The sequence below is a fragment of the Oncorhynchus masou genome, unplaced genomic scaffold, assembly GCF_036934945.1.
Source record: "Oncorhynchus masou masou isolate Uvic2021 unplaced genomic scaffold, UVic_Omas_1.1 unplaced_scaffold_560, whole genome shotgun sequence".
NCBI classification, from domain to species: domain Eukaryota; kingdom Metazoa; phylum Chordata; class Actinopteri; order Salmoniformes; family Salmonidae; genus Oncorhynchus; species Oncorhynchus masou.
Genome location: NW_027012018.1, coordinates 222,501 through 463,191, shown reverse-complemented (window position 1 = coordinate 463,191; position 240,691 = coordinate 222,501). Strand labels below are relative to the sequence as shown.

The following is a 240,691-nucleotide window of genomic DNA, read 5'->3' as shown; positions in this document are numbered from 1 at the left end:
TTGGGCTTAGTTGCTGTGAGTGCTGCTGTCTGTCCCGGGATCCTGCAGCACGGTTGGGCTTAGCTTCTGTTAGTGCTGCTGTCTGTCCCGGGTATTGCAATGTTTTTAAAATTGTATAAACTGCCTTAATTTTGCTGGACCCCAGGAAGTAGAGATGCTGCCTTGGCAGCTAATGGGGATCCACAATAAATATAAACACAAAATAAAAATAAAAATACAACATGGCGTTTCCCTTTAATCATGGTTCAGTATGACATCATGGTTCAGTATGACATCATGGTTCAGTACGACATCATGGTTTAGTATGACATCATGGTTCAGTACGACATCATGGTTCAGTATGACATCATGGTTCAGTATGACATCATGGTTCAGTATGACATCATGGTTCAGTATGACATCATGGTACAGTATGACATCATGGTTCAGTACGACATCATGGTTCAGTATGACATCATGGTTCAGTATGACATCATGGTTCAGTACGACATCATGGTTCAGTACGACATCATGGTTCAGTACGACATCATGGTTCAGTACGACATCATGGTTCAGTAAGACATCATGGTTCAGTACGACATCATGGTTCAGTATGACATCAGACATTGTCAACTAGAGTCTAATATAATTAATCACCACACTGTGTTGTAAAACTGTTTTCATTTAGAAATCATTGATCTTGTTGTTATTGGGCTTCTTGATGTTTGTACATATTGTTGTCTGTAGAATGTTTATTTGTCAAATTCTTGATGCAACAATCTTGTTTGTGTTTAAACTCAATTCCACTGAATGAAATGTACATGTGACAGATGTGACTAATAAAGTTAATCAACCAGATGAAAGAAGAGAGGTGTAAATGTTTTAATACTGATCACAATATGACAGTACAGTAATAGATGGAAGAAGAGAGGTGTAAATGTTTTAATATTGATCAGAATATGACAGTACAGTAATAGATGGAAGAAGAGAGGTGTAAATGTTTTAACATTGATCAGAATATGACAGTACAGTAATAGATGGAAGAAGAGAGGTGTAAATGACAGTACACTAAATGGAGTACAGTAATAGATGGAAGAAGAGAGGTGGAAATGTTTTAATATTGATCAGAATATGACAGTACAGTAATAGATTAAAGAAGAGAGGTGTAAATGTTTTAATATTGATCAGAATATGACAGTACAGTAATAGATGGAAGAAGAGAGGTGTAAATGTTTTAATATTGATCAGAATATGACAGTACAGTAAATGGAGTACAGTAATAGGGGTTGTATTCAGTACATAGAAATGGGACTCATTCAGTTGAAGAGGAAGCTGTTATGACAACACAAACACAGACCTTAACAGTGTAAAATGTCAACTTCAATGGGGTTGTAGCTGTATTGAAGTGGTGTGTTTTTAGGGAATCTCCTTTATCATCTCTGGTACAACACGGGAATCTCCTTTATCATCTCTGGTACAACACGGGAATCTCCTTTATCATCTCTGGCACAACACGGGAATCTCCTTTATCATCTCTGGTACAACACGGGAATCTCCTTTATCATCTCTGGTACAACACGGGAATCTCCTTTATCATCTCTGGTACAACACGGGAATCTCCTTTATCATCTCTGGTAGAACACCCTCTGTGAGGTCAGAAACATTCAGGGGAAATGGAAAGAGATCCTGTGATGTCATTTCCTCTGTTTTACAGGCACTTCTTTAAGCCTGCTACGTTACTGGTTGTCTACAATGACGTCTCCTGTGTAAATACACACCCTTGTGACGTTACAGCAAGCAGCTTCAGGAAGTGATACTGTGTATTCAGTATTTACATTATATTATCCACTATACTGTCATTATAATATCCACTATACTGTTAATATAATATCCACTATTCTGTATATTATAATTTCCACTATTCTGTCATTATTATATCCAATATTCTGTCATTCTTATATCCATTATTCTGTCATTATATTATCCACTATCCTGTCATTATATTATCTATTATTCTGTCCAGGTAACAGGAGATAACCATGGGACTGGAGGAATCCAACTAGAAACTTGGCATCAATCTATATTTTGTGAAAATAGTAGTGTTCCTATTCACAGCTTGTCAGTGCATATTTAAAGTCTGTGGTCAATGCAGACAAACACAAACGAGCTGGGACCAGGCTGAACTCATGGATGAACTCAAAACATCTGGGTCACATGATTAAAGATTTTTAGATTACACGTTGAACACGAACCATATAAAGCCACAGAGAGATCAATCCATTAAGCAGGAGAATTTATAGTATGGAGTCTATGGAGACAATGGCCATCTGTCAGTCAGGTCAAAGCCCAACCTGTTTTCAGCCCCACCTGTTTAGTCAAATAAAAACACAAATGCTGTGGTTGTTGCCTTTCTTTCATGTAATTTTGACATTATTGATGTCACATATCAGTTTGCAAAAAGTGTTAAAAATATATAATTGAGTTAATAAAGCTAAATACAACATGGTCTTTTTTGTTTTCTTGAGTCAGTGCTTTCTGTGGTGTCAACCAGCAGAAAATACAGAGTGTTGGTAATGTTCTCTAGTTGCGGTGTGATTGGCTCAAAAATTCAAGGGATTCGGCACAACAGGAGCCCTTGCATAAACTGCATCGTTAACAGGTCTGAGATCTTGAACAAAACTCCAATCACCTGAGGCTTTTCGGACAGGATGAATAAGGGTATGACAGGGAGAGTCGAGACAAGGCACAATAGCTCTTCTTTCTACCAATGAACAGGGGTAATCCTCTTGACAGCTTCCTGAATTGGGGGACACTGAGTTCTGCTTGGTCTCTGTGTGCCCTCAGGTGTGACAGTAAGAGGCTCAACCCCTCTCATTCCCCCAATGTCATACTTATCTTTAACCACACTTTTTGGCTCAAGGGCCACATCAGGATTTTGAAATTGAGGGGGCCTCCCGAGTGGTGCAGCCGTCTAAGGCACTGCATCGTGGTGGTTGAGGCGTCACTACAGACCTGGGTTTGATCCCAGGCCATGTTACAGCTGGCATTGACTGGGAGACCAATGAGGCGGCGCACAATTGGCCCAGCGTCGTCCGGGTTAGGCGACGGTTTGGCAGGCACAGATTTTCTTGTCCCATTACGCTCTATCAACTACTGTGACGTGCCGGACGCATGCATGCTAACACGGTCGCCAGGTGCACGTTGTTTCCTCTGACACATTGGTGTGGCTGACTTCCGTGTTAAGTGGGCAGGAAGCAGTGTGGCTTGTGTCAAGAAGCAGTGTGGCTTGGCTGGGTTGTGTTTTGGAGGACGCATGGCTCTCGACCTTCGCCTCTTCCAAGTCCGTACGGAAGTTGCAGCGATGAGACAAGACTGTAACTACCAATTGGATACCAAGGAATTGGGGAGAAAAAAGGTGTCTCCTGGGCCAGATTGATGTGCCCGGTGCGCCAGAAACGGCCCGTGGGCCACACTTTGCCCCCCCTCGACATAGGCCTATATGTTCTCTCCCAGACTAATGGATATGATGTCTGGAGTGTAGCATAAGGTAACCAGTCCAACCAAACAGCATCACCTATATGTTCTCTCCCAGACTAATGGATATGATGTCTGGAGTGTAGCATAAGGTAACCAGTCCATCCAACATCATCACCTATATGTTCTCTCCCAGACTCATGGAGACAGTCTGGAGTGTAGCATAAGGTAACCAGTCCATCCAACATCATCACCTATATGTTCTCTCCCAGACTAATGGATAGACAGTCTGGAGTGTAGCATAAGGTAACCAGTCCAACCAAACAGCATGGCCTATATGTTCTCTCCCAGACTCATGGAGACAGTCTGGAGTGTAGCATAAGGTAACCAGTCCAACCAAACAGCATGGCCTATATGTTCTCTCCCAGACTCATGGAGACAGTCTGGAGTGTAGCATAAGGTAACCAGTCCAACCAAACAGCATGGCCTATATGTTCTCTCCCAGACTCATGGAGACAGTCTGGAGCGTAGCATAAGGTAACCAGTCCATCCAACAGCATCATAATACAATCACTCAAAGGCCATTACCAGAATGTGTTTAATTTTGGAGTCTAGGCTCGACCAATTATGTACCGAAGACATCTGTTTTCTGTTTTTATAGTTTTTCTGCTGTGCCTAATATGCGGTAGGCTTTGTATTGTATAATGGCACAATCATTATTTAATTCCGAGTTTTTTTCGGGCTTGGGCTCAGTTATAGTCTATGTGTATTCATAAGTTCTAATATACAATATCCAGACTGACCATGTTTTTCATGCAGTTTCAACCTGTTGAACATCTTTTTTCAAATGTATCAGTCACAATGAGTTTTAAAAGCACGATACTGTTTTGATAATAAGTGTTTCATGTGATTTTTGTTTGTTGTGTGTGTATGTGTATTTGTGTGTGTGTGTGAGAGAGAGAGAGAGACTTTGTGTACTGTGGGATTTTTGAATCAGTTTGGCTGTTTGGAGAGGTCAGAGTGTATGTTTGAAGTTGTTGAGTGGTTTTTGGCAAAACACTGTAGATGTATATGTTCCAGAGTAGAGTGTTCCAAAGTAGAGAGTGTTCCAGAGTAGAGAGTGTTTTAGAGGAGAGAGTGTTTTAGAGTAGAGAGTGTTCCAGAGTAGAGGATGTTCCAGAGTAGAGAGCGTTCCAGAGTAGAGAGTGTTCCAGAGTAGAGAGTGTTTTAGAGTAGAGAGTGTTCCAGAGTAGAGGATGTTCCAGAGTAGAGAGCGTTCCAGAGTAGAGGATGTTCCAGAGTACAGAGTGTTCCAGAGTAGAGAGTGTTCCAGAGTAGAGAGTGTTCCAGAGTAGAGAGTGTTCCAGAGTAGAGAGTGTTCCAGAGTAGAGAGTGTTCCAGAGTAGATATTGTTCCAGAGTAGAGAGTGTTCCAGAGTAGAGAGTGTTCCAGAGTAGGTAGTGTTCCAGAGTAATGTGTTCCAGAGTAGAGTGTGTTCCAGAGTAGAGAGTGTTCCAGAGTAGTGTGTTCCAGAGTAGAGAGTGTTCCAGAGTAGAGAGTGTTCCAGAGTAGAGAGTGTTCCAGGGTAGAGAGTGTTCCAGAGTAGAGAGTGTTCCAGAGTAGATAGTGTTCCAGAGTAGAGAGTGTTCCAGAGTAGTGTGTTCCAGAGTAGAGAGACACACAGTACCAGCTGTAATAGAGTACTGACAGTGTCTGCAATGGCAGACGGGAAGATGCAAATTACCTGAAAAATATCTAATCTCTCAATCTCAAAGTGCACCAAATTCATGCATTAAGCTGTTGAAACGCCCCTGACCCCCATAATGACTGTGGACTAAGCCCCCAATGTCTTCAAATCCTAGAAAAGTTCATGGACAGCCCACTCCAGTCGCAGCTACAACCACCTCCACCGACTACCACTATTGTTACCTCTGGAGAGAGAGGAGTTTCTACCCCTGGGTAGAGAGGAGTTTCTACCCCTGGGGAGAGAGGAGTTTCTACTCCTGGGGAGAGAGGAGTTTCTACCCCTGGGGAGAGAGGAGTTTCTTCCCCTGGGGAGAGAGGAGTTGCTACCACTGGAGAGAGAAGAGTTTCTACCCTGGGGAGAGAGGAGTTTCTACCCCTGGGGAGAGAGGAGTTTCTACCCCTGGGGAGAGAGGAGTTTCTACCCTGGGGAGAGAGGAGTTTCTACCCCTGGCGAGAGAGGAGTTTCTACCCCTGGGGAGAGAGGAGTTTCTATCCCTGGGGAGAGAGGAGTTTCAACCCCTGGGGAGAGAGGAGTTTCTACCCCTGGGGAGAGAGGAGAGAGGAGTTTCTACCCCTGGGGAGAGAGGAGTTTCTACCCCTGGGGAGAGAGGAGCTTCAACCCTGGGGAGAGAGGAGCTGCTACCCCTGGGGAGAGAGGATAGAGGAGTTTCTACCCCTGGGAAGAGAGAAGCTTCAACCCTGGGGAGAGAGGAGATGCTATTAGGAGAAACTGCGATCCTGCTCGGGAAGTGCTTGCCAGGAGCTTCCGTGACAAATGTTTGGCAAGAGCTTCAGTGGCGAAGACTGCTCAACTTGCTGATGTTTCACAATATGCCATGGTTGTCTCAGTAACCAGGTCCCAACCCAATTGAACACTACTGGGAGATCCTGGAGTGGCGCCTGAGACAGTATATTCCACCACCATCAACAAAACACCAAATGACGGAGTTTCTTTGTGGAGGAATGATGTTGCATCCCTCCAATAGAGTTCCAGACACTTGTAGAATGTATTTCAAGGCGTATCTACACCAAGGAGCATTGTTCTGGCGGCTCATGGTGGCAAAACGCCCTGTTAAGACACTGTGTTGGTGTTTACTCTATTTTGTCAGATACCTGTAGGGGTATGTCGCTCATCACTGCAATCCATCTGTTCTTGTACTTTACGCTGGTCTACATTGACATAGATCTGTTGTTGTACTTTATGCAGTCTACATTGACATAGATCTGTTGTACTTTATGCTGGTCTACATTGACGTTTTTATCTTATCTTTTGTTCCATTGGTTGGCCTTATCTGTGTGTGTGTGTGTGTGAGAGAGAGAGAGAGAGAGAGAGAGAGAGAACAGGCAGAACCTGATATGTAAATTAGATGAGAAAACAAAAGTATATTTCGATGACCGAGTGATCATTCCAGACTCTGCTTCTGAGAGAGAAATTAAAGGTAAGACGATAGTTATGTGTATTCATATAGTTGATGGTATTATTAAGTGTATTCATATAGGTGATGATATTGTTGTGGGTATTCATATAGGTGATTATATTGTTATGTGTATTCATATAGTTGATGATATTGTTATGTGTATTCATATAGTTGATGATATTGTTATGTGTTAATAAAGTTGATGATATTGTTATATATATTCATATAGTTGATGATAATGTTATGTATATTGATATAGTTTATATTTTTGGTAGACAGAGTGTTATAATAGTCCTACTCTCATTAAAATGTATTTGATGTAAATTAGATGTGGGGAGGGATTGGTTCCGTGCCCATCTGTGTTCCCCAGGGTGATCTCTTACAGTATCATAGGCCTATCTTCTTGTCTTCTCAAAACAGGCTTAAAACACAACAAACAACAAACAATAATTTTCTCTTTTTAATCTACTGTTAACTCTTTTCACTCAGGAAGGTATTTTGTGTGAAAGAGAGACAGTTAGATATTGTGGAAAGACTAACAGCAACTTACACTTCCTCAAAACCGGTTGTGTGTATTCATTGGAGCTCACTGTAGCAAAACGTTTGGCAACTTAAACCGTTTACGTCACATTCTACGGTGTTTGGAGGAAACCATTTATGCAATGTTGCAAAACTTGTGGCTGCGGTGTAAACTAATGAATACGACCCAGGTAGTGGCCTATGACTCGGTTGTTGATGCTGAAACCTGAACGTAACCTGAGAGGTGTACTATGATGCAAGCTGGATATACTGGTTTTCTAAAGTTAGCTATCTTCAGTTAGCTTCACATTCCAGCTCAAAGCCTCCTCCATAGGAGTGTACAGAGCGCTAGTCATCAGGAAGGTGCTCTCAGCAGAAGGGAAAATATATAATGACTTGACAGTTTAATCATACAAAATGGCGCTAACTGGACGTGAGCAAATTCAATCAGTGGAGGCTGCTGGGGGGAGGACGTTCCACCTGTTCCACTCCAGCCATTACCACAAGCCCGTCCTCCCCAATTAAGGTGCCACCAACCTCCTGTCAATTCAATATATACAACATTCATTCATCATAATTCTACATTTGATAAATGTAATTGTATCATAGTTCTACTACAGTGTAGTGATCTATACAACTTCCAACGTGCGTTAACTGTGAACACTGAGGCTGTACCCGCCTCAGTTACAGTTTTAACAGTGACCAAGAAGGCTATTTGATCACAACATAGGCCTACCAGAGTGGCCTACCATCCAAAACAATGTAAAAAAGGCATCCAATAACATTTAACATGGAAATAGATGTTCTATCATCCAGTCTGCAGGAGCAGCCAATGTGTGGTGTTCAATGTAAGTCTTCATTCCATGAGAAAAAAACACGCAGAGCTTCACATGAACCTGTTTATCTACTTGTCCTTCACACAAGGAGGTGACTGAAAATGTTGTTGTGTTTGATGCAAGGCACTTTCCTAATTAAAACACATCATTATTCCCACACCATTACTACAGAGAATCAGACACATGACGCTACCCTCTGCCCATTGGCTGCTTAGTTTATTCAAGCATGTTTCAAAATACGACACTGCCAAGCGTGTGCAAAGCTGTCATCAAGGCAAAGGGTGGCTACTTTGAAGAATATACTCTGTTCCATTTGACTGCGCAATCCACTATCTCATCAGCCCAGCCAGGCGATTTATACATTTGATGTCCACTGTATAAAGCATCTAGACATTATCTCACGTGTCTTGTCTTTTTGTATAAACCTTGCTGTCTGTCTCTCCGACAACATTGTTTCAATATTCAAATTCCATCTCCAGCTGTCGCAAAGTAATGAACGTGTCATGAATCGGGATGAGACAGATTGGCAGGAAGCTTTTCTCAGCCAGTTGAAATCATGAATACAAAGAAAGTCATTCCAGCTTCAGTTTGAAGTGATTGTGTTAGCTGTGTTGTTGGTTAGCTCCTCTGAACAACAGTGTCCTGACAAGAGAGAACATTTTCTTTGCCAGGTGAATTGCAAATGCAGCTACTTTGATGTTATTCTGGCTGCACTCTTTGACGTGACTGTAAGTTATCTGTAGTTGGCTAGCTAGAAAGGGCAAGAGATGAGAACGTTACCACCCAATATGGCAATGGAACATTGAGAAGGAATGACTGGGTCGCGTCCATAGATACAGAACGAAAGACTTAATTACTTAGATACAGAACAAAAGACTTAATGACTGGGTCGCGTCTATAGATACAGAACGAAAGACTTAACTACTGGGTCGCGTCCATAGATACAGAACGAAAGACTTAACGACTGGGTCTCATCCATAGATACAGAACTAAATACTTAACTCCTGGGTCGCGTCCATAGATACAGAACGAAAGACTTAACTACTGGGTCGCTTGTCTGGCAACCAAACCGATAAAACAAACGGCCAGCCTGCTTGGGGATGAACACTAGATTTGTGTCAGAACTATATCTTGTGGAAGGATGAAATAGTATGAACAAATTCATCAATAAAGTTTTGAATGAAAAGGTGTCAATCATTATTTAAGTATGTTGGCCAATATGTGTCAATATATCTTCCAAACAACGGCTTTTCGGGCACTATAACTTAAATACAGTACAGTGGGTAAACAGTTGATTTACATAAATATATCTAAGAGAGATAAAAAGAGTGCAAATGCAGTGTAGTGCAATTCTTTAGTGTCCAGTTCAGAGATGACTTGATGATCTGTGCAGCATAGACTGCATAGTCCTTTAGTCTCTATGGGCCAGATGGCTGGTTGGAGAGGGCCACAGCACAGTCCTTTAGTCTCTATGGGCCAGATGGCTGGTTGGAGAGGGCCACAGCACAGTCCTTTAGTCTCTATGGGCCAGATGGCTGGTTGGAGAGGGCCACAGCACAGTCCTTTAGTCTCTATGGGCCAGATGGCTGGTTGGAGAGGGCCACAGCACAGTCCTTTAGTCTCTATGGGCCAGATGGCTGGTTGGAGAGGGACACAGCATAGTCCTTTAGTCTCTATGGGCCAGAGGGCTGGTTGGAGAGGGCCACAGCACAGTCCTTTAGTCTCTATGGGCCAGATGGCTGGTTAGAGAGGGCCACAGCACAGTCCTTTAGTCTCTATGGGCCAGATGGCTGGTTGGAGAGGGCCACAGCATAGTCCTTTAGTCTCTATGGGCCAGATGGCTGGTTAGAGAGGGCCACAGCACAGTCCTTTAGTCTCTATGGGCCAGATGGCTGGTTGGAGAGGGCCACAGCATAGTCCTTTAGTCTCTATGGGCCAGATGGCTGGTTGGAGAGGGCCACAGCACAGTCCTTTAGTCTCTATGGGCCAGATGGCTGGTTGGAGAGGGCCACAGCACAGTCCTTTAGTCTCTATGGGCCAGATGGCTGGTTGGAGAGGGCCACAGCATAGTCCTTTAGTCTCTATGGGCCAGATGGCTGGTTGGAGAGGGCCACAGCACAGTCCTTTAGTCTCTATGGGCCAGATGGCTGGTTAGAGAGGGCCACAGCACAGTCCTTTAGTCTCTATGGGCCAGATGGCTGGTTGGAGAGGGCCACAGCATAGTCCTTTAGTCTCTATGGGCCAGATGGCTGGTTGGAGAGGGCCACAGCACAGTCCTTTAGTCTCTATGGGCCAGATGGCTGGTTAGAGAGGGCCACAGCATAGTCCTTTAGTCTCTATGGGCCAGATGGCTGGTTGGAGAGGGCCACAGCACAGTCCTTTAGTCTCTATGGGCCAGATGGCTGGTTGGAGAGTGCCACAGCACAGTCCTTTAGTCTCTATGGGCCAGATGGCTGTTTGGAGAGTGCCACAGCACAGTCCTTTAGTCTCTATGGGCCAGATGGCTGGTTGGAGAGGGCCACAGCACAGTCCTTTAGTCTCTATGGGCCAGATGGCTGGTTGGAGAGGGCCACAGCACAGTCCTTTAGTCTCCATGGGCCAGATGGCTGGTTGGAGAGGGCCACAGCATAGTCCTTTAGTCTCTATGGGCCAGATGGCTGGTTGGAGAGGGCCACAGCACAGTCCTTTAGTCTCTATGGGCCAGATGGCTGGTTGGAGAGGTCCACAGCACAGTCCTTTAGTCTCTATGGGCCAGATACTGGTTAGAGAGGTCCACAGCATAGTCCTTTAGTCTCTATGGACCAGATGGGTGGTTGGAGAGGGCCATATCACAGTCCTTTAGTCTCTATGGGCCAGATGGCTGGTTGGAGAGGGCCATATCACAGTCCTTTAGTCTCTATGGGCCAGATGGCTGGTTGGAGAGGGCCACAGCACAGTCCTTTAGTCTCTATGGGCCAGATGGCTGGTTGGAGAGGGCCATATCACAGTCCTTTAGTCTCTATGGGCCAGATGTCTGGTTGGAGAGGGCCACAGCACAGTCCTTTAGTCTCTATAGGCCAGATGGCTGGTTGGAGAGGGCCATATCACAGTCCTTTAGTCTCTATAGGCCAGATGGCTGGTTGGAGAGGGCCATATCACAGTCCTTTAGTCTCTATGGGCCAGATGGCTGGTTGGAGAGGGCCACAGCACAGTCCTTTAGTCTCTATGGGCCAGATGGCTGGTTGGAGAGGGCCACAGCACAGTCCTTTAGTCTCTATGGGCCAGATGGCTGGTTGGAGAGGGCCACAGCATAGTCCTTTAGTCTCTATGGGCCAGATGGCTGGTTGGAGAGGTCCACAGCACAGTCCTTTAGTCTCTATGGGCCAGATACTGGTTGGAGAGGGCCACAGCATAGTCCTTTAGTCTCTATAGGCCAGATGGCTGGTTAGAGAGGTCCACAGCATAGTCATTTAGTCTCTATGGGCCAGATGGCTGGTTTGGAGAGGGCCACAGCACAGTCCTTTAGTCTCTATGGGCCAGATGGCTGGTTGGAGAGGGCCACAGCACAGTCCTTTAGTCTCTATGGGCCAGATGGCTGGTTGGAGAGGGCCACAGCACAGTCCTTTAGTCTCTATGGGCCAGATGGCTGGTTGGAGAGGGCCACAGCACAGTCCTTTAGTCTCTATGGGCCAGATGGATGGTTGGAGAGGGCCACAGCATAGTCCTTTAGTCTGAGAGCTTCAAGTTCCTTGGTGTCCACATCACCAACAAACTAACATGGTCCAAGAACACCAAGACAGTCATGAAGAGAAAAACCTATTCCCCCTCAGGACACTGAAAAGATTTGACATGGGTCCTCAGATCCTCAAAAGGTTTTACATCAGGACCTCTGTACCATGCAGTGTCAGAAGGAGGCCCTAAAAATGGTTAAAGACTCCAGCCACCCTAGTCATAGACTGTTCTCTCTGCTTCCGCATGGCATTGACTCTGTACCAGTACCCCCTGTATATAGCCTCCACATTGACTCTGTACCGGTACCCCCGTAAATATATCCTCCACATTGACTCTGTACCGGTACCCCCTGTATATAGCCTCCACATTGACTCTGTACCGGTACCCCCTGTATATAGCCTCCACATTGACTCTGAACCAGTACCCCCTGTATATAGCCTCCACATTGACTCTGAACAAGTACCCCCTGTATATAGCCTCCACATTGACTCTGAACCGGTACCCCCTGTATATAGCCTCCACATTGACTCTGTACCAGTACCCCTGTATATAGCCTCCACATTGACTCTGAACCGGTACCCCCTGTATATAGCCTCCACACTGACTCTGTACTGGTACCCCCTGTATATAGCCTCCACATTGACTCTGTACTGGTACCCCCTGTATATAGCCTCCACATTGACTCTGTACCAGTACCCCCTGTATATAGCCTCCATACTGACTCTGTACAAATACCCCCTGTATATAGCCTCCACATTGACTCTGTACCAGTACCCCCTGTATATAGCCTCCACATTGACTCTGTACCAGTACCCCCTGTATATAGCCTCCACATTGACTCTGTACCAGTACCCCCTGTATATAGCCTCCACATTGACTCTGTACCGGTACCCCCTGTATATAGCCTCCACATTGACTCTGTACCGGTACCCCCTGTATATAGCCTCCACATTGACTCTGAACCGGTACCCCCTGTATATAGCCTCCACATTGACTCTGTACCGGTACCCCCTGTATATAGCCTCCACATTGACTCTGTACCGGTACCCCCTGTATATAGCCTCCACATTGACTCTGAACCGGTACCCCCTGTATATAGCCTCCACATTGACTCTGTACTGGTACCCCCTGTATATAGCCTCCACATTGATTCTGAACCGGTACCCCCTGTATATAGCCTCCACATTGATTCTGAACCGTTACCCCCTGTATATAGCCTCCACATTGACTCTGTACCGGTACCCCCTGTATATAGCCTCCACATTGACTCTGTTCCGGTACCCCCTGTATATAGCCTCCACATAGACTCTGTACCAGTACCCCCTGTATATAGCGTCCACATTGACTCTGTTCCGGTACCCCCTGTATATAGCCTCCACATTGACTCTGTACCGGTACCCCCTGTATATAGCCTCCACATTAACTCTGTTCCGGTACCCCCTGTATATAGCCTCCACATTGACTCTGCCTCTCTTTAATGCTTTGTTTTTCTTATCTCTTACTTTTTTAGTATTTTCTTAAAACTGCATTGTTGGTTAAGGGCTTGTAAGTAAGCATTTCACTGTAAGGTCTACTACACCTGTTGTATTCAGCATTTCACTGTAAGGTCTACCTACACCTGTTGTATTCAGCATTTCACTGTAAGGTCTACTACACCTGTTGTATTCAGCATTTCACTGTAAGGTCTACCTACACCTGTTGTATTCAGCATTTCACTGTAAGGTCTACCTACACCTGTTGTATTCAGCATTTCACTGTAAGGTCTACCTACACCTGTTGTATTCAGCATTTCACTGTAAGGTCTACCTACACCTGTTGTATTCAGCATTTCACTGTAAGGTCTACCTAAACCTGTTGTATTCAGCATTTCACTGTAAGGTCTACCTACACCTGTTGTATTCAGCATTTCACTGTAAGGTCTACCTACACCTGTTGTATTCAGCATTTCACTGTAAGGTCTACCTAAACCTGTTGTATTCAGCATTTCACTGTAAGGTCTACCTACACCTGTTGTATTCAGCATTTCACTGTAAGGTCTACCTACACCTGTTGTATTCAGCATTTCACTGTAAGGTCTACCTACACCTGTTGTATTCAGCATTTCACTGTAAGGTCTACCTACACCTGTTGTATTCAGCATTTCACTGTAAGGTCTACCTACACCTGTTGTATTCAGCATTTCACTGTAAGGTCTACCTACACCTGTTGTATTCAGCATTTCACTGTAAGGTCTACCTACACCTGTTGTATTCAGCATTTCACTGTAAGGTCTACCTACACCTGTTGTATTCAGCATTTCACTGTAAGGTCTACCTACACCTGTTGTATTCAGCATTTCACTGTAAGGTCTACCTACACCTGTTGTATTCAGCATTTCACTGTAAGGTCTACCTACACCTGTTGTATTCAGCATTTCACTGTAAGGTCTACCTACACCTGTTGTATTCAGCATTTCACTGTAAGGTCTACCTACACCTGTTGTATTCAGCATTTCACTGTAAGGTCTACTACACCTGTTGTATTCAGCATTTCACTGTAAGGTCTACCTACACCTGTTGTATTCAGCATTTCACTGTAAGGTCTACCTACACCTGTTGTATTCAGCATTTCACTGTAAGGTGTATGTATTCACTGTATAAATGCTTTCCCCCTCAGATCAATCATTCCCATTACAGCCCTTCAGTCTACATTTTCAGGTTTGTTTAGAAAATAACAGAATGATAGATAACAGCCTACTTTTAGTGAATACAAATAAGTGTGAGACATGGCCTTGTGTTGCTGCACATAATGAATAAAAGAGAACAATTAACATTCAAGAATTTGTTGTCACTGTGTTAACCACAACCAACATGCTGGATCTCTGTTTAGTTGTTAGAGGTCTAAAATGAGTCTCTCTGGGGAGAGAGAGGAGGGGGGCCCTGCCTCTAAAATGAGACTCTCTGGGGAACATGACACCACAGCTAAAAGGTGAGATGACAAGTTTGTTCATATGAAGAGTTTATTTCCAAAATGCTGTATCCCAATCACATCAGAAATGATTGCTCATGGTTACTTTCTATTGGTTCGGTTGCCAGAGACGCGACCCAGTAGTTAAGTCTGTTTGTTCTGTATCTATGGATGAGACCCAGTCGTTAAGTCTTTTTCTTCTGTATCTATGGATGAGACCCAGTCGTTAAGTCTTTTTCTTCTGTATCTATGGATGAGACCCAGTAGTTAAGTCTTTTTCTTCTGTATCTATGGATGAGACCCAGTAGTTAAGTGTTTTTCTTCTGTATCTATGAATGAGACCCAGTAGTTAAGTCTTTTTCTTCTGTATCTATGGATGAGACCCAGTAGTTAAGTCTTTTTCTTCTGTATCTATGGATGAGACCCAGTAGTTAAGTCTTTTTGTTCTGTATCTATGGATGAGACCCAGTAGTTAAGTCTTTTTGTTCTGTATCTATGGATGAGACCCAGTAGTTAAGTCTTTTTGTTCTGTATCTATGGATGAGACCCAGTAGTTAAGTCTTTTTGTTCTGTATCTATGGATGAGACCCAGTAGTTAAGTCTTTTTGTTCTGTATCTATGGATGAGACCCAGTAGTTAAGTCTTTTTGTTCTGTATCTATGGATGAGACCCAGTAGTTAAGTCTTTTTGTTCTGTATCTATGGATGAGACCCAGTAGTTAAGTCTTTTTGTTCTGTATCTATGGATGAGACCCAGCAGTTAAGTCTTTTTGTTCTGTATCTATGGATGAGACCCAGTAGTTAAGTCTATTTGTTCTGTATCTATGGATGAGATCCAGTCGTTAAGTCTTTTTGTTCTGTATCTATGGATGAGACCCAGTAGTTAAGTCTTAGGTACACTTCAACTGTGAGAGACGGAATCTAAAACAAAAAATCCAGAAAATCAATAAATAAAAGGCAAATTAATTACTTAAAAATCATACAACGTGATTTTATGGATTTTTGTTTTAGATTCCGTCTATGATAAAAATGACAGACCTCTACATGCTTTGTAAGTAGGAAAACCTGCAAAATCGGCAGTGTATCAAATACTTGTTCTCCCCAGTGTATGTTTTATTGTTTAGAAAAGTATATAGTGTTTTGGAATGAAACTCTTCTTATGTTTCCCCAACTGAGCTCAAAGTAGATGAGAGATAATGTTTGTCTCTGTTGTGTTGAAGTCCAATCAAGCAGGAGAGACCAGCCTCCCCTGTGCCCAGCGGTCTGGCCATGAATAGTGACTGGTCTATGGGTATACCTATATGGTTTAGAGAGGGAGACTTTTCTACTGGACAAAGGTAAGTAGTCATGGTCTGTGAGTTAAACAACACTGTCTCTAGTTATTTCTTCTCTCCCATTTTTCAATTTATTTTTGTTGTGTTAATAATCTATAGGCTCATTCTTTTTTCCATTTTCAAAGTCCTGAAACAATATTAAACAAACACAACTTTCCCTGTGTGTGTGTGTGCACTCCTTGGATGTTTTGTCCACAGAAACCAACAGGAAAGATCAGAGTCAGACATTCTCAGTGGTCAGTCTTCCCAGAGTCATCAAACAGACCTGGCCCCCATATTCAGTGTATGTGGTCCTGTTATGTGCATTTGTTTTTGTTTACCTCAAGTAAGGTTGATCTGTCAATCATTCATTAATGTGTTCATGAGAAAGTGTTTCTTCTCCTGCTTAACTTATTTACTTTATTTATTTCAGTTGCTTGAAGAGAATATTATGACATTTGTGAAGAACGAGCTGAAGATGTTCAAGAGGATTCTTAGTCCAGAACTCCCACAAGGCTTTGAGAGTCAGAAGCAGGATAAGGAAGTGGATGCTGAAGATGAGAAGCATGAGAGCAGTGCCAGAGAGGGGGCTCTGAAGATCACACTGCACATCCTGAGGAAAATGAACCAGAAGGAGCTTGCTGACACACTGGAGAAAAGTAAGAGCTGTCTGCCTCATGTTGAATGCTGTTTTATAACGTTTAAAAGCTGTGGCTAAAGTAGCCGTGTAACTCAATGACATTGTACCAGACTTAACACAACACAGAGTGACCTCATCAAGTACAGTACCAGCAGGGATGTGTTGTGGTGATTCATTTAGACAAGAGAGAATTAATAATACCATCAATAATACCAATAATGATATAAATCAGTCACACCAGTGTGTAATGTATAATGAAAACCTTACACATTTATACAGACAGTTACAGTAAGAGAATAAATTATTACAATTTAAACATTATAGCACATTATAACAATACTGTAGGCATTAAATCAGATGTAATATTAATATCCTCTGTGTTATTTCTTCATTCAGATGAACTTGCTATGATTTGCCAACGTGAACTCAAATCTAATCTAAAGAAGAAGTTTCAAAGTGTATTTGAGGGGATCGCTATACAAGGAAACCCAACACTTCTCAATAAGGTCTACACAGAGCTCTACATCACAGAGGGTGGAACAGGAGAGGTCAATAATGAACATGAGCTGAGACAGATTGAGACAACAACCAGGAAACAAGAAAGACCAGAGACTGCAATCAAATGTAACGACATATTCCAACCCTTAACTGGACAAGACAAACTAATCAGAACTGTGTTGACAAAGGGAGTCGCTGGCATTGGAAAAACAGTCTCTGTGCAGAAGTTCATTCTGGACTGGGCTGAAGGAAAAGCAAATCAGGATGTCCAATTTGTATTTTCATTCCCTTTTCGGGAGCTGAATTTGATGAAAGAGAAAAAACACACTTTGATTGAACTTCTCAACCACTTCTCAATGGAAACCAAAGAATCAAGAATCTCCAACTATGACAAGTACAAAATTCTGTTCATCTTTGATGGTCTGGATGAGTGCCGACTGCCCCTAGACTTCAAAAAGAACAAGATCTGTTGTGACGTCACAGAGTCAACCTCAGTGGATGTTCTGCTGACAAATCTCATCAAGGGACATCTGCTTCCCTCTGCTCTTCTCTGGATAACTACCCGACCTGCAGCAGCCAATAAGATTCCTTCAGAGTGTGTTGACCAGGTGACAGAGGTACGAGGGTTCAATGACCCACAGAAGGAGGAGTACTTCAGGAAGAGATTCAGTGATGAGGACCTGGCCAGCAGAATCATCTCACACATAAAGACATCAAGGAGCCTCCACATCATGTGCCACATTCCAGTCTTCTGTTGGATATCTGCAATAGTGCTTGAACACATGCTGAAACATAAGAGAGAAGAGATGCCCAAGACTCTGACTGAGATGTACACACACCTTGTGGTGTTTCATACTATAAAGAAGAACGAAAAGTATCTTGGGAAAGAAGAGACAGGTCCAGACTGGAATAAAGAGAGCATTCTGTCACTGGGAAAACTGGCTTTTCAACAGCTTGTGAAGGGCAATCTGATTTTCTATGAAGAAGACCTGAAAGAGGCTGGAATTGATGTCAATGAAGCCTTAGTGTACTCAGGATTGTGCACACAGATCTTTAAAGAGGAATGTGGGCTGTACCAGGACAAGGTGTACTGCTTTGTTCATCTGAGCATTCAGGAGTTTCTGGCTGCTGTATATGTGTTCCTTTCATTCAGCAACAACAATGAGAATCTAATGGCCGAACCTCAAACAACATCCAGGAACTTTTATGTGAGGATCAAACAGAAAATTAAAGTCACCGTCTACAAGAGTGCTGTGGATGAAGCCTTACAAAGTGAGACAGGAAACCTGGACCTTTTCCTCCGCTTCCTTCTGGGCCTCTCACTGGAGTCCAATCAGAAGCACTTACGAGGTCTACTGACAAAGACAAAAAGCAGCTCACAGAGCCATGAAAAAACAGTCAAGTACATCAAGGAGAAGATCAGGGAGAATCCCTCTCCAGAGAGGTGCATCAATCTGTTCCACTGTCTGAATGAACTGAATGACCATTCTCTAGTGGAGGAGATCCAAAGATACCTGAGATCAGGAAGTGTCTCCAGTGATGAACTGTCACCTGCACAGTGGTCAGCTCTGGTCTTTGTGTTGCTGACTTCAGAAAAGGAGCTGGATGTGTTTGACCTGAAGAAATACTCCAGATCAGAGGAAGGTCTTCTGAGGCTGCTGCCTGTGGTCAAAGTCTCCAAAGCTGCTCTGTGAGTAAATACAATGACATTTAAGTACTAATCAGCAGGATGAAATATTCAGTTTAGAGAAAAATACGTATTATTTAATAACATATTGAATCAGTACATAGCTGTTCACATTAGTATAATAAAATAACCATACAATTCTAGGAGACGGAAGATGAATCTACTGTATATGTTGTTTGAGATAATGAACCAAATGCATCTGCAATTGTCCTTCTACACTCCTGGTGTTAAATGAACAGTGTGTTTGTGAAATGATGATGATCTCTTTATCAGACTGTCAGGCTGTGGAGTCACGGACAAAGGCTGTGCTTCTCTGGTCTCAGCTCTCATCTCAAACCCCTCACACCTGAGAGAGCTGGATCTGAGTAACAATGACCTGAAGGATTCAGGAGTGAAGCTGCTCTCTGATGGACTGGGGAATCCCCACTGTAAACTGGAGACTCTGAGGTCAGTATTCCTGTTGTCATGACGTTGGCCTGGGGGTAGGTTTATGACAGTCATAAATACCTCTTCCCCCCCTTTTCCTCTCTCTACCCTACTGATGTGACATTTAAAAGCCCCTTGGTTAACATAGAGTTTCTGGGAACATCAGAAGGTGGGAGGAAATGAACTATATTCTGGTAATCCGACCAGTTGAACATATACGTGGGCACTTAATGAATATGATGTCAGTTCGGTTGTCATCTGAGATATTCTTATCAATGATTGTCACACCCTGGCCATAGTTTACTTTGTATGTTTCTATGTTTTGGTTGGTCAGGGTGTGATCTGAGTGGGCCATTCTATGTTGGATGTCTTGTTTGTCTATTTCTGTGTTTGGCCTGATATGGTTCTCAATCAGGGGCAGGTGTTAGTCATTGTCTCTGATTGGGAACCATATTTAGGTAGCCTGGGTTTCACTGTGTGTTTGTGGGTGATTGTTCCTGTCTCTGTGTTTTGCACCAGAAAGGGCTGTTTTCGGTTTTCGTAGGTTTGTTATTTTGTTAGTTTATCGTGTATAGTTTCCGTATTTAATAAAATTAATCGAAACTACGCTGCATTTTGGTCCGCTCCTCCTTCCCACAATGAAAGCCGTGACAATGATAGGATGACATAAACTCTAGTCTGAACATTGTAGTTATCGGATTCACATGGAATTGTTGGTCAATTTAAATGTTTGAATATAAAATTATTGGTGAAAAGATTAAATGTAATTTTAGCTTCCAAATGAGAGATTTGGGTTTTCATAAGGTTAGAGCTCTGCTCAATCAATGACCCGCCCCTGTGAAGAGACATGGGCTGTAAACTATGAAAACACACCATTCTCCATCCACTATATAAAGTCTTGATGAAAATGTAACCTCCTGTTCCGGGTACATTAGGATGACGATCCGATGTCAGAATGGTTCAGATAATAACTACAGAACGAAGCCAACCTGAGCGTGAGATTTGGTTGCGAATGGTATGAACTCTTATTCACTACAGAAGTGATACCTCCTAGCCGTTGAGTTAGGAACAGCAGCTGCAAAAGTGGGCTAGGAAAGAGCAGACAGAGTATCCCGTCTACCGCACAACGACATTACTACAACGTATCCAATTTACCAGCAGAGACATTCTTCAATAGAACTCGGTTGGGCAACACGGCCTTCCATCTACCACCAACCTACCGAAGCGCAGCTCAGAGTAAATATTTTTTGCATTTTCCTTTTCCAAATGTGCGGTAATTTAGAATGCATAAGATACCATATTTACAATGATAGAGACATCGCTTCTCCCTTTGTTCCTCAGTCTTCCCACTCTTTCACTCAAACCCAGCCCCTTTTCTTTTGTGTAACCAGCTGTCATATCTGTTTCGTCCGCAAGGGACGTTTTCCTTTATGACATAATTTGTAATCAAGGTATAATTCATTCTGTGTATGTGTAATTCTGTGTGATTACTTAGGTATTTAGTAAATAAATAAATAAACCCAATTTTGTATTGCTGATTCAACTTGTTAGCCAGGGTTTGTGAAGATAACTTTCAGATGACACTGAAATAAGGTGCAGATTAATATTGACTGCTATTGATGTAAAATATTACTAGGTCTTTAAGAGTTTATTCGGAAGATAAGTGCTTTATAAATATTATTTTGTGGTACCCCGACTGTCTAGTTAATTACATTTACATGATTAGCTCAATCAGGTAATATTCATTACAAAGAAAGGATTTTACAAAATAGCATGTCATATCACTTCATCCGGTATAGCCAAAGACACAACACTGTAGTTGGTCAACAAGTGATAACTGTTCACCAGATCCACGTGTTTACCAGGCACACATAGTCCACATCATATGTGTTTACCAGAAACATAGCCCACATCATATGTGTGTGGACAGTGAAGTTTACAGTTTTAAATTTTGCGCTATGCTCCAGCATTTTGGATTGAGATCAAATTTTTCATATTAGGTGACAGACAGTACAGAATGTAACTTTAATTAGAGGTTAATGGTGAGAGGTTAGAATGTTTTGTTGTAGCCTCTGTAATTCTCTCACTTGTTATTATTAATGATTAATTCATGATTTTTCTTAATCATGGAAGTCACAAGCTTGATGTATTCATTGCACTAAACTTTTGACAATTTTAATACACAATAAGTGAATTGGTCAGAATACTTTTACTTTTTCAAATAGGGGGACTAGATACGTAAATTGTGTTTATTTTTCTAAATGGTGAAACGAATGTGTATGAAAATACCCTCAAATAAAAGGTGACATTATATACTGTTACCTTATATGAAACATTTTATCTAAAATTGAAAATGATATAGTTTAGAACCACATTTAAATGTTAGCTTCACTGTCAAAAGATGGCCCCGAAGAGGATGGCTGACGTCTTACTTCCTAATCAATTGTGTTATTTTGTTAGTTTTTTTGCGTTGTTTGTCACATATATTATTTTACTTGTTTTGTACATAATGTTGCTGTTACTGTCTCTCATGACCGAAAAATAACTTCTGGACATAAGAACTGCGATTCCTCACTACGAACTGGAGGAAGCTTTTTCCTTTAACGAGTAGGATATACTGCTCTCCCGGGAACAGGCCCAAATCCTCGTAATTTGCATGAAGAAAAGACGGAGGAAAAGAGGACACAAATTTAGCTGCCTTCTGAGAATACGTAGGCGAGCGATTAAACTCCCACTGCCATCTATTCTACTTGCAAGCATGCAATCATTGGAAAATAAAATGGATTACCTATGATTACCCTACCGACAGGACATTAAGAACTGTAATATCTAATGTTTCACCGAGTCGTAGCTGAACGACGACACGGATAATATCGAGCTGGTGGGATTTTCAATGCACCGGCAGAACAGAGAAGCTACGTCTGGTAAGACTAGGGGTGGTGGTGTGTGTCTTTCCATCAATAACAACTGGTGCATGATGTCTAATATTAAAGAAGTCTCGAGGTATTGCTCACCCGAGGTAGAGTACCTTATGATAAGCTATAGACCACACTATCTACCAAGATAGTTCTCATCTATATTATTTATAGCCAACTACTTACCACCACAGACTGATGCTGGCACTAAGACCGCACTCAACCAACTCTATCAGGCCATAAGCAAACAAGAAAATTCTCATCCAGAAGCTGCGCTCCTAGTTGCCAGGGACTTTAATGCAGGCAAAATTAAATCAGCTTTACCAAATTGCCAAACTTTCCCCCTCAGGAGACTGAAAAGATTTGGCATGGGTCCCTCTATCCTCAAAAAGATCTACAGCTGCATCATCGAGAGCATCCTTACCGGTTGCATCACCCCCTGCTATAGCAACTGCTCGGCACCTGACCAGGTGAATTCACCAATTTGTAAGTCGCTCTGGATAAGAGCCAAATGACTTAAATGTAAATGTAAATGTGACCACAAGGCTCTACAGAGGGTCGTGCGTATGGCCCAGTACATCACTGGGGCCAAGCCTCCTGCCACCCAGGACCTATATAATAGGCGGTGTCAGAGGAAAGCCCATAAAAATGTCAGAGACTCCAGTCACCCAAGTTATAGACTGTTTTCTCTGCTACCGCACGGCAAGCGGTACCGGAGCACCAAGTCTAGGACCAAAAGGCTCCTTAATAGCTTCTACCCCCCAAGCAGTAAGACTGCTGAACAATTCATCAAATGGCCACCGGACCATTACATAGGCCCCCACTCTCCCCATCCATTTGGTTGTACAATGCTGAGACTCGCATAGTCACTTCACCCCTACCTACATGTAAATATTACTTCAACTAGCCTGTAACCCCGCACTCTGACTCAGTACTGCTACCCCCTGTATATAACCTCATTATTGTTATGTTATTGTGTTACTTTTTATAATTTTTTATTTTGTTTTTTACTTTAGTTTATTTGGTAAATATTTTCTTAACTCTTCTTGAACTGCACTGTTGGCTAAGGGCTTGTAAATAAGCATTTCACAGTAAGGTCGACACTTGTTGTATTCGGCGCATGTGACAAATAAAGTTGGATTTGATTTTGTTTGGTGTGGACTGAATACTCAATACAATCTAAATATGATACCTCACTGTCAAACTAGATATGATGTGGACTGTATACCTAATACAATCTAAATCTGATACCTCACTGTCAAACTAGATATGATGTGGACTGAATACTCAATACAATCTAAATCTGATACCTCACTGTCAAACTAGATATGATGTGGACTGTATACTCAATACAATCTAAATCTGATACCTCACTGTCAAACTAGATATGATGTGGACTGAATACTCAATACAATCTAAATCTGATACCTCACTGTCAAACTAGATATGATGTGGACTGTATACTCAATACAATCTAAATCTGATACCTCACTGTCAAACTAGATATGATGTGGACTGTATACTCAATACAATCTAAATATGATACCTCACTGTCAAACTAGATATGATGTGGACTGTATAATCAATACAATCTAAATCTGATACCTCACTGTCAAACTAGATATGATGTGGACTGAATACTCAATACAATCTAAATCTGATACCTCACTGTCAAACTAGATATGATGTGGACTGAATACTCAATACAATCTAAATCTGATACCTCACTGTCAAACTAGATATGATGTGGACTGTATACTCAATACAATCTAAATCTGATACCTCACTGTCAAACTAGATATGATGTGGACTGTATACTCAATACAATCTAAATCTGATACCTCACTGTCAAACTAGATATGATGTGGACTGTATACTCAATACAATCTAAATCTGATACCTCACTGTCTAAATAGATATGATGTGGACTGAATACTCAATACAATCTAAATCTGATACCTCACTGTCTGTCTTTTGACTGATGCTTCTTTTTTTTCTGGTCAGTTAACAGTGTGTTTGTGAAATGATGATGATCTCTTTGCAGGCTGTCAGGCTGTCTAGTCACAGAGGAAGGCTGTGCTTCTCTGGTCTCAGCTCTGAAATCAAACCCCTCACACCTGAGAGAGCTGGATCTGAGCTACAATCACCCAGGAGACTCAGGAGTCAGACTGCTCTCTGCTGGACTGGAGGATCCACACTGCAGACTGGAGAAACTCAAGTATGTAGAGGGTTTATGTCAATGTTCATATCAGACATGTTTGAGTTATCAGGCCTGTTAAGACAAACATTCTTACCAAATTATATGCTGACTGTGTGTGTTGTGTGTATCCCTCAATGACTGTCTGTTCTCCTGCTTACCGCTACAGTGTGGATCATGGTGGAGAGAACACAATGAAACCTGGGCTTAGAAAATGTGAGTGTTGACTGCTGTGAAGAATATGATTAAGAAAAAAGTCAAAGTCAAAGACCACCATCATTACTTACTTGGTCATATTAAATATAAGCTGTAGTTCTACAGAAGCAGAAATCAGGGACACCAACGTTTAGAAAGAGTTGCTTTGACAATGTGTGTGTCTGTGTAGGTGAGTGGCATGTTCGTGTTACATTAGAAATGTGTGTGTGTGTGTGTGTGTGTGTTCAGGGTGTGAGTGTATGTGTGTCATTTTTGTGAATAAGTGTTTTTTTACAATACCATACAGTATAACATATTCAACAAGTCTCAAGTTACCTTAACTTCTCCTGTTGATACCTAGACACATCTACATTAAATTAATTAGTGAAAAGTGAATTAACATTCTAATGTGAATGGTGATGATTTCTAATATTGTGTCTGGTTTTATCCATCAGATGCCTGTGATCTCACACTGGACCCAAACACAGTAAACAGACTCCTCTCTCTGTCTGAGGAGAACAGAAAGGTGACATGTAGGAGACAGGAGCGGCGGTATCCTGTTCACCCAGATAGATTTGAGGACTGTGAACAGGTGCTGTGTAGAGAGGGTCTGACTGGGCGCTGTTACTGGGAGGTAGAGAGGAGTGGGGGAGGGGCTGTTATGGGAGTGACATATAAAGGAATCAAAAGGAGAGGAGGGGGCATTGACTGTGGGATTGGATACAATGACAAGTCCTGGAGTCTGGTCTGCTCTGACTACAGTTACAAGGCCTGTCACAATAATAATCACACTACCATAGACGTCCACTCATCCAGCTCCCACAGAGTAGGAGTGTATCTGGACTGGCCAGCCGGCACTCTGTCCTTCTACAGAGTCTCCTCTGACTCACTGACCCACCTGTACACATTCTACACCACATTCACTGAGCCCCTCTATCCAGGGTTTAGGGTTTATGATGTTACCTCCTCAGTGTCCCTTTGTCAAGTGGTCACTGTGTCAAACACAACATGATGTTTCACTCTAATCATGTGTTTTATGTTAGATCACAATATGACATTTAAATGCATGGAGGAACACACACACACACCAGTTTGGATCAATTCTTTTCCTGGAAATAATAACCATGGTAACTCTCTGTCCGGACACTGTGTTCGTCTCTTTCTGTGATCCTGCGCCCTGTGAGAACACACACACGGTACACACACACACTATACACACACACTGGACTCACACACACAAACACACACACACACAGGACACACACACACGCAACGGACACACACACACGCACTGGACACACATACTGGACAAACACACGCACTGGACAAACACACGCATTGGGGACACACACACTCTGGACACACACACATTGGGGACACACACGCATTGGGGACACACACACACTGGACACACACAAACATAAATGGCCCCGGAGAAGAAGGCAGATGTTTTACGTGCCCTCAACCGATTGTGTTTTTTGTTAGTTTATTTGCATTGTTTGTAACTTATTTTTTAAACTTATTTTGTACATAATGTTGCTGCTACCGTCTCTTATGACCAAAAAATAACTTCTGGACATCAGGACTGCGATTACTCACCACGGACTGGCAGAATCCTTTTTTCCCTTTAACGAGTCTGACGAGCCCGACGCAAACATTATACTGCTTTCTCGGGAACAGGCCCAGAACCCTGTGATGTGGCAGGGCTTGCAAACCATTACAGACTACAAAGGGAAGCACAGCCGAGAGCTGCCCAGTGACACGAGCCTACCAGATGAGCTAAACTACTTATATGTTCGCTTCCAGGCAAAGAACACTGAAACATGCATGAGAGAACCAGCTGTTCCGGAAGACTGTGTGATCACAGGTCAACATTCACAAGGCTGCAGAGCCAGAAGGATTACCAGGACCTGTACTGTGAGCATGTGTTGATTAACTGGCAAGTGTCTTCACTGACATTTTCAACCTCTCCCTGTCTCAGTCTGTAATACAAACATGTTTTAAGCAGACCACCATAGTCCCTGTGCCCAAGAACGCTAAGGTAACCTGCCAAAATGACTACCAACCCGTAGCACTCACATCTGTAGCTATGAAGTGCTATGAAAGGCTGGTCATGTCTCACATCAACACCATTATCCCAGAAACCCTAGACCCACTCCAAGTTGCATACCTCACCAACAGATCCACTGATGATGCAATCTCTATTGCACTCCACACTGCCCTTTCCCAACTGGACAATAGGAACACCTATGTGAGAATGCTATTCATTGTTCAACACCATAGTGCCCTCAAAGCTCATCACTAAGCTAAAGACCCTGGGACTAAACACCTCCCTCTGTAACTGGATCCTGGACTTTGATGGGCTGCCACCAGGTGGTAAGGGTAGGTAACAACACATCTGCCACGCTGATCCTCAACACAGGGGCCCCTCAGGGGTGCGTGCTCAGTCCACTCCTGTACTCCCTGTTCACTCGTGACTGCACGGCCAGGCACGACTCCAACACCATCATTAAGTTTGTCGGTGACACAACAGTGGTGAAGAGGGCACGACAAAACCTATTCCCCCTCAGGAGACTGAAAAGATTTGGCATAGGTCCATAGAGAGCATCCTGACTGGTTGCATCACTTTCTGGTATGGCAACTGCTCGGCTTCTGACCGCAAGGCACTACAGAGGGTAGTGCGAACGGCCCAGTACATCACTTTGGCCAAGCTTCCTGCCATCCAGGACCTCTATACTAAGTGGTGTCAGAGGAAGGCCCTAAAAATTGTCAGAGACTCCAGCCACCCTAGTCATAGACTGTGCACGGTAGTGTGAATCCCCGAGCTGACAAGGCACAAATCTGTCGTTCTGCCCACTGTTCCTAGGCCATCATTGAAAATAAGGATTTGTTCTTACAACTGACTTGCCTAGTAAAATAAAGGTGAAAAAAATAATAATGACAAACCTATTGATTAAAACTGCTAAATGAACGCACTTAGGAGCAAACGTCAGTGAGTGAAGTGAATGAAGATCACGTGACTGAGGAAAATATTGCCCTGGTTGAGGACAATCAGGAACTTATTGAGAAATGAAAAATGGTTGTAATTGTTGGAACCATTAGACAGTTTGATGAAAGTATTTAGCAGAGGAGCTTATATACAGAACAGTTTAAATATTTTGTTCTTGTAAATGACATTGATGAGGACAACATTGTGCCTACATGTTTTAGTGTAATGGGGCCAAAGACATGTAATTTACTAGACAGCCTGCTACAGCCAGACAGATCAGGTAATAAGACGTATGGGGATATTGTGGATATACTTAAAGGACATTTTGTTGGAGGGTGGGTTGGGGTGGTCCAAGGAGGGGTTGAAGGGTGAGTTGGGGGATGGTCCCAGGAGGGGTTGGAGGGTGGGTTGATGCAGCTCACATGAGTGATTGCATATGTGGTTAATTATAATTGTATTTAGCTGCAATAAGTGCTTTCCATAATATACTGATATATATGTTAACAGTATTGTGTCTCTCGCTGTATAACCATTCCTGCTGCTATTTGTTCTGATATACACTTCCGTTCAAAAGTTTGGGGTCACTTAGAAATGTCCTTGTTTTTGAAAGAAAAGCAATTTTGTTGACCATTAAAATGAACATCAAATTGATCAGAAATACGATGTCGACATTGTTAATGTTGTAAATGATTATTGTAGCTGGAAAATGGAAAATCTACATGGGAGTACAGAGTCCCATTATCAGCAACCATCACTCCTGTGTTCCAATGGCATGCTGTGTTAACTAATCCAAGTTCATCATTTTAACAGGCTAATTGTTCCTTATAAAACCCTTTTGCAATTATATTAGCACATCTAAAAACTATTGTCCTGATGAAAGAAGCAATAAAATGACCTTCTATAGATTAGATGAGTATCTGGAGCATCAGCTTTTGTGGGTTCAATTAGAGGCTCCAAATGGCCAGAAACAAAGATTTTTCTTCTGAAACTCGCCAGCCTATTCTTGTTCTGTGTACTACTCCCTTCACAGAACAGCGCAAATTGGCTCTATCCAGAATAGAAAGAGGAGTGGGAGGCCCCGGTGCACAACTGAGCAAGAGTACAAGTACATTAGAGTGTCTTGTTTGAGAAACACCCTCACAAGTCCTCAACTGGCAGCTTCATTAAATAATACCCGCAAAACACCAGTCTCAACATCAACAGTGAAGAGGCGACTCCGCGATGCTGGCCTTCTAGACAGAGTTGCAAAGAAAAAGCCATATCTCAGACTGGCCAATAAAAAGAAAAGATAAAGATGGGAAAAAGAACACAGACACAGGACAGAGGAACTAGACACTCTAATGTACTTGTCCTCTTACTCATCTGCTAACCATGTGTATGTGACCAATAAAATCTGATTTGATGTATTTGTTCCTGGCACCAAACCTGTAAACATTCATGTTAAAATGTAACTTCAGATACTCACCTGGATACTCTTCTGAACTTGACAAGAAGATAAACACACAAACACTAAATGTTTCAACAGAAGTCAAGGGGTACATCTAAATGTGGTAAAGGAAAAACAAGGTCTGAAAACTGGTTTCAAGAAATAAAAAGTAAGGAACAAGTTGTTTTTAACACATTGAATATGAACTTTGTAGTAGATTAGAATGTATTTGCTTGTAAAAAATTATGCAGATAACTAGGTTGGGTTAGAGATGGGGTTAGGTTGGGTTAGAGATGGGGTTAGGTTGGGTTAGAGATGGGGTTAGGTTGGGTTAGAGATGGGGTTAGGTTGGGTTAGAGATGGGGTTAGGTTGGGTTAGAGATGGGGTTAGGTTGGGTTAGAGATGGGGTTAGGTTGGGTTAGAGATGGGGTTAGGTTGGGTTAAAGATGGGGTTAGGTTGGGTTAGAGATGGGGTTAGGTTGGGTTAGAGATGGGGTTAGGTTGGGTTATGGATGGGGTTAGGTTGGGTTAGAGATGGGGTTAGGTTGGGTTAGAGATGGGGTTAGGTTGGGTTAGAGATGGGGTTAGGTTGGGTTGGGTTAAAGATGGGGTTAGGTTGGGTTGGGTTAAAGATGGGGTTAGGTGGGGTTAGAGATGGGGTTAGGTGGGGTTAGAGATGGGGTTAGGTGGGGTTAGAGATGGGGTTAGGTTGGGTTAGAGATGGGGTTAGGTTGGGTTGGGTTAGGTTGGGTTAAAGATGGGGTTAGTTTGGGTTAAAGATGGAGTTAGGTTGGGTTAGAGATGGGGTTAGGTTGGGTTAAAGATGGGGTTAGGTTGGGTTAGAGATGGGGTTAGGTTGGGTTAGAGATGGGGTTGGGTTGGGTTAGAGATGGGGTTGGGTTAGAGATGGGGTCAGGTTGGGTTAGAGATGGGGTTAGGTTGGGTTAGAGATGGGGTTGGGTTAGAGATGGGGTTGGGTTAGAGATGGGGTTAGGTTGGGTTAGAGATGGGGTTAGGTTGGGTTAGAGATGGGGTTAGGTTGGGTTAGAGATGGGGTAAGGTTAAAGTTAGGTTAGAGATGGGGTTAGGTTGGGTTAGGTTAGGTTGGGTTATAGATGGGGTTAGGTTAGGTTAAAGATGGGGTTAGGTTGGGTTAGAGATGGGGTTAGGTTGGGTTAGAGATGGGGTTAGGTTGGGTTATAGATGGGGTCAGGTTGGGTTAGAGATGGGGTCGGGTTGGGTTAGAGATGGGGTCGGGTTGGGTTAGAGATGGGGTTGGGTTGGGTTAGAGATGGGGTTGGGTTAGAGATGGGGTTAGGTTGGGTTAGAGATGGGGTTAGAGATGGGGTTGGGTTAGAGATGGGGTTAGGTTAGAGATGGGGTTAGGTTGGGTTAGAGATGGGGTCAGGTTGGGTTATAGATGGGGTCAGGTTGGGTTAGAGATGGGGTCGGGTTGGGTTAGAGATGGGGTCGGGTTGGGTTAGAGATGGGGTCGGGTTGGGTTAGAGATGGGGTTAGGTTGGGTTAGAGATGGGGTTGGGTTAGAGATGGGGTTAGGTTGGGTTAGAGATGGGGTCAGGTTGGGTTAGAGATGGGGTCAGGTTGGGTTATAGATGGGGTCGGGTTGGGTTAGAGATGGGGTCAGGTTGGGTTAGAGATGGGGTTGGGTTGGGTTAGAGATGGGGTTGGGTTGGAGATGGGGTTAGGTTGGGTTAGAGATGGGGTTGGGTTAGAGATGGGGTTAGGTTAGAGATGGGGTTAGGTTGGGTTAGAGATGGGGTCAGGTTGGGTTAGAGATGGGGTCAGGTTGGGTTAGAGATGGGGTCAGGTTGGGTTAGAGATGGGGTCAGGTTGGGTTAGAGATGGGGTCAGGTTGGGTTAGAGATGGGGTCGGGTTGGGTTAGAGATGGGGTTGGGTTGGGTTAGAGATGGGGTCAGGTTGGGTTAGAGATGGGGTCGGGTTGGGTTAGAGATGGGGTCGGGTTGGGTTAGAGATGGGGTCGGGTTGGGTTAGAGATGGGGTCGGGTTGGGTTAGAGATGGGGTCGGGTTCGGTTAGAGTTGGGGTTAGGTTGGGTTAGAGTTGGGGTTAGGTTGGGTTAGAGATGGGGTTAGGTTGGGTTAGAGATGGGGTTAGGTTGGGTTAGGTTGGGTTAGAGATGGGGAGATGGGGTCGGGTTGGGTTAGAGATGGGGTCGGGTTGGGTTAGAGATGGGGTCAGGTTGGGTTAGAGATGGGGTCGGGTTGGGTTAGAGATGGGGTCGGGTTGGGTTAGAGATGGGGTCAGGTTGGGTTAGAGATGGGGTTAGGTTGGGTTAGAGATGGGGTTAGGTTGGGTTAGAGATGGGGTTAGGCTGGGTTAGAGATGGGGTTAGGTTGGGTTAGAGATGGGGTTAGGTTGGGTTAGGTTGGGTTAGAGATGGGGAGATGGGGTTAGGTTGGGTTAGAGATGGGGTTAGGTTGGGTTAGAGATGGGGTTAGGTTGGGTTAGGGATGGGGTTGGGTTAGAGATGGGGAGATGGGGTTAGGTTGGGTTAGAGATGGGGTTAGGTTGGGTTAGAGATGGTGTTAGGTTGGGTTTGAGATGGGGTTAGGTTGGGTTAGGGATGGGGTTGGGTTGGGTTAAAGATGGGGTTGGGTTGGGTTAGAGATGTGGTTAGGTTGGTTTAGAGATGTGGTTAGGTTGGGTTAGGGATGGGGTTGGGTTGGGTTAGAGATGGGGTTGGGTTGGGTTAGGGATGGGGTTAGGTTGGGTTAGGGATGGGGTTAGGTTGGGTTAGAGATGGGGTTAGGTTGGGTTAGAGATGGGGTTAGAGATGGGGTTAGGTCGGGTTAAAGATGGGGTTAGGTTGGGTTAGAGATGGGGTTAGGTCGGGTTAGAGATGGGGTTAGGTGGGGTTAGAGATGGGGTTAGGTGGGGTTAGAGATGGGGTTGGGTTGGGTTAGAGATGGGGTCGGGTTGGGTTAGAGATGGGGTCGGGTTGGGTTATAGATGGGGTCGGGTTGGGTTAGAGATGGGGTCGGGTTGGGTTAGAGATGGGGTTGGGTTAGAGATGGGGTTAGGTTGGGTTAGAGATGGGGTTGGGTTAGAGATGGGGTCAGGTTGGGTTAGAGATGGGGTCAGGTTGGGTTATAGATGGGGTCAGGTTGGGTTATAGATGGGGTCAGGTTGGGTTATAGATGGGGTCAGGTTGGGTTAGAGATGGGGTTGGGTTAGAGATGGGGTTGGGTTAGAGATGGGGTTGGGTTAGAGATGGGGTTGGGTTAGAGATGGGGTTAGGTTGGGTTAGAGATGGGGTTAGGTTGGGTTAGAGATGGGGTTAGGTTGGGTTAGAGATGGGGTTGGGTTGGGTTAGAGATGGGGTTGGGTTGGGTTAGAGATGGGGTTGGGTTGGGTTAGAGATGGGGTTGGGTTGGGTTAGAGATGGGGTTGGGTTGGGTTAGAGATGGGGTTGGGTTGGGTTAGAGATGGGGTTGGGTTGGGTTAGAGATGGGGTCAGGTTGGGTTAGAGATGGGGTCAGGTTGGGTTAGAGATGGGGTCAGGTTGGGTTAGAGATGGGGTTAGGTTGGGTTAGAGATGGGGTTAGGCTGGGTTAGAGATGGGGTTAGGCTGGGTTAGAGATGGGGTTAGGTTCGGTTAGAGTTGGGGTTAGGTTGGGTTAGAGATGGGGTTAGGTTGGGTTAGAGATTGGGTTAGGTTGGGTTAGAGATGGGGAGATGGGGTTAGGTTGGGTTAGAGATGGGGAGATGGGGTTAGGTTGGGTTAGAGATGGGGTTAGGTTGGGTTAGAGATGGGGTTAGGTTGGGTTAGGGATGGGGTTGGGTTAGAGATGGGGAGATGGGGTTAGGTTCGGTTAGAGTTGGGGTTAGGTTGGGTTAGAGATGGGGTTAGGTTGGGTTAGGGATGGGTTGGGTTAGAGATGGGGGGATGGGGTTGGGTTGGGTTAGAGATGGGGAGATGGGGTTAGGTTGGGTTAGAGATGGGGTTAGGTTGGGTTAGAGATGGTGTTAGGTTGGGTTAGAGATGGGGTTAGGTTGGGTTAGAGATGGGGTTAGGTCGGGTTAGAGATGGGGTTAGGTCGGGTTAAAGATGGGGTTAGGTCGGGTTAGTGATGGGGTTAGGTCGGGTTAGTGATGGGGTTAGGTCGGGTTAGAGATGGGGTTAGGTCGGGGTAGAGATGGGGTTAGGTCGGGTTAGAGATGGGGTTAGGTCGGGTTAGAGATGGGGTTAGGTCGGGTTAGAGATGGGGTTAGGTCGGGTTAGAGATGGGGTTAGGTTGGGTTAGAGATGGGGTTAGGTTGGGTTAAAGATGGGGTTAGGTTGGGTTAGAGATGGGGTTAGGTTTGGTTAGGGATGGGGTTAGGTTGGGTTAGGTTGGGTTAAAGATGGGGTTAGGTTGGGTTAGAGATGGGGTTAGGTTGGGTTAGAGATGGGGTTAGGTTGGGTTAGAGATGGGGTCAGGTTGGGTTAGAGATGGGGTCAGGTTGGGTTAGAGATGGGGTCAGGTTGGGTTAGAGATGGGGTCAGGTTGGGTTAGAGATGGGGTCAGGTCGGGTTAGAGATGGGGTTGGGTTGGGTTAGAGATGGGGTTGGGTTGGGTTAGAGATGGGGTTAGGTTGGGTTAGAGATGGGGTTAGGTTGGGTTAGAGATGGGGTTAGGTTGGGTTAGAGATGGGGTTGGGTTAGAGATGGGGTTAGGTTGGGTTAGAGATGGGGTTGGGTTAGAGATGGGGTTAGGTTGGGTTAGAGATGGGGTTGGGTTAGAGATGGGGTTAGGTTGGGTTAGAGATGGGGTTGGGTTAGAGATGGGGTCAGGTTGGGTTAGAGATGGGGTCAGGTTGGGTTAGAGATGGGGTCAGGTTGGGTTAGAGATGGGGTCGGGTTGGGTTAGAGATGGGGTTGGGTTGGGTTAGAGATGGGGTTGGGTTAGAGATGGGGTTGGGTTAGAGATGGGGTTGGGTTAGAGATGGGGTTGGGTTAGAGATGGGGTTGGGTTAGAGATGGGGTCAGGTTGGGTTAGAGATGGGGTCAGGTTGGGTTAGAGATGGGGTCAGGTTGGGTTAGAGATGGGGTCAGGTTGGGTTAGAGATGGGGTCAGGTTGGGTTAGAGATGGGGTCGGGTTGGGTTAGAGATGGGGTCGGGTTGGGTTAGAGATGGGGTCAGGTTGGGTTAGAGATGGGGTCGGGTTGGGTTAGAGTTGGGGTCAGGTTGGGTTAGAGTTGGGGTTAGGTTGGGTTAGAGATGGGGTTAGGTTGGGTTAGAGATGGGGTTAGGTTGGGTTAGAGATTGCGTTAGGTTGGGTTAGAGATGGGGAGATGGGGTTAGGTTGGGTTAGAGATGGGGAGATGGGGTTAGGTTGGGTTAGAGATGGGGTTAGGTTGGGTTAGAGATGGGGTTAGGTTGGGTTAGAGATGGGGTTAGGTTGGGTTAGGGATGGGGTTGGGTTAGAGATGGGGAGATGGGGTTAGGTTGGGTTAGAGATGGGGTTAGGTTGGGTTAGAGATGGGGTTAGGTTGGGTTTGAGATGGGGCTAGGTTGGGTTAGGGATGGGGTTGGGTTGGGTTAGAGATGGGGTTAGGTTGGGTTAGAGATGTGGTTAGGTTGGTTTAGAGATGTGGTTAGGTTGGGTTAGGGATGGGGTTGGGTTGGGTTAGGGATGGGGTTGGGTTGGGTTAGGGATGGGGTTAGGTTGGGTTAGAGATGGGGTTAGGTTGGGTTAGAGATGGGGTTAGGTTGGGTTAAAGATGGGATTAGGTTGGGGTAGAGATGGGGTTAGGTTGGGTTAGAGATGGGGTTAGGTTGGGTTAGAGATGGGGTTAGGTTGGGTTAAAGATGGGGTTAGGTTGGGTTAGAGATGGGGTTAGGTTGGGTTAGAGATGGGGTTAGGTTTGGTTAGGGATGGGGTTAGGTTGGGTTAGGTTGGGTTGGGTTAAAGATGGGGTTAGGTTGGGTTAGAGATGGGGTTAGAGATGGGGTTAGTTGGGTTAAAGATGGGGTTAGGTTGGGTTAAAGATGGGGTTAGGTTCGGTTAGAGATGGGGTTAGGTTGGGTTGGGTTAGGTTGGGTTAAAGATGGGGTTAGGTTGGGTTAGAGATGGGGTTAGGTTGGGTTAAAGATGGGGTTAGGTTGGGTTAGAGATGGGGTTAGGTTGGGTTAGAGATGGGGTTAGGTTGGGTTAAAGATGGGTTTAGGTTGGATTAGAGATGGGGTTAGGTTAAAGTTAGGTTAGAGATGGGGTTAGGTTGGATTAAAAATGGGGTTAGGTTGGGTTAGAGATGGGGTTGGGTTAGAGATGGGGTTGGGTTAGAGATGTGGTTAGGTTGGGTTAAAGATGTGGTTAGGTTGGGTTAAAGATGGGGTTAGGTTGGGTTAGAGATGGGGTTAGGTTGGGTTAGAGATGGGGTTAGGTTGGGTTAGAGATGGGGTTAGGTTGGGTTAGAGATGGGGTTAGGTTGGGTTAGAGATGGGGTTAGGTTGGGTTAGAGATGGGGTTAGGTTGGGTTAGAGATGGGGTTAGGTTGGGTTAGAGATGGGGTTAGGTTGGGTTAGAGATGGGGTTAGGTTGGGTTAGAGATGGGGTTAGGTTGGGTTAGAGATGGGGTTAGGTTGGGTTAGAGATGGGGTTAGGTTGGGTTAGAGATGGGGTTAGGTTGGGTTAGAGATGGGGTTAGGTTGGGTTAGGTTGGGTTAGAGATGGGGTTAGGTTGGGTTAGAGATGGGGTTAGGTTGGGTTAGAGATGGGGTTAGGTTGGGTTAGAGATGGGGTTAGGTTGGGTTAGAGATGGGGTTAGGTTGGGTTAGAGATGGGGTTAGGTTGGGTTAGAGATGGGGTTAGGTTGGGTTAGAGATGGGGTTAGGTTGGGTTAGGGATGGGGTTGGGTTGGGTTTGAGATGGGGTTAGGTTGGGTTTGAGATGGGGTTAGGTTGGGTTAGGGATGGGTTGGGTTAAATATGGGGTTGGGTTGGGTTAGAGATGTGGTTAGGTTGGTTTAGAGATGTGGTTAGGTTGGGTTAGGGATGGGGTTGGGTTGGGTTAGGGATGGGGTTGGGTTGGGTTAGAGATGTGGTTAGGTTGGGTTAGAGATGGGGTTAGGTTGGGTTAGAGATGGGGTTAGGTTGGGTTAGGGATGGGGTTAGGTTGGGTTAGAGATGGGGTTAGGTTGGGTTAGAGATGGGGTTAGGTTGGGTTAGAGATGGGGTTAGGTCGGGTTAAAGATGGGGTTAGGTCGGGTTAAAGATGGGGTTAGGTCGGGTTAGAGATGGGATTAGGTCGGGTTAAAGATGGGATTAGGTTGGGTTAGGGATGGGGTTAGGTTTGGTTAGGGATGGGGTTAGGTTGGGTTAGAGATGGGGTTAGGTTGGGTTAAAGATGGGGTTAGGTTGGGTTAGAGATGGGGTTAGGTTGGGTTAGAGATGGGGTTAGGTTGGGTTAGGGATGGGGTTAGGTTGGGTTAGGTTGGGTTAAAGATGGGGTTAGGTTGGGTTAGAGATGGGGTCAGGTTGGGTTAGAGATGGGGTCAGGTTGGGTTATAGATGGGGTCAGGTTGGGTTAGAGATGGGGTCAGGTTGGGTTAGAGATGGGGTTGGGTTGGGTTAGAGATGGGGTTGGGTTAGAGATGGGGTTAGGTTGGGTTAGAGATGGGGTTGGGTTAGAGATGGGGTTGGGTTAGAGATGGGGTTAGGTTGGGTTAGAGATGGGGTCAGGTTGGGTTATAGATGGGGTCAGGTTGGGTTAGAGATGGGGTCAGGTTGGGTTAGAGATGGGGTTAGGTTGGGTTAGAGATGGGGTTGGGTTAGAGATGGGGTTAGGTTGGGTTAGAGATGGGGTTAGGTTGGGTTAGAGATGGGGTTAGGTTGGGTTAGAGATGGGGTTAGGTTGGGTTAGGGATGGGGTTGGGTTAGAGATGGGGAGATGGGGTTAGGTTGGGTTAGAGATGGGGTTAGGTTGGGTTAGAGATGGTGTTAGGTTGGGTTTGAGATGGGGTTAGGTTGGGTTAGGGATGGGGTTGGGTTGGGTTAGAGATGGGGTTAGGTTGGGTTAGAGATGTGGTTAGGTTGGGTTAGAGATGTGGTTGGGCTGGGTTAGAGATGGGGTTAGGTTGGGTTAGAGATGGGGTTAGGTTGGGTTAGAGATGGGGTTAGGTTGGGTTAGGGATGGGGTTGGGTTAGAGATGGGGAGATGGGGTTAGGTTGGGTTAGAGATGGGGTTAGGTTGGGTTAGAGATGGGGTTAGGTTGGGTTAGAGATGGGGTTAGGTTGGGTTAAAGATGGGGTTAGGTCGGGTTAAAGATGGGGTTAGGTCGGGTTAGAGATGGGGTTAGGTCGGGGTAGAGATGGGGTTAGGTCGGGGTAGAGATGGGGTTAGGTCGGGGTAGAGATGGGGTTAGGTTGGGTTAGAGATGGGGTTAGGTTGGGTTAGAGATGGGGTTAGGTTGGGTTAAAGATGGGGTTAGGTTGGGTTAGAGATGGGGTTAGGTTTGGTTAGGGATGGGGTTAGGTTGGGTTAGGTTGGGTTGGGTTAAAGATGGGGTTAGGTTGGGTTAGAGATGGGGTTAGGTGGAGTCAGAGATGGGGTTAGTTGGGTTAAAGATGGGGTTAGGTTGGGTTAAAGATGGGGTTAGGTTCGGTTAGAGATGGGGTTAGGTTGGGTTGGGTTAGGTTGGGTTAAAGATGGGGTTAGTTTGGGTTAAAGATGGGGTTAGTTTGGGTTAGAGATGGGGTTAGGTTGGGTTAAAGATGGGGTTAGGTTGGGTTAAAGATGGGGTTAGGTTGGGTTAGAGATGGGGTTAGGTTGGGTTAAAGATGGGGTTAGGTTGGGTTAGAGATGGGTTTAGGTTGGATTAGAGATGGGGTTAGGTTAAAGTTAGGTTAGAGATGGGGTTAGGTTGGATTAAAAATGGGGTTAGGTTGGGTTAGAAATGGGGTTAGGTTAGGTTAAAGATGGGGTTAGGTTGGGTTAGAGATGGGGTTAGGTTGGGTTAGAGATGGGGTTGGGTTAGAGATGGGGTTGGGTTAGAGATGGGGTTAGGTTGGGTTAGAGATGGGGTTAGGTTGGGTTAGGGATGGGGTTAGGTTGGGTTAGAGATGGGGTTAGGTTGGGTTAGGGATGGGGTTAGGTTGGGTTAGAGATGGGGTCAGGTTGGGTTAGAGATGGGGTCAGGTTGGGTTAGAGATGGGGTCAGGTTGGGTTAGAGATGGGGTTGGGTTGGGTTAGAGATGGGGTTGGGTTAGAGATGGGGTTAGGTTGGGTTAGAGATGGGGTTAGGTTGGGTTAGAGATGGGGTTGGGTTAGAGATGGGGTTAGGTTGGGTTAGAGATGGGGTCAGGTTGGGTTATAGATGGGGTCAGGTTGGGTTAGAGATGGGGTCAGGTTGGGTTAGAGATGGGGTTAGGTTGGGTTAGAGATGGGGTTGGGTTAGAGATGGGGTTAGGTTGGGTTAGAGATGGGGTTAGGTTGGGTTAGAGTTACCTCCACCATCTCTGGCGTTTCTGATGTCCCTTGTGTCTCTGAGACTCCTTGGAGCGGGTGCTGCAGGTTGTGGTGGGCCCCCTTTACGTGCATTAAGATACTGCAGTGCAAGCTTGGCCGCCATAAGCCCGTCCTTGGGCTCGTGCTCTCGGACCCAGGTTCGAATGTCGTGTGGTAGAACCTGTAGAAGTTGCTCGAGGATGATGACCTCCCGATTTCGTCCTGTGTCTTCTCCCCGGTCGAACCCATCGTCGGTAGAGACCCTTGAGGCGGTGGTACGTCTCTGTCGGCGACTCACCCGATGGCGTTGATGCAGCTCTGAAGCGTTGACGGTAGGTTTCCGGTGAGATGTCAAACTTCACCAGCAGCGCTTCCTTCAAGCCCTTGTAGACATTGGACAGCCCCTCATCCATTGCTGTGTAAGCCTCTAAGGCCTTGCCCGTGAGCAATGGGACAAGCCTGCAGGCCCACTCTACCTCAGGCCACTGCCACGTCTTAGCCATGCGCTCAAACCTCAGCAGGTAGTTTTCAATGTCCTCCCCTGCTGGTATGAGGGCATCTTTGGCTCCTTCCTCAGGAATGCTGGAAGATGGACGTTAACACTGCTGGACTGGTCTCCTGGTGCTGGCCTCATTACTGCTTGGGGTGCCTGCTGTGGAGTTGAAGTCCCTGCTGCATCGAGCCTTTGTCGTCCTGGTGTTGGAAGACCCAATCTTGGGCTCTCACTGACGAGTTCCGCCTGGTGGGGAGCTGTGAGGATAGATTGGCGTAGGCCACGTAACTCCTGCTTGAGGTCTTCGTCCCTCCACACAAGGCAGGTGAAAAGTTGCTGAAAAAGGGTTACCATGGTTGGGTGTGGTTCTGGTCCCCCAACTGCTCCTTCAGTCAGCAGCTCACCCAGTTCTGGTTGTCTTTGGCCCCGCGGTCGGGCTCCTAGCTTCTCATACTTGACCTCTTCTTCACCAGACGATTCCATGGTATTCCACCCCGGTTCAACTTCAGGTACCTTTTCTGACAGTTGATGCTGTTGCTGAGAACGCAATCCTGTACGCATTCCTTTACCTCTCTTGTTGGAATTCACTGATTTGCGGTACGCCATCCCACCACTGCCACCATATGTCACGTAGAGTAGGCCAGAAGGCTAAACTGGATAACCTAACCTCTATCAAAATAAAAAGATGGCGGAACCGCAAAAGTTCTTCTGTGCAAAGGTGTTTATTTACAAGTGATTCCGGAACAAAAAAACAACAGTACTGCCATCAACGTCTACCTTATGGGACAGCTTAAAAACAATGCTGCCCCATCCACAGCTCAATCCAAACTGCCTTTTTAGAGACTGGAGGAGAGGCTCCTTTTGTAGGGCTAGCCCCTCCCCTCAGAACAATTAACCCTAATTAATTAATCAATTAACAATAGAAACCTACATTTTCCATGAACTAAACATACTAAAGGATATACATTGCAATACGGTTTTAAACAATATCACAACATAACATTTACAACATTACATCACTACTGACAATATCTTTCAATATGCCCATATGCATTAATGAGCCATTTGGGACAGGCACTATAAAGCCAACCCAATTCCCTTAGCTCGGGTCCTTTTCCAGCATACCCGGAAGCTACAGAGATGGAGAGAGAGGAACAGAACAAACAAACAATGCGCTCATCCACAACATTGATAAGTATAATAATTATTGTATCTCTCAAATATGAGCATTGACAAGTGTGAAATGTATGCACCAAGACAGAAGTTAATTTGTGTGTCGACCCACATTGTTAACTTATCTTATAATGGTGCAGGGAGGAGTGATGAATGTGTGTGCGTTAAAGAACCAAATGCTGCCCGCGGCCAGTGACGGACTTCTACGTCACAGATGGGGTTGGGTTGGGTTAGAGATGGGGTTAGGTTGGGTTAGAGATGGGGTCAGGTTGGGTTAGAGATGGGGTTAGGTTGGGTTAGAGATGGGGTTAGGGTGGGTTAGAGATGGGGTTAGGCTGGGTTAGAGATGGGGTTAGGCTGGGTTAGAGATGGGGTTAGGTTGGGTTAGAGATGGGGTCAGGTTGGGTTAGAGATGGGGTCAGGTTGGGTTAGAGATGGGGTCAGGTTGGGTTAGAGATGGGGTCAGGTTGGGTTAGAGATGGGGTCGGGTTGGGTTAGAGATGGGGTTGGGTTAGAGATGGGGTTAGGTTGGGTTAGAGATGGGGTTAGGTTGGGTTAGAGATGGGGTTGGGTTAGAGATGGGGTTAGGTTGGGTTAGAGATGGGGTCAGGTTGGGTTATAGATGGGGTTAGGTTGGGTTAGAGATGGGGTTAGGTTGGGTTAGAGATGGGGTTAGGTTGGGTTAAAGATGGGGTTAGGTTGGGTTAGAGATGGGGTTAGGTCGGGTTAGAGATGGGGTTAGGTTGGGTTAAAGATGGGATTAGGTTGGGGTAGAGATGGGGTTAGGTTGGGTTAGAGATGGGGTTAGGTTGGGTTAGAGATGGGGTTAAGTTGGGTTAAAGATGGGGTTAGGTTGGGTTAGAGATGGGGTTAGGTTTGGTTAGGGATGGGGTTAGGTTGGGTTAGGTTGGGTTGGGTTAAAGATGGGGTTAGGTTGGGTTAGAGATGGGGTTAGGTGGGGTTAGAGATGGGGTTAGTTTGGGTTAAAGATGGGGTTAGGTTGGGTTAGAGATGGGGTTAGGTTGGGTTAAAGATGGGGTTAGGTTGGGTTAGAGATGGGGTTAGGTTGGGTTAGAGATGGGGTTAGGTTGGGTTAAAGATGGGGTTAGGTTGGGTTAGAGATGGGTTTAGGTTGGATTAGAGATGGGGTTAGGTTAAAGTTAGGTTAGAGATGGGGTTAGGTTGGATTAAAAATGGGGTTAGGTTGGGTTAGAAATGGGGTTAGGTTAGGTTAAAGATGGGGTTAGGTTGGGTTAGAGATGGGGTTAGGTTGGGTTAGAGATGGGGTTGGGTTAGAGATGGGGTTGGGTTAGAGATGGGGTTAGGTTGGGTTAAAGATGGGGTTAGGTTGGGTTAGAGATGGGGTTAGGTTGGGTTAGAGATGTGGTTAGGTTGGGTTAGAGATGGGGTTAGGTTGGGTTAGAGATGGGGTCAGGTTGGGTTAGAGATGGGGTTAGGTTGGGTTAGAGATGGGGTTGGGTTAGAGATGGGGTTAGGTTGGGTTAGAGATGGGGTTAGGTTGGGTTAGAGATGGGGTTGGGTTGGGTTAGAGATGGGGTTAGGTTGGGTTAGAGATGAGGTCGGGTTGGGTTAGAGATGGGGTTGGGTTGGGTTAGAGATGGGGTTAGGTTGGGTTAGAGATGGGGTTAGGTTGGGTTAGAGATGGGGTTAGGGTGGGTTAGAGATGGGGTTAGGCTGGGTTAGAGATGGGGTTAGGTTCGGTTAGAGTTGGGGTTAGGTTGGGTTAGAGATGGGGTTAGGTTGGGTTAGAGATTGGGTTAGGTTGGGTTAGAGATGGGGAGATGGGGTTAGGTTGGGTTAGAGATGGGGAGATGGGGTTAGGTTGGGTTAGAGATGGGGTTAGGTTGGGTTAGAGATGGGGTTAGGTTGGGTTAGGGATGGGGTTGGGTTAGAGATGGGGAGATGGGGTTAGGTTGGGTTAGAGATGGGGTTAGGTTGGGTTAGAGATGGTGTTAGGTTGGGTTTGAGATGGGGTTAGGTTGGGTTAGGGATGGGGTTGGGTTGGGTTAGAGATGGGGTTAGGTTGGGTTAGAGATGTGGTTAGGTTGGTTTAGAGATGTGGTTAGGTTGGGTTAGGGATGGGGTTGGGTTGGGTTAGGGATGGGGTTGGGTTGGGTTAGAGATGTGGTTAGGTTGGGTTAGAGATGGGGTTAGGTTGGGTTAGGGATGGGGTTAGGTTGGGTTAGAGATGGGGTTAGGTTGGGTTAGGGATGGGGTTAGGTTGGGTTAGAGATGGGGTTAGGTTGGGTTAGAGATGGGGTTAGGTTGGGTTAAAGATGGGGTTAGGTTGGGTTAGAGATGGGGTTAGGTCGGGTTAGAGATGGGGTTAGGTTGGGTTAAAGATGGGATTAGGTTGGGGTAGAGATGGGGTTAGGTTGGGTTAGAGATGGGGTTAGGTTGGGTTAGAGATGGGGTTAGGTTGGGTTAAAGATGGGGTTAGGTTGGGTTAAAGATGGGGTTAGGTTTGGTTAGGGATGGGGTTAGGTTGGGTTAGGTTGGGTTGGGTTAAAGATGGGGTTAGGTTGGGTTAGAGATGGGGTTAGGTGGGGTTAGAGATGGGGTTAGTTGGGTTAAAGATGGGGTTAGGTTGGGTTAAAGATGGGGTTAGGTTCGGTTAGAGATGGGGTTAGGTTGGGTTGGGTTAGGTTGGGTTAAAGATGGGGTTAGTTTGGGTTAAAGATGGGGTTAGGTTGGGTTAGAGATGGGGTTAGGTTGGGTTAAAGATGGGGTTAGGTTGGGTTAGAGATGGGTTTAGGTTGGATTAGAGATGGGGTTAGGTTAAAGTTAGGTTAGAGATGGGGTTAGGTTGGATTAAAAATGGGGTTAGGTTGGGTTAGAGATGGGGTTAGGTTAGGTTAAAGATGGGGTTAGGTTGGGTTAGAGATGGGGTTAGGTTGGGTTAGAGATGGGGTTGGGTTAGAGATGGGGTTGGGTTAGAGATGGGGTTAGGTTGGGTTAAAGATGGGGTTAGGTTGGGTTAGAGATGGGGTTAGGTTGGGTTAGAGATGTGGTTAGGTTGGGTTAGAGATGGGGTTAGGTTGGGTTAGGGATGGGGTTAGGTTGGGTTAGAGATGGGGTTAGGTTGGGTTAGGGATGGGGTTAGGTTGGGTTAGAGATGGGGTTAGGTTGGGTTAGAGATGGGGTTAGGTTGGGTTAGAGATGGGGTTAGGTTGGGTTAGAGATGGGGTTAGGTTGGGTTAGAGATGGGGTTAGGTTGGGTTAAAGATGGGGTTAGGTTGGGTTAGAGATGGGGTTAGGTTGGGTTAGAGATGGGGTTAGGTTGGGTTAGAGATAGGGTTAGGTTGGGTTAGAGATGGGGTAAGGTTAAAGTTAGGTTAGAGATGGGGTTAGGTTGGGTTAGGTTGGGTTAAAATGGGGTTAGGTTGGGTTATAGATGGGGTTAGGTTAGGTTAAAGATGGGGTTAGGTTGGGTTAGAGATAGGGTTAGGTTGGGTTAGAGATAGGGTGAGGTTGGGTTAGAGATGGGGTTAGGTTGGGTTAGAGATGGGGTTGGGTTGGGTTAGAGATGGGGTTGGGTTAGAGATGGGGTTAGGTTGGGTTAGAGATGGGGTTAGGTTGGGTTAGAGATGGGGTTGGGTTAGAGATGGGGTTAGGTTGGGTTAGAGATGGGGTCAGGTTGGGTTAGAGATGGGGTCAGGTTGGGTTAGAGATGGGGTCGGGTTGGGTTAGAGATGGGGTTGGGTTGGGTTAGAGATGGGGTTGGGTTAGAGATGGGGTTAGGTTGGGTTAGAGATGGGGTTAGGTTGGGTTAGAGATGGGGTTAGGTTGGGTTAGAGATGGGGTTAGGTTGGGTTAGAGATGGGGTTGGGTTGGGTTAGAGATGGGGTTAGGTTGGGTTAGAGATGGGGTCAGGTTGGGTTAGAGATGGGGTTGGGTTGGGTTAGAGATGGGGTTAGGTTGGGTTAGAGATGGGGTTAGGTTGGGTTAGAGATGGGGTTAGGTTGGGTTTAAGATGGGGTTAGGTTGGGTTAGAGATGGGGTTAGGCTGGGTTAGAGATGGGGTTAGGTTGGGTTAGAGATGGGGTTAGGTTGGGTTAGAGATGGGGTTAGGTTGGGTTAGAGATGGGGTTAGGTTGGGTTAGGTTGGGTTAGAGATGGGGAGATGGGGATAGGTTGGGTTAGAGATGGGGAGATGGGGTTAGGTTGGGTTAGAGATGGGGTTAGGTTGGGTTAGAGATGGGGTTAGGTTGGGTTAGGGATGGGGTTGGGTTGGGTTAGAGATGGGGAGATGGGGTTAGGTTGGGTTAGAGATGGGGTTAGGTTGGGTTAGAGATGGTGTTAGGTTGGGTTTGAGATGGGGTTAGGTTGGGTTAGGGATGGGGTTGGGTTGGGTTAGAGATGGGGTTGGGTTGGGTTAGAGATGGGGAGATGGGGTTAGGTTGGGTTAGAGATGGGGTTGGGTTAGAGATGGGGTTAGGTTAGAGATGGGGTTGGGTTAGAGATGGGGTTAGGTTGGGTTAGAGATGGGGTTAGGTTGGGTTAGAGATGGGGTTAGGTTGGGTTAGAGATGGGGTTAGGTTGGGTTAGAGATGGGGTTAGGTTGGGTTAGAGATGGGGTTAGGTTGGGTTAGAGATGGGGTTGGGTTGGGTTAGAGATGGGGTTAGGTTGGGTTAGAGATGGGGTCAGGTTGGGTTAGAGATGGGGTTGGGTTGGGTTAGAGATGGGGTTAGGTTGGGTTAGAGATGGGGTTAGGTTGGGTTAGAGATGGGGTTAGGTTGGGTTTAAGATGGGGTTAGGTTGGGTTAGAGATGGGGTTAGGCTGGGTTAGAGATGGGGTTAGGTTGGGTTAGAGATGGGGTTAGGTTGGGTTAGAGATGGGGTTAGGTTGGGTTAGAGATGGGGTTAGGTTGGGTTAGGTTGGGTTAGAGATGGGGAGATGGGGATAGGTTGGGTTAGAGATGGGGAGATGGGGTTAGGTTGGGTTAGAGATGGGGTTAGGTTGGGTTAGAGATGGGGTTAGGTTGGGTTAGGGATGGGGTTGGGTTGGGTTAGAGATGGGGAGATGGGGTTAGGTTGGGTTAGAGATGGGGTTAGGTTGGGTTAGAGATGGTGTTAGGTTGGGTTTGAGATGGGGTTAGGTTGGGTTAGGGATGGGGTTGGGTTGGGTTAGAGATGGGGTTGGGTTGGGTTAGAGATGGGGAGATGGGGTTAGGTTGGGTTAGGGATGGGGTTAGGTTGGGTTAGAGATGGGGTTAGGTTGGGTTAGAGATTGGGTTAGAGATGGGGTTAGGTTGGGTTAGAGATGGGGTTAGGTTGGGTTAGAGATGGGGTTAGGTTGGGTTAAAGATGGGGTTAGGTTGGGTTAGAGATGGGGTTAGGTCGGGTTAGAGATGGGGTTAGGTTGGGTTAAAGATGGGGTTAGGTTGGGTTAGAGATGGGATTAGGTTGGGTTAGAGATGGGGTTAGGTTCGGTTAGAGATGGGGTTAGGTTGGGTTAAAGATGGGGTTAGGTTGGGTTAGAGATGGGGTTAGGTTTGGTTAGGGATGGGGTTAGGTTGGGTTAGGTTGGGTTGGGTTAAAGATGGGGTTAGGTTGGGTTAGAGATGGGGTTAGGTGGGGTTAGAGATGGGGTTAGGTTGGGTTAAAGATGGGGTTAGGTTCGGTTAGAGATGGGGTTAGGTTGGGTTGGGTTAGGTTGGGTTAAAGATGGGTTTAGTTTGGGTTAAAGATGGGGTTAGGTTGGGTTAGAGATGGGGTTAGGTTGGGTTAAAGATGGGGTTAGGTTGGGTTAGAGATGGGGTTAGGTTGGGTTAGAGATGGGGTTAGGTTGGGTTAGTGATGGGGTTAGGGTGGGTTAGAGATGGGGTTAGGTTGGGTTAGAGATGGGTTTAGGTTGGATTAGAGATGGGGTTAGGTTAAAGTTAGGTTAGAGATGGGGTTAGGTTGGATTAAAAAATGGGGTTAGGTTGGGTTAGAGATGGGGTTAGGTTAGGTTAAAGATGGGGTTAGGTTGGGTTAGAGATGGGGTTGGGTTAGAGATGGGGTTGGGTTAGAGATGGGGTTAGGTTGGGTTAAAGATGGGGTTAGGTTGGGTTAGAGATGGGGTTAGGTTGGGTTAGAGATGTGGTTAGGTTGGGTTAGAGATGGGGTTAGGTTGGGTTAGGGATGGGGTTAGGTTGGGTTAGAGATGGGATTAGGTTGGGTTAGGGATGGGGTTAGGTTGGGTTAGAGATGGGGTTAGGTTGGGTTAGAGATGGGGTTAGGTTGGGTTAGAGATGGGGTTAGGTTGGGTTAAAGATGGGATTAGGTTGGGTTAAAGATGGGATTAGGTTGGGTTAGAGATGGGGTTAGGTTGGGTTAGAGATGGGGTTAGGTTGGGTTAGAGATGGGGTTAGGTTGGGTTAAAGATGGGGTTAGGTTGGGTTAGAGATGGGGTTAGGTTTGGTTAGGGATGGGGTTAGGTTGGGTTAGGTTGGGTTGGGTTAAAGATGGGGTTAGGTTGGGTTAGAGATGGGGTTAGGTGGGGTTAGAGATGGGGTTAGGTTGGTTAAAGATGGGGTTAGGTTGGGTTAAAGATGGGGTTAGGTTGGGTTAGAGATGGGGTTAGGTTGGGTTGGGTTAGGTTGGGTTAAAGATGGGGTTAGTTTGGGTTAAAGATGGGGTTAGGTTGGGTTAGAGATGGGGTTAGGTTGGGTTAAAGATGGGGTTAGGTTGGGTTAGAGATGGGGTTAGGTTGGGTTAGAGATGGGGTTAGGTTGGGTTAGAGATGGGGTTAGGTTGGGTTAGAGATGGGGTTAGGTTGGGTTAGGTTGGGTTAAAATGGGGTTAGGTTGGGTTATAGATGGGGTTAGGTTAGGTTAAAGATGGGGTTAGGTTAGGTTAGAGATAGGGTGAGGTTGGGTTAGAGATGGGGTTAGGTTGGGTTAGAGATGGGGTCAGGTTGGGTTATAGATGGGGTCAGGTTGGGTTATAGATGGGGTCAGGTTGGGTTAGAGATGGGGTCGGGTTGGGTTAGAGATGGGGTTGGGTTGGGTTAGAGATGGGGTTGGGTTAGAGATGGGGTTGGGTTAGAGATGGGGTTAGGTTGGGTTAGAGATGGGGTTGGGTTAGAGATGGCGTTAGGTTGGGTTAGAGATGGGGTTAGGTTGGGTTAGAGATGGGGTTGGGTTGGGTTAGAGATGGGGTTAGGTTGGGTTAGAGATGGGGTCAGGTTGGGTTAGAAATGGGGTTGGGTTCGGTTAGAGATGGGGTTAGGTATGGTTAGAGATGGGGTTAGGTTGGGTTAGAGATGGGGTTAGGTTGGGTTAGAGATGGGGTTAGGTTGGGTTAGATATGGGGTTAGGTTGGTTTAGAGATGGGGTTAGGTTGGGTTAGAGATGGGGTTAGGTTGGGTTAGAGATGGGGTTAGGTTGGGTTAGAGATGGGGTTAGGTTGGGTTAGAGATGGGGTTAGGTTGGGTTAGGTTGGGTTAGAGATGGGGAGATGGGGTTAGGTTGGGTTAGAGATGGGGTTAGGTTGGGTTAGAGATGGGGTTAGGTTGGGTTAGAGATGGGGTTAGGTTGGGTTAGAGATGGGGTTAGGTTGGGTTTGAGATGGGGTTAGGTTGGGTTAGGGATGGGGTTGGGTTAGAGATGGGGTTGGGTTGGGTTAGAGATGGGGTTAGGTTGGGTTAGGGATGGGGTTGGGTTAGAGATGAGGTTGGGTTAGGGATGGGGTTGGGTTGGGTTAGAGATGGGGAGATGGGGTTAGTTTGGGTTAGAGATGTGGTTAGGTTAGTTTAGAGATGTGGTTAGGTTGGGTTAGGGATGGGGTTGGGTTGGGGTAGGGATGGGGTTAGGTTGGGTTAGAGATGGGGTTGGGTTGGGTTAGAGATGGGGTTAGGTTGGGTTAGAGATGGGGTTAGGTTGGGTTAGAGATGGGGTTAGGTTGGGTTAGAGATGGGGTTAGGTTGGGTTAGAGATGGGGTTAGGTTGGGTTAGGGATGGGGTTGGGTTGGGTTAGAGATGGGGTTAGGTTGGGTTAGAGATGGGGTTAGGTTGGGTTAGAGATGGGGTTAGGTTGGGTTAGGGATGGGGTTGGTTTGGGTTAGAGATGGGGAGATGGGGTTAGGTTGGGTTAGAGATGGGGTTAGGTTGGGTTAGAGATGGGGAGATGGGGTTAGGTTGGGTTAGAGATGGGGTTAGGTTGGGTTAGAGATGGGGTTGGGTTGGGTTAGAGATGGGGAGATGGGGTTAGAGATGGGGAGATGGGGTTAGGTTAGGTTGGGTCAGGTTGGGTTTTGGTTAGAGATGGGGAGATGGGGTTAGGTTTGAGCCAGCATGTGGATGGATCTGAGTCTAAGGATATATTTGAGTCTCAGTGTAACGGTTTTCTTCCTGGGAAGGAGAGGAGGACCAAAATGCAGCGTGGTTATTGTTAAGCATCTTAAATAAAGACAAAAACGTAAACACAATACAAATACAACATAAGAAAACGTGGCAAAACCGAAACAGGCATAGACTTACCTAGACAACTACACTGAACACAACCCCATAAATCTAATAAACCCCTAGACAAGACAAAACACAATAAATCACCAATGTCACACCCTGGCCTAACCAAAATAATAAAGAAAACACAGATAACTAAGGCCAGGGCACTAAGGATATATAGTTTGAGGATATATAATAGAAAACACAGATAACTAAGGCCAGGGCGTGACACTAAGGATATATAGTTTGAAGATATATAATGAATTCTCTGTCTGTATTGGCCAGATTGAACCCTATTTCTAGTCCTGCAAACAGAGAGAGAACAACATACATGGATGTGTGTTTAACACGGTTTAATGCTTTTTTCCTTCTTTTTTTGTACTAAAACATTTGAATCATATTCATTTGTAGCTCCCTCTGTATGGGAGATTCTCAGTAGGTTTCTATAGTCCATTAACCTAACAGCCTGGCAGGCCTACACACACACACACACACACACACACACACACACACACACACACACACACACACACACACACACACACACACACACACACACACACACACCAGAGGGAGAATGCAGAGACATTATCACCATCTACCACTAGAGGGTGACTAAAACACCGTTCTGTTAGTTTGTCATTCTTACATTCACGGTAACAAAATGAAACCCTGATGTCCTGTGTTCAGGTGTCTATTGAGTCTGTCATGAGAGGATGTGCTGTGGGGTTCAGGAGTCTATTGAGTCTGTCGTGAGAGGATGTGTTGTGGGGTTCAGGAGTCTATTGAGTCTGTCGTGAGAGGATGTGCTGTGGGGTTCAGGAGTCTATTGAGTCTGTCGTGAGAGGATGTGCTGTGGTGTTCAGGAGTCTATTGAGTCTGTCGTGAGAGGATGTGCTGTGGTGTTCAGGAGTCTATTGAGTCTGTCGTGAGAGGATGTGCTGTGGGGTTCAGGAGTCTATTGAGTCTGTCGTGAGAGGATGTGCTGTCGGGTTCAGGAGTCTATTGAGTCTGTCGTGAGAGGATGTGCTGTCGGGTTCAGGAGTCTATTGAGTCTGTCGTGAGAGGATGTGCTGTGGTGTTCAGGAGTCTATTGAGTCTGTCGTGAGAGGATGTGCTGTGGGGTTCAGGTGTCTATTGAGTCTGTCGTGAGAGGATGTGCTGTGTTCAGAAGTCTATTGAGTCTGTCGTGAGAGGATGTGCTGTGGTGTTCAGGAGTCTATTGAGTCTGTCGTGAGAGGATGTGCTGTCGGGTTCAGGAGTCTATTGAGTCTGTCGTGAGAGGATGTGCTGTGGGGTTCAGGAGTCTATTGAGTCTGTCGTGAGAGGATGTGCTGTGGGGTTCAGGAGTCTATTGAGTCTGTCGTGAGAGGATGTGCTGTCGGGTTCAGGAGTCTATTGAGTCTGTCGTGAGAGGATGTGCTGTCGGGTTCAGGAGTCTATTGAGTCTGTCGTGAGAGGATGTGCTGTGGTGTTCAGGAGTCTATTGAGTCTGTCGTGAGAGGATGTGCTGTGGGGTTCAGGAGTCTATTGAGTCTGTCGTGAGAGGATGTGCTGTGGTGTTCAGGAGTCTATTGAGTCTGTCGTGAGAGGATGTGCTGTGGGGTTCAGGTGTCTATTGAGTCTGTCGTGAGAGGATGTGCTGTGTTCAGAAGTCTATTGAGTCTGTCGTGAGAGGATGTGCTGTGGTGTTCAGGAGTCTATTGAGTCTGTCGTGAGAGGATGTGCTGTCGGGTTCAGGAGTCTATTGAGTCTGTCGTGAGAGGATGTGCTGTGGGGTTCAGGAGTCTATTGAGTCTGTCGTGAGAGGATGTGCTGTGGGGTTCAGGAGTCTATTGAGTCTGTCGTGAGAGGATGTGCTGTCGGGTTCAGGAGTCTATTGAGTCTGTCGTGAGAGGATGTGCTGTCGGGTTCAGGAGTCTATTGAGTCTGTCGTGAGAGGATGTGCTGTGGTGTTCAGGAGTCTATTGAGTCTGTCGTGAGAGGATGTGCTGTGGGGTTCAGGAGTCTATTGAGTCCGTCATGAGAGGATGTGCTGTGGGGTTCAGGTGTCTATTGAGTCAAAGGTAGTGCATCACACAGCCCTATGGGCCCTAGTCAAAGGTAGTGTACTACACAGCCCTATGGGCCCTAGTCAAAGGTAGAGTCTGAGTCTGTCGTGAGAGGATGTGCTGTGGTGTTCAGGTGTCTATTGAGTCTGTCGTGAGAGGATGTGCTGTGGTGTTCAGGTGTCTATTGAGTCTGTCGTGAGAGGATGTGCTGTCGGGTTCAGGAGTCTATTGAGTCTGTCATGAGAGGATGTGCTGTGGGGTTCAGGAGTCTATTGAGTCTGTCGTGAGAGGATGTGCTGTGGTGTTCAGGAGTCTATTGAGTCTGTCGTGAGAGGATGTGCTGTCGGGTTCAGGAGTCTATTGAGTCTGTCGTGAGAGGATGTGCTGTGGGGTTCAGGAGTCTATTGAGTCTGTCGTGAGAGGATGTGCTGTGGGGTTCAGGAGTCTATTGAGTCTGTCGTGAGAGGATGTGCTGTGGGGTTCAGGTGGATAACATTCAGTCTGCCTCCTCAGATGGCATCCTATTCCCCTTAATGCACCACACAGCCCTATGGGCCCTGCTCAAAGGTAGTGTACGACACAGCCCTATGGGCCCTAGTCAAAGGTAGTGCACCACACAGCCCTATGGGCCCTAGTCAAAGGTAGTGCACCACACAGCCCTATGGGCCCTAGTCAAAGGTAGTGCACCACACAGCCCTATGGGCCCTAGTCAAAGGTAGTGCACCACACAGCCCTATGGGCCCTAGTCAAAGGTAGTGCACCACACAGCCCTATGGGCCCTAGTCAAATGTAGTGTACCACACAGCCCTATGGGCCCTAGTCAAAGGTAGTGCACCACACAGCCCTATGGGCCCTAGTCAAAGGTAGTGCACCACACAGCCCTATGGGCGAACAGTTTTGACTGGGCTGAGCGGGAACTGTACTTCCTCAATGGTAGGGAGGCGAGCAGGCCAGAGGTGGATGAACGCAGTGCCCTTGCTTGGGTGTAGGGCCTGATCAGAGCCTGGAGGTACTGCGGTGCCGTTCCCCTCACAGCTCCGTAGGCAAGCACCATGGTCTTGTAGCGGATGCGAGCTTCAACTGGAAGCCAGTGGAGAGAGCGGAGGAGCGGGGTGACGTGAGAGAACTTGGGAAGGTTGAACACCAGACGGGCTGCGGCGTTCTGGATGAGTTGTAGGGGTTTAATGGCACAGGCAGGGAGCCCAGCCAACAGCGAGTTGCAGTAATCCAGACGGGAGATGACAAGTGCCTGGATTAGGACCTGCGCCGCTTCCTGTGTGAGGCAGGCCATGATGTTGGTTGAGAACGACAGGGTGTTGTCCAGGATCACGCCAAGGTTCTTAGCGCTCTGGGAGGAGGACACAATGGAGTTGTCAACCGTGATGGCGAGATCATGGAACGGGCAGTCCTTCCCCGGGAGGAAGAGCAGCTCCGTCTTGCCGAGGTTCAGCTTGAGGTGGTGATCCGTCATCCACACTGATATGTCTGCCAGACATGCAGAGATGCGATTCGCCACCTGGTCATCAGAAGGGGGAAAGGAGAAGATTAATTGTGTGTCGTCTGCATAGCAATGATAGGAGAGACCATGTGAGGTTATGACAGAGCCAAGTGACTTGGTGTATAGCGAGAATAGGAGAGGGCCTAGAACAGAGCCCTGGGGGACACCAGTGGTGAGAGCGCGTGGCGAGGAGACAGATTCTCGCCACGCCACCTGGTAGGAGCACTAACATTCAGTCTGGGCCCTATGGGCGACCTGTCAGGTAGGACGCAATCCAGCGTGGGCCGCGCCGGAGATGCCCAACTCGGAGAGGGTGGAGAGGAGGATCTGATGGTTCACAGTATCGAAGGCAGCCGATAGGTCTAGAAGGATGAGAGCAGAGGAGAGAGAGTTAGCTTTAGCAGTGCGGAGCGCCTCCGTGATACAGAGAAGAGCAGTCTCAGTTGAATGACTAGTCTTGAAACCTGACTGATTTGGATCAAGAAGGTCAGAAGAGGCTACGCTAATGCAAAGGAGATTGGAATGACAAGTGGACTACACGTCTCGAATGTTCAGAAAGTTAAGCTTACGTAGCAAGAATCTTATTGACTAAAATGATTGAAATGAAACAGTACTGCTGGAGTAGGCTAGCTGGTAGTGGCTGCGATGTTGACACTACACTAATCAAGTCGTTCCGTCGAGTGTAATAGTTTCTACAGTGCTGCTATTCGGGGGCTAGCTGGCTAGCTAGCAGGTGGGCCCTAGTCAAAGGTAGTGCACCACACAGCCCTATGGGCCCTAGTCAAAGGTAGTGCACCACACAGCCCTATGGGCCCTAGTCAAAGGTAGTGCACCACACAGCCCTATGGGCCCTAGTCAAAGGTAGTGCACCACACAGCCCTATGGGCCCTAGTCAAAGGTAGTGCACCACACAGCCCTATGGGCCCTAGTCAAAGGTAGTGCACCACACAGCCCTATGGGCCCTAGTCAAAGGTAGTGCACCACACAGCCCTATGGGCCCTAGTCAAAGGTAGTGCACCACACAGCCCTATGGGCCCTAGTCAAAGGTAGTGCACCACACAGCCCTATGGGCCCTAGTCAAAAGTAGTGCACTACACAGCCCTATGGGCCCTAGTCAAAAGTAGTGCACACTACAGCCCTATGGGCCCTAGTCAAATGTAGTGCACTATGAAGGGAATAAGGTGCCATTTGGAATGGATCCTCAGACTTGAGTCACTGGTCCTGGCGACTGCTTGTTGTTCATACCGTATTGTTTTAATGATTAACCTTGTACTGCAGTGGGCTAAATCAGGCCACACAGAGTGTTTCTGGGTCTTAAACAAATCTACTTTGAAACAAAAGTATACACATCACACACATGGTTATGGGTTTAAATGTTTACCTTGTCAGATATAGAGTTGAAATATATTCCAATTTGATTTACATCCCAAATCTAAAATGTATATACATCACAGAAGACTGAAATATAACAAAACCAAACATTGTATTTTCTGATTTAAAAAATGTAATTCTGTTTATTAATTATGAAAAATGTTAACACTCCACCCATGAGGCCACTAGGTCATCTGACTGCAGGAAAGCGGTAGCAACACCGCGATTTTATTGTAAACCCATGGATTTTCTCATCAATAGGTTAAACTGGTTTTCAGATGATGCTTACCTTGGGTCAATGACACCAGACTTTAACAGATGTGATGGTATCCTAAGTCAATCAGTAACAAAAATGACACAAAGTCACTTGACATTGGGAAGGTGAATAAACCTTTCCCAAGGTTTCTTTCTCAGCACATAGGAACATATCACTGATTTGACAAGTTCTGTTTTATTATTGTGTGTTTATCTGTATGTTACCTTCCTGTAGTTGGCCATCTGGGAGGATTCTGTATGGAGGAATGGTCTAAGATCACCCCAATGTGTTCTCCGACTCATAAAACATTTAAGAAAAAGTCTTAGTGCTGTTTCCATGCAAGGTGGAGGCAGGTAGTCTAGTGGTTAGAGTGTAGGGGCGGCAGGTAGCCTAGTGGTTAGAGTGTAGGGGCGGCAGGTAGACTAGTGGTTAGAGTGTAGGGGCGGCAGGTAGCCTAGTGGTTAGAGTGTAGGGGCGGCAGGTAGCCTAGTGGTTAGAGTGTAGGGGCGGCAGGTAGCCTAGTGGTTAGAGTGTAGGGGCGGCAGGTAGACTAGTGGTTAGAGTGTAGGGGCATCAGGTAGCCTAGTGGTTAGAGCGTTGGGCCAGTAACCGAAAGGTTGCAAGATCGAATCCCTGAGCTGACAAGGAAAGAAACTGCCATTCTGCCCCTGAACAAGGCAGTTAATGTCAGGATTTGGCCAGGGTTGTTCCGATTTTTGGTCACTAGATGCCCCCATTGTGCTTTTTGACCTTTTGTTTTCCCTTGATCCCCATTATTATTTGCACCTGTGCCTCGTTTCCCCTAATTGTATTTAAACCCTTGGTTTCCCTCAGTTCTTTGCTCTGTGTTTGTATGTTAGCACCCATCCCTAGTGTTCTGTGTGCTCTTGTTGATCCCGGTGGACGCTCTTGTGGAATTCTGTTTTTTGTTCTTGTTTATTTATTTTTGAGTATCTTTTGAGGCTTTTTGTGCTATACCTACCACCTTGTGGATTTGCCTTTTTGTCTTGGAGGATTACCTTGTGGATTGCCTTGTTCTTGTGGAATTCCTTTTGAGCTTGTGGAGTTACATGTTTTCCTGAAGGACTTCACTTTTTACTTTATTAAATACACCGTCTCAAGTACTGCTGTGTCTGCCTCATCTTCTGGGTTCTGCTGACTATTCGTGGCTCAGTTGGTTAAGTGACTGTTTCTCACTCTGGAGACCCGGGTTCGTAACCGGGTCCTGACAGTTAACCCACTGTTCCTAGGCCGTCATTAAAAATATGAATTTGTTCTTAACTGACTTGACGAGTTAAATAAATGGGGGGGTGAGGTGTTGAAGGGGAGTAATTTTTGACCCCTACCCTTTTGAGAAAATAATTATTCATTTCTTAAACAAAATCTATTTCTCTGAGCAATTGTATTAGCTTAAAATCATTTAATTTTCCCATTTTGTTTGAGCATGCAATATATTTCAGTCTTTGAATCATGTATTTTATACAGTCATTTTTGCTACTCTTTATCAAGGGTGTCAATAATTTGGGACCCAACTGTATACTTCAAAATTAGAGATATGTTGAACCTGGATCCATCATAATGATTCTACATGTTATTGTATGAACCTGGATCATCATAATGATTCTACATGTTATAGTATGAACCTGGATCATCATAATGATTCTACATGTTATAATATGCCATAGCCTTTCCAGGCCAAAGGTTAAACTACTGTTATGGTTATGATATACTATGGTGTCGTGTCACTAGACTTTGACCAGATATTATTGCAACCAAAGATCAACTGTACATAGAACATAGATACAGAGACACTTGACATCAGGAAGGTGCTCTCTCAGCACAACGGAAAATATCTCAATAACTTGACATGTTCTGGTTGTGAATTCAGCCTACAAGGTAAGAATCTTCCCAGGGATTATTATAAAGTGACATTAAGTGTATGTTGTTATTTTACTAGTGAATGAAATTAAAACAATCAGATCTAACAGTCAATTTCACCTGCGACAGCTACGTGACAGTTCAATCATACAAAATGGCGCTAACTGGGTGTTGACGATAAAATTGAAAAACATATTGTTCATATATCGTATTATAGGATTCGTATATCTGGTTATTTTACCATTTGTAAAAATGTTAATTATCATAGTTCTAAATCATCTTTCAGAATATCGGAACGTGTTGTTTTCAAAATGAGCATGATTTCCTGCTCTTTGTGTAATTTGGTATGAAAGCACTGAACATACTTCTCTTAACATTGTTATTATGAATTAAATGTATTAATAGCATAATAATAGCATACCTGTTGAACAAAGCAACACACTAGAATGAGTGAAATGATTAACGGAGAAAGTGAGATATTATTATCAATAGTTTCTCTACATGGAGAAGAGGTGAAACATTTCAGTCACCACTACATGTTCATGTGATGCATTAAATCACCTGACTGTTTGGATGTGTCTGTCAGTAAATGTTTTATTTCTAAGAGATAATGAATAAAAGAGAATAATTTAACTTCAATAATTATTTGTCACTGTGTTAACCACAACCAACATGTTGGATCTCTGTTTAGGGGTCAGTGCTCTGAAATGAGTCTCTCTGGGGAGAAAGAGGAGGGGGGCCCTGTCTCTAAAATGAATCTCTCTGGGGAGAAAGAGGAGGGGGTACCTGCCTCTAAAATGAGTCTCTCTGGGGAGAAAGAGGAGGGGGGCCCTGCCGCTAAAATGAGTCTCTCTGGGGAGAAAGAGGAGGGGGGCCCTGCCGCGAAAATGAGTCTCTCTGGAGAACATGACACCAAAGCTAAGAGGTGAGATGACAATATTACTTAAGAACCTATATAGAGTTTATTTCTAAAACCTTATATCAACAACAAAAAATCACGTTATTTTTCATCAGAAACGATTGCTTATGGGGAACATTCATGTATCTGTAAAATATTGTTGTTCTAAGATTTTAATTCATTGATTTGTGTATGAAATTTTGATTTGCAAAACACTATATTGCTGGAATGAAATGTTTGTATCCAGTATATTTGACTGTTATATGTGGATGTCTCACCAGCACACACACACACACACACACACACACACACACACACACACACACACACACACACACACACACACACACACACACACACACACCTATATAATTATTAGGCAATAGGGGAATAACGGAGTTCGTTACTGTGTTGAGACACCAAAGTTTATTGTTCAATTTGCTTTTTTCTTTACGGTCAGGGACAGTATGTGTGTAGCCAGATTCTTTTCACTCGCTATCCTCGTTTCATTTAGTGGTTCACCGGATATATCATAATCCTCGAGTCGAGTGACAGACGAACAACCTGCCAGCTAGTGGAGTTAGTCAGTACAGCTAGGTAAGCTACTGTTGACTAACCCTATTCTGTACAAATTTGTGTAACCGCAAATTCAAACGAGGCTGCAATGGAAACTGGTGTCACTGTAGCGACTGTGTTGGCATCAAAATCTGGGATGTGAACTACGTTTCTATTCAAGCATTGATTGTCATGGTAATGGTTTGATAGCATTGATTTTGCTGGAAAGAGGAGAAATTGTGCTTTACAAGGGTATCCATATTACAGTTGACCTGGAAGTATTAGGTTTTTTTGGAGGCTAAAAAAAGGTCAATTGTACGGAACAGCACGATGTACAAAGTGCATTACTCACCACGAACTGCAAGAAGCTTTTTCCTTTAATGAATCCGATGAGAAGGATATACTGCTTTCCCGGGAACAGGCCCAGATCTCCATCATTTGCGTGAAGAAAAGACGGAGGAAAAGAGGACCCAGATCGGGCTGCCTTTTGAGAATCCGTAGGCAAGCGAGTAAACTCCCACTGCCATCCATTTTACTTGCTAACATGCAATCATTGGAAAAGAAAATGGATGACCTATTACGATTATCCGACAAACGGGACATAAAGAACTGTAGTATCTTATGTTTCACCGAGTCGTGGCTGAATGACGACAGGGATAATATAGAGCTAGCGGGATTTTCAATGCACCGGCAGAACAGAGAAGCAATGTCTGGTAAGACGAGGGGTGGGGGTGTGTGTCTTTTTTTTAAATAACAGCTGGTGTGTGATGTCTAATATTAAAGAAGTCTCAAGGTATTGCTCGCCTTTGGTAGAGTACCTTAAGATAAGCTGTAGACCACACTATCTACCAAGAGAGTTCTCATCTATATTATATGTAGCCGTCTACTTACCAACACAGACCGATGCTGGCACTAAGACCGCACAAAACCAACTCTACAAGGCCATAAGCAATCAAGAAAATGCTAGAAGCGGCGCTCCTAGTGGCCGCGAACGTTAATGCAGGCAAACTTAAATTAGTTTTACCAAATTTTTACCAGCTTGTCACATGTGCAACTAGAGGAAAATAAACTCTAGACCACCTTTACTCCACACACAGAGATGCATACAAAGCTCTCCCCTGCCCTCCATTTGGCCAATTTGACTATAATTATGTCCTCCTGATTCCGGCTTACAAGCAAAAACTAAAGGAGGAAGTACCAGTGACTCGCTCAATACGGAAGTGGTGAGATGACGGGAAGCTACACTACAGGACTGTTTTTCTGGGGGTTTTTTGGGAATATGTTACGGGATTCGTCCAATGGCATTGAGGAGTATACTACATCAGTCATTGGCTTCATCAATAAGAGCATTGACAACGTCGTCCCCACAGTGACCATACATACACATCCCAACCAGAAGCAAAAGATTACAGGCAACATCCGCATCGAACTAAAGGCTAGAGCTGCCGCTTTCAAGGACCGGGACAATAATCCGGACGTCTCTATAAGAAATCTCCAAGGAAGCGAAGGTAACCTGCAATGTCCTCAGATTAATCATCAAACAAACAAGGTGTCAATACAGGATTAAGATTGAATCCTGCTACACCTGCTCTGGACGGAACACCAATCGGATGTGGCAAGGCTTGAAAACTAATACGGACTACAGGGAAATCCGGCAACTGGATCCTGGACTTCCTGAGCTGCCCGGTTACACAAGCCTACCAAATGCCTTTTATCCTCGGTACTCCCTGTTCGAGGCAAGCAACACAGACGGATGCACGAGAGCACCAGCTGTTCTGGATGACTGTGTGAAAAGACCATGTGAGCAAGACCTTGAAACAAGTCAAAAATTCACAAAGCTGCGGACTAGATTGATTACCAAAACATTTGACGTGTACTCCAGCTGGCAAGTGTCTTCACTGACATTTTCAACCTCTCCCTGACTCAGTCTGTAATACCTACATGTTTCAAGCAGACCACCATAATCCCTGTGTCCAAGGAAGCGAAGGTAACCTGCCTGAATGGCTACGTCGGTAGCCATGAAGTTCTTTGAAAGGCTGGTCATCGCTCACATCAACAGCATCTTCCTGGATACGCTAGAACCACTCCACTGCTCGCATACCGCCCCTAACAGATCCAAAGATTACGCAGTCTCAATCACACTCCACACTGCCCTTTCCCACCTGGACAAAAGGAACACCTATGTGAGAATGCTATTCATGGACTACAGCTCAGCGTTCAACACTATAGTACCCTCGAAGCTCATCACTAAGGTGTGGACCCTGGGACTAAACACCTCCTTCTGCAACCGGATCCTGGACTTCCTGATGGGCCGCCCCCAGATGGTAAGGTTAGGCAACAACACGTCTGCCACGCTGATCCTCAACACTGGGGCCCCTCGGGGGTGTGTACTTAGTCCCCTCCGGTACTCCCTGTTCACCCACAACTGCGTGGCCAAACACGACTCCAACATCATCAAGTTTGATGAAGACACAACAGTGGTAGGCCTGATCACCGACAACATTGAGACAGCCTATAGGGACATTTGGGTACAAAACATTTGTTGCTGCTCTTCTTTTAAATGTTTTACTTCAGTTTATTCGGTTAATACTTTCTTAACACTTCTTGAACTGCACTGTTGGTTAAGGGTTTATAAATAAGCATTTCACAGTAAGGTCTACACTTGTTGTATTTGGCGCATGTGACAAATACAGTTGGATTTGATTATGCATGCTGTACGTTACGTCAAGACACTTCGATATTTAACGTACAGCATCAGAGGGGACAGTTTTTTCTACTTTTCTCCAATACTATCGGGCCATTACCATGGGCGTAGAAACGTAATTCACACCACAAATGTTGATGCCAACACAGTCCCCACAGTCCTATTAGTTTTCATTGTGGCCTCGTTTGAATGCTGTGGTTGCGCAAATTTGAACGGAATGGGGTTAGTCAACAGTTATTTTTGGGGACGCCTCAAGTAGTCTGGACACATGACATTTTTAACAACACCTTTTTTCTGATACAAACTAGTTTGTTGCATCCGCCTGGGTATGGACCCACAGCCCGGGTTTTCATAATATTACCTTATGTCCTTAGTTATGAAGTAATCACCTGAAAAAGCTGTCCTTATTTCAGGGCATTTTTCATTGATTCTATTGAGCACCGTGGCACCAACACGCCTTCTGAATGTGCTATTCCCATCCCACTGTTCTGCGTTACAACGCCAGCTTTGCTATTGTTATCAATGACATCTGCATGTGTGAACCTTGTAACCTTGGTTAACATACTATAACAAGGGTTATACACCACGTTGTGGTGACCCAAGTCCTATGGCTATTTAGTGGGCACCTACACTCTATGCCTGGGTACACGTTGTGGTGACCCACAGTCCTAGCGATGGCTATTTAGTCGCTACACTCTATGCCTGGGTACACGTTGTGGTGACCCACAGTCCTAGCGATGGCTATTTAGTGGGCACCTACACTCTATGCCTGGGTACACGTTGTGGTGACCCACAGTCCTAGCGATGGCTATTTAGTGGGCACCTACACTCTATGCCTGGGTACACGTTGTGGTGACCCACAGTCCTAGCGATGGCTATTTAGTCGCTACACTCTATGCCTGGGTACACGTTGTGGTGACCCACAGTCCTAGCGATGGCTATTTAGTGGGCACCTACACTCTATGCCTGGGTACACGTTGTGGTGACCCACAGTCCTAGCGATGGCTATTTAGTCGCTACACTCTATGCCTGGGTACACGTTGTGGTGACCCACAGTCCTAGCGATGGTTATTTAGTCGCTACACTCTATGCCTGGGTACACGTTGTGGTGACCCACAGTCCTAGCGATGGCTATTTAGTCGCTACACTCTATGCCTGGGTACACGTTGTGGTGACCCACAGTCCTAGCGATGGTTATTTAGTCGCTACACTCTATGCCTGGGTACACGTTGTGGTGACCCACAGTCCTAGTGATGGTTATTTAGTCGCTACACTCTATGCCTGGGTACACGTTGTGGTGACCCACAGTCCTAGCGATGGTTATTTAGTCGCTACACTCTATGCCTGGGTACACGTTGTGGTGACCCACAGTCCTAGCGATGGTTATTTAGTCGCTACACTCTATGCCTGGGTACACGTTGTGGTGACCCACAGTCCTAGCGATGGCTTTTTAGTCGCTACACTCTATGCCTGGGTACACGTTGTGGTGACCCACAGTCCTAGCGATGGCTATTTAGTCGCTACACTCTATGCCTGGGTACACGTTGTGGTGACCCACAGTCCTAGCGATGGCTATTTAGTTGCTACACTCTATGCCTGGGTACACGTTGTGGTGACCCACAGTCCTAGCGATGGTTATTTAGTCGCTACACTCTATGCCTGGGTACACGTTGTGGTGACCCACAGTCCTAGCGATGGCTATTTAGTGGGCACCTACACTCTATGCCTGGGTACACGTTGTGGTGACCCACAGTCCTAGCGATGGCTATTTAGTGGGCACCTACACTCTATGCCTGGATACACATTGTGGTGACCCACAGTCCTAGCAATGGCTATTTAGTCGCTACACTCTATGCCTGGGTACACGTTGTGATGACCCACAGTCCTAGCGATGGCTATTTAGTTGCTACACTCTATGCCTGGGTACACGTTGTGGTGACCCACAGTCCTAGCGATGGTTATTTAGTCGCTACATTCTATGCCTGGGTACACGTTGTGGTGACCCACAGTCCTAGCGATGGCTATTTAGTGGGCACCTACACTCTATGCCTGGGTACACGTTGTGGTGACCCACAGTCCTAGCGATGGCTATTTAGTCGCTACACTCTATGCCTGGGTACACGTTGTGGTGACCCACAGTCCTAGCGATGGTTATTTAGTGGGCACCTACACTCTATGCCTGGGTACACGTTGTGGTGACCCACAGTCCTAGCGATGGCTATTTAGTGGGCACCTACACTCTATGCCTGGGTACACGTTGTGGTGACCCACAGTCCTAGCGATGGTTATTTAGTGGGCACCTACACTCTATGCCTGGGTACACGTTGTGGTGACCCACAGTCCTAGTGATGGCTATTTAGTGGGCACCTACACTCTATGCCTGGGTACACGTTGTGGTGACCCACAGTCCTAGCGATGGCTGCCACGTAGCCATCAAACGTTGAACATTTTCTGGTCATGGTTAACCATATTTGGTTATTTTCAGAAAAAGGTGTTATAATGGGCAAAACCCATGTCCCTGTCCTCGATTTTTCAAGATGCCTGGGTAAACAGGCCCAGAAGATGGTTATTTCTGTTTCTAAATGGCTGATGGGTGATTTGATATGCATCGAAATCTTTGTTCGTAGGCATCGAATTGAGCAAATGCCTGCGCAGGTTCACTGAGTTGCAAACCAAATGGATAAGTCTCGCTCATTGATTTGTAGATCTGTCCTACGCAGTTGGTACACTCTGATTTGTGAGCCTAGCAAGTGATGGCGAATGAGTTATGCCTGGGTACACTGCAGAAGGCCACAGGGAGCAAGGACGTGTCACTCTATGCCTGGGATACGCTATAAACCCATCCTACTGTTTTTTGACTTAAAAAACCTAAACCTAACAATCAATCACATTTATTTAAACTGCCCTTTTTAAATCAGCAGATGTCACAACCTGCTATACAGAAACTCTAACCCTTCTTATTACCTATTTTTGCCTCTGTGCTGGTTGATGAATTTGACAATGAATGCACAAGAAAAATAACACTATAATGTTCAGGCTTATTGATAATCGTTATAGTACTGAAGTATAATTTCAAAATATGAGCATTAAAACAGATAATAAAAACATGAATCATCACTATATTCATTCACAGTTATCTGTTAAAGGCTTTTTCAGTCTTTCCTCTTGCATTAGCAGTATGGAAAAGGACAGAACATAGCCCAGAACATAGCCCCCACAGAAGTTCTCTTGCATTAGCAGTATGGAAAGGGACAGAACATAGCCCCTCACCTGAAGTTCTCTTGACATTAGCAGTATGGAAAGGGACAGAACATAGCCCAGAACATAGCCCCCACAGAAGTTCTCTTGCATTAGCAGTATGGAAAGGGACAGAACATAGCCCAGAACATAGCCCCCACAGAAGTTCTCTTGCATTAGCAGTATGGAAAGGGACAGAACATAGCCCAGAACATAGCCCCCGCCTGAAGTTCTCTTGCATTAGCATGTATGGAAATGGGACAGAACATAGCCCCCACAGAAGTTCTCTTGCATTAGCAGTATGGAAAGGGACAGAACATTTAGCCCCCATGCCTGAAGTTCTCTTGCATTAGCAGTATGGAAAGGGACAGAACATAGCCCAGAACATTTAGCCCCCACAGAAGTTCTCTTGCATTAGCAGTATGGAAAGGGACAGAACATAGCCCCCACTCTATGAAGTTCTCTTGACATTAGCAGTATGGAAAGAATCACAGAACATAGCCCAGAACATAGCCCCCACAGAAGTTCTCTTGCATTAGCAGTATGGAAAGGGACAGAACATAGCCCCCACAGAAGTTCTCTTGCATTAGCAGTATGGAAAGGGACAGAACATAGCCCAGAACATAGCCCCCGCAGAAGTTCTCTTGCATTAGTAGTATTGAAAGAGACAGAACATAGCCCCCACAGAAGTTCTCTTGCATTAGCAGTATGGAAAGGGACAGAACATAGCCCCCACAGAAGTTCTCTTGCATTAGCAGTATGGAAAGGGACAGAACATAGCCCAGAACATAGCCCCCACAGAAGTTCTCTTGCATTAGCAGTATGGAAAGGGACAGAACATAGCCCCCACAGAAGTTCTCTTGCATTAGCAGTATGGAAAGGGACAGAACATTTTGCCCCAGCAGAAGTTCTCTTGCATTAGAGTATGGAAAGGGACAGAACATAGCCCCCACAGAAGTTCTCTTGCATTAGCAGTATGGAAAGGGACAGAACATAGCCCCCACAGAAGTTCTCTTGCATTAGCAGTATGGAAAGGGACAGAACATAGCCCAGAACATAGCCCCCACAGAAGTTCTCTTGCATTAGCAGTATGGAAAGGGACAGAACATAGCCCCCACAGAAGTTCTCTTGCATTAGCAGTATGGAAAGGGACAGAACATAGCCCAGAACATAGCCCCCACAGAAGTTCTCTTGCATTAGCAGTATGGAAAGGGACAGAACATAGCCCCCACAGAAGTTCTCTTGCATTAGCAGTATGGAAAGGGACAGAACATAGCCCAGAACATAGCCCCCACAGAAGTTCTCTTGCATTAGCAGTATGGAAAGGGACAGAACATAGCCCCCACAGAAGTTCTCTTGCATTAGCAGTATGGAAAGGGACAGAACATAGCCCCCACAGAAGTTCTCTTGCATTAGCAGTATGGAAAGGGACAGAACATAGCCCCCACAGAAGTTCTCTTGCATTAGCAGTATGGAAAGGGACAGAACATAGCCCCCACAGAAGTTCTCTTGCATTAACATTTTGCAATAAAACATGATTATGTGTCTCTCTGAAATGAAACCATCAAGTGATAGATTTCAAACAAACACATGGCTGTCAATAAACAATCGCATGCCAACAATCGATTAGCTAGTAAAAAAACATCTATCACTTTTATAATTTCTTTAAACAATAACATCTAATTTACCAACTTTTATGAAAATGGATATAGAGCGATTTGGAATGAAACTATTATTATGTTTCCCCCTCTGAGCTCAGAGTAGATGAGAGATGTAATATTTGTCTCTGTTGTGTTGAAGTCCAATCAAGCAGGAGAGACCAGCCTCCCCTGTACCCAGCTGTGTGTCCATGAAGAGTGACCGGTCAATGTATAAATTGATAGACTTCAGAGAGGGAGATTATTCTACTGAACAAAGGTAAGAAGAACTCAGGGGTCCTGGTCAGTGAGTTAAACAACACTGTCTCTAGTCATTTCTCCTCTCCCATATTCCCATTTATTCTTGTTGTTTTCAAAATATATAGGCTAATGCTTATGTGTGTGTGTGTGTGTGTGTGTGTGTGTGTGCCCTCCCTGGTTGAGGAAATGTAATCTCATGTTTTGTCCACAGAACCGAACAGGAGACAACAGAGTCAGAGATTCTCAGTCATCAAACAGACCTGGCCCCTATATTCAGTGTATGTGGTCCTGTTATGTACATTTGTTTTTGTTTACCTCCAGTAAAGTTGATGTGTCAATCATTCATTAATGTGTTCATGATAAAGCATTTCTTCCTTTGCTTAACTTATTTACTTTATTTATTTCAGTTGCTTGAAGAGAATATTATCACATTTATGAAGAACGAGCTGAAGATGTTCAAGAGGATTCTTAGTCCAGAACTCCCAGAAGGCTTTGAGAGTCAGAAGCAGGATAAGGAAGTGGATGCTGAAGATGAGAAGCATGAGAGCAGTGCCAGAGAGGGGGCTCTGAAGATCACACTGCACGTCCTGAGGAAAATGAACCAGAAGGAGCTTGCTGACACACTGGAGAAAAGTAAGAGCTGTCTGCCTCATGTTGAATGCTGTTTTATAACAAACATTTAAAAGTGGAAAGTACAGCTAAAGTAGTCGTGTAACACAATGACATTGTAGAAGCCTTAACACAACACCCAGTGAACTCATCAAGCAGCAGCAGCGATGTGTTGATTAATTTAGACAGGAGAGACAGAGGAGAAAGAGAGAGAGAGAGAGACAGAGGAGAACAGACAGAGAAAGACAGTGATAGATAGACAACAATAATGATACTGTCTGCAATATGAATAATAATAATATAATCAGTCACTCCCGTGTGTAATGCATTATGAAATCATTTACACATTTATACAGGCAGTTAAGAGAATAATGTATTATAATGTAAACCTTATAACACAGTCCTACAGTATTAAAACAGACGTAACATTAATATCCTCTGTGTTATTTCTTCATTCAGATGAACTTGCTATGATTTGCCAACGTGAACTCAAATCTAATCTAAAGAAGAAGTTTCAATGTGTATTTGAGGGGATCGCTAAACAAGGAAACCCAACACTTCTCAATAAGGTCTACACAGAGCTCTACATCACAGAGGGTGGAACAGGAGAGGTCAATAATGAACATGAGCTGAGACAGATTGAGACAACAACCAGGAAACAAGCAAGACCAGAGACTGCAATCAAATGTAACGACATCTTCAAACCCTTAACTGGACAAGACAAACCTATCAGAACTGTGCTGACAAAGGGAGTCGCTGGCATTGGAAAAACAGTCTCTGTGCAGAAGTTCATTCTGGACTGGGCTGAAGGAAAAGCAAATCAGGATGTCCAATTTGTATTTTCATTCCCTTTTCGGGAGCTGAATTTGATGAAAGGGGAAAAACACACTTTGATTGAACTTCTCAACCACTTCTCAATGGAAACCAAAGAATCAAGAATCTCCAACTCCGACAAGAAAAAAGTTCTGTTCATCTTTGATGGTCTGGATGAGTGCCGACTGCCCCTAGACTTCCAGAAGAACAAGATCTGTTGTGATGTCAACAAGTCAACCTCAGTGGATGTTCTGCTGACAAATCTCATCAAGGGAAACCTGCTTCCCTCTGCTCTCCTCTGGATAACTACCCGACCTGCAGCAGCCAATCAGATCCCCCCTGAATGTGTTGACCAGGTGACAGAGGTACGAGGGTTCAATGACCCACAGAAGGAGGAGTACTTCAGGAAGAGATTCAGTGATGAGGACCTGGCCAGCAGAATCATCTCACACATAAACACATCAAGGAGCCTCCACATCATGTGCCACATTCCAGTCTTTTGTTGGATTTCTGCAATAGTACTTGAACCAATGCTGAAACATAAGAGAGAAGAGATGCCCAAGACTCTGACTGAGATGTACACACACCTTGTGGTGTTTCATACCAAACAGAAGAATGAAAAGTATCTTGGGAAAGAAGAGACAGGTCCAGACTGGAATAAAGAGAGCATTCTGTCACTGGGAAAACTGGCTTTTCAACAGCTTGTGAAGGGCAATCTGATTTTCTATGAAGAAGACCTGAAAGAGGCTGGAATTGATGTCAATGAAGCCTCAGTGTACTCAGGATTGTGCACACAGCTCTTTAAAGAGGAATGTGTGCTGTACCAGGACAAGGTGTACTGCTTCGTGCATCTGAGTATTCAGGAGTTTCTGGCTGCTGTATATGTGTTCCTTTCATTCAGCAACAACAATGAGAATCTAATGGCCGAACCTCAAACATCCAGCAACGATTGTCTACTGAATCCAGAAGTTACTGTCTACAAGAGCGCTGTGAATAAAGCCTTACAAAGTGAGACGGGAAACCTGGACCTTTTCCTCCGCTTCCTTCTGGGCCTCTCAATGGAGTCCAATCAAAGCACTTACGAGGTCTACTGACAACGAAAGGAAGCAGCTCACAGAGCCATGAAGAAACAGTCATTTACATCAAGGAGAAGATCAGTGAGAATCCCTCTCCAGAGAGGTGCATCAATCTGTTCCACTGTCTGAATGAACTGAATGACCATTCTCTAGTGGAGGAGATCCAAAGCTACCTGAGATCAGGAAGTGTCTCCAGTGATGAACTCTCACCTGCACAGTGGTCAGCGCTGGTCTTTGTGTTGCTGACTTCAGAAAAGGAGCTGGATGTGTTTGACCTGAAGAAATACTCCAGATCAGAGGAAGGTCTTCTGAGGCTGCTGCCAGTGGTCAAAGTCTCCAGAGCTGCTCTGTGAGTAAATACAAATACATTTAAGTGCTAATCATCAGGAAGAAATATTCACTTTATTCAGAAAAATATATTGAATCAATGCATTGGTGTTCAAATTGTATAACAATACGACAATACAATTCAGGGAGACGGAAGGTAAATCTATATGTTGTTTGGGAGAATAAACCAAATGCATCTGTCATTGTCCTTCCACACTGCTGGTTTTAAATGAACAGTGTGTTTGTGAAATCGTGATGATCTCTTTGTCAGGCTGTCAGGCTGTGGAGTCACAGAGGAAGGCTGTGCTTCTCTGGTCTCAGCTCTGAAGTCAAACCCCTCAAACCTGAGAGAGCTGGATCTGAGTAACAATGACCTGAAGGATTCAGGAGTGAAGCTGCTCTCTGCTGGACTGGGGAATCCCCACTGTAAACTGGAGACTCTGAGGTCAGTATTCCTGCAGTTGGTCAACAAGTGATAACTGTTCACTAGTTCCACATGTGTTTACCAGACACACATAGTCCACATCACATGTGTTTACCAGACACATAGTCCACATCACACAGACACATAGTCCACATCACATGTGTTTACCAGACACATAGTCCACATCACATGTGTTTACAGACACATAGTCCACACCATATGCGTTTGGACAGTGAAGCTTACAGATTTAAATTTGTCTCAATGCTCCAGCATTTAGGATTTGAGATATTATGTTTCATATTAGGCGGCAGTACAGAATGTCACCTTTGTTTTTAAGGTACTCATAAAAATATTTTTTAGCTTTTAGAAATGAAAGCACTTAATGGACCTAGTTCTCCCATTTGAAGAAGTACTACCATTGTATTTTTTAAAGCATCAGAGGTGAAGGTCTGGTCAGTCTACTCAGACATTTGTACAATACAGTTCTCTCTCTTCAAGCAATATTATGATAATTTCTAATAATGATACATTCATTCATTTATGAATAGATATGGCAGGTTTCAGGACACTGATGTACCTGAATATGTTGAAAAATATACTGCCACTATTTTCACTACCAAAGAATATCAGTGTGGTTTAAATATGATTTTACTATTTGCAGGCTGTCAGGCTGTCTAGTCACAGAGGAAGGCTGTGCTTCTCTGGTCTCAGCTCTGAAGGCAAATCCCTCACACCCAAGAGAGCTGGATCTGAGTAACAATGACCTGAAGGATTCAGGAGTGAAGCTGCTCTCTGCTGGACTGGGGAATCCCCACTGTAAACTGGAGACTCTGAGGTCAGTATTCCTGTAGTTGGTCAACAAGTGATAACTGTTCACCAGATCCACATGTGTTTACCAGACACACATAGTCCACATCATATGTGTTTACCAGACACATAGTCCACATCATACAGACACACATAGTCCACATCACATGTGTTTACCAGGCACATAGTCCACATCATGACACACATAGTCCACATCACATGTGTTTACCAGGCACAAGTGATAACACACATTCACCACATCACATGTGTTTACCATAGTCCACATCACACATAGTCCACATCACATGTGTTTACCAGACACACATAGTCCACATCACATGTGTTTACCAGACACATAGTCCACATCACGTGTTTACCAGGAACACATAGTCCACATCATACAGACACACATAGTCCACATCATATATGTTTACCAGAAACATAGTCCACATCATTTACCAGACACATAGTCCACATCACATAGTCCACATCACGTGTTTACCAGGAACACATAGTCCACATCATACAGACACACATAGTCCACATCATATATGTTTACCAGAAACATAGTCCACATCATATGTGTGTGGACAGTGTAGTTAACAGTTTTAAATTTGGTGCTATGCTCCAGTATTTTGGATTTGAGATCAAATGTTTCTTATTTGACAACAGTACAGAATGTCACCTTTAATTAGAGGTTAATGGTGAGAGGTTAGTATGTTTTGTTGTAGCCTCTGTAACTCTCACTCATTATTATTTATGATTAATTAATGATCTTTCTCAAGTCACAGGCTTGATGTAGTCATTGCGTTCAAAGAATATGGGACCAATTACAATTATTTTGACTACTTGAATACACTATAAGTGAATTGGTCAGAATACTTATGACTTATTCAAATAGGGGGACTAGATACATAAGGTCTTTCATTTCTAAATGGTGAAACAGATATGTATGAAAATACCCTCAAATGAAAGGTGACATTATATACTGTCACCTTAGATTAAACATTAGACCTCAAATCCAAAATGTTGGAGTACAGATCCACATTTAAAATGTTATCTTCACTGTCAAAATAGATATGTACTGAGTATACAGTCCACACCAATCTAAATCTGATACCTCACTGTCTGTCTTTTAACCGATACTGCTTTTTAAACTGGTCTGGTCAGTCTACTCAAATATGTGAATGTTAGGAATTTTATGAATAATGACTAAACAATATTTACATTTAAATAGAACTATAACTAATTAAACTCTACCCTGTTTTACAATATCTGATTAATAATGTTAGTTCCTAAGAAATAGGTTATGTAGCATGGATAAGGGGTAATTGGAAATGATAACCATTGTGGAAGAAGCAATGTATGTGTGTGTGTCTAAAGTAAGCAAAGAGGGTCATTAACCTATGTTTGAACCAACTCAGCTATAACTCTGTGGCGATCAAATAAGACAGCGAGAGCCCCTCCAGGTTTTCCTTATCTGGAACTGTCTGCTAAGTGGTAATAAACTATGGTGAGACTTCAGGAGTTAATCCAGATATAGTGTGTCAGGTATTTGCGCTAGTAAGTTGGAATTAACTTTTGAACCTGCTTTGTCCTGGTCGAGAGGAGGAGAGACATTTTATAACCTATGACGTCATATGTGATAAGCTGTTGTACATGGTTCTATGAGCAGCGCTCTCGAGAATAAATACTATTGGCTAATTTTGATAGACTGGTCTCTGTCTATTTTATGCAAATGACGATCTTACAAATTCTTAGAGTGATTTAAATTGAATTGGTTAATGAATATATAAAGGAATTGTTAAATTCCTTTGACAGTGAACTACACATTTTTCTCTCTTCAAGCAATATTATGATCATTTCTAATAATGATACATTCATTTCTGAATAGATATGGCAGGTTTCAGGACACTGATATCTGAATGTGTTGAAAGAATATGCTGACACTATTTTCACCACCAAAGAATAGCAGTGTGTTTTTATAATGATTTTACTCTTTACAGGCTGTCAGGCTGTCTAGTCACAGAGGAAGGCTGTGCTTCTCTGGTCTCAGCTCTGAAGTCAAACTCCTCACACCTGAGAGAGCTGGATCTGAGTAACAATGACCTGAAGGATTCAGGAGTGGAGCTGCTCTCTGCTGGACTGGGGAATCCCCACTGTAAACTGGAGACTCTGAGGTCAGTGTTACTGTATTTGGTCAACAAGAGGGGCAGATCAAGCTGATCCTAACTGCTATAGGCCTATTTCTATTTTGCCCTGTTAATCAAAATTGTTGGAAAAACTAGTCAATAATCAACTTACTGGCTTTCTTGATGTCTATAGTATTCTCTCTGGAATGCAATCTAGTTTCTACTCAGGTTATGGATTTGTTACTACAACCTTCCTTAAAGGTCCTCAATGATGTCACCATTGCCCTTGATTAATAGCAATGTTGTGATGCTATTTTTATTGTCTTGGCCAAAGCTTTTGATAAGGTAGACCATTCCATTCTTGAGGGCCGGCTAAGGAGTATCTCTGAGGGGTCTTTGGCCTGGTTTGCTAACTACATCTCTCAGAGTGCAGTGTATAAAGTCAGAAAGTTGATCCTAGAAAGTCAGAAAGAGGCTTGATCCTAGACCCCACGCTCTTCTCAATTTACATCAACAACATAACTCAGGCAGTAGGAGGCTCTCTCATCCATGTATATGCTCTATATACAGTCTTATACTCAGCTGGCCCCTCACCAGATTGTGTGTTGAACGCTCTACAACAATGCTTTCTTAGTGTTTAACAAGCTTTCTCTGTCCATAACGTTGTTCTGAACACCTCCTGAACACCTCATGTGGTTTGGTAAGAAGATGCCCCTCCCCCCACAGGTGTGATTACTACCTCTGAGGATTTAGAGCTGGAGGTAGTCACATCATACTAGTACTTGGGAGTATGGCTAGACAGTAAACTGTCCTCTCAGCACATATCAAAGCTGCAGGCTAAAGTTAAATCTAGACCAATAATGTTTTTACCATGTTTTGTGCTGCTACCATGTTGTGCTGCTGCCCATGTTGTGCTGCTGCCATGTTGTGCTGCTGCCATGTTGTGCTGCTGCCATGTTGTGCTGCTGCCATGGTGTGTTGCTGCTACATGTTGTGCTGCTGCCATGTTGTGCTGCTGCCATGGTGTGTTGCTACTATGTTGTTGTCATGTTGTGTTGCTACCATGCTGCGTTGTCATGTGTTGCTGCCTTGCTATGTTGTTGTCTTAGGTCTCTCTTTATGTAGTGTTACGGTGTCTCTCTTGTCATGATGTGTGTTTTGTCCTATATTTAATCCCAGCCCCCGTCCCCACAGGAGGCCTTTTGCCTTTTAGTAGGCCGTCATTGTAAATCAGATTTTGTTCTTAATAACTGACTTGTCTTGTTAACCTTTTGCGTGTAGGGGGCAGTATTTTCGTTTTTGGCTAAAAAACATACCCATTTGAAACTGCCTATTTCTCAGCCCCAGTGTTGTGGTGTCTCCCTTTTCCTGATGTATGTTTGTCATATATATATATATATATATATATTGTTTTTAATTTCAAAAATAATAATTTAATCCCAGTCCTCGTCCCCGCAGGAGGCCTTTTGCCTTTTGGTAGGCCGTCGTTGTAAATAAGAGTTGGTTCTTAACTGATTTGCCGAGTTAAATAAAAGTGAGAACTGATCCACGTGTGTTTACCTGGCACACATAGTCCACATCATATATGTTTGCAAAATGCCCCAGCATTTTGGATTTGAGATAAAATTGTTCATTTTAGGCAACACTATAATGTCACCTTTTATTTTAGGATATTTCATACATTCAATCTGTGTTACTGTTTAGAAATGAAAGCACTTCGTGTCTAGTTTCACATTTGAAAAATGTAATAATTTGGACCCACAGTGATCACATCAATTTTGTGAATCTACACACGTTTTGAATGCATTTGCGGTTTGCTTTGGTTGTGTTATGGATTGTTTTTCAAATAGAAACTAAATGGTGAATAATGTCCTGTCATTTTGGAGTCACTTCACCTGTATTGTCAGTAAGAGTAGATGATACCATGATTATGAATGAGAAAGTTACTGAGGCACAAATATCATACCCCCTCTGTTATTGGTAATTTATTTCTTTAACTAGGCAAGTCAGTTAAGAACAAATTCTTAATGATGGCCTAGGAACAGTGGGTTAACTGCCTGTTCAGGGGCAGAACGACAGATTTGTACCTTGTCAGCTCGGGGATTTGAACTCAAAACCTTTTGGTTAGTAGTCCAACGCTCTAACCACTTGGCTAGCCTGCCACCCCAAATGGTAATGGTGAGAGGTTAGCATTTTTTGTTGTAGCCTCTGTAACTTTCTTATTCATCATTTCTCATGACTGATTCATGATTTTTCTTAATAATCATGATTCATTTAGTAGTGTTTAGAAACATGTTATCTACTCACTTAGACAGAAGATTAATCCAGTCACCATCCACCATTTAGTTACTATTGGGCAAAGCACAACCCCAAACACAACCCAAAACACAACCCCAAAACACAACCCCAAACACAACCAAAATGCAAAATTAACCAATGAGTTTAAATACTAAACGTTTTACAACATTAATACATGAAGTGAATTGGTCAGAAAACACAACTTCTTCAAATAGGGGAATTACATACATCAAGTGATTTTATATGTATGAAAACACACTCAAATTAAAGGTGACATTATATACTGTCACCTTAGATGAAACATTTGACCTCAATTCCAAAATGCTGGAGTATAGAGCCACATTATATTTTTTTGCTTCACTGTCAAACTAGATATGGTGTGAACTGTATACTCATCTAAATCTGACACCTCTCTGTTAAACTAGATATGATGTGGACTGTATACTCAGAGCGTCTGCTAAATGACTTAAATGTAAATGTAAATGACACCTCACTGTCAAACTAGATATGGTGTGAACTGTATACTCAGTACAATCTAAATCTGACACCTCAAACTGTTAAACTAGATATGGTGTGGACTGTATACTCAGTACAAATGACTTAAATGTAAATCTGACACCTCACTGTCAAACTAGATATGGTGTGGACGGTATACTCAGTACAATCTAAATCTGACACCTCACTGGCAAACTAGATATGGTGTGAACTGTATACTCAGTACAATCTAAATCTGACACCTCACTGTCTGTCTTTTGATTTATACTGCTTTTTAAACTGATCTGGTCAGTTTAGTCAAATATTTGGACTTTATATTTTTCTCTCTACAAGCAATACTTTGATAATTTGTAATTTCTAATAATGATACACTCATTAATTTATGAATAGATATGAACAGTTGCTGGACATTGATATATCTGAATATGTTGAAAAAAATATACTGCCACTATTTTCACCACTAAAGAATAGCAGTGTGGTTTTCATCTTTGCAGGCTGTCAGGCTGTCTAGTCACAGAGGAAGGCTGTTGTTCTCTGGTCTCAGCTCTGAGGTCAAACCCCTCACACCTGAGAGAGCTGGATCTGAGCTACAATCACCCAGGAGACTCAGGAGTCAGACTGCTCTCTGCTGGACTGGAGGATCCACACTGCAGACTGGAGAAACTCAAGTATGTAGAGGGTTTATGTCAATGTTCATATCAGACATGTTTGAGTTATCAGGTTAAGACAAACATTCTTACCAACCCTTGGACAAAGTGTGTGTGTGTGTGTGTGTGTGTGTGTGTGTGTGTGTGTGTGTGTGTGTGTGTGTGTGTGTGTGTGTGTGTGTGTGTGTGTGTGTGTGTGTGAGAGCGAGAGAGAGGGAGTTCACATGTATCCCTCAATGACTGTCTGTTCTTCTGCTTACCGCTACAGTGTGGAACATGGTGGAGAGTACACAATGAAACCTGGGCTTAGAAAATGTGAGTGTTGACTTCTGTGAAGAATATGACTAAGAATAAGTCTTAATTCAAGTTAAGTCAAAGACCACCATCATTAATTACTTGGACATATTAAATATCAGCTGTAGTTCTACAGAAGCAGAAATCAGGGACACCAACGTTTACAAAGAGTTGCTTGGACAATGTGTGTCTGTGTCTGTGTGTGTCTGTGGCGTGTTCGTGTTACATTAGAGATGTGTGAGTGTTCATGCATGCATCCTGGTGTGTGTGTGTGTGTGTAATTAATGGGAATAAGTGTGTTTTATATTACCATACAGTATAACAGTTGATCAATCAAAAGTCTCAAGTTACCTTAACTTCTCCTTTTGATACCTAGAAACATCTACATTAAATTAATTAGTGAAAGGTGAGTTAACATTCTAATGTGAATGATGATGATTTCTAATATTGTGTCTGGTTTCATCCATCAGATGCCTGTGATCTCACACTGGACCCAAACACAGCACACAGACTCCTCTCTCTGTCTGAGGAGAACAGAAAGGTGACATGTGGGAAGAAGAAGCAGCCGTATCCTGATCACCCAGAGAGATTTGAGGTCTGCAGACAGGTGCTGTGTAGAGAGGGTCTGACTGGGCGCTGTTACTGGGAGGTAGAGTGGAGTGGGGGATGGCCTGTTATAGGAGTGACATATAAAGGAATCAACAGGAGAGGAGAGGGTAAGGACTGTGGACTCGGATGGAATGACAAGTCTTGGAGTCTGTTCTGCTCTGACAACAGTTACACTGCCAGGCACAATTATAATACCACTCTCATAGACGTCCCTTCCTCCAGCTCCCACAGAGTAGGAGTGTATCTGGACTGGTCAGCCGGCACTCTGTCCTTCTACAAAGTCTCCTCTGACACACTGACCCACCTGAACACATTCTACACCACATTCACTGAGCCCCTCTATCCAGGGTTTTGGGTTTATGATGACTCTTCAGTGTCCCTAATCAAACACAACACGCTATTTTAATAAAATATGAAATAAGAATATAAATGTATTAATATATAACTCTGTCCTCACACACACTGGAAACACACACACACACACACACATAGACACACATACTGGACACACACACAAACTGGACACACACTGGATACACCTGGACACACTGGACACACACACACACACAAACTGAACACACACTCAAACACACTGGACACACACGCACATTGGACACACACACACAGGACACACACACGCACACAGGAAGCACACACACACACACAGGACACCCACACACAGGACACACACACACACACAAACTGGACACACACACATGCAAACACACTGGACACACACACACTGGACACAAACTGGACACACACCCGACACACACACTGGACGGACACACACTGGACACACACACACTGGACACACACAAACAGACACTGGACACCCACACATGACACACACACACCTTGTGCACACACACATACACTGAATACACACATACACCAGTTTGGGCCATTCTATTCCTGTAAATACACTGAACAAAAATATAAAGGCAACATGTAAAGTGTTGGTCCCATGTTTCATTCTGCTGAAATAAAAGATCCCTGAAATGTTCCATACACACTAAAAGCTGACATGTTCTACATCCCTGTTAGTGAGCATTTCTCATTCGCCAAGATAATCCATCCACCTGACCACTGTGGCATATCAAGAAGCTGGTGTCATGTGGGCGAGCGGTTTGCTGATGTAAACGTTGTGAACAGAGTGCCCCATGGTGGCAGTGAGGTTGTGGGTAATCATAAACTACGGACAATCAGCACAAGTGCATTTTATCAATAGCAATGTATATGCACAGAGATACCATGATGAGAACCCATTGTCGTATCATTCCTCTGCCTCCATCACCTCATGCAAGGATCTAGACACAATTCCTGGAAGCTGAAAAAAATCTATATATTTTCCATGGCCTGAGAACTCACCAGATATGTCAGCCGTTTGAGCATGTTTGGGATGCTCTGGACAGAAGTGTACGACAGCGTGTTCCAGGTCATGACAATATCCAGCGACTTTGCACAGCCATTGAAGAGGAGTGGGACAGCATTCCACAGGCCACAATCTACAGCCTGATCAACTCAATGTAAAGGAGATGTGTCACAATGCATGAGGCAAATGATGATCACACCAGATACTGACTGGTTTTCTGATCCACAATCCTACTTTTATACTAAGGTATCTGTGACCAATAGATGCATGTCTGTATTCCCAGTCATGTTAAATTCGTAGATTAAGGCCTAATGAATTTATTTTCAAATGAATGTAACTCAGTAAAATATTTCAAAGTTTTGCCTGTTGCGTTTAGATTTTAGATCAGTATAATACAAATGAGCAGTTTAAAATGTTTTATGTTTATGATGTTAGTAACATGAAGTCATTCCATCCTTTCACTAAATGGTAGTAACACTAAGTCATTCCATCCTTTCACTAAATGGTAGTAACACTAAGACTTTCCATCCTTTCACTAAATGGTAGTAACACTAAGTCATTCCATCCTTTCACTAAAGATCTAAAGTAACTTTTTATTGACAGATGCCTCATGTCAATGTTCTAGATTTTGATGAAAGGAAATTCCATATAACCTACTGGACAGGACTTTGCTATGGCAACTTCTGTTTGGGTGTCTCAGGACAGGACTTTGCTATGGCAACTAGGACAGGACTTTGCTATGGCAACTTCTGTTTGGGTGTCTCAGGACAGGACTTTGCTATGGCAACTTCTGTTTGGGTGTCTCAGGACAGGACTTTGCTATGGCAACTTCTGTTTGGGTGTCTCAGGACAGGACTTTGCTATGGTTTGGGTGTCTCAGGGCACTTTCTGTTTGGGTGTCTCAGGACAGGACTTTGCTATGGCAACTTCTGTTTGGGTGTCTCAGGACAGGACTTTGCTATGGCAACTTCTGTTTGGGTGTCTCAGGACAGGACTTTGCTATGGCAACTTCTGTTTGGGTGTCTCAGGACAGGACTTTGCTATGTCAACTTCTGTTTGGGTGTCTCAGGACAGGACTTTGCTATGGCAACTTCTGTTTGGGTGTCTCAGGACAGGACTTTGCTATGTCAACTTCTGTTTGGGTGTCTCAGGACAGGACTTTGCTATGGCAACTTCTGTTTGGGTGTCTCAGGACAGGACTTTGCTATGGCAACTTCTGTTTGGGTGTCTCAGGACAGGACTTTGCTATGGCAACTTCTGTTTGGGTGTCTCAGGACAGGACTTTGCTATGGCAACTTCTGTTTGGGTGTCTCAGGACAGGACTTTGCTATGGCAACTTCTGTTTGGGTGTCTCAGGACAGGACTTTGCTATGGCATCTTCTGTTTGGGTGTCTCAGGACAGGACTTTGCTGTGGGTGTCTCAGGACAGGACTTTGCTATGTCAACTTCTGTTTGGGTGTCTCAGGCTATGGCAACTTCTGTTTGGGTGTCTCACTAGTCAACTTCTGTTTGGGTGTCTCAGGACAGGACTGCTATGGCAACTTCTGTTTGGGTGTCTCAGGACAGGACTTTGCTATGGCAACTTCTGTTTGGGTGTCTCAGGACAGGACTTTGCTATGTCAACTTCTGTTTGGGTGTCTCAGGACAGGACTTTGCTTCAACTTCTGTTTGTGTCTCATAATGGAGGACAGGACTTTGCTATGGCAACTTCTGTTTGGGTGTCTCAGGACAGGACTTTGCTGTCAACCAGCTATGGCAACTTCTGTTTGGGTGTCTCAGGACAGGACTTTGCTACCTTTGTTTGGGTGTCTAGGACTTTGCTATGGCAACTTCTGTTTGGGTGTCTCAGGACAGGACTTTGCTATGGCAACTTCTGTTTGGGTGTCTCAGGACAGGATTTCTGTTTGGGTGTCTCAGGACTTTGCTATGGCAACTTCTGTTTGGGTGTCTCAGGACAGGACTTTGCTATGGCAACTGTCTCATGACTCTATGTTTGTTTGGGTAGGACAGGACTTCCTCAGGACAGGACTTTGCTATGGCAACTTCTGTTTGGGTGTCTCAGGACAGGACTTCATGGCAACTTCTGTTTGGGTGTCTCAGGACAGGACTTTGCTATGTCAACTTCTGTTTGAGGACTTTGCTATGGCAACTTCTGTTTGGGTGTCTCAGGACAGGACTTTGCTATGTCAACTTCTGTTTGGGTGTCTCAGGACAGACTTTGCTATGGCTTCTGTTTGGGTGTCTCATTTGCTATGGCAACTTCTGTTTGGGTGTCTCAGGACAGGACTTTGTAACTTCTGTTTGGGTGTCTCAGGACAGGACTTTGCTATGGCAAAGGACATTTGCTACAACTGACAGGACTTTGCTATGAACTTGGTCAGGTCTGATAGAATGTGTCCTGTCTCCAGCCCTTTTCTAGTCCTGAAGTGTTTGACCCCTGAACATTTCACTGTCCATGTCTGCTTTTAGCTTCTACTTCACTGTGTTATAATGGACCTTATGCTTGTTATGTCACCTCTGTAACCAGCTATTACCTTTCTGACTCTATCCCATGGCCATAACTTTCAGAACTGAACATTTAAATTCCTCTTGATGAGTTTTGTTTAGTGTCCATTTACTTATTTATGTATGTATTTGTTTATATGGGGGTTGTGCTGCAGAGCATCATGGGTGTTTGTATGTGTTGAGATGATCACGTTCCAGATAAATGGTTGAACTGATTCCTGTCTCCTGTCTCATCATTATTAAATTGTTATACAGACGTGGTAATGAAACCCACGAGACATAACAACAGATTGGTGATGAGTAAGTCTGAATCTACAGGAACTATTCTGTCTGGAAGATGTCTGTTTCTACTACTGTTTAAGCTGTTATTTTCTGTGGTTCAGTCCAGGATAATGTTAGCTCAGTGTACTACTAGCAGAGGCAAGGGCATAGTGGAGCTGGCTAAGAGAGAGAGTGAACATCGTCATGGACGGCAGAAAAGGACTCGAGATGGATGTCAGAAGGCGAAAACAACGTAATTTACAAAGGAAGGAATGTTATTGGACATTTTTAGGACCATTGGACAGTTTGATGAAAGTTTTGAGCAGTGGAGCTCATATACAGAACAGTTTAAATATTTTGTTCTTGTAAATGACATTGATGAAGGCAACAATGTGCCTACGTGTTTTATGGGGATATTGTGGAGATACTTAAAGGACATGTTTCACAGGACCCACTAGTTAATGCTAAAAGGTTCAGGTTCCACAGGAGACAACAGGAAGAGGGAGAATCAGTACCAATGTTTGCTGTTGCATTAAAGAAACTATCAGAACACTGAGTTGAATGCTGTTCTAAATGACATCATCAGAGACAGACTAGTATGTGGGCTACGGAGTGAAGACACACAAGAGACTGTTGACTGAAAGTCATCTGACCTTGGTGAAGGACGTTGAAATCAGTGTGTCCATGGAACTAGCTGCTAAAGAGACTCACCAGTTGACTTCATCAGGAACTTAGTGGGCTCATCTAACAATCCTAATCACCTGTTGCATGACACAACCAATAATATTACATTCAACATACACAATACCAACATACCAACCATCAGCCCACTGAGACCACCAATAATATTACATTCAACATACACAATACCAACATACCAACCATCAGCCCACTGAGACCACCAATAATATTACATTCAACATACACAATACCAACATACCAACCATCAGCCCACTGAGACCACCAATAATATTACATTCAACATACACAATACCAACATACCAACCATCAGCCCACTGAGACCACCAATAATATTACATTCAACATACACAATACCAACATACCGTCTCCAACCATCAGCCCACTGAGACCACCAATAATATTACATTCAACATACACAATACCAACATACCAATCCATCAGCCCACTGAGACAACCAATAATATTACATTCAACATACACAATACCAACATACCAATAATCAGCCCACTGAGACCAAAATAATATTACATTCAACATACACAATACCAACATACCAACCATCAGCCCACTGAGACCACCAATAATATTACATTCAACATACACAATACCAACATCCATCCATCAGCCCACTGAGACCACCAATAATATTACATTCAACATACACAATACCAACATACCAACCATCAGCCCACTGAGACCACCAATAATATTCCATTCAACATACACAATACCAACATACCAACCATCAGCCCATTGTCACCAATAATATTACATTCAACATACACAAGAAACTTTATCAGCCCACTGAGACCACCAATAATATTACATTCAACATACACAATACCAACATTGTAACATCATGACTGAGATCACCAATAAAGACATAACATACAAATACCAACATCTGTTATCAGCCCACTGAGTCAAACAGATGATTCTAGATTTCATTCCCATTCCCTTCTGACTTGTGCATAAGGTAACAATGTTGTTATCCTTAAAATGTAGTGAATATTACATTCAGGCATAATACAAGAGAAACAAACAAAACATACACACATATCACTTTACCTCTGTAAATGATATGGGCTTCAAAACGAAACATCCACATCAGCTTGGTTTGCAAAATGTTTTGCCCATGTCTTGGTGACTCATAACTTGATCCAGACGACTTCCTCCGTAAACCAAAAAGTCCATCCTCTGCTACCACCCCTGTTCCATTGTCCTGTAAAGAGATGTCTAATATACCCGGAGAAACTTTATAGTTACTCCAGGAAGAGTATTTGCTGGGGTGTAACAGATGATGGGGATCACAATAAAGAAATAACCTTCAACTACTAGTAGTCTGTTAGTCTGTACAACTGTTTGACAATAAAGAACAGATTATTAGCTTTGTTTAGTTGCTTCATTGCATTGACTGTTGTATGATTTGTCAACAACAAAAAAAAATGTATTGCATTTTTTTCTCCAAAGCCAGCATTATGTTGATGATGGTCAGTCTAGCTAAATGACCCTTTAATGTCGAATGGAGGTGCAAGCAGAGGGCTTCAACGTAGACCTGTGACTTCTTTCCATTCGGAAACTCCCAGTTGCCGCATCAAAAGTGCCCTTCATCGAGAAGTCCGTGAAATGCTGTCTGCACATCCTGCCAGCTCGGGCCGACACGTCCTTCCTCTTCAAGACATGGAGCCACTTCTACAAAAGTTCTAGGTTCTTGGGCAGCCGATGGTAGTTTACCGAGGGATTTTTTTGGAGCCAAATTCATACAGCCTGGCGCTATACAGTTCATGTTTGATTTACTACTTCTTGTTGCCGGTGACACACTGGCGTCAGTCATTACTATGGCAATTTCAAATGGAGTGACCATCGTTCAAATAAACCTGGTCGGAGATCAAAATACTAAACATAGAGATGTTTTTATGTTAAATGCACATGTTTAGTATTCGTGGATTGAATACATCTCTTTACTCTATTTCCTTCCTAAAGTGTTTCCATTCCCCTTTAAGTGCTGTCAATCAATAGCAGTAACATGGCAGCTCTGATTGACTGTGACTGGTAACAGGGTTACAGAGTCTGTCTGCCTATTGGCTCTGTCGCCGCAGATAAGACTGTTACACTGCCTGAGTGCTTTGGCTAAACTCAGCAGTGAGTTAAACAATGGACTCCATTATGGCTATCATAAACTTTATCCGATCAACATTTATCCTTCAACATGGCTTGTTTCGTGGCCTGCTGAGTATCATGATCTACTTTTACAAAATTATGTTAGGTAGCTAAGTAAGGGTAGGCCTAGTGCACTCAAGAGTGAGTTTAGGGAGGACTCGGTAAATGCTTTACTCTTCGATTGCCGCCACAACAAACCCAACACATACTAGTGTAAATTGTTGATGAGGACTTTGTAGCTGAGGTTTGTTTGAGTGACATTTTATAATCCCTTGAATGGACTTAATTTGGGCCTACAAGGGAGGGGTTAAACAGTTACTGGCTTTAAAATTTTTTTATTGCTTTTCAAAATACATTTATTTTCTCCTCTGATTTGAGCCCGAAATAAAATGATCAATTTCCCTACTGTGAGTAACTATATCCAGTCCTCATCAGTACAGATGACTCCCGTGATGTCAGAGTTTTTAGTTCAACTGAAAGATACATATGAAACAAGACTTGATGAGTTTCGTCTCCCCACAGAGGTGATGCAGTTTGTTAGGGACCCCGTTCTATGCTGATCAAGAGGGGAGACTTCTCTGCAAAAGCCAAACAGGTGCCAACGTCACATGATGAGGGTTCCCTCGACCTAAAGTTCCTAGACATGTCTGTGGGCTGTGCAAAGTTTTGGACTGAGCATATTATTGCAAATAACATTATGGCTAAAAACAGCTTGAGGGTTACTACAATACATCAGTCAAAACATGAAAACACAACTACATACAAAACACCATTAAATACAGTTGGAATGTAGTTAGAACTCAAACTGTTCAAATCAAACAGAAAAACAACTAAATGTTTTAATCAACACAGTTACATTTCTAGATACTCTACTTTGCTTTTGCATTACCCATACAGCTGTTTAAGGTCATACAAGGGCCGAGTGCAGTATCGGTATTTTAGGGGTCATAGGTCAGATCAGTGGTCATGGTTGATATGCATGGAACTGCTCTTTGCCTTGGTACGGCAGTACAAAGACCATGGTCACACCTTCCCTGAAAACAAGGACACCAGACGTTGCTGAAACCTGTTCTGCCAGTTAATGTCCTTAAAGACTAGAATGTTCCACTGTGGTTAGTCAGAAAGATGACAAGATAACCCTGACTGAAGAATGTGTGAACTATCAAACAGATATGTCACAATCTGTTTCATCGATAACTTGTTTCTTGCTTGTATCAGGGCACGTTTATAGGAATCATTTTCTCTAGCTAGAAGTCACGTCATTTCATGAAAATGTTTTTCTGCAGCGAGTGTAATGCAAGTCAAGGTCTCCTTGGATGAATGTCAACAATATTTATAACCAGCATTGTTAAAATATCTGCTGTAATTCATATCAGACCATACCAGTTCACACCCTAAAACAAGACAATGTTCAACTGTAGTCCATGAAGAGGTATAAGGATTGTGTGCACAGCTATTCTGCCATACAATTGCAAACTGCTGCTACACATTTGGTCAAAGATGAGTTCAAACTGAAATCAGGCTTCGTAGCTTCTGTTATATCTAGTGACAAAGTGTCCTGGTTCAATTAGCTTCTGTTATATCTTGTGACAAAGTGTCCTGGTTCTATTAGCTTCTGTTATATCTTGTGACAAAGTCTCCTGGTTCAATTAGCTTCTGTTATATCTTGTGACAAAGTGTCCTGGTTCTATTAGCTTCTGTTATATCTTGTGACAAAGTGTCCTGGTTCTATTAGCTTCTGTTATATCTTGTGACAAAGTGTCCTGGTTCTATTAGCTTCTGTTATATCTTGTGACAAAGTGTCCTGGTTCTATTAGCTTCTGTTATATCTTGTGACAAAGTGTCCTGGTTCAATTAGATTCTGTTATATCTTGTGACAAAGTGTCCTGGTTCAATTAGCTTCTGTTATATCTTGGGACAAAGTGTCCTGGTTCTATTAGCTTCTGTTATATCTTGGGACAAAGTGTCCTGGTTCTATTAGCTTCTGTTATATCTAGTGACAAAGTGTCCTGGTTCAATTAGCTTCTGTTATATCTTGGGACAAAGTGTCCTGGTTCAATTAGCTTCTGTTATATCTTGGGACAAAGTGTCCTGGTTCTATTAGCTTCTGTTATATCTTGTGACAAAGTGTCCTGGTTCAATTAGCTTCTGTTATATCTTGGGACAAAGTGTCCTGGTTCTATTAGCTTCTGTTATATCTTGTGACAAAGTGTCCTGGTTCAATTAGCTTCTGTTATATCTTGTGACAAAGTGTCCTGGTTCTATTAGCTTCTGTTATATCTAGTGACAAAGTGTCCTGGTTCAATTAGCTTCTGTTATATCTTGGGACAAAGTGTCCTGGTTCTATTAGCTTCTGTTATATCTTGGGACAAAGTGTCCTGGTTCTATTAGCTTCTGTTATATCTTGTGACAAAGTGTCCTGGTTCTATTAGCTTCTGTTATATCTTGTGACAAAGTGTCCTGGTTCTATTAGCTTCTGTTATATCTTGTGACAAAGTGTCCTGGTTCTATTAGCTTCTGTTATATCTAGTGACAAAGTGTCCTGGTTCTATTAGCTTCTGTTATATCTTGTGACAAAGTGTCCTGGTTCTATTAGCTTCTGTTATATCTTGTGACAAAGTGTCCTGGTTCAATTAGCTTCTGTTATATCTTGTGACAAAGTGTCCTGGTTCTATTAGCTTCTGTTATATCTAGTGACAAAGTGTCCTGGTTCAATTAGCTTCTGTTATATCTTGTGACAAAGTGTCCTGGTTCTATTAGCTTCTGTTATATCTTGTGACAAAGTGTCCTGGTTCTATTAGCTTCTGTTATATCTTGTGACAAAGTGTCCTGGTTCTATTAGCTTCTGTTATATCTTGTGACAAAGTGCCCTGGTTCTATTAGCTTCTGTTTCAGAGAACATGGAGTTTCAAATTTGCTGTAACTACAACATGTAAGTTAAAACCAAGGCAAACAGCAGTAAGTGAAGTTACTGCCAGCTGGCTTTGTTCCACCATGTTTTACTGCAGTAACGGTGGTTTCCCTTGGTATTCTATCAGACTCTGAGTTCAGGCCATACCACCATGTTTTACTGTAGTTACTGTCGTTTCCCTTGGTATTCTATCATACTCTGAGTTCAGGCCATACCACCATGTTTTACTGCAGTAACGGTGGTTTCCCTTGGTATTCTATCAGACTCTGAGTTCAGGCCATACCACCATGTTTTACTGTAGTTACTGTGGTTTCCCTTGGTATTCTATCAGACTCTGAGTTCAGGCCATACCACCATGTTTTACTGCAGTAACGGTGGTTTCCCTTGGTATTCTATCAGACTCTGAGTTCAGGCCATACCACCATGTTTTACTGTAGTTACTGTGGTTTCCCTTGGTATTCTATCAGACTCTGAGTTCAGGCCATACCACCATGACACCCACCCTCACACACACCATGAGACAGCCAGTGATAGTTATCCCCTCCACATGTCCCCTCCACATTCTGAAATTACATTTTTGTCCCCCCCCAGTTTTATCATTGGAATGTGATACAAAACGAGGCAACATTGCGCTTTAGGACCATGTGGATTCCTCCGAGTGGTCGGTCGGGTAGGCTGTTTTGAGTGGTTATCCATATATTTTTTTCAATAATAATAATAATGAAAAAATGATGCCCCCCCACTTCTAAAACTAAAGTTGAATAAACATGACATTCCCACAGGAAAATTATGGTTGAACTCACATTTAAATACAAATACGCAGATAATGGTAAGAAAGATTAAATAAATTCAAAATAAAATATTTAAAAGCTAGCTAACATAAAGAAAATGACAGCGGTGATATTAATACAATGCCAGATATTATATAAAAGTATAAACATTTTCTGTGATTAAAACGTGTTTAGTTGTGGGCTAAAAAAAGCTTGAGGGATACTACAATACAACATTCAAAACATGACAGCACAACTACAAAACACCATTAAATACAGTTGGGGGATACTACAATACAACATTCAAAACATGACAACACAACTACAAAACACCATTAAATACAGTTGAGGGATACTACAATACAACATTCAAAACATGACAGCACAACTAGAAAACACCATTAAATACAGTTGGGGGATACTACAATACAACATTCAAAACATGACAACACAACTACAAGACACCATTAAATACAGTTGGGGGATACTACAATACAACATTCAAAACATGACAACACAACCACAAAACACCATTAAATACAGTTGGAATGTAGTTAGAACTCTCAAACTGTTTCAATCAAACAGAAAAACAACAAAATGTTGGATCAACACATTTACATTTCTTTGCTTTTGTATTACCCATACAGCTGTTTAAATTCATACAAAGGCAGAGTGCAGTATCAGCATTTTAGGGGTCATAGGTCAGATCAGTGGTCATGGTTGAAATATATAAAATAGGACTTGATAATAAGGTAATACATCAGTGCATTATCACCTACAACATGTTTGGCTGGACAGCAGTACAACCTTAAAGCCATTTTATCTTCAGTTTGACTGTTACTTTTTACTGCTCTTTGCCTTTGTAGGACAGTATGCAAGCAGTCAACCCAAAACAATTCTTCATGTAATCACGGGGGAAACCCTTTTGAAAGCAGTGTTGGCCTTAGTTAAGAAAAAGAGGGGGATCCAAGCTTTCCATTGCGAACACGTTTCCTTCAATTGCGTTGTGGCATCGTTTTACAAATGCAGTTACAACCGAAGTTTCAAGCGTGATTTAGGCAGATTTTCAACAGAGCTCTTAAAGGAGCAATGACATCTTAAAAGGGCGATTATATACTTTGTAATAGAAACAAAAACAACAACAAAACGATACTGAATAATAATAACAATCAGGATGTTGTGTTCAATGGGGAAGATACAGATACAAACCCCATGCTTCAGCCTATGTATTTATAGTCACTATGCTCCGTCAGTTGGGCTACAGGTGATAATGCTTATTGCTAAGAGTACATCTGGTAATAGACCATCAATACAGGCTATATGCATGGTGCAACATGTTCAAATCATTTAAACATCATTATTACTCTGATGTTATTGGGCTCATTTCTGGAGGAGGAACCTGTGTTTTAGATGGCGTTTAGTAGCCTTGTATCTTCATTCATTTTGCAGTAGAATGTCCTTTTTGAAAAGTCACCAGAACTGAGCTTCTCTGTCCTTCTGCATGGTGGTGTAAAGTACTTAAGGATAAATACTTTAAAGTACTACTTTAAGAGAGAGAGAGAGAATGGGAGAGAGAGAGTGAGGATGGGAGAGAGAGAGGATGGGAGAGAGAGAGAGGATGGGAGAGAGAGAGAGAGGATGGGAGAGAGAGAGGATGGGAGAGAGAGAGGATGGGAGAGAGAGAGGATGGGAGAGAGAGAGTGAGGATGGGAGAGAGAGAGATGATGGGAGAGAGAGAGAGGATGGGAGAGAGAGAGAGGATGGGAGAGAGAGAGAGAGAGAATGGGAGAGAGAGAGTGAGGATGGGAGAGAGAGAGGATGGGAGAGAGAGAGAGGATGGGAGAGAGAGAGGATGGGAGAGAGAGAGGATGGGAGAGAGAGAGAGGATGGGAGAGAGAGGATGGGAGAGAGAGAGAGAATGGGAGAGAGAGTGTGAGGATGGGAGAGAGAGAGGATGGGAGCAAGAGAGATGATGGGAGAGAGAGAGAGAGGGATGATGGGAGAGAGAGAGAGAGAGGGATGATGGGAGAGAGAGAGAGAGAGGATGTGAGAGAGAGAGAAGATGGGAGAGAGAGAGTGAGGATGGGAGAGAGAGAGTGAGGATGGGAGAGAGAGACTGAGGATGGGAGAGAGAGAGAGGATGGGAGAGAGAGAGAGAGATGGGAGAGAGAGAGAGAGCGAGAGGATGGGAGAGAGAGAGGATGGGAGAGAGAGAGAGGATGGGATAGAGAGAGTGAGGATGGGAGAGGGAGAGTGAGGATGGGAGAGAGAGAGAGGATGGGATAGAGAGAGAGAGGATGGGAGAGAGAAAGAGGATGGGAGAGAGAGAGAGAGAGAGAGAATGGGAGAGAGAGAGAGAGAATGGGAGAGAGAGAGTGAGGATGGGAGAGAGAGAGAGGATGGGAGAGAGAGAGAGGATGGGAGAGAGAGAGAGAGAGAGAGAGAGAGAGAGAGGATGGGAGAGAGAGAAAGAGAGAGAGAGAGAGGTCACGATCAGATGAGCTCCTGCATTTTTCAGCATTTTCTTTAAAAAAGATAGATTTGGAGTTAGATAAACTTGGATTTTTTGTCAGGAACACATACTGGATTCTACCCTCTACAACATAACCCCCACTTCAAATCAAAACTTAAAACCTACAACCTGATTTTGGACGGAATTACGGAATCACCTGGAAGGTTCACAACTACCAAGATTTATTTCTCTATTCAGCAAATTCTCTGGAAAACAACAGAAACCTGAAAACCCCATCCAACCTGGAACTGAGTGAGTAATGCTTAGTCTGAAACTATATATTTAAAAGCCAAAAGCCAAGAAGAAAAATACACAACATTACTTTATAAGGACTGAATTCTAACATAATTCTGCCAAGCTTGATACAGCTTCAACTAGCACTGACGTGTCAAGTGAGAGGTGTCAAAGCCCATTAGCCCAACAATGGCAGGAGAGTCACACAGTCTACCCCAACCAAATGGAGAGGCCTTAGAAGCTCCCTCCCGCTGTTCAGAGGTAATTAAAATACAGTACCCTTTGCATGTAAAGAATGATAAGTCAAGAAAAGATTACAAAATGAAGCTCCTTATGGAAAATCAAGAGACACTTTTTGCTGACTATTACAAAAATGGGAACATCAGCAACCTTATCTTCCACACAAACCATCCCCTGGCATGGCACAGTGCTATATTAGCACACTACCCCTTTGTTAAGAGGGGGGTTAACGAGGGCTGGAAACTCAGAATACTTGATAACGAGGACTCTGAGTCAAGCAATATAAATATCTATAAGTCCGGAACAGTAATTGTACAGAATAACACCAAACAGTTTCAGCTGGACTTTCACCTAATCAAAGAATTAGCCCAGCAGGAGAAGCTCTCCCTTGATAAAGATACCCCCACACCGAGTGGGTCAGACCAGACCTCTTCACTATGTAACCCCACAGACGAGCAACCCCCAGCGGAGAGTCAACCTCCCAGCACAGATTACCACTCCCTCATTGAAATGAAAGACAAATTCACCCAGCTGGAGATAAGGCAGGTGGAGCTGGAACAGCAGGTGATCACACTTCAGTCAGCACAGACCCAGACAACAGCCCAGCAAAACAACAGCCCCTAACCAGACCAGGAGAGCTGGAGGTGGACAGAGACATATCTGCACTTTGGACAGTGGTGAGACAAATACAACAGGAGAAAGAGGAGCAGAACAGGCAACTAGAGGAGAGTTTCAGACTGCTGGTGGAGGAGAGGTTGAGGGGGATGGAGGAGAAGGTGAGGGGATGGAGGAGAGGTTGAGGGGGATGGAGGAGAGGTTGAGGGGGACGGCGTGTGACAGAGAACAACCCACTAGAGAGGTGGCCACCCCACAGAGAAGCCAGCAGAACAGCCCACCTCAGCACCCAACAAAAATCTCGACATCACAGCAGAACAGACAAATGAAGAACCCCAAGCCCAGCGGCTCTCACCCCCTGAGCACCCCCTGTCAGCCACCCTGATAGCCCTTCTGACAACCCCCCACACCCACTGAGGACAAACACAAGACACAGATTGTACTACTTATGGACTCAAATGGGAAATATATAGAAGAAAAAAACTTTTTCCCAAACACAGTGTGTCTAAACTCTGGTGTCCAAACACCCAGAGCGCCATAGACCTTCTGTCTGAGGCCAAACTAGGCTCACCCAGCCACATAATAATACACACAGGCACAAACGACCTGAGGGCCCAGCAGGAAAGAGTGGCCACAGCACTGAAGGGAGTGATTGAAAAGGCTTCTTCTACTTTCCCCAACGCACAAGTGGTTATCTCCACCCTGCTACCACGAAAAGACTTCCACCCTGCCACAATACAGCGGGTAAACGCAAGTATTTCCCGTGACTGTGCCTCAAAACCAAACGTTTTCCTGGCCCACCACTCCACCCTGGACTTGAACAGCCTCTATGACCAGGTCCACCTCTACAAGGCAGCAGTGCCCATCTTTGCCCGAACTCTAAAGGACATCGCTCTCAAACGTATCCCCAACACTTCACACAGGAGCAACAGATCAATAGACACCCCACCCAGACCAGCGAGACACCCTCCCAGACCTGCAGGACCCCCCTGACCTACACATAGAGGACCCACGCCAAGAGGAATTACATCCAGACCACCGCACACCCAGACACATCCACACCCCTACCCCAACCAATCAACACCCCCCCACGTCAATCATGCCCACACCCCATTTAGGCCCCCTCAGATCAGACCTATGCCACTCCTGCCCACCCCATGCACCCCACCTCCGCAAAGAGGGCCTCAACATGGAAGCCACACATACGCCCAGGTAGTGAGCAGGCAAACAGTCCCAACCCCCACTCTCACACTCGCCCAAGCCAATGGCATGTACCAGATGCTCAGCAGGCTCTGCTCACACTTACTGGCCTGAGGCCAAACCACGACCAACAACATTGGACACTTTATGGAACAAAAGCCTTTACTATTTCATCCTGGAATATCCAAGGCCTGAGGTCATCTGCCTTTGGCCTGAAGAGCAGAAACCCGGACTTCACCAAAGAAATCGGTAATACAGACATTGTCATCCTGCAAGAAACCTGGTATAGAGGAGACAGACCCACTGGATGCCCTCTAGGTTACAGAGAGCTGGTAGTCCCATCCACCAAACTACCAGGTGTGAAACAGGGAAGGGACTCAGGGGGTATGCTAATTTGGTATAGAGCAGACCTAACTCACTCCATTAAATTAATCAAAACAGGAACATTCTACATTTGGCTAGAAATTCAAAAGGAAATTATCCTAACAGAGAAAAATGTCCTCCTGTGTGCTACCTATATCCCCCCACTAGAATCCCCATATTTTAATGAAGACAGCTTCTCCATCCTGGAGGGGGAAATCAACCATTTCCAGGCCCAGGGACATGTACTAGTCTGTGGTGACCTAAATGCCAGAACCGGACAAGAACCTGACACCCTCAGCACACAGGGGGACAAACACCTGCCTGGAGGTGACAGCATCCCCTCCCCCGTATGCCCCCCTAGGCACAACTATGACAACATAACCAACAAAAACGGGTCACAACTCCTGCAGCTCTGTCGCACGCTGGGTATGTACATAGTCAATGGTAGGCTTCGAGGGGACTCCTATGGTAGGTACACCTATAGCTCATCTCTTGGCAGTAGTACTGTAGACTACTTTATCACTGACCTCAACCCAGAGTCTCTCAGAGCGTTCACAGTCAGCCCACTGACACCCCTATCAGACCACAGCAAAATCACAGTCTACCTAAACAGAGCAATACTCAATCATGAGGCATCAAAGCCAAAGGAACTGAGTAACATTAAGAAATGCTATAGATGGAAGGAATGCAGTTTGGAAACCTACCAAAAAACAATTAGGCAACAACAAATTCAATCCCTTTTAGACAATTTCCTGGGTAAAACGTTCCACTGTAATAGTGAAGGTGTAAACTTGGCAGTAGAAAATCTTAACAGTATATTTGACCTCTCAGCTTCCCTATCAAATCTAAAAATCTCAAATAGAAAACCGAAGAAAATTAACAACAATGACAAATGGTTTGATGAAGAATGCAAAATTCTAAGAAAGAAATTGAGAAACCTGTCCAACCAAAAACATAGAGACCCGGAAAACCTGAGTCTACGCCTTCACTATGGTGAATCACTAAAACAATACAGAAATACACTACGGAAAAAGAAGGAACAGCATGTCAGAAATCAGCTCAATGTAATTGAAGAATCCATAGACTCTAACCACTTCTGGGAAAATTGGAAAACACTAAACAAACAACAACACGAAGAATTATCTATCCAAAATGGAGATGTATGGGTAAACCACTTCTCCAATCTTTTTGGCTCTATAACAAAGAATAAAGAGCAAAAACATATACATGATCAAATACAGATCTTAGAATCAACTATTAAAGACTACCAGAACCCACTGGATTCTCCAATAACATTGAATGAGTTACAGGACAAAATAAAAACCCTCCAACCCAAAAAGGCCTGTGGTGTTGATGGTATCCTCAATGAAATGATCAAATATACAGACAACAAATTCCAATTGGCTATACTAAAACTCTTTAACATCATCCTTAGCTCTGGCATCTTCCCCAATATTTGGAACCAAGGACTGATCACCCCAATCCACAAAAATGGAGACAAATTTGACCCCAATAACTACCGTGGAATATGCGTCAACAGTAACCTTGGGAAAATCCTCTGCATTATCATTAACAGCAGACTCGTACACTTCCTCAATGAAAACAATGTACTGAGCAAATGTCAAATTGGCTTTTTACCAAATTACCGTACAACAGACCATGTATTCACCCTGCACACCCTAATTGACAACCAAACAAACCAAAACAAAGGCAAAGTCTTCTCATGCTTTGTTGATTTCAAAAAGCCTTTGACTCAATTTGGCATGAGGGTCTGCTATACAAACTGTTGGAAAGTGGTGTTGGGGGTAAAACATACGACATCATAAAATCCATGTACACAAACAACAAGTGTGCGGTTAAAATTGGCAAAAAACACACACATTTCTTCACACAGGGTCGTGGGGTTAGACAGGGATGCAGCTTAAGCCCCACCCTCTTCAACATATATATCAACGAACTGGCGCGGGCACTAGAAAAGTCTGCAGCACCCGGCCTCACCCTACTAGAATCTGAAGTCAAATGTCTGCTGTTTGCTGATGATCTGGTGCTTCTGTCACCAACCAAGGAGGGCCTACAGCAGCACCTAGATCTTATGCACAGATTCTGTCAGACCTGGGCCCTGACAGTAAATCTCAGTAAGACCAAAATAATGGTGTTCCAAAAAGGTCCAGTCACCAGGACCACAAATACAAATTCCATCTAGACACTGTTGCCCTAGAGCACACAAAAACTATACATACCTTGGCCTAAACATCAGCGCCACAGGTAACTTCCACAAAGCTGTGAACGATCTGAGAGACAAGGCAAGAAGGGCATTCTATGCCATCAAAAGGAACATAAATTTCAACATACCAATTAGGATTTGGCTAAAAATACTTGAATCAGTCATAGAGCCCATTGCCCTTTATGGTTGTGAGGTCTGGGGTCCGCTCACCAACCAAGACTTCACAAAATGGGACAAACACCAAATTGAGACTCTGCACGCAGAATTCTGCAAAAATATCCTCAGTGTACAACGTAGAACACCAAATAATGCATGCAGAGCAGAATTAGGCCGATACCCACTAATTATCAAAATCCAGAAAAGAGCAGTTAAATTCTATAACCACCTAAAAGGAAGCGATTCCCAAACCTTCCACAACAAAGCCATCACCTACAGAGAGATGAACCTGGAGAAGAGTCCCTAAGCAAGCTGGTCCTGGGGCTCTGTTCACAAACACACCCTACAGAGCCCCATGACAGCAGCACAATTAGACCCAACCAAATCATGAGAAAACAAAAAGATATTTACTTGACACACTGGAAAGAATTAACAAAAAAACAGAGCAAACTAGAATGCTATTTGGCCCTACACAGAGAGTACACAGCGGCAGAATACCTGACCACTGTGACTGACCCAAAATTAAGGAAAGCTTTGACTATGTACAGACTCAGCGAGCATAGCCTTGCTATTGAGAAAGGCCGACGTAGGCAGACATGGCTCTCAAGAGAAGACAGGCTATGTGCTCACTGCCCACAAAATGAGGTGGAAACTGAGCTGCACTTCCTAACCTCCTGCCCAATGTATGACCATATTAGAGAGACATATTTCCCCCAGATTACACAGATCCACAAAGAATTCGAAAACAAATCCAATTTTGAAAAACTCCCATATTTACTGGGTGAAATTCCACAGTGTGCCATCAGAGCAGCAAGATTTGTGACCTGTTGCCACGAGAAAAGGGCAACCAGTGAAGAACACGCACCATTGTAAATACAACACATATCTATGCTTATTTATTTTATCTTGTGTCCTTTACCATTTGCACATTGTAAAAACACTGTATATATATATATATATATATATAATATGACATTTGTAATGTCTTTATTGTTTTGAAACTTCTGTATGTGTGATGTCTACTGTTAATTTTTATTGTTTATTTCACTTTATATATTATATACCTTACTTGCTTTGGCAATGTTAACACATGTTTCCCATGCCAATAAAGCCCCTTGAATTGAATTGAATTGAATTGAGAGAGAGAGAGGATGGGAGAGATAGAGGGAGAGGATGGGAGAGAGAGAGGGGATGGGAGATACAGAGAGAAGATGGGAGAGAGAGAGTGAGGATGGGAGAGAGAGAGTGAGGATGGGAGAGAGAGACTGAGGATGGGAGAGAGAGAGAGGATGGAAGAGAGAGAGTGAGGATGGGAGAGAGAGAGAGGATGGGAGAGAGAGAGAGATGGGAGAGAGAGAGAGAGAGAGAGAGAGAGGATGGGAGAGAGAGAGAGAGGATGGGAGAGAGAGAGAGAGAGAGGATGTGAGAGAGAGAAGATGGGAGAGAGAGAGTGAGGATGGGAGAGAGAGTGAGGATGGGAGAGAGAGACTGAGGATGGGAGAGAGAGAGGATGGGAGAGAGAGAGAGAGATGGGAGAGAGAGAGAGAGATGGGAGAGAGAGAGAGAGCGAGAGGATGGGAGAGAGAGAGGATGGGAGAGAGAGAGAGGATGGGAGAGAGAGAGAGAGAGGATGGGAGAGATAGAGGGAGATGATGGGAGAGAGAAAGAGGATGGGAGAGAGAAAGAGGATGAGAGAGAGAGAGAGGATGGGAGAGAGAGAGAGAGAGAGAGAGAGAGAGAGGATGGGAGAGAGAGAGAGAGGATGGGAGAGATAGAGGGAGAGGATGGGAGAGAGAGAGGGGATGGGAGATACAGAGAGAAGATGGGAGAGAGAGAGTGAGGATGGGAGAGAGAGAGTGAGGATGGGAGAGAGAGACTGAGGATGGGAGAGAGAGAGAGGATGGAAGAGAGAGAGTGAGGATGGGAGAGAGAGAGGATGGGAGAGAGAGAGGATGGGAGAGAGAGAGTGAGGATGGGAGAGAGAGAGAGGATGGGAGAGAGAGAGAGGATGGGAGAGAGAGAGATGGGAGAGAGAGAGAGAGATGGGAGAGAGAGAGAGGATGGGAGAGAGAGAGGATGGGATAGCGAGAGTGAGGATGGGAGAGAGAGAGTGAGGATGGGAGAGAGAGAGAGAGGATGGGAGAGAGAGAGAGAGAGAGGATGGGAGAGAGAGAGTGAGGATGGGAGAGAGAGAGAGAGAGAGAGGATGGGAGAGAGAAAGAGGATGGGAGAGAGAGAGAGAGAGAGAGAGGATGGGAGAGAGAAAGAGGATGGGAGAGAGAGAGAGAGAGAGAGAGAGATGGGAGAGAGAGAGTGAGGATGGGAGAGAGAGAGTGAGGATGGGAGAGAGAGAGTGAGGATGGGAGAGAGACTGAGGATGGGAGAGAGAGAGAGATGGAAGAGAGAGAGTGAGGATGGGAGAGAGAGAGAGGATGGGAGAGAGAGAGGATGGGAGAGAGAGAGGATAGGAGAGAGAGAGTGAGGATGGGAGAGAGAGAGAGGATGGGAGAGAGAGAGGATGGGAGAGAGAGAGATGGGAGAGAGAGAGAGAGAGGATGGGAGAGAGAGAGAGAGGATGGGAGAGAGAGAGGATGGGATAGCGAGAGTGAGGATGGGAGAGAGAGAGTGAGGATGGGAGAGAGAGAGAGAGGATGGGATAGAGAGAGAGAGGATGGGAGAGAGAGAGGATGGGAGAGAGAGAGAGAGAGGATGGGAGAGATAGAGAGAGAGGATGGGAGAGAGGGGGGATGGGAGATAGAGAGAGAAGATGGGAGAGAGAGAGTGAGGATGGGAGAGAGAGAGTGAGGATGGGAGAGAGAGACTGAGGATGGGAGAGAAAGAGGATGGAAGAGAGAGTGAGGATGGGAGAGAGAGAGAGAGAGAGAGAGAAGATGGGAGAGAGAGGGGGGATGGGAGATAGAGAGAGAAGATGGGAGAGAGAGAGTGAGGATGGGAGAGAGAGAGTGAGGATGGGAGAGAGAGACTGAGGATGGGAGAGAGAGAAGATGGGAGAGAGTGAGTGAGGATGGGAGAGAGAGAGAGAGGATGGGAGAGAGAGAGTGAGGATGGGAGAGAGAGAAAGAGAGACAGGGACAGAGAGAGGAGAACAGGCAGAACCTGATATGTAAGTGGGTTGAGCAAACGAAAGCAATGATCATTTCAGACTGCTTCTGTTGAGACAGAGATAAAAGGTAAGGCGATGATTGTAATGTGTATTTATATAGGTGATGATAGTGTTGTGTGTATTCTTATAGTTGGTGATATTGTTATGTGTATTCATATAGTTGATGGTATTGTTATGTGTATTCATATAGTTGATGATATTGTTATGTGTATTCATATAGTTGATGATATTGTTATGTGTATTCATATAGTTGATGATATTGTTATGTGTATTAATATAGTTGATGATATTGTTATGTGTATTCATATAGTTGATGATATTGTTATGTGTATTCATATAGTTGATGATATTGTTGTGTGTATTCATATAGTTTGTTGACAGACTGTTATAATAGGCCTACTCTCCTTAAAATGTATTCGATGTCAATTAGATGCGTTGGGGTGAATTTGTTCCGTGCCCATCAGCCCAGGGTGATCTCTACTCTATCAAAGGCCTACAGGCTTGTTTTCTCAAAACAGGATTCAAACACAACAAACAAACATTTTCTCTTTCTAATCTACTATTAACTCTTTTTACGGTGTTTACGCAACGTTGCAAAACTTGTGGCTGCGGTGTAAACTAATGAATACGACCCAGGTAGTGGCCTACGACTCGGTTGTTGATGCTGAAACCTGAACGTAACCTGACAGGTGTACTATGATGCAAGCTGGATATACTGGTTTTCTAAAGTTAGCTATCTTCAGTTAGCTTCACATTCCAGCTCAAAGCCTCCTCCATAGGAATGTACAGAGTGACACAAGTCCCACAAAGTGGCTGCGATGCGTAGGGTGGTTGTCATTTTCACCAGCGACTGTATTCACTGCCCTGCACCTCTTTCTGCTCCAATATTAATACCATAATATCATAGGTTACCCCATGTCTGTTGAGCAAAGCAACACAATAATGAGGGAAAGCATTTTAGGATGATATCAGTTGATTTAGTGTTGTCTTTTGGGTTCAGCCTTCCAGCTGCCTTTAATAAATGAATAAAGTGCACCTGTTATCACCCATCTCTGCTCTCCTGCACCTGACTTACCTTCAACCAGTTACGCACATCGTGACAGCTTTGAAATGAGCAAACTATATGTATCAAACTAAATGTTGTATATTAACACTCACACCTATCCATTGCCCTATTACATTTTGATGGATGTAATGGGAAAACAAGTCTATATAAACATCAAACATGTTCATATTTATTCCTGACTCGCGGTCTTAAATGCTACAAGTAATGAACCATTTCCTGGAACAATTTGGTGAAAGCCCCAAAGGGTTGAAAAAGCATTGTTTTCCCATCTCTAGGAGACAACACCATGAGTGTGTTTCAGAACTCTTCCTGAATCTACCTGTTTCATTTTGGTTGTTGTTAGTGACTCTTTGTTAGTTTGTTAGATAATGAATAAAAGAGAACAATTGACGGTCAGTAATTCATTTTCACTGTGTTAACCACAACCTACATGTTGGATCTCTGTTTAGGGGTCAGTGCTCTAAAAGGAGTCTCTCTGGGGAGAGAGAGGAGGGGGGCCCTGTCTCTAAAATGAGTCTCTCTGGGGAACATGACACCAAAGCTAAGAGGTGAGATGACAATATTGTTTAAGAATTAATGAAAAGTTTATTTCCAAAACGCTATATCCACAATTTTTTTCACATTTGTTTTCCCATCATAAATGATTGCTTATGGTATCTTCAATAGTACTTTCCCCCAGATTTTAGATGTGTATAAACATATTTTTTTTGCTAAACTATATTTCCATTGATTAGCTGGAATTGAATGTTTGTATTGTGTATATTGACTGTGATATGTGGTTGTCTCACCTAGCTATCATAACATTAATGCATTTACAGATGCCATATCTTCATTTGACCCAGTTTTTCACACTAGAGAAATAATCCTGCAGCAACAGGAAATGTGAATTATTATGTGGATTATAATTAATTTCATTTTTTGTATGGTTGATATATTTTTCTTTAGGGCAAATGAAGTCTGACATTTTAAAGTGGAAATTACAAACTTTAGAAGCCTTTTTAAAACTCGAATACACTACAAGTTTGTATTTCCTGTAGTGCAGGAAAATTCCTGCAACAACAGGATTATCGAATTAAGACATGGTAACTGTACTGAAGGTTGCTATGGGGCCGGTTTCACGATAGCGATGGAATTTAGACTTAGGAGTGTTTTTAAAAAGAAGTAACAGGCGTTTTCCTAAACACCAAGCAAAGAGAACGGCTGCTATGTGCATCGTTGGAGCATGTGTCAATACTGATAGGATCAACAGAAATGGAACGCTGCATTTTCATCTGTCAGGGTCGTTTACCTTTAAACAATGTCTGTGAATGACTGATGGAACATGACGATCTGAGATGAGCTCTGAGTGATAGGACATTTGAGGTATAGGCTTAACCAGCATTTAAAGGTCACTTCCAGGTTTTCCGATCACAAGTAAATGTGATTACGAGAATCAAGTCAGATAAAATGGATATTATTAAGAATAAGAGTATGACGAGATCGGCACACCCCTACTTGTTCGTGTCAATCGCAAAGACATTCTCAACTTTGTGTTTGTACGACGCCAGGACAGCGGAGTCAATCACCACCTTCCGGAGACACCTGAAACCCCACCTCTTCAAGGAATACCTAGGATAGGATAAAGTAATCCTTCTCACCCCCCCTTAAATGATTTAGATGCACTATTGTAAAGTGGCTGTTCCACTGGATGTCAGAAGGTGAATTCACCAATTTGTAAGTCGCTCTGGATAAGAGCGTCTGCTAAATGACGTAAATGTAAATGTAAATGTTAACTTTGTTCTGAAGTCATCAGTGTCACAGAGAGATGGTTAAACCATGTGATTCTATGTTAGGTAGAGATCTTCTGTGCATAAACTGATGCGGGAGGGCAAAAAAATTATCTAATGATGCATTTAGCTGTTCAACAAGTGATATGAGGCAGGAGTTAGATTACAAGCGTTTTCAATTGCAACAAAAATAACAATGGTTGTGGGAAACAGCTCAAAGAATGTTCTAAAGATGAACTTAGCCTCAAGATGCTTTTGGGAATCTGGGCCCTGGATAAGAGCATCTGCTAAATGACTAAAATGCAGGGGTGAAAGTTCTCCATCATATGGACTCTGGAGAGGTTGTTTTTTAGATCAGCGTAGATCATCAATAGAAATCTCAGTGGGCTGTTTGTACTGAACTGACATGCAGGATTGTTTACTGACAGTTTGATTTTCAGATGAATGCGTTCTATAATGCGCACCACCTGCAGCGTTCTATACAGAGCACCACCTGCAGCGTTCTATAATGCGCACCACCTGCAGCTTTCTATACAGAGCACCACCTGCAGTGTTCTATAATGCGCACCACCTGCAGCGTTCTATAATGAGCACCACCTGCAGCGTTCTATAATGCGCACCACCTGCAGTGTTCTATACAGAGCACCACCTGCAGCGTTCTATAATGAGCACCACCTGCAGCATTCTATAATGCGCACCACCTGCAGCATTCTATACAGAGCACCACCTGCAGCATTCTATAATGCGCACCACCTGCAGCGTTCTATAATGCGCACCACCTGCAGTGTTCTATAATGAGCACCACCTGCAGTGTTCTATAATGAGCACCACCTGCAGCGTTCTATAATGCGCACCACCTGCAGTGTTCTATAATGAGCACCACCTGCAGCGTTCTATAATGAGCACCACCTGCAGTGTTCTATAATGAGCACCACCTGCAGCGTTCTATAATGAGCACCACCTGCTGCTCTCCACTCAGAATGCGCTGTCTAGTCTACTGTAGCTGCTGGCAAAGTCATTCAAAGTCTCTACTTAATCACTAAGGATGGAACTTTCCACTGCTACTATTCTTGAAATGTAATTTATTAAAACCAAATCGGACAACCCCATAGCAATGTGTTCTAGGCGAGAGGATTGTTCCTCTCCATGCACATTAAAGTTACAAGAGCCATAGAGAGGGAAATATAAATATACAGTGCGGCAAAAAAGTATTTAGTCAGCCACCAATTGTGCATGTTCTCCCACTTAAAAAGATGAGAGAGGCCTGTAATTTTCATCATAGGTACACTTCAAATATGACATGAGAAAAAAAATCCAGAAAATCACATTGTAGGATTTTTTATGAATTTATTTGCAAATTATGGTGGAAAATAAGTATTTGGTCACCTACAAACAAGCAAGATATCTGGCTCTCACAGACTTCTTCTTTAAGAAGCTCCTCTGTCCTCCACTCGTTACCTGTATTAAGCCCTGTGAAGCCCTGTGGCAGCTCCACGCACCAGGCATCCAGTACTTCTCCTCAGTCCGGTGAGACTTGTTCCGGCTCCACGTACGAAGCCTCTAGGGATGATCCATGGCCCGAAGACTCCAGTGATGATCCAGGGAAAGGAGCATCCAGTGAAGATTCCCAGTCCCTAGCCTCCAACGACGGTCCCCAGTCCAGAGCCTCCAGCGACCGTCCCCAGTCTGGAGCCGACAGCGACGGGGTGCATATTTAAAAAAATTCACAAAAGCCCTGACAAAGGCCGTGAGGCCGATACGTAAGCTTATTAAATATCAGTGATACTATCAAGAGCAGTGTAAGGTTTCCTTTTTCATTCAGACTTGTATTCTGAAAAATGAGGGAGTAAGACCAGTCTGAATGACTGGACCCGACAGTGTCACAAAGCTTTTTCATGCGCACGACCGAGAGCGTGCCTTTCTTGTTTACCTTTTATATTGACGAAGTTATTGTCCGGTTGAAATATTATCGATTATTTAGGCTAAAAACAACCTTATGATTGATTATAAAAATCGATTGATATGTTTCTACAAACTTTAGGGATACTGTTTTGATTTTTCATCTGCTTGTTGTGACTGTGTTTGAGCCTGTGGATTACTGAAGAAAATGTGCAAACAAAACTGAGTTTTTTGGATATAAACAGGGACTTTATCGAACAAAACAAACATTTATTGAGTAAATGGGAGTCTTGTGAGTGCACTGATATGAAGATCATCAAAGGTAAGTGATTCATTTTATCACTGTTTCTGAATTGTGTAACACTTCGACTTGGTTGGTTACTGTTTGTAATGATTTGTCTGCTGGGCGCCGTTCTCAGACAATCGCATGGTATGCTTTCGCCGTAAAGTCTTTTTAAAATCTGACACCATGGTTGGATAACAAAAAGTTAATCTTTAAATCGATGTATAACAGTTGTATGTGTTAAGAATTTTTATAATGAGTATTTCTGTTTTTGAATTTGGCGCTCTGCAATTTCACTGGATGTTGGCCAGTTGGGATGCTAACGTCCCACAGACCCTAGTGAGGTTATTAACTAACCTCCAGATGAGCTTCAATGCCATACAACTCTCCTTCCATGGCCTCCAACTGCTCTTAAATGCAAGTAACTCTCAATGTATGCTCTTCAACTGATCGCTACCTGCACCTGGCCCTCCGTCCAGCATCACTACTCTGGACGGTTCTGACTTAGAATATGTGGACAACTACAAATACCGAGGTGTCTGGTTAGACTGTAAACTCTCCTTCCAGATGCACATCAAGCATCACCAATCCAAAATTAAATCTAGAATCGGCTTCCTATATCACAACAAAGCATCCTTCACTCATGCTGCCAAACATACCCTTGTAAAACTGACTATCCTACCGATCCTTGACTTCAGCGATGTCATTTACAAAATAGCCACCAACACTCTACTCAGCAAAATGGATGCAGTCTATCACAGTGCCATCCTTTTTGTTACCAAAGCCCCATATACTACCCACCACTGCGGCCTGTATGCTCTCGTTTGCTGGCCCTCGCTTCATATTCGTGTAACTCTGTGTTGTTGTTTGTGTCGCACTGCTTTGCTTTATCTTGGCCAAGTCGAAGTTGTAAATGAGAACTTGTTCTCAAATAGCCTACCTGGTTAAATAAAGGTGAAATAAATAAATTTAAAAAAGGATAAAAAATAGTTTTCCAGGATATTGTTGACTTGATTCATGATGATGACTGCTAGTTAAGACTTTGAAAGTATGATGTTGACATGATCAGTCAGATCAAAGCTACTTTACATATAACCTGATTTGACGTCATTTTATCTGTGGCCAATGACCTTGAGCCTTCTTGGAAGGGCACTTGTAGTATAACTCTATGGCAGGACCCAAAGGGCTGACATTCGGGATGTCTACCCTTCCTAAGGACTTGACCTTGAGCGCCAGAGAGGGAGTATACGTGACAGTTATATTGTCCAAGATGTTAAAATCATTTATTATCTGATAATATACCATCTATACAGGTTATATTGTCCAATATATTAAAATCATTTATCATCTGATAATATACCATCTATACAGGTTAAATGGTACAATATGATAAAATCATTTAACATAATTTGCAAATAAATAAATTAAAAATCCTACAATGTGATTTTCTGGATTTTTATTTCTCATTTTGTCTGTCATAGTTGAAGTGTACCTATGATGAAAATTACAGGCCTCTCTCATCTTTTTAAGTGGGAGAACTTGCACAATTGGTGGCTGACTAAATAATTTTTTTGCCCCACTGTATATCGGACTAAATTCTGACAGACAAGATTTGTACTTTAGAATTCCATTAAATCAGTGTGGAAGAAAATAAATTATTGTCTATCAACAATGACAAGCCACCGGGGTCTGACAATCTGGATGGAAAATGACTGAGGATAATAGCAGACGATATTGCCTCTCCTATTTGCCACATCTTCAATTTAACCCTACTAGAGATTGTGTGTCCTCAGGCCTGGAGGGAAGCTTAAGTCATTCCGCTACCCAAGAATAGTAAAGCTCCCTTTACTGGCTCAAATAACCGACCAATCAGCCTGTTACCAAACCTAAGTAAACTTCTGGAAAAAATTGCAGTTTGACCAGATACAATGCTATTTCACAATAAACAAATTGACAACAGACTTTCAGCATGCTTATAGGGAAGTACACTCAACAAGCACAGCACTTACACAAATGACTGATGATTGGCTGAGAGAAAGTGATGAAATTATTGTGGGGGCTGTCTTGTTAGACTTCAGTGCAAATTTTGACATTATTGATCATAGTCTGCTGCTGGAAACACGTATGCATTATGGCTTTACCCCCCTGCTATAATGTGGATAAAGAGTTACTTGTCTAACAGAACACAGAGGGTGTTCTTTAACGGAAACCTCTCAAACATAATCCAGGTAGAATCAGAAATTCCCCAGCGTAGCTGTTAATTGTGACTAGGGGGCAGTATTTTCATTTTTGGAAAAATAACGTTCCCGTAGTAAACGGGATATTTTGTCAGGACAAGATGCTAGAATATGCATATACTTGACAGCTTAGGATAGAAAACACTCTAAAGTTTTCAAAACTGTAAAAATATTGTCTGTGAGTATAACAGAACTGATGTTGCAGGCGAAAGCCTGAGAAAAATCCAATCCGGAAGTGCCTCATGTTTTGAAAGCGCTGCGTTCCAATGCGTCCCTATTGAGCAGTGAATGCCCTATCAACCAGATTACTTTTTCTCCGTATTCCCCAAGGTGTCTACAGCATTGTGACATAGTTTTACGCACTTATGTTGAAGAATACCCGTAAGCGGCTACATTGCGCAAATGGTCACCTGATGCTCCCAGAGTGATACTCGCGTAAAATACAGAGGTAGCCATTATTCCAATCGGTCCTACTGAAAAACTAATTGTCGAATAGATATTTGAAAAACACCATGAGGATTGATTATAAACAACGTTTGCCATGTTTCTGTCGATATTATGGAGCTAATTTGGAATATTGTTTGGAGTTTTCATGACTGCAATTTCCGGGCGATTTCTCAGCCAAACGTGAAGAACAAACGGGAGCTATTTCACCTACAAAAATAATATTTTTGGAAAAAAGTAACATTGGCTATCTAACTGGGAGTCTCGTGAGTGAAAACATCCGAAGATCATCAAAGGTAAACAATTTAATTTGTTTGCTTTTCTGATTTTCGTGACCAAGTTACCTGCTGCTAGCTGGACAAAATGCTATGCTAGGCTATCGATAAACTTACACAAATGCTTGTCTAGCTTTGGCTGTAAAGCATATTTTGAAAATCTGAGATGACAGGGTGATTAACAAAAGGCTAAGCTGTGTCTCAATATATTTCACTTGTGATTTTCATGAATAGGAATATTTTCTAGGAATATTTATGTCCGTTGCATTATGCTAATTAGTGTCAGTCGATGATTACGCTCCCTCATGCGGGATGGGGAGTCACTAGACATTTTAAGGCCCCTTGCTTTTTTCAAATTTTACTAATGACAGGCCACTGACTAAGCAAAACCAGAATGTCTATGTACGAGGATGACACAAGACTATACACATCAGCTACTACAGCAACTGAAATCACTGCAACATTTAACAGAGCTGCAGTTAGTTTCAGAGTGGGTGCCAAGGAAAAAGTTAGCCCTAAATATTTCTAAAACTAAAAGCATTGTATTTGGGACAAAACATTCAACAAAATCTTATAATAAATCATGTGGAAATTGAGCAAATTGAGATTGCTAAACTGATTGGAGTAAACCTGGATTATAAACTGTCATGGTCAAAACATATTGATACAGTAATAGCGAAGAAGGGGAGAACTCTGTCCATAATGATGTTCTGCGTTCTCAAAAACCCTATCAACAAGGCAGGTCCTACAGGCCCTAGTTTTGTCACACCTGGACTACTGTTCAGTCGTGTGGTCAGGAGCCATAAAAAAGGAAAATTGCAATTGGCTCAGAACAGGGCAGCACGGCTGGCCCTTGGATGTACGCAGAGAGCTAATATTAATATTAGGCATGTCAATCTCTCCTGGCTCAAAGTGGAGGAGAGATTAAATACATCACTACTTGTATTGATGAGAGGTATTGACATGTTGAAAGCGCCTAGCTGTCTGTCTAAACTACTGGCACACAGCTTGGTAACCCATGCATACCCCACAAGGCATGCCACAGAGGTCTCTTCACAGTCCCCAAGTCCAGAACAGAATATGGGAGGCGCACAGTACTACATAGAGCCTTGGATACATGGAACTCTATTCCACATCAGGTAACTGAGGCAATCAGTACAATTAGATACAAAAAAACAGATAAAAAACACCTTATGGAATAGCAGGGACTGTGAAGCAACACAAACATAGGCACAGACACATGCATACACACACACATGATAGCATATGGACTATACACACACATAGTACTGTAGATATGTATAACGACACAGGACGAGACCCAGATGCAGACACAGGAGGCAGATGGTTACAGTCTATGATATTTATTGAAATACAAGGGACAGCCAATGGGCAGGTCGGGGACAGGCAGAAGTGAATTAATTATCAGGGACGAGTCCGACAGGTACAGTGGGGGCAGGCAGGCTCGAGGTCAAGGCAGGCAGAACGGGGAGGGCTAGAAAAACAGAGACTAGGAAAACAGGAGCACAGAAAAACACGCTGATAAGCTTGACAAGACAAGACGAACTGGCAACAGACAGAGGACACAGGTATGAGGAAGTAATGAGGAAGATGAGGTAATGAGGAAGATGGGCGATACCTGGAGTGGGGCGGAGACAAGCACAAAGACAGGTGAAACAGATCAGGGTGTGACAGACATGTGGTAGTGGTAGAGTAGGGTCCTGAGGGCACACAGTGTGTTGTGAAATCTGTGAATGTACTGTAGTGTTTTTAAAATTGTATAAACTGCATTCATTTTTCCTGGAGAAACCCAGGACGAGTAGCTGCTACATTGGCAGCAGCTAATGGGGAACCATAGTATGTACAAATACAAACACATATTCATAACATTTGACTGCGCGAGGTAGATATATAGCATATAAAAAACATGATTATTTGTCTTTCTGAAAGAAAACCATCAAGTGATACATGTCTGTCATTGAACAACCCCATCCCATGATTAGTTTTAAAAAAACACACCAATCTTTAAGCTATAAAAGCTCATTTACCAACATTTCTGAAAACTAATATATAGCGTTGTGGAAATAACCTCTTATGTTTCCTCATCTGCACTCAGCGTAGATGAGAGATGTAATGTTTGTCTCTGTTATGTTGAAGCCCAATCAAGCAGGAGAGACCAGCCTCCCTTGTACCCAGCTGTGTGTCCATGAAGAGTGACAAGTCTATGGATTATCCTATATATTTTTCTACTGAACAAAGGTAAGAAGAACTCATGGGTCATGGTCAGTGAGTTAAACAACACTGTCTCTAGTCATTTCTCCTCTCCCATTTTCCCATTTTTTTTTGGGGGGGGGTTCATAATCCATAGACTGATAATTTTTCGATTTTCATAGTCCTACAACAATATTAAACATACACAACATTCCCTCCCTGAGTGTGTCTGTGTGTGTGAGTGAATGACAAACAGTGACTCATTATATTATTATTATTATTGACAGTTACCATGGAGAAGAGACAACAAACACAAATACATGTTCAAATCAAAGTGTATTTGTCACGTGCGCCGAATACAACAGGTGTAGACCTTAGTGACATGCTGAATACAACAGGTGTAGACCTAACAGTGACATGCTGAATACAACAGGTGTAGACCTTAGTGACATGCTGAATACAACAGGTGTAGACCTAACAGTGACATGCTGAATACAACAGGTGTAGACCTAACAGTGACATGCTGAATACAACAGGTGTAGACCTTAGTGACATGCTGAATACAACAGGTGTAGACCTTAGTGACATGCTGAATACAACAGGTGTAGACCTAACAGTGACATGCCGAATACAACAGGTGTAGACCTAACAGTGACATGCTGAATACAACAGGTGTAGACCTTAGTGACATGCCGAATACAACAGGTGTAGACCTTACAGTGACATGCTGAATACAACAGGTGTAGACCTAACAGTGACATGCTGAATACAACAGGTGTAGACCTAACAGTGACATGCTGAATACAACAGGTGTAGACCTAACAGTGACATGCTGAATACAACAGGTGTAGACCTAACAGTGACATGCTGAATACAACAGGTGTAGACCTAACAGTGACATGCTGAATACAACAGGTGTAGACCTTAGTGACATGCTGAATACAACATATAATAACAGTAGCGATTCTAGATACAGTAGCGAGGCTATGTACAGTAGCGAGGCTATATACAGTATCGAGGAAATAACAGTAGCGAGGCTATGTACAGTAGCGAGGCTATATACAGTAGTGAGGCTATATACAGTAGCGAGGCTATAACAGTAGCAAGGCTATATACAGTAGTGAGGCTATATACAGTAGCGAGGCTATGTACAGTAGCGAGGCTATAACAGCAGCGAGGCTATGTACAGTAGTGAGTCTATAAACAGTAGTGATTCTATATACAGTAGTGAGTCTATATACAGTAGCGATTCTATATACAGTAGTGAGACTATATACAGTAGCGAGGCTATATACAGTAGTGAGGCTATATACAGTAGCGATTCTAGATACAGTAGCGAGGTTATAACAGTAGCGAGGCTATGTACAGTAGCGAGGCTATAACAGTAGCGAGGCTATGTACAGTAGTGAGTCTATATACAGTAGCGATTCTATATACAGTAGTGAGGCTATATACAGTAGTGAGGCTATATACAGTAGTGAGGTTATATACAGTAGTGAGTCTATATACAGTAGCGAGGCTATATACAGTAGCGAGGCTATATACAGTAGTGAGGCTATATACAGTAGCGAGGCTATATACAGTAGTGAGGCTATAACAGTAGCGAGGCTATATACAGTAGTGAGGCTATATACAGTAGCGAGGCTATATACAGTAGTGAGGCTATATACAGTAGCGAAGCTATATACAGTAGCGAGGCTATAACAGTAGTGAGGCTATATACAGTAGTGAGGTTATATACAGTAGTGAGTCTATATACAGTAGCGAGGCTATATACAGTAGTGAGGCTATATACAGTAGCGAGGGTATATACAGTAGTGAGGCTATAACAGTAGTGAGGCTATATACAGTAGCGAGGCTATATACAGTAGCGAGGCTATATACAGTAGTGAGGCTATATACAGTAGCGAGGCTATATACAGTAGTGAGGCTATATACAGTAGCGAGGCTATATACAGTAGTGAGGCTATAACAGTAGTGAGGCTATATACAGTAGCGAGGCTATATACAGTAGTGAGGCTATATACAGTAGCAAGGCTATATACAGTAGTGAGGCTATATACAGTAGCGAGGCTATATACAGTAGTGAGGCTATATACAGTAGTGAGGCTATAACAGTAGTGAGGCTATATACAGTAGTGAGGCTATAACAGTAGTGAGGCTATATACAGTAGCGAGGCTATATACAGTAGTGAGGCTATATACAGTAGTGAGGTTATATACAGTAGTGAGTCTATATACAGTAGCGAGGCTATATACAGTAGTGAGGCTATATACAGTAGCGAGACTATATACAGTAGTGAGGCTATAACAGTAGTGAGGCTATATACAGTAGCGAGGCTATATACAGTAGCGAGGCTATATACAGTAGCGATTCTAGATACAGTAGCGAGGTTATAACAGTAGCGAGGCTATGTACAGTAGCGAGGCTATAACAGTAGCGAGGCTATGTACAGTAGTGAGTCTATATACAGTAGCGATTCTATATACAGTAGTGAGGCTATATACAGTAGTGAGGCTATATACAGTAGTGAGGTTATATACAGTAGTGAGTCTATATACAGTAGCGAGGCTATATACAGTAGTGAGGCTATATACAGTAGCGAGGCTATATACAGTAGTGAGGCTATAACAGTAGCGAGGCTATATACAGTAGTGAGGCTATATACAGTAGCGAGGCTATATACAGTAGTGAGGCTATATACAGTAGCGAAGCTATATACAGTAGCGAGGCTATAACAGTAGTGAGGCTATATACAGTAGTGAGGTTATATACAGTAGTGAGTCTATATACAGTAGCGAGGCTATATACAGTAGTGAGGCTATATACAGTAGCGAGGCTATATACAGTAGTGAGGCTATAACAGTAGTGAGGCTATATACAGTAGCGAGGCTATATACAGTAGCGAGGCTATATACAGTAGCGAGGCTATATACAGTAGTGAGGCTATATACAGTAGCGAGGCTATATACAGTAGTGAGGCTATATACAGTAGTGAGGCTATATACAGTAGTGAGGCTATATACAGTAGTGAGGCTATAACAGTAGTGAGGCTATATACAGTAGCGAGGCTATATACAGTAGTGAGGCTATAACAGTAGTGAGGCTATATACAGTAGCGAGGCTATATACAGTAGTGAGGCTATATACAGTAGTGAGGTTATATACAGTAGTGAGTCTATATGCAGTAGCGAGGCTATATACAGTAGTGAGGCTATATACAGTAGCGAGACTATATACAGTAGTGAGGCTATAACAGTAGTGAGGCTATATACAGTAGCGAGGCTATATACAGTAGTGAGGCTATATACAGTAGCGAGGCTATATACAGTAGCGATTCTAGATACAGTAGCGAGGTTATAAGAGTAGCGGGGCTATGTACAGTAGCGAGGCTATAACAGTAGCGAGGCTATATACAGTAGCGATTCTAGATACAGTAGCGAGGTTATAACAGTAGCGAGGCTATGTACAGTAGCGAGGCTATAACAGTAGCGAGGCTATGTACAGTAGCGAGGCTATATACCGTAGTGAGGCTATATACAGTAGCGAGGCTATATACAGTAGCGATTCTAGATACAGTAGCGAGGCTATATACAGTAGTGAGGCTATATACAGTAGCGAGGCTATATACAGTAGCGATTCTAGATACAGTAGCGAGGTTATAACAGTAGCGAGGCTATGTACAGTAGCGAGGCTATAACAGTAGCGAGGCTATATACAGTAGCGATTCTAGATACAGTAGCGAGGTTATAACAGTAGCGAGGCTATGTACAGTAGCAAGGCTATAACAGTAGCGAGGCTATGTACAGTAGCGAGGCTATATACCGTAGTGAGGCTATATACAGTAGCGAGGCTATATACAGTAGCGATTCTAGATACAGTAGCGAGGTTATAACAGTAGCGAGGCTATAACAGTAGCGAGGCTATGTAGTAGTACAACGGTTTGATTTGTCTAATCTTAGCAATTTCTTCTTAGCTAGCTACATAGCCGTCTTTGCATCAAAGATAATTGCGTAATTATCGTATTTCGTCGTCCTAACGTAGTCTACACTGCTATCTGCCCAGCAGCTAGCTAGCAGCTAGCTAACGTCCACCGTCTACTAGCACTGTAGAAACTATTACACTCAACTGAACGACTCGATTAGTGTAGTGTTAGCTAGCTACATAGTTGTCTTCGCTGTCTTCGGATCCAAGATAATTGTGTAGTTTAGAGTGTGTAGACTTAGAGTGATTATCTTAATTTACCGAGGTTAGCTAGCCAGCTATTTGTCGTCCTTAACGTAGGAGATACTGCTAGCTAGCTAGCCAAAAGTTAGCCAACGTCTACCGAATTGAACTTCAACTACCCGGTCAACATTCCGCTTCGCTCCACAGGTAGTATCACATTTTCATTTCACTTCATTACAGTACTACGGTTGGATTTGTTTGATCGTAGCTATATAGTGAGGCTATATACAGTAGCGAGGCTATATACAGTAGTGAGGCTATATACAGTAGCGAGGCTATATACAGTAGTGAGGCTATATACAGTAGCGAGGCTATATACAGTAGTGAGGCTATATACAGTAGCGAGGCTATATACAGTAGTGAGGCTATATACAGTAGCGAGGCTATATACAGTAGCGATTCTAGATACAGTAGCGAGGTTATAACAGTAGCGAGGCTATGTACAGTAGCGAGGCTATAACAGTAGCGAGGCTATGTACAGTAGTGAGTCTATATACAGTAGCGATTCTATATACAGTAGTGAGGCTATATACAGTAGTGAGGCTATATACAGTAGTGAGTCTATATAAAGTAGCGAGGCTATATACAGTAGTGAGGCTATATACAGTAGCGAGGCTATATACAGTAGTGAGGCTATAACAGTAGCGAGGCTATATACAGTAGTGAGGCTATATACAGTAGCGAGGCTATATACAGTAGTGAGGCTATATACAGTAGCGAAGCTATATACAGTAGCGAGGCTATAACAGTAGTGAGGCTATATACAGTAGTGAGGTTATATACAGTAGTGAGTCTATATACAGTAGCGAGGCTATATACAGTAGTGAGGCTATATACAGTAGCGAGGCTATATACAGTAGTGAGGCTATAACAGTAGTGAGGCTATATACAGTAGCAAGGCTATATACAGTAGCGAGGCTATATACAGTAGCGAGGCTATATACAGTAGTGAGGCTATATACAGTAGCGAGGCTATATACAGTAGTGAGGCTATAACAGTAGTGAGGCTATATACAGTAGCGAGGCTATATACAGTAGTGAGGCTATATACAGTAGCAAGGCTATATACAGTAGTGAGGCTATATACAGTAGCGAGGCTATATACAGTAGTTAGGCTATATACAGTAGTGAGACTATAACAGTAGTGAGGCTATATACAGTAGCGAGGCTATATACAGTAGTGAGGCTATAACAGTAGTGAGGCTATATACAGTAGCGAGGCTATATACAGTAGTGAGGCTATATACAGTAGTGAGGTTATATACAGTAGTGAGTCTATATACAGTAGCGAGGCTATATACAGTAGTGAGGCTATATACAGTAGCGAGACTATATACAGTAGTGAGGCTATAACAGTAGTGAGGCTATATACAGTAGCGAGGCTATATACAGTAGCGAGGCTATATACAGTAGCGATTCTAGATACAGTAGCGAGGTTATAACAGTAGCGGGGCTATGTACAGTAGCGAGGCTATAACAGTAGCGAGGCTATATACAGTAGCGATTCTAGATACAGTAGCGAGGTTATAACAGTAGCGAGGCTATGTACAGTAGCGAGGCTATAACAGTAGCGAGGCTATGTACAGTAGCGAGGCTATATACCGTAGTGAGGCTATATACAGTAGCGAGGCTATATACAGTAGCGATTCTAGATACAGTAGCGAGGCTATATACAGTAGTGAGGCTATATACAGTAGCGAGGCTATATACAGTAGCGATTCTAGATACAGTAGCGAGGTTATAACAGTAGCGAGGCTATGTACAGTAGCGAGGCTATAACAGTAGCGAGGCTATATACAGTAGCGATTCTAGATACAGTAGCGAGGTTATAACAGTAGCGAGGCTATGTACAGTAGCGAGGCTATAACAGTAGCGAGGCTATGTACAGTAGCGAGGCTATATACCGTAGTGAGGATATATACAGTAGCGAGGCTATATACAGTAGCGATTCTAGATACAGTAGCGAGGTTATAACAGTAGCGAGGCTATGTACAGTAGCGAGGCTATAACAGTAGCGAGGCTATATACCGTAGTGAGGCTATATACAGTAGCGAGGCTATATACAGTAGCGATTCTAGATACAGTAGCGAGGCTATATACAGTAGTGAGGCTATATACAGTAGCGAGGCTATATACAGTAGCGAGGCTATATACAGTAGTGAGGCTATATACAGTAGCGAGGCTATATACAGTAGTGAGGCTATAACAGTAGTGAGGCTATATACAGTAGCGAGGCTATATACAGTAGTGAGGCTATATACAGTAGCAAGGCTATATACAGTAGTGAGGCTATATACAGTAGCGAGGCTATATACAGTAGTTAGGCTATATACAGTAGTGAGGCTATAACAGTAGTGAGGCTATATACAGTAGCGAGGCTATATACAGTAGCGATTCTAGATACAGTAGCGAGGCTATATACAGTAGTGAGGCTATATACAGTAGCGAGGCTATATACAGTAGCGATTCTAGATACAGTAGCGAGGTTATAACAGTAGCGAGGCTATGTACAGTAGCGAGGCTATAACAGTAGCGAGGCTATGTACAGTAGCGAGGCTATATACCGTAGTGAGGCTATATACAGTAGCGAGGCTATATACAGTAGCGATTCTAGATACAGTAGCGAGGTTATAACAGTAGCGAGGCTATAACAGTAGCGAGGCTATGTAGTAGTACAACGGTTTGATTTGTCTAATCTTAGCAATTTCTTCTTAGCTAGCTACATAGCCGTCTTTGCATCAAAGATAATTGCGTAATTATCGTATTTCGTCGTCCTAACGTAGTCTACACTGCTATCTGCCCAGCAGCTAGCTAGCAGCTAGCTAACGTCCACCGTCTACTAGCACTGTAGAAACTATTACACTCAACTGAACGACTCGATTAGTGTAGTGTTAGCTAGCTACATAGTTGTTTTCGCTGTCTTCGTATCCACGATAATTGTGTAGTTTAGAGTGTGTAGACTTAGAGTGATTATCTTAATTTACCGAGGTTAGCTAGCCAGCTATTTGTCGTCCTTAACGTAGGAGATACTGCTAGCTAGCTAGCCAAAAGCTAGCCAACGTCTACCGAATTGAACTTCAACTACCCGGTCAACATTCCGCTTCGCTCCACAGGTAGTATCACATTTTCATTTCACTTCATTACAGTACTACGGTTTGATTTGTTTGATCGTAGCTATATAGTGAGGCTATATACAGTAGCGAGGCTATATACAGTAGTGAGGCTATATACAGTAGCGAGGCTATATAAAGTAGTGAGGCTATATACAGTAGCGAAGCTATATACAGTAGTGAGGCTATAACAGTAGTGAGGCTATATACAGTAGCGAGGCTATATACAGTAGTGAGGCTATATACAGTAGTGAGGCTATATACAGTAGTGAGTCTATATACAGTAGCGAGGCTATATACAGTAGTGAGGCTATATACAGTAGCGAGGCTATATACAGTAGTGAGGCTATAACATTAGTGAGGCTATATACAGTAGCGAGGCTATATACAGTAGTGAGGCTATATACAGTAGCAAGGCTATATACAGTAGTGAGGCTATATACAGTAGCGAGGCTATATACAGTAGTGAGGCTATATACAGTAGTGAGGCTATAACAGTAGTGAGGCTATATACAGTAGCGAGGCTATATACAGTAGTGAGGCTATAACAGTAGTGAGGCTATATACAGTAGCGAGGCTATATACAGTAGTGAGGCTATATACAGTAGTGAGGTTATATACAGTAGTGAGTCTATATACAGTAGCGAGGCTATATACAGTAGTGAGGCTATATACAGTAGCGAGGCTATATACAGTAGTGAGACTATAACAGTAGTGAGGCTATATACAGTAGCGAGGCTATATACAGTAGTGAGGCTATATACAGTAGCGAGGCTATATACAGTAGCGATTCTAGATACAGTAGCGAGGTTATAACAGTAGCGAGGCTATGTACAGTAGCGAGGCTATAACAGTAGCGAGGCTATATACAGTAGCGATTCTAGATACAGTAGCGAGGTTATAACAGTAGCGAGGCTATGTACAGTAGCGAGGCTATAACAGTAGCGAGGCTATTTACAGTAGCGAGGCTATATACCGTAGTGAGGCTATATACAGTAGCGAGGCTAGATACAGTAGCGAGGCTATATACAGTAGTGAGGCTATATACAGTAGCGAGGCTATATACAGTAGCGATTCTAGATACAGTAGCGAGGTTATAACAGTAGCGAGGCTATGTACAGTAGCGAGGCTATAACAGTAGCGAGGCTATATACAGTAGCGATTCTAGATACAGTAGCGAGGTTATAACAGTAGCGAGGCTATGTACAGTAGCGAGGCTATAACAGTAGCGAGGCTATGTACAGTAGCGAGGCTATATACCGTAGTGAGGCTATATACAGTAGCGAGGCTATATACAGTAGCGATTCTAGATACAGTAGCGAGGTTATAACAGTAGCGAGGCTATAACAGTAGCGAGGCTATGTAGTAGTACAACGGTTTGATTTGTCTAATCTTAGCAATTTCTTCTTAGCTAGCGACATAGCCGTCTTTGCATCAAAGATAATTGCGTAATTATCGTATTTCGTCGTCCTAACGTAGTCTACACTGCTATCTGCCCAGCAGCTAGCTAGCAGCTAGCTAACGTCCACCGTCTACTAGCACTGTAGAAACTATTACACTCAACTGAACGACTCGATTAGTGTAGTGTTAGCTAGCTACATAGTTGTCTTCGCTGTCTTCGTATCCACGATAATTGTGTAGTTTAGAGTGTGTAGACTTAGAGTGATTATCTTAATTTACCGAGGTTAGCTAGCCAGCTATTTGTCGTCCTTAACGTAGGAGATACTGCTAGCTAGCTAGCCAAAAGCTAGCCAACGTCTACCGAATTGAACTTCAACTACCCGGTCAACATTCCGCTTCGCTCCACAGGTAGTATCACATTTTCATTTCACTTCATTACAGTACTACGGTTTGATTTGTTTGATCGTAGCTATATAGTGAGGCTATATACAGTAGCGAGGCTATATACAGTAGTGAGGCTATATACAGTAGCGAGGCTATATAAAGTAGTGAGGCTATATACAGTAGCGAAGCTATATACAGTAGTGAGGCTATAACAGTAGTGAGGCTATATACAGTAGCGAGGCTATATACAGTAGTGAGGCTATATACAGTAGTGAGGCTATATACAGTAGTGAGTCTATATACAGTAGCGAGGCTATATACAGTAGTGAGGCTATATACAGTAGCGAGGCTATATACAGTAGTGAGGCTATAACAGTAGTGAGGCTATATACAGTAGCGAGGCTATATACAGTAGTGAGGCTATATACAGTAGCAAGGCTATATACAGTAGTGAGGCTATATACAGTAGCGAGGCTATATACAGTAGTGAGGCTATATACAGTAGTGAGGCTATAACAGTAGTGAGGCTATATACAGTAGCGTGGCTATATACAGTAGTGAGGCTATAACAGTAGTGAGGCTATATACAGTAGCGAGGCTATATACAGTAGTGAGGCTATATACAGTAGTGAGGTTATATACAGTAGTGAGTCTATATACAGTAGCGAGGCTATATACAGTAGTGAGGCTATATACAGTAGCGAGGCTATATACAGTAGTGAGACTATAACAGTAGTGAGGCTATATACAGTAGCGAGGCTATATACAGTAGTGAGGCTATATACAGTAGCGAGGCTATATACAGTAGCGATTCTAGATACAGTAGCGAGGTTATAACAGTAGCGAGGCTATGTACAGTAGCGAGGCTATAACAGTAGCGAGGCTATATACAGTAGCGATTCTAGATACAGTAGCGAGGTTATAACAGTAGCGAGGCTATGTACAGTAGCGAGGCTATAACAGTAGCGAGGCTATTTACAGTAGCGAGGCTATATACCGTAGTGAGGCTATATACAGTAGCGAGGCTAGATACAGTAGCGAGGCTATATACAGTAGTGAGGCTATATACAGTAGCGAGGCTATATACAGTAGCGATTCTAGATACAGTAGCGAGGTTATAACAGTAGCGAGGCTATGTACAGTAGCGAGGCTATAACAGTAGCGAGGCTATATACAGTAGCGATTCTAGATACAGTAGCGAGGTTATAACAGTAGCGAGGCTATGTACAGTAGCGAGGCTATAACAGTAGCGAGGCTATGTACAGTAGCGAGGCTATATACCGTAGTGAGGCTATATACAGTAGCGAGGCTATATACAGTAGCGATTCTAGATACAGTAGCGAGGTTATAACAGTAGCGAGGCTATAACAGTAGCGAGGTTATGTAGTAGTACAACGGTTTGATTTGTCTAATCTTAGCAATTTCTTCTTAGCTAGCTACATAGCCGTCTTTGCATCAAAGATAATTGCGTAATTATCGTATTTCGTCGTCCTAACGTAGTCTACACTGCTATCTGCCCAGCAGCTAGCTAGCAGCTAGCTAACGTCCACCGTCTACTAGCACTGTAGAAACTATTACACTCAACTGAACGACTCGATTAGTGTAGTGTTAGCTAGCTACATAGTTGTCTTCGCTGTCTTCGTATCCAAGATAATTGTGTATTTTAGAGTGTGTAGACTTAGAGTGATTATCTTAATTTACCGAGGTTAGCTAGCCAGCTATTTGTCGTCCTTAACGTAGGAGATACTGCTAGCTAGCTAGCCAAAAGCTAGCCAACGTCTACCGAATTGAACTTCAACTACCCGGTCAACATTCCGCTTCGCTCCACAGGTAGTATCACATTTTCATTTCACTTCATTACAGTACTACGGTTTGATTTGTTTGATCGTAGCTAGCTAGCTACATAGCCGTCTTTGTATCTAAGACAATTGTGTAGTCTAGAGCGATTTTCTAGGTTTGCTAGCCAGCTATTGTCGTTCTTTTAACGTAACGTAACGTAATCAACACTGCTAGCTAGCCAGCTAGCCCCCGAATAGCAGCACTGTAGAAACTATTACACTCGACGGAACGACTTGATTAGTGTAGTGTCAACAACGCAGCCACTGCCAGCTAGCCTACAAAGTCAACAACGCAGCCACTGCCAGCTAGCCTACTCCAGCAGTACTGTATCATTTCATACATTTTAGTCAATAAGATTCTTTCTACGTCAGCTTAACTTTCTGAACATTCGAGACGTGTAGTCCACTTGTCATTTCAATCTCCTTTGCATTAGCGTAGCCTCTTCTGTAGCCTGTCAACTATGTGTCTATCTATCCCTGTTCTCTCCTCTCTGCACAGACCATACAAACGCTCCACACCGCGTGGCCGCGGCCACCCTAATCTGGTGGTCCCAGCGCACACGACCCACGTGGAGTTCCAGGTCTCCGGTAGCCTCTTTAACTGCCGATCTGCAGCCAACAAGGCAGAGTTCATCTCAGCCTATGCCTCCCTCCAGTCCCTCGACTTCTTGGCACTGACGGAAACATGGATCACCACAGATAACACTGCTACTCCTACTGCTCTCTCTTCGTCCGCCCACGTGTTCTCGCACACCCGGAGAGCTTCTGGTCAGCGGGGTGGTGGCACCGGGATCCTCATCTCTCCCAAGTGGTCATTCTCTCTTTCTCCCCTTACCCATCTGTCTATCGCCTCCTTTGAATTCCATGCTGTCACAGTTACCAGCCCTTTCAAGCTTAACATCCTTATCATTTATCGCCCTCCAGGTTCCCTCGGAGAGTTCATCAATGAGCTTGATGCCTTGATAAGCTCCTTTCCTGAGGACGGCTCACCTCTCACAGTCCTGGGCGACTTTAACCTCCCCACGTCTACCTTTGACTCATTCCTCTCTGCCTCCTTCTTTCCACTCCTCTCCTCTTTTGACCTCACCCTCTCACCTTCCCCCCCTACTCACAAGGCAGGCAATACGCTCGACCTCATCTTTACTAGATGCTGTTCTTCCACTAACCTCATTGCAACTCCCCTCCAAATCTCCGACCACTACCTTGTATCCTTTTCCCTCTCGCTCTCATCCAACACTTCCCACACTGCCCCTACTCGGATGGTATCGCGCCGTCCCAACCTTCGCTCTCTCTCCCCCGCTACTCTCTCCTCTTCCATCCTATCATCTCTTCCCTCTGCTCATACCTTCTCCAACCTATCTCCTGATTCTGCCTCCTCAACCCTCCTCTCTTCCCTTTCTGCATCCTTTGACTCTCTATGTCCCCTATCCTCCAGGCCGGCTCGGTCCTCCCCTCCCGCTCCGTGGCTCGACGACTCATTGCGAGCTCACAGAACAGTGCTCCGGGCAGCCGAGCGGAAATGGAGGAAAACTCGCCTCCCTGCGGACCTGGCATCCTTTCACTCCCTCCTCTCTACATTTTCCTCCTCTGTCTCTGCTGCTAAAGCCACTTTCTTCCACTCTAAATTCCAAGCATCTGCCTCTAACCCTAGGAAGCTCTTTGCCACCTTCTCCTCCCTCCTGAATCCTCCTCCCCCTCCCCCTCCTCCCTCTCTGCAGATGACTTCGTCAACCATTTTGAAAAGAAGGTCGACGACATCCGATCCTCGTTTGCTAAGTCAAACGACACCGCTGGTTCTGCTCACACTGCCCTACCCTGTGCTCTGACCTCTTTCTCCCCTCTCTCTCCAGATGAAATCTCGCTTCTTGTGACGGCCGGCCGCCCAACAACCTGCCCGCTTGACCCTATCCCCTCCTCTCTTCTCCAGACCATTTCCGGAGACCTTCTCCCTTACCTCACCTCGCTCATCAACTCATCCCTGACCGCTGGCTACGTCCCTTCCGTCTTCAAGAGAGCGAGAGTTGCACCCTTCTGAAAAAACCTACACTCGATCCCTCCGACGTCAACAACTACAGACCAGTATCCCTTCTTTCTTTTCTCTCCAAAACTCTTGAACGTGCCGTCCTTGGCCAGCTCTCCCGCTATCTCTCTCAGAATGACCTTCTTGATCCAAATCAGTCAGGTTTCAAGACTAGTCATTCAACTGAGACTGCTCTTCTCTGTATCACGGAGGCGCTCCGCACTGCTAAAGCTAACTCTCTCTCCTCTGCTCTCATCCTTCTAGACCTTTCGGCTGCCTTCGATACTGTGAACCATCAGATCCTCCTCCCCACCCTCTCCGAGTTGGGCATCTCCGGCGCGGCCCACGCTTGGATTGCGTCCTACCTGACAGGTCGCTCCTACCAGGTGGCGTCTCCTCGCCACGCGCTCTCACCACTGGTGTCCCCCAGGGCTCTGTTCTAGGCCCTCTCCTATCGCTCTCACCACTGGTGTCCCCCAGGGTTCTGTTCTAGGCCCTCTCCTATTCTCGCTATACACCAAGTCACTTGGCTCTGTCATAACCTCACATGGTCTCTCCTATCATTGCTATGCAGACGACACACAATTAATCTTCTCCTTTCCCCCTTCTGATGACCAGGTGGCGAATCGCATCTCTGCATGTCTGGCAGACATATCAGTGTGGATGACGGATCACCACCTCAAGCTGAACCTCGGCAAGACGGAGCTGCTCTTCCTCCCGGGGAAGGACTGCCCGTTCCATGATCTCGCCATCACGGTTGACAACTCCATTGTGTCCTCCTCCCAGAGCGCTAAGAACCTTGGCGTGATCCTGGACAACACCCTGTCGTTCTCAACTAACATCAAGGCGGTGGCCCGTTCCTGTAGGTTCATGCTCTACAACATCCTCAGAGTACGACCCTGCCTCACACAGGAAGCGGCGCAGGTCCTAATCCAGGCACTTGTCATCTCCCGTCTGGATTACTGCAACTCGCTGTTGGCTGGGCTCCCTGCCTGTGCCATTAAACCCCTACAACTCATCCAGAACGCCGCAGCCCGTCTGGTGTTCAACCTTCCCAAGTTCTCTCACGTCACCCCACTCCTCCGCTCTCTCCACTGGCTTCCAGTTGAAGCTCGCATCCGCTACAAGACCATGGTGCTTGCCTACGGAGCTGTGAGGGGAACGGCACCGCAGTACCTCCAGGCTCTGATCAGGCCCTACACCCAAACAAGGGCACTGCGTTCATCCACCTCTGGCCTGCTCGCCTCCCTACCACTGAGGAAGTACAGTTCCCGCTCAGCCCAGTCAAAACTGTTCGCTGCTCTGGCCCCCAATGGTGGAACAAACTCCCTCACGACGCCAGGACAGCGGAGTCAATCACCACCTTCCGGAGACACCTGAAACCCCACCTCTTCAAGGAATACCTAGGATAGGATAAAGTAATCCTTCTCACCCCCCCTTAAATGATTTAGATGCACTATTGTAAAGTAGCTGTTCCACTGGATGTCAGAAGGTGAATTCACCAATTTGTAAGTCGCTCTGGATAAGAGCGTCTGCTAAATGACTTAAATGTAAATGTAAATGTATGTACAGTAGCGAGGCTATATACCGTAGTGAGGCTATATACAGTAGCGAGGCTATATACAGTAGTGAGGCTATATACAGTAGTGAGTCTATATACAGTAGCGAGGCTATATACAGTAGTGAGGCTATATACAGTAGCGAGGCTATATACAGTAGCGAGGCTATATACAGTAGCGAGGCTATATACAGTAGCGAGGCTATATACAGTAGCGAGGCTATATACTGTAACGATGAGCGGTGATCAAAAGAAACCTAAGAGTCTCTGTGGTTCACCCCAACCTGCAGAAGAATGGGCTTGGTCTGATATGGAGCAAATGGGGCATCCATCGAGGGCTTCAATCTGCAGAGGGATGGGACATTTCACGCAAGGGATTTGTAATCACTGGTGAAGTCTTGATCAATGAAATTATCCGCGGACCCAGAGTCCACGAAGGCTTGAATCTGGTGAAAAAAACCTTGCGTCCTCCCGGGTGGCCATCATACCGCTCTGATCTTGGGTTCCCAGTGCAGGTTCCCTGGATGAACTACGACAACGCCTGGAGCACTGGGCGATGAGACTTGGGCATCAGCTCCTCCTGGGCTGGGTTTGGACTGTGGTAGGAGGAAGTCGGTAAAGGCTCAGAGGGTCTCTGATATTTGGGAGAGTTCTTCTTGCTGCCGCCCCAGCAGTGCTCCTTGGTGGGTTACAACATTCCGGATCTGGGTGATCTCTGCTGGGTCCATGTTGGAGGCAGAAGCTTGCTGTGACGTGGTGAGGTTGGACCCAGGTGCAGAGAAGAGACCAGACTAGGAATCAGTGGTTAAAATTAAGGATAAACATAATACTTTACTGAGAAACGGTAACTGAATGATCACAGTAACATGGGGAAAAAATGAACACTAAGTCTCGAAAACTCACTCAAGAGACAAAAACAATTGCCAAACAATTCAAGCTTCTGCAAAGGACAACAGAAAACACACCTCTTTTAACAGGGAAATCATAATGAGTAAATTGGACTGGATGGTCTCTGCCGCCCTCTGGTGACAGGTGGAACCATGACAATTTAGGAAAAAAGGAATCCAGTCAAAGGCTTAGCGAAGATTAGTTTCAATATTAGGTAGCTATATATACAGTGCCTTCAGAAATTATTCACACCCCTTGACCTTTTTCCACATTTTGTTGTGTTAAAGCATGTATTTTTAAAAAAATCATTCAACTTAAACTTTTGTTGGGGGGGGGGCATTGGCCTGCACACAATACCACATACTATAAAAAAAAGCTGAAATGTCTTGAGTCAAAGAGTATCCAACCCCTTTATTATGAAAAGTCTAAATAAGTTCAGGAGTAAAAATGTGATTAACAAGTCACATAATAAGTTGCTTGTCCCTCAGACGAGCACTGAATTTCAAGCACAGATTGAACCACAAAGACCAATGTAAAATTGGACTGGAGCAGTGGAAACGCATTCTCTGGAGTGATGAATCCCGCTTCACATTCTGGCATTCCGAGGGATAAATCTGGGTTTGGCGGATTACCGGAGAACGCTACCTGAACGCTACCTGCCCCAATGCATAATGCCATAGTGCCTCGCATTTGAGCCGTTGTTGCTCCTAGACGTTTCCACTTCACAATAACAGCACTTACAGTTGACCAGGGAAGGTCGAGCAGGGCAGAAATGTATCCAAAGTCCCAAAACAATATTAAACAAGCACAACATTCCCTCCCTGTGTGTGTGTGTGTGTGCACTCCCTGGATGAGTGGATGTAATCTCCTTTTTTGTCCACAGAAATAAACAGGAGAGATCAGAGTCAGACATTCTCAGTGGTCAGTCTTCCCAGAGTCATCAAACAGACCTGGCCGCCATATTCAGTGTATGTGGTCCTGTTATGTACATTTGTTTTTGTTTACCTCAAGTAAAGTTGATCTGTCAATCATTTATTAATGTGTTCATGAGAAAGCATTTATTCTCTTGCTTAACTTATTTACTTTACTTTATTTATTTAAGTTGCTTCAAGAGAATATTATGACATTTATGAAGAACGAGCTGAAGATGTTCAAGAGGATTCTGAGTTCAAATCTCCCAGAAGTCTTTGAAAGTCAGAAGCAGGATGAGGAAGTGGTGGATGCTGAAGATGAGAAGCATGAGAGCAGTGCCAGAGAGGGGGCTCTGAAGATCACACTGCACATCCTGAGGAAAATGAACCAGAAGGAGCTTGCTGACACACTGGAGAAAAGTAAGAGCTGTCTGCCTCATGTTGACTGCTGTTTTATAACAAACATTTAAGATCTGTAGCTAAAGTACAGCTAAAGTGGCCGTGTAACTCAATGATATTGTAGCAGCCTTAACACAACACCTTGTGACCTAATCAAGTAAAAGGAGGGATGTGTTGTGGTGATTAATTTAGACAGAAAGAAGAGGAGAAACGAAGAGAGAGAGAGAGAGACAGAGACAACATTAATAATACTATACCATAATAATACTATACAAATATCAACTATACCAATAATAATATCAATCACACTAGTGTGTAAAGCAATATGAAAACATTTACACATTTATACAGTCAGTTAAAAGAATAACGTATTATAATGTACAACTTTCTAACACAATCCTACAATGCTTTAGGCATTAAAACAGAGAATATTAATATCCTCTGTATTATTTCTTCATTCAGGTGAGCATACTGTGATTTGCCAACGTGAACTCAAATCTAATCTGAAGAAGAAGTTTCGATGTGTATTTGAGGGGATCGCTAAACAAGGAAACCCAACACTTCTCAATAAGATCTACACAGAGCTCTACATCACAGAGGGTGGAACAGGAGAGGTCAATAATGAACATGAGCTGAGACAGATTGAGACAACAACCAGGAAACAAGCAAGACCAGAGACTGCAATCAAATGTAACGACATCTTCAAACCCTTAACTGGACAAGACAAACCTATCAGAACTGTGCTGACAAAGGGAGTCGCTGGCATTGGAAAAACAGTCTCTGTGCAGAAGTTCATTCTGGACTGGGCTGAAGGAAAAGCAAATCAGGATGTCCAATTTGTATTTTCATTCCCTTTTCGGGAGCTGAATTTGATGAAAGGGGAAAAATACACTTTGATTGAACTTCTAAATCATTTCTCAATAGAAACCAGAAAATCAAGAATCTCCAACTATGACAAATACAAAGTTCTGTTCATCTTTGATGGTCTGGATGAGTGCCGACTGCCCCTAGACTTCCAGAAGAACAAGATCTGTTGTGACGTCACAGAGTCAACCTCAGTGGATGTTCTGCTGACAAATCTCACGAAGGGAAATCTGCTTCCCTCTGCTCTCCTCTGGATAACTACCCGACCTGCAGCAGCCAATAAGATTCCTTCAGGGTGTGTTGACCAGGTGACAGAGGTACGAGGGTTCAATGACCCACAGAAGGAGGAGTACTTCAGGAAGAGATTCAGTGATGAGGACCTGGCCAGCAGAATCATCTCACACATAAAGACATCAAGGAGCCTCCACATCATGTGCCACATTCCAGTCTTCTGTTGGATATCTGCAATAGTGCTTGAAGACATGTTGAAACATAAGAGAGAAGAGATGCCCAAGACTCTGACCGAGATGTACACACACCTTGTGGTGTTTCATACCAAACAGAAGAATGAAAAGTATCTTGGGAAAGAAGAGACAGGTCCACACTGTAATAAAGAGAGCATTCTGTCACTGGGAAAACTGGCTTTTCAACAGCTTGTGAATGGCAATCTGATTTTCTATGAAGAAGACCTGAAAGAGGCTGGCATTGATGTCAATGAAGCCTCAGTGTACTCAGGATTGTGCACACAGATCTTTAAAGAGGAATGTGGGCTGTACCAGGACAAGGTGTACTGCTTTGTGCATCTGAGCATTCAGGAGTTTCTGGCTGCTGTATATGTGTTCCTTTCATTCAGCAACAACAATGAGAATTTAATGACCAAACCACGATCAACATCCAGGGACTTTCCTTTGAGGATCAGACACAAGCCTGAAATTACTCTCTACAAGAGAGCTGTGGATAAAGCCTTACAAAATGAAACGGGAAACCTGGACCTTTTCCTCCGCTTCCTTCTGGGCCTCTCACTGGAGTCCAATCAGAAGCACTTACGAGGTCTACTGACAAAGACAGGAAGCAGCTCACAGAGCCATGAAGAAACAGTCAAGTACATCAAGGAGAAGATCAGGGAGAATCCCTCTCCAGAGAGGTGCATCAATCTGTTCCACTGTCTGAATGAGCTGAATGACCATTCTCTAGTGGAGGAGATCCAAAGCTACCTGAGATCAGGAAGTGTCTCTGGTGAAGAACTCTCACCTGCACAGTGGTCAGCTCTGGTCTTTGTGTTGCTGACTTCAGAAAAGGAGCTGGATGTGTTTGACCTGAAGAAATACTCCAGATCAGAGGAAGGTCTTCTGAGGCTGCTGCCAGTGGTCAAAGCCTCCAAAATGGCTCTGTGAGTACATCAAATACATTTAAGTACTTAATCATCAGGAAGAAATATTCAAGTGTTTGGAGAAACATATGTATCATAATATGTATATAATATCCTATATTATATTGAAAAACATATTTAATCAGTGCATTGATGTTCACATTACTATAACAATATGACCATACAATTCTAGGAGACAGAAGATGAATCTATGTTGTTTGAGAGAATAAACCAAATGTACAGTGCCTTGCGAAAGTATTCGGCCCCCTTGAACTTTGCGACCTTTTGCCACATTTCAGGCTTCAAACATAAAGATATAAAACTGTATTTTTTTGTGAAGAATCAACAACAAGTGGGACACAATCATGAAGTGGAACGACATTTATTGGATATTTCAAACTGTTTTAACAAATTAAAAACTGAAAAATTGGGCGTGCAAAATTATTCAGCCCCCTTAAGTTAATACTTTGTAGCGCCACCTTTTGTTGCGATTACAGCTGTAAGTCGCTTGGGGTATGTCTCTATCAGTTTTGCACATCGAGAGACTGACATTTTTCCCATTCCTCCTTGCAAAACAGCTCGAGCTCAGTGAGGTTGGATGGAGAGCATTTGTGAACAGCAGTTTTCAGTTCTTTCCACAGATTCTCGATTGGATTCAGGTCTGGACTTTGACTTGGCCATTCTAACACCTGGATATGTTTATTTTTGAACCATTCCATTGTAGATTTTGCTTTATGTTTTGGATCATTGTCTTGTTGGAAGACAAATCTCTGTCCCAGTCTCAGGTCTTTTGCAGACTCCATCAGGTTTTCTTCCAGAATGGTCCTGTATTTGGCTCCATCCATCTTCCCATCAATTTTATCCATCTTCCCTGTCCCTGCTGAAGAAAAGCAGGCCCAAACCATGATGCTGCCACCACCATGTTTGACAGTGGGTATGGTGTGTTCAGGGTGATGAGCTGTGTTGCTTTAACGCCAAACATAACGTTTTGCATTGTTGCCAAAAAGTTCAATTTTGGTTTCATCTGACCAGAGCACCTTCTTCCACATGTTTGGTGTGTCTCCCAGGTGGCGTGTGGCAAACTTTAAACAACACTTTTTATGGATATCTTTAAGAAATGGCTTTTTTCTTGCCACTCTTCCATAAAGGCCAGATTTGTGCAATATACGACTGATTGTTGTCCTATGGACAGAGTCTCCCACCTCAGCTGTAGATCTCTGCAGTTCATCCAGAGTGATCATGGGCCTCTTGGCTGCATCTCTGATCAGTCTTCTCCTTGTATGAGCTGAAAGTTTAGAGGGACGGCCAGGTCTTGGTAGATATGCAGTGGTCTGATACTCCTTCCATTTCAATATTATTGCTTGCACAGTGCTCCTTGGGATGTTTAAAGCTTGGGAAATCTTTTTGTATCCAAATCCGGCTTTAAACTTCTTCACAACAGTATCTCGGACCTGCCTGGTGTGTTCCTTGTTCTTCATGATGCTCTCTGCGCTTTTAACAGACCTCTGAGAATATCACAGTGCATGTGCATTTATACGGAGACTTGATGACACACAGGTGGATTGTATTTATCATCATTAGTCATTTAGGTCAATATTAGATAATTCAGAGATCCTCACTGAACTTCTGGAGAGAGGTTACTGCACTGAAAGTAAAGGGGCTGAATAATTTTGCACGCCCACTTTTTCAGTTTTTGATGTTAAAAAAGTTTGAAATATCCAATAAATGTCGTTCCACTTCATGATTATGTCCCACTTGTTGTTGATTCTTCACAAAAAAATACAGTTTTATATCTTTATGTTTGAAGCCTGAAATGTGGCAAAAGGTCGCAAAGTTCAATGGGGCCGAATACTTTCGCAAGGCACTGTATCTACCGTTGTCTTTCTACACAACTGGTGTTAAATTAACAGTCCATTTTTGAAATCATGATGATTTTTTTGTCAGACTGTCAGGCTGTGGAGTCACAGAGGAAGGCTGTGCTTCTCTGGTCTCAGCTCTGAAGTCAAACCCCTCACACCTGAGAGAGCTGGATCTGAGTAACAATGACCTGAAGGATTCAGGAGTGAAGCTGCTCTCTGATGGACTGGAGAATCCCCACTGTAAACTGGTGACTCTGAGGTCAGTATTCCTATAGTTGGTTTACATGTGAGAACTGTTCACCAGATCGACATGTGTTTATCAGGCACACATTGTCCACACCATATAATGTTTTACATTAGGCAATGAATGTCACCTTTGATATGAGGGTAATGGTGAGAGGTTAGCATGTGTTTTTGTAAACTCTGTTACTATCTCACTCATTATTATTCATGATTCATTCATGATTTTTCTTAATCATGCCATCATCAGGATTAACTTAATTGTGTTTAGAAACATGTTATCTGCTCATTCGAAATACAATTACTCCAATAATCCACCATTCAGTTACTATCGGGCAAAACATAATCCAAAACACAACCAAAACTAACTGCAAATGCAACCAACGAGTTTTGGACAAAATACTAAACTTTTGACTACTTAATAATAAACCATAAGTGGATAAGACTTGGAGACTAGATACAAACCCACACCTACAGTGGGGAGAACAAGTATTTGATGCACTGACGATTTTGCAGGTTTTCCTACTTACAAAGCATGTAGAGGTCTGTAATTTTTATCATATGTACACTTCAACTGTGAGAGACGGAATCAAACTGCACCTGTTTGAACTTGTTACCTTTATAAAAGACACCTGTCCACACACTCAATCAAACAGACTCCAACCTCTCCACAATGACCAAGACCAGAGAGCTGTGTAAGGACATCGGGGATAAAATTGTAGACCTGCACAAGGCTGGGATGGGCTACAGGACAATAGGCAAGCAGCTTGGTGAGAAGGCAACAACAGTTTGCACAATTATTAGAAAATGGAAGTTCAAGATGACGGTCAATCATCCTCGGTCTGGGGCTCCATGCAAGATCTCACCTCGTGGGGCATCAATGATCATGAGGAAGGTGAGGGATCAGCCCAGAACTACACGGCAGAACCTGGTCAATGACCTGAAGAGAGCTGGGACCACAGTCTCAAAGAAAACCATTAGCAACACACTACGCCGTCATGGATTAAAATCCTGCAGCGCACGCAAGGTCCCCCCTGCTCAAGCCAGCGCATGTCCAGGCCTGTCTGAAGTTTGCCAATGACCATCTGGATGATCCAGAGGAGGAATGGGAGAAGGTCATGTGGTCTGATGAGACAAAAATAGAGCTTTTTGGTCTAATCTCCACTCGCCCTGTTTGGAGCAAGAAGAAGGATGAGTACAACCCCAAGAACACTATCCCAACCGTGAAGCATGGAGGTGGAAACATCATTCTTTGGGATGCTTTTCTGCAAAGGGGACAGGACGACTGCACCGTATTGAGGGGAGGATGGATGGGACCATGTATCGCGAGATCTTGGCCAACAACCTCCTTCCCTCAGTAAGAGCATTGAAGATGGGTCGTGGCTGGGTCTTCCAGCAAGACAACTACCCGAAACACACAGCCAGGGCAACTAAGGAGTGGCTCCGTAAGAAGCATCTCAAGGTCCTGGAGTGGCCTAGCCAGTCTCCAGACCTGAACCCAATAGAAAATCTTTGGAGGGAGCTGAAAGTCCGTATTGCCCAGCGACAGCCCCGAAACCTGAAGGATCTGGAGACGGTCTGTATGGAGGAGTGGGCCAAAATCCCTGCTGCAGTGTGTAAAAACCTGGTCAAGAACTACAGGAAACGTATGATCTCTGTAATTGCAAACAAAGGTTTCTGTACCAAATATTAAGTTCTGCTTTTCTGATGTATCAAATACTTATGTAATGCAATAAAATGCAAATTAATGACTTAAAAATCATACAATGTGATTTTCTGGATTTTTGTTTTAGATTCCGTCTCTCACAGTTGAAGTGTACCTATGATAAAAATTACAGACCTCTACATGCTTTGTAAGTAGGAAAACCTGCAAAATCGGCAGTGTATCAAATACTTGTTCTCCCCACTGTACATAAAGTGCTTCATTTCTAAGTGGTGAAAGAGGTATGTATGAAAATATTCTCATATTCAAGGTGACATTATATACTGTCACCTCATATGAAACATTTGATCTCAAATTCAAAATGCTGGAGTACATAGACACATTTAAAATGTTAGCTTCAATGTCAAAATAGATATGGTGTGGATTGCATACTCAATACAATCTTTTTCTGATACCTCACTGTCTGTCTTTTGACTGATATTGTTTTTTTTTAACTGGTCTGGTCAGTCTACTCAATTATTTGTACTTCATATTTTTCTCTCTACAAGCAATAATTGTATCATGATATATTAATTTATTTATGAATAGATATGGCAGGTTTCAGGACACTGATATATCTGAAAATGAATTATTTTGAAAAAATATACTGCTGCTATTTTCACCACCAAAGAAGAGCAGTGTGATTTTAATATGATTTGACTCTTTGCAGACTGTCAGGCTGTGGAGTCACAGAGGAAGGCTGTGCTTCTCTGGCCTCAGCTCTGAAATCAAACCCCTCACACCTGAGAGAGCTGGATCTGAGTAACAATGACTTGAAGGATTCAGGAGTGAAGCGACTCTCTGATGGACTGGAGAATCCTCACTGTAAACTGAAGACTCTGAGGTCAGTATTCTTGTAGTTGGTCAGCAAGTGATAACTGTTTGCCAGATCTACGTGTTTACCAGGAACACATGGTTCACATCATATGTGTTTGGACAGTGAAGCGTACAGTTTTAAATGTGGTGTTATGCTCCAGCATTTTGGATTTGAGATAGAATGTTTCATATTAGGTGACAGTACAGAATGCCACCTTTTAGTTTAGGGTGTCCATACATATCTGTTTCACCATTTAGAAATGAAAGCACTTCATTATCTAGTTCTCCCATTTTTTAGACGTCCTAATTATTTGTTCTAATTAACTTATATTGTAATCAAAAATCAGTTAATCACATTTGTGAAGTTCTGATACAACATTTTGAACTGAAATGCAATGGTTCATTGGATCAGTCCAAAACTATGCACATACACTGCTGCCATCTAGTGACCAACATCTAAATTGTGCCTAAGCTGGAATAATACATTGTGGCCTTTCTCGCATTTCAAAGCTGATGAAAAAAAACATGTTTTTTTCTGTGTATTATCTTTTACAAGATCTAATGTGTTATATTCTCCAACATTCTATTCACATTTCCACAAACTTCAAAGTGTTTCTTTCAAATGGTATCAAGAAGATGCATATCCTGGCTTCAGGTCCTGAGATACAGGCAGTTAGATTTGGGTAAGTCATTTTAGGAGAAAATTGAAAAAAAAGGGTCCGATCCTAATGAGGTTTTAATAAAGATCGGTGTCCCACTAACTGGAGGGCGCGTAATTCAAATAAATTCTAATAAATATTATGGATTTTAAACATTTCCGTACATATAAGTGTCTTATATCTGCTGGAAGCTTAAATTATTGTTCATCTAAGTGCACTGTCCGATTTACAGTAGCTATTACAGGTGAAAACATGCCATGCGATTGTTTGCGCCCAACATCAAAATATTTTTCCACCGACACAGGTTTCATACATTCACATATAAAGATTAAATATTAACTTACTTTAAAAAAATCTTGCTCTGATTTGTCATCCATAGGGTCCCAGCCATAACATATAGTGCCGTTTTGTTAGATAAAGATCATTTAAAGATAAAGATCATTTTTATATGTCAAAAAGTTTGTTTAGTTGGCACCATTGATTTGTGTAATCCACTCGTTCAACTTGCAGAGAAAGGAATCTGAAAATCTACCCCTAAACTCTGTGTCAACAAGTCAAAATACATTTCAATTTACTCCTCAGACACCCTAAAACTTAATCAAACTATAATATTTCTTTCGGGAAAGGTGCTCAACTTCATAATGGTGCGCAGAAACACGGATTTCCAGGACATTGTCCACTTTTTATTGTTTTTATTTTTTTAAGTTACAAGTCTGACACCTTGAACATAGACTGCTGACACCATGTGGAAGGATGGTCTTTCTCAACAACAAAACAATTCTGGTTGGTTTTTTCTTTAAATTTTCTCCTACCATATCTATTGTTTTATATTCTCCAACATTTTAACATTGCTACAAACTTCAAAGTGTTTTTTTTCCAAAGGTGCCAATTATATGCATATCCTGTTTTCAGGGCCTGAGCTACAGGCAGTTTACTTTGGGCACGTAATTCATGTGGAAATGTAGAAAAAAGGGGCTTTTTTAAACAGTCAAAAGTATGGTAATTGCTCCCATATTCTTTGCCTGCAGTGATTACATCAATTATGTGACTCTGCAAACTTGTTGAATACATTTGCTGTTTGTTTTGGTTGTGTTTTTGATTATGTTTTTCCCAATAGTACCTGAATGGTGAATAATGACCTGTCATTTTGGAGTCACTTCACTTGTATTGTAAGGAAGAATAGATGATGTTTCTGAACACTTCTACATATATGTGGATACTACCATGATTATAAATAATTATGCATGAGTCGTGACTTATGATGAATGAGAAAGGGTCAGAGGCACAAAGATCATACCCCCTCTGTTATTGGTCATAGTGAGAGGTTAGCTGTTTTTTGTAGCCTCTGTAACTTTCTCACTCATCATTTTTCTTAATCATGGCATCATCGGGATACATGAGAAGCATGATATCTACTCACTCAGACAGAAGATTGATCCAGTCATCATCCACCTTTCAGTTACTTTTGGGGAAAACATAACCCAAAACACAACCAGAACAAACTTCAAATGCAAACAACAGGCTTTGGGACCAAATACTAAACTTATGACTACTTTAATACACTATAAGTCAATTGGTCAGTATATGACTTCTTCAAATGGGCGGACTAGATACATAAAGTGCCTTCATTTCGAAACGTGAAAGACATATGTATACATGTACTCTCAAATTAAAGGTGACATTATATATACTGTCACCTCATATCAAGCATTTGATCTCAAATCTAAAATGTTTGACTATAGAGCCACGTTCAAAATATTAGCTCCACCTTTAAACTAGATATGATGTGGACAGAATACTCACGGTCTGTAATTTGACTGAATCTGCTTTTTAAACTGGTCTGGTCAGTCTACACAAAAATGTGTACAATACATGTTTCTATCTACAAGCAGAACTTTGATCATTAGTCAGTGTTAACAATGATACAGCAATTTATGAATAGATATGGCAGGTTTCAGAACACTGATATATCTGAAAATGTTGAAAAAATATTCTGCCACTATTTTTTATAGCGGAAAAATAGCAGTGTGATTTTAAAAATGATTTTACTCTCTGCAGGCTGTCACACTGTCAAGTCACAGAGGAAGGCTGTGTTTATCTGGTCTCAGCTCTGGAGTCAAACTCCTCACAACTGAGAGAGCTGGATCTGAGTAACAATGACCTGAAGGATTCAGGAGTGAAGCTGCTCTCTGCTGGACTGGGGAATCCCCACTGTAAACTGGAGACTCTGAGGTCAGAGGTCAACAAGTGATAACTGTTTGCCAGATCCACCAGGCAAACATACAGGGGCAGCAAGGTAGCCTAGTGGTTAGAGCGTTGGACTAGTAATTGAAAGGTTGCAAGTTCAAATCCCTGAGCTGACAAGGTACAAATCTGTCGTTCTGCCCCTGAACAGGCAGTTAACCCACTATTCCTAGGACGTCATGGAAAATAAGAATATGTTCTTAACTGACTTGCCTAGTAAAATAAATATAAAAATAAATACAGTCGTCCACACAATATAAGTTTGGACATTTTGGATTTGAGATAGAACTTTTCATATTAGGCGACAGTACAGAATGCCACCTTTTATTTGATGGTATTCGTACCTGTCTTACCGTTTAAAAATAAATATGCTTTATGGATGTAGTTCTCCCATTTGAAAAAGTCCTAATTATTTGGATGAATTAATTTAGTAAAAAGTTTAGTTTTTAGACACAGTCTTTGCCTGCAGTGATTACATCAAGTATGTGACTCTACAAACTTGTTGAATACATTTGCAGTTTGTTTTAGTTGTGTTTTGAATGATGTTTTTCCCAATAGAAACAGAATGGTGAATAATGTCCTGTCATTTTGTAGTCACTTCACTTGTATTGTCAGTGAGAATAGAAGATGTTTCTGAACACTTCTACATTCATGTTTATGCTACCATGATTATGAATAATCATGAATGAATCGTGAATGATGATGAATGAGAAAGGGTTAGAGGCACAAAGATCACACCCCCTCTGTTATTGGAAATGGTGAGAGGTTAGCATGTTTTTTGTAGCCTCTGTAACTTTCTCACTCAACATTATTCATGATTCATTCATGATTTTCCTTAATCATGACGTCATGAGAATTAATTTAGCAGTGTTTAGATAAACATGTTTGTCAGTTGTGCAGAGGTAAGGACGGAGTCAGGAGCAGGACACAGAACTGAGTCAAATAACGTACTTTACTCTGAAAAAATAATCCACGCAGGGATAACAAACCCTAACACAAAAGACTAACACAAAACCAGGAACAATCACGCACAAAACATAATGAGAACTAAATTGGGAAATAATAATAATGTAATGGGAACCAGGTGTGTACAATCAAGACATAACAAATGGAAAAAGAAACGTAGATCGGCTAGAAAGCCTGTGACGAAGACCGCCGAACAAGGAGTGGCACCACCTTCGTGACAATGTTATCTTCTCACTTAGACAGAAGATTGATCCAGTCGTCATCCACCTTTCAGTTACTATTGGGCGAAACATAATCAACAACACAATCAAATCAAGTTTGATGTATTGCTTGTGGGTAAGGATTATGGGACCAAATTCTAAACTTTTGACTACTTTAATATTCTGAGTAAATTCGTCAGAATACTCGACTTCTTCAAATGTGGGGACTCCTGTAGATACAGTTGAAGTCGGAAGTTTACATACACCTTACACGGAACCCAAACCGGCTGCGTGCGTGCGCCATCGTGTGCTATCATGCATACATTTATTTTGTCCCCCTACACCAAACGTGATCACGACACGCTGGTTAAAATATCGAAACAAACTCGGAACCAATGACATTAATTTGGGGACGGGTCGAAAAGCATTAAACATGTATGGCAATTTAGCTAGTTATCTTACACTTGCCAACTAATTTGTCCTATTTAGCTAGCTTGCTGTTGCTTGCTAGTTTGTCCTGGGATATAAACATTGAGATGTTATTTTATTTGAAATGCACAAGGTCCTCTACTCCGACAATTAATCCACACATACAACGGCCAACCGAATCGTTTCTAGTCATCTCTCCTTCCAGTCTAGTTCATCTTTGAATTTATATGGTGATTGGCATCTACACTTTCATAGTATTACTGCGACAACCGATAACATGGATTTTGACATTTTTTTGCGACGCTCGCGCACGCGACGTGTCCGGTCTGGTCAGCATGTTAGCCAAATACGTTTAAATTCAGTTTTTCACAATTCCTGACATTTAATCCTGGTAAAAGATTCCTTGTCTTAGGTCAGTTAGGATCAACACTTTATTTTAAGAATGTGAAATGTAAGAAAAATATAAGATGATTTATTTCAGCTTTTATTTCTTTCATCACATTCCCAGTGGGTCAGAAGTTTACATACACTCAATTAGTATTTGGTAGCATTGCCTTTAAAATGTTTAACTTGGGTCAAACATTTTGGGTAGCCTTCCACAAGCTTCCCACAATAAGTTGGGTGAATTTTGGCCCATTCTTCTTGACAGAGCTGGTGTAATTGAGACAGGTTTGTAGGCCTCCTTGCTCACACACACTTTTTCAGTTCTGATTGAGGTCAGGGCTTTGTGATGGCCACTCCAGTACCTTGACTTTGTTGTCCTTAAGTCAATTTACCACAACTTTGGAAGTATGCTTGGGGTCATTGTCCATTTGGGAGACCCATTTGCGACCAAGCTTTAACTTGTTGCTTCAATATATCCAATCCTATCTCATGATGCCATCTATTTTGTGAAGTGCACCAGTCCCTCCTGCAGCAAAGCACCCCCACAACATGATGCTGCCACCCCGTGCTTCACAGTTGGGAAGGTGTTCTTCCGCTTGCAAGTCTCCCACTTTTCCTTCCAACATGATGATGGTCATTATGGTGAAACAGTTCTATTTTGGTTTCATCAGACCAGAGGACATTTCTCCAAAAAAGTATGATCTTTGTCCCCATGTGCAGTTGCAAACTCTAGTCTGGCTTTTTCATGGCGGTTTTTGAGCAGTGGCTTGTCCCTTGTTGAGCGGCCTTTCAGGTTATGTCGATATAGGACTTGTTTTAATGTGGATGTAGATACTTTTGTACCTGTTTCCTCCATCATCTTCACAAGGTCCTTTGCTGTTGTTCTGGGATTGATTTACACTTTTCGCACCAAAGTACATTCATCTCTAGGAGACAGAACGCATCTCCTTCCTGAGCGGTATGATGGCTGCGTGGTCCCATGGTGTTTATACATGCATACTATTGTTTGTACAGATGAATGTGGTACCTTCAGGCGTTTGGAAATTGTTCCCAAGGATGAACCAGACTTGTGGAGGTCTACAATTGTTTTTTTCCTGAGGTCTTTCCTGATTTCTTTAGATTTTTCCATGATGTCAAGCAAAGAGGCACTGAGTTTGAAGGTAGTGTCAGGATTTGGCCAGGGTTGTTCCGGTTTTTGGTCACTAGATGCCCCCATTGTGCTTTTTGACCTTTTGTTTTCCCTTGATCCCCATTATTATTTGCACCTGTGCCTCGTTTCCCCTGATTGTATTTAAACCCTTAGTTTTCCTCAGTTCTTTGCTCTGTGTTTGTATGTTAGCACCCAGCCCTAGTATTCTGTGAACTCTTGTTGATCCCGGTGGACGCTCTTGTGGAATTCTGTTTTTTGTTCTTGTTTATTTATTTTTGAGTATCTTTTGAGGCTTTTTATGCTATACCTACCACCTTGTGGATTTACCTTTATGTCTTGGAGGATTACCTTTGTTCTTGTGGAATTCCTTTTGAGGTTGTGGAGTTACATGTTTTCCTGAAGGACTTCACTTTTTACTTTATCAAATACACCGTCTCAAGTACTGCTGTGTCTGCCTCATCTTCTGGGTTCTGCCGACTATTCGTGGCTCAGTTGGATAAGTGACTGTTTCTCACTCCGGAGACCCGGGTTCGTAACCGGGTCCTGACAGAAACACAGAACCAAAAATGAACCCAGAGGCAGCCAGTTCCCAGGACCTTGTTGCCATGCTGTCCCACCACCAGGAGACTGTCCGAAGCCGTCCTGGCTCAGCAAGAGGCCTTAATGGCTAGACATTCTCATCATGCTGACTTCCATAAAGCAGATATCTGATCGACTTACCCCGGCAACAGTTCCCGTCCCAGTACCTCAGATTCACGTACCCATGGCAGTAAACCCCCTGGCTGAACCTCGTCTTCCACCTCCCCAACGGTTCTCAGGTGATCCAAGTGCTTGTAAAGGGTTTCTCACCCAATGTTCTCTCTCCTTCGAGCTGCAACCCTCGTCGTTTCCCACCGACCGGTCTAAGATCACATATATCATCACCCTGCTGTCGGAAAAAGCCCTGGCCTGGGCTACTGCTGTGTGGGATGCCCATAGTTCCTGCTGTGCCAGCTACTCTGCCTTTGCTGAGGAATTCAAACGAGTGTTTCAAGGCCCAAGCAGTGGTCCTGACTCAGCCAAACAGCTCCTGACTCTCCACCAAGGTTGGCACAGCGTGACGGACTATGCCATCCAGTTCCGCACGGTGGCAGCAGCGAGTGGCTGGAACAACGAGGCGCTCACGGTGTGCTTTCTGAAAGGCCTTTCTGACAATATCCAAGATGAACTGGCCACTCGGGAACCACCGGACAATCTCGAGTCCCTGATCAAGTTGGCCTCACGCATTGACCAGCGTCTGAGAGAGAGAGAACTCAACCGTAGACCTCTAGCCCCTATCAGTCCCAGCTCCGAGTCCCCACCTTTATCCTCGCTGGCTCCACCGGAACCCATGCAGATTGGACGCATCTCCCAGGCTGAGAGAGGCCGCCGGATGAGGGAGCGACGCTGTCTATATTGCGGCAAACCGGGTCATTTCCGTTCCACGTGTCCCGGGCTCCAGGGAAACGCTCTGTCCCGTACAGACCGGGGGGGACTGTAACGGGAAACATAACCTCCTCCCATCCATCCAACTCCCGTCTGCTCATTCCAGTCACCCTTTCCGGGGACAACCACAAGCTTCACCTTCAAGCCTTGGTAGACTCTGGAGCCGCAGGTAACTTCATGGATGGTGTCTGGGCGAAGGAGAATGGCGTTCCCTCTGAACCTCTAAGTGACCCCATGAGGGTTACTACATTGGATGGAAGCCCTTTGGGATCTGGACTTGTCACTCATGTCACTACCTCCTTGCGACTTTCAGTTTCACAACACCAGGAATTGATGAACTTTCATTTGATCTCCTGTTCCGAGTTCCCTCTCGTCCTTGGATACCCCTGGCTTCACAGCCATAACCCTCACATCGACTGGTCTGTGGGCACTATCAAGCAGTGGGGTCCTACGTGCCAAGCTACTTGTATTTTCCCGAATTCCCCGAGTTCTACTCCCGAGTCTTTAGAATCCATCGACCTGACCCGAGTTCCCGAGTGTTACCATGACCTCAAACTGGTTTTTAGCAAACAGAGGGCCACCATGCTACCACCCCATAGACCTTATGATTGCCCCAACGACCTGTTTCCGGGCACTTGCCCCCCCCAGGCGTCGGATCTTTTCCCTATCTCCACCCGAACGAGCTGCTATGGATACCTACATCAAGCACGCTCTGGAAGCAGGCCTCATGCGTCCATCCACCTCCCCGGCGGGAGCAGGGTTTTTCTTTGTGGCCAAGAAAGACGGTGGATTACGTCCTTGCATCGACTACCGGGGACTCAATGCCATAACCGTCCGTAACCGTTACCCGCTACCCCTTATGGCCACAGCCTTCGAGCTGCTCCAGGAAGCAGTTGTTTTCACTAAGCTTGACCTGCGGAACGCATACCATCTTGTGCGGATCAGACCTGGTGACGAGTGGAAGACCGCTTTCAACACGCCTACTGGTCACTATGAATACTTGGTGATGCCCTTCGGCCTGACCAACGCCCCAGCGGTGTTCCAAGCGCTCATAAACGATGTGCTTAGGGATATGCTTAACATATTTGTGTTCGTTTACTTGGATGACATCCTCATCTTTTCGAGCTCCTTTCAAGAACACACAAAGCATGTCAGACAAGTACTCAAACGCCTCCTAGACAGCCATCTGTACGTTAAGCCGGAAAAATGTGAATTCCATTCATCCCGAGTACAATTCCTGGGATTTGTAGTGGAACCCGGTCGAGTCCAAATGGACCCCAGGAAGGTAGGGGCGGTAGCGGATTGGCCCACCCCCAAATCCGTTAAGGAAGTTCAGCGTTTCCTGGGCTTCACAAACTTTTACCGCAAGTTCATCAAGAACTTCAGCTTGGTGGCAGCCCCTCTCTCAGCTTTAACCAAGGGTGGCAATGCAAGGTTTTTGTGGGGAAGAGAAGCTGAGACGGCCTTCCAAGGACTCAAGCAGCGCGTCCTCTCTGCTCCCATCCTGATACTACCGACTACGGATGAACCGTTTGTGGTGGAGGTAGACGCATCAGAGGTTGGTGTTGGAGCTGTCCTGTCTCAGAGGGGTGAAGACAAGAAGCTTCATCCGTGCGCTTTCTTCTCACACCGGCTTACCCCGGCTGAGAGGAACTAAGATGTGGGGGATCGTGAACTCCTAGCGGTTAAGATGGCATTGAAGGAATGGAGACACTGGCTCGAGGGGGCTTCTCACCCGTTTCAAGTGCTTACGGACCACAAAAATCTGGAGTATATCCAGCAGGCGAAGCGGTTGAACTCTAGACAAGCTAGATGGTCTCTTTTCTTCAATCGATTCCAGTTTATCCTCACCTATCGGCCCGGGTCGAAGAATCTCAAACCGGATGCCCTGTCCCGAGTCTACGCTCCTGCCATTCGAGATGACACGGATATGCCTGTCCTTCCTGCTGCTAAGATCGTGGCTCCCTTCTCGTGGCAAGTTGAGGATACCGTGAGACGAGCTCAAGCTATCGAACCGGACCCGAAAGGAGGTCCTGCCAATCGGTTGTTTGTCCCCAAGGCAGTGAGGACTCAGGTCCTTCTGTGGGGGCACTCCTCTCACCTCACCTGTCACCCGGGCGTAGGTCGCACCTTGGAGTTCATCCAGCGTAAGTTCTGGTGGCCTACCATAAGAGAAGACGTTGCCACTTTCGTCAATGCCTGCCCCGTGTGCTGCCAGGGCAAATCTTCTCACCTCCGCCCTCAAGGAATCCTTCACCCTTTACCTGTTCCCCACAGACCCTGGTCCCATATCTCATTGGACTTTATTACTGGCCTTCCTCCATCCCATGGCAATACTACTATCCTAGTCATAATCGACAGGTTTTCAAAGGCGGCCAGGTTCGTCCCTCTGACTAAGTTAACTTCTGCCAAGGAAACGGCTGAGTTGGTAATTAATCATGTGTTCCGAGTCTTCGGCATTCCTCAAGATATGGTTTCTGACAGAGGTCCCCAGTTCGCCTCAAGGTTTTGGAAGGCCTTCTGCCAACTCATGGGGGCTTCTGCCAGTCTATCTTCAGGGTACCATCCGGAGTCCAACGGCCAAACAGAGAGGATGAATCAAGAGCTGGAAACCACCCTCCGATGTATGACTCGTAACAACCCGTCCACATGGTCGTCCTTTATTGTTTGGGCCGAATACGCGCACAACACCTTGCGCTCCTCCTCCACTGGTATGTCCCCGCACGAGTGTCAAATTGGCTATGCCCCTTCATTGTTCCCGGACCAGGAGGCAGAGGTCAGAGTGCCTTCAGCCTTGAAGTTCGTCAGACGCTGTTGGCTTATGTGGAGGAAGACCCGTCTTAATCTTATGCGTTCCTCACAGAGGTACCAACAACAAGCCAACAGACGTCGCCGTCCCGGGTCTGGCTCTCCACAAGACACTTAGCACTATGGGTGGAGTCTCGCAAGCTGTCCCAAAAATACATCGGTCCCTTTAAGGTTGCCAGGAGAGTTAACCCAGTTTCTTATAGCCTACACTTACCCAGATCCCTTAAGATTAATCCCACGTTTCACATTTCCTTATTAAAACCTGTTGTTTTTTCTCCCTTGTCCCGGCAGACAGACCTCCCCTCCGCCTCGTGTCATTGGAGGCCAGCCGGCTTATACCGTCCATCGGATACTGGATTCCCGCCGGGTGCAGCGGTCCTGGCAGTATCTGGTGGACTGGGAAGGCTACGGTCCCGAGGAGCGCTCCTTGGTTCCTGCCAAAGACATACTGGACCCTGACCTCATTCGTCAGTTCAGGGCCCTCCACCCCGAGAGAGCTGGTAGGAACGTCAGGAGCCGTTCCTAGGGGGAGATTCTGTCAGGATTTGGCCAGGGTTGTTCCGGTTTTTGGTCACTAGATGCCCCCATTGTGCTTTTTGACCTTTTGTTTTCCCTTGATCCCCATTATTATTTGCACCTGTGCCTCGTTTTCCCTGATTGTATTTAAACCCTTAGTTTTCCTCAGTTCTTTGCTCTGTGTTTGTATGTTAGCACCCAGCCCTAGTATTCTGTGAACTCTTGTTGATCCCGGTGGACGCTCTTGTGGAATTCTGTTTTTTGTTCTTGTTTATTTATTTTTGAGTATCTTTTGAGGCTTTTTATGCTATACCTACCACCTTGTGGATTTACCTTTATGTCTTGGAGGATTACCTTTGTTCTTGTGGAATTCCTTTTGAGGTTGTGGAGTTACATGTTTTCCTGAAGGACTTCACTTTTTACTTTATTAAATACACCGTCTCAAGTACGGCTGTGTCTGCCTCATCTTCTGGGTTCTGCCGACTATTCGTGGCTCAGTTGGTTAAGTGACTGTTTCTCACTCTGGAGACCCGGGTTCGTAACCGGGTCCTGACAGGTAGTCCTTGAAATACATTCACAGGTACACCTCCAATTGACTGAAATTATGTCAATTAGCCTATCAGAAGCTTCTAAAGCCATGACATCATTTTCTGGAATTTTCCAAGCTGTTTAAAGGCACAGTCAACTTAGTGTATGTAAACTTTTGACCCACTGGAATTGTGATACAGTGAATTATAAGTGAAATAATCTGTCTGTAAACAATTGTTGGAAAAATGACTGGTCGTGCACAAAGTAGATGTCCTAACCAACTTGCCTAAACTATAGTTTGTTAACAAGAAATGTGTGGAGTGGTTGAAAAACAAGTTTTAATAACTCCAACTTAAGTGTATGTAAACTTCCGACTTCAACTGTACAGAAAGTGCTTTCATTTCAAAACTGTGAAACATATTGTCACGGCCTTGGTCTTAGTATTTTTGTGTTTTTAGTTAATTAGTTGGTCAGGCGGTGACATGATTTTTACTTCCGGCGCCGACAGAGATGGCCGCCTCACTTTGCGTTCCTAGGAAACTATGCAGTTTTTTGTTTTTTTACGTGTTATTTCTTACATTAGTACCCCAGGTCATCTTAGGTTTCATTACATACAGTCGAGAAGAACTACTGTATATAAGATCAGCGTCAACTCACCATCAGTACGACCAAGAATATGTTTTTCGCGACGCAGATCCTGTGTTCTGCCTTACAAACAGGACAACGGAATGGATCGCATGCAGCGACCCAAAAAAACGACTCAGAAAAAGAGGGAAACGAGGCAGTCTTCTGGTCAGACTACGGAGACGGGCACACCGTGCACCACTCCCTAGCATTCTTCTGGCCAATGTCCAGTCTCTTGACAACAAGGTTGATGAAATCCGAGCAAGGGTAGCATTCCAGAGGGACATCAGAGACTGTAACGTTCTGTGCTTCACGGAAACATGGCTCACTGGAGAGACGCTATCCGAAGCGGTGCAGCCAACGAGTTTCTCCACGCATCGCGCCGACAGAAACAAACACCTTTCTGGCAAGAAGAGGGGTGGGGGCGTATGCCTTATGGCTAACGAGGCATGGTGCGATGAAAGAAACATACAGGAACTCAAATCCTTCTGTTCACCTGATTTAGAATTCCTCACAATCAAATGTAGACCGCATTATCTACCAAGAGAATTCTCTTCGATTATAATCACAGCTGTATATATCCCCCCCAAGCAGACACATCGATGGCTCTAAACTAACTTTATTTAACTCTTTGCAAACTGGAAACCATTTATCCGGAGGCTGCATTCATTGTTGCTGGGGATTTTATCAAGGCTAATCTGAAAACAAGACTCCCTAAATTTTATCAGCATATCGATTGCGCAACCAGGGGTGGAAAAACCTTGGATCACTGCTACTCTAACTTCCACGACGCATATAAGGCCCTGCCCCGCCCCCCTTTCGGAAAAGCTGACCACGACTCCATTTTGCTGATACCTGCCTACAGACAAAAACTAAAAAAAGAAGCCCCCACGCTGAGGTCTGTCCAACGCTGGTCCGACCAAGCTGACTCCACACTCCAAGACTGCTTCCATCACGTGGACTGGGACATGTTTCGTATTGCGTCAGATAACAACATTGACGAATACGCTGATTCGGTGTGCGAGTTCATTAGAACGTGCGTTGAAGATGTTGTTCCCATAGCAACGATTAAAACATTCCCTAACCAGAAACCGTGGATTGATGGCAGCATTCGCGTGAAACTGAAAGCGCGAACCACTGCTTTCAATCAGGGCAAGGTGTCTGGCAACATGACTGAATACAAACAGTGCAGCTATTCCCTCCGTAAGGCTATCAAACAAGCTAAGCGTCAGTACAGAGACAAAGTAGAATCTCAATTCAACGGCTCAGACACAAGAGGCATGTGGCAGGGTCTACAGTCAATCACGGACTACAGGAAGAAATCCAGCCCAGTCACGGACCAGGATGTCTTGCTCCCAGGCAGACTAAATAACTTTTTTGCCCGCTTTGAGGACAATACAGTGCCACTGACACGGCCTGCAACGGAAACATGCGGTCTCTCCTTCACTGCAGCCGAGGTGAGTAAAACATTTAAACGTGTTAACCCTCGCAAGGCTGCAGGCCCAGACGGCATCCCCAGCCGCGCCCTCAGAGCATGCGCAGACCAGCTGGCTGGTGTGTTTACGGACATATTCAATCAATCCCTATACCAGTCTGCTGTTCCCACATGCTTCAAGAGCCACCATTGTTCCTGTTCCCAAGAAAGCTAAGGTAACTGAGCTAAACGACTACCGCCCCGTAGCACTCACTTCCGTCATCATGAAGTGCTTTGAGAGACTAGTCAAGGAACATATCACCTCCACCCTACCTGACAACTTAGACCCACTCCAATTTGCTTACCGCCCAAATAGGTCCACAGACGATGCAATCTCAACCACACTGCACACTGCCCTAACCCATCTGGACAAGAGGAATACCTATGTGAGAATGCTTTTCATCAACTACAGCTCGGCATTCAACACCATAGTACCCTCCAAGCTCGTCATCAAGCTCGAGACCCTGGGTCTCGACCCCGCCCTGTGCAACTGGGTACTGGACTTCCTGACGGGCCGCCCCCAGGTGGTGAGGGTAGGTAACAACATCTCCTCCCCGCTGATCCTCAACACTGGGGCCCCACAAGGGTGCGTTCTGAGCCCTCTCCTGTACTCCCTGTTCACCCACGACTGCGTGGCCACGCACGCCTCCAACTCAATCATCAAGTTTGCGGACGACACAACAGTGGTAGGCTTGATTACTAACAACGACGAGTCGGCCTACAGGGAGGAGGTGAGGGCCCTCGGAGTGTGGTGTCAGGAAAATAACCTCACACTCAACGTCAACAAAACTAAGGAGATGATTGTGGACTTCAGGAAACAGCAGAGGGAACACCCCCCTATCCACATCGATGGAACAGTAGTGGAGAGAGTAGCAAGTTTTAAGTTCCTCGGCATACACATCACAGACAAACTGAATTGGTCCACTCACACAGACAGCATCGTGAAGAAGGCGCAACAGTGCCTCTTCAACCTCAGGAGGCTGAAGAAATTCGGCTTGTCACCAAAAGCACTCACAAACTTCTACAGATGCACAATCGAGAGCATCCTGGCGGGCTGTATCACCGCCTGGTACGGCAACTGCTCCGCCCTCAACCGTAAGGCTCTCCAGAGGGTAGTGAGGTCTGCACAACGCATCACCGGGGGCAAACTACCTGCCCTCCATGACACCTACACCACCCGATGTTACAGGAAGGCCATAAAGATCATCAAGGACATCAACCACCCGAGCCACTGCCTGTTCACCCCGCTATCATCCAGAAGGCGAGGTCAGTACAGGTGCATCAAAGCTGGGACCGAGAGACTGAAAAACAGCTTCTATCTCAAGGCCATCAGACTGTTAAACAGCCACCACTAACATTGAGCGGCTGCTGCCAACACACTGACACTGACTCAACTCCAGCCACTTAATAATGGGAATTGATGGGAAATTATGTAAATATCACTAGCCACTTTAAACAATGCTACATTATATAATGTTACTTACCCTACATTATTCTTCTCATATGCATACGTATATACTGTACTCTATATCATCGACTGCATCCTTATGTAACACATGTATCACTAGCCACTTTAACTATGCCACTTTGTTTACATACTCATCTCATATGTATATACTGTACTCGATACCATCTACTGTATCTTGCCTATGCTGCTCTGTACCATCACTCATTCATTTATCCTTATGTACATATTCTTTATCCCCTTACAATGTGTATAAGACAGTAGTTTAGGAATTGTTAGTTAGATTACTTGTTGGTTATTACTGCATTGTCGGAACTAGAAGCACAAGCATTTCGCTACACTCGCATTAACATCTGCTAACCATGTGTATGTGACAAATAAAATTGGATTTGATTTGGGTTTATGTTATTGTGTTGTCGTATTGTTTTTTTGTAGGCATTGGGATTGTGGTTGATTAGGGGTGTGTTTAGTTTAGGTTTGGCTGCCTGAGGCGGTTCTCAATCAGAGTCAGGTGATTCTTGTTGTCTCTGATAGGGAACCGTATTTAGGTAGCCTGGGTTTCACTGTGTATTTTGTGGGTGATTGCTCCTGTCTCTGTGTAGTTTCACCAGATAGGCTGTAATTAGGTTTCACGTTCCGTTTTGTTGTTATTCACGTTCCGTTTTGTTGTTATTTATTTATATCAGTTATTTCATGTACCGCGATTCATTCATTAAAAAACATGAGTAACCAACAAGCTGCATTTCGGTCCGACTCTCTTTCGACAAACGAAGAACGCCGTTACACATATGTATCACGATCGTGAGGAGAGACGGACCAAGCGTGATTGAAGCGTGATTAAACTAAAACAATAAACCAACAACGCCACGTGAAAGTAGTGGTGCACAAACACAAAACAATATCCCACAAACACAGGTGGGAAAAATGGCTGCCTAAATATGATCCCAAATTAGAGGCAACGATTACCAGCTGCCTCTAATTGGGAACCATACAAAACACCAACATAGAAATATAGAACTAGAACACCCCTAGTCACACCCTGACCTACTACACCATAGAGAACCAAGGGCTCTCTATGGTCAGGGCGTGACAATATGAATGAAAATACTCTCAAATAAATGGTGACATTATATACTGCCACCTCATAAGAAACATATGATCTCAAATCCAAAATGCTGGATTATAGAACTAAATTGAAAATGTTAGCTGCACTGTCAACATAGATATGGTGTGGACAAAATACTCAATACTATCGAAATCTGATACCTCACTGTCTGTCTTTTGACTGATACTGCTTATTAAAATGGTCTGGTCAGTCTACTCAAATATTTGTACTATACATGTTAGTATCTACAAGCAGTACTTTGATCATTTGTCATTGTTAATAATGATACTTCCATTTATGAATAGATATGGTAGGTTTCAGGACACTGATGTATCTGAATATGTTGGAAAAATATACTGCAATTATTTTCTCCACCAAAGAATAGCAGTGTGGTTTTTAAAATGGTTTACTCTCTGCAGGCTGTCAGGCTGTCTAGTCACAGAGGAAGGCTGTGCTTCTCTGGTCTCAGCTCTGAGGTCAAACCCCTCACACCTGAGAGAGCTGGACCTGAGCTACAATCACCCAGGAGACTCAGGAGTCAGACTGCTCTCTGCTGGACTGGAGGATCCACACTGCAGACTGGAGAAACTCAGGTATGTAGAGGGTTTATGTCACTGTTCATATCAGAAATGTTTGAGTTATCAAGACAAACATTCTTAACACCACTTGGACAAAGTTATGAGGGTGTGTGTGTGTGTGTGTGTGTGTGTGTGAGGTGACGTGTATCACTCAATGACTGTCTGTTCTTCTGCTTATCGCTACAGTGTGGAACATGGTGGAGAGTACACAATGAAACCTGGCCTTAGAAAATGTGAGTGTTGGCTGCTGTGAAGAATAGGACTAAGAATAAGTCTTAATTCAAGTTAAGTCAAAGTCAAAGACCAACATCATTACTTACTTGGTCATATTATTAAATATAAGCGTTAATTCTACAGATGCAGAAATCAGGGACACCAAAGTTAAAAAGAGTTGCTTTGACAATGTGTGTGTGTGTGTGTGTGTGTGTGTGTGTGTGTGTAATTAATGGGAATAGGTGTGTTTTATATTACCATACAGTATAAAATATGATCACTCAAAAGTCTCAAGTTACCTTAACTTCTCTTTTTAATTTCTAGAAACATCTACATTAAATTAGTTATTGAAAAGTGAGTTAACATTCTAGTTTGAATGATGATGATTCCTAATATTGTGTCTGGTTTCATCCATCAGATACCTGTGATCTCACACTGGACCCAAACACAATAAACATACACCTATCTCTGTCTGAGGAGAACAGAAAGGTGACATGGAGGGCAGAGGAGCAGCCGTATCCTGATCACCCAGAGAGATTTGAGGATGATGAACAGGTGCTGTGTAGAGAGGGTCTGACTGGACTCTGTTACTGGGAGGTAGAGTGGAGTGGGAAAGCAGCTGATATAGGAGTGACATACAAAGGAATCAGCAGGAGAGGAAGGGGTAATGACTGTGTGATTGGATACAATGACAAGTCCTGGAGTCTGTTCTGCTCTGAGAACAGTTACAGAGCGTGCCACAATGACAATCTCACTCTCATAGACGTCCCTTCCTCCAGCTCCCACAGAGTAGGAGTGTATCTGGACTGGCCAGCCGGCACTCTGTCCTTCTACAGAGTCTCCTCTGACACCCTGACCCACCTGTACACATATCACACCACATTCACTGAGCCCCTCTATCCAGGGTTTATGGTTTGGGATGATGACTCCTCAGTGTCCCTGTGTCAGGTGGTCACTGTGTCAAACACAACATGATGTTTCACTCTAACCATGTGTTTTATGTTTGATCAAAAATGACATTTAAATACATGGAGGAACACACACACATGCCAGGTTGGACCAGTTTATTCCTGTAAACAATAACCATGGTAACTGTGTCTGTCTCTTTCTGTGATCCTGCACCCTGTGAGAACGGTTCAGATGCACCACACACACACTGGACACACACACACACTGGACACACACACACACTGGACACACACACACACTGGACACACACACACACTGGACACACACACACACACACACACACACACACACACAATATCCAGCAACTTTGCACAGCCATTGAAGAGGAGTGGGACTCCGTTCCACAGGCCGCAATCAACAGACTGATCAACTCTATGCGAAGGAGATGTATGGCGCTGCATGAGGCAAATGGTGGTCACTCGAGATACTGAATGTTTTCTGATCCACGCTCCTATTTACAGTTAAAGTTGGAAGTTTACATACACTTTGGTTGGAGTCATTAAAACTAGTTTTTCAACCACTCCACAAATTTCTTGTCAACAAACTATAGTTTTGGCAAGTCGGTTAGGACATCTACTTGGTGCAGGATGCATCACATTTTTCCTTAACTTAACAATTGTTTACAGAGATTATTTCCCTTATAATTCACTGTATCACAATTCCAGTGGGTCAGAAGTTTACATACACTAAGTTGACTGTGAATTTAAAGCTTGGAAAATTCCAGAAAATGATGTCATGACTTTAGAAGCTTCTGATTTTAGCCATTTGGAGGTGTACCTGTGGATGTATTTCAAGGCCTACCTTCAAACTCAGTGCCTCTTTGCTTGACATCATGGGAAAATCTAAAGAAATCAGCCAAGACCTCAGAAAAGAAATTGTAGACTGCCACAAGTCTTGTTCATCATTGGGAGCAATTTCCAAATGCCTGAAGGTACCACGTTCATTGTACAAACAATAGTATTCGTACTCTTTGGAAAAATGTCCTCTGGTCTGATGAAACAAAAATTGAACTGCTTGACCATAATGACCATCGTTATGTTTGGAGGGAAAAGTGCGAGGCTTGCAAGCCGAAGAACACCATCCCAACCGTGAAGCACGGGGGTGGCAACATCATGTTGTGGGGGTGCTTTGCTGCAGGAGTGACTGGTGCACTTCACAAAATAGATGACATCATGAGATAGGAAAATTAAGTGGATATATTGAAGCAACATCTCAAGACATCAGTAAGGAAGTTTAAGCTTGGTCGCAAATGGGTCTTCCAAATGGACAATGACCCCAAGCATACTTCCAAAGTTGTGCCAAAATGGCTTAAGGACAACAAAGTCAAGGTATTGGAGTGACCATCACAAAGCCCTGATCTCAATCCCACAGAAAATGTGTGGACAGAACTGAAAAAGCATGTGTGTGCAAGGAGTCCAACAAACCTGACTCCGTTACACCAGCTGTCAGGAGGAATGGGCCACAATTCACCCAACTTATTGTGAGAAGCTTGTGGAAGGCTACCCGAAACGTTTGCCCAAGTTAAACAATTTTAAGGCAATGCTACCAAATACTAATTGAGTGTATATAAACTTCTGACCCACTGGGAATGTGATGAAAGAAATAAAAGCTGAAATAAATCACTCTCTCAACTATTATTCTGACATTTCACATTCTTAAAATAAAGTGGTGATCCTAACTGACCTAAGACAGGACATTTTTACCAGGATTAAATGTCAGGAATTGTGAAAAACTGAGTTTAAATGTACTTGGCTAAGGTGTATGTGTCACGCCCTGACCTTAGAGATCCTTTTTATTCTTTATTTTGGTTATATCAGGGTGTGACCAGGGTGGGCAATCTATGTTTTCTATTTCTTTGTTGGCCGGGTATGGTTCCCAATCAGAGGCAGCTGTCTATCGGTGTCTCTGATTGGGGATCATACTTAGGCAGCCTTTTTTTCCACCTGTAGTTTGTGGGATCTTGTTTTTGTATAGTTTCTGTTTAGCGTTACAGAGCTTTACGTTCGTTTGTATTTAGTGTTTTAGTTTAATAAAGGAATGATGTACGCCTTCCAAGCTGCACCTTGGTCCGATCCAACATCGACATCGACAAGCGTAACAGTATGTAAACTTCCGATTTTAACTGTATCTGTGACCAACAGATGCATATATGTATTCTCAGTCATGTGAAATCTGTAGATTAGGGCCTAATTTATTAATTTCAATTGACTGATTTCATTATTTTTATTTTAGAACAAAGGGCGGGCAAAAGGTAAGCTAAGCAAAGAATCATAATCCAAATCAGAGTCAGGCAGGTACAGGACGGCAGGCACGAGGACAGGCAGAAAGGTCAGAACTGGGAAGACTAGGACAAACAAAAACTAGAGCACAGGAATCACAGCAACACACTGGTAGGACTTGATGGGACAAATCGAACTGGCAACAGAAAACACAGGTGTAAATACACAGGGGATAGTAGGGGGAGATGGGAGACACCTGGTGGGGGGTGAAGACAAGCACAAAGACAGGGGAAACAAATAAGGGTGTGACAAAGATCACAGGACTGAGGCAAATATTGCTCTGGTTGAGGACAATATAGAAGTGAGTGACAATCAGGAGCTTACTGAGAAATGAAAAATGTCTGTAATTGTTGGATCCATTAGACAGATTGATGAAAGTATTGAGCAGTGGAGCTCATATACAGAACGGTTTGAAGATTTTGTACTTTTAAATTACATTGATGAGGGCAACATTGTGCCTACGTGTTTTAGTGTAATGGGGCCGAAGACGTGTCATTTACTAGACAGCCTGCTACAGCCAGACAGATCAGGTAATAAGACGTATGGGGATATTGTGGAGATACTTAAAGGACATGTTTCACAGGACCCACTAGTTGATGCTGAAAGGTTCAGGTTCCACAGGAGACAACAGGAAGAGGGAGAATCAGTACCAATGTTTGCTGTTGCATTAAAGAAACTGTCAGAACACTGAGTTGAATGGTGTTCTAAATGACATCATCAGAGACAGACTAGAATGTGGGCTACGGAGTGAAGACACACAAGAGACTGTTGACTGAAAGTCATCTGACCTTGGTGAAGGACATTGTAATCAGTGTGTCCATGGAACTAGATGCTAAAGAGGCTCACCAGTTGAGTTCATCAGGAACTTAGTGGGCTCATCTAACAATCCTAATCACCAGCTGATACATTTTAATCTCATGAAACAGGGTTCACCTTCCACCTAGAAAACACAATTTAATACAAATCATAACCTCTCCTCTGTGTGATCTATGTAATCAAGGTGCCTTGGGCTCCTTTAATCATATGTACTGGTTGTGACCAGGGGACATGTTTTGGAAAGAGGCATCCTCTGTCTTATCAGATGTAGTCTATATTATCATACCTTGTTCCCCCAAACTGTTATTTCTGAATGATAATTCACCACTGTCAGCAAATACGTTAAATGTTATCAGGTTGGCACAGCAGCTAAAGAGATGTTGGAACTAAGATGAATACAATCACACCTCATTGGATCAGCACTTTTAGAGACATCATTTATTTATAACTATCCACTGCTAGAATCCATGGGACGAGCCAAACAACACAGCTGGTTATTTACTCCTGAAACCATAAAATAACTACTGTAGTGGGTTTTACCCAACAGATTGACCGTTCATTATAGTTCTTGTGCAATTGTGTACCTTGAATTAGTATTTCATTTCATAGAGATCGGGTTTGGTGGGTTGGTACCAGGAGGGGTTGGAGGGTGGGTTGGGGTGGTACCAGGAGGGGTTGTAGGGTGGGTTGGGGTGGTACCAGGAGGGGTTGGAGGGTGGGTTGGGGTGTTACCAGGAGGGGTTGGAGGGTGGGTTGGGGTGGTACCAGGAGGGGTTGGAGGGTGGATTGGGGTGGTACCAGGAGGGGTTGGAGGGTGAGTTGGGGTGGTACCAGGAGGGGTTGTAGGGTGGATTGGGGTGGTACCAGGAGGGGTTGGAGGGTGGATTGGGGTGGTACCAGGAGGGGTTGTAGTGTGGATTGGGGTGGTACCAGGAGGGGTTGGAGGGTGGATTGGGGTGGTACCAGGAGGGGTTGGAGGGTGGATTGGGGTGGTACCAGGAGGGGTTGGTTGGAGGGTGGGTTGGGGTGGGGTGGTCCCAGGAGGGGTTGGAGGGTGGGTTGGGGTGGTACCAGGAGGGGTTGGAGGGTTGATTGGGGTGGTACCAGAAGGGGTTGGAGGGTGGATTGGGGTGGTCCCAGGAGGGATTGGAGGGTGGATTGGGGTGGTACCAGGAGGGGTTGGAGGGTGGGTTGGGGTGGTACCAGGAGGGGTTGTAGGGTGGATTGGGGTGGTACCAGGAGGGGTTGGAGGGTGGATTGGGGTGGTACCAGGAGGGGTTGGAGGGTGGATTGGGGTGGTACCAGGAGGGGTTGGAGGGTGGATTGGGGTGGTACCAGGAGGGGTTGGAGGGTGGGTTGGGGTGGGGTGGTCCCAGGAGGGGTTGGAGGGTGGGTTGGGGTGGTACCAGGAGGGGTTGGAGGGTTGATTGGGGTGTTACCAGAAGGGGTTGGAGGGTGGATTGGGGTGGTCCCAGGAGGGGTTGGAGGGTGGATTGGGGTGGTCCCAGGAGGGGGTTGGAGGGTGGATTGGGGTGGTCCCAGGAGGGGTTGGAGGGTGGGTTGGGGTGGTACCAGGAGGGGTTGGAGGGTGGATTGGGGTGGTACCAGGAGGGGTTGGAGGGTGGATTGGGGTGGTCCCAGGAGGGGTTGGAGGGTGGGTTGGGGTGGTACCAGGAGGGGTTGGAGGGTGGATTGGGGTGGTACCAGGAGGGGTTGGAGGGTGGATTGGGGTGGTACCAGGAGGGGTTGGAGGGTGGATTGGGGTGGTACCAGGAGGGGTTGGAGGGTGGATTGGGGTGGTACCAGGAGGGGTTGGAGGGTGGATTGGGGTGGTACCAGGAGGGGTTGGAGGGTGGGTTGGGGTGGTACCAGAAGGGGTTGGAGGGTGGGTTGGGTTTGTCCCAGGAGGGGTTGTAGGGTGGATTGGGGTGGTACCAGGAGGGGTTGGAGGGTGGGTTGGGGTGGTACCAGGAGGGGTTGGAGGGTGGATTGGGGTGGTACCAGGAGGGGTTGGAGGGTGGATTGGGGTGGTACCAGGAGGGGTTGGAGGGTGGGTTGGGGTGGTCCCAGGAGGGGTTGGAGGGTGGGTTGGGGTGGTACCAGGAGGGGTTGGAGGGTGGATTGGGGTGGTACCAGGAGGGGTTGGAGGGTGGATTGGGGTGGTACCAGGAGGGGTTGGAGGGTGGGTTGGTACCAGGAGGGGTTGGAGGGTGGGTTGGGGTGGTACCAGGAGGGGTTGGAGGGTGGATTGGGGTGGTACCAGGAGGGGTTGGAGGGTGGATTGGGGTGGTACCAGGAGGGGTTGGAGGGTGGATTGGGGTGGTACCAGGAGGGGTTGGAGGGTGGGTTGGGGTGGTACCAGGAGGGGTTGGAGGGTGGGTTGGGGTGGTACCAGGAGGGGTTGTAGGGTGGATTGGGGTGGTACCAGGAGGGGTTGGAGGGTGGATTGGGGTGGTACCAGGAGGGGTTGGAGGGTGGATTGGGGTGGTACCAGGAGGGGTTGGAGGGTGAGTTGGGGTGGTACCAGGAGGGGTTGGAGGGTGAGTTGGGGTGGTACCAGGAGGGGTTGTAGGGTGGATTGGGGTGGTACCAGGAGGGGTTGGAGGGTGGATTGGGGTGGTACCAGGAGGGGTTGTAGGGTGGATTGGGGTGGTACCAGGAGGGGTTGGAGGGTGGGTTGGGGTGGTACCAGGAGGGGTTGTAGGGTGGATTGGGGTGGTACCAGGAGGGGTTGGAGGGTGGGTTGGGGTGGTACCAGGAGGGGTTGTAGGGTGGATTGGGGTGGTACCAGGAGGGGTTGGAGGGTGGATTGGGGTGGTACCAGGAGGGGTTGGAGGGTGGGTTGGGGTGGTACCAGAAGGGGTTGGAGGGTGGGTTGGGGTGGTACCAGGAGGGGTTGTAGGGTGGATTGGGGTGGTACCAGGAGGGGTTGGAGGGTGGGTTGGGGTGGTCCCAGGAGGGGTTGGAGGGTGGGTTGGGGTGGTACCAGGAGGGGTTGGAGGGTTGATTGGGGTGGTCCCAGGAGGGGTTGGAGGGTGGGTTGGGGTGGTACCAGGAGGGGTTGGAGGGTGGATTGGGGTGGTACCAGAAGGGGTTGGAGGGTGGGTTGGGGTGGTCCCAGGAGGGGTTGGAGGGTGGGTTGGGTTGGTCCCAGGAGGGGTTGTAGGGTGGATTGGGGTGGTCCCAGGAGGGGTTGGAGGGTGGATTGGGGTGGTACCAGGAGGGGTTGGAGGGTGGGTTGGGGTGGTCCCAGGAGGGGTTGGAGGGTGGATTGGGGTGGTCCCAGGAGGGGTTGGAGGGTGGATTGGGGTGGTCCCAGGAGGGGTTGGAGGGTGGATTGGGGTGGTCCCAGGAGGGGTTGGAGGGTGGGTTGGGGTGCTCCCAGGAGGGGTTGGAGGGGTCCCAGGTGGGGTTGGAGGGTGTGTTGATGCAGCTCAGGTGGGTGGATTGTATATGTGGTTTATTATAATTGTATTTAGCTGCAATAACTGCTTTCCATAATCTACTGATATATATTTTAACAGTATTGTGTCTCTAGCTATATAACCATTCCTGCTGCTATTTGGTCTGATATACAGTATATCACAAAAATGAGTACACCCCTCACATTTTTGTAAATATTTTAGTATATCGTTTCATGTGACAACACTGAAGAAATAACACTTTGCTACAATGTAAAGTAGTGTGTACAGCTTGTATAACAGTGTAAATTTGCTGTCCCCTCAAAATAACTCAACACACAGCCATTAATGTCTAAACCGCTGGCAACAAAAGTGAGTACACCCCTAAGTGAAAATGTCCAATTTGGGCCCGTGCATGGACCACATTGTATCGTTTAAAGTTAGAGATATGTTGAAACTGGACCATTCATATAGTATGAACCTGGATCATCATAATGATTCTACATGTTATAGTATGAACCTGGATCATCATAATGATTCTACATGTTATAGTATGAACCTGGATCTATCATAATGATTCTACATGTTGTAGTATGAACCTGGATCATCATAATGATTCTACATGTTATAATATGCCATGGTCTTTACTGGCCAAAGGTGAAACTATTGTTATGTTTATGCTATATTATGGTGTTGAGTCACTAGACTTTGACCAGATATTATTGTACATAGAACATAGATACAGAGACACTTGTCATCAGGAAGGTGCTCTCTCAGCAGAACGGAAAATATCTCAATGACTTGACATGTTCTGGTTGTGAATTCAGGCTACAAGGTAAGACTCTTCCCAGGGATTATTGTAAAATGTGTAGAGACATTAAATGTATGGTGTTATTTTAGTATAGTGAATGACAGTTAAACACTCAGATCTAACAGTCCATTTCACCTGGGACAGCTACCTGTCAGTTCAGTCATACAGAATGGTGCTAACTGGGCGTAGGCAAGTCAAATTCAGAAACATATTGTTCATATATCGTATTATAGGATTCGTATATCTGGTTATTTTACAATTTGTAAAAATGTCCATGTGTCATAGTTCTGAATGCTCTTTCAAAATATCAAAACATTTGTTGTTTTAAAATTACAAGATCTCCTGCTTCCTGTGTAATTTGGTATCAAAACACTGAACATCCTTTTCTTAACATTGTTATTATGAATTAAATGTAGTAATAGCATAATAATAGCATACCTGTTGAACAAAGCAACACACTAGAATGAGTGAAATGATTAACGGAGAAAGTGAGATATTATTATCAATAGTTTCTCTACATGGAGAAGAGGTGAAACATATCAGTCACCACTACATGTTCATGTGATGCATTAAATCACCTGACTGTTTGGATGTGTCTGTCAGTAAATGTTTTATTTCTCAAAAAGATAACAAATAAAAGAGAACAATTGACCTTCAATAATGAGGTGTCACTGTGTTAACCACAACCAACATGCTGGATCTCTGTTTAGGGGTCAGAGCTCTATAATGAATCTCTCTGGGAAGAGAGAGGAGGGGGCCCTGCCTCTAAAATGAGTCTCTCTGGGAAGAGAGTGGAGGGGTTCCTGCCTCTAAAATGAGTCTCTCTGGGAAGAGAGTGGAGGGGGTTCCTGCCTCTAAATGAAACTCTGGTGAACATGACACCAAATCTAAGAGGTAAGAAGACAATGTTGTTTAAGAATTTACAAGGAGTGTATTTCCAAAACGCTATATCCATTAGAAATGTTTTTGGGGCCCACTACAAACAGTTATATGGGTCCACTAATACAGACGGCTATATGGGTCCACTAATACAGACGGCTATATGGGTCTACTAATACAGACGGATATATGGGTCTACTAATACAGACGGCTATATGGGTCTACTAATACAGACGGCTATATGGGTCTACTAATACAGACGGCTATATGGGTCTACTAATACAGACGGATATATGGGTCTACTAATACAGACGGCTATATGGGTCCACTAATACAGACGGCTATATGGGTCCACTAATACAGACGGCTATATGGGTCCACTAATACAGACGGCTATATGGGTCCACTAATACAGACGGCTATATGGGTCCACTAATACAGACGGCTATATGGGTCCACTAATACAGACGGCTATATGGGTCCACTAATACAGACGACTATATGGGTCCACTAATACAGACAGCTATATGGGTCCACTAATACAGACAGCTATATGAGTCCACTAATACAGACGGATATATGAGTCCACTAATACAGACAGCTATATGGGTCCACTAATACAGACGGCTATATGGGTCCACTAATACAGACGGCTATATGGGTCCACTAATACAGACGGCTATATGGGTCCACTAATACAGACGGCTATATGGGTCCATTAATACAGACGGCTATATGGGTCCACTAATACAGACGGATATATGGGTCCACTAATACAGACGGCCATATGGGTCCACTAATACAGACGGCCATATGGGTCCACTAATACAGACGGCCATATGCGTCCACTAATACAGACGGCCATATGGGTCCACTAATACAGACGGATATATGGGTACACTAATACAGACGGATATATGGGTCCACTAATACAGACGGCCATATGGGTCCACTAATACAGACGGATATATGGGTCCACTAATACAGACGGATATATGGGTCCACTAATACAAACGGATATATGGGTCCACTAATACAGACGGATATATGGGTTCACTAATACAGACGGATATATGGTGTCCACTAATACAGACGGATATATGGGTCCACTAATACAGACGGATATATGGGTCCACTAATACAGACGGATATATGGGTCCACTAATACAGACAGATATATGGGTCCACTAATACAGACGGATATATGGGTCCACTAATACAGACGGATATATGGGTCCACTAATACAGGACTGGTAAAGGTCCAGTGCACTACTTTTGTGAAGAAAAATGTATTTTTAAATTCAGATCCTTCAGCACCCTCAGCTGCCCTACTTCCAGTGGCTTTGGACTGTGATATGTGGTTGTCTCAACTAGCTTTCTTCAGATGAATGCACTTACTGTAAATCGTTCTGGATAAGAGCGTCTGCTAAACCAGGGCTTCTCTATCCTGTCTGGACTCGTTTCAATGTAAGATGTTTGATATAATTTTCACATGACATGACCACTTTGCCTCCTGTTAATTATTGCCTAGTATGTTGGCAGGCATTACCTTATTGTTTTTACTAGTTCTGATCGTTGTTACAAAGCTGAATTCTGACAATATAAACCGTTTTATCAACACACTCTTCACTCCTGTTTAAACCAAACAGGGTTCTATTTTGCTTCATATCCGGAACCACTAAAAGTTCTATATAGAATCACTTTTATAGGGTTCTTTGATCAGAACTCTAGAGGTTCTTCTTCACTAAACCAAAATGGTTCCATATAGAATCCTGCATGGTACCATTTATGAATTATGGCTAATACTATTACAGAGTAACATTTTTAGCTAGAATATAATTTAATAAACAATTATATAATGGATAAAAGAATACCAGCATAGTTATTTAGAATGTATTGTCTTTCTATGCAAACATAGTTTAGAAAAATGCACTGGTGGCCAGGGAGGCATCTCTTATGAATGTTAATCCAAGTCATCTCTGGCTGACTTCTTTACAGTACAATACAGTACAATACAGCACAGTACAGTACAATACAGTACAATACAATACAGGACAGTACAATACAGTACAGTACAGTACAATACAATACAGTACAGTACAATACAGTACAGTACAATACAGTACAGTACAATACAGTACAATACAATACAATACAATACAGCACAGTACAGTACAATACAGTACAGTACAATACAATACAATACAGTACAATACAGTACAGTACAGTACAATACAGTACAGTACAGTACAATACAGTACAATACAGTACAATACAGTACAATACAATACAATACATTTCAGTACAGTATAATACAATACAATACAGTACAATACAATACAGAACAGTACAATACAGTACAGTACAGTACAATACAATACAGTACAATACAGTACAATACAGTACAGTAGAGTACAGTACAATACAGTACAATACAGTACAGTACAGTACAGTACAATACAGTACAGTACAATACAGTACAGTACAATACAGTACAATACAGTACAATACAGTACAGTAAAATACAATACATTTCAGTACAGTACAATACAGTACAATACAATACAATACAGTACAATACAATACAGTACAATACAGTACAATACAGTACAGTACAATACAATACATTTCAGTACAGTATAATACAATACAATACAGTACAATACAATACAGAACAGTACAATACAGTACAGTACAATACAATACAGAACAGTACAATACAATACAATACAGTACAGTACAGTACAGTACAGTACAGTACAATACAGTACAATACATTTCAGTACAGTAAAATACAGTACAGTACAGTACAGTACAGTACAATACAATGCAGTACAGTACAGTACAGTACAATACAGTACAGTACAGTACAGTACAGTACAGTACAGTACAGTACAGTACAATGCAATACAGTACAATGCAATACAGTACAATACAGTACAGTACAATACAATACAGTACAGTACAATACCATGCAATACAGTACAATACAATACAGTACAAGACAGTACAGTACAGTACAATACAGTACAATACAGTACAATACAGTACAATACAATACAGTACAGTACAATACAGTACAGTACAGTGCAGTACAGTACAATACAATACAGTACAATACAGTACAACACAGTACAGTACAGTACAAATACAATACAGTACAATACAGTACAATACAGTACAATACAATCCATACAATACAGTACAGTACCATACAGTACAATACAATACAATACAGTACAGTACAATATAGTACAATACAATACAATACAGTACATTGTATTGAGGATGTGAACCCAGCAGTCCTCCAGTGGTCAGATCAATTCCGCCCATTTTTTCCAGTGCTGGACCGGGATTCGAACTGGCCACCTTTCAGCCACAGGTCCAACTCCTGCCAAAGCCCCAACTCCTTAGCCGCTGGGCCAAAACCTGAGTTAATCTTCAGAAATAAGCATTAGTTAATATGCCAAAATGTAGACAAAAGTATGTGGACACCTGCTTGTCATCTCATTCTGAAATCATGGGCATTAATAGGGAGTTGTTCCCCCTTTTGTTGCTCTAACAGCCTCCACTCTTCTGGGAAGGCTTTCCACTAAATATTGGAACATTGCTGAGGGGACTTACTTCCATTCAGCTACAAGAGCATTATTGAGGTTGGGCGATTAGGTCTGGCTCGCAGTCAGCGTTCCAATTGATCCAAGATTGGGGTTGAGGTCAGGGCTCTGTGCAGATCATTCAAGTTCTTCCACACCGATCTCGACAAACCATTTATGTATGGACCTCGCTTTGTGCACGGGGGCATTGTCAAGTTGAAACAGGAAAAGTCTTCACCAAACTGCTGCCACAAAGTTGGAAGCACAGAATTGTCTAGAATGTCAGTGTATACTGTAGCGTTAATATTTCCCTTTACTGGAACTAAGGGGCTTTGCCCTTTAGTGAAAAACAACCGCAGACCATTTTTCCTCCTCCACCAAACTTTACAGTGGGCATTGCGGCAGGTAGCGTTCTCCTGTCATCCACAAAACCCAGATTCATCTGACGGAGAGCCAGATTTTGAAGTGTTATTCATAACTCCAGAGAACATATTTCCACTGCTCCAGAGTCCAATGTCGTTGAGCTTTACACCCCTCCAGCCGACACTTGGCATTGCGCATAGTGATCTTAGGCTTGTGTGTGGCTGCTCGGCCATGGAAACCCATTTCATCAAGCTCCCAACTAACAGTTATTGTGCTGACGTTGCTTCCAGAGGCAGTTTTGAACTCTGTAGTGAGTTTAGCACCCGAGGAGAGACCATTTTTATGCGTTTCAGCACTCGGCGGTGTAGCCGTTGTTGCTGCTAGATGTTTCCACTTCACAATAACAGCACTTACAGGGAAACTCTAGCAGGGCACAAATTTGACGAACTGACTTGGTAGAAAGGTGGCATCCTATGAAGGTGCCAAGTTGAAAGTCACTGAGCTCTTCAGTAAGGCTATTCTACAGCAAATGTTTGTCTATGGAGATAGCATGGTGGTGTGCTACACCTGTCAGCAACGGATGAGGCTGAAATAGCCAAATCCACTTATTTGAAGGGGTGCCTACATACTTTATGTACACTACCGGTCAAATGTTTTAAAACACCTACTCATTCAAGAATTTTTCTTTATTTTTACTATTTTCTACATTGCAGAATAATAGTGAAGACATCAAAACTATGGAATAACACATATGGAATCATGTAGTAACAAAAAAAAGTGTTAAACAAATAAAAATATATTTTATATTTTATATTCTTCAAATAGCCACCCTTTGCCTTGATGACAGCTTTGCACACTCTAGGCATTCTCTCAACCAGCTTCACCTGGAATCTTTTTCCAACAGTCTTGACAGAGTTCCCACATATGCTGAGCCCTTGTTGGCTGCTTTTTCTTCAATCTGCTGTCTGACTCATCCCAAACCATCTCAATCGGGTTGAGGTCAGTGGATTGTGGAGGCCAGGTCATCTGATGCAGCAGTCCATCACTCTCTTTCTTGGTAAAATAGCCCTTACACAGCCTGGAGGTGTAACGACGTTCTTCGTTTGTCGAAAGAGAGTCGGACCGAAATGCAGCGTGTTTGTTACTCATGTTTATTAGTGAAAACAAATAACGAAACTATACATGAAATAACGAATAAATACAAAACAACAAAACGGAACGTGAAACCTATTACAGCCTGACTGGTGAAACTAACACAGAGACAGGAACAATCACCCACGAAATACAAAGTGAAACCCAGGCTACCTAAATACGGTTCCCAATCAGAGACAACGAGAATCACCTGACTCTGATTGAGAACCGCCTCAGGCAGCCAAACCTATGAAACACACACCCCTAATCAGCTACAATCCCAATAACTAAAAAACCCCACTAAATACAACAAACAATAAACCCATGTCACACCCTGGCCTGACCAACTAATAAACTAAAACACAAAATACTAAGACCAAGGCGTGACAGAACCCCCCCCCTAAGGTGCGGACTCCCGAACGCACCTCAAAACCATAGGGAGGGTCCGGGTGGGCGTCTGTCCATGGTGGCGGTTCCGGCTCCGGACGTGGACCCCACTTCATAAATGTCATTGTTCCTCCCCTTCGCGCCCTGGGATGATCCACCCTTGCCGCCGACCATGGCCGAATAGTCCTCACCCAGAAACCTACATAACAGAGGAGCAGCTCGTGACTGAGGGGCAGCTCGGGACTGAGGGGCAGCTCGGGACTGAGGGGCAGCCCGGCACTGAGAAGAAGCCCAGTACTGAGAAGAAGCCCAGTACCGAGAAGAAGCCCAGTACCGAGATGAAGCCCAGCCAGGCAGTTGAATCCGGCAGATCCTGGTTGACTGGCGGATCCTGGCTGACTATCAGATCTGGCAGATCCTGGCTGACTGGCGGATCCTGGCCGACTGGCGGATCTGGCAGATCCTGGCCGACTGGCGGATCCTGGCCGACTGGCGGATCCTGGCCGACTGGCGGATCCTGGCCGACTGGCGGATCCTGGCCGACTGGCGGATCTGGAAGAGTCTGGTTGACTGGCGGATCTGGAAGAGTCTGGCTGACTGGCGGATCTGGAAGAGTCTGGCTGACTGGCGGATCTGGAAGAGTCTGGCTGACTGGCAGATCTGGAAGAGTCTGGCTGACTGGCAGATCTGGAAGAGTCTGGCTGACTGGCAGATCTGGAAGAGTCTGGCTGACTGGCAGATCTGGAAGAGTCTGGCTGACTGGCAGATCTGGAAGAGTCTGGCTGACTGGCAGATCTGGAAGAGTCTGGCTGACTGGCAGATCTGGAAGAGTCTGGCTGACTGGCAGATCTGGAAGAGTCTGGCTGACTGGCAGATCTGGAAGAGTCTGGCTGACTGGCAGATCTGGAAGAGTCTGGCTGACTGGCAGATCTGGAAGAGTCTGGCTGACTGGCAGATCTGGAAGAGTCTGGCTGACTGGCGGCTCTGGCTGCTCCATGCAGACTGGCAGCTCTGGCTGCTCCATGCAGACTGGCAGCTCCTTGCAGACTGGCAGTTCTAGCTGCTCCAGGCAGACTGGCAGCTCTGGCTGCTCCATGCAGACTGGCAGCTCCTTGCAGACTGGCAGCTCTAGCTGCTCCATGCAGACTGGCAGCTCTGGCTGCTTCATGCAGACTGGCAGCTCCTTGCAGACTGGCAGCTCTATCTGCTCCATGCAGACTGGCAGCTCCTTGCAGATTGGCAGCTCCTTGCGGACTGGCAGCTCTAGCTGCTCCATGCATACTGGCAGCTCCTTGCAGACTGGCAACTCCATGCAGACTGGCAACTCTGGCTGCTCCAAGCAGACTGACAGCTCTGGCTGCCCCATGCAGACTGGCAACACTGGATGCTCCATGTAGACTGGCAGCTCTAGCTGCTCCATGCAGACTGACAGCTCTAGCTGCTCTAAGCAGACTGACAGCTCTGGCTGCCCCATGTAAACTGGCAGCTCTGGCTGCTCTATGCAGACTGACAGCTCTGGCTGCTCCATGCAAACTGGCAGCTCTAGCTGCTCCATGCAGGCAGGAGGCTCCGGCAGCGCTGTAGAGGAGGAAGGCTCTAGAACCGCTGAACAGGCGGGAGACTCCGACAGCGCAGGAGAGGGAGAAAGCGCTGGCTGCGCTGAACAGGCAAGGCGCACTGAAGGCCTGATGCGTGGTGCTGGCACTGGTGGTATTTGGCCGAGGACACGCACAGGAAGCCTAGTGCGGGGAACTGCTACCGGAGGGCTGGGGTGTGGAGGTGGTACTGGATAGAGGACAGGCACAGGAAGCCTGGTGTGGGGAGCTACCATCGGAGGACTAGCGTGTGAAGGTGGCACAGGATGGACTGGACCGTGAAGGTGTACTGGAGAGCCTGAGAGCAGGACTGGCACAGGACGTGCAAGGCTAGGTAGGTACACAGGAGGCTTAGTGCGTGAGGCTGGCACATTTTTCACCAGCCGACTAACACGCACCTCAGGACTAGTATGGAGCGCTGACCCAGGTGCCGTTAAATCCCCGACACGCTCCGTCGGACGAATATTGTACCTAAAGCACCAAACTAGCAACTCCCTCATTAATTTCTCCTCCAATTTCCCCATTAACACCTCCAACACCGATTCTGGTCTCCTCCTTGGCTCTTCACGATAAACAGGGAGAGTTGGCTCAGGTCTGTCTCCTGACTCAGCCACTCCCCCTCTGAGCCCCCCCCCAAGAAATTTTTGGGGCTTCGCTCTGCGCTGCCGTGTCTTTTTTTTTCGACTCCATTCTCCTATAGCCCTCTTCGCACTGCTCCAGCGAATCCCAGGCGGGCTCCGGCACTCTCTCTGGGTCGGCCGCCCACCTGTCTATTTCTTCCCACGTCGTAATATCCATACTGTACTCCATTCTGGGCTGCTCCTGTTTCCATCCACGTCGCCGTGCTGCCTCCTCATACCAGCGCCTCTCCGCTTCAGCCGCTTCTAGTTCCTCCTTGGGGCGGCGATATTCACCAGGCTGAGCCCAGGGTCCTTTTCCTTCCAGCTCCTGTTTCCTCTTCGCCTGCTGCACCTTTGGGCGGCTACACTCCCCTGGTTTAGCCCAGGGTCCTCTCCCGTCAAGGATTTCCTCCCATGTCCAGAAATCCTTAATACGTGGCTCCTCTTTGGGCTGCTCCTCTTTGGGCTGCTCCTGCCTGTTGACACGCTGCTCGGTCCGTGTGTGGTGGGTGATTCTGTAACGACGTTCTTCGTTTGTCGAAAGAGAGTCGGACCGAAATGCAGCGTGTTTGTTACTCATGTTTATTCGTGAAAACAAATAACGAAACTATACATGAAATAACGAATAAATACAAAACAACAAAACGGAACGTGAAACCTATTACAGCCTGACTGGTGAAACTAACACAGAGACAGGAACAATCACCCACGAAATACAAAGCGAAACCCAGGCTACCTAAATACGGTTGCCAATCAGAGACGACGAGAATCACCTGACTCTGATTGAGAACCGCCTCAGGCAGCCAAACCTATGAAACACACACCCCTAATCAGCTACAATCCCAATAACTAAAAAACCCCACCAAATACAACAAACAATAAACCCATGTCACACCCTGGCCTGACCAACTAATAAACTAAAACACAAAATACTAAGACCAAGGCGTGACAGGAGGTGTGTTTTGAACCCAGGTCTAATCTCTCTATCAGTACTAGCCACTCCTACTGCCAGTATATATATATAGACCACCTGATAGAACCCAGGTCTTATCTCTCTATCAGTACTAGCCACTCCTACTGCCAGTATATATATAGACCACCTGACAGAACCCAGGTCTTATCTCTCTATCAGTACTAGCCACTCCTACTGCCAGTATATATATAGACCACCTGACAGAACCCAGGTCTTATCTCTCTATCAGTACTAGCCACTCCTACTGCCAGTATATATATATATATATACCACCTGATAGAGAGATTAGACCTGGGTTCTATCAGTACTAGCCACTCCTACTGCCAGTATATATATATATATATATATAGACCACCTGATAGAACCCAGGTCTTATCTCTCTATCAGTACTAGCCACTCCTACTGCCAGTATATATATAGACCACCTGATAGAACCCAGGTCTTATCTCTCTATCAGTACTAGCCACTCCTACTGCCAGTATATATATAGACCACCTGATAGAACCCAGGTCTTATCTCTCTATCAGTACTAGCCACTCCTACTGCCAGTATATATATAGACCACCTGACAGAACCCAGGTCTTATCTCTCTATCAGTACTAGCCACTCCTACTGCCAGTATATATATAGACCACCTGATAGAACCCAGGTCTTCTCTCTCTATCAGTACTAGCCACTCCTACTGCCAGTATATATATAGACCACCTGATAGAACCCAGGTCTTCTCTCTCTATCAGTACTAGCCACTCCTACTGCCAGTATATATATATAGACCACCTGATAGAACCCAGGTCTTATCTCTCTATCAGTACTAGCCACTCCTACTGCCAGTATATATATATAGACCACCTGACAGAACCCAGGTCTTATCTCTCTATCAGTACTAGCCACTCCTACTGCCAGTATATATATATAGACCACCTGACAGAACCCAGGTCTTATCTCTCTATCAGTACTAGCCTAGTTAAAGTCAGAACAAAGCTGGCTGAATAAAGAGGGGGCACATAAAGTTAGGTAATCGTCAGACATTATATAGTCAGAGTAGGTTTGAGCTGTAGTCACTTATCATGCTGACTGACCTGATGGTCTCTGTAGGAAATGTTGTGAAAAATATCTGGCCTTGGCTCCATTCTCTGTCCTGCTACTGGTAGGCCTATAATGTGAACTGATCTGGGCCCGGTTAGGCTACGTTCATCCTTATTAAAATCGCATTTGAAAACACTCGTAATCTAACTCCTGCCTCAGACCAATCACAGAACAGTTACAGTGCACTCGGAAAGTATTCAGACCGCTTGACTTTTTCCTCATTTTGGTACGTTACAGCCTTATTCTGAAAGGGTCTCTGCCTCTGATTAACATCCCCACAGCATGATGCTGCCACCACCATGCTTCTAGCAAGAGTCCTGGTGGTTCCAAACTTCTTCCATTTAATAATGATGGAGGCCACTGTGTTCTTTGGGACCTTCAATTCAGCAGAAATTGTTTTGTACCCTCAACACAATCCTGTCTCGGAGCTCTATGGACAATTCCTTCAACATCATTGCTTGGTTTTTGCTCTGACATGCAATGTCAACTGTGGGACCTTATATTGACAGGTGTGTGGCTTTCCAAATCATATCCAATCAATTGAATTAACCACAGGTGGACTCCAATCATGTTGTAGAAAAAGCTCAAGGATGATAAGTGGAAAACAAGATGCACCTGAACACAATTTAGAGTCTAAGTAAAGGTTCTGAATACTTATGTAAAGAAAGTATTTCATCGTTTTTTTAAATAAATTAGCAAAAAATACTAAAAATCTGTTTTCACTTTGTCTTTATGGGGTATTAAAATCTATCACTTGATGGTTTCATTTCAGAAAGAAAAATCATCATGTTTTTTTGTGTGCAAAATGCTGCAATACATCTGCCTCACTCTCAGAGAAGTCAGTAGTACTGATTGTGGTACTGGTTTTACCCAGTCAAATGTAACAAACAACAGACGTTTTAATAAAGAACTGTACAAAACTGTCCACTTAGGAAGCAACACTGATTGACAACAAATTTCACATGCTGTTGTGCAAATGGAATAGACAACAGGTGGAAATTATAGGCAATTAGCAAGACACCCCCAATAAAGGAGTGGTTCTCAGTTCATATGCTTCCTGGCTGATGTTTTGGTCACTTTTGAATGCTGGAGGTGCTTTCACTCTAGTGGTAGCATGAGACGGAGTCTACAACCCACACAAGTGGCTCAGGTAGTGCAGCTCATCCAGGATGGCACATCAATGCGAGCTGCGGCAAGAAGGTTTGCTGTGTCTGTCAGCGTAGTGTCTAGAGCATGGAGCGCTACCAGGAGACAGGCCAGTACATCAGGAGACGTGGAGGAGGCCGTAGGAGGGCAACAACCCAGCAGCAGGACCGCTACCTCCGCCTTTGTGCAAGAAGGAGCAGGAGGAGCACTGCCAGAGCCCTGCAAAATGACCTCCAGCAGGCCACAAATGTGCATGTGTCTGCTCAAACGGTCAGAAACAGACTCCCATGAGGGTGGTATGAGGGCCCGACACCCACAGGTGGGGGTTGTGCTTACAGCCCAACACCGTGCAGGACGTTTGGCATTTGCCAGAGAACACCAAGATTGGCAAAATCGCCAGCATGACCGGTTTGGCGGTGGGTCAGTCATGGTGTGGGGTGGCATTTCTTTGGGGAGCCGCACAGCCCTCCATGTGCTCGCCAGAGGTAGCCTGACTGCCATTAGGTACCGAGATGAGATCCTCAGACCCCTTGTGAGGCCATATGCTGGTGCGGTTGGCCCTGGGTTCCTCCTAATGCAAGACAAGGCTAGACCTCATGTGGCTGGAGTGTGTCAGCAAGAGGAAGGCATTGATGCTATGTACTGGCCCGCCCGTTCCCCAGACCTGAATCCAATTGAGCACATCTGGGACATCATGTCTCGCTCCATCCACCAACGCCACGTTGCACCACAGACTGTCCAGGAGATGGCGGATGCTTTAGTCCAGGTCTGGGTGGAGATCCCTCAGGAGACCATCCACCACCTCATCAGGAGCATGCCCAGGCGTTGTAGGGAGGTCATACAGGCACGTGGAGGCCACACACACTACTGAGCCTCATTTTGACTTGTTTTAAGGACATTACATCAAAGTTGGATCAGCCTGTAGTGTGGTTTTCCACTTTCATTTTGAGTGTGACTCCAAATCCAGACCTCCATGGGTTGATGAATTTGATTTCCATTGATCATTTTTGTGTGATTTTGTTGTCAGCACATTCAACTATGTAAAGAAAAAAGTGTACAGTAATATGAGATCTGTATGTAAACATATTTGTTTTTTATTTAGAAGATGTTTTTATCAGGGCCCTGTTTCCCAAAATCATCTTGAAGCCCAGTTCATCGTTAGAACCTTTGTAGGTGCAATCTCTGAGCTGTTGCCGAAAACGGCCAAAAGGCCAAAAGGCCAAAACGTTAATAGATTTCACCATGTGAAACATTATGGAGGAATAAACTATGCTACAATTTCTGTGTTTTTATGGGTAATATGAACATCCACTTGAGTTGGGTGTCAGGTGGCTTTTACTGGTTCCATTTCTGTATTTGACCACTAGGTGGAGACATTGACAACAGTAGCCCCTCACCCTGAAGCCCAACCTGTATATTCTACCACCTTCTCTGATCAGCACCACCAACTGAAGAGAGTTTTCTCCCTAAGTGTCTTCCCCTGCTCTATATCATGTGTCAGACTCCACAGAGGGCAGAGTGTCTGCAGGTTTTCACTCCTTCTTTGTACTTGGAACTCCCCTCACCTGGTTGTCTAGGTCTTAAATCGAAAGGAAAAACCAAGAAGCAGCAGACACTAGGCCCTCCATGGAATGAGTTTGACACCCCTGCCCTACATGAACTTGTCCATTGTCTTTGTATGGTTATTCTGATGAAAGTAATGGTGAGCGATGGTTGCGCATTTTCCTTTTCAATGAGGATAGAATTCTGGGGTTGGACCTCGACTCACACTGGTTGAGCACCCTCCACCTCTTTCCAGTCTAAACATCATTAAATAAATTGAGACAAATTACAGACAGCAGTTTAAAAGTAGCAAATAAAACTGAATTGATTGAACATGAAATGTATTTCAATATGAATGAAAAGCGTCTGTAGCTGTTTTATATTTTAATCCCGTCATCTCAGTTTTCATTTGAAGCATCATTTTATACGTCGCTTGTTTGTATCAATCGCAAAGACAACTTTGGCAACTTTGTATTTGTAGTCAGCTTTGTTCTGAAGTTATCGGTGGTCACTGAGAGATGGATAAACCATGTGATATTATGTTTAGCAGAGATCTTCTGTGTTCAAAGTGACAATGCACTTAGCTGTTCTACGAGTGGTGTGAGGCAGGCGTTAGATTAAGAGCGTTTTCAAGTAAAACATTAATAACGATTGTCTTGGGAAAATCTCTGTTACGAATTCCCTGCGGTAACTGTTATCAGCACCTCACAACCCCAAGCAGTACACTCCACTCCCAACCCCCCAAGAGCCTGAGAGTCTAGGGGGAACCATAAACCAGCTTCTCAAAATGTGCCCTGAAAGGTTGCTAGGAAGGTTGCTAGGGGTTACTAGGGAGTTTGCTAGGTGGTTGCTAGGGAGTTTGCTAGGGTGGTTGCTAGGGAGTTTGCTAGGGTGGTTGCTAGGGAGGTTGCTAGGGGGCCGGACATCTGCCCATCATCGTGACTCTGCAGGTTACACAATATTCTCAGTCTCCCTCAAGCAGTGACAGAGAGCAACATCTCTGCCCATCCAACAGCTGGACTCAATAACATCTTTCTGGACTTATGGGATGTTGTGTGTTCACAAAGTGAGTTGTGTGACATGTGTATATTGTTCTTCATAGTTAGTTGTTAATAATATTGCCTGCTGTCTTTGTGTATATGAATTGTAATATGTACAGGTAGCAGATACATGTTCATCCAGTCCTTCCCTTGTTAATAGTTTTGTTGCTCTCGTAATTGCTTGAAACAAGAAAATGACTTTTACATACTTAAAAAAAATATATATATGTTGTGTTTTGGAATGAAACTCTTCTTATTTTTCTCCATTTGAGCTCAGAGTAGATGAGAGATGTAATGTTTGTCTCTGTTGTGTTGAAGTCCAATCAAGCAGGAGAGACCAGCCTCCCCTGTACCCAGCTGTGTGTCCATGAAGAGTGACCGGTCTATGGGTATACCTATAAACTTTAGAAAGGGAGACTTTTCTACTGAACAAAGGTAAGAAGAACTCAGGGGTCATGGTCAGCGAGTTAAACAACACTGTCTCTAGTCATTTCTCCTCTCCCATTTTCCCATTTCTTAATTTTTTTAATGTATTTTGTGTGTGTGTGTGTGTGCAATCCTTGGATGTTTTGTCAACAGAGACCAACAGGAGAGATCAGAGTCAGAGATTCTCAGTGGTCAGTCTTCCCAGAGTCATCAAACAGACCTGGCCTCCATATTCAGTGTATGTGGTCCTGTTATGTACATTTGTTTACCTCAAGTAAGGTTGATCTGTCAATCATTCATTAATGTGTTCATGAGAAAGCATTTCTTCTCTTGCTTAAATTATTTACTTAATTTATTTCAGTTGCTTGAAGAGAATTTTATGACATTTGTGAACAACGAGCTGAAGAGGTTCAAGAGGATTCTTAGTCCAGAACTCCCACAAGGCTTTGAGAGTCAGAAGCAGGATAAGGAAGTGGATGCTGAAGATGAGAAGCATGAGAGCAGTGCCAGAGAGGGGGCTCTGAAGATCACACTGCACATCCTGAGGAAAATGAACCAGAAGGAGCTTGCTGACACACTGGAGAAAAGTAAGAGCTGTCTGCCTCATGTTGAATGCTGTTTTACAACAAACATTTAAAAGCTGTAGCTAAAGTACTGTAGCAGCCTTAACACAACCCCTGATGACCTCATCAAGTAGCAACAGAATGTGTTGTGTTAATTCATTTATACAGTGTCACGATCGTCGTTGGAATCAGACTCAGACCAAAGCGCAGTGTGGAATCGGTTCGACATCTTTTTATTATAAGAGAACCGAACAAAAAAAAACAAAGAATAAATGATACGTGAACCTCAAGCAGCGCTCACAGGCAACTACACAGAAACAAGATCCCACCTAAACCAGTGGGGAAATGGCTGCCTAAATATGATCCCCAATCAGAGACAACGATAAACAGTTTCCTCTTATTGGGAACCATACCAGGCCAACATAGAAATACACAACCTAGAAGGAACACCCCCCCTAGTCACTGTTAGGAAATTATGATTTAATATGACTGAACAAATCATTTTAAATGGAACTGAAAGTAAACTTATACTCTGTTATATTATATCTGATTAACAATATGAGTTCATAAGAAGGGATTGTGAGAGACGGACAAGGAGTAATAAAATGTTAATGAACACCATTCCAACTAGGCAGAAACAAATGGGTTGGGGACTGAATAAACACATAAGGTCGTTAGCCTATGGTTGACCCAACTGAAACTTAGCTCTGGGGTTTTTAGATAAGGCAGTAAGTGCATTCCTAGGTTTTCTGTCTAATAAAACTGTCAGTTCAGTGGTGATCGATAATGTTGAGGGGTAAAAAGTTATCTGGGAGTTAGAATGAACTTTTCACCTCACTTTGTCCCGGTCGAGGAGGGGATTCGGTTAAAGCAGTGAAATGAAGTTATGATCTGTATATAAACTGATGCATGTGGTTAAGTGTCAGCGCGCTCCGAGAATAAATTCTATGACTTATTATTGAAAGACTGGTCTGCGTCTATTTTATGCAAACAAGAAATCTTACAAATTCTCAGAAAATAGATTAAGGGCTTTCAATTGAAGAAAGCACATTGGCATAATTAAATTATAGTAACAGTCACACCCCGACCTAACCAAAATAGAGAGAGAGAGAGAGAGAGAGAGAGAGAGAGAGAGAGAGATAATAATACCATCAAAAATACCAATAACAATATCATCAGTCACTCCAGTGTGTAATGCATTATGAAAACATTTACACATTTATACAGAGTTAAGAGAATACATTAATATAATTGAAAACTGTTCAACACTTTATAACATTAAATCATACATAATATTAATATCATCTGTGTTATTTCTTCATTCAGATGAGCTTGCTGTGATTTGCCAACGTGAACTCAAATCTAATCTAAAGAAGAAGTTTCAATGTGTATTTGAGGGGATCGCTAAACAAGGAAACCCAACACTTCTCAATAAGATCTACACAGAGCTCTACATCACAGAGGGTGGAACAGGAGAGGTCAATAATGAACATGAGCTGAGACAGATTGAGACAACAACCAGGAAACAAGCAAGACCAGAGACTGCAATCAAATGTAACGACATCTTCAAACCCTTAACTGGACAAGAAAAACCTATCAGAACTGTGCTGACAAAGGGAGTCGCTGGCATTGGAAAAACAGTCTCTGTGCAGAAGTTCATTCTGGACTGGGCTGAAGGAAAAGCAAATCAGGATGTCCAATTTGTATTTTCATTCCCTTTTCGGGAGCTGAATAAGATGAAAGGGGAAAAACACTCTTTGATTGGACTTCTCAATCACTTCTCAATGGAAACCAAAGAATCAAGAATCTCCAACTACGACAAGTACAAAGTTCTGTTCATCTTTGATGGTCTGGATGAGTGCCGACTGCCCCTAGACTTCCAGAAGAACAAGATCTGTTGTGACGTCACCAAGTCAACCTCAGTGGATGTTCTGCTGACAAATCTCATCAAGGGAAATCTGCTTCCCTCTGCTCTCCTCTGGATAACTACCCGACCTGCAGCAGCCAATAAGATCCCTTCAGAGTGTGTTGACCAGGTGACAGAGGTACGAGGGTTCAATGACCCACAGAAGGAGGAGTACTTCAGGAAGAGATTCAGTGATGAGGACCTGGCCAGCAGAATCATCTCACACATAAAGACATCAAGGAGCCTCCACATCATGTGCCACATTCCAGTCTTTTGTTGGATTTCTGCAACAGTCCTTGAAGACATGCTGAAACATAAGAGAGAAGAGGTGCCCAAGACTCTGACTGAGATGTACACACACCTTGTGGTGTTTCACACCAATCAGAAGAATGAAAAGTATCTTGGGAAAGAAGAGACAGGTCCCGACTGGAATAAAGAGAGCATTCTGTCACTGGGAAAACTGGCTTTTCAACAGCTTCTGAATCACAATCTGATTTTCTATGAAGAAGACCTGAAAGAGGCTGGAATTGATGTCAATGAAGCCTCATTGTACTCAGGATTGTGCACACAGCTCTCTAAAGAGGAATGTGGGCTGTACCAGGAAAAGGTGTACTGCTTCGTGCATCTGAGCATTCAGGAGTTTCTGGCTGCTGTATATGTGTTCCTTTCATTCAGCAACAACAATGAGAATCTAATGGCCGAACCTCAATCAACGTCCAGGAACATTTCTGCGCTGGTTAGAGACAAGCCTGAAGTTACTTTCTACAAGAGTGCTGTGGATGAAGCCTTACAAAGTGAGACAGGAAATCTGGACCTTTTCCTCCGCTTCCTTCTGGGCCTCTCACTGGAGTCCAATCAGAAGCACTTACGAGGTCTACTGACAAAGACAAGAAGCAGCTCACAGAGCCATGAAGAAACAGTCAAGTACATCAAAGAGAAGATCAGGGAGAATCCCTCTCCAGAGAGGTGCATCAATCTGTTCCACTGTCTGAATGAACTGAATGACCATTCTCTAGTGGAGGAGATCCAAAGCTACCTGAGATCAGGAAGTGTCTCCAGTGATGATCTCTTACCTGCACAGTGGTCAGCGCTGGTCTTTGTGTTGCTGACTTCAGAAAAGGAGTTGGATGTGTTTGACCTGAAGAAATACTCCAGATCAGAGGAAGGTCTTCTGAGGCTGCTGCCAGTGGTCAAAGCCTCCAGAGCTGCTCTGTGAGTACATCAAATACATTTAAGTACTAATCATCAGAAAGAAATATACAGTTCAGAGAAAATATTTATTATTGAAAAACATATTTAACCAGTGCATTGATGTTCACATTAGTATAACAATATGACCATACAATTCTAGGAGACGGAAGGTGAATCTATATGTTGTTTGAGAGAATAAACTAAATGCATATGCCATTGTCCTTCTACACTGCTGGTGTTAAACTAACATTGTGTTTGTGAAATCATGATGATCTCTCTGTCAGACTGTCAGGCTGTGGAGTCACAGAGGAAGGCTGTGCTTCTCTGGTCTCAGCTCTGACATCAAACCCCTCACACCTGAGAGAGCTGGATCTGAGTAACAATGACCTGAAGGATTCAGGAGTGAAGCTGCTCTCTGCTGGACTGGGGAATCCCCACTGTAAACTGGACACTCTGAGGTCAGAATTCCTGTAGTTGGTCAACAAGTGATAACTGTTCACCAGATCTACATGTGTTTACCAAGGAACACATAGTCCACATCATATGTGTTTGGACAGTGTTTTCTGTTTTAAATGTGGTGCTATGCTCCAGCATTTAGGATTTGAGAGAGAATGTTTCATATTAGGCGACAGTATATAATGTCACCTTTAATTTGAGGGTATTTTCATACAAGTGTTACTGTTTAGAAATGAAAGCACTCTGTGTCTATTTATCCCATTTGAGAATGTCATAATCATTTTGACAAATTCACTTATAGTATATTAATTAAAGTAGTCATAAGATTAGTATTTAGTCCCATATTCCTTGCCTGCAGTGATTACATCAAGCTTGTGATTCTACTAACTTGTTCAATGCACTAGCAGTTTGTTTGGTTGTGTTTTGAATGATGTTTTTCCCAATAGAAACAGAATGGTGAAAAATGTCCTGTATCTTTTTGGAGTCACTTCACTTGTATTGTCAGTAGGAATAGAAGATGTTTCTGAACACTTCTACATTCATGTGGATGCTACCATGATTATGAATAATCATGAATGATGATGAATGAGAAAGTTATAGAGGCATGAGGATCATACCCCCTCTGTTATTTGTGATCGAGTAAATAGAGTAAATAACCCACAGACACTAGAGAAGCTTTAACCAAGTTTAATTCTTCCCAAAGTTTCTGTACAGCTGTAAGCAGACAACCCAACATTTCTCCCATCCAGATATTTATATTCCACTCAAGACACTCCTCCTTCTCTCCAATCCTTCTTACGGTTTAACAGAAAAATAGTAACAAGATCCCAAACCCTTATTACTCCCTTCAGGTGACCTGTCCTCACCTCCTGACCTTAACCCCTCCTTCACCTAATCCACAGATGTCCATCTGTCTCCCCTGTATCAACACATCGCTGTTCTCACCTCCTGACCTCAACCCCTCCTTCACCTAATCCACAGATGTCCATCTGTCTCCCCTGTATCAACACGTTCCTGTTCTCACCTCCTGACCTCAACCCCTCCTTCACCTAATCCACAGATGTCCATCTGTCTCCCCTGTATCAACACATCGCTGTTCTCACCTCCTGACCTCAACCCCTCCTTCACCTAATCCACAGATGTCCATCTGTCTCCCCTGTATCAACACATTCCTGTTCTCACTTCCTGACCTCAACCCCTCCTTCACCTAATCCACAGATGTCCATCTGTCTCCCCTGTATCAACACGTTCCTGTTCTCACCTCCTGACCTCAACCCCTCCTTCACCTATAATCCACAGATGTCCATCTGTCTCCCCTGTATCAACACGGTGCTCTGCTCCCATCCCCCAACACATTTCAACACATTCCACAGCTGTCCTTCTACAGAGAACCCTTCACTTTCTCCTTTAATCCTATGCTTTTTCTCTATCATTTATTAAATATCTTAATGTTCAAAATGTCGAACCCGACATTGGTAGTGGTGAGAGGTTAGCATGTTTTGTTGTAGTCTCTGTTATTGGTAATGGTGAGAGGTTAGCATGTTTTGTTGTAGCCTCTGTTATTGGTAATGGTGAGAGGTTAGCATGTTTTGTTGTAGCCTCTTATTGGTAATGGTGAGAAGTTAGCATGTTTTGTTGTAGTCTCTGTTATTGGTAATGGTGAGAGGTTAACATGTTTTATTGTAGCCTCTGTTATTGGTAATGGTGAGAGGTTAGCATGTTTTGTTGTGACCTTTTGGGGGGGGGCTAGATACATAAAGTGCTATAATTCCTAAATGTTGAAACGTATGTATGAAAATACCCCCCCCCAAAAGGTGACATTATATACTGTCACCTCATATGAAATATTTGATCTCAAATCCAAAATTTTGGCGTATACAGTCATGGCCACAAGTTTTGAGAATGACACAAATATTAATTTTCACAAAGTCTGCTGCCTCAGATGGTATGATGGCAATTTGCATATACTCCAGAATGTTATGAAGAGTGATCAGATTAATTGCAATTAACTGCAAAATCCCGATTTGCCATGCAAATGAACTGAATCCCCCACCAAAAACATTTCTAAGAGGCTTCAGGGCGCCCAAGAAAGTCCAGCAAGCACCAGGACCGTCTCCTAAAATTGATTCAGCTGAGGGATCGGGGCACCACCAGTACAGAGCTTGCTCAGGAACGGCAGCAGGCAGGTGTGAGTGCATCTGCACACACAGTGAGGCAAATTCTTTTGGAGGATGGCCTGGTGTCAAGAAGGGCAGCAAAGAAGTCACTTCTCTCCAGGAAAAACATCAGGGACAGACTGATATTCTGCAAAAGGTACAGGGATTGGACTGCTGAGGACTGGTGTAAAGTCATTTTCTCTGATGAATCCCCTTTCTGATTGTTTGGGGCATCCGGAAAAAAGGTGAGCACTACCATCATTCCTGTGTCATGTCAACAGTAAAGCATCCTGAGACCATTCATGTGTGGCGTTGCTTCTCAGCCAAGGGAGTGGGCTCACTCACAAATTTGCCGAAGAACACAGCCATGAATAAAGAATGGTACCAACACATCCTCCGAGAGCAACTTCTCCCAACAATCCAGGAACAGTTTGGTGACGAACAAGGCCTTTTCCAGCATGATTGAACACCTTGCCATAAGGCAAAGGTGATAACTAAGTGGCTCGTGGAACAAAACATCGATATTTTGGGTCTATGGCCAGGAAATTCCCCAGACCTTAATCCAATTGAGAACTTGTGGTCAATCCTCAAGAGGCGGGGGGACAAACAAAAACCGACAAATTCTGACAAACTCCAAGAATTGATTATGCAAGAATGGGCTGCCATCAGTCAGGATGTGGCCCAGAAGTTAATTGACAGCATGCCAGGGCGGATTGCATCAACTTCATGTAATTGTCAATAAAAGCCTTTGACACTTTTGAAATACTTGTAATTATACTTAGTAGTAACATCTGACAAAAAATATCTCTAGATACTGAAGCAGCAAACTTTGTGGAAATTCATATTTGTGTCATTCTCAAAACTTTTGGCCATGACTGTACAGCAACGTTTAAAATGTTAGCTTCACTGTCAAAATAGATATGGTGTGAACTGTATACTCAATACAATCGAAATCTGATACCTCACTGTCTGTCTTTTGACTGATACTGCTTTTTAAACTGGTCTGGTCAGTCTATTCAAATATTTGTACTATACATGTTTCTATCTAATAATGATACGTTCATTTATGAATATACATGGCAGGTTTCAGGACACTGATATATCTGAATATGTTGATCAAATATACTGTCACTGTATTTTCACCACTAAAGAATAGCAGTGTGGTTTTAAAATGATTTTACCTTTTGCAGGCTGTCCCGATGTCAAGTCACAGAGGAAGGTTGTGCTTCTCTGGTCTCAGCTCTGAGGTCAAACCCCTCACACCTGAGAGAGCTGGACCTGAGCTACAATCACCCAGGAGACTCAGGAGTCAGACTGCTCTCTGCTGGACTGGAGGATCCACACTGCAGACTCGAGAAACTCAAGTGTGTAGAGGGTTTATATCAATGTTCATATCAGACATGTTTGAGTTATCAGGCTAGTTAAGATAAACATTCTTCAACCACTTGGACAAAGTTATATGCAGACCGTGTGTGTGTGTGTGTGTGTGTGTCACTCAATGACTGTCTGTTCTTCTGCTTACTGCTACAGTGTGGAACATGGTGGAGAGTACACAATGAAACCTGGGCTTAGAAAATGTGAGTGTTGACTTCTGTGAAGAATATGACTAAGAATAAGTCTTAATTCAAGTTAAGTCAAAGACCACCATCATTACTTACTTGGTCATATAAAATATCAGCTGTAGTTCTACAGAAGCAGAAATCAGGAACACCAAAGTTTAGAAAGAGTTGCTTTGACAATGTGTGTGTCTGTGTATGTGGGTGGCATGTTTGTGTTACATTATAAATGTGTGTGTGTGTCATGTTTGTGTTACATTAGAAATGTAAATGTGTGGCATGTTTGTTACACACACACACATTTCTAATGTAACGCAAACATGCCACACACATACACATTTCTAATGTAACACAAACATGCCATACACATACACACACACACATTTCTAATGTATGTGTGTGGCATGTTTGTGTTACATTAGAAATGTGTGTAACAAACATGCCACACACATTTCTAATGTATGTGTGTGGAATGTTTGTGTTACATTCTAAATGTGTGTGTGTGTGTGCAGGCAGTTGCACAGATTATTATTATTATTTTTTTAAACCTTTATTTAAAAAGGAAAGTCAGTGAAGAACAAATTCTTATTTTCACTGATGGCCTAGGAACAGTGGGGTTAACTGCCTGTTCAACAAACTCTTATTTTCACTGACAGCCTAGGAACAGTGGGGTTAACTGCCCGTTCAACAAACTCTTATTTTCACTGACGGCCTAGGAACAGTGGGGTTAACTGCCTGTTCAACAAATTCTTATTTTCACTGACGGTCTAGGAACAGTGGGGTTAACTGCCTGTTCAACAAACTCTTATTTTCACTGACGGCCTAGGAACAGTGGGGTTAACTGCCTGTTCAACAAACTCTTATTTTCACTGACGGCCTAGGAACAGTGGGGTTAACTGCCTGTTCAACAAATTCTTATTTTCACTGACGGCCTAGGAACAGTGGGGTTAACTGCCTGTTCAACAAATTCTTATTTTCACTGACGGCCTAGGAACAGTGGGGTTAACTGCCTGTTCAACAAATTCTTATTTTCACTGACGGCCTAGGAACAGTGGGGTTAACTGCCTGTTCAACAAATTCTTATTTTCACTGACGGCCTAGGAACAGTGGGGTTAACTGCCTGTTCAACAAATTGTTATTTTCACTGACGGCCTAGGAACAGTGGGGTTAACTGCCTGTTCAACAAATTCTTATTTTCACTGACGGCCTAGGAACAGTGGGGTTAACTGCCTGTTCAACAAATTCTTATTTTCACTGACGGCCTAGGAACAGTGGGGTTAACTGCCTGTTCAACAAATTCTTATTTTCACTGATGGCCTAGCAAATTCTTATTTTCACTGATGGCCTAGGAACAGTGGGGTTAATTGCCTGTTCAACAAATTCTTATTTTCACTGATGGCCTAGGAACAGTGGGGTTAACTGCCTGTTCAACAAATTCTTATTTTCACTGATGGCCTAGGAACAGTGGGGTTAACTGCCTGTTCAACAAATTCTTATTTTCACTGATGGCCTAGGAACAGTGGGGTTAACTGCCTGTTCAACAAATTCTTATTTTCACTGATGGCCTAGGAACAGTGGGGTTAACTGCCTGTTCAACAAATTCTTATTTTCACTGACGGCCTAGGAACAGTGGGGTTAACTCTTATTTTCACTGACGGCCTAGGAACAGTTGGGTTAACTGCCTGTTCAACAAATTCTTATTTTCACTGACGGCCTAGGAACAGTGGGGTTAACTGCCTGTTCAACAAATTCTTATTTTCACTGACGGCCTAGGAACAGTGGGGTTAACTGCCTGTTCAACAAATTCTTGTTTTCACTGACGGCCTAGGAACAGTGGGGTTAACTGCCCGTTCAACAAACTCTTATTTTCACTGACGGCCTAGGAACAGTGGGGTTAACTGCCCGTTCAACAAACTCTTATTTTCACTGACGGCCTAGGAACAGTGGGGTTAACTGCCCGTTCAACAAACTCTTATTTTCACTGACGGCCTAGGAACAGTGGGGTTAACTGCCCGTTCAACAAACTCTTATTTTCACTGACGGCCTAGGAACAGTGGGGTTAACTGCCTGTTCAACAAATTCTTATTTTCACTGACGGCCTAGGAACAGTGGGGTTAACTGCCTGTTCAACAAACTCTTATTTTCACTGACGGCCTAGGAACAGTGGGGTTAACTGCCTGTTCAACAAACTCTTATTTTCACTGACGGCCTAGGAACAGTGGGGTTAACTGCCTGTTCAACAAATTCTTATTTTCACTGACGGCCTAGGAACAGTGGGGTTAACTGCCTGTTCAACAAATTCTTATTTTCACTGACGGCCTAGGAACAGTGGGGTTAACTGCCTGTTCAACAAATTCTTATTTTCACTGACGGCCTAGGAACAGTGGGGTTAACTGCCTGTTCAACAAATTGTTATTTTCACTGACGGCCTAGGAACAGTGGGGTTAACTGCCTGTTCAACAAATTGTTATTTTCACTGACGGCCTAGGAACAGTGGGGTTAACTGCCTGTTCAACAAATTCTTATTTTCACTGACGGCCTAGGAACAGTGGGGTTAACTGCCTGTTCAACAAATTCTTATTTTCACTGACGGCCTAGGAACAGTGGGGTTAACTGCCTGTTCAACAAATTCTTATTTTCACTGACGGCCTAGGAACAGTGGGGTTAACTGCCTGTTCAACAAATTCTTATTTTCACTGACGGCCTAGGAACAGTGGGGTTAACTGCCTGTTCAACAAATTCTTATTTTCACTGACGGCCTAGGAACAGTGGGGTTAACTGCCTGTTCAACAAATTCTTATTTTCACTGACGGCCTAGGAACAGTGGGGTTAACTGCCTGTTCAACAAACTCTTATTTTCACTGACGGCCTAGGAACAGTGGGGTTAACTGCCCGTTCAACAAATTCTTATTTTCACTGACGGCCTAGGAACAGTGGGGTTAACTGCCCGTTCAACAAATTCTTATTTTCACTGACGGCCTAGGAACAGTGGGGTTAAATGCCTGTTCAACAAATTCTTATTTTCACTGATGGCCTAGGAACAGTGGGGTTAACTGCCTGTTCAACAAATTCTTATTTTCACTGATGGCCTAGGAACAGTGGGGTTAACTGCCTGTTCAGGGGCAGAATGACAGATTTGTATCTTGTCAGCTCGGGATTTGAACTTGCAACCTTCCGGTTACGAGTCCAACACTCTAACCACTAGGCTACCCTGGCGATTGAGGTCTATCTGTTCCCCAGCACCTGCCCCTTTGCCCTCACTAAGTACCTTTTGGGGTGGTGGTTTATACACTGATAAAGATTGATACATGTTATAGATACTTTTATACTGAACAAAAATCTAAATGCAACAAGCAACAATTTCAAAGATTTTACTGAGTTACAGTTCATATGAGGAAATCAGCCTGTTGAACGAAATAAATAATGCCATCATTTATGGATTTTACATGACTGGAAATACAGATATCTATTGGTCACAGATACCTTTAAAAACGTTGGGTGAGTGGATCAGAAAACCAGTCAGTATACGTATATATATATATATATATATAATATGCAGAACATCATTTTCCTCCTGCAGCGCAACACATCTTCATTGCATTGTTGATCAGGCTGTTGATTGTGGCCTGTAGAATGTTGTCCAACTAGTTAAGTAAAGGTCAAATATTACAAATTTAATTTTTTATTTATTTAACTAGGCAAGTCAGTCAAGAACAAATTCTTATTTACAATGACAGCCAAACCAGGATGACACTGGGCCAGTTGGCAAAAGGCCTCCTGCGGGGATTGGGGCTGGGATATTTAAAAAACAACAGTAGGACAAAACACACATAGACAAGAGTGACAACACTACATCAAGAGAGACCTAAGACAACAACATAGCATGGCAGCAACACATGACAACACAGCAGGGTAGCAACACAACATGACAACAACATGGTAGCAACACAACATGACAACAACATGGTAGTAACACAAAATGGCAGATAAAATGATACTTGCACAAAACAGGGTACAAACATTATTGGGCACAGACAACAGCACTAAGGCAAGAAGGTAGAGACAACAATACATCACTCAGAGCAGCCACAACTGTCAGTAAGAATGTACATGATTGAGTCTTTGAATGAAGAGATGGAGATAAAACTGTCCAGATTGAGTGTGAAAAGTGAGTTAACATTCGAATGTGAATGGTGATGATTTCTAATATTGTGTCTGGTTTCATCCACCAGATGCCTGTGATCTCACACTGAACCCAAACACAGCACACAGACTCCTCTCTCTGTCTGAGGAGAACAGAAAGGTGACACGGAGGAGACAGAAGCAGCCGTATCCTGATCACCCAGAGAGATTTGAGGACCGTGGACAGGTGCTCTGTAGAGAGCGTCTGACTGGGCGCTGTTACTGGGAGGTAGAGTGGAGTGGGAGTGGGGCTGTTATAGGAGTGACATATAAAGGAATCAGCAGGAGAGGAGGTAATGACTGTGGGCTTGGATGGAATGACAAGTCCTGGAGTCTACGCTGCTCTGACAACAGTTTATATGCCTGGCACAATAATGCTCACATTACCTTAGACGTGCCCCCCTCCAGCTCCCACCATGTAGGAGTGTATCTGGACTGGCCAGCCGGCACTCTGTCCTTCTACAGTGTCTCCTCTGACACACTGACCCACCTGCACACATTCAACACCACATTCACTGAGCCCCTCTATCCAGGGTTTAGGGTTTATGACACCTCTTCAGTGTCCCTGTGTCATGTGGTCCCTGTGTCAAACACAACATGATGTTTCACTCTAATGGTCATGTTCAGTAAGACACACTGGAGCAACAATGTAGAATAACTCTCTAGTGTGTAAACATATGATTGTAAATATTCATGAATAAACACCATTGAAGTTGACAGACATTGTCAACTAGAGTCATCCATTAATACAATGAATCACCACACTGTGTTGTAAAAACTGTTTTCATTTAGAAATCATTGATTTTGTTGTTATTGGGCTTCTTGGTGTTTGTACATATTGTTGTCTGCAGCATGTTTATTTGTCAAATTCTTGACACAACAATCTTGTTTGTGTTTAAACTCAAATCAACTGAATGAAATGTACATGTGACAGATGTGACTAATAAATTTAATCAACCAGATGAAAGAAGAGAGGTGGAAATGTTTTAATATTGATCACAATATGACAGTACAGTAATAGATGGAAGAAGAGAGGTGTAAATGTTTTAATAGTGATCAGAATATGACAGATGGAATAATAGATGGAAGAAGAGAGGTGGAAATGTTTTAATATTGATCAGAATATGACAGTACAGTAATAGATGGAAGAAGAGAGGTGTAAATGTTTTAATATTGATCACAATATGACAGTACAGTAATAGATGGAAGAAGAGAGGTGTAAATGTTTTAATAGTGATCAGAATATGACAGATGGAATAATAGATGGAAGAAGAGAGGTGGAAATGTTTTAATACTGATCACAATATGACAGTACAGTAATAGATGGAAGAAGAGAGGTGTAAATGTTTTAATACTGATCACAATATGACAGTACAGTAAATGGAGTACAGTAATAGGGGTTGTGTTCAGTACATAGAAATGGGTCTTATTCAGGTGAAAATAAATATTTTATGATCACACACACTAATCATTCTGTTGTTACTACTGTATGATGCTGAGAGAACAGGACACTAATCATTATATGTTGTTACTACTGTATGATGCTGAGAGAACAGAACACTAATAATCATTATATTATATGTTACTACTGTAATCATTATATGTTGTTACTACTGTAATCATTATATGTTGTTACTACTGTATGATGCTGAGAGAATGGAGGCTACTGAAGGGAGCAGGGCTCATAATAATGGAGACTACTGAAGGGAGCAGGGCTCATAATAATGGAGACTACTGAAGGGAGCAGGGCTCATAATAATGGAGGCTACTGAAGGGAGCAGGGCTCATAATAATGGAGACTACTGAAGGGAGCAGGGCTCATAATAATGGAGACTACTGAAGGGAGCAGGGCTCATAATAATGGAGGCTACTGAAGGGAGCAGGGCTCATAATAATGGAGGCTACTGAAGGGAGCAGGGCTCATAATAATGGAGGCTACTGAAGGGAGCAGGGCTCATAATAATGGAGACTACTGAAGGGAGCAGGGCTCATAATAATGGAGACTACTGAAGGGAGCAGGGCTCATAATAATGGAGGCTACTGAAGGGAGCAGGGCTCATAATAATGGAGGCTACTGAAGGGAGACGTGTCATAATAATGGAGACTACTGAAGGGAGACGTGTCATAATAATGGAGACTACTGAAGGGAGACGTGTCATAATAATGGAGACTACTGAAGGGAGCAGGGCTCATAATAATGGAGGCTACTGAAGGAGCAGGGCTCATAATAATGGAGACTACTGAAGGGAGACGTGTCATAATAATGGAGACTACTGAAGGGAGACGTGTCATAATAATGGAGACTACTGAAGGGAGACGTGTCATAATAATGGAGACTACTGAAGGGAGCAGGGCTCATAATAATGGAGGCTACTGAAGGGAGCAGGGCTCATAATAATGGAGGCTACTGAAGGGAGCAGGGCTCATAATGGAGACTACTGAAGGGAGCAGGGCTCATAATAATGGAGACTACTGAAGGGAGCAGGGCTCATAATAATGGAGACTACTGAAGGGAGCAGGGCTCAATAATGGAGACTACTGAAGGAAGCAGGGCTCATAATAATGGAGACTACTGAAGGGAGCAGGGCTCATAATAATGGAGACTACTGAAGGGAGCAGGGCTCATAATAATGGAGACTACTGAAGGGAGCAGGGCTCATAATAATGGAGACTACTGAAGGGAGCAGGGCTCATAATAATGGAGACTACTGAAGGGAGCAGGGCTCATAATAATGGAGGCTACTGAAGGGAGCAGGGCTCATAATGGAGACTACTGAAGGGAGCAGGGCTCATAATGGAGGCTACTGAAGGGAGCAGGGCTCATAATAATGGAGGCTACTGAAGGGAGCAGGGCTCATAATAATGGAGACTACTGAAGGGAGCAGGGCTCATAATAATGGAGGCTACTGAAGGGAGACGTGTCATAATAATGGAGGCTACTGAAGGGAGCAGGGCTCATAATAATGGAGACTACTGAAGGGAGCAGGGCTCATAATAATGGAGGCTACTGAAGGGAGCAGGGCTCATAATAATGGAGACTACTGAAGGGAGCAGGGCTCATAATAATGGAGACTACTGAAGGGAGCACGGCTCATAATAATGGAGACTACTGAAGGGAGCAGGGCTCATAATAATGGAGACTACTGAAGGGAGACGTGTCATAATAATGGAGACTACTGAAGGGAGCACGGCTCATAATAATGGAGACTACTGAAGGGAGCACGGCTCATAATAATGGAGACTACTGAAGGGAGCATGGCTCATAATAATGGAGGCTACTGAAGGGAGCAGGGCTCATAATAATGGAGGCTACTGAAGGGAGCAGGGCTCATAATAATGGAGGCTACTGAAGGGAGCAGGGCTCATAATAATGGAGGCTACTGAAGGGAGCAGGGCTCATAATAATGGAGACTACTGAAGGGAGCAGGGCTCATAATAATGGAGACTACTGAAGGGAGCAGGGCTCATAATAATGGAGACTACTGAAGGGAGACGTGTCATAATAATGGAGACTACTGAAGGGAGCAGGGCTCATAGTAATGGAGACTACTGAAGGGAGCAGGGCTCATAGTAATGGAGACTACTGAAGGGAGCAGGGCTCATAATAATGGAGACTACTGAAGGGAGCAGGGCTCATAATAATGGAGACTACTGAAGGGAGCAGGGCTCATAATAATGGAGACTACTGAAGGGAGCAGGGCTCATAATAATGGAGGCTACTGAAGGGAGCAGGGCTCATAATAATGGAGACTACTGAAGGGAGCAGGGCTCATAATAATGGAGGCTACTGAAGGGAGCAGGGCTCATAATGGAGGCTACTGAAGGGAGCAGGGCTCCTAATAATGGAGGCTACTGAAGGGAGCAGGGCTCATAATAATGGAGACTACTGAAGGGAGCAGGGCTCATAATAATGGAGACTACTGAAGGGAGCAGGGCTCATAATAATGGAGGCTACTGAAGGGAGCAGGGCTCATAATAATGGAGGTTACTGAAGGGAGCAGGGCTCATAATAATGGAGACTACTGAAGGGAGACGTGTCATAATAATGGAGACTACTGAAGGGAGCAGGGCTCATAATAATGGAGGCTACTGAAGGGAGCAGGGCTCATAATAATGGAGACTACTGAAGGGAGACGGGCTCATAATAATGGAGACTACTGAAGGGAGACGGGCTCATAATAATGGAGACTACTGAAGGGAGACGTGTCATAATAATGGAGACTACTGAAGGGAGACGTGTCATAATAATGGAGACTACTGAAGGGAGCAGGGCTCATAATAATGGAGACTACTGAAGGGAGCAGGGCTCATAATAATGGAGACTACTGAAGGGAGCAGGGCTCATAATAATGGAGGCTACTGAAGGGAGCAGGGCTCATAATAATGGAGACTACTGAAGGGAGCAGGGCTCATAATAATGGAGACTACTGAAGGGAGCAGGGCTCATAATAATGGAGACTACTGAAGGGAGCAGGGCTCATAATAATGGAGACTACTGAAGGGAGCAGGGCTCATAATAATGGAGGCTACTGAAGGGAGCAGGGCTCATAATAATGGAGGCTACTGAAGGGAGCAGGGCTCATAATAATGGAGACTACTGAAGGGAGCAGGGCTCATAATAATGGAGACTACTGAAGGGAGCAGGGCTCATAATAATGGAGACTACTGAAGGGAGCAGGGCTCATAATAATGGAGACTACTGAAGGGAGCAGGGCTCATAATAATGGAGACTACTGAAGGGAGCACGGCTCATAATAATGGAGACTACTGAAGGGAGCAGGGCTCATAATAATGGAGACTACTGAAGGGAGCAGGGCTCATAATAATGGAGACTACTGAAGGGAGCAGGGCTCATAATAATGGCTGGACCGGAGTGAATGGAATGGCATCAAACTCTCCAAAGGGTCTTAAATGTAATTTTCTGTAAGGAAAATTCACAGAGAAGATTTGGCCACTTTCAAATTTTATTGAATAAAATATCAAATTCCTTTTGGAATAATCCTTAACCCAAAAGCATTATAACAAAGTACACAATTAAACAAAACAATGGGTAAGGAATGTACTTATCTCCATTCCCCATAGAGATAGAACAGACACAAAGCAGGTGGGGGCAGCAGAACAAAAAGGGAGGCAATGTAGCCTAGCGATTAAAGACTAGCGCCAGTAACCGAAAGGTCGCTAGTTCGATTCACAGAGCCGACAAGGTGAAACATCTGATGTCCTGTCCGCCTGACTTAACCCTAAGTGCTCCTGTAAGTCGCGCTGCATAACAGCATCTGCTAATTTACTCAAATGTCAAATAATAATAAGCATTTAGTATCCAGTTTGTAAACAGCATTCAGCAGTTTAACACATGTATAGAATTCAAACGCAGCATGGTATGGTGAGGTGGTAGAAGCAGCAGCAGAGAGGAAGTGTATGGTCAAGCAGCAGCAGAGAGGAAGTGTATGGTCAAGCAGCAGCAGAGAGGAAGTGTATGGTCAAGCAGCAGCAGAGAGGAAGTGTATGGTCAAGCAGCAGCAGAGAGGAAGTGTATGGTCAAGCAGCAGCAGAGAGGAAGTGTATGGTCAAGCAGCAGCAGAGAGGAAGTGTATGGTCAAGCAGCAGCAGAGAGGAAGTGTATGGTCAAGCAGCAGCAGAGAGGAAGTGTATGGTCAAGCAGCAGCAGAGAGGAAGTGTATGGTCAAGCAGCTGCAGAGAGGAAGTGTATGGTCAAGCAGCAGCAGAGAGGAAGTGTATGGTCAAGCAGCAGCAGAGAGGAAGTGTATGGTCAAGCAGCAGCAGAGAGGAAGTGTTATGGTCAAGCAGCAGCAGAGAGGAAGTGTTATGGTCAAGCAGCAGCAGAGAGGAAGTGTTATGGTCAAGTAGAAGCAGAGAGGAAGTGTTATGGTCAAGCAGAAGCAGAGAGGAAGTGTATGGTCAAGCAGAAGCAGAGAGGAAGTGTATGGTCAAGCAGAAGCAGAGAGGAAGTGTATGGTCAAGCAGCAGAGAGGAAGTGTATGGTCAAGCAGCAGAGAGGAAGTGTATGGTCAAGCAGCAGAGAGGAAGTGTATGGTCAAGCAGCAGAGAGGAAGTGTATGGTCAAGCAGCAGAGAGGAAGTGTATGGTCAAGCAGCAGAGAGGAGGTGCTCTTAAATGCCTCAGGAATCCTTTTTCATTGTGTCCAAAGGTTCTAAGAAGAGGAAGTGGAGTGAGGAGGAGAAAAAGGCCGTGGGAAAAACGGATTAAATTCATCCAGTCTGGAGCCACTCCAGGGAAAGCAGACTTCTGCATGTACCAAGGCAGCGCTACAAACCCTCGGAGAGGGATTTAGCATTGAACTGACAAAAATGCTGTTATAGAAACCATTTCCTTCGTAGGTGACGTCAGAGGTCACCATCTGATAGACGAGTTTCCCACTAGTAATACCAGCTGGAGGGCCATTCAAGTGGATTTTTCCCAGTCTTATATAGTAAATTCCCACTTCCCACTTGGTAACAAATACACCATGACACTGCTTCCTTCATGATGTGTACTTGTGACTGTCATAAAGGAGGCTTGTCCGTAGCACGGTACATCTCCCTGGGTAATATGAAAGCCTTGCCCCCACTAAGCCATTCCTTCTAAATCATTTCCCAGTGTGCCTTGCCTTTTCTAGTGAATGACAACATAACCACTCATGACTATTTGTTAGTGACAGAGACATGGTTGTTGAATTTAGTCCTGTGGCCTTAAGGGGCTACGGGTTCCAAACTAGGAACACCGCCCCCCCCCCCCCCATTCAGCCCAAACGGTGGTGCAGGGAAAGCAAAAATATTCTTAAAAATATTTAACCTCCACACATTAACAAGTCCAATAGCTTAAATGGAAGATAAACACCTTGTTCATCTACCCAGCATGTCAGAATTTTTAAATGTTTTACAGCGAAAACATAGCACATATTTATGTTAAACCACCACTAGGAAAACATACAATATGTAGCCACATGGCTATGCAAAATAGCACAATCACAAGCGCAGGATTAAAAGAAAAATAATTCACTAACCTTTTGAAAATCTTCATCAGATGACAATAATAGCACATGTTACACAGTACATTTATGTTTTTTTCAATAATATGCAATTTATATCCATAAATCTCCATTTACATTGAGCCATGTTCAAAAAATGCAGCAGAAATGACAGGAGGAATTATAAATATCTCCGGCAGCTAACGCCAGATAACAGCAATAAACATCATAAACTTTGACTAAATATACATGTTCTACATATATTTAGAAAGATACACTTCTTAATGCAAACGCTGTGTTACATTTATTTTTAACATTACAGAATTCGTTCACTATTCAATAATCTGAGACAGCGCTCAGCCATTAGCATTATTTCTCTACTATGTTGGATTCGACAAAAATACAATTTTATAACATAAATATTCCCTTACCTTTGATGGTCTTCGACGAGAATGTCGTGGAAGGAGTTATACTTACCTAATATAACGTTTGGTTGCTGTTGGTGTGTCTTTGTATTAGCAAACGCTAAAATCTTCAGGTGAATTACCCCAAAAAGGACTTCTGATCACGAAAATTGCGCATCAAAACTTCAAATTTACATATTATATGTCGACTAAACTGGTCAAACTAAGTGCAGAATCAAGCTTTAGGATGTTTTTAACGTACAAAACAATTGGCGATTAAATCAAACATAACGAACTCTCTTCAGGCAGGCTGGGAAAAAAAGACCCTTTTCACAGAGCGCGCACCTGAAAACTCGTGACACCTCAGTATTTTGCCCGCCAAGCAGTCAAAGCTCGTGCTATTTTCTCCGTTCCACATCTCATTGAAAGACGAGAGCGCGCTGAAGAAATAGAAACTGTTCCGAGATCCATAGCTGGTTGGGAAGGGTGGGGGCGATGACGTCAAAGTTCGAGCAACTTTCTTAGGAGAGAGAGAGAGTTTGGGAGAATGGCTGCCCTGTGAGTTCTGCTTTACATACAGACATAATTCGAACGGTTTTAGAAGCTTTAGAGTGTTTTCTATTCAATAATAATTATTATATGCATATATTAGCAATTTTTGACAGTTTTTTTTAAGTTTACTTTGTGCAAACAATTCATCTAAAGGGGGCTGTATTTCCCTTAGCCCCATCAGGTTTTAACCAAGTTCATTCCTAGGCGAATATTATCATCATAAAGCCTATCATCGTAAAGTCTTTGACAATGCATTACATCTCTGAAGGTACATTGTGTATTTTTCATATTTGTGTACTCCAGGGAACTATACGAGCTTCAATGCCATACAACTCTCCTTCCGTGGCCTCCAATTGCTCTTAAATACAAGTAAAACTAAATGCCTGCACCTGCCCACCCGTCCAGCATCATTACTCTGGACGGTTCTGACTTAGAATACGTGGACAACTACAAATATCTAGGTGTCTGATTAGACTGTAAACTCTCCTTCCAGACCCACATCAAACATCTCCAATCCAAAATTAAATCTAGAATCGGCTTCCTATTTCGCAACAAAGCATCCTTCACTCATGCTGCCAAACATACCCTTGTAAAACTGACCATCCTAACCCAAAACTAACCCTAACCCTAACCCTAACCCTAACCCTAACCCTAACCCTAACTGGTTCTCTAGTCAATTGGTAGGAATGTCTCATCCTATATTCAGGAAGGGCCTTTTCCCTTTATTCAGATGACACCTGCTCCCTTTCGGTTGTTTGAAAAGGAAATCATCTCCAAAATAGCTTTATTTTTTAAACAAACCTTAGAAAGATGGTTGCAATTTCAGTTTAATCCACCTGAAAAGACAGAACAAATAATTCAACAAATATTGTGGTTAAATTCAAATATACTAATTGATTTAAAAAAAAACTGTATTTATCGAAGAAATGTTTAAAAAAGGTATACATTTAGTCAATGATATCATAAATAGGACTGGTGGAGTTATGTCACACATGCAGCTAACACAGACATATGGAAATGTCTGCTCTACCCAAAATTACAACCAATTAAATGCAGCATTACCACAAAAATGGAAGAGGCAAGTAGAAGGGGAAAAAGTAAGGAACTTGTATGTCGGCCCTGTATTAAAGAACATAAATGGTTAAAGAAAAGTGTGATAAATAAAAACATATACCGATTTCATTTAAGGACCAAACCAAAAAACTGACAGCTGTGCCATATAAATAGCAAAATAGTTGGGAAGAGATTTGATGTACCCATTCAATGTACCCATTCCATGGCACATGGTTCATGAATTGATACGCAAAACAACGCCGGATTCAAAACGTCACATTTTTCAATCTAAATTACTATACAAAATTCTTCAACTAATATAATGTTATATTTATATGAGGGATACAATCTTCCCAGCTCTGCAGATTCTGCTGTGAGGAGGCAGAGTCATTAGATCATTTATTTTGGTATTGTCCATATGTAGCTCGTTTTTGGTCACATGTCCAGGATTGGCTGAAGAATTGCAACATTTGCCTAGAACTAACACTACAGATAGCAATACTGGGTGATTTGAAAAGCCATAATCAATCATCAATATAATAATTATTTTAGCAAAAATGTTTATTTTTAATTTACAATCTGTAGAAGCTATAAGAATAGGAAGGTTCAATTATTTTGTGAAGCATCACAGCACAGATGAATAATATATGGCAAGTAGAAATCCGAAATGGATGATGTTGAGAGAGAGATGGGAGTGGTTGAATGGAGCTGAAGGGTGGGACTAATAACAAGATAACCCATGTAAAGCATACGGGATCTGTAAAATGTATATAGGTTCGGAGCTTTTGTGAAATAGCACAGTTACAAATAGAAATCAAACTAGACATCAGAAATAGAGGAAGGACAAAGAACAAACAAGAGAGAACTATTGTAAAGTAGACTGTGTCTGTAGAGTGTGTATAAGATGTATGGATTGAAGGTAGAAGCAGAAGTGTTTATTAGTTTACTCCAATTGGGGGATCGGTCGTAGGGTTTGTGGGGAATAATAATAAAGGTATATTCTTTAAAAAAGTATGTCTGTCTACATAGGTATGTGTATGTATATATGTGTATATGTATGTCTACATAGGTATGTGTATGTATATATGTGTATATGTCTGTCTACATAGGTATGTGTATGTGTATATGTCTGTCTACATAGGTATGTGTATGTATATATGTGTATATGTCTGTCTACATAGGTATGTGTATGTATATATGTGTATATGTCTGTCTACATAGGTATGTGTATGTATATATGTGTATATGTCTGTCTACATAGGTATGTGTATGTATATATGTGTATATGTCTGTCTATATAGGTATGTGTATGTATATATGTGTATATGTCTGTCTACATAGGTATGTGTATGTATATATGTGTATATGTCTGTCTATATAGGTATGTGTATGTATATATGTGTATATGTCTGTCTACATAGGTATGTGTATGTATATATGTGTATATGTCTGTCTATATAGGTATGTGTATGTATATATGTGTATATGTATGTCTACATAGGTATGTGTATGTATATATGTGTATATGTCTGTATACATAGGTATGTGTATGTATATATGTGTATATGTCTGTCTACATAGGTATGTGTATGTATATATGTGTATATGTCTGTCTACATAGGTATGTGTATGTATATATGTGTATATGTCTGTCTATATAGGTATGTGTATGTATATATGTGTATATGTATGTCTACATAGGTATGTGTATGTATATATGTGTATATGTCTGTCTATATAGGTATGTGTATGTATATATGTGTATATGTCTGTCTACATAGGTATGTGTATGTATATATGTGTATATGTCTGTCTATATAGGTACGTGTATGTATATATGTGTATATGTCTGTCTACATAGGTATGTGTATGTATATATGTGTATCTGTCTGTCTATATAGGTATGTGTATGTATATATGTGTATATGTCTGTCTACATAGGTATGTGTATGTATATATGTGTATCTGTCTGTCTATATAGGTATGTGTATGTATATATGTGTATATGTCTGTCTATATAGGTACGTGTATGTATATATGTGTATATGTATGTCTATATAGGTACGTGTATGTATATATGTGTATATGTCTGTTTACATAGGTATGTGTATGTATATATGTGTATATGTCTGTCTACATAGGTATGTGTATGTATATATGTGTATATGTCTGTCTATATAGGTATGTGTATGTATATATGTGTATATGTCTGTCTACATAGGTATGTGTATGTATATATGTGTATATGTCTGTCTACATAGGTATGTGTATGTATATATGTGTATATGTCTGTCTATATAGGTATGTGTATGTATATATGTGTATATGTCTGTCTACATAGGTATGTGTATGTATATATGTGTATATGTATGTCTATATAGGTACGTGTATGTATATATGTGTATATGTATGTCTATATAGGTACGTGTATGTATATATGTGTATATGTATGTCTATATAGGTATGTGTATGTATATATGTGTATATGTATGTCTATATAGGTACGTGTATGTATATATGTGTATATGTATGTCTATATAGGTACGTGTATGTATATATGTGTATATGTATGTCTACATAGGTACGTGTATGTATATATGTGTATATGTATGTCTATATAGGTACGTGTATGTATATATGTGTATATGTATGTCTATATAGGTATGTGTATGTATATATGTGTATCTGTCTGTCTATATAGGTATGTGTATGTATATATGTGTATATGTATGTCTATATAGGTACGTGTATGTATATATGTGTATATGTATGTCTATATAGGTATGTGTATGTATATATGTGTATCTGTCTGTCTATATAGGTATGTGTATGTATATATGTGTATATGTATGTCTATATAGGTACGTGTATGTATATATGTGTATATGTATGTCTATATAGGTATGTGTATGTATATATGTGTATCTGTCTGTCTATATAGGTATGTGTATGTATATATGTGTATATGTCTGTCTATATAGGTATGTGTATGTATATATGTGTATATGTCTGTCTATATAGGTATGTGTATGTATATATGTGTATATGTCTGTCTATATAGGTATGTGTATGTATATATGTGTATATGTATGTCTATATAGGTATGTGTATGTATATATGTGTATATGTCTGTCTATATAGGTATGTGTATGTATATATGTGTATATGTCTGTCTATATAGGTATGTGTATGTATATATGTGCATATGTATGTCTATATAGGTATGTGTATGTATATATGTGTATATGTCTGTCTATATAGGTATGTGTATATATATATGTGTATATGTCTGTCTACATAGGTATGTGTATGTATATATGTGTATATGTCTGTCTATATAGGTATGTGTATGTATATATGTGTATATGTCTGTCTATATAGGTATGTGTATATATATATGTGTATATGTCTGTCTATATAGGTATGTGTATGTATATATGTGTATATGTCTGTCTACATAGGTATGTGTATGTATATATGTGTATATGTCTGTCTACATAGGTATGTGTATATATATATATGTGTATATGTATGCATGCGTGTATGGGTATGTATATATGTGTATATGTCTGTCTATATAGGTATGTGTATGTATATATGTGTATATGTATGCATGCGTGTATGGGTATGTATATATGTGTATATGTATGCATGCGTGTATGGGTATATATATGTGCATATGTATGTTTATATAGGTATGTGTATGTATATATGTCTGTCTACATAGGTATGTGTATGTATATATGTGTATATGTCTGTCCATATAGGTATGTGTATGTATGTATGTGTATATGTATGTCTACATAGGTATGTGTATATATATATGTGTATATGTATGCATGCGTGTATGGGTATGTATATGTGTATATGTATGCATGCGTGTATGGGTATGTATATATGTGTATATGTATGCATGCGTGTATGGGTATATATATATGTGTATATGTTTGCATGCGTGTATGGGTATGTATATATGTGTATATGTATGCATGCGTGTATGGGTATGTATATATGTGTATATGTATGCATGCGTGTATGGGTATGTATATATGTGTATATGTATGCATGCGTGTATGGGTATGTATATATGTGTATATGTATGTCTATATAGGTATGTGTATATATATATATATGTGTATATGTATGCATGCGTGTATGGGTATATATATATGTGTATATGTATGTCTATATAGGTATGTGTATATATATATATGTGTATATGTATGCATGCGTGTATGGGTATGTATATATGTGTATATGTATGTCTATATAGGTATGTGTATATATATATATGTGTATATGTCTGTCTACATAGGTATGTGTATGTATATATGTGTATATGTATGCATGCGTGTATGTGTATGTATATATGTGTATATGTATGCATGTGTGTATGGGTATGTATATATGTGTATATGTATGCATGCGTGTATGGGTATGTATATATGTGTATATGTATGCATGCGTGTATGGGTATGTATATATGTGTATATGTATGCATGCGTGTATGGGTATGTATATATGTGTATATGTATGCATGCGTGTATGGGTATGTATATATGTGTATATGTATGCATGCGTGTATGGGTATGTATATATGTGTATATGTATGCATGCGTGTATGGGTATGTATATATGTGTATATGTCTGTCTATATAGGTATGTGTATATATATATATATGTGTATATGTCTGTCTACATAGGTATGTGTATGTATATATGTGTATATGTATGCATGCGTGTTTGTGTATGTATATATGTGTATATGTATGCATGTGTGTATGGGTATGTATATATGTGTATATGTATGCATGCGTGTATGGGTATGTATATATGTGTATATGTATGCATGCGTGTATGGGTATGTATATATGTGTATATGTATGCATGCGTGTATGGGTATGTATATATGTGTATATGTATGCATGCGTGTATGGGTATGTATATATGTGTATATGTATGTCTATATAGGTATGTGTATGTATATATGTGTATCTGTCTGTCTATATAGGTATGTGTATGTATATATGTGTATATGTATGTCTATATAGGTACGTGTATGTATATATGTGTATATGTATGTCTATATAGGTATGTGTATGTATATATGTGTATCTGTCTGTCTATATAGGTATGTGTATGTATATATGTGTATATGTATGTCTATATAGGTACGTGTATGTATATATGTGTATATGTATGTCTATATAGGTATGTGTATGTATATATGTGTATCTGTCTGTCTATATAGGTATGTGTATGTATATATGTGTATATGTCTGTCTATATAGGTATGTGTATGTATATATGTGTATATGTCTGTCTATATAGGTATGTGTATGTATATATGTGTATATGTCTGTCTATATAGGTATGTGTATGTATATATGTGTATATGTATGTCTATATAGGTATGTGTATGTATATATGTGTATATGTCTGTCTATATAGGTATGTGTATGTATATATGTGTATATGTCTGTCTATATAGGTATGTGTATGTATATATGTGCATATGTATGTCTATATAGGTATGTGTATGTATATATGTGTATATGTCTGTCTATATAGGTATGTGTATATATATATGTGTATATGTCTGTCTACATAGGTATGTGTATGTATATATGTGTATATGTCTGTCTATATAGGTATGTGTATGTATATATGTGTATATGTCTGTCTATATAGGTATGTGTATATATATATGTGTATATGTCTGTCTATATAGGTATGTGTATGTATATATGTGTATATGTCTGTCTACATAGGTATGTGTATGTATATATGTGTATATGTCTGTCTACATAGGTATGTGTATATATATATATGTGTATATGTATGCATGCGTGTATGGGTATGTATATATGTGTATATGTCTGTCTATATAGGTATGTGTATGTATATATGTGTATATGTATGCATGCGTGTATGGGTATGTATATATGTGTATATGTATGCATGCGTGTATGGGTATATATATGTGCATATGTATGTTTATATAGGTATGTGTATGTATATATGTCTGTCTACATAGGTATGTGTATGTATATATGTGTATATGTCTGTCCATATAGGTATGTGTATGTATGTATGTGTATATGTATGTCTACATAGGTATGTGTATATATATATGTGTATATGTATGCATGCGTGTATGGGTATGTATATATGTGTATATGTATGCATGCGTGTATGGGTATGTATATATGTGTATATGTATGCATGCGTGTATGGGTATATATATATGTGTATATGTTTGCATGCGTGTATGGGTATGTATATATGTGTATATGTATGCATGCGTGTATGGGTATGTATATATGTGTATATGTATGCATGCGTGTATGGGTATGTATATATGTGTATATGTATGCATGCGTGTATGGGTATGTATATATGTGTATATGTATGTCTATATAGGTATGTGTATATATATATATATATGTGTATATGTATGCATGCGTGTATGGGTATATATATATGTGTATATGTATGTCTATATAGGTATGTGTATATATATATATGTGTATATGTATGCATGCGTGTATGGGTATGTATATATGTGTATATGTATGTCTATATAGGTATGTGTATATATATATATGTGTATATGTCTGTCTACATAGGTATGTGTATGTATATATGTGTATATGTATGCATGCGTGTATGTGTATGTATATATGTGTATATGTATGCATGTGTGTATGGGTATGTATATATGTGTATATGTATGCATGCGTGTATGGGTATGTATATATGTGTATATGTATGCATGCGTGTATGGGTATGTATATATGTGTATATGTATGCATGCGTGTATGGGTATGTATATATGTGTATATGTATGCATGCGTGTATGGGTATGTATATATGTGTATATGTATGCATGCGTGTATGGGTATGTATATATGTGTATATGTATGCATGCGTGTATGGGTATGTATATATGTGTATATGTATGCATGCGTGTATGGGTATGTATATATGTGTATATGTCTGTCTATATAGGTATGTGTATATATATATATATGTGTATATGTCTGTCTACATAGGTATGTGTATGTATATATGTGTATATGTATGCATGCGTGTTTGTGTATGTATATATGTGTATATGTATGCATGTGTGTATGGGTATGTATATATGTGTATATGTATGCATGCGTGTATGGGTATGTATATATGTGTATATGTATGCATGCGTGTATGGGTATGTATATATGTGTATATGTATGCATGCGTGTATGGGTATGTATATATGTGTATATGTATGCATGCGTGTATGGGTATGTATATATGTGTATATGTATGCATGCGTGTATGGGTATGTATATATGTGTATATGTATGCATGCGTGTATGGGTATGTATATATGTGTATATGTATGCATGCGTGTATGGGTATGTATATATGTGTATATGTATGCATGCGTGTATGGGTATGTATATATGTGTATATGTATGCATGCGTGTATGGGTATGTATATATGTGTATATGTATGCATGCGTGTATGGGTATGTATATATGTGTATATGTCTGTCTATATAGGTATGTGTATATATATATATATGTGTATATGTCTGTCTACATAGGTATGTGTATGTATATATGTGTATATGTATGCATGCGTGTATGTGTATGTATATATGTGTATATGTATGCATGTGTGTATGGGTATGTATATACGTGTATATGTATGCATGCGTGTATGGGTATGTATATATGTGTATATGTATGCATGCGTGTATGGGTATGTATATATGTGTATATGTATGCATGCGTATATGGGTATGTATATATGTGTATATGTATGCATGCGTGTATGGGTATGTATATATGTGTATATGTATGCATGCGTGTATGGGTATGTATATATGTGTATATGTATGCATGCGTGTATGGGTATGTATATATGTGTATATGTATGCATGCGTGTATGGGTATGTATATATGTGTATATGTATGCATGCGTGTATGGGTATGTATATATGTGTATATGTATGCATGCGTGTATGGGTATGTATATATGTGTATATGTATGCATGCGTGTATGGGTATGTATATATGTGTATATGTATGCATGCGTGTATGGGTATGTATATATGTGTATATGTATGCATGCGTGTATGGGTATGTATATATGTGTATATGTATGCATGCGTGTATGGGTATGTATATATGTGTATATGTATGCATGCGTGTATGGGTATGTATATATGTGTATATGTCTGTCTATATAGGTATGTGTATATTTATATATATGTGTATATGTCTGTCTACATAGGTATGTGTATGTATATATGTGTATATGTATGCATGCGTGTATGTGTATGTATATATGTGTATATGTATGCATGTGTGTATGGGTATGTATATATGTGTATATGTATGCATGCGTGTATGGGTATGTATATATGTGTATATGTATGCATGCGTGTATGGGTATGTATATATGTGTATATGTATGCATGCGTGTATGGGTATGTATATATGTGTATATGTATGCATGCGTGTATGGGTATGTATATATGTGTATATGTATGCATGCGTGTATGGGTATGTATATATGTGTATATGTATGCATGCGTGTATGGGTATGTATATATGTGTATATGTATGCATGCGTGTATGGGTATGTATATATGTGTATATGTATGCATGCGTGTATGGGTGTATATGTATGCATATGTGTATATGTATGCATGCGTGTATGGGTATGTATATATGTGTATATGTCTGCATGCGTGTAGTATGTGTATATATATATATGTGTATATGTCTGTCTACATAGGTATGTGTATGTATATATGTTCATATGTATGTCTATATAGGTATGTGTATGTATATATGTGTATATGTCTGTCTATATAGATATGTGTATATGTATGCATGCGTGTATGGGTATGTATATATGTGTATATGTCTGTCTACATAGGTATGTGTATATATATATATATGTGTATATGTCTGTCTACATAGGTATGTGTATGTATATATGTTCATATGTATGTCTATATAGGTATGTGTATGTATATATGTGTATATGTCTGTCTATATAGATATGTGTATATGTATGCATGCGTGTATGGGTATGTATATATGTGTATATGTCTGTCTACATAGGTATGTGTATATATATATATATATGTATATGTCTGTCTACATAGGTATGTGTATGTATATATGTTCATATGTATGTCTATATAGGTATGTGTATGTATATATGTGTATATGTCTGTCTATATAGATATGTGTATATGTATGCATGCGTGTATGGGTATGTATATATGTGTATATGTCTGTCTATATAGATATGTGTATATGTATGCATACGTGTATGGGTATGTATATATGTGTATATGTATGCATGCGTGTATGGGTATGTATATATGTGTATATGTATGCATGCGTGTATGGGTATGTATATTTACCCCAAAGATATATGGGGGATTGGAAATGATGCAGACAATTACATTGATGGAAGCAACATTCTTTCCACAATATTATGCTGATCTACACCTTTAAAAAAAACGTTTAAACAGAACAAAAAGTCACAGGTATAAGGAAACTACAGCGTCTGACACAATCAACAAATGACTGTTTTTAGATCTTGTCTTGTCATTAATATATATATATATATATTATGCAGTTCATCCTTTACAACTGTTCATGCACTGGTGCTTTAGTTCAGGAATACAGCAAATCATTTCACCTGGCTGGTTATATTATTATTATCTTATTGTTATGGTTTTTTGTTTCAGTGTGAAGCTGGAACTGAACTTTATTCATTACTATAACACTATTACAAATCTAATCTACAAATATTCAGAAGAACAGGACACTATAATAGGACAGTTTCACAAGGTTAGTCACATACTCAGTTATGGGCACATTCAATTAACATTTTCACTTACAGTGTGTGTGTGTGTGTGTGTGTGTGTGTGTGTGTGTGTGTGTGTGTGTGTGTGTGTGTGTGTGTGTGTGTGTGTGTGTGTGTGTGTGTGTGTGTGTCCAGTTTGTCCAGTTTGTCCAGTGTGTGTTATTGTGTGTCCAGTGTGCGAGTGTGTGTGTCCATTGACACAGAGTTACCATGGTTATTATTTCCAGGAATAAACTGGTCCAAATTTGGTGTGTGTGTTACTCCATGCATTTAAATTGTATTTACATGATCATATTGTGATCAAACATAAAACACATGATTAGAGTGAAACATCATGTCTTTTTTGGCCCCATGAACACCTGACACAGCGACACTGAGGAGTCAACATCATTAACCTTAAACCCTGGATAGAGGGGCTCAGTGAATGGGGTGTAGAATGTGTACAGGTGGGTCAGTGTGGCAGAGGAGACTCTGTAGAAGGACAGAGTGCCGGCAGGCCAGTCCAGATACACTCCTACTCTGTGGGAGCTGGAGGGGGACGGCTATGGTAGTGGGATTATTATTGTGCCTGGCAGTGTAACTGTTGTCAGAGCAGAACAGACTCCAGGACTTGTCATTGGATCCAATAACACAGTCATTACCCTCTCCTCTCCTGCTGATTCCTTTATATGTCACTCCAATGTCAGCCAATCCCCCACTCCTCTCTACCTCCCAGTAACAGCGCCCAGTCAGACTGTCTCTACACAGCACTTGCTGCCAGACCTCAAATCTCTCTGGGTGATCAGGATACGGTTGTGTCTCTCTGCTACGTGTCACCTTTCTGTTATCCTCAGTCAGAGGGAGGAGTCTGTGTGCTGTGTTTGGGTCCAGTGTGAGATCACAGGCATCTGATGGATGAAACCAGACACAATATTAGAAATCATCATCATTCACATTAGAATGTTAACTCACCTTTCACTAATTCATTTAACGTAGATGTTTCTAGGTATCAAAAGGAGAAGTTAAGGTAACTTGAGACTTTTGATTGATCAACTGTTATACTGTATGGTAATATAAAACACACTTATTCCCATTAATTACACACACACACACACACACACACACACACACACACACACACACACACACACACACACACACACACACACACACATGTCTAGCGTTACACGAACACACCACACACATACACAGACACACACATTGTCAAAGCAACTCTTTCTAAACTTTAGTGTCCCTGATTTCTGCTTCTGTAGAACTACAACTTATATTTAATACGACCAAGTAATGATGGTGGTCTTTGACTTTGACTTATTCTTAGTCATATTCTTCACAGAAGTCAACACTCACATTTTCTAAGTCCAGGTTTCATTCTGTTCTCTCCACCATGTTCCACACTGTAGCGGAAAGCAGAAGAACAGACAGTCAATAACTGATACACGTGAACGCAAAGCACACACACACACACACACACACACACACACACACACACACACACACACACACACACACACACACACACACACACACACACACACACACACACACACACACACACACACACACACACACACACACACACACACACACACACACACACACACTCACAACTATGCCAAAGTGGTGGTAATAATGTTTGTCTTAACTAGCCTGATAACTCAAACATGTCTGATATGAACATTGACATAAACCCTCTACACACTTGAGTTTCTCCAGTCTGCAGTGTGGATCCTCCAGTCCAGCAGAGAGCAGTCTGACTCCTGAGTCTCCTGGGTGATTGTAGCTCAGGTCCAGCTCTCTCAGGTGTGAGGGGTTTGATTTCAGAGCTGAGACCAGAGAAGCACAGCCTTCCTCTGTGACTAGACAGCCTGACAGCCTGCAAATCAAATCATATTAAAATCACAGTGCTATTCTTTGGTGGTGAAAATAGTGGCAGTAAATTTCTTCAACATAATAAGAAATATCAGAGTCCAGATGGCTTAATTAATTAATGTATCATTTTTAGAAATTACAAAATGATCAAAGCATGTTTTGTAGAGAGAAAAATATAAAGTCCAAATATTTCAGTAGACTGACCAGACCAGTTTAAAAACAGCATCAGTCAAAAGACAGACAGTGAGGAGTCAGATTTAGATTGTACTGAGTATACAGTCCACACCATATCTAGTTTGACAGTGAGGTATCAGATTTAGATTGTACTGAGTGTACAGTCCACATCATATATATATTGACAGTGAAGATAACATTTTATATGTGGCTTTATACTCCGGCATTTTGGATTTGAGATCAAATGTTTTATTTGAAGTGACAGTATATAATGTCCTATTAATTTATATAATGTCACCTTTAATTTGAGGGCATTCTTTTATATATGTCTGTTTCACGTTTAGAAAACTAAAAGCAATTCATGTATCGAGTCCCCCTATCTGAAGAGGTCATAAGTATTCTGACCAATTCACTTATAGTCTATTAAAATAGTCAAAAGATTTGTATTTGGTCTGATATTCTGTCACAACAATGACCACAACAAGCTTGTGACTGCCATGATTAAGAAAGATCATGAATGAATCATTAATAATAAAGAGTGAGAGAGTTACAGAGGCAACAACCAAACATACTAACCTCTCACCATTAACCTCTAATTAAAGGTGACGTTCTGTACATTCACCTAATATTAAACTGTTTTCTCAAATCCAAAATACTGGAGTATAGCAGCAAATTTAAACCTGTAAGCTTCACTGTCCAAACATGTGATGTGGACTCTGTGTCTGGTAAACACATGTGATGTGGACTATGTGTCTGGTAAACACATGTGATGTGGACTATGTGTGTCTGTATGATGTGGACTATGTGTGTCTGTATGATGTGGACTATGTGTCTGGTAAACACATGTGATGTGGACTATGTGCCTGGTAAACACATGTGATGTGGACTATGTGTCTGGTAAACATATATGATGTGGACTATGTGTCTGGTAAACACATGTGATGTGGACTATGTGTTCCTGGTAAACACATGTGGATCTGGTGAACAGTTATCACTTGTTGACCAACTACAGGAATACTGACCTCAGAGTCTCCAGTTTACAGTGGGGATTCCCCAGTCCAGTAGAGAGCAGCTTCACTCCTGAATCCTTCAGGTCATTGTTACTCAGATCCAGCTCTCTCAGGTGTGAGGGGTTTGAGATGAGAGCTGAGGCCAGAGAAGCACAGCCTTTGTCCGTGACTCCACAGCCTGACAGCCTGCAAAGAGTCAAATCATATTAAAATCACACTGATATTCTTTGGTGGTGAAAATAGTGTCAAGAAATTTCTTCAACATAATAAGATATATCAGAGTCCAGATGGCTTTCATATCTATTCATAAATGAATGTATCATTTTTAGAAATTACAAAATGATCAAAGTATGGCTTGTAGAGAGAAAAATCTGAAGTCCAAATATTTGAGTAGACTGACCAGACCAGTTTAAAAACAGCATCAGTCAAAAGACAGACAGTGAGGTGTCAGATTTAGATTGTACTGAGTATACAGTCCACACCATATATATATTGACAGTGTAATATATATATATATATATATATATTGACAGTCAAATGTGTTATTTAAAGTGGCAGTATTTATTTTTATTGTATCTTTATTTATCTAGGCAAGTCAGTTAAGCACAAATTCTTATTTTCAATGATGGCCTAGGAACAGTGGGTTAACTGCCTGTTCAGGGGCAGAACGACAGATTTGTACCTTGTCAGCTCGGGGATTTGAACTTGCAACCTTCCGGTTACTAGTCAAGCGTTAATGTCCTATTTATTTATATAACGTCACACAGTGGTGGGCCGTCAGGGCCAGCAAGACCTTCTCTGCTGGCCTAAACATCATCAGAATATATATATTTTTTTAAATATATTTTCCCACAAATATGTATTAAATTATTCCCCAGAGTAAGAGTTACACTCTTCATTTCATAGCGTTCCTCTTGGTTGCACTGCTTCCAGCCCCAGGTTGAGACTTGGAGGGCTGGTCTTTATGTTAGATATTTTATCCAATGATATTCAGCCATCATGTGTTGCCAGGGGTCTAAAATCTGCCCTCAGGCCTTCAGAATCAACAGTGCGGGCGCTTGTAGCTTAAAGTGAATGGAAATTAAAATTTAGTGTCAACCAATCAGCTTTAGAGTTGGCTATTGTACGCCTGCTGGCTGGCTCCAGTGTTACACAGGAGCCAGCTAGCAGGCGTAGTGCCTGCACGTCTTTTGATTGGATTACCAATATTGAGAGGCAGGTCCTATATGGGCAGGTCTCAGAACTAGGAAACTGAAATTGATAAACTAATTAATTTGCGTACTACTAAGCTGTTTTTTCAACCCACAATGGCAGAAGGAGAAGATATCGATTTGGTTGAGGATATAATTATAACGCCATTCTCAAGACAAACTTTTCAAGAAAAGTTAGACATTGTCAGGAGAGGTAGACGCCGACGCTACAAAGCCGACGCTACAAAGACAGGCTCTGAGAAGCACTGCAAACTGTACTGCTGGGAATGTCTATTATTTGCAAGTGATCGATTTGGTGTTTGGAGCCACACTGGCTTTGCAAACCTGAGTTGTCTAACCAAGGCAGCAACGAGACACCAAAGTACGGCTGGGCACTTACAAACAATGGTGCTTTTGAAAACTTTTGGGGACACCCGAGTGGATCTACAGCTCAACGAACAAGCGCGCAGGGCAACGAAGCTGCACAATGAAAATGTATTGTACTCTTCCCCTGCAATTCTCTGAATAAAAATGTACATTTCAAGGTGACGCAACGCCTGGTTATACTGCGTTTCTGTCTAAATGTATAGTGTCTAGAGCCATGGCATCATAATGATAGTAATAAGAGGTGGATTAATTTGGGTGGGACTGTGTAGGACTTCACTGAAGGCCCGGGCCCCAGAACCACGGCACGCTACTGATGTCACCTTTAATTTGAGGGCATTCTTTTATACATGTCTGTTTCACGTTTAGAAAACTAAAAGCAATTCATGTATCGAGTCCCCCTATCTGAAGAGGTCATAAGTATTCTGACCAATTCACTTATAGTCTATTAAAATAGTCAAAAGATTTGTATTTGGTCTGATATTCTGTCGCAACAATGACTACAACAAGCTTGTGACTGCCATGATTAAGAAAGATCATGACTGAATCATTAATAATAAAGAGTGAGAGAGTTACAGAGGCAACAACCAAACATACTAACCTCTCACCATTAACCTCTAATTAAAAGGTGACGTTCTGTACTGTCACCTAATATTAAACTGTTTTCTCAAATCCAAAATACTGGAGTATAGCAGCAAATTTAAACCTGTAAGCTTCACTGTCCAAACACATATGATGTGGACTATGTGTGTCTGTGTGATGTGGACTATGTGCCTGGTAAACACATGTGATGTGGACTATGTGCCTGGTAAACACATGTGATGTGGACTATGTGTCTGGTAAACACATGTGATGTGGACTATGTGCCTGGTAAACACATGTGATGTGGACTATGTGCCTGGTAAACACATGTGATGTGGACTATGTGCCTGGTAAACACATGTGATGTGGACTATGTGCCTGGTAAACACGTGATGTGGACTATGTGCCTGGTAAACACATATGATGTGGACTATGTGTGTCTGTATGATGTGGACTATGTGTCTGGTAAACACATATGATGTGGACTATGTGTGTCTGTATGATGTGGACTATGTGTATGGTAAACACATGTGATGTGGACTATGTGTCTGGTAAACATATGTAGATCTGGTGAACAGTTATCACTTGTTGACCAACTACAGGAACACTGACCTCAGAGTCTCCAGTTTACAGTGGGGATTCCCCAGTCCAGCAGAGAGCAGCTTCACTCCTGAATCCTTCAGGTCATTGTTACTCAGATCCAGCTCTCTCAGGTGTGAGGGGTTTGACTTCAGAGCTGAGACCAGAGAAGCACAGCCTTTGTCCGTGACTCCACAGCCCGACAGTCTGACAGAGAGATCATCATGATTTCACAAACACACTGTTCATTTAACACCAGCAGTGTAGAAGGACAATGGCATATGCATTTGGTTTATTCTCTCAAAAAACATATAGATTCATCTTTAATCTCCTAGAAATATATGGTCACGTTGTTGTAATATTTGTGTTGTGGAGAAATGACCAGGCAGGAGACGGGAGTACAGTTAGTTTTCGTTTAGTCAAAACCCCTGGCGCTCTACAGTTCCCTCATGCTCTACAGTTCCCTCGTGCTCTACAGTTACCTCGCGCTCTCTTGCTCTACAGTTCCCTCGCGCTCTACAGTTCCCTCGCGCTCTACAGTTCCCTCGCGCTCTACAGTTCCCTCGCGCTCTACAGTTCCCTCACGCTCTACAGTTACCTCGGGCTCTACAGTTCCCTCGTGCTCTACAGTTACCTCGCGCTCTACAGTTACCTCGCGCTCTACAGTTCCCTCGCGCTCTACAGTTCCCTCGCGCTCTACAGTTCCCTCGCGCTCTACAGTTCCCTCGCGCTCTACAGTTCCCTCGTGCTCTACAGTTCCCTCGTGCTCTACAGTTCCCGGCACCCTGGGCGCATGTGCATTTCCTATTAGGTGTAGTAACGTAACACTGCCATAATGCATTACAGCTTAGTAACAGCACAGTAACTAATATAAACAGATGTAGATCCCAGATACTACAATTGTTATACTAATGTGAACAGCAATGCACTGAGTATATCTGTTTTTCAACAATTCATATTTTTCTCTAAAGTGAATATTTCTTCCTGATGATTAGCACTTAAATGTATTTGTATTTACTCACAGAGCAGCTCTGGAGGCTTTGACCACTGGCAGCAGCCTCAGAAGACCTTCCTCTGATCTGGAGTATTTCTTCAGGTCAAACACATCCAGCTCCTTTTCTGAAGTCAGCAACACAAAGACCAGAGCTGACCACTGTGCAGGTGAGAGTTCATCACTGGAGACACTTCCTGATCTCAGGTAGCTTTGGATCTCCTCCACTAGAGAATGGTCATTCAGTTCATTCAGACAGTGGAACAGATTGATGCATCTCTCTGGAGAAGGATTCTCCCTGATCTTCTCCTTGATGTACTTGACTGTTTCTTCATGACTCTGTGAGCTGCTTCTTGTCATTGTCAGTAGACCTCGTAAGTGCTTCTGATTGGACTCCAGTGAGAGGCCCAGGAGGAAGCGGAGGAAAAGGTCCAGGTTTCCTGTCTCACTTTGTAAGGCTTCATCCACAGCACTCTTGTAGAAAGTAACTCCAGGCTTGTTTCTGAACAGCGCAAAAAGGTTCCTGGATGTTGATTGAGGTTTGGTCATAAGATTCTCATTGTTGTTGCTGAATGAAAGGAACACATATACAGCCGCCAGAAACTCCTGAATGCTCAGATGCACGAAGCAGTACACCTTGTCCTGGTACAGACCACATTCCTCTTTAAAGAGCTGTGTGCACAATCCTGAGTACAATGAGGCTTCATTAACATCAATGCCAGACTCTTTCAGGTCTTCTTCATAGAAAATCAGATTGCCGTTCACAAGCTGTTGAAAAGCCAGTTTTCCCAGTGACAGAATGCTCTCTTTATTCCAGTCGGGACCTGTCTCTTCTTTCCCAAGATACTTTTCATTCTGATGTTTGGTATGAAACACCACAAGGTGTGTGTACATCTCAGTCAGAGTCTTTGGCACCTCTTCTCTCTTATGTTTCAGTATGTCTTCAAGGACTGTTGCAGAAATCCAACAGAAGACTGGAATGTGGCACATGATGTGGAGGCTCCTTGATGTCTTTATGTGTGAGATGATTCTGCTGGCCAGGTCCTCATCACTGAATCTCTTCCTGAAGTACTCCTCCTTCTGTGGGTCATTGAACCCTCGTACCTCTGTCACCTGGTCAACACACTCTGAAGGAATCTTATTGGCTGCTGCAGGTCGGGTAGTTATCCAGAGGAGAGCAGAGGGAAGCAGATTTCCCTTGATGAGATTTGTCAGCAAAACATCCACTGAGGTTGACTCTGTGACGTCACAACAGATCTTGTTCTTCTGGAAGTCTAGGGGCAATCGGCACTCATCCAGACCATCAAAGATGAACAGAACTTTGTACTTGTCATAGTTGGAAATTCGTGATTCTTTGGTTTCCATTGAGAAGTGATTGAGAAGTTCAATCAAAGTGTGTTTTTCCCCTTTCATCAAATTCAGCTCCCGAAAAGGGAATGAAAATACAAATTGGACATCCTGATTTGCTTTTCCTTCAGCCCAGTCCAGAATGAACTTCTGCACAGAGACTGTTTTTCCAATGCCAGCGACTCCCTTTGTCAGCACAGTTCTGATAAGTTTGTCTTGTCCAGTTAAGGGTTTGAAGATGTCGTTACATTTGATTGCAGTCTCTGGTCTTGCTTGTTTCCTGGTTGTTGTCTCAATCTGTCTCAGCTCATGTTCATTATTGACCTCTCCTGTTCCACCCTCTGTGATGTAGAGCTCTGTGTAGATCTTATTGAGAAGTGTTGCGTTTCCTTGTTTAGCGATCCCCTCAAATACACATTGAAACTTCTTCTTTAGATTAGATTTGAGTTCACGTTGGCAAATCACAGCAAGTTCATCTGAATGAAGAAATAACACAGATGATATTAATATTACATCTGTTTTAATGCATACAGTGTTGTTGGACTGTTATAAAGTTCTACATTATAATCATGTTGTTTTCCCTTAAACGCCCGTATAAATGTGTACATGATTTCATAATGCATTACACACTAGAGTGACTGATTATATTATTATTATTATTATTATTTTTGATGGTATCATTAATGTTGTGTAACGTCTTCCTTCCTTCCTCTTCTGAGGAGGAGTAGCAAGGATCGGACCAATACGCAGCGTGGTAAGTGTTCATCTTGGTTTTTAATAAGAACACTGAACAAAACAATAAACGACAACGTGAAAAAAAAAACCTAAACAGTTCCGTGTGGAAACAAACAATGGCACGGAAAATAAACACCCACGAAACACAAAAGGAAAGGTATGATTCTCAATCAGAGACAACTAACGACACCTGCCTCTGATTGAGAACCATACCAGGCCAAACACATAAATACTACATAGAAAACGGAACATAGACAACGCACCCAACTCACGCCCTGACCATACTAAAACAAAGACATAACAAAAGAACTAAGGTCAGAATCTCTCTCTCGCTGCTGCTGCTACTTGATGAGGTCACTAAGTGTTGTATTAAGGCATCTACAATATCATTGAATTCAAAGCTATTTTAGCTGTACTTGAGCTACAACTTTTAAATGTTTGTTATAAAACAGCATTCAACATGAGGCAGACAGCTCTTACTTTTCTCCAGTGTGTCAGCAAGCTCCTTCTGGTTCATTTTCCTCAGGACGTGCAGTGTGATCTTCAGAGCCCCCTCTCTGGCACTGCTCTCATGCTTCTCATCTTCAGCATCCACTTCCTTATCCTGCTTATGTCTCTCAAAGCCTTCTGGGAGTTCTGGACGAAGAATCTTCTTGAACATCTTCAGCTCGTTCTTTACAAATGTCATAATATTATCTTCAAGCAACTGAAATAAATAAAGTAAATAATATAAGCAAGAGAAGAAACACTTTCTCATCAACACATTAATGAATGATTGACAGATCAACCTTACTTGAGGTAAACAAAAACAAATGTACATAACAGGACAACATACACTGAATATAGAGGCCAGGTCTGTTTGAAGACTCTGGGAAGACTGACCACTGACAATCTTTGACTCTGATCTCTCTTGTTGGTTTCTGTGGACAAAACATGATACACATGATACATGTTTAATATTGTTTTAGGACTGTGAAAATTGAAAAAAGCATTAGCCTATGGATTATGAAAACAACAAAAATAAATGGTAAAATGGGAGAGGAGAAATGACTAGAGACAGTGTTGTTTAACTCGCTGACCATGATCCTTGAGTTCTTCTTACCTTTGTTCAGTAGAAAAGTCTCCCTCTCTAAACCGTATAGGTGTACCCATAGACCGGTCACTCTTCATGGACAGACCGCTGGGCACTGGTGAGGCTGGTCTCTCCTGCTTGATTGGGCTTCAACACAACAGAGACAAATATTATGTCTCTCATCTACTCTGAGCTCAGATGGGGAAACATAAGAAAAGTTTCATTCCAAAATGCTATATCCACTTTCAGAAATGTTGGTAAATTAGCTTTTATTGTTTAAGAAATTATGAAAGAATTGGGTGTGTTTTTTAACGATCAAATTATGGCATGGGGCTGTTCAATGACAGACGTGTTTGTTTAAAATCTATCACTTGGTTTCATTTCAGAAAGACAAATAATCATGTTTTTTTATGCTAAATACTATGTATCTGCATCAGTCTCAGAGAAATCAGTAGTACTGCTAGGTTTTACACAGTAATAATATATATCTGCCTCACTCTCAGAGAAATCAGTAGTACTGCCAGGTTCTACACAGTAATAATATATATCTGCCTCTGTCAGAGTCGTGTGTATAGGTGGCAGGGAAGTCAGGCGCAGGAGAGTCAAAATGAAGTGTAAATGGAGTATTTTAATAAATGTCAATGGAACATGCTCCATAACACTAAAACGTACAGACATGAAAGACATGGGTACGAGGACCCGTCGCGCACCAACACAACAAAATAACAACACTGACAATTAAACAATCTCTGACAAAGACATGAGGGGAAACAGAGGGTTAAATACACAACAGGTAATGAATGGGATTGAAAACAGGTGTGTGGGAAGACAAGACAAAACCAATGGAAAATGAAAAATGGATCAATGATGGCTAGAAGACCGGTGACGTCGAACGCCGAGCACCGCCCGAACAAGGAGAGGCAACGACTTCGGCAGAAGTCGTGACAGCCTCAGTCTCAGAGAAATCAGTAGTACTGCCAGGTTTTACACAGTAATAATATATATCTGCCTCAGTCTCAGAGAAATCAGTAGTACTGCCAGGTTTTACACAGTAATAATATATATCTGCCTCAGTCTCAGAGAAATCAGTAGTACTGCCAGGTTTTACACAGTAATAATATATAGCTGCCTCAGTCTCAGAGAAATCAGTAGTACTGCCAGGTTTTACACAGTAATAATATATAGCTGCCTCAGTCTCAGAGAAATCAGTAGTACTGCCAGGTTTTACACAGTAATAATATATATCTGCCTCAGTCTCAGAGAAATCAGTAGTACTGCCAGGTTTTAAACAGTAATGATATATATCTGCCTCAGTCTCAGAGAGATCAGTAGTACTGCCAGGTTTTACACAGTAATAATATATATCTGCCTCACTCTCAGAGAAATCAGTAGTACTGCCAGGTTTTACACAGTAATAATATATATCTGCCTCACTCTCAGAGAAATCAGTAGTACTGCTAGGTTTTACACAGTAATAATATATATCTGCCTCACTCTCAGAGAAATCAGTAGTACTGCCAGGTTTTACACATACCAATTGGATACCATGAAATTGGGAGAATAAATATATATATATATATTTGTAAATGGCCCACATGCAGTAATTTGCTCCCCCTTGCCCTAGACGTAGCCCTAGACGTAACCCTAGACGTAACCCTAGACGTAGCCCTAGACGTAGCCCTAGACGTAACCCTATACGTAGCCCTAGACGTAGCCCTAGACGTAGCCCTAGACGTAGCCCTAGACGTAACCCTAGATGTAACCCTAGACGTAACCCTAGACGTAGCCCTAGATGTAGCCCTAGACGTAACCCTAGATGTAACCCTAGACGTAACCCTAGACGTAGCCCTAGACGTAGCCCTAGACGTAACCCTAGACGTAACCCTAGACGTAGCCCTAGACGTAGCCCTAGACGTAACCCTAGATGTAACCCTAGACGTAACCCTAGACGTAGCCCTAGACGTAGCCCTAGACGTAACCCTAGACGTGGCCCTAGACGTAGCCCTAGACGTAACCCTAGACGTAACCCTAGACGTAGCCCTAGACGTGGCCCTAGACGTGGCCCTAGACGTAACCCTAGACGTGGCCCTAGACGTGGCCCTAGACGTAGCCCTAGACGTAACCCTAGACGTAGCCCTAGACGTAGCCCTAGACGTAGCCCTAGACGTAGCCCTAGACGTAGCCCTAGACGTAACCCTAGACGCAGCCCTAGACGTAGCCCTAGACGTAACCCTAGACGTAGCCCTAGACGTAGCCCTAGACGTAACCCTAGATGTAGCCCTAGACGTAGCCCTAGACGTAGCCCTAGACGTAGCCCTAGACGTAACCCTAGACGTAACCCTAGACGTAGCCCTACACGTAACCCTAGACGTAGCCCTAGACGTAACCCTAGACGTAGGCCTAGACGCAGCCCTAGTAGACGTAACCCTAGACGTAGCCCTAGACGTAACCCTAGACGTAGCCCTAGACGTAGCCCTAGACGTAGCCCTAGACGTAACCCTAGACGTAACCCTAGACGTAACCCTAGACGTAGCCCTAGACGTAGCCCTAGACGTAACCCTAGACGTAGCCCTAGACGTAGCCCTAGACGTAACCCTAGACGTAACCCTAGACGCAGCCCTAGACGTAGCCCTAGACGTAGCCCTAGACGTAACCCTAGACGTAGCCCTAGACGTAGCCCTAGACGTAACCCTAGACGTAGCCCTAGACGTAGCCCTAGACGTAACCCTAGACGTAACCCTAGACGTAGCCCTAGACGTAGCCCTAGACGTAACCCTAGACGTAACCCTAGACGTAGCCCTAGACGTAGCCCTAGACGTAGCCCTAGACGTAACCCTAGACGTAGCCCTAGACGTAGCCCTAGACGTAACCCTAGACGTAGCCCTAGACGTAACCCTAGACGTAGCCCTAGACGTAACCCTAGACGTAACCCTAGACGTAACCCTAGACGCAGCCCTAGTAGATGTAGCCCTAGACGTAACCCTAGACGTAACCCTAGACGTAGCCCTAGACGTAACCCTAGACGTAGCCCTAGACGTAGCCCTAGACGTAGCCCTAGACGTAACCCTAGACGTAACCCTAGACGTAACCCTAGACGTAGCCCTAGACGTAACCCTAGACGTAGCCCTAGACGTAGCCCTAGACGTAGCCCTAGACGTAACCCTAGACGTAGCCCTAGACGTAGCCCTAGACGTAGCCCTAGACGTAACCCTAGACGTAGCCCTAGACGTGGCCCTAGACGTGGCCCTAGACGTAGCCCTAGACGTAACCCTAGACGTAACCCTAGACGTAGCCCTAGACGTATCCCTAGACGTATCCCTAGACGTAACCCTAGACGTATCCCTAGACGTAACCCTAGACGTAGCCCTAGACGTAGCCCTAGACGTAGCCCTAGAAGTAACCCTAGACGTAACCCTAGACGTGCCCTAGACGTAGCCCTAGACGTAACCCTAGACGTAACCCTAGACGTAGCCCTAGACGTGGCCCTAGACGTGGCCCTAGACGTAACCCTGACGTGGCCCTAGACGTGGCCCTAGACGTAACCCCAGACGTGGCCCTAGACGTAGCCCTAGACGTAACCCTAGACGTAACCCTAGACGTAGCCCTAGACGTAGCCCTAGACGTAACCCTAGACGTAACCCTAGACGTAGCCCTAGACGTAGCCCTAGACGTAGCCCTAGACGTAACCCTAGACGTAGCCCTAGACGTGGCCCTAGACGTAACCCTAGACGTAGCCCTAGACGTAACCCTAGACGTAGCCCTAGACGTAACCCTAGACGTAACCCTAGACGTAACCCTAGACGCAGCCCTAGTAGATGTAGCCCTAGACGTAACCCTAGACGTAACCCTAGACGTAGCCCTAGACGTAACCCTAGACGTAGCCCTAGACGTAGCCCTAGACGTAGCCCCAGACGTAACCCTAGACGTAACCCTAGACGTAACCCTAGACGTAGCCCTAGACGTAACCCTAGACGTGGCCCTAGACGTAGCCCTAGACGTGGCCCTAGACGTAACCCTAGACGTGGCCCTAGACGTAGCCCTAGACGTAGCCCTAGACGTAACCCTAGACGTAGCCCTAGACGTGGCCCTAGACGTAGCCCTAGACGTAGCCCTAGACGTAACCCTAGACGTAACCCTAGACGTAGCCCTAGACGTAGCCCTAGACGTAGCCCTAGACGTAACCCTAGACGTAACCCTAGACGTAACCCTAGACGTAGCCCTAGACGTAGCCCTAGACGTAGCCCTAGAAGTAACCCTAGACGTAACCCTAGACGTAGCCCTAGACGTAGCCCTAGACGTAACCCTAGACGTAACCCTAGACGTAGCCCTAGACGTAGCCCTAGACGTAGCCCTAGACGTAACCCTAGACGTAGCCCTAGACGTAGCCCTAGACGTAACCCTAGACGTAGACCTAGACGTAGCCCTAGACGTAACCCTAGACGTAACCCTAGACGTAGCCCTAGACGTAGCCCTAGACGTAACCCTAGACGTAGCCCTAGACGTAGCCCTAGACGTAGCCCTAGACGTAACCCTAGACGTAGCCCTAGACGTAACCCTAGACGTAGCCCTAGACGTAGCCCTAGACGTAGCCCTAGACGTAACCCTAGACGTAACCCTAGACGTAGCCCTAGACGTAACCCTAGACGTAGCCCTAGACGTAACCCTAGACGTAACCCTAGACGTAACCCTAGACGTAGCCCTAGACGTAGCCCTAGACGTAACCCTAGACGTAGCCCTAGACGTAACCCTAGACGTAACCCTAGACGTAACCCTAGACGTAGCCCTAGACGTAACCCTAGACGTAGCCCTAGACGTAACCCTAGACGTAACCCTAGACGTAGCCCTAGACGTAGCCCTAGACGTAACCCTAGACGTAACCCTAGACGTAACCCTAGACGTAGCCCTAGACGTAGCTCTAGACGTAACCCTAGACGCAGCCCTAGTAGACGTAGCCCTAGACGTAGCTCTAGACGTAACCCTAGACGCAGCCCTAGTAGACGTAGCCCTAGACGTAGCCCTAGACGTAACCGTAGACGCAGCCCTAGTAGACGTGGCCCTAGACGTGGCCCTAGACGTAGCTCTAGACGTAACCCTAGACGCAGCCCTAGTAGACGTAGCCCTAGACGTAGCTCTAGACGTAACCCTAGACGCAGCCCTAGTAGACGTAGCCCTAGACGTAGCCCTAGACGTAGCCCTAGACGTAACCCTAGACGCAGCCCTAGTAGACGTAGCCCTAGACGTAGCCCTAGACGTAGCCCTAGGCGCAGCCCTAGTAGACGTAGCCCTAGACGTAGCCCTAGACGTAACCCTAGACGCAGCCCTAGTAGACGTAGCCCTAGACGTAGCTCTAGACGTAACCCTAGACGCAGCCCTAGTAGACGTAGCCCTAGACGTAGCCCTAGACGTAGCCCTAGACGTAGCTCTAGACGTAACCCTAGACGCAGCCCTAGTAGACGTAGCCCTAGACGTAGCCCTAGACGTAGCCCTAGACGTAACCCTAGACGCAGCCCTAGTAGACGTAGCCCTAGACGTAGCCCTAGACGTAGCCCTAGACGTAACCCTAGACGCAGCCCTAGTAGACGTAGCCCTAGACGTAGCTTTAGACGTAACCCTAGACGCAGCCCTAGTAGACGTAGCCCTAGACGTAGCCCTAGACGTAACCCTAGACGCAGCCCTAGTAGACGTAACCCTAGACGTAGCCCTAGACGTAGCCCTAGACGTAACCCTAGACGCAGCCTTAGTAGACGTAGCCCTAGACGTAGCCCTAGACGTAGCCCTAGACGTAACCCTAGACGCAGCCCTAGTAGACGTAGCCCTAGACGTAGCTCTAGACGTAGCTCTAGACGTAGCCCTAGACGTAGCCCTAGACGTAACCCTAGACGTAGCCCTAGACGTAGCCCTAGACGTAGCCCTAGACGTAGCCCTAGACGTAGCCCTAGACGCAGCCCTAGTAGACGTAGCCCTAGACGTAGCCCTAGACGTAACCCTAGACGCAGCCCTAGTAGACGTAGCCCTAGACTCTCATGCTCCAGATGGGGAGGGGAGTGGAGTGGAGAGTGCAGCTTGGGGTTGTGAGGTGCTGTTAACAATCACCTGCAGGGAATTCGTAACAGAGCTGTTTCCCAAAACCATTGTTATTAACTTTGAACAGGAAATGCTCGTAATCGAACTCCTGCCTCAGAACACCATTAGAACAGCTAAGTGTTAGATGCTTTTTTGCCCTTCTGAGTCACTGTATACACAGAAGATCTCTGCTAAACATAGAATCACATGGTTTATCCTTCTCTCTGAGACCACCGATAACTTCAGAACAAAGCTGACTACAAATACAAAGTTGCTAAAGTTGTCTTTGCAATTGATACAAACAAGCGACATGTAAAGTACTAAATGAAAACTGAGATGATTAATTAAACAGTGGCTATAAGCCTATTTCAATCATATTGAATAATGACTGTGTTAAACAGTAGCTTTAAGCCTATCAATCATATTGAATAATGACTGTGTTAAACAGTAGCTTTAAGCCTATCAATCATATTGAAGTACATTTCATGTTCAATCATTTGAGTTTTATTTTGCAACTTGTAGGCTACTGTCTGTAACTTGTCTCAATATATTTTATGATGTGTAGCCTGGAATGAAGTGTAGGACGCTCAACCAACGTGAGTCGAGGTCCAACCAACATGTTTTATTGTCATTGAAAAGGGAGAGGTGCCAACGCTCCTCACCATAAATATCAGTTTAAAAAGCTTAATGCTCCGGCCTTCATCAGAATAATAATCACACAAAGGGAATGGACAAGCTCATGTAGGGGACACAAGGAGAAAACTCTCTTCAGCTGGTGGTTTAAATGAGAGGTGTGGTAGACTATACAGGTTGGGCTTCAGGGTGAGGCCTACTGTTGTCAATGTCTCCACCTAGTGGTCAAATACAGTAATGGAACCTGAACAACAGTTAGGGAGACAGCAGTAGATATAATTCATTGACTTATTAAAACCATGAATATATAATAAACAACAGGTCTAAGACAACTGGTTTGGACAATAGTGAGCTCATCAACATTTTTCATCAATGAACAAGAAGTACAAATGCCTCCAATAGCCAAACTATGTCCCTTCACAAAAACACACTACAGTCATTCTGTAGGTTAAGACCTCTGGGAACTAAACACACTAAAGTCCCTCTGCAGGTTAAGACCTCTGGGAACTAAACACACTACAGTCCCTCTGCAGGTTAAGACCTCTGGGGACTAAACATACTACAGTCCTTCTGTAGGTTAAGACCTGAAGGGACTAAAGTTGTTATGTACTTGAGTGAAGACCCAAAAGCGGTTTTAACAGAAAACAGAGTTCTTTAATGAAAAACAGGAATGGCATAAATCCTCTTCCAACGTAGTCAATGGAACAAAAAAGAACGTTAATATAATGCAGGATGCACCTGCCAGGCAGACTCCGACAGGATAGGACAAGGTGGAAGCAAACGGGACGACAGCTTGCTTCTGGCATCAAAAACACAAACAAGAATCAGACACTGAAAGTAGCAGGAACAGAGAGAGAAATAGAGACCTAATCAGAGGGGAAGAGAGAACAGGTGGGAAGGAGGGAATGAGCTAGTTAGGGGAGATGTAGAACAGCTGAAGAATGAGAGACAGAGAAGGTAACCTAAAAAGACCAGCAGAGAGAGACAGAGTGAAGAGAAAGGACAGGAACAGACATAACAAGACATGACAGTACCCCCCACTCACCGAGCGCCTCCTGGCGCACTCGAGGAGGAAACCTGGCGGCAACGGAGGAAATCATCGATCAGCGAACGGTCCAGCACGTCCCGAGAGGGAACCCAACTCCTCTCCTCAGGACCGTACCCCTCCCAATCCACTAGGTACTGATGACCACGGGCCCCGAGGGCGCATGTCCAAAATCTTACGAACCCTGTAGATGGGTGCACCCTCGACAAGGATGGGGGGGGGGACGAGACGGGGGCGCGAAGAACGGGCTTAACACAGGAGACATGGAAGACCGGGTGAACGCGACGAAGATAGCGGGAGAAGAAGTCGCACTGCGACAGGATTAATGACCTGAGAAATACGGAACGGACCAATGAACCGCGGGGCCAACTTGCGAGAAGCTGTCTTAAGGGGAAGGTTCTGAGTGGAGAGCCATACTCTCTGACCGCAACAATATCTAGGACTCTTGGTCCTACGCTTATTAGCGGCCCTCACAGTCTGCGCCCTATTACGGAAAAGTGCCGACCTGACCCCCTTCCAGGTGCGCTCGCAACGCTGGACAAAAGCCTGAGCGGAGGGGACGCAGGACTCGGCGAGCTGAGAAGAGAACAGCGGAGGCTGGTACCCGAGGCTACTCTGAAAAGGGGATAGACCGGTAGCAGACGAGGGAAGCGAGTTGTGGGCGTACTCTGCCCAGGGGAGCTGTTCTGACCAAGACGCAGGGTTACGAAAAGAAAGACTGCGTAAAATGCGACCAACAGTCTGATTGGCCCGTTCGGCTTGACCGTTAGACTGGGGATGAAAGCCGGACGAGAGACTGACGGAAGCCCCAATCAAACGGCAAAACTCCCTCCAAAATTGAGACGTGAACTGCGGGCCTCTGTCGGAAACGACGTCAGACGGAAGGCCATGAATTCGGAAAACGTTCTCGATAATGATCTGAGCCGTCTCCTTAGCAGAAGGGAGCTTATCGAGAGGAATGAAATGAGCCGCCTTAGAGAATCTATCGACTACCGTAAGAATAACTGTCTTCCCCGCTGATGAAGGCAGTCCGGTGATAAAATCTAAAGCGATGTGAGACCACGGTCGAGAGGGAATGGGAAGCGGTCTGAGACGGCCGGCAGGAGGAGAGTTCCCAGATTTAGTCTGCGCGCAGACCGAACAAGCGGCGACAAATCGACGCGCGTCACGTTCCCGAGTGGGCCACCAGAAACGCTGGCGAATGGAAGCGAGCGTACCCCGAACGCCGGGGTGGCCGGCTAACTTGGCAGAGTGGGCCCACTGAAGAACGGCCGGACGAGTAGGAACGGGAACGAACAGAAGGTTCCTAGGACAAGCTCGCGGCGACGGAGTGTGAGCGAGTGCTTGCTTTACCTGCCTCTCAATTCCCCAGACAGTCAACCCGACAACACTCCCCTCAGGGAGAATCCCCTCGGGGTCGGTGGAGACCTCAGAAGAACTGAAGATACGAGATAAAGAATCAGGCTTGGTGTTTTTTGAGCCCGGACGATAAGAAATAACAAACTCGAAACGAGCGAAAAACAGAGCCCAACGAGCCTGACGCGCATTAAGTCGTTTGGCTGAACGGATGTACTCAAGGTTCCTATGGTCAGTCCAAACGACAAAAGGAACGGTCGCCCCCTCCAACCACTGTCGCCATTCGCCTAGGGCTAAGCGGATGGCGAGCAGTTCGCGATTACCAACATCATAGTTACGTTCTGACGGCGATAAGCGATGAGAGAAAAACGCGCAAGGATGGACCTTGCCGTCAGAGAGAGAGCGCTGAGAAAGAATGGCTCCCACGCCCACCTCTGACGCGTCAACCTCAACAACAAACTGACTAGAGATGTCAGGTGTAACAAGAATAGGTGCGGATGTAAAACGATTCTTAAGAAGATCAAAAGCTCCCTGGGCGGAAACGGACCACTTAAAGCACGTCTTAACAGAAGTAAGGGCTGTGAGGGGAGCTGCCACCTGACCGAAATTACGGATGAAACGACGATAGAAATTAGCGAAGCCCAGAAAGCGCTGCAGCTCGACGCGTGACTTAGGAACGGGCCAATCAATGACAGCCTGGACCTTAGCGGGATCCATCTTAATGCCCTCAGCGGAAATAACGGAACCGAGAAAAGGGACAGAGGCGGCATGAAAAGTGCACTTCTCAGCCTTCACATAAAGACAGTTCTCCAAAAGGCGCTGGAGGACGCGTCGCACGTGCTGAACATGAATCGAGAGAGACGGTGAAAAAATCAGGATATCGTCCATGTAAACGAAAACAAAAATGTTCAGCATGTCTCTCAGGACGTCGTTAACTAGTGCCTGAAAGACAGCTGGAGCGTTAACGAGGCCGAAAGGAAGAACCCGGTATTCAAAGTGCCCTAACGGAGTGTTAAACGCCGTCTTCCACTCGTCCCCCTCCCTGATGCGCACGAGATGGTAGGCGTTACGAAGGTCCAATTTGGTGAAAAACCTGGCTCCCTGCAGGATCTCGAAGGCTGAAGACATAAGAGGAAGCGGATAACGATTCTTAACTGTTATGTCATTCAGCCCTCGATAATCCACGCATGGGCGCAGGGACCCGTCCTTCTTCTGAACAAAAAAAAACCCCGCTCCGGCGGGGAGAGGAGGAGGAGACTATGGTACCGGCGTCGAGCGAAACCGACAAATAATCCTCGAGAGCCTTACGTTCGGGAGCCGACAGAGAGTATAATCTACCCCGGGGGAGTAGTTCCCGGAAGGAGATCAATACTACAGTCATACGACCGGTGTGGAGGGAGAGAAGTGGCCTTGGAACGACTGAACACCGTGCGCAGATCGTGATACTCCTCCGGCACCCCTGTCAAATCGCCAGGCTCCTCCTGTGAAGAAGAGACAGAGGAAACAGGAGGGATAGCAGACATTAAACAGGTCACATGACAAGAAACATTCCAGGATAGGATAGTATTACTAGACCAATTAATAGAAGGGTTATGGCGCACTAGCCAGGGATGACCCAAAACAACAGGTGTAAAAGGTGAACGAAAAATTAAAAAAGAAATGGTTTCGCTATGATTACCAGAGACAGTGAGGGTTAAAGGCAGCGTCTCACGCTGAATCTTGGGGAGAGAACTACCATCTAAAGCGAACAAGGCCGTGGGCTCCCCTAACTGTCTGAGAGGAATGTCATGTTCCCGAGCCCAGGTCTCGTCCATAAAACAGCCCTCCGCCCCAGAGTCTATCAAGGCACTGCAGGAAGCAGATGAACCGGGCCAGCGGAGATGGACCGGAAAGGTAGTGCGTGATCCAGAAGGAGAGGCCAGAGTAGTTGCGCTCACCAGTAGCCCTCCTCTTACTGATGAGCTCTGGCTTTTACTGGACATGAGGAGACAAAATGACCAGCGGAGCCGCAGTAGAGACAGAGGCGATTGGTGATTCTCCGTTCCTTCTCCTTGGCCGAGATGCGGATACCCCCCAGCTGCATAGGCTCAGCATCCGAGCCGGCGGAGGAGGGTGGCAGTGATGCGGCAGGTGGCAGTGATGTGGAGAGGGGAGCAACGGAGAACGCGAGCTCCTTTCCACGAGCTCGGCGACGAAGATCAAACCGTCGCTCTATGCGAATAGCGAGAGCTATTAAGGAGTCCAGACTGGAAGGAACCTCCCGGGAGAGGATCTCATCCTTAACCTCGACGAGGAGACCCTCCAGAAAACGAGCGAGCAAAGCCGGCTCGTTCCAGTCACTAGAGGCAGCGAGAGTGCGAAACTCAATAGAATAATCCGTTATGGATCGATTCCCCTGACATAGGGAAGACAGGGCCCTGGAAGCCTCCTCCCCAAAAACAGAACGGTCAAAAACCCGTATCATCTCCTCCTTAAAGTCCTGATACTGGTTAATACACTCAGCCCTCGCCTCCCAGATTGCCGTGCCCCACTCACGCGCCCGTCCGGTAAGGAGAGAAATGACGTAGGCGATGCGGGCTGCGCTCCTGGAGTAAGTGTTGGGCTGGAGTGAGAACACCACATCACACTGAGTGAGGAATGAGCGGCACTCAGTGGGCTCCCCAGAGTAACACGGCGGGTTGTTGATCCTGGGCTCCGGAGACTCGGAAACCCTGGAAGTGGGCGGTGGATCGAGGTGGAGTTGGTGAACCTGTCTTGTGAGGTCGGAGACTTGGACGGCCAGGGTCTCAACGGCATGTCGAGCAGCAGACAATTCCTCCTCGTGTCTGCCTAGCATCGCTCCCTGGATCTCGACGGCGGAGTGAAAAGGGTCCGGAGCCGCTGGGTCCATTCTTGGTCTGATTCTTCTGTTATGTACTTGAGTGAAGACCCAAAAGCGGTTTTAACAGAAAACAGAGTTCTTTAATGAAAAACAGGAATGGCATAAATCCTCTTCCAACGTAGTCAATGGAACAAAAAAGAACGTTAATATAATGCAGGATGCACCTGCCAGGCAGACTCCGACAGGATAGGACAAGGTGGAAGCAAACGGGACGACAGCTTGCTTCTGGCATCAAAAACACAAACAAGAATCAGACACTGAAAGTAGCAGGAACAGAGAGAGAAATAGAGACCTAATCAGAGGGGGAAGAGAGAACAGGTGGGAAGGAGGGAATGAGCTAGTTAGGGGAGATGTAGAACAGCTGAAGAATGAGAGACAGAGAAGGTAACCTAAAAAGACCAGCAGAGAGAGACAGAGTGAAGAGAAAGGACAGGAACAGACATAACAAGACATGACAAAAGTATCTACAACATACTATAGTCCTTCTGTAGGTTAAGACCTGAAGGGACTAAACATACTACAGTCCTTCTGTAGGTTAAGACCTGAAGGGACTAAAGTATCTACAACATACTACAGTCCTTCTGTAGGTTAAGACCTGAGGGGACTAAAGTAAACCAAATAAAATGATAGTACATATATATAGTACCAGTCCAAAGTTTGTACACTTCTACTCATTCCAGTTTATTTTTACTATTTTTGTAGACTAATAGTGAAGACATCAAAACTGAAATAACACATGTGGAATCATGTAGTAACCAAAGAAAAGTCTTAAACAAATCAAAATACATTCTTCAAAGTAGCCACCCTTTGCCTTGATGACAGCTTTGCACTTTCTTGGCATTCTCTCAACCAGCTTCACCTGGAAAGCTTTTCCAATAGTCTAAAACTAAAAGCAGCACTTGTTGGCTGCTTTTAGTTCATTCTGTGGTCCAACTCATCCCAAACCATCTCAATCGGTGATAGTGGAGTCTAGGTCAGCTGATGCAGCACTATATCACTTTTCGTCTCCGTCAAATAGCCCTTACGCAGCCTGGAGGTGTGTTGGGTCATTGTCCTGTTGAAAAACACATGGCGGTTGGAACCAAAAACCTAATACTTGGCCTCATCAGACCAAAGGACCGATTTCCACCGGTCTAATATCCATTGCTCGTGTTTGTGTGCCCAAGCAAGTCGCTTCTTCTTATTGGTGTAACTCTGGGTCTTGCTTTCCTGTAGCGGTCCTCATGAGAGCCAGTTTCATCATAGCGCTTGATGGTTGTTGCAACTGCACTTGAAGAAATGTTCAATAGCCTAGTTAATCATTAGATGACTTTTAAAACAGTATCTATGTTTTGCTCAGTCTGGCAGTGACCCAGAACTATCAGAGGCTCTCTCTTGTGGCTGCTGTTTATGACAACTACATGTAAGTTTTTGTTCTACATCATAATAATCATGTCTGCATAGCACTTTGGCTTCATTTTGGCAGATTAACTCATGTTTATTTCTGAAGATTAACTCAGGTTGTTGCCCAGCAGCAAATCAGATGGAGCTTTGGCAGGCGTTGGACCTGCGGCCGAAAAGTGTTTGGTTTGAATCCCGGGCCAGTGGTTGGAAAATACGGGCAGAATTGATCTGACCACTGGAGTGCTGCTGTGGTCACATCCTCAAAACAATCCCCTTTCGTTGGGCCATTGAGCAAGGCCCTTAACCCCACAACATGCTCTCCATCCAGGGGAGCTGCACTGTATGTGTGAGGTCTGCTGTTTGGGGGGTTGAGAACAGAGCAGAAGACACATTGCTGTTGTTTGCTGTAACTAATGAACAAGGTTGTACTGTACTGTACTGTACTGTATTGTATTGTACTGTACTGTACTGTACTGTATTGTACTGTACTGTACTGTATTATATTGTACTGTATTGTATTGTACTGTACTGTATTATATTGTACTGTACTGTATTGTATTGTACTGTATTGTACTGTACTGTACTGTACATTTACATTTACATTTAAGTCATTTAGCAGACGCTCTTATCCAGAGCGACTTACAAATTGGTGAATTCACCTTCTGACATCCAAAACTGTATTATATTATACTGTACTGTATTGTATTGTATTTACTGTATTGTACTGCATTGTACTGTACTGTACTGTATTATATTGTACTGTACTGTATTGTATTGTACTGTATTGTATTGTATTGTATTGTATTGTATTGTACTGTTCTGTATTATATTGTACTGTATTGTATTGTATTGTACTGTATTGTACTGCATTGTACTGTACTGTACTGTATTATATTGTACTGTACTGTACTGTATTGTATTGTATTGTACTGTACTGTATTATGTTGTACTGTATTGTATTATATTGTACTGTACTGTACTGTATTGTACTGTATTGTACTGTACTGTACTGTACTGTATTATATTATACTGTATTGTATTGTATTGTACTGTACTGTATTATATTGTACTGTATTATATTGTACTGTATTGTATTATATTGTACTGTACTGTATTGTATTGTACTGTATTGTATTGTACTGTACTGTATTATATTGTACTGTACTGTATTGTATTGTACTGTATTGTATTGTATTGTACTGTACTGTATTATATTGTACTGTACTGTATTTTATTGTACTGTATTGTACTGTATTGTATTGTATTGTATTGTACTGTACTGTATTGTATTGTACTGTACTGTACTGTATTGTATTGTCCTGTATTGTACTGTATTGTACTGTACTGTACTGTATTGTATTGTACTGTATTGTATTGCATTGTACTGTATTGTATTGTACTGTATTTTATTGTACTGTATTGTATTGTACTGTACTGTACTGTATTATATTATACTGTACTGTATTGTATTGTATTTTTCTGTATTGTACTGTATTATATTGTATTGTATTGTATTGTACTGTACTGTACTGTATTATATTATACTGTATTGTATTGTATTTTACTGTATTGTACTGTATTATATTGTACTGTACTGTATTGTATTGTATTTTACTGTATTGTACTGCATTGTACTGTACTGTACTGTATTATATTGTACTGTACTGTATTGTATTGTATTGTACTGTACTGTATTATATTGTACTGTATTGTACTGTATTGTACTGCATTGTACTGTACTGTACTGTATTGTACTGTATTGTACTGCATTGTACTGTATTGTACTGCATTGTACTGTACTGTACTGTATTATATTGTACTGTACTGTATTGTACTGTACTGTATTGTATTGTATTGTATTGTACTGTATTATATTGTACTGTATTGTACTGTACTGTACTGTATTATATTATACTGTACTGTATTGTATTGTATTGTACTGTACTGTATTATATTGTACTGTATTGTATTGTATTGTATTGTACTGTATTGTATTGTACTGTACTGTATTATATTGTACTGTATTGTATTATATTGTACTGTATTGTATTGTACTGTATTGTATTGTATTGTACTGTACTGTATTATATTGTACTGTACTGTATTGTATTGTATTGTACTGTATTGTACTGTACTGTACTGTATTGTATTGTACTGTACTGTACTGTACTGTATTGTACTGTACTGTATTGCATTGTACTGTATTGTACTGTATTGTATTGTACTGTACTGTATTGTATTGTACTGTATTGTATTGCATTGTACTGTATTGTATTGTACTGTATTTTATTGTACTGTATTGTATTGTATTGTACTGTACTGCCATCATTCAAACAAAGAGATGCCTCCCTGGACAACAGTGTGTTTGCATATAATGAAGATCAATTCTACCCCCCTCCCCCCCAATACACAGTCATTATTTATATAATTTAAAAAAAGTTTTATTAACTAGGCAAGTCAGTTAAGAACAAATTCTTATTTTCAATGACAGCCTAGGAACAGTGGGTTAACTGCCTTGTTCAGGGGCAAAATGGATATTTGTACCATGTCAGCTCGGGGATTTGATCATGCAACATTTTGGTTACTCGTCTAGCTCTAATCACTAGGCTACGCTGCCGCCACATTACATTTGGATAGATAGTACTCTGACATCTATAGTGTTTACAGTTGTGACATCTATAGTGTTTACAGTTGTGACATCTATAGTGTTTACAGTTGTGACATCTATAGTGTTTACAGTAGTGACATCTATAGTGTTTACAGTTGTGACATCTATAGTGTTTACAGTAATGACATCTATAATGTTTACAGTAATGACATCTATAGTGTTTACAGTAATGACATCTATAGTGTTTACAGTAATGACATAAATAATGTTTACAGTAGTAATGACATCTATTATGTTTTTAGTAATGACATCTATAATGTTTACAGTAATGACATCTATTATGTTTACAGTAATGACATCTATAGTGTTTACAGTAATGACTATTACCCATCATGAGCTATTTTAATCCCGCCCTCTGCTCCTCTCAGCCCAGTCCACCTGTCTCTGTAAAACATCCTCTTGATTTCCACCTGACATATATTTTTCAACTGTGTTGTGAGTCTTACATGGATTTGAACCTTTCTAGTCTCATAGTATCCACAGACTGTCAGTTAAAGATACAGATTTTTCATAAGACTATTATTCTATTGTTGATTGACTGACTATGTCTTTCCAAATCCCCCAGCACTTTCTAAAAATTATTTGAAACTAATATTGTGACTTCTCAACCGTTCCTATTTCCCTGTAAATTCTATTCTTAGCTAACAATGTTACTGGCACATGAAGGTACCTATAAGCAAATCATTTCTGGGGGGGATTTAATGATTTAGAAATAAAGTTCTTAAATGACACTGTCATCTCACCTCTTGGCTTTGGTGTCATGTTCCCCAGAGAGACTCATTTTAGAGGCAGGTACCCCCTCCTCTCTCTCCCCATAGAGACTCATTTTAGAGACAGGGCCCCCCTCCTCTCTCTTCCCAGAGAGACTCATTTCAAAGCACTGACCCCTAAACAGAGATCCAACATGTTGGTTGTGGTTAACACAGTGACAAATAATTATTGAAGTTAAACTATTCTCTTTTATTCATTATCTCTTAGAAATAAAACATTTACTGACAGACACATCCAAACAGTCAGGTGATTTAATGCATCACATGAACATGTAGTGGTGACTGATATGTTTCACCTCTTCTCCATGTAGAGAAACTATTGATAATAACAATATAATAATAATAATAATAATAATAATAATAAATTCTCACTTTGTCTTTTAATAATTTCACTCATTCTAGTGTGCTGCTTTGTTCAACAGCTATGCTATTCTTATGATATTATTGAATTTAATTCATAATAGCAATGTTAAGAAAAGTATTTGTGGTTTCATACCAAATTACACAAGAAGCAGGAGCTCATTCTAATTTTAAAAAATAACAAATGTTTTGATATTCTGAAAGATGATTTAGAACTATGATAATTAACATTTTTACAAATTGTAAAATAACCACAATATACGCATCCTATAATACGATATACAAACAATATGTTTTTTAAATTTGATTTGCCTACGCCCAGTTAGCACCATTTTGTATGATTCAACTGTCACGTAGCTGTCCCAGTTGAAATGGACTGTCAGATCTGAGTGTTTAACTGTCATTCACTATACTAAAATAACACCATACATTTAATGTCCCTACACATTTTACAATAATCCCTGGGAAGAGTCTTACCTTGTAGCCTGAATTCACAACCAGAACATGTCAAGTCATTGAGATATTATCTGTTCTGCTGAGAGAGCACCTTCCTGATGTCAAGTGTCTCTGTATCTATGTTCTATGTACAGTTGATCTTTGGATGCAATAATATCTGGTCAAAGTCTAGTGACACAACACCATAGTATATCATAACCATAACAGTAGTTTAACCTTTGGCCAGTAAACACCATGGCATATTATAACATGTAGAATCATTATGATGATCCAGGTTCATACTATAACATGTAGAATCATTATGATGATCCAGGTTCACCATATCTCCAACTTTGAAGTATACAGTGGGGTCCCAAATTATTGACACTCTTGACACCCTCAAGACACCCTCAAGATCTGTTTAAACCAACTCTTAGTTTCCTGATTCAGATCTGTCTAAACCAACTCTTAGTGTCCTGATTCAGATCTGTTCAAACCAACTCTTAGTTTCCTGATTCAGATCTGTCTAAACCAGGGGTGTCAAAGTCAAATGGACGGAGGGCCAAATAAAAAATTTAGCTACAAGCCGAGGGCCGGACTGTTCGAATGTTCATTGAAAAATTTTTAAATGACGCATATAGTCTAGTGAACCTAATTGAACCTACTGAAAACCTAACAAATATATTCCAATATGATCAGATAAATAAAGCAATATTTTCTTATGGCTCTGTCAGTAATCTTTAATTTTCAACAGACACAAAAGACAAATTTCCTTTATATAAAAATCCCCATAACATGAACATTAAATGAAAGAAACCGGTATTCAAGGCACCATCAGTAGCCTATATTTTCTATTTTAGCAAAAGTGGGCTAAATTTACTTCAAAGAAAAAAACAATAATAGCAATTTTCTATCATCCACTCAACTGAAATATTTTTAAAATATAATTGGATTGAAATACAATAAAATAAAGTGCAAAAATCTATTAATCAAAAACAACACTTTGTTTAAGGAGAAGTAACATGCAGTGAAAACAAATATTAAACTTTAACTTTTAAACTTGAACTGAGTAAAAACTCTAAATATGTGATTGCACAGTAATGTTCACTTGTTTGAGGTTGAGGGTGATACTTGGTGGTGTCCCATCTTTTCCACAAGTTCATCAATGTTCGGGGTAAGGCTCTGAGCTGAGGAAATCCTCAGAATTGAGTGGAGGTGTTCAGCAGTAAGTCGACTTCTGTGTGATGTTTTGTTCAGGTTCATCAAAGAAAAAGTTGTTCACACAGGTATGTGCTGCCAAACATAGACAACGTTTGAGCAGCCTGGATGCGCAGCTGGGGCATTGTGTCGGGGAGGAAACGGGCGAACTCCGCAGCACCCACTGCCGCATATTTTGCCCTCAGTGCATCATTGCATTGGAGGTCAATCAACTCCATTTGGAGGTTTGGTGGTGAGCTTTCCACGTCAACAGCAAATGGGTTACCGAGCAGTTCCAACCTGCTTTTTTGTGCTTCAAAGTCAGCAAATCGGCGTCGAAAGTCAGCGGCAAGCATACCTATTTTATCAGCCAACTGTGCGCTCGGGAACGCACTGGTAGAGAGCTTCTCTTTCATGGTCTGGCAGCTGGGAAAGTGGCTCAAATTTTCTTTCAGTCAGTTTGGTTTTAAATGCCTTCACTGTACTGTACATATCAGAGATGACATGATCCCGACCCTGCAGCTGCAAGTTCATTGCATTCAGATGACTCGTAATGTCACACAGAAAAGCCATTTCACACAGAAACATTTCGTCTCGGAGTTGTGTTGTGTCTTTCCCTTTGCTGTCCAAGAACAGACAAATCTCCTCACGAAGCTCGAAACATCTTTGAAGCACCTTTCCCTGGCTTAGCCATCGCACCTCTGTGTGATAAGGCAAATCACCATGCTCCGTTTCTAACTCCGTCAGAAATGCCTTGAACTGGCGGTGATTCAAACCTTTGGCTCTGATAAAGTTAACTGTGCGCGTGATGATGCTCATTACATGCTCCATTTTCAAGGCTTTACCGCACAACGCTTCCTGGTGTATGATACAATGATAAGCTGTCAGCTCAGCTGTCGCGTTTTCCTCTTGCATCTTTTCCCGTATCTTCGCCACCAGTCCGCTCCTGTGTCCACACATCGCAGGTGCTCCGTCGGTTGTCAAACCCACGAGTTTTTCCCAAGGCAGCTCCATCTCATTTACACATCTTGACACCTCTTCATACAAATCATGCCCCGTAGTTGTGCCATGCATAGGACGTAAAGCCAAAAACTCCTCTGTCACGCTTAGGCTGGAGTCCACTCCGCGGATGAAAATTGACAACTGGGCAATGTCAGAAATGTCGGTGCTCTCATCCACAGCCAAGGAATATGCAATGAAATCTTTTCCCTTTTTCACAAGCTGCTCTTTTAGATTGATGGACAACTGGTCTACTCTCTCGGCAATGGTGTTTCTGCTCAGACTCACATTTAAAAAGAGTTGCCTTTTTTCTGGGCAAACTTCGTCACAAACTTTAATCATGCAGTTTTTGATGAAATCCCCTCCGTAAATGGCCGGGCTGATTTAGCGATCTCTTCTGCCAAAATAAAACTGGCCTTGACAGCAGCCTGGCCTTGTGATTTGGCTTTTTTGAACAGAGCCTGTCGAGATTTGAGGCCTCGTTTTAATTCCTCTGCCTTTTGTAGCCTTTGTTCCATGTCCATATTCTTGTTTTTGTCCGCGTGTTTCGTTTCATAATGTCGTCTCAGATTATACTCTTTCAGTACCGCCACACTTTCTCCACACAGAAGACACACAGGTTTTCCAGCTACCTCCGTGAACATATACTCCGACTCCCACCTTGTTTGAAACCCCGGTTCTCAGTGTCCACCTTCCGTTTTGCCATTTTTGATGGGTATCTGAAAGTTAATTTTACTGTGATGCTGACGACTGCTGTGCCAATAAATATTGAAATGAAGCAGCCTACTGCTCGGTGCGTCACCGTTGCATTGTGGGAAATGTAGTATTGGTGCGTGTAAAAGATCTGCGGGCTGCCGGCTTGCTGCGGTCTGCGGGCCGGTTCTAATAATAAATCAAGATCATCCCAGGGGCCGTAAAAAACCTTCTCGCGGGCCGGATGTGGCCCGCGGGCCTTGACTCTGACATATGTGGTCTAAACCAACTCTTAGTGTCCTGATTCAGATCTGTTTAAACCAACTCTTAGTGTCCTGATTCAGATCTGTCTAAACCAACTCTGTGTGTCCTGATTCAGATCTGTTTAAACCAACTCTTAGTGTCCTGATTCAGATCTGTTTAAACCAACTCTTAGTTTCCTGATTCAGATCTGTTTAAACCAACTCTTAGTGTCCTGATTCAGATCTGTCTAAACCAACTCTGTGTGTCCTGATTCAGATCTGTCTAAACCAACTCTTAGTGTCCTGATTCAGATCTGTCTAAACCAACTCTGTGTGTCCTGATTCAGATCTGTCTAAACCAACTCTGTGTGTCCTGATTCAGATCTGTCTAAACCAACTCTTAGTGTCCTGATTCAGATCTGTCTAAACCAACTCTGTGTGTCCTGATTCAGATCTGTTTAAACCAACTCTTAGTGTCCTGATTCAGATCTGTTCAAACCAAACGGAGCTTCCTGATTCAGATCTGTCTAAACCAACTCTGTGTGTCCTGATTCAGATCTGTCTAAACCAACTCTTAGTTTCATGATTCAGATCTGTCTAAACCAACTCTTAGTGTCCTGATTCAGATCTGTTCAAACCAACTCTTAGTGTCCTGATTCAGATCTGTCTAAACCAACTCTTAGTGTCCTGATTCAGATCTGTTTAAACCAACTCTTAGTGTCCTGATTCAGATCTGTTCAAACCAACTCTTTGTGTCCTGATTCAGATCTGTTCAAACCAACTCTTAGATTCCTGATTCAGATCTGTTCAAAGCAACTCTTTGTTTCCTGATTCAGATCTGTCTAAACCAACTCTTAGTGTCCTGATTCAGATCTGTTCAAACCAACTCTTAGTGTCCTGATTCAGATCTGTCTAAACCAACTCTTAGTGTCCTGATTCAGATCTGTTTAAACCAACTCTTAGTGTCCTGATTCAGATCTGTCTAAACCAACTCTTTGTGTCCTGATTCAGATCTGTTCAAACCAACTCTTAGATTCCTGATTCAGATCTGTTCAAAGCAACTCTTTGTTTCCTTACATTTTACATTTACATTTAAGTCATTTAGCAGACGCTCTTATCCAGAGCGACTTACAAATTGGTGAATTCACCTTCTGACATCCAGTGGAACAGCCACTTTACAATAGTGCATCTAAATCATTAAGGGGGGGTGGTGAGAAGGATTACTTATCTTATCCTAGGTATTCCTTGAAGAGGTGGGGTTTCAGGTGTCTCCGGAAGGTGGTGATTGACTCCGCTGTCCTGGCGTCGTGAGGGAGTTTGTTCCACCATTGGGGGCCAGAGCAGCGAACAGTTTTGACTGGGCTGAGCGGGAACTGTACTTCCTCAATGGTAGGGAGGCGAGCAGGCCAGAGGTGGATGAACGCAGTGCCCTTGCTTGGGTGTAGGGCCTGATCAGAGCCTGGAGGTACTGCGGTGCCGTTCCCCTCACAGCTCCGTAGGCAAGCACTATGGTCTTGTAGCAGATGCGAGCTTCAACTGGAAGCCAGTGGAGAGAGCGGAGGAGCGGGGTGACGTGAGAGAACTTGGGAAGGTTGAACACCAGACGGGCTGCGGCGTTCTGGATGAGTTGTAGGGGTTTAATGGCACAGGCAGGGAGCCCAGCCAACAGCGAGTTGCAGTAATCCAGACGGGAGATGACAAGTGCCTGGATTAGGACCTGCGCCGCTTCCTGTGTGAGGCAGGGTCGTACTCTGCGGATGTTGTAGAGCATGAACCTACAGGAACGGGCCACCGCCATGATGTTGGTTGAGAACGACAGGGTGTTGTCCAGGATCACGCCAAGGTTCTTAGCGCTCTGGGAGGAGGACACAATGGAGTTGTCAACCGTGATGGCGAGATCATGGAACGGGCAGTCCTTCCCCGGGAGGAAGAGCAGCTCCGTCTTGCCGAGGTTCAGCTTGAGGTGGTGATCCGTCATCCACACTGATATGTCTGCCAGACATGCAGAGATGCGATTCGCCACCTGGTCATCAGAAGGGGGAAAGGAGAAGATTAATTGTGTGTCGTCTGCATAGCAATGATAGGAGAGACCATGTGAGGTTATGACAGAGCCAAGTGACTTGGTGTATAGCGAGAATAGGAGAGGGCCTAGAACAGAGCCCTGGGGGACACCAGTGGTGAGAGTGCGTGGCGAGGAGACAGATTCTCGCCACGCCACCTGGTAGGAGCGACCTGTCAGGTAGGACGCAATCCAAGCGTGGGCCGCGCCGGAGATGCCCAACTCGGAGAGGGTGGAGAGGAGGATCTGATGGTTCACAGTATCGAAGGCAGCCGATAGGTCTAGAAGGATGAGAGCAGAGGAGAGAGAGTTAGCTTTAGCAGTGCGGAGTGCCTCCGTGATACAGAGAAGAGCAGTCTCAGTTGAATGACTAGTCTTGAAACCTGACTGATTTGGATCAAGAAGGTCATTCTGAGAGAGATAGTGGGAGAGCTGGCCAAGGACGGCACGTTCAAGAGTTTTGGAGAGAAAAGAAAGAAGGGATACTGGTCTGTAGTTGTTGACATCGGAGGGATCGAGTGTAGGTTTTTTCAGAAGGGGTGCAACTCTCGCTCTCTTGAAGACGGAAGGGACGTAGCCAGCGGTCAGGGATGAGTTGATGAGCGAGGTGAGGTAAGGGAGAAGGTCCCCGGAAATGGTCTGGAGAAGAGAGGAGGGGATAGGGTCAAGCGGGCAGGTTGTTGGGCGGCCGGCCGTCACAAGAAGCGAGATTTCATCTGGAGAGAGAGGGGAGAAAGAGGTCAGAGCACAGGGTAGGGCAGTGTGAGCAGAACCAGCGGTGTCGTTTGACTTAGCAAACGAGGATCGGATGTCGTCGACCTTCTTTTCAAAATGGTTGACGAAGTCATCTGCAGAGAGGGAGGAGGGGGGAGGGGGAGGAGGATTCAGGAGGGAGGAGAAGGTGGCAAAGAGCTTCCTAGGGTTAGAGGCAGATGCTTGGAATTTAGAGTGGTAGAAAGTGGCTTTAGCAGCAGAGACAGAGGAGGAAAATGTAGAGAGGAGGGAGTGAAAGGATGCCAGGTCCGCAGGGAGGCGAGTTTTCCTCCATTTCCGCTCGGCTGCCCGGAGCTCTGTTCTGTGAGCTCGCAATGAGTCATCGAGCCACGGAGCGGGAGGGGAGGACCGAGCCGGCCTGGAGGATAGGGGACATAGAGAGTCAAAGGATGCAGAAAGGGAAGAGAGGAGGGTTGAGGAGGCAGACTCAGGAGAAAGGTTGGAGAAGGTATGAGCAGAGGGAAGAGATGATAGGATGGAAGAGGAGAGAGTAGCGGGGAGAGAAAGCGAAGGTTGGGACGGCGCGATACCATCCGAGTAGGGGCAGTGTGGGAAGTGTTGGATGAGAGCGAGAGGGAAAAGGATACAAGGTAGTGGTCGGAGACTTGGAGGGGAGTTGCAATGAGGTTAGTGGAAGAACAGCATCTAGTAAAGATGAGGTCGAGCGTATTGCCTGCCTTGTGAGTAGGGGGAAGGTGAGAGGGTGAGGTCAAAAGAGGAGAGGAGTGGAAAGAAGGAGGCAGAGAGGAATGAGTCAAAGGTAGACGTGGGGAGGTTAAAGTCGCCCAGGACTGTGAGAGGTGAGCCGTCCTCAGGAAAGGAGCTTATCAAGGCATCAAGCTCATTGATGAACTCTCCGAGGGAACCTGGAGGGCGATAAATGATAAGGATGTTAAGCTTGAAAGGGCTGGTAACTGTGACAGCATGGAATTCAAAGGAGGCGATAGATAGATGGGTAAGGGGAGAGAGAGAGAATGACCACTTGGGAGAGATGAGGATCCCGGTGCCACCACCCCGCTGACCAGAAGCTCTCGGGGTGTGCGAGAACACGTGGGCGGACGAAGAGAGAGCAGTAGGAGTAGCAGTGTTATCTGTGGTGATCCATGTTTCCGTCAGTGCCAGGAAGTCGAGGGACTGGAGGGAGGCATAGGCTGAGATGAACTCTGCCTTGTTGGCCGCAGATCGGCAGTTCCAGAGGCTACCGGAGACCAGGAACTCCACGTGGGTCGTGCGCGCTGGGACCACCAGATTAGGGTGGCCGCGGCCACGCGGTGTGGAGCGTTTGTATGGTCTGTGCAGAGAGGAGAGAACAGGGATAGATAGACACATAGTTGACAGGGTACAGGAGAGGCTACGCTAATGCAAAGGAGATTGGAATGACAAGTGGACTACACGTCTCGAATGTTCAGAACTGAATTCCTGATTCAGATCTGTCTAAACCAACTCTTAGTGTCCTGATTCAGATCTGTTTAAACCAACTCTTAGTTTCCTGATTCAGATCTGTTCAAACCAACTCTTAGTGTCCTGATTCAGATCTGTTCAAACCAACTCTTAGTGTCCTGATTCAGATCTGTTCAAACCAACTCTTAGTGTCCTGATACAGATCTGTTCAACTCCTCTGACTGTCATTGTCATGCCATGTATATCTAAAAGAGTTCTCTAAAGCACACACAGATCTGGGACCAGACTAATGTATCTGTGGGTGTCCAGTTAGACTGTCTGGTTTCTGGTCTGTGGTCAGCAGTGGTGGCTGGTGGCATGGAGGACAGGCTCATAATAATGGCTGGAATAAAATGAACAGAATGGTATCAAACACATACATACAATTCCATTCACTTCATTCTAGCCCTTATTGTGATCCGTTCACCCTCCCCTTAGCAGGCGTCTCTGGTGGTCAGTGGGCACAACATGGTTGTGGTCAATTCCATTTCAATTTCAATCAATTCAGAAGGTAAACCTCATTAAGAAGCATTGAAGACAACTGGAATGTCAGTGTACTTCCTGACATGTTTATTTAAATTGTATTTAACCTTTATTTAACCAGGCAATTCAGTTAAGAACAAATTCTTATTTACAATGACGGCCTACCAAAAGGCAAAAGGCCTCCTGGGTTTAAAAATATAAATAAATAAAAAATATAGGACAAAACACACATCACGACAAGAGAGACAACACAACACTACATGAAGAGAGAACTAAGACAACAACATAACAAGGCAGCACCACAAGGCAGCATGGTAGCAACACAACATGACAACAACATGGTAGCAACACAACAGGTTACAAACATTATTGGGCACAGACAACAGCACAAAGGGCAAGAAGGTAGAGACAACAATATATCACACAAAGCCACAACTGTCAGTAAGAGTGTCCATGACTGAGTCTTTGAATGAAGAGATGGAGATAAAACTGTCCAGTTTGAGTGTTTGTTGCAGCTTGTTCCAGTCGTTAGCTGCAGCGAACTGAAAAGCCGAGCGACCCAGGCATGTGTGTGCTTTGGGGACCTTTAGCAGAATGTGACTGGCAGAACAGGTGTTGTATGTGGAGGATGAGGGCTGCAGTAGATATCTCAGACTGGGGGGAGTGAGGCCTAAGAGGGTTTTATAAATAAGCATCAACCAGTGGGTCTTGCGACGGGTATACAGAGATGACCAGTTTACAGAGGAGTATAGAGTGCAGTGATGTGTCCTATATGGAGCATTGGTGGCAAATCTGATGGCAGAATGGTAAAGAACATCTAGTCGCTCGAGAGCACCCTTACCTGCCGATCTATAAATTATGTCTCTGTAATCTAGCATGGGTAGGATGGTCATCTGAATCAGGGTTAGTTTGGCAGCTGGGGTGAAAGAGGAGCGATTACGATAGAGGAAACCAAGTCTAGATTTAACTTTAGCCTACAGCTTTGATATGTGCTGAGAGGACAGTTTACTGTCTAGCCATACTCCCAAGTACTAGTATGAGGTGACTACCTCAAGCTCTAAACCCTCAGAGGTAGTAATCACACCTGTGGGGAGAGGGGCATCTTCTTACCAAACCACATGACCTTTGATTTGGAGGTGTTCAGAACAAGGTTAAGGGCAGAGAAAAGCTTGTTGGACAATTGACTGGGGCACAGCGCTGTGTTCTGCTGGTGGTGGTGGTGTGAGGTCTTAACCTCAGCCTCCCCCCCTCTCTCATTCCCTCTTCCTGGTGGTGGTGTGAGGTCTTAACCTCAGCCTCCCTCCCTCTCTCATTCCCTCTTCCTGGTGGTGGTGTGGTCTTAACCTCATTCCCTCTCTCATTCCCTCTTCCTGGTGGTGGTGTGAGGTCTTAACCTCAGCCTCCCTCCCTCTCTCATTCCCTCTTCCTGGTGGTGGTGTGAGGTCTTAAGCCTCCTCCCTCTCTCATTCCCTCTTCCTGCTTAACTCCCTCCCCCTCTCTCATTCCCTCTTCCTGGTGGTGGTGTGAGGTCTTAACCTCAGCCTCCCTCCCTCTCTCATTCCCTCTTCCTGGTGGTGGTGTGAGGTCTTAACCTCAGCCTCCCTCCCTCTCTCATTCCCTCTTCCTGGTGGTGGTGTGAGGTCTTAACCTCAGCCTCCCTCCCTCTCTCATTCCCTCTTCCTGGTGGTGGTGTGAGGTCTTAACCTCAGCCTCCCTCCCTCTCTCATTCCCTCTTCCTGGTGGTGGTGTGAGGTCTTAACCTCAGCCTCCCTCCCCCTCTCTCATTCCCTCTTCCTGGTGGTGGTGTGAGGTCTTAACCTCAGCCTCCTCCCTCTCTCATTCCCTCTTCCTGGTGGTGGTGTGAGGTCTTAACCTCAGCCTCCCTCCCTCTCTCATTCCCTCTTCCTGGTGGTGGTGTGAGGTCTTAACCTCAGCCTCCCTCCCTCTCTCATTCCCTCTTCCTGGTGGTGGTGTGAGGTCTTAACCTCAGCCTCCCTCCCTCTCTCATTCCCTCTTCCTGGTGGTGGTGTGAGGTCTTCCTGGTGGTGGTGTGAGGTCTTAACCTCAGCCTCCCCCCTCTCCTCTTCCTGGTGGTGGTGTGAGTCTCCCTCTCTCATTCCCTCTTCCTGGTGGTGGTGTGAGGTCTTAACCTCAGCCTCCCTCCCTCTCTCATTCCCTCTTCCTGGTGGTGGTGTGAGGTCTTAACCTCAGCCTCCCCCTCTCTCATTCCCTCTTCCTGGTGGTGGTGTGAGGTCTTAACCTCAGCCTCCCTCCCTCTCTCCCCTCTTCCTGGTGGTGGTGTGAGGTCTTAACCTCAGCCTCCCTCCCTCTCTCATTCCCTCTTCCTGGTGGTGGTGTGAGGTCTTAACCTCAGCCTCCCTCCCTCTCTCATTCCCTCTTCCTGGTGGTGGTGTGAGGTCTTAACCTCAGCCTCCTCCCTCTCTCATTCCCTCTTCCTGGTGGTGGTGTGAGGTCTTAACCTCAGCCTCCCTCCCTCTCTCATTCCCTCTTCCTGGTGGTGGTGTGAGGTCTTAACCTCAGCCTCCTCCCTCTCTCATTCCCTCTTCCTGGTGGTGGTGTGAGGTCTTAACCTCAGCCTCCCTCCCTCTCTCATTCCCTCTTCCTGGTGGTGGTGTGAGGTCTTAACCTCAGCCTCCTCCCTCTCTCATCATTCCCTCTTCCTGGTGGTGGTGTGAGGTCTTAACCTCAGCCTCCCTCCCTCTCTCATTCCCTCTTCCTGGTGGTGGTGTGAGGTCTTAACCTCAGCCTCCCCCTCTCTCATTCCCTCTTCCTGGTGGTGGTGTGAGGTCTTAACCTCAGCCTCCCCCCTCTCTCATTCCCTCTTCCTGGTGGTGGTGTGAGGTCTTAACCTCAGCCTCCCCCCTCTCTCATTCCCTCTTCCTGGTGGTGGTGTGAGGTCTTAACCTCAGCCTCCCTCCCTCTCTCATTCCCTCTTCCTGGTGGTGGTGTGAGGTCTTAACCTCAGCCTCCCTCCCTCTCTCATTCCCTCTTCCTGGTGGTGGTGTGAGGTCTTAACCTCAGCCTCCTCCATTCCCTCTCTCATTCCCTCTTCCTGGTGGTGGTGTGAGGTCTTAACCTCAGCCTCCCTCCCTCTCTCATTCCCTCTTCCTGGTGGTGGTGTGAGGTCTCCCTAATTCCTCTTCCTGGTGGTGGTGTGAGGTCCTCCCTCCCTCCCTCTCTCATTCCCTCTTCCTGGTGGTGGTGTGAGGTCTTAACCTCAGCCTCCCTCCCTCTCTCATTCCCTCTTCCTGGTGGTGGTGTGAGGTCTTAACCTCAGCCTCCCTCCCTCTCTCATTCCCTCTTCCTGGTGGTGGTGTGAGGTCTTAACCTCAGCCTCCCTCCCTCTCTCATTCCCTCTTCCTGGTGGTGGTGTGAGGTCTTAACCTCAGCCTCCCTCAGCCTTCCTCCCTCTCTCATTCCCTCTTCCTGGTGGTGGTGTGAGGTCTTAACCTCAGCCTCCCTCCCTCTCTCATTCCCTCTTCCTGGTGGTGGTGTGAGGTCTTAACCTCAGCCTCCCTCCCTCTCTCATTCCCTCTTCCTGGTGGTGGTGTGAGGTCTTAACCTCAGCCTCCCTCCCTCTCTCATTCCCTCTTCCTGGTGGTGGTGTGAGGTCTTAACCTCAGCCTCCTCCCTCTCTCATTCCCTCTTCCTGGTGGTGGTGTGAGGTCTTAACCTCAGCCTCCTCCCTCCTCCCTCTCTCATTCCCTCTTCCTGGTGGTGGTGTGAGGTCTTAACCTCAGCCTCCCTCCCCTCTCTCATTCCCTCTTCCCCTCTTCCTGGTGGTGGTGTGAGGTCTTAACCTCAGCCTCCCTCCCTCTCTCATTCCCTCTTCCTGGTGGTGGTGTGAGGTCTTAACCTCAGCCTCCCTCCCTCTCTCATTCCCTCTTCCTGGTGGTGGTGTGAGGTCTTAACCTCAGCCTCCCTCCTCTCATTCCCTCTTCCTGGTGGTGGTGTGAGGTCTTATTCCCTCTTCCTGGTGGTGGTGTGAGGTCTTAACCT

At 43.8% G+C, this 240,691-nt stretch overlaps 3 protein-coding genes and 1 pseudogene across 8 annotated transcripts; 3 read left to right on the top strand and 1 right to left on the bottom strand.

Moving 5' to 3' along the window:
• The first annotated feature begins 6,556 nt into the window (after positions 1–6,556).
• LOC135536124 (NACHT, LRR and PYD domains-containing protein 3-like) lies at positions 6,557–151,300 on the top strand. 6 transcript variants are annotated; one of them, XM_064962515.1, is made up of 13 exons: positions 6,557–6,638; positions 14,339–14,379; positions 14,552–14,650; positions 106,863–106,964; positions 123,227–123,311; positions 123,446–123,674; positions 124,116–125,907; positions 127,831–128,004; positions 130,358–130,531; positions 133,221–133,394; positions 146,939–147,112; positions 147,284–147,330; positions 147,729–151,300. In XM_064962515.1, the coding sequence occupies exons 3-13, from the start codon at positions 14,568–14,570 to the stop codon at positions 148,283–148,285; spliced, it is 3,591 nt and encodes a 1,196-aa protein (XP_064818587.1). In that variant the 5' UTR covers positions 6,557–6,638; positions 14,339–14,379; positions 14,552–14,567; the 3' UTR covers positions 148,286–151,300. The 6 variants fall into 6 exon arrangements, with proteins under 6 accessions (XP_064818587.1, XP_064818590.1, XP_064818591.1 ...); XM_064962518.1 differs by lacking the exon at positions 133,221–133,394 and having other exon boundaries at positions 6,558–6,638; XM_064962516.1 differs by lacking the exons at positions 6,557–6,638; positions 14,339–14,379; positions 14,552–14,650 and adding exons at positions 96,747–96,802; positions 98,251–98,349.
• On the top strand, positions 55,469–76,026 carry LOC135536123 (NACHT, LRR and PYD domains-containing protein 3-like; annotated as a pseudogene).
• Positions 151,301–156,450: 5,150 nt separating the features above from the next.
• Positions 156,451–183,871, top strand: LOC135536128 (NACHT, LRR and PYD domains-containing protein 3-like). The gene is made up of 9 exons (XM_064962523.1): positions 156,451–156,480; positions 170,260–170,376; positions 170,521–170,605; positions 170,729–170,954; positions 172,257–174,048; positions 174,312–174,485; positions 177,830–178,003; positions 178,170–178,216; positions 182,428–183,871. The coding sequence occupies exons 2-9, from the start codon at positions 170,309–170,311 to the stop codon at positions 182,976–182,978; spliced, it is 3,117 nt and encodes a 1,038-aa protein (XP_064818595.1). The 5' UTR covers positions 156,451–156,480; positions 170,260–170,308; the 3' UTR covers positions 182,979–183,871.
• Positions 183,872–200,851: 16,980 nt separating this feature from the next.
• Positions 200,852–228,927, bottom strand: LOC135536126 (NLR family CARD domain-containing protein 3-like). The gene is given in 12 exon segments (XM_064962521.1): positions 200,852–201,799; positions 201,801–202,144; positions 202,605–202,651; positions 202,957–203,130; positions 204,323–204,496; positions 207,079–207,252; positions 208,068–209,859; positions 210,599–210,824; positions 210,954–211,038; positions 211,221–211,337; positions 227,963–228,106; positions 228,827–228,927. Coding segments are annotated over 11 exon segments (3,471 nt in total). The 5' UTR covers positions 228,091–228,106; positions 228,827–228,927; the 3' UTR covers positions 200,852–201,589.
• Positions 228,928–240,691: the final 11,764 nt, after the last annotated feature.

What these genes read in the sequence shown, in the direction of transcription:
- LOC135536124 (XM_064962515.1), top strand. Translation starts at nt 14,568, where the DNA reads ATGAGTCTCTCTGGGGAGAGAGAGGAGGGGGGCCCTGCCTCTAAAATG. An exon ending in ACCTGGCCGCCATATTCAGT is followed by an intron (nt 123,312 to 123,445) that starts GTATGTGGTCCT and finishes TATTTATTTAAG; the next exon opens with TTGCTTCAAGAGAATATTAT. An exon ending in TGCTGACACACTGGAGAAAA is followed by an intron (nt 123,675 to 124,115) that starts GTAAGAGCTGTC and finishes TTCTTCATTCAG; the next exon opens with GTGAGCATACTGTGATTTGC.
- LOC135536128 (XM_064962523.1), top strand. Translation starts at nt 170,309, where the DNA reads ATGAAGAGTGACCGGTCTATGGGTATACCTATAAACTTTAGAAAGGGA. An exon ending in ACCTGGCCTCCATATTCAGT is followed by an intron (nt 170,606 to 170,728) that starts GTATGTGGTCCT and finishes AATTTATTTCAG; the next exon opens with TTGCTTGAAGAGAATTTTAT. An exon ending in TGTAAACTGGACACTCTGAG is followed by an intron (nt 174,486 to 177,829) that starts GTCAGAATTCCT and finishes TACCTTTTGCAG; the next exon opens with GCTGTCCCGATGTCAAGTCA.